This window comes from Dromiciops gliroides, chromosome X (genome assembly GCF_019393635.1).
Source record: "Dromiciops gliroides isolate mDroGli1 chromosome X, mDroGli1.pri, whole genome shotgun sequence".
Taxonomy (NCBI): Eukaryota; Metazoa; Chordata; class Mammalia; order Microbiotheria; family Microbiotheriidae; genus Dromiciops; species Dromiciops gliroides.
In genome coordinates, this window is record NC_057867.1 from 79,308,238 (window position 1) to 79,520,931 (window position 212,694).

At 48.5% G+C, this 212,694-nt stretch overlaps 6 protein-coding genes across 13 annotated transcripts; 3 read left to right on the forward strand and 3 right to left on the reverse strand.

Moving 5' to 3' along the window:
- Positions 1–62,374: 62,374 nt before the first annotated feature.
- RAB39B (RAB39B, member RAS oncogene family) lies at positions 62,375–75,814 on the forward strand. The gene is made up of 2 exons (XM_043974056.1): positions 62,375–63,325; positions 75,331–75,814. The coding sequence occupies exons 1-2, from the start codon at positions 63,111–63,113 to the stop codon at positions 75,755–75,757; spliced, it is 642 nt and encodes a 213-aa protein (XP_043829991.1). The 5' UTR covers positions 62,375–63,110; the 3' UTR covers positions 75,758–75,814.
- Positions 75,815–90,450: 14,636 nt separating this feature from the next.
- Positions 90,451–108,040, reverse strand: VBP1 (VHL binding protein 1). 3 transcript variants are annotated; one of them, XM_043974299.1, is made up of 7 exons: positions 107,892–107,953; positions 103,413–103,453; positions 100,232–100,356; positions 99,155–99,221; positions 94,862–94,960; positions 93,073–93,211; positions 90,451–91,416 (listed from the first exon to the last, which is right to left on the reverse strand). In XM_043974299.1, exons 3-7 carry the CDS (start codon positions 100,336–100,338, stop codon positions 91,346–91,348), a joined length of 483 nt encoding a protein of 160 aa, XP_043830234.1. In that variant the 5' UTR covers positions 100,339–100,356; positions 103,413–103,453; positions 107,892–107,953; the 3' UTR covers positions 90,451–91,345. The 3 variants fall into 3 exon arrangements, with proteins under 3 accessions (XP_043830234.1, XP_043830233.1, XP_043830232.1); XM_043974298.1 differs by lacking the exon at positions 103,413–103,453 and having other exon boundaries at positions 107,892–108,040; XM_043974297.1 differs by lacking the exon at positions 103,413–103,453 and having other exon boundaries at positions 100,232–100,352; positions 107,892–108,035.
- A 1,837-nt stretch (positions 108,041–109,877) lies between these two features.
- Positions 109,878–148,191, reverse strand: LOC122734067 (phosphatidylinositol-binding clathrin assembly protein-like). Of its 5 annotated transcripts, none has more exons than XM_043974750.1 (20): positions 147,993–148,191; positions 145,575–145,717; positions 144,580–144,655; positions 142,960–143,062; positions 142,238–142,331; positions 140,996–141,107; positions 140,032–140,138; positions 138,587–138,628; positions 137,550–137,635; positions 132,575–132,698; positions 131,507–131,643; positions 129,505–129,614; positions 129,081–129,188; positions 126,607–126,678; positions 125,022–125,153; positions 124,652–124,679; positions 123,295–123,415; positions 120,839–120,895; positions 119,174–119,281; positions 109,879–110,883 (listed from the first exon to the last, which is right to left on the reverse strand). In XM_043974750.1, exons 1-20 carry the CDS (start codon positions 148,120–148,122, stop codon positions 110,869–110,871), a joined length of 1,905 nt encoding a protein of 634 aa, XP_043830685.1. In that variant the 5' UTR covers positions 148,123–148,191; the 3' UTR covers positions 109,879–110,868. The 5 variants fall into 5 exon arrangements, with proteins under 5 accessions (XP_043830687.1, XP_043830685.1, XP_043830684.1 ...); XM_043974749.1 differs by having other exon boundaries at positions 126,607–126,681; XM_043974751.1 differs by lacking the exon at positions 109,879–110,883 and adding an exon at positions 114,206–117,089 and having other exon boundaries at positions 126,607–126,681.
- Positions 148,192–152,868: 4,677 nt separating this feature from the next.
- Positions 152,869–186,381, reverse strand: BRCC3 (BRCA1/BRCA2-containing complex subunit 3). Its single transcript, XM_043974416.1, has 8 exons — positions 186,171–186,381; positions 183,446–183,565; positions 170,684–170,771; positions 168,522–168,610; positions 164,894–164,949; positions 160,466–160,597; positions 156,395–156,438; positions 152,869–153,064 (listed from the first exon to the last, which is right to left on the reverse strand). Exons 1-8 carry the CDS (start codon positions 186,273–186,275, stop codon positions 152,913–152,915), a joined length of 786 nt encoding a protein of 261 aa, XP_043830351.1. The 5' UTR covers positions 186,276–186,381; the 3' UTR covers positions 152,869–152,912.
- A 9-nt stretch (positions 186,382–186,390) lies between these two features.
- On the forward strand, positions 186,391–195,217 carry CMC4 (C-X9-C motif containing 4). Of its 2 annotated transcripts, none has more exons than XM_043974419.1 (3): positions 186,391–186,524; positions 192,419–192,487; positions 194,848–195,217. In XM_043974419.1, exons 2-3 carry the CDS (start codon positions 192,424–192,426, stop codon positions 194,994–194,996), a joined length of 213 nt encoding a protein of 70 aa, XP_043830354.1. In that variant the 5' UTR covers positions 186,391–186,524; positions 192,419–192,423; the 3' UTR covers positions 194,997–195,217. The 2 variants fall into 2 exon arrangements, with proteins under 2 accessions (XP_043830354.1, XP_043830353.1); XM_043974418.1 differs by lacking the exon at positions 186,391–186,524 and adding an exon at positions 191,445–191,570.
- MTCP1 (mature T cell proliferation 1) lies at positions 186,416–191,352 on the forward strand. Its single transcript, XM_043974417.1, has 5 exons — positions 186,416–186,524; positions 190,520–190,716; positions 190,808–190,978; positions 191,072–191,123; positions 191,213–191,352. The coding sequence occupies exons 2-4, from the start codon at positions 190,609–190,611 to the stop codon at positions 191,117–191,119; spliced, it is 327 nt and encodes a 108-aa protein (XP_043830352.1). The 5' UTR covers positions 186,416–186,524; positions 190,520–190,608; the 3' UTR covers positions 191,120–191,123; positions 191,213–191,352.
- Positions 195,218–212,694: the final 17,477 nt, after the last annotated feature.

Consider the following 212,694-nt stretch of genomic DNA (forward strand, 5'->3'; position numbering starts at 1 on the left):
TTACTAGCAGCAATGTAGAGGGGGACAATAATCTATAGATTTTATAAGCAAAGGGCTCCAGTGGCACAGCCTTTGCCACTGTTCATGCCAGTGCCCACTATCCTGGGGCACTCTGCCTACTCTGCCCCCACACGGCTATCTAATTACTGCCTCTGCCACTGGGACCCATTGCTACCATTGCTGGCACTGACCCGATTGCATACTCTTCCAGGGCCAGCTGTTACTGCCCTGTGGCTTGGCTGTCCTATGCCAGGGAAGGACCATCGCTACTCCTGAGCTCTGCTCCCCTGTGCTGGGCCAAATCTGACAGGAAGCAGGTAGTGTGCACTGCAGTGGAGTCAGGAAGATCTGGGCTCCAGTTCAGCCTCAGACAATTAGCTAGGTGACTCTGGGCAAACCTCATCTCTGACTGCCTCGGTTTTCTTATCTATGAAATGTGGTATAACATTTGACTCTACCTCACAGGGTTGCTGTAAGGATCAAATGAACTGAAATTTGTAAAGTGCTTAGCATGCTGTCTGACACATAGTAGGTGCTTTATAAATGCTTGTTTCCTTCCTCCCTCCTTCCTTCTCTCCTCCCTCTCTTTCATTCCTTCCTTCTTCCTCTCCTTCCTCCCCTTTTCCTTCTTCTTTTCTTCCTTTCCTTTTCTTTTTTTCTTTCCTTATTTTCTTCCTATTGGCCTATTCTGGGGGCCTAACCCTGCCCCCTGTGCTGGGACAAAGAGTTGCTATAATTCTGAGTGCTGTTGTGCCATCATTGCTTAGGCCTGACTCCATCCCCACCTTCCCATTCCAGGCCTTACTCTGTGTGCTTATGCTGAGGAAGGTGTTTCCCCCTTATGTGTAAGACTGATTCTCCCACCTCCCTTCCTTTCCCCACCTCATGCTGCAGGGTGGCATCATTGTGATGCCTGGGTAGAGTTGCCCATGGGTTCATGTTGTCATCCCTCTTGTGTTGGGGCAGTAGCAGTGCTGAGGTTGGACTTTTCCCTCTTATCTGTGAGCATGACTGTGGACCCCCTCTGCTAGGGCACAGCCTCCCCTCCCATTTCTGCTAGGGCACAGCGCCCCCCAACACTGTGGATACTGTTATTGCTCACTCCTGGCTCTCTCCCCCACTGTCTCTGGGCCTGATCCCATCTGCTATGCAGACAGGCACCTTATTGAGGCCCCAGTCCATTGCTTGTGTCAGGGCTGCTGCTGGTCAATCAGGTGTATTATTCCTCTGGCCCACCACAGATGAGGTCAGGAATTGCCACATGGGGTGGCTAGGGCAATTCCAAGGAATCTGGTCTGATGCTGATGGTCTTGTTTCCGACAGTGGTCATCCTCTCCAAGGTGGAAAATCAGCCCCCAGGGAGGAACCCAGGAGCACCAGACATACGGAACTTACAAGGCTAAGAATGTGCAGCTCATGGTCAGCCGCCCACCATGGTCACCCACTTGGTGCAAGCAGAGAGGCCTGTTGGGCCCAGGCTCTGCAGGGGTCCCTCACTAGGAGTCCCAGAGAAAGTTACAGCTCCCAGTTTGAGAGCCAGTGTGGTTTGGCCATCTCTTTGGCTTGATTTGCTTGCAATGAGTTTTCCCAAGATCTGGGAGTGGTAGGAGGTGGTGTAAGGGGGAGGGGTGTTGCCACAGGGCTCTGTGGGGTGACAATTTCCCACCCTGGTGAGAGGAATTCCATGTGTCTTTGGAAAGAACCCACCAAGAAAGGGGACATCCTGGTCTAGGATGGCTTTAGGGGTGAGAAGGGTGGTCCCTCACAGCTCTGCTTCCTTCCTCACATGCTAATGAAGTGTGTGTCGCCTCCTCTTATCACATGGGTGGCCTCACTGGCAGGGGCTTGTGTGAAGCAGACAGTGACTGTGGCTTCCTTTACCTCCCCCATTTTCCATCTGGCTCCTGGACTGCCTACTCACCCCTTCTCTGGTCTGGCCAGAATTTTCCTGGGAAAATGTGAAAAGGAGCATCTTGTTCCCATTCCCGTTCCCGTTCCCAACCCTGAGAAAGTAAAGGCACTTTCCCAGTGCCCAGGCTATCTTGCTGGAACCTCCTTCAAATAACTGCCACCCAGGACTACCACAAGTCTGGGGCCCTGGCCCAAAGCCCCCAACCCCATGGGCGGGCCTTACCCACTCCTCACAATCAATCAGGGTGCCTACCACCACCATCTCGAGCCCTGAGGAGGAGGCCCTCTCACTGATGAGTGTTATATATGGACCGCCTGGATTTGATGGAGCTGCCTTATTATCCAAAAGGATGTTATGAAACCTTGGATCAAAATGCCCTCCAACTGAACTCCAAGCTGAACCCAGAGAGTGTGCTAGTGTCAGGAAAACCCCAGTGTCATTTGGGTGCTACGTATTATTGTCTCTCCAAACGTCTGGGGAAGCAAATAAGTACCTATCTGCTCATCTCCTTCCCTAGAATAATAAGTAGATGTTATGGCTCTCCAAGGAACATCTTCATCTGTCGGAGCCATCCTTGGTTTGTTTGTGAGGCAATTGGGGTTGCGACTTGTCCAGGGTCACACGGCTAGTGTCAAGTGTCTGAGGCCAGATTTGAACTCAGGTCCTCCTGACTTCAGGGCCGGTGATCTAGCCACTGGACCATCCTTGAAGCTGGCAGGCAAGAGTGATAACTCACTGGGGCCCCCTTAGTAACTCAGAGCACCCCCTAGCTGCCCCTGGAGCCATGCTTGTAAAAACATCTGAGCATCCTTGTCCTTGATCACCCCATTTTAAAAAAATTCTGAGTATCTGCTTTTAAGTTGAATTGTTAGTTTGATTTGCATTTTATACATTCTTGTTATAGTGTTTGCTTTTCAGTTGATTTGTGTCATGCTAATGAAACCAATAATCCCCCTGGATCAATCTGTAACCAGTGAACAGAGAAACCTTATATGCCCTCAGAAAGAGGGGGTCTTCAAGCTTCTTCCACACGATTCACGCCTGCTTATTCTTGGGACAAATAAACTGGTGCTGTGTTTTCCCTAGTAGTTCTCTGATCTGGATTTTTTTTGTAGTTCAACAGGTAGGGAAACAAAATTTGATTACACAGAAGTGTCTGGATGACTGAGATCTGATGGCCTTCCTAGTGGTCACAAAGTGAACCTTGAGATATTTGGGGTGATGGGGTGGTGATAACAGTGCCTCTGCTCCCTCTCTCTCCCCCAAGTTATTGAAAGTCATGAAAGCTGACCCAGAACTCCAGGCACTTAAAGACAGGAACAGCCCAGAGAGCAAGCTGCTCCCAGCCTGTCCCATTTGTTTCTTACCAAAGATGGGCTCTGGCTTAGCCCAAGGAAACTCTGTTACCTGCCAGGATACTCAGGCAACAGCTTGCCTGACAAATCCCCTAGGCCTCCTCCCCTCAGCACCTGGGGAGGAAAGCCTATGCCTTCCCCTCTGCAATGGTTGTGTGGGGCGTGGCGCCTGGCCCATCCCACCCATCAGCCATCAGCTGCACGCATGGCATCTTGAAGCACCCTTGATGAGGAGCATGATCTGGTTTGGGCAACAGGAAGGATGTTGTAGGTCTAGGGAGGTCCACTGGCAGGGCCCAAGTCGGCTGTGGAAGACAGGATGCTTTTCTTCTGGGCCATCCTAGAGGTGGTCAGTCAGTCCTGCTGCCAACAATGGCCCAGACTGAGCCCATCCAGGCCCTCTTAAACTGTTGGACTTCACTGAGAGCAATGAGGATGTAGCATCCAAGGTTTTTACTTCTCAGGGTCCCTGTCCCTCCCACAATGAGTGTGATGTGTGACAGGCACAATAAAACCTGGGGCAAAGTCCAGGCAAAGGCCCACCAGAAAACCAGGATGAGGAAGCACGCACAACTCTACTCGAGTTGCCTGCAGGAGAAGGGAATCCCCACCTAGCTCATTTCACACACCGCCCCCCCAGCAGCTTGAAGATTCGTCTGAGAGAAGTGGCCCCTGTAACCTTCCCCTCCCAACCTGCTGTCAACAGGACTTAGGAGGTTCTGTGATGGGGGATCCCTGGGGACGATTGTCTGTTTACATCCCTGTAAGTTCTCTGGCTCACACACAACACCCAAAGATTTGTGGCCCTATTAGATATAACAATCCCTGGGACCCCTGAGTGCCACCCAGGATGGCTCACTGGCATTGGAAGGTTGGGAGGAGGAGGGGGCACTCAATTAGACCTGCACGGGAGGTGTGATCCGTATCCCCGCCACCTCCTGTATAACTGCCCCCCAAATCTGTTCCCTGCCCTATCATTGATGTGGAACCACCCTAAGAGCTTGTCCCTAGTTGTGAGAAAAGCCTGCTGGGATTGGTGGACCTGCTTGCTCCCTTGTGGACCACTGACATTCCCCAATACCACCTGCGGCCAGAGATTGGGGGTTCGAGTCCTTCCATAAAGACCCTTAGGTGTACACCCCATTTCCCCCTCAGACTCTGTTTGGACCATCCTCAAAGCTGGCAGGCAAGAGTGGTAACTCACTGTGGCCCCCTTAGTAACTCAGAGCACCCCCTACAGACATGACTACTCTTCCTGCACTCAGGCCAAAGCAGGGCACAGCAGGCATGCTGGTACACCCCTCAGCAATGTCTTTTCTTCTGCCACTCTTCCTGATGCCAGCTTGCATCCTCACTCACCTCCCTATGGGTTATTTGATTAGCACCTTTATTGCCTGTGGGTTGTGCAGACAGGATGATGCCTGTGGACCATGAATGGTGGCACTGTGTAGATCCAGCACCCCACAAGAGAGACTACAACAGACCTAGGGGCCTATCTCACTGACCATGGGTGGACTATGGCTCTATACAAGGGGCAAGGACCAATGGAGAGTGGGAAACTTTGAGGCTCCAGCTAGACTCAAGGACGACATAACATCCCTCACCCTGTCCATGAAAATCCCTGACTTTCCAACCACCAGCCACATGAAGTATACCTCACATTTGGTTGGCAGCACAACCCACACTTACTCCTCCTCCCATAACCCATCTCTGTAGATGTCACACAAAAATCTCCCTTCCACTGGAGCCCCAAGTAGGATGCCATTCAATACCACACAGTGGGCCATGTCCCTCCCCTTCCCCCTAGTGCCACGGGTTCAAGGCTGAGGCCTCATGGGCCTTATGGACATCGTAGCTACCACTTCCCCACATACTCCCTCCTTGAGCACCAGCTGCCGGCTGCCTGGCTGGCACTCACTGAGACCAGGCACTTGAGGGCAGTGAGCACCTGTAGAGATTAGGACAGAGGTTGTAATTATGACCTGTGTGTGTGTGTGAGAATGGCCACTATCATCTGGACCAGGCTACAGATGTGCCCTTTTTAAAGTAGAAATGGTACCTGCAAGACAAAGGCCACCTCAGCCCTGAAGGGACCTCACGACTGCATGAGGATGTTGCCCAGATCCCCTCACCCCACAGCAGATTCTCCCACACCCAAGCACCCCTCCCCTAGCCCACTGGCTTCTGATGAATTGAGTGCCCCTGTCCAAGGCCTAGTTCACCATTGGGTCCTACTGAGAGATGGACCCATCCTAATGATGAATCACAGCTACATTCCACCTAGTCTCAAATACCCACCTGTGCCTAGAAGGAGTCAGCCAGTCAGCACAATGGGCCAAGGTTTGAGCTTTCCTGTTAGCTGCGGACCGGACCACAGTGCATCCTTGGACTTGAAGGCCCACCGCTTCTATATAGACTCAGAGCACTGGCTAATGGATTGACCATCTGGTCCCATTAATGGAAGGCACATGACTGGTGCATCCAAGGCCACTTTATCTGGGCCCAAGAACTTTGGACTGCCCTGATTAAAACCAGCTGCAGACTATCTGTCCATCTTGTATCTGCTCACACCAACTGAGACTCGCCAGTTTAACGCCAAGGGCATAGCCTATTGCCCTCGGGCCACTGGCCTGATTGAGGGCCACACTGAGCTCTGGAAGATCTGGGGCACGGAAGCCCACATGGATTAAACTTGTCCCTACTGCCCTGCTTCTGCCAAACTCCTACCTACATGGCTCATGTTTCTGTCTGCTCTTTACCCACTGGAGCATCATACTTGAATAGAATGCCTGGGAGGGCACAACTGCTGCCACCTCTGATTGGTGCTCATTTGCCCCGAGGTCCATGGCACTTCTGCCAGGATAGTCACTTTCAGCTACTGTTGGTTCTAGAGACTGAGAAGGGCTATGAACACGCCTTCTCATTAGCCCCTGTGGACCAAGGGATGGGCGTGTGGAACATAATACAATATGATTTGCTTCCATGGAAGCCAGAAACTCCACCCTTGAAAGAGAACTTCCTGCCTCCTAGTAAAGCGCTATGGCACCAACCTGGACAAGATAGCCAAAGGAAAGCCATTACCCCAGGCCCTGGAACCAGCCTGTGGGCCATGTACCAAGGGAGGGAGGGCATTCAACCAGTACCTGCTGACTCTTCTGCACTCATGACTGGAGGACACCCGGGTAGCCCACTAACAGCCCCTGGCCTCTCCAGAATGGACACCAGCTGCAGGCTCCCCTTTTAAAAACAGACTAGATTTCCAGTGCTTCCTTACCCTCTTATTACTGCTCCAGGTGCTCTGGCTCCTATGGTAGATGACTGCTACAGTGCCCCTAGGGCCCCTGAGCTCTGGAACACCCCTGATGCATGCTGCTATGGATGACTGGGTACTCACCTGACACTAGAGCAAACACTGATAAGATGAGCCCTGGCTTCCAAGTGATGGCATACATGAGAGAAATGGTAAGGTCTTCTGACCCTGTAACACAACATCCTGAAACCATACCCGTGGGACCAGAAAACTACCTGCTGCGTTATCCCTCGTTAATGTGCACCTTGATAGGCAGGGGGAAGCCGGAATTTCTGCCATATCAAGTGTTAGCTCGACAGCAACCCCCACATCTGCCCCAAGTCTCATGAGACTTCATGGCTGGGCCAGGGTATACTGTGGCAGACAGTATGAGTTACCTTTGGACTGGGACGTCTCCCAGATTACAAAAGGTAGAAACACATTCTTGGACTTGCTCCTCCAGGCCTTACTGCATTGGGTGATGGCATTAACCAAAGCCTTGATGTATCTAAGTGGGAGCCTAGTTATTTTACCATTATCATCCCAACTTCTCAATACAAGGACTTGGAGAAATCCTGCCTCCCCACTCCAACATACGGGGTGGGGGCCAAGGACGCTGGAGAACATCCTTTGACTGCTCTCCTGCAGTTATCCATGGCCCTTGCTCTGCCCAGACTGACTCACTCCTCAGAGGGATCCCACACCACTTCCTAGAAGTCTTGAGATTCACCCCCAAGTCAGTAACAACCACTCCTAGTGCCCACATTACGACGACCAACATGTGGTTAAAATCTCCAGACAGGAGGAGACAGCAGGAAGTCCCCAAGATGAATCCCTTCCACCTTATGGTTCAGTGCAATGGAACCATCTAATACTGGGCAACCCCCCCCAAACCCCTATTTTTATGCTGCTCCTGCTCTGGACAGAACAGGGATTTCTTGAATCCAGTTTTGCTGATGACTATGAGGATGACGCCCTTCCACAGAACCCCACCCTGGCTGCTAGGACCTCACCCTCAAGACCATTTCACTGATGACTTCCCCCACCAGCATGCCTCCTTGCCAATCTTGGGGCCACCACATTCAAGTCATAACCAGAGGAATTTCTACTGCTGTGCCAGTGGCACTGGCCACCCAACACCACCTCCAAACTCAGCCCTGCAATTGTACCGACTCGTGCCCTTTGGATTAGATTCACAATTGGGGTGCTTGGGCACTAGCCTGGGGCCTGTTGAGTACAAAGGAGTGTGGTAGAGTCCGTGACAAGAGCTAGACACAGGGGGAGCAGGTAAAGGAAGCAGGCAGCTGAACAATAGCTGGCGGTGCTGGCACTCCTGCCAGAACAGTGCCTGCCCAGCCATTGATAGCTCTGTTTCATAACACTGGAGCCATGTGGTGAGGGACCTGAGCCCCTGCTATGGATTTGACCCAGGAGTACAAAACAGAGTCTGGCCTTGTACCCCTGGGGCACCCCTGACGTCACCAGCATGGTCTACGTGCACGGACTTCTATGTGCTGTGCACCTGCCCCTTCCTCCTGAATGGCAGGCCACCCCCAAGTCCTATGCCATGCAGTGACTTCAGAAAAGCCCTGCCCCTTGGGACCCACAGGGGGCCCTGATGGTTCCACCTACTATATCATACAATTCATAGGAACAAAGAATTGGATAGCTTCCTCCATGCTTAAAATCAAACTTCAGGCAAGTCTCCCCCAAACCCCAGAGGTGGAAGGACTAGCTCAACGTGTCCTCACTGCTCAGGAAGGTTTTCCCTGACGTGGTATGAGGAAGTTGGGCCGGGATCTGGTACCCTACCTTCTATCATCAACTAGTGATGCTAGAATCCTCCTGGGGCTCAGAAATCACCATTCCAGAAACCACTTCTGCACCAGGGGAGGATCCCCCAAAATCACCAGAGACTGTGTCTACTAGAGTCATCGGGCCTGGTGCCCCCAGTGGAGTGAGCACCATCAATGGGACTTCATGACCCACAATGTCTCTCCCCCTCCAGGTGCCTGCAGCACGCTCTCCATTCATACCCCCAAGTGGAAGTTAGTGAGAATTCTGGAACTTCCAGGGCGGAGCCAAGATGGTGGAGGAAAGGCAGTGAGCTCCCAAACTCATGACACAATCGCTCCAAAAAACATCCAAATAATGCCATAGGAAAATGCCTGGAGCAGCAAAACTCACAGAAGAATGCGCTGAAATCATCTTCTAACCAAGAACGGCTTGGAAGGTCAGAAGGAGGGAGCTGCTGTGCTGAGACAGGAGTTGGGCCCAACCCCACAGTCACCCTGACACAGATCCAGTCTCAGGAAGTCCTCACCAGAGAAGGAGACCCCCCCAGAGCCTCTGAATCAGCTGAAGCGCCAGTGTCATCTGGAACTAAGCTCACAGGCTGGTGAGTGGGCTGAGCCCTGGGCAGGGGGGAGACTACAGGGGTCTATGCTGGTGCTAAGGCAGAACTTGGATTCTACACCCTACTGAGAACTAGGTGGTAGGCTCGAGTAGAAGTGGCCCAGGTCGGGGAGGGGCACAGGCTCCTAGGAGCTGACAACCACAACACACAAAGCTGGTTGATTGGCAAGTTGGTCTGGGGTCATCTAGGACCAGGAAACAGGCTGGGTAAGGGAAGAACCTGATTCTCCTTAAATCATACCACCTGGGACTTCTTAAGCTTGGGATACTGCAGCCTGGAAACAGTGCCCCACTTTAAGGAGCTAAAAGTCTAGTAAAAGAAAGGCAAGATGAGCCGACAGAGAAAGGGGAGGACCATAGAAAGTTTCTTCAGTAACAAGGAAGACCAAGGGGCACCCTCAGAGGAAGATGCCAACATCAGGGCCCCTATATCTAAAGCTTCCAAGAAAAATACGAATTGGTCTCAGGCCCTAGAGAAACTCAAAAGGGACTTTGAAGATAAAGTTAGAGAGGTAGAGGAAAAATGGAAAGAGAATTCTGCACCTGCCCATCTGTCATCCAACTGTACTGTGGCCCAGGGACTGCCTCCCCAGTACAGCATTAGCAAACCACATTCCTGCCCAGCCAGTTGAAAGCAACTTCAGTGCATTTCAACACCTATTACGAAAGGTAGTACCCTCCACTGGGGAACCAAGCTGTGGCTCCCAAATGCCAAGTGCTTTCTTAACTTCTTTGCACTCCTGGTTTCTTTCCCAACTAAAACTTTGCACCTTACCCCAGACACCTTAACCTTTAGGAAGCTGCCACCACCTTTGGCCTGCCTTGTCAATGGGCCAACACTCTGGCATGGCTGTAGCCAGCTAGATGATGAAGACGATGACTGAATAAAGCCAGTGGTGTTCAGGGCCCAACACTCTGCTGACTGTCAAACTAAGGCTCTAGTTACTGCTTCCACTTGGTACCACTAGTGTTGGCCCCCAAGCACAATGCTCCCTATGATCCCTATGATCCCTATCTCAGCAATCTTTACATCTCCTTGCCCAAGAAACTTCACAAAGCCACAGACTTCACTAGCTACTGTGGCCCTGCCACAGCAAACAGCATGGGGAATAGGCCTCCTCCCTGGTAGGACCCATACAAAATTGGCATGCCAATAGAAAGGCCCTCTCCCTACCACCTGGCCAACTGCTGTGCTCCTATACCACCCCCAACCAACATTATACACACTGCCCACTATGTCTGGATGGCCCCCAAGTATGAAGAAAGTGGCTGCTGCTGCTGCCACTGCTGAGCCAGGAGACTCACACTGCCTGGTGATCATCATCTTGGCTAGTACAGCTGAAAGACCCACCATCATCTCAGTGAGACAGATACATTTGCCTCCACCAGCTGCAGGATGGGGAAGTTTTACTGAGGGCCCAGAAAAGGGCTAGCTGACATCATGCATACACACCTCCTTCCCCCACCTCTCTTGTACAACATCACCTACCACACAGTGGCCATGTGGGCACTCCTTGGCTTCTTCTCAAAGGAAGACGGTGCTGTTGCTGCCTGGGTACAATGCGAATTCCTGGCCATCACAGCCAGCCTTCTCCTACGAGGTGCAATTGGAGGAACCATAGGCATTGGTGGCCTCCAGGACTCTGTCAAGACCCTGCACAAGGCATAACTAGGCATGACCCAAGAAGTGGCCACCCAAATGAATCAGAGTGCCACTGTCCAGCATTAATGGCTGAGACTAACAATGATACGATTCATGCTCCTCCATAACTGAATGGCCTTAGATTACCTCCTGGCAGACAAAGGTGCAGTCTAAAAAGTGGTCAGCTCTTCTTACTGCATGTGGCTCACTCACACACACAAGATACTAGCCATAGCCTGTGAAATGGAGTTCCAAGAAGATAAAAAATGGAGGGGTGAACACCAAGAAACAGGCAGGTCAGCAAGAAATTTGATTGGCCAAGGAGGCAATAAGGAGAAAAGAATGGGCAGATGAGCTGTAACCAATGTGCCCATGTGGACAAATTCCCAAAGGGGCTGGGGGTGATGGAAGAGGTGTGGGGGGGGTCTGGACGGAAAAGTAACCATTGCCTTTGCTTATGGTGTTGTGACCACGCTGGGGAAAGAAATCAGAGAAAGGGGAAGAGAAGCAATTGGGAGGGGGGCAGAGAGGTAGGGATGGGCCAGGGGCCAGGGGTGGAGCTCCTGGGAGGGAGCAGGGAGAAAAAGAGAGAAAGAGAGAGAGAGAGAGACAGAGAGACAGAGAGACAGAGACAGAGACAAAGACAGAGAAACAAAGAGAGACTGTGAAAGAGAGAGGAAAGATACAGAGAGAGAGAAGACCCACAGACAGGAGAGAAACACAGACAAAGGGGAGAGACAGAGGCAGAGAGGGACAGAGATAGGAGAGACAAAGAACAGAGACAGAGAGGAGAGAAACAGAGATAGACAGAGGAGAGGCAGAGGCAGAGAGAGGAGAGAGGCAGAGGCAAAGAGGGACAGTGAAAGGAGAGACAGAAGAAAGAGACAGACAGAGAGTAGCGAGACAGGCAGAGAGGGACAGAGAGAACAGAGACAGAGAGGGACACAAAGAGGAAAGAGACAAAAAGGAGATATAGATGAACACAGAGAGGGACAGAGATGGGACAGAATGGGAGAGGAGAGAGACAGAGACAGAGAGAATAGTGAGACAGGTAAAAAGTGACAGAGACAGAAAGAAGATAGAGACCGAGACAGAAAAACACAGATAGGACAGAACGGGAGAGGAGAAAAAAGAGAAAGACAGAGACAGAGAGAGGAAAGAAACAAAGTGAGAGGAGACAGACACAGAGCAACAGAAAGAAGAAAGGCACAGAGGCAGAGAAGGATAGAGAGAAGAGAGACTGAGAGAAAGAGACACAGGCAGAGATACAAAGTTCAGAGAGAGATGAAAAACGACAGAGATAGGGACAGAAAAAGGGATGAGAGAGCAGGAGGAGAAGGGGAAAAGCATGGGATGGGGGGTAGGGGCTCCTGGGAGGGAGCAGCAAGAAGGAAAGAAGACAGAGACAGAGAGGGACAGAGAGAGAAGAGAGACAGACAGAGGAGAGAAAAAGAGACAGGCAGATAGAGGGATGCACAGAGGGACAGAAATGGAAAAAGAGACGAGAGACACAGAGACAGAAAGAAGACAGAAACAGAGAATGAGAGCGACAGGATAGAAAGAGAGAGGAGAGAGACAGGAAAACAGACACAAAGAGGCACAGAGAGAGAGACAGAGAGACAGAGACAGAGAGAGACAGAGAGACACAGAGAGAAAGACAGAGACAGGCATAGGAAAAGGGAGAAAGCAGGAGAAGGGAGCAAGACGCCTGGGGGTAGGGGCTCCTGGGAGGGAGCAGGAAGGAGGAGAGAAGAGGGAATCAGAGACAAGAGGGCCTGAGAGGAGAGACACAGAGCCAGGCAGACAGAGAGGTGCCCAGAGGGACAGACAGAGATAGGGACAGAAAGTGTGAGGAGAGAAGAGGAGGAGAATGGAACAGGGAGGAAGGGACCTGGGGCTAGGGGCCCATAGGCAGGAGAAGAGAGTGAGAGAAGGGGGAGAGACAGAGACAGAGAAGAACAGAGAGATCAGAGACAGAGAGAGATTAGAAAGACAGAGACAGGAACAGAAAGAGGATGAAGACAAGAGAAGAGAAGGGGAGGGAGGGGCCTGTAGGTGGGAGCAAGAGGGAGGGGGAGAGGAGGGGGAGGGACAGAGACAGAAAGAGGCAGGGGAGGGGGCAGTGCACTGTGCCTGGCACAGAGATGCCTAAGTATTTATTGGCAGAGACAGAAACAGAGGGGAAGGAAGGAGGCAGAAGCAGAGACAGCCATGCACACAGAGATGGGCAGATGACAGGAAGTTAGGAGGGATGCGTAACACACTGGATGAAAGCATCCCTGTCCCCAAGGCTCTGCATGGCTAGAATGGCCCATGTAATCTCTGAGGGCTAAAGACCTGGCAGGGCCAGGCCTAGGGCAGCACAGTGGGGCAGCGGCTCCTTTAAGATGAGGAGGAGGCTGGCTGGGGCCTTTGGGTGGCCTAGCAGACAGCCAACAGTGGGCAGTGTGGCAGCACAGGCAGGGCCAAAACCCCCCTCATCTAGGCTCTCTGAGGGAAGGGGAAGGGAGGGGGAGGGGAGAGGCCTGCTGTCTCCCCTGTCCTGGGCAGCCCCATGCAGCCCACTGGGAACAGTTGGGGAGCTGTAACCAGCCAGGAACTCAGAATCCGGAATCCGGAATCCGGAATGCTGAGCTGCCCCTGTAGCCCAGCCAGGGTCCTGCCTCCTGCCCCAGGCCTTTGCTGAGGCCCTGGCCTGGGCCTCTGGGAAGTCCTGCCTGCCTATAAGTTGGGCTGTGCTCACCCCTGTGTTACCCAGGAGAGCAGCTTAGGGCACTGGAGGGGGGCATGTGGCCAGGATGGGCAGAGCAGAGCAGATGGCCCATGGGCTAGGCTGAACCAGCTGAGGACGAGAGAGGGCCGAGGGCAGGGCTGAGGGGGCTCCTCCCGGCACTGCCCGGCCGGCCTGGGAAGGAGACTCTAGGCTTGTGTGGCCTGGAGCCAGCCAGGGGGCAGAAGCTGCAGAGGGACCAGGCGGCACTCTGGCTCCCACACAGCCCACTGGACCTCTCTGGACGGGGCACCTAGGGGTCCAGAACGGGAAAGGGATCCGCCCAAGGGCACCCAGCTCAGAAATGCTCGATGCCGGGAACCCTTGCCCAGTGCTGAGAGCTGCCCCAAAGTACCGAGGGCTGCCTGGGGGACCCCAGGGGCTTTCACTCAGAGCTCTGGCTTCAAGCCAAGGCTGCATCCAGGCCCCTCTGTTGGGCATGTTGTGAGGGCTGGACTGGGGGGGGCATGACGGGGGAGACGGGGAGATTCCTGTCCACGGTGGGACAGGAGCTGCTCTGTGAAGCTCCTGTCTGGACTCTGAGCTTCTGTGACTCACCTGGGACCAGGAGGGAGCCAGCCAGCACAGAGGACTAGGTGGCATCATGGGTAGAGAGCTGGCTCTGGCAGCCAGCAAGGGCCAAGGTCAAATACTGGCAGAGATGCTGACCAGCTGCGTGACCCTGGGCAAGCTACTGGACCTGCCCAAGCCTCAGCAGAGATGCAAAGGACACCTGCCTCCCAGGGATGGATGTTGGGAGGGTCCAATGTGATAACATGTGTACAAAGCTGCTTTGGGAACCTTCATGTGTTAGAGAAATGCTGGCCAGGCTTCAGCTAGCAGCTGCTGCTTCTTGTTATCATTCTGGTCCTCCTGGTTATTGGGATGATGGGGTGGGGCTCTTGGCCCAGAGATCATCCTGGCTCACTCTGGGCCACAGTGAGGCTGGGAGGCTCTTCCCATGGTCAGGATAATACAGAGGAGCCTGAGCCAGCATGCAGAGCTGTGGGCAACTGCATCCTGGGGGCTGACTTCTCCTGAACAATCCTTGCTGGGAGTCAAGGAGGTGACAGTGAGAGCAGCACTCTGGGCACCTACTGGGCAGGGGCCGGGGCGGGGGGGGGGGGAGTGGGTGCAGGTGGCAGCCTGGAGGTGGCAGCAGGAAGGGGACCGAGGCAAAGAAGTTTTCTGGGCATTAAAGAGAATTCCCCGAAACAAGGCTTTATCTATCTCTGAGCTGGCAAGGGGTTGCCAAGGGCCTCTGGACAATGTAGCTGCTAGAGGAGGGGGTCCTTGTCCCCACCTGCTCTGAGAGACCCACCCCCTGCAGAGGGCAAGGACCCTCTGGACGCCCCCCTTCCTTTGATGGAGAGATTCCTCAGGCCACAGTGAGGGTCATCAGCTGAGGCACAGAGAACCTGAAAGACAACAGCACAACTCAGTTGGGGGGCAGAGGGAAGAGTTGGTGGGGAGATATGGATGGAGGGAGCTCCCTGGCTCTGGAACCTGGCCAGGGGCAGTGCCAGGGCAGTGGGGGGGGCACATCTGCTGATATCACAGCAGCAGCAGCAGCAGCAGCAGCCTGGCTCAGGCAGGACGGGGGGACTTCCAGCCCATGACTGGGGCTCCACCTTGGCTGTCCCTCGCCCTCTGCTACAAAGAAGGGGTGTTGGGAAGCCCATGCCCATACCGCTCCCCATTCACTGAATCCATTCCACTCCACACAGACCAGGGAAGGGAGGTGTCAGGGGCGGGGCTTTGGGTGAGCTTCAGCCTCCATAGATATGGGTCAGCAGGGTGACGTGGGACCCAGAAAGCTGGTGGCACCTTGGGCTGCTTGGGAAGGAAGGGGCTAGGCCCTCCTCCCGTGCCCTCTGCCCCGGGTGGGTAGCACCCCTGGAGGGCTCAGGCTGGGGGCAGAACACACACAGCACAGGTGTCTGTGGATGGAGGAGGACCAGAGGAGGCCCCCCCAGACGAGCCAGGCCTGGCCCCTCCTTACCCTGGCTCTGAGCTTGGACCTCCCAGGAGGTCACTGTGCCCCACAGCAAGGTTCCCATTCTGCTCTGTGGCAGCCCTTTTCTCCATCTTGTCCTGGAAGACAGCCCAGAAAGCCACCCCCAGCGCCCCATCAGGGCCAAGACTCTGGCTGGCTTGGGGATGTTTGCCCCAAGCCCCAAAGTCAGGCCTGCCCCTGCTGCTGCCCCTCTCTCTCCGTGCCACCTTTGGGCAGCCTGTGGGAGCTCAGCTTTCTCCATCCCTTCAAGCAGAAGCAAGGACTGAGCACAGAGCCAAAGCAAGGGGAGGGGAGCAGCCGGCTGGGAGGTGGGAAGGCCCCAACCTGGGAGTGGGGGAGGCAGTGGTGGAGCCTGAGAGAGGAGCAGCTAGGCAGGACCTGAAGAAGGTGGTCGGGGGCTCAGAGGGCCCAGGAGCCAGGAGCCAGGAGCCAGCCCGTGGGCCTGAAGGGGCAGGGAAACCCCCTGGGGGATCCCTGTAGCCAGGAGACACAGAACCTGGGGGAGGGGCTGTGCATGTGCTGTGGAATCCTGGGAAGGGTCAGTTGCTTTTGCTGAGTTCTCTCTTGCCTTCCTTTGTTCTGAGGGAAGGCTCACTGACCAGTGAGCCCCATCTGGGGAGAGGCCCCCTGGGGGTGTGCAAGCCACAGCTGCTGCCCCAAACGAGACACCAATGTCCAGTGCAGGCCACGACCTGGTCCCCTGCCTGCGAAGGGCCAGCTCAGGCATCCCAGGGCAGTGAGGGGCTTGCTGGGGACTCTCCTTCCTCTGGAGCCCTGCAGGGCAGGGGGTGGGGCTCCCCAGAAGGCTCCTCTGGGCTGCATGCCAAGCACCCAGAGGTGCTGCCCAGAGGCCAGCCACCCAGGAGGCTTGTCTCCCGACTGGCAGGTTCAATGGGGCACCAGGGTGTGGGGGAACCCCCCACTGGCCTTGGCACCAGAAGGCCTGGGCTCCCACACCCCCAAGCTGGCTGGGTGACCCTGAGCCAATCGATTGGTACCTGTCCCGTGTCTCTGGGTCTCAGCCCCCTCCTCTGGCAGTCAGGGCAGAGCCCACCTGACTGGAAAGGCCAGGGCTTTCTGGGGCTTCTGGCACCTGGCCTGCCCATCTGGGCCACCTCCCGGGGGGGTATGGGGGGAGGCTGGCTCCAAGCTAACAGGGCTGGACCCCCCTGTCGGGGGGAGAGCCAAGGCCTGAGCCAGAGCCACCAGGGCCCACTTCCTACCTTGAGCATTCTGTGTGAGGCCGCTTCAGTTAGTTGGCTTCTTCAGGGATGCTAGCCTTCTGTCCAGCTGAGAGCTGTCAGGGAGCAGGGAGCTCTGGATGTACCTGTAAAGAGAATGGGTGTGTGAGAACAGTGCCAGGCAGGGGGCGTGCCCACAGACACCTGTCCTACCGATGGGGCTTCAGAAAGCAGAGAAAGAGCATGTATGGCAAGGGGAAGCCAGGAGTGAGTGTGTGTGTGTGTGTGTGTGTGTGTCTGTGTGTCTGTGTCTGTGTGTGTGTGTCTGTGTGCACGTGCATGTGTGGGTTGTGTGGTATTGTGTATTTGTCTGGGGTGTGGGGTTTGTGTGTTGTGTATGCATGTGTGTATTGGTGTGTGGTGTGAGCATGATTTGAGTGTGTGAGTGTACTCTGTGCAGTTGTCTGGGGTGTGGGGTTTGTGTGTTGTGTATGCATGTGTGTATTGGTGTGTGGTGTGAGCATGATTTGTGTGTGTGAGTGTACTCTGTGCAGTTGTCTGGGGTGTGGGGTTTGTGTGTTGTGTATGCATGTGTGTATTGGTGTGTGGTGTGAGCATGATTTGAGTGTGTGAGTGTAGAGTGTAAAAAAATTCACTGGAGACTAAACAACCGAATGTTAAAGAATGTATGGGTTAAAGAGCAAATAATAGAAATGATCAGTCATTTTATTAAAGAAAATGCCAATAATGAGAGAACATATCAAAACCTTTGGGATCGAGAAAAGCAGTAATCAGAGGAAAATTCATGTCTCTAAAAGTGATCATATCAATCAAAAAGAGAGAGAGCAGACCAATGAATTGGGCGTGTAACAAATTAAAAATCCCCAATTGAACACTAAATTGGAGATCCTGCAAATTAAAGGTGAAAGTAATAAAACTGAGTATAAGAAAACAATTGAATGGATAAATAAAAACTAGGAATTGGTACTATGGAAAAATCAATAAAATAGATAAACCATTCATTCATATAATTTTTAAAAAGAGAGCAGAAAACCAAACTGCTTTCATCATAAATGAAAAGGGTGAATAGACCACTAAAGAAGATGAAATCAAAGCAATTATAAAGAGTTGTTTTGCCCAATTACACGCCAATAAATTTAACAACTTAAGTGAAATGGAAGAATATTTCCAAAAAGACAAACTTGCCTAGATTAGCAGAAGAGGAAATAGAATATCTAAATAGACCTATTTTAGAAAAAGAAAGAAAAAAGCACAAAGTGCAGACGGACTTCCAAGAGAATTCTATCAAACATTTACAGACCAACTAATTCCAATAGGAAATAAATTATTTGGAATAATAGGCCAAGAAGGGGTCCTCCCAAACTCCTTTTATGAAACGAATAGGATACCGATACCTACGTAAGCCAGGAAAAGGAAAAACAGAGAAGGAAAGTTATGGACCAATTTCATTCATGAACATGGATGCAAAAATCCTACCTAAAATACTAGCAAAAAGATAACGGCCATGTATTACAAAGATTATACATTAGGACCAAACAGGGAATGCAGGAATGGTTCAAGACAAGGAAAACTATTAACATAATTGAGTATATCAGTCATAAAACTAACCCAATCCTATGATAATATCGATGGGTGAGTGTAGGGTGTGTATATTTGTACGGTGCGTGATTTGTGCAGCATGAGTATATGTATGTGTGAGTGTTTGTGTGTGGTGTGAGCAGGATTTGTGCGTGTGAGTGTTGTGTCTGTGTCTGGCATGTGATTTCTATGTTGTATGAATATGTATGTTTGGGTATTAGTGTGGGGTGTACGTGGGGTTGTGTGGTATGTGTGTTGTGTGTCTACGTATGTTTCTGTGTCTGTGTGTACTATGAGCATGATTTACCTGGGGTATATGTGTGTGTATGTATGTGTGTGTGTGTGTGGTGTGTGTGTTTGTGTGATGTGTATGGTATGCATGTGAGTGTTGTATGTATATTGGTATGGGTTGTGTGTGGATTGTGTGCTGTGTACGGGTATATAATTGCATGGTGTGTGGATTGATTGTTGTGTATGCATGTTTAGTTGTGTGGTATGTTTTCATTTGTGCGGTGTGGGTATTTTATGTGTTGTATATGGTATGTATGTGTGAGTGTTGTATGTATATTTGAATGGGGGTGCATGGACTGTGTGTTGTGTGTGGGTGTTTAGTTGAGGTGAGGTGTGTGTCTATATAGAGGTGACTGTGGTATTTGTACGGGGTATGTGTATTTCTGTGTGTGTGTGTGTGTGTGTGTGTGTGTGTGTGACTGGGGAAAGAGCAATGGGAAAGCTAAGGAGGGTGGCCATGTTTGGTTGCCTTTCCCTATAGGCCCTGGCTACTCTCTCCCAAGCAAGGCTCCTGGGGAGAGGGAGCCCCCAAGCCCTGCTCCCTGCTGGGGGGACCTACAGAGGAGGATGAGGCCTTGGCAGAGCCACCTTCTGTGCCAAAGTTCTGCAGGAGTCGGCCAGTCGGGAACTGAATTCAGAAGCCGCCCTGCCAGCCACCTGTCAAACAAAGCAGGGACCACTCAACAGGGGGTCTGGAAGCCATTCACAACCATCCTTTCTCTTGGCTCTCATTGGCTCCATGTGCCAAGCCCCTTCCAGAGTGGCCAGAGGGCTTCCTGTCTGACTCCCCACTAGCCTGGCAGGGAGCAGCTACTGCCCGGGCCTCTCTCGGCCTCAGTTTCCTCCTCTGTAAAAAAAGGGGCTGCACTCGATGGGCTCTATGGTCTCTTCCAGTTGCAAGGCTCTTGTTCCTTTGGCCCCCAGTTGACAGAGGAGGAAACTGAGGCAGAGAAAGGTGGGATGATGTTTGGCCCTTGGCACGGAGCCTTGGAAGTGTAAAGAGGGCAGAACCTGCTCCTAGACTTCCTCCCCTGGATTCCAGGACTCTGCAGTGTGCCAACTGCACTGGTTCTCCTCTGTGACGGCCCTGGGGGTGGCGTGGGGGGCTGGCCAGGGGAGCCCCTGACTGAACAGGCAGGATGATGGAAAAGCTCTCCGTCCCCCTCCTCCCCCGTGGTTAGATAGCCCTAATTCTTGCTCCTCCCCCCTCCCCCGGGCCTGCCCTCGGGGGTAGCCACACACAGCCCAGCTAATCCCTCTCCTACAGGGCAGCCCTTGGACCGTTGGTGTTTGTCTCCCCAAGCCCCGCCACCGCCCCGCCCCGGGTGATTGGCTCTGGGGGCCATTCCAAGGGCAGACTCGGGTGGGCAAACTGGGGGCCTCGGTGCCCAGACACCCATTGGGGTTGACCTCCAGTCAGTCCTCACCTGCCGGACAAGAATGAGGCGCGCACTCAGCTCTTCGGGACCAAGCTAGCTGGTCAGGGTGTCCCTGGGGGTCTTGGCTTGGCTGGTAAAACAGACCTGAAAGATGTTTGCCCTCTGACTGCAAGGAGGCACGACCCGAGTCCAGGCCAAGGCGGGGACAAGACATAGGGGCTGGCAGTCAGTGCTGGGCCTGCCTCTTCTGCCAACCCTGTCCAGGAGAGGGCAGAGTCTCAGAAACCTGTGGGGAAGGGCCGGACTAAGTTACACTGCCCCCCCCCATACTGCTCCTGTCTCCCCTTCCCTCGGCCCTCCCCCCAGCCCCAGCCCAACACACAAGGGTTGTGAAGGAAATTAGCGTCCAAGCCCTGTTTGCCCTGCTGCCCCTGAGCACATTCACACCTTCTAGGGCTGGGACACCAAGGCAGGGGGTCATTCTCCATCCCGCTGTCCCCCTCTGTCCCTCTGGGCCCTTGGGAAGCCAGGCCACTGGAAACCCACCCCCGCCCCGTCCCTGGCCGCCCACCTCAGCCAAAGAGGGTCCAGAGCCAAAGGAAACTCACTTTCTAGTCAGGCACAGACATTTGTTCTGCCCTCGGCCTGCTCACCAGATCCTCACTGGAGCTAGGGCTGTGTCCCTCCCTGACCATCTGTGTCCTCTGTCAGGCCCCTACAGCACCTGCCCACCTCACACACAGAGATGCCCTGCCATGACAACTGAGGTCAACAGAACCTTGCCATGACCTAGTCCATTGTGACCCGGAGGGTCATAAACTGGCGGGGGGGGGGGGGCAGGGGCCCTGAAGTTCCTGGGGCTGCCAAAGGCAGGGAGGTGGTGGGCAGGGCAGGCAATGAGGCCTGACCCAGGCCCTGCCAGACTCATCCCCCCACCTCCCCCAGCCAGAGCAGCAGCACCCAGGCCTCTGGGCCTGTCCTTTGCTGCCTGCAGGTCTAAACCTTAGTCACCCCAAACCGAGTCTCAGACACTTCCCTGGGCCACCTCCCATGTCTATGACACAGAGTGTAGATAAACTCTAGGTGGGAACACCTACCATGTACCCTAATGCAGGCTTCCTTTGGTCCTGGGCAGGCAGGCACTTCCCCCCTCTGTCCCCCCTCCATCCCCCCACCCAGTGTGATGGGAGCCAGAGAGCAAGGAGGGGGTGGGGAAGGAAGGAGGAAGCTGGAAAGGCAGTGAGTCTGGAACAGGGCAGCCCTGGGAGCAGCTGGATCCCCAAGTTCGGCACCCCAGGGGGCCTGTACCCCAAGGGGTTCTGTAGTGTAGGGGGTTCTGCACTCTAGAGGGGGCTCTGCACTCCAGGGGGGCTGCACCCTGGGGGTTCTGAATTTCAGGGGGGTCTACACACTAGGCAGGGGCTCCAAACCCCAGGGGGGCCTGCACTCCAGGGGGCCTGCACCCCAAGGGGTTCTGTTTCTCAGGGGGTTCTGTACCCTAGGGAAGTTCTGTACCCCAGGGGGCCCTGTGCTCCTGGGGGCCCGCACCCCCATGGGGGTCTGTAATTATGGGGGTTCTGTACCCCAGGGGGCCCTGCACTCCAGGGGGCCTGCACCCCATGGGGTTCTGTATTCTAGGGGGCCCTGTGCTCCTGGGGGCCTGCACCCCATGGGGTTCTGTATTTCAGGGGGCCCACACCCCAGGGGGCCACACCATACCCTCTGGGCTCTGTATTTCAGGGATGTTCCTCACCCCAGGGGCTCTGCACCGCGGGGGGGGGGGTGTCCGCAGAGGAACAGGGGGCAGAGAGTGGGAGCAGGTGAGAAGGGAAGAGGAGGGGGAGGTGGAGAAGCAGGCTGCAGGGAGCTGGAGGAGGCCACAGGGAGATTTGGGGGTGTCGCAGAAGAGAAAAGGAGTAATAGAATTTCACATAGAAGTTCTTTATTTGTCTTTCTTGATGGAAGAGGGCTTTTTTTATTTTTAAGAGAAAAGAATGTAAGGCAACACACATTAAAACGTGACAGAACAGGTCCTCCACCCAAACCATGGAGACAGAGAGAGCTTGGAGAGGGTGCCGTGAAACCTCCTGCTCCTCTCAAATGTCCAGCGAGGCGGTTGGAGTGAGCCTTGAGGCCATGGGGGGAGGGGAGAGAGGGAAGGGCCAAAGAGGAAGGCCCAGGGAAGAGGAGGGGATGAAGGAGAAAGGGCAGGGCAGGGCAGGGGCTGGGGGTGGTCTGCAGTCCTTCCCGGGCCCTGGTTACATTGCCCCCGGGGGGCTCTGGGCAGAAGGAGCATCTTCAGCTCTTCCATCTTGCTGTGCAAGGGCACCTGGGCGATCCTGGGATCTTAGGTGCCAGGGGAGGGTGGCTGGTCTTCCATCGCCATTCCTTTCTCCTGCAGGATCCTGAGAGCCCTCGGGGAGAGGCTGGGAGCAAGGATGGGCGGCCGCTCCGGATCTTCCATCTCCTACGTCTGCCAGGGCTGCCAGCATGCCTTCTGGGAGGTTGCGATATCTTCGAGCGTGGGCCATGGATCGAGGTCCCCGGTGACGACCGTCGGGGGGGGCCTGGGACCGCCTCGCGTGGACAGCTACTCCGGCTCGGCCGTCGCCAGCACCAAGGAAGGCTCCGTGTTGGTTCTCGGGAAAGGCCTGGGGCCGGCGCCCGTAGACCATGGGCAGTGGCATGGCCCCTGGTCTCTCGTCACCCCCCCCACCCAGAGCTGTTACGAACAGGTTGGGGAGGGCCTGGCCGACCCTGACGTAGATGACTGGGGGGGGTATGGTTCTCCCCCTCCCGTTTCCCGCAAAGGGAGCTCGGATGCCTTCAGCTGGGGCTTGAGGCATTCTGGGACGGGCCCCGGGTGGTGGCTGTGGTCCAGGTCTCCCATCCACTCTTCGCACAGGAATCTGGCCTGGAGACAGTTGGAATGGTCTCAACATAGCCACAAAGTTCATCGGAAGAGCGGAATGCTTCTGTTCTTTCATACCCTCCCCTGCCGGAGGGCTCACTGCAACCTACCAGATCAGTGTCCCAGGGAGGAAGTGTGAGCTGATGTAGGGCCCCTCTGCCATGGTAACTCCAGAACCCTCCAGTGTTCTGCATAGTGACATCCTTAAAGCGCTAGTGCCCACCTCCCCCGGCCACAGGCTGGGCGGGGGAGGGGCCTCAGTCCTGGCCTGCCCACCTGGCAGGCAGGACGCTGGCCTGGCCAGCTCCCGACACTGAGGCAGGGAGTGCAAAAATACTGGTCCACCCCCCACCCGGTGAGTGAGGCAGGCGCCTCAGCTGAAGAGGGTGCTTTCCCCTCCCCTCAGCTGTGGCTTTCGGCAGGGATGTGAGTGGCCCAGGGAACAAGGGGGCAGGGGCTCTTGGGTTCCGACTCCCCCTCTCCCCCAGGCTCAGAGGCCTGGGCCTGGGCACAGCACTGGGCAGGTCACTTCCCTGCTGCCTACCTCAGTTTCCCCATCGGGAAAATGCCAATCATGGCAGCACCTCCCTCCCAGGGTGCTTGTGGGGACCAAAGGAGACCATGTTTGGCAAGCAGCTGGCACGGTGCCTGGCACACAGGAAGAGCTGAATAAAGGCTAGCTATTACTCTCTGGCCCGAGGCCTACCTGACCCATCAGCCCCTCCCCAAGTCTGCTGCATCTACCAGGAGACCCTCAGGCCAGATCCCACTCCTAAAGACTGGGGGGAAGTAGTTTCCCCAGCCTCAGCTGCCCCAGACTGAGCACCACCTGCAGGGGCTCTCTTCCCAGGGGCTTGTTTCCTAAACGCCCCAAGCCATCCTTCACACCTGGGGCGCAGGCCCGGCCTCAGTCGGGGTTTCTGATTCGAGCCACTATCACACAGAAAGCCCGGGAGGGGGAGGGGGGAGAGAGGGAAGGGGCTCCTGCCCGCTGTGCGCTGGACATGAGAGGCTGTGCCCAAACACATCCAAGTAAAACTGCACTGGGAGCAGTGATCACACCATCAACTCCCAGAAGGCTGGGAGGGGGGAGGGGCGACGGTCAGGTCTAGAGCTGGGCCCAAGAGGTCATTGAGTCCAAGCCCCTCCCGTGTCTGCTGAGGAAACCCGGGCACCCTGGGGAGGGCAAGGGACCGGCCCAGCCAAGGGACTCAACCACAGTCATGGGGTCTGCTCCTGCCACATCTGTCCGCACTGGCCCTGCGTCTTCTGCCAGCGCAGCTGCCGTCAGCCTGACCTCCTCCGGGTACCCGGGGCAGTGCCTAGACCAGTGGCCTTTCCTCAGGGCTCCACCTGGATTGGGCAGCAGCCGTGCCCCCTGCCTGTCCCTTCCTTCTGGACCCCCACTGACTTTCTTCCTGCCCTTTCCTTCTGCCTCTCCCGGCCCCTCCTGTTCCTCTCTCCTGCCAAGACCGGCAGGCTTCCCAGGACCCCAGATTTGGTCCGGGAAGGGACATCAGAGGTCAGGCTCGTCCTGCCCCTCTGGGAAGCAGCCTCTGAGGCTGTCTACTCTGGGCCCTGTCATTTCCCAGAAGGGAAGCTGAGGCCAGGGGTGAAGGAGACCTGCGTAAGCAGCCTGGTCAGCAGCTGAGCAGGCTCCAAGCAGGCTCTTCTGCCCCAAGGCCAGCCTGGTCGGTCTCCCTCGTGTCTCCCTGCCCCATATCCGGCCTCTCCCTTTGTGCGCTCACCCACTTGCAGGGACAGACCTGCACTCGAGCCTCTCATCTCAGATCTCCTTCCCTGGCCCTGGCTGCCTCAGGCTGTGGCCTCCCCTCTCCTCAGCCCAGCTCGGGCCGGGGTCCCTGTTCAGCTGTCTGCCTTGTTTCTGATTGGCTCCACCTGTCCCCTCTGGCGTCCTCCCGAGTTCTCAGCCAACCACAGGGCTGAGAGCCTGCCGCCGCCACCTCAGAGTCCGCCTGCCGCCCTCTCCACCCCATCTGGCCTAGAGAGGAGAAGAGGGTTGCTCAGGTAGCCCAGGGTTCTGGCTCCAGAGCTGATGAGTTGACTTGGAGCTCCTGAAGACTCCTTCACTTCACCTCCTCCAGGGAGGTCTCCCTGGGCACCCCTCCTCTGCCTCTCCGAGCTCCCGTAGCCCTGCTTGCCACTCACTGGGGGCATGCGCTCGGCCCGCTGGCCTGCGGCACCCATTGGCACCCTGAGGGCGAGGGGTGGCAGCACGGACCTGGCGAGTCAAGCTGGCGCTGGCACCGCCCCGACCACCCTCCAGCTTCCCCCATGCATGCCCCAACGGGGACAGCCCAGGGCCTGGAGCCTGGGGAACGGCCAGGAGTCCAGTCCAGGGCCCTCCACCATCCTCCCAGCTATGGAGATCAAGCCTGCTGGCAAGGTGGTCACAAGCACACACAAGCAGAAGCCAAGCGCCGGCCCCCCGAGGTCCTTGGCCTCGGCTGAGGGCTCAACAGCAGAGGCGTACGTGGCTTTGGAGCAGCGGAAGTGACACTGAAGAGCAGGCACGGCCCTCTGCCTCCCTGGGCCAGCCTGGGGAGCAGGGGACCTTCCCATCAGCCTTGCCGATGAAACCTTCCATGTGTGTGGTCTTCTCCCCTGCTCAGCTCAGGGCTTGGCACCAAGTGGACCCTTCAGAAATGCTTTCTTCCTTCCCTCATTCACTGCTGCTGGACCCTGGGCAACTTCAGGGAATGCTGGCTGCCTGCCTGGCTGGTCTGAAGATCCCCATAGAGGCAGCGCCTGCCCTGCTCCTGTGGGAACCGCTCTGCACATTCCTGGGCCCCAAGGGCCCTCTGGGACTCTCTTCTTGCACCCTCCCTCCACAGATCTGGTGCCCTCTTCTCTACTGCCCTGGGCCACGAGCAGCCCCCCAGACACCAACACCTGCCCCTGGCAGGGTGCCATCACTTCCTACTAGGCCTTCTCTCCTCCCTCCAGGTACTCTCCAGGACCCTGGCCAGAGGGCCCTGCCTTCTTTCTGGTGAGATCTGCTGCTGCGGTCTGCCGGCCCTGCCCTGCCCTGCCCTGCCCTGCCCTGCCTCCTCACCTCATTGCTCCCCAGGGGGAATCCCCCCTCCCCACCCCCACCCCCACCAAGGCCCTCCTCACCTGTAGGGGACACATTCCCTTTCCCTTCCTCTCCTCCCTGACACCGTCTATGACTGACTCCTTTGTGCTCTGCCATAGAGACCCCTCTCTGTCCCTAGGAAAGACCTCCGAGGTTGATGGTGCCCTGCTGCCCCTGTGCTCAGACTAGCCCCCAGGCCTGAATGGGCCTCCCTGTCCAGTGGGCTGACTTCCGCCCCATTGTTTCCAGCCCATTCCATTGGCCTGGGCTTCAGGAAGCTGGCCCTGCCAGCAGCTGCTTCCCCTTCCCTCCCCCCAGCCTCAGCCAGCCCCTCCTGGGTGGCACCTCCTGGCTGCACCTGCTCCCTATTCTTGGAGAGGCTGGTTGTTGGGGGGGGGCAGGAGGGGCTTCCTGGCAGCTGCCCTTGGGTTCTGCCTCAGCAGCCAGCACAGTGCCCTCCCAGGCCGGGCCAGGCAGATCCCACAATGGTGAAGCAACGAAGGAAGGGTCCGAGGCTAGCTCAGGCCCTCCCAGGGGCTCACCTGGACCAAGGGATTGAGCTCCAGTGAGAGCCAGAGTGAGCGAAGCCAGCCCAGCTGGGGAGACTGGGCACGGGGCAGGGTTGGGGGGGGTGTCAGCAGGCCCGGCCAGCTGTGGGCAGGTGACTGGAGCCTTGTTCTTCTCCTTGAACAAGGAGGGGAAATAAACGTCCCATTTCTCCCATGAACCTTTGGCCTGGTCAGTTTCCCGGAGCCTCCTGGGAACGATGAGGGGAGGGGGCAGAATGGGGAAGCTTCCCAAGCCCAGGTGGGTGACGGGCAGTTTGGGGACTGGCCTCGTTGGCCATCCCGGGCCACGAAAGGGGTAGGATCCCCCGGAAAGGCAGAACCGCCCCCCCCAGCCCATCTTCCTCACTGTAGGCATATGCACCTAATGCAGGCAGGGGTCCCCAGGGGAAGTCCTCCCCCTCCCCCTGCCCCTGCCCCTCCCCCCTGGCCTATGGGCTCCTCTGCCCACAAAGAAACACCAGGCAGGCTTCCTCTTAGAGCTGAGCAATGTAATGTCTCCCCCAATTTGCTCTGGGAGCTTGCACAGCGTCTTGACAAACCGCAAGGTGTGGTAACCCCAGGCCCCAAGCCTGCCCAGCCTCTGGGCCCACCTCCCCCTCCTCTTTGGCTGCTCCACTATTCTTTGGGGAAAAGCTGAGGGATTTTCCCCATGCTGGTGCCAAGCAGCGATCTGGGGAAAGACTAGAAGCCTGCTGGTGGGCATGGGGTCCAACAGGGGGTCAAATTGGTCTGGTGGCAGGGGCGCAGGGGCCCCTGGGATGGGCGGAGCTCTTGCTTCCTTGGAACAGGGAGGAGACATTCAGCAGGTCCCGGCTGCAGAGAGAAGAGCAGAACCATCTGTGAGACAGTGACAGGGAGACGCTCGTCCTTGGGAGCCAAAGGGGACCCAGCCGGTGGGCCTGAGCCCTTTGGGACCTAGCGCCAGCCCTCAGAGGCATGGCGGACCCCAGTTATTGTCCCCATTGCACAGAGGAAGAAACTGAGTTCAGAGAGTTGGAATGGCTCGCCCCAGGTGCCCCAGTGAACTGGGCTCGGATGTGGGGTTGGATGTTCATCGAATGTAGGGCTAGGAGGGACTTTCCAGAGCCTGGCCCCCGAGTTTTGGCAGATGGACAGGGCTGGAGGCCTGTGTCGGGACTTGCCAAGTCCCAGATCCTCTGCTCGCCAAAGCACAGCTCTTTCTCCCTTGTGGAGGTCCTCTGGATGGGGCAGCATGCCCCAGGTGGAAAGAGACTGGACGTCCTTCTTGGTCACTCTCCTCCCAGAGGCCTCTAGGGACACAGCCCTCCCTGCCTCCCCTGTCTTGCTCTCCCAGCTCCCCCTGCCCAGAACTGGCCCTTCTGCAGGCTTGCAGATCAGCCTCCAGCCAGCTGAAAAGAACCCTGGGACCACGAGAAGCTTGGGCTTCTTACAGAGCAGGGCCTGAGGCCCCTAGTGAGCCCAGAGCAGGATCTGAACCCTGCTCCTCTGAGCTGAGCCAGCATCCTTCCTGTTCCCTTATGCCCCTCCCTGCTGGTGCTACCTACCATGCCTGGACCACATAAGGGATGGTCAAGACAGCCCTTTCTTTCCTCCCAGAGTCCCACACACAGATCCTGACAGTCTCCTCAGCAGGGCACTCCTTGGGCATGCCTAGAAAATTCTCCCCAATGCCCCCTCCCTTCCCAGCACCTACTTAGGCCAGGAGATGGAAACCCAGCATCTTTTCTACTTTTGCTGACAAGTTAAAAGAGCATCCACTTACTTGGACAACTTGCTTCTAGAAAAAGACAGGGAGCATCCTGTCAGGTATTCATCAAGGGGCTGTGCAAGGCCCCCCCCCCCCCCCCCCCCCCCCCCGGCATCCCCCAGCAGGCCCTTGTGACAGGGAAGCAGGCAAGCAGGGAAGCAAGCTCTCCTCCAGAGGGGTCCTGGGCTGGGCAGGGAGCTGCCCATGGATGTTTCCCTTGAAGGGAAGGTGTGGTATCACAGTTGGTAGGGCCCTTTCTGACCTGGCCCTGGCTGGCTGCCTCTGGGGAGGGCCTCCTGGGCCCAGGGGGTCACATAGCTGGGAGGGCCCTGGGAAATCACCCACCAGAAGCCTCCTTCTCCAAAGAAGATGCCCCCAAGGGGAGAAGAGCCAGCCTTCCCAGGAAGTGGCAGGCAGAGCTGGGCCTGAGCCCTACCTCCTGACTCCCCCCCTTGTTCCATGTATCTGATGCCCTCTTGGGGGCGGGTGGCTGAATTCTCTTTGCAGCAGATCCAGTTTGGTTCCCCTGACCAGCCTGCCCTCTCCTAGCAGGGCAGGGACAATGACCCCTGTCCACAGTGTTTTTAGGATTTCCAGAAAAATCACTGTCCTCACAACCACACTGAGAGGTAGACAGTGAGTCGATTACCCCCTTTTTACAGATGAGCACAGTGAGGCTCCTGGAGGGGAAGGGACTGGAGGGCTCTGGATAGGGCAGGTGCTCTCTCCTTCCTTCTGCCTCTGTCTTTCTCTGCCTTTGTGTCTCCGTGTGTCTCTCTCCACCCCCCCCCACACCCTGGCTCCCCAGCATTGAATACTAGTTTAGCCAATCAGATAGGGCACACACAATGAGCGATTCCCTTTGCCACCTCCCAGGCTCCCGGGGCGGGGACAGGGGTACACTTACCGCAGTGTATTTTACATTGCATCTGGTCTGAATGAGAGAGGGAAAGAGGCAAGGGGTGTTGGGGAGGACAGTGGCTACATCGTTTTCCTTCCCTCCCTCCTTCCCCCTAGTCTGGGCAGGCCTCGAGGGCCTCGAGGCCTCGGGGAGACTCCACACTCGGGGTGACCAGAGGCTGGGCTGAATGCATCCAAGGCCCTGAGAGAAGCACCGACCGGCGGAGCAGGAGCTACGCAGACCGGCCTCTCTGCTGCTCTGCCCAGAAGTTTCCCTCCAGCCCCGCCGAGGAGCAGGGATGCATAATGCCCCTCCCTTTACAGGACAAGGAAGGGAAGCTCAGGCCGTGGGGCGAGGAAGGCATCTCGCTTGGGGGCTAAACCCCCAAGGCAGCACCTATGGGCTCTAGGGGCCCAGGATTTAGAAGGGCAGGGCCGGAAGGGTTAGAGAATGGCCCCCAAAACCCTCCTTCGGATTGGGAAACTGGGGGCTCAGGGCGGAAGAGGCGGGCCCCGGGTCAGGCTGGCAGCCCCGGGCAGAGCCGGGATTCGAGTTCAGGTGTTCCGACGCCAAGTTCGGCTGGGGCACTTCGCCGTACCCCAAAGCCCCTCCTACCTCCCAATCCCCCACTCCACCTACAGTGGGGCTGGCCGTGGAAGGGGGCCGATTTTCGGACAGATCGAGGCCTCCATTCTGCCCAGGGCTCCCCAGAAACAGATCTGGCCCCCCAGCCTGCCGGAACAGCCGCTCCGACAGGACCTCACACAGCCCACCGCCCCACACAGCCGATGGATGTCGGAAGGAAGTGAGGCTGATTTGGCTAGTGGGGGGCGCCCGGGGGGTTGCGGGGGGGCGAGGGAATACCTTTGACAGTGGCATTCTGGAACATCTGGACCTGTTCCTGGAAGATGGCGCGCAAAATTTTGGGGAAGAAGCCTGATGGGTGAGGGGCACGAAGGGCAGGCTCAGCACCTCAATGCCACCTCCTCCGGGAGCCCCTTCCTGATGGCTTCCCCGTCAGGCCTGGCCCAGCCCTTTGGTCCACCCTCACTCTGGATCGTCAAGCTACCTTAGGGACCTCGGAGTCACCTGCTTCACTTGGGGATCTCGGCATTTCCCATCGATTGAATGACTACTTGTGGGCTGCGGACTCCATACTCCATCTACCTGCCCCAACTCTCGGCTGACCTCCAGCCTCGCATCTCCAACTGCTCTCCAGACATAGGAATGGCCAGTGGACATCTTAAAGTCAGTCATGTCCCGAACGCACCTCCTCATCTTTCCCGGTAAAAACTCCGCCCCCTTCCCCAGTACCGTGGAGAGCACCAGCATCCTCCCAGTCCCTCGGCCTTGTCTCAGCCCGCTCTCCAATCCCCAAGCTGTTGCCAAGGCCTGTACTTCTCCCTGTGCAGCATCTCTCCTCTGACACTGCCCCCCCTCCCCCGCCCCATGCAGGCCCTCATCACCTCATGCCTGGACTACTGCAAGAGCCTTTGGCTCTCTCTCCACTCCAGTCCAGCCTCAGGTCCGAACACGTGACGAGCCCCTCTCCCTGTGGCTTCCGAGACCGAATGTGGCCCTTATACAGCTTGTCCAGCTTGGCATACATAAAGCTTGACACCTCTTGTAGTTTGTCTGCACCTGCGGACGGGGAACGCGAGGGCGAAGGGGGGGGATGAGGGGGTGCATGCATAGGGGGCATGGGAGTGTGTATGTGTGCATGGGGTTTGTGCAGGGGAGGTGTGTATGCGGTGCGCGGCACTCACTGATCAGAGGAGGAATGTTGAGGTGAAGCTGTTTGAGCGTGCCTTGGGACCAGGTATCCAGAAGAGACATAGAGACCGGGACGTCCCAGACCCACCAAGACTTGAAGGCCAAGTGGTTGCGGTAAAAGGAGAACTTTCCGATGTAGTTTTTGTCGCAGTGCAGGCAGCCCCTGGACAGTGTCGCCACGGCTGTCGCGGCCCCCAGGCACAGCCAGAGCCCTTGAGCCCTCCTCTCCGCCATCCCCTGCGCGGGCTTGGCACACAAGGGGACCCTGCACCCCTAAGAGGGAGCGGAGAAAAGGGATCTGCCCCTAAGGGCTTCCACTCCCCCCAAAAGAGAGGGGAGAAAACGGATCTGCCTAAGCGGACCCTGGCCCCCAGGAGTGAGGGCGGGAAAAGGGACCTGTTCCCAGGGGACCTCGAATTCCCGAAGAAGGACCCAGAGACAACGGTTCAAGGTGCAAGGGGACCCTGTCCTCACTCCCGACAGGGAGGGAAGGAGAAAGGACGTTCCCCAAGGAGTCGCTGGCCCCGCCAAGGAGAGAGGGAAAATGACCCTCCCCAAGGGATCCCTGCCACCTCGGGCCCATAAAACGATTCTCTCTCTGGACACTCTGCCTAACGGCCCCTCCCCCAGAGGACAACCGCTCCTTCTACTTGGGGAACTGCCTCCCGGTGCGCGAGAGGAGAAGGGATGCGGGGCCTGGGAAAACCGCGCTGGGGGCGGGGCCGCGGGGAGCCTGGGGCTGGGCCTCCCGGGAACTGGGGTGGACTTGCAGAGTTGGGTTTTTTGTTTTGTTTTGTTGTTTTATTTTTTTTTGCGGGGCAATGAGTGACTTGCTCAGGGTCAAGTGTCTGAGGCTGGATTTGAACTCAGGTCCTCTTGACTCCAGGTGCGGTGCTTTATCCACTGTGCCACCTAGCTGGCCCCCCTTGGAGGGATTTTTGAGATGGAAGAGCCTTGGGGGATGCGGGGGGGGGGGGTCTGGAAGAACGACGGGACTCAGTCCACGGTCTCCCTGCCTCCATCTCCTCATCTGTAGAAATGGGGCTGATTGTAGCAGCAAAATCGCTGTGGAGGTCGAGCGAGATCGTCCTTGTAAAAAGCGATCAGCCCAGGGCCTGGTGCACACAGTAGGTGCTCTATAAATGCTATTTCCTTCCTTCCTTTCCTGGGGGAGCTTGCCTTCAGAAGAGCTCTCGAGTCTGCCACATGACCTCTAAGATTGAGGCAGTTGCTGCTGCTGCTGCTGCTTAGGCCACCCCACCTGCACATCTGCCAGGATTGCCCTACCCCAGGTCCTTTTCCCAGAGTTCTACCCCGCCTCCTCTGTAGTGTTCCTTCTTTCTGTGCCTCCCTTCTGAAGCCCACCAGGGGTTTGGAGCTGGCAGACCACCCCTGTCTCCCCAGGCCCCCCCCAGCCAAGCCAACCTAACAGAAAGGTTTTTGGAGAGAGAGGGATGGACCTGGCCAGGTTAGGCACAGCTCCTCCGTGGCAGAGCCCATCTTGTCTTTTTTTTTTTTTTAAGTGAGGCAATTGGGGTTAAGTGACTTGCCCAGGGTCACACAGATAGTAAGTGTTAAGTGTCTGAGGCCGGATTTGAACTCAGGTACTCCTGACTCCAGGGCCGGTGCTCTATCCACTGCGCCACCTAGCTGCCCCTAGCCCATCTTGTCTTATGCCAGGACCAAGTATCTTTTCCATTAAGACACAGACTGGTTGCCATCTCTGCCACCAAGGTGCGTGGGCCCCTGGGACAATCTAATGGTTTTCCCTCTTTGGGCCTCACTGCGAGAAGTCTCTCAGAACATTGTCTGGCTGCACTTTGTGGTGCCTTTTTGGGGTTCCTGGAATGGCAATCAACTCTTCGAACAATGTGGCTGAAACTGCCTTTTCTTGACCCACCCTCCCCATCTCCTTTCTCCCACTGCTGAACAATAGACTGGAAAGAAGTGTCCCTTGAAAGGGTCTGTGAACAAGCTAAAAGGAGGTGGGGGTGCTGTGTGTGTGTGTGTGTGTGTGTGTGTGTGTGTGTGTGTGTGAGTGCGCACGCGCAGGGCTTCTAGCAGATGAGCTGTGAGGTGTGAGGTATATTTCAACAACTCCCGTATGCTCTATCAAGCTGAGACACACTCAAGCAATGTAGTCTAATACAAGTTTATTAAGTGTTAGACATATGTGCCAAGTTCTGGGGATCCAAAGGAAAAAAACCAAGCCCTCCTCAAGTGACTCGAGGAGGTGAAGCAGTGAGGGGTGGAGACTCCACAAGTATAACCCTCCTTTAGCAATTAAAAGGAGCCCAGAAGGCTTCTTACCAGTGATAACACAAGAACCACGCCTCCAAGGGAGCTAGGAGTTCAGAGAGGTAGAGGGGAAGTGAGGGGAGGGGAGTTAAAATAAAGGGAGGTGGAGGTTGGGGGCTAAGGGGAGTGGAAAGGAAGGGAGGAAAGGGCAGGAGGGAACAAACTTCTGTTTGCCTCAGTTTCCTCCTTTTGTTATAAGGCTCAAGGGAGATCATATTTGTAAAAAGTGCTTATCATAGTGCCTGGCACTATTTGTCCCGGGCGAAATTCACCAGGGACACAACCTTTCCTTCCTGACTGGAGGCCCAGCTGGCACTGGAGCCCAGAGACCAGGAGGGAGCAAGGCACTTCTTCTCCAGGGACCCTGCAGTCCAGGGATGCAGTCCCTTAGTGGCCAAGGAGTAAGTCCCTTAACTCCTCTAGGCCTCAGGTGACTCACCTGTGGCATTGACTTACCTGGCCTGCCTCCCAGGAGCGCTGGGAGGAAAGAAAGGGCTGTCTTGACCATCCCTTATGTGGTCCAGGCATGGTAGGTAGCACCAGCAGGGAGGGGCATAAGGGAACAGGAAGGATGCTGGCTCAGCTCAGAGGAGCAGGGTTCAGATCCTGCTCTGGGCTCACTAGGGGCCTCAGGCCCTGCTCTGTAAGAAGCCCAAGCTTCTCGTGGTCCCAGGGTTCTTTTCAGCTGGCTGGAGGCTGATCTGCAAGCCTGCAGAAGGGCCAGTTCTGGGCAGGGGGAGCTGGGAGAGCAAGACAGGGGAGGCAGGGAGGGCTGTGTCCCTAGAGGCCTCTGGGAGGAGAGTGACCAAGAAGGACGTCCAGTCTCTTTCCACCTGGGGCATGCTGCCCCATCCAGAGGACCTCCACAAGGGAGAAAGAGCTGTGCTTTGGCGAGCAGAGGATCTGGGACTTGGCAAGTCCCGACACAGGCCTCCAGCCCTGTCCATCTGCCAAAACTCGGGGGCCAGGCTCTGGAAAGTCCCTCCTAGCCCTACATTCGATGAACATCCAACCCCACATCCGAGCCCAGTTCACTGGGGCACCTGGGGCGAGCCATTCCAACTCTCTGAACTCAGTTTCTTCCTCTGTGCAATGGGGACAATAACTGGGGTCCGCCATGCCTCTGAGGGCTGGCGCTAGGTCCCAAAGGGCTCAGGCCCACCGGCTGGGTCCCCTTTGGCTCCCAAGGACGAGCGTCTCCCTGTCACTGTCTCACAGATGGTTCTGCTCTTCTCTCTGCAGCCGGGACCTGCTGAATGTCTCCTCCCTGTTCCAAGGAAGCAAGAGCTCCGCCCATCCCAGGGGCCCCTGCGCCCCTGCCACCAGACCAATTTGACCCCCTGTTGGACCCCATGCCCACCAGCAGGCTTCTAGTCTTTCCCCAGATCGCTGCTTGGCACCAGCATGGGGAAAATCCCTCAGCTTTTCCCCAAAGAATAGTGGAGCAGCCAAAGAGGAGGGGGAGGTGGGCCCAGAGGCTGGGCAGGCTTGGGGCCTGGGGTTACCACACCTTGCGGTTTGTCAAGACGCTGTGCAAGCTCCCAGAGCAAATTGGGGGAGACATTACATTGCTCAGCTCTAAGAGGAAGCCTGCCTGGTGTTTCTTTGTGGGCAGAGGAGCCCATAGGCCAGGGGGGAGGGGCAGGGGCAGGGGGAGGGGGAGGACTTCCCCTGGGGACCCCTGCCTGCATTAGGTGCATATGCCTACAGTGAGGAAGATGGGCTGGGGGGGGCGGTTCTGCCTTTCCGGGGGATCCTACCCCTTTCGTGGCCCGGGATGGCCAACGAGGCCAGTCCCCAAACTGCCCGTCACCCACCTGGGCTTGGGAAGCTTCCCCATTCTGCCCCCTCCCCTCATCGTTCCCAGGAGGCTCCGGGAAACTGACCAGGCCAAAGGTTCATGGGAGAAATGGGACGTTTATTTCCCCTCCTTGTTCAAGGAGAAGAACAAGGCTCCAGTCACCTGCCCACAGCTGGCCGGGCCTGCTGACACCCCCCCCCAACCCTGCCCCGTGCCCAGTCTCCCCAGCTGGGCTGGCTTCGCTCACTCTGGCTCTCACTGGAGCTCAATCCCTTGGTCCAGGTGAGCCCCTGGGAGGGCCTGAGCTAGCCTCGGACCCTTCCTTCGTTGCTTCACCATTGTGGGATCTGCCTGGCCCGGCCTGGGAGGGCACTGTGCTGGCTGCTGAGGCAGAACCCAAGGGCAGCTGCCAGGAAGCCCCTCCTGCCCCCCCCCAACAACCAGCCTCTCCAAGAATAGGGAGCAGGTGCAGCCAGGAGGTGCCACCCAGGAGGGGCTGGCTGAGGCTGGGGGGAGGGAAGGGGAAGCAGCTGCTGGCAGGGCCAGCTTCCTGAAGCCCAGGCCAATGGAATGGGCTGGAAACAATGGGGCGGAAGTCAGCCCACTGGACAGGGAGGCCCATTCAGGCCTGGGGGCTAGTCTGAGCACAGGGGCAGCAGGGCACCATCAACCTCGGAGGTCTTTCCTAGGGACAGAGAGGGGTCTCTATGGCAGAGCACAAAGGAGTCAGTCATAGACGGTGTCAGGGAGGAGAGGAAGGGAAAGGGAATGTGTCCCCTACAGGTGAGGAGGGCCTTGGTGGGGGGGGGGGGGGGGGGGGGGGCATTCCCCCTGGGGAGCAATGAGGTGAGGAGGCAGGGCAGGGCAGGGCAGGGCAGGGCAGGGCCGGCAGACCGCAGCAGCAGATCTCACCAGAAAGAAGGCAGGGCCCTCTGGCCAGGGTCCTGGAGAGTACCTGGAGGGAGGAGAGAAGGCCTAGTAGGAAGTGATGGCACCCTGCCAGGGGCAGGTGTTGGTGTCTGGGGGGCTGCTCGTGGCCCAGGGCAGTAGAGAAGAGGGCACCAGATCTGTGGAGGGAGGGTGCAAGAAGAGAGTCCCAGAGGGCCCTTGGGGCCCAGGAATGTGCAGAGCGGTTCCCACAGGAGCAGGGCAGGCGCTGCCTCTATGGGGATCTTCAGACCAGCCAGGCAGGCAGCCAGCATTCCCTGAAGTTGCCCAGGGTCCAGCAGCAGTGAATGAGGGAAGGAAGAAAGCATTTCTGAAGGGTCCACTTGGTGCCAAGCCCTGAGCTGAGCAGGGGAGAAGACCACACACATGGAAGGTTTCATCGGCAAGGCTGATGGGAAGGTCCCCTGCTCCCCAGGCTGGCCCAGGGAGGCAGAGGGCCGTGCCTGCTCTTCAGTGTCACTTCCGCTGCTCCAAAGCCACGTACGCCTCTGCTGTTGAGCCCTCAGCCGAGGCCAAGGACCTCGGGGGGCCGGCGCTTGGCTTCTGCTTGTGTGTGCTTGTGACCACCTTGCCAGCAGGCTTGATCTCCATAGCTGGGAGGATGGTGGAGGGCCCTGGACTGGACTCCTGGCCGTTCCCCAGGCTCCAGGCCCTGGGCTGTCCCCGTTGGGGCATGCATGGGGGAAGCTGGAGGGTGGTCGGGGCGGTGCCAGCGCCAGCTTGACTCGCCAGGTCCGTGCTGCCACCCCTCGCCCTCAGGGTGCCAATGGGTGCCGCAGGCCAGCGGGCCGAGCGCATGCCCCCAGTGAGTGGCAAGCAGGGCTACGGGAGCTCGGAGAGGCAGAGGAGGGGTGCCCAGGGAGACCTCCCTGGAGGAGGTGAAGTGAAGGAGTCTTCAGGAGCTCCAAGTCAACTCATCAGCTCTGGAGCCAGAACCCTGGGCTACCTGAGCAACCCTCTTCTCCTCTCTAGGCCAGATGGGGTGGAGAGGGCGGCAGGCGGACTCTGAGGTGGCGGCGGCAGGCTCTCAGCCCTGTGGTTGGCTGAGAACTCGGGAGGACGCCAGAGGGGACAGGTGGAGCCAATCAGAAACAAGGCAGACAGCTGAACAGGGACCCCGGCCCGAGCTGGGCTGAGGAGAGGGGAGGCCACAGCCTGAGGCAGCCAGGGCCAGGGAAGGAGATCTGAGATGAGAGGCTCGAGTGCAGGTCTGTCCCTGCAAGTGGGTGAGCGCACAAAGGGAGAGGCCGGATATGGGGCAGGGAGACACGAGGGAGACCGACCAGGCTGGCCTTGGGGCAGAAGAGCCTGCTTGGAGCCTGCTCAGCTGCTGACCAGGCTGCTTACGCAGGTCTCCTTCACCCCTGGCCTCAGCTTCCCTTCTGGGAAATGACAGGGCCCAGAGTAGACAGCCTCAGAGGCTGCTTCCCAGAGGGGCAGGACGAGCCTGACCTCTGATGTCCCTTCCCGGACCAAATCTGGGGTCCTGGGAAGCCTGCCGGTCTTGGCAGGAGAGAGGAACAGGAGGGGCCGGGAGAGGCAGAAGGAAAGGGCAGGAAGAAAGTCAGTGGGGGTCCAGAAGGAAGGGACAGGCAGGGGGCACGGCTGCTGCCCAATCCAGGTGGAGCCCTGAGGAAAGGCCACTGGTCTAGGCACTGCCCCGGGTACCCGGAGGAGGTCAGGCTGACGGCAGCTGCGCTGGCAGAAGACGCAGGGCCAGTGCGGACAGATGTGGCAGGAGCAGACCCCATGACTGTGGTTGAGTCCCTTGGCTGGGCCGGTCCCTTGCCCTCCCCAGGGTGCCCGGGTTTCCTCAGCAGACACGGGAGGGGCTTGGACTCAATGACCTCTTGGGCCCAGCTCTAGACCTGACCGTCGCCCCTCCCCCCTCCCAGCCTTCTGGGAGTTGATGGTGTGATCACTGCTCCCAGTGCAGTTTTACTTGGATGTGTTTGGGCACAGCCTCTCATGTCCAGCGCACAGCGGGCAGGAGCCCCTTCCCTCTCTCCCCCCTCCCCCTCCCGGGCTTTCTGTGTGATAGTGGCTCGAATCAGAAACCCCGACTGAGGCCGGGCCTGCGCCCCAGGTGTGAAGGATGGCTTGGGGCGTTTAGGAAACAAGCCCCTGGGAAGAGAGCCCCTGCAGGTGGTGCTCAGTCTGGGGCAGCTGAGGCTGGGGAAACTACTTCCCCCCAGTCTTTAGGAGTGGGATCTGGCCTGAGGGTCTCCTGGTAGATGCAGCAGACTTGGGGAGGGGCTGATGGGTCAGGTAGGCCTCGGGCCAGAGAGTAATAGCTAGCCTTTATTCAGCTCTTCCTGTGTGCCAGGCACCGTGCCAGCTGCTTGCCAAACATGGTCTCCTTTGGTCCCCACAAGCACCCTGGGAGGGAGGTGCTGCCATGATTGGCATTTTCCCGATGGGGAAACTGAGGTAGGCAGCAGGGAAGTGACCTGCCCAGTGCTGTGCCCAGGCCCAGGCCTCTGAGCCTGGGGGAGAGGGGGAGTCGGAACCCAAGAGCCCCTGCCCCCTTGTTCCCTGGGCCACTCACATCCCTGCCGAAAGCCACAGCTGAGGGGAGGGGAAAGCACCCTCTTCAGCTGAGGCGCCTGCCTCACTCACCGGGTGGGGGGTGGACCAGTATTTTTGCACTCCCTGCCTCAGTGTCGGGAGCTGGCCAGGCCAGCGTCCTGCCTGCCAGGTGGGCAGGCCAGGACTGAGGCCCCTCCCCCGCCCAGCCTGTGGCCGGGGGAGGTGGGCACTAGCGCTTTAAGGATGTCACTATGCAGAACACTGGAGGGTTCTGGAGTTACCATGGCAGAGGGGCCCTACATCAGCTCACACTTCCTCCCTGGGACACTGATCTGGTAGGTTGCAGTGAGCCCTCCGGCAGGGGAGGGTATGAAAGAACAGAAGCATTCCGCTCTTCCGATGAACTTTGTGGCTATGTTGAGACCATTCCAACTGTCTCCAGGCCAGATTCCTGTGCGAAGAGTGGATGGGAGACCTGGACCACAGCCACCACCCGGGGCCCGTCCCAGAATGCCTCAAGCCCCAGCTGAAGGCATCCGAGCTCCCTTTGCGGGAAACGGGAGGGGGAGAACCATACCCCCCCCAGTCATCTACGTCAGGGTCGGCCAGGCCCTCCCCAACCTGTTCGTAACAGCTCTGGGTGGGGGGGGTGACGAGAGACCAGGGGCCATGCCACTGCCCATGGTCTACGGGCGCCGGCCCCAGGCCTTTCCCGAGAACCAACACGGAGCCTTCCTTGGTGCTGGCGACGGCCGAGCCGGAGTAGCTGTCCACGCGAGGCGGTCCCAGGCCCCCCCCGACGGTCGTCACCGGGGACCTCGATCCATGGCCCACGCTCGAAGATATCGCAACCTCCCAGAAGGCATGCTGGCAGCCCTGGCAGACGTAGGAGATGGAAGATCCGGAGCGGCCGCCCATCCTTGCTCCCAGCCTCTCCCCGAGGGCTCTCAGGATCCTGCAGGAGAAAGGAATGGCGATGGAAGACCAGCCACCCTCCCCTGGCACCTAAGATCCCAGGATCGCCCAGGTGCCCTTGCACAGCAAGATGGAAGAGCTGAAGATGCTCCTTCTGCCCAGAGCCCCCCGGGGGCAATGTAACCAGGGCCCGGGAAGGACTGCAGACCACCCCCAGCCCCTGCCCTGCCCTGCCCTTTCTCCTTCATCCCCTCCTCTTCCCTGGGCCTTCCTCTTTGGCCCTTCCCTCTCTCCCCTCCCCCCATGGCCTCAAGGCTCACTCCAACCGCCTCGCTGGACATTTGAGAGGAGCAGGAGGTTTCACGGCACCCTCTCCAAGCTCTCTCTGTCTCCATGGTTTGGGTGGAGGACCTGTTCTGTCACGTTTTAATGTGTGTTGCCTTACATTCTTTTCTCTTAAAAATAAAAAAAGCCCTCTTCCATCAAGAAAGACAAATAAAGAACTTCTATGTGAAATTCTATTACTCCTTTTCTCTTCTGCGACACCCCCAAATCTCCCTGTGGCCTCCTCCAGCTCCCTGCAGCCTGCTTCTCCACCTCCCCCTCCTCTTCCCTTCTCACCTGCTCCCACTCTCTGCCCCCTGTTCCTCTGCGGACACCCCCCCCCCCGCGGTGCAGAGCCCCTGGGGTGAGGAACATCCCTGAAATACAGAGCCCAGAGGGTATGGTGTGGCCCCCTGGGGTGTGGGCCCCCTGAAATACAGAACCCCATGGGGTGCAGGCCCCCAGGAGCACAGGGCCCCCTAGAATACAGAACCCCATGGGGTGCAGGCCCCCTGGAGTGCAGGGCCCCCTGGGGTACAGAACCCCCATAATTACAGACCCCCATGGGGGTGCGGGCCCCCAGGAGCACAGGGCCCCCTGGGGTACAGAACTTCCCTAGGGTACAGAACCCCCTGAGAAACAGAACCCCTTGGGGTGCAGGCCCCCTGGAGTGCAGGCCCCCCTGGGGTTTGGAGCCCCTGCCTAGTGTGTAGACCCCCCTGAAATTCAGAACCCCCAGGGTGCAGCCCCCCTGGAGTGCAGAGCCCCCTCTAGAGTGCAGAACCCCCTACACTACAGAACCCCTTGGGGTACAGGCCCCCTGGGGTGCCGAACTTGGGGATCCAGCTGCTCCCAGGGCTGCCCTGTTCCAGACTCACTGCCTTTCCAGCTTCCTCCTTCCTTCCCCACCCCCTCCTTGCTCTCTGGCTCCCATCACACTGGGTGGGGGGATGGAGGGGGGACAGAGGGGGGAAGTGCCTGCCTGCCCAGGACCAAAGGAAGCCTGCATTAGGGTACATGGTAGGTGTTCCCACCTAGAGTTTATCTACACTCTGTGTCATAGACATGGGAGGTGGCCCAGGGAAGTGTCTGAGACTCGGTTTGGGGTGACTAAGGTTTAGACCTGCAGGCAGCAAAGGACAGGCCCAGAGGCCTGGGTGCTGCTGCTCTGGCTGGGGGAGGTGGGGGGATGAGTCTGGCAGGGCCTGGGTCAGGCCTCATTGCCTGCCCTGCCCACCACCTCCCTGCCTTTGGCAGCCCCAGGAACTTCAGGGCCCCTGCCCCCCCCCCCCCCCGCCAGTTTATGACCCTCCGGGTCACAATGGACTAGGTCATGGCAAGGTTCTGTTGACCTCAGTTGTCATGGCAGGGCATCTCTGTGTGTGAGGTGGGCAGGTGCTGTAGGGGCCTGACAGAGGACACAGATGGTCAGGGAGGGACACAGCCCTAGCTCCAGTGAGGATCTGGTGAGCAGGCCGAGGGCAGAACAAATGTCTGTGCCTGACTAGAAAGTGAGTTTCCTTTGGCTCTGGACCCTCTTTGGCTGAGGTGGGCGGCCAGGGACGGGGCGGGGGTGGGTTTCCAGTGGCCTGGCTTCCCAAGGGCCCAGAGGGACAGAGGGGGACAGCGGGATGGAGAATGACCCCCTGCCTTGGTGTCCCAGCCCTAGAAGGTGTGAATGTGCTCAGGGGCAGCAGGGCAAACAGGGCTTGGACGCTAATTTCCTTCACAACCCTTGTGTGTTGGGCTGGGGCTGGGGGGAGGGCCGAGGGAAGGGGAGACAGGAGCAGTATGGGGGGGGGCAGTGTAACTTAGTCCGGCCCTTCCCCACAGGTTTCTGAGACTCTGCCCTCTCCTGGACAGGGTTGGCAGAAGAGGCAGGCCCAGCACTGACTGCCAGCCCCTATGTCTTGTCCCCGCCTTGGCCTGGACTCGGGTCGTGCCTCCTTGCAGTCAGAGGGCAAACATCTTTCAGGTCTGTTTTACCAGCCAAGCCAAGACCCCCAGGGACACCCTGACCAGCTAGCTTGGTCCCGAAGAGCTGAGTGCGCGCCTCATTCTTGTCCGGCAGGTGAGGACTGACTGGAGGTCAACCCCAATGGGTGTCTGGGCACCGAGGCCCCCAGTTTGCCCACCCGAGTCTGCCCTTGGAATGGCCCCCAGAGCCAATCACCCGGGGCGGGGCGGTGGCGGGGCTTGGGGAGACAAACACCAACGGTCCAAGGGCTGCCCTGTAGGAGAGGGATTAGCTGGGCTGTGTGTGGCTACCCCCGAGGGCAGGCCCGGGGGAGGGGGGAGGAGCAAGAATTAGGGCTATCTAACCACGGGGGAGGAGGGGGACGGAGAGCTTTTCCATCATCCTGCCTGTTCAGTCAGGGGCTCCCCTGGCCAGCCCCCCACGCCACCCCCAGGGCCGTCACAGAGGAGAACCAGTGCAGTTGGCACACTGCAGAGTCCTGGAATCCAGGGGAGGAAGTCTAGGAGCAGGTTCTGCCCTCTTTACACTTCCAAGGCTCCGTGCCAAGGGCCAAACATCATCCCACCTTTCTCTGCCTCAGTTTCCTCCTCTGTCAACTGGGGGCCAAAGGAACAAGAGCCTTGCAACTGGAAGAGACCATAGAGCCCATCGAGTGCAGCCCCTTTTTTTACAGAGGAGGAAACTGAGGCCGAGAGAGGCCCGGGCAGTAGCTGCTCCCTGCCAGGCTAGTGGGGAGTCAGACAGGAAGCCCTCTGGCCACTCTGGAAGGGGCTTGGCACATGGAGCCAATGAGAGCCAAGAGAAAGGATGGTTGTGAATGGCTTCCAGACCCCCTGTTGAGTGGTCCCTGCTTTGTTTGACAGGTGGCTGGCAGGGCGGCTTCTGAATTCAGTTCCCGACTGGCCGACTCCTGCAGAACTTTGGCACAGAAGGTGGCTCTGCCAAGGCCTCATCCTCCTCTGTAGGTCCCCCCAGCAGGGAGCAGGGCTTGGGGGCTCCCTCTCCCCAGGAGCCTTGCTTGGGAGAGAGTAGCCAGGGCCTATAGGGAAAGGCAACCAAACATGGCCACCCTCCTTAGCTTTCCCATTGCTCTTTCCCCAGTCACACACACACACACACACACACACACACACACAGAAATACACATACCCCGTACAAATACCACAGTCACCTCTATATAGACACACACCTCACCTCAACTAAACACCCACACACAACACACAGTCCATGCACCCCCATTCAAATATACATACAACACTCACACATACATACCATATACAACACATAAAATACCCACACCGCACAAATGAAAACATACCACACAACTAAACATGCATACACAACAATCAATCCACACACCATGCAATTATATACCCGTACACAGCACACAATCCACACACAACCCATACCAATATACATACAACACTCACATGCATACCATACACATCACACAAACACACACACCACACACACACACACATACATACACACACATATACCCCAGGTAAATCATGCTCATAGTACACACAGACACAGAAACATACGTAGACACACAACACACATACCACACAACCCCACGTACACCCCACACTAATACCCAAACATACATATTCATACAACATAGAAATCACATGCCAGACACAGACACAACACTCACACGCACAAATCCTGCTCACACCACACACAAACACTCACACATACATATACTCATGCTGCACAAATCACGCACCGTACAAATATACACACCCTACACTCACCCATCGATATTATCATAGGATTGGGTTAGTTTTATGACTGATATACTCAATTATGTTAATAGTTTTCCTTGTCTTGAACCATTCCTGCATTCCCTGTTTGGTCCTAATGTATAATCTTTGTAATACATGGCCGTTATCTTTTTGCTAGTATTTTAGGTAGGATTTTTGCATCCATGTTCATGAATGAAATTGGTCCATAACTTTCCTTCTCTGTTTTTCCTTTTCCTGGCTTACGTAGGTATCGGTATCCTATTCGTTTCATAAAAGGAGTTTGGGAGGACCCCTTCTTGGCCTATTATTCCAAATAATTTATTTCCTATTGGAATTAGTTGGTCTGTAAATGTTTGATAGAATTCTCTTGGAAGTCCGTCTGCACTTTGTGCTTTTTTCTTTCTTTTTCTAAAATAGGTCTATTTAGATATTCTATTTCCTCTTCTGCTAATCTAGGCAAGTTTGTCTTTTTGGAAATATTCTTCCATTTCACTTAAGTTGTTAAATTTATTGGCGTGTAATTGGGCAAAACAACTCTTTATAATTGCTTTGATTTCATCTTCTTTAGTGGTCTATTCACCCTTTTCATTTATGATGAAAGCAGTTTGGTTTTCTGCTCTCTTTTTAAAAATTATATGAATGAATGGTTTATCTATTTTATTGATTTTTCCATAGTACCAATTCCTAGTTTTTATTTATCCATTCAATTGTTTTCTTATACTCAGTTTTATTACTTTCACCTTTAATTTGCAGGATCTCCAATTTAGTGTTCAATTGGGGATTTTTAATTTGTTACACGCCCAATTCATTGGTCTGCTCTCTCTCTTTTTGATTGATATGATCACTTTTAGAGACATGAATTTTCCTCTGATTACTGCTTTTCTCGATCCCAAAGGTTTTGATATGTTCTCTCATTATTGGCATTTTCTTTAATAAAATGACTGATCATTTCTATTATTTGCTCTTTAACCCATACATTCTTTAACATTCGGTTGTTTAGTCTCCAGTGAATTTTTTTACACTCTACACTCACACACTCAAATCATGCTCACACCACACACCAATACACACATGCATACACAACACACAAACCCCACACCCCAGACAACTGCACAGAGTACACTCACACACACAAATCATGCTCACACCACACACCAATACACACATGCATACACAACACACAAACCCCACACCCCAGACAACTGCACAGAGTACACTCACACACTCAAATCATGCTCACACCACACACCAATACACACATGCATACACAACACACAAACCCCACACCCCAGACAAATACACAATACCACACAACCCACACATGCACGTGCACACAGACACACACACACAGACACAGACACACAGACACACACACACACACACACACACACTCACTCCTGGCTTCCCCTTGCCATACATGCTCTTTCTCTGCTTTCTGAAGCCCCATCGGTAGGACAGGTGTCTGTGGGCACGCCCCCTGCCTGGCACTGTTCTCACACACCCATTCTCTTTACAGGTACATCCAGAGCTCCCTGCTCCCTGACAGCTCTCAGCTGGACAGAAGGCTAGCATCCCTGAAGAAGCCAACTAACTGAAGCGGCCTCACACAGAATGCTCAAGGTAGGAAGTGGGCCCTGGTGGCTCTGGCTCAGGCCTTGGCTCTCCCCCGACAGGGGGGTCCAGCCCTGTTAGCTTGGAGCCAGCCTCCCCCCATACCCCCCCGGGAGGTGGCCCAGATGGGCAGGCCAGGTGCCAGAAGCCCCAGAAAGCCCTGGCCTTTCCAGTCAGGTGGGCTCTGCCCTGACTGCCAGAGGAGGGGGCTGAGACCCAGAGACACGGGACAGGTACCAATCGATTGGCTCAGGGTCACCCAGCCAGCTTGGGGGTGTGGGAGCCCAGGCCTTCTGGTGCCAAGGCCAGTGGGGGGTTCCCCCACACCCTGGTGCCCCATTGAACCTGCCAGTCGGGAGACAAGCCTCCTGGGTGGCTGGCCTCTGGGCAGCACCTCTGGGTGCTTGGCATGCAGCCCAGAGGAGCCTTCTGGGGAGCCCCACCCCCTGCCCTGCAGGGCTCCAGAGGAAGGAGAGTCCCCAGCAAGCCCCTCACTGCCCTGGGATGCCTGAGCTGGCCCTTCGCAGGCAGGGGACCAGGTCGTGGCCTGCACTGGACATTGGTGTCTCGTTTGGGGCAGCAGCTGTGGCTTGCACACCCCCAGGGGGCCTCTCCCCAGATGGGGCTCACTGGTCAGTGAGCCTTCCCTCAGAACAAAGGAAGGCAAGAGAGAACTCAGCAAAAGCAACTGACCCTTCCCAGGATTCCACAGCACATGCACAGCCCCTCCCCCAGGTTCTGTGTCTCCTGGCTACAGGGATCCCCCAGGGGGTTTCCCTGCCCCTTCAGGCCCACGGGCTGGCTCCTGGCTCCTGGCTCCTGGGCCCTCTGAGCCCCCGACCACCTTCTTCAGGTCCTGCCTAGCTGCTCCTCTCTCAGGCTCCACCACTGCCTCCCCCACTCCCAGGTTGGGGCCTTCCCACCTCCCAGCCGGCTGCTCCCCTCCCCTTGCTTTGGCTCTGTGCTCAGTCCTTGCTTCTGCTTGAAGGGATGGAGAAAGCTGAGCTCCCACAGGCTGCCCAAAGGTGGCACGGAGAGAGAGGGGCAGCAGCAGGGGCAGGCCTGACTTTGGGGCTTGGGGCAAACATCCCCAAGCCAGCCAGAGTCTTGGCCCTGATGGGGCGCTGGGGGTGGCTTTCTGGGCTGTCTTCCAGGACAAGATGGAGAAAAGGGCTGCCACAGAGCAGAATGGGAACCTTGCTGTGGGGCACAGTGACCTCCTGGGAGGTCCAAGCTCAGAGCCAGGGTAAGGAGGGGCCAGGCCTGGCTCGTCTGGGGGGGCCTCCTCTGGTCCTCCTCCATCCACAGACACCTGTGCTGTGTGTGTTCTGCCCCCAGCCTGAGCCCTCCAGGGGTGCTACCCACCCGGGGCAGAGGGCACGGGAGGAGGGCCTAGCCCCTTCCTTCCCAAGCAGCCCAAGGTGCCACCAGCTTTCTGGGTCCCACGTCACCCTGCTGACCCATATCTATGGAGGCTGAAGCTCACCCAAAGCCCCGCCCCTGACACCTCCCTTCCCTGGTCTGTGTGGAGTGGAATGGATTCAGTGAATGGGGAGCGGTATGGGCATGGGCTTCCCAACACCCCTTCTTTGTAGCAGAGGGCGAGGGACAGCCAAGGTGGAGCCCCAGTCATGGGCTGGAAGTCCCCCCGTCCTGCCTGAGCCAGGCTGCTGCTGCTGCTGCTGCTGTGATATCAGCAGATGTGCCCCCCCCACTGCCCTGGCACTGCCCCTGGCCAGGTTCCAGAGCCAGGGAGCTCCCTCCATCCATATCTCCCCACCAACTCTTCCCTCTGCCCCCCAACTGAGTTGTGCTGTTGTCTTTCAGGTTCTCTGTGCCTCAGCTGATGACCCTCACTGTGGCCTGAGGAATCTCTCCATCAAAGGAAGGGGGGCGTCCAGAGGGTCCTTGCCCTCTGCAGGGGGTGGGTCTCTCAGAGCAGGTGGGGACAAGGACCCCCTCCTCTAGCAGCTACATTGTCCAGAGGCCCTTGGCAACCCCTTGCCAGCTCAGAGATAGATAAAGCCTTGTTTCGGGGAATTCTCTTTAATGCCCAGAAAACTTCTTTGCCTCGGTCCCCTTCCTGCTGCCACCTCCAGGCTGCCACCTGCACCCACTCCCCCCCCCCCGCCCCGGCCCCTGCCCAGTAGGTGCCCAGAGTGCTGCTCTCACTGTCACCTCCTTGACTCCCAGCAAGGATTGTTCAGGAGAAGTCAGCCCCCAGGATGCAGTTGCCCACAGCTCTGCATGCTGGCTCAGGCTCCTCTGTATTATCCTGACCATGGGAAGAGCCTCCCAGCCTCACTGTGGCCCAGAGTGAGCCAGGATGATCTCTGGGCCAAGAGCCCCACCCCATCATCCCAATAACCAGGAGGACCAGAATGATAACAAGAAGCAGCAGCTGCTAGCTGAAGCCTGGCCAGCATTTCTCTAACACATGAAGGTTCCCAAAGCAGCTTTGTACACATGTTATCACATTGGACCCTCCCAACATCCATCCCTGGGAGGCAGGTGTCCTTTGCATCTCTGCTGAGGCTTGGGCAGGTCCAGTAGCTTGCCCAGGGTCACGCAGCTGGTCAGCATCTCTGCCAGTATTTGACCTTGGCCCTTGCTGGCTGCCAGAGCCAGCTCTCTACCCATGATGCCACCTAGTCCTCTGTGCTGGCTGGCTCCCTCCTGGTCCCAGGTGAGTCACAGAAGCTCAGAGTCCAGACAGGAGCTTCACAGAGCAGCTCCTGTCCCACCGTGGACAGGAATCTCCCCGTCTCCCCCGTCATGCCCCCCCCAGTCCAGCCCTCACAACATGCCCAACAGAGGGGCCTGGATGCAGCCTTGGCTTGAAGCCAGAGCTCTGAGTGAAAGCCCCTGGGGTCCCCCAGGCAGCCCTCGGTACTTTGGGGCAGCTCTCAGCACTGGGCAAGGGTTCCCGGCATCGAGCATTTCTGAGCTGGGTGCCCTTGGGCGGATCCCTTTCCCGTTCTGGACCCCTAGGTGCCCCGTCCAGAGAGGTCCAGTGGGCTGTGTGGGAGCCAGAGTGCCGCCTGGTCCCTCTGCAGCTTCTGCCCCCTGGCTGGCTCCAGGCCACACAAGCCTAGAGTCTCCTTCCCAGGCCGGCCGGGCAGTGCCGGGAGGAGCCCCCTCAGCCCTGCCCTCGGCCCTCTCTCGTCCTCAGCTGGTTCAGCCTAGCCCATGGGCCATCTGCTCTGCTCTGCCCATCCTGGCCACATGCCCCCCTCCAGTGCCCTAAGCTGCTCTCCTGGGTAACACAGGGGTGAGCACAGCCCAACTTATAGGCAGGCAGGACTTCCCAGAGGCCCAGGCCAGGGCCTCAGCAAAGGCCTGGGGCAGGAGGCAGGACCCTGGCTGGGCTACAGGGGCAGCTCAGCATTCCGGATTCCGGATTCCGGATTCTGAGTTCCTGGCTGGTTACAGCTCCCCAACTGTTCCCAGTGGGCTGCATGGGGCTGCCCAGGACAGGGGAGACAGCAGGCCTCTCCCCTCCCCCTCCCTTCCCCTTCCCTCAGAGAGCCTAGATGAGGGGGGTTTTGGCCCTGCCTGTGCTGCCACACTGCCCACTGTTGGCTGTCTGCTAGGCCACCCAAAGGCCCCAGCCAGCCTCCTCCTCATCTTAAAGGAGCCGCTGCCCCACTGTGCTGCCCTAGGCCTGGCCCTGCCAGGTCTTTAGCCCTCAGAGATTACATGGGCCATTCTAGCCATGCAGAGCCTTGGGGACAGGGATGCTTTCATCCAGTGTGTTACGCATCCCTCCTAACTTCCTGTCATCTGCCCATCTCTGTGTGCATGGCTGTCTCTGCTTCTGCCTCCTTCCTTCCCCTCTGTTTCTGTCTCTGCCAATAAATACTTAGGCATCTCTGTGCCAGGCACAGTGCACTGCCCCCTCCCCTGCCTCTTTCTGTCTCTGTCCCTCCCCCTCCTCTCCCCCTCCCTCTTGCTCCCACCTACAGGCCCCTCCCTCCCCTTCTCTTCTCTTGTCTTCATCCTCTTTCTGTTCCTGTCTCTGTCTTTCTAATCTCTCTCTGTCTCTGATCTCTCTGTTCTTCTCTGTCTCTGTCTCTCCCCCTTCTCTCACTCTCTTCTCCTGCCTATGGGCCCCTAGCCCCAGGTCCCTTCCTCCCTGTTCCATTCTCCTCCTCTTCTCTCCTCACACTTTCTGTCCCTATCTCTGTCTGTCCCTCTGGGCACCTCTCTGTCTGCCTGGCTCTGTGTCTCTCCTCTCAGGCCCTCTTGTCTCTGATTCCCTCTTCTCTCCTCCTTCCTGCTCCCTCCCAGGAGCCCCTACCCCCAGGCGTCTTGCTCCCTTCTCCTGCTTTCTCCCTTTTCCTATGCCTGTCTCTGTCTTTCTCTCTCTGTCTCTCTCTCTGTCTGTCTCTGTCTCTCTGTCTCTGTCTGTCTCTGTCTCTCTGTCTCTGTCTCTCTGTCTCTGTCTGTCTCTCTGTCTCTGTCTCTGTCTCTGTCTCTGTCTCTGTCTCTCTCTGTCTCTGTCTCTCTCTCTCTCTATCCCTATCCCACTTCTCTTAGGAGCCCCTGGCAATGGTTACTTTTCAGTCCAGACCCCTCCACTTCTTCTATCACCCCCATCCCCTTTGGGAATTTGTCCACATGGGCACATTTGTTACAGCTCATCTGCCCATTCCTCCTCGCTTCCTCTGTGGCCAATCAAATCTCTTGCTGACCTGCCTGTTTCTTGGCGCTCACAGCCTGTCTGTTACTCAGTCACTTCCCTCACCAGCAGAGGATGCCTGTACAGGCTCCTGTGGAGAAGTGACGATTGCTGCTCAGCCTGGTCCCTCTCTCCCCAGGAGCCTGTGGATGAGGTGTGGAGGAAAGTCACTTGGCCCACCCCTTCCATTTATTGGGTCTTGGGGTTCCGAGGCCGTCTCCTCCCTGAGGCCTTCCCTGATCTTTCGGGTTCTTAGCACTCTTCCTGTCCCCAGTAACATGCCCAGTGTTTTTCTTCGTTTGTTCAGCTTGGGCTCAGGAAAGATCTGGCCCAGGAGACAGCAGCAGCAGTCGAGTATTGTAGATTAAGAGTCAGGGAAGGGCGGGGAGCATTCTGGCCCTGGATTGGGCACTGGGGATGGACAGGGAAACCCTGGACAGTGGCACAAAAGAGAGGGTGCCTTTCGCTTGGCCAAGGCTTTCTTCATCAGAAGTTCCCTGGACCTGCCCCAGCTTCGGCCTTCTGGAGTCGACTCCTCTGTGGAATGGAAACTCAGATTCTCCACATTCCCCTCAGCCCCTATGGGGTCCTTTAGAAACCTCCCCCTGTCCCAATCCCCACCTCTGGCTTAGACTCTCCAGGTTCTTTTATATTCACCACCATAAGGACTTTCTCTCTTTTTCCCTCTTTCCCCCTTCCTTCTCCTTCCCTTCTTTTCTGTTTCTTTTTCTTAACTGTTTTCCTTATTTTTAAAATTCTCTTTTCTTTTACTTTCACTTCTAGATTCTCTCCCTCCTGCTCCCTTGCCCACTGATATCAAGCTCTTTACAAACACGCATAATCGTGCATTAATCATGTCCAAGAGAAAAGAGAAGAAAATCTGCCTAAATTCTCCTTCTGAGCACATGAGCTCTGCCTGAAGTGGCGAGCGAGTTTCACCACTCACAAATGCCGGTAGTCATCAGAGTTCTCACATCCTTCAAAGTGGGGCATCGTTACCCTACTCTTGATACTGTGTACATTGTTCTCCACTTCATTTGACTTTGCATCAGTTCAACAGAGCACCAATAGACCTAGTCTCCCACAGCGCCTCCAACATTTGTCATTTCGTTCCTCCCCAGTTTAGCCAATCTGCCATTTCCCTTTATTTTATAGCCCCAGTCCCAATCTTCATTCTCCCCACGACCTCCCCTTCCACTTTCCATTTCCTCCCCTGCCCGGGTTATACTCTTGTCCCCTCTCTATCTCCAGCCCTTGGTGCACCAACATTCTAGCATCTCTTGCCCCCTTGTGCTATCATTGATCACTCCTTACCAAACCTCAGCCCTGAACCACTCCCACCACCCACCTCTTTCCCTTCTATTCATCCACTATACCTTGGAGCTGGAGGGAAGTCACGAACCCACAACTCTTTGGATCCGCTAGAAATAGATGTTATGTAATCTCATCTGAGCCTTCGCTGCATCCAGGCCAATATTCCTACCTCATCAATCCACTAGCCCCGCCCCCCCCCAGCGGCTGTGCTAAACAGAGGGGTTCAGTGACTTGCCTAAGGTCACGCAGCTAGCAAATGTCTGAAGTCAGATTCGAACCCAGGTCTTTCTCACTCCAGACCTAGAGCTTCTCCCACTGTGCCACCTCCACCTACCACGTGTGCATGCACATGTCCGTGTACTTTACTCATGCACGCACATCCATGAGGATGCACACATGCATGTATATTCATGTATGCACACGTGCAGACGTAGCTCTGCATGCAGAGAGAGCTGGATGCAGCTCTCAAACTGAAGAGACTGACATTTTCATTTTAACCAGCAGCCAAGTGCCTTTCATCCCATGAAAGGTATTGGACTACTTTGAAAGAAAACATAGCCACCCAAGAGGATGAGTCATTTCATATTCTGCTGAGATTCCTTGACGCCTCAGTAATTGTTCCTTGATTGCTCAAGCTCCTCTGGGTCCCTGATCCACCAGCCCCCTTACCTTCGAGCTGCATCGTCCCTGTAGATTGGATGGATCCTACCTGGCAGGAAGGAAGCTGCTGCTGTTTGGCAGAAATTCATGACCATCCCAAAGGAAGGTGCTGCTTTCCCTAAAGGGAGGAATCTGAAATAACACCTTGGGACCGTCCTGGGGATGAGGATCCCTTTTTTGTGAGGCAATTGGGGTTAAGTGACTTGCCCAGGGTCACACAGGTAGTAAGTATCAAGTGTCTGAGGTCAGATTTGAAGTCAGGTCCTCCTGACTCCAGGGCTGGTGCTCTATCCACTGCGCCACCTAGCTGCCCCCAGGATCCCTTCTTACTTGCATCATTGGCCTCCAGGTACATTTGACAAATAAGGGAATTGCCAGGAGTCTCCTCAAAACACAGGTCCAATTTGTGCCTGGCCTTATGGAGCTGGGAATGGGACCAAGACTAGAAAAGGATGTGGCCCTTCCTTCCAGTAAGCAGACTCAGAGGTAAGGGGTGGGCAGATCACATGCTGCACTGGTGTACTTGAAACCTGAAAGGGACTAAGCAAAAGAAGGCCTCCAGGGTGATGGGTAAATCCTCTGGATGGAAACAATAGCCGCCCACCATTAGAACTTGCAGCTGTGAAGAACAGTCTGAGGTTCCTTGGAGCAGGGAGGGCCTAATCCCTAGCCTGTGAGGGGGCTTACTTACACAGCCTGAAATATGAACATGGGCTCTTGAAGACTGGCCAATATGAGTGACCAAGAGAGAGGCAGAGATGCAGCTCAGTGATTTCTGCACCTCGGCGAGCATCGCAAACATGCCCTCAGAGCTAGGACTTTGCCACCCAGGGTGTGAAAATAGCACAGAGTAATTAAGACAAGCTCGGTTGTGTGTGTGTGTGGGGGGCTGGAACAGTGTGGATCCTGAGAGACCCCAGGACACAAGGCTCAGCTATTTTATTTTTACTCGATTATTTGGTTTTTATATTTAGAGTTCCAGATTCCCTCTCTCCCCCTAGCCCTTATCCCACCCACTGAGAAGGCAAACAATATATCAGTTATACATGTGAAATCATGCAAAACATATCTCCATGTCAACCAGGTTGTAAAAGAAAAAGTGAAAAAAATATGCTTCTATTTGCACTCAGAATGAGTCCTTCAGCATTGTCACAGGTCATTGATCAAAGGAGCTAAGTGTTTCATCATTACAGTCTTGCTATTACCATGTTCCTGGTTCTGCTCACTTCCCCCTGCATCAGTTCCTATAAGTTTTCCCAGGTTTTCTTGAAACCAGTTTCCCTCATCATTTCTTAGAGCACAACAGTGCTCAATCCTTCACAGCACAATTTGTTCAGCCATTCCCCAGTTGCTGGGCATCCCCTCAATTTCCAATTCTCTTAGCCTCGGCTGTTTTTACACTACTAGTGTGGAAATGATGATAACATGTAAAAGGCACCTGTATTTCAATGACATGACCTTTTAAAAGTATTCCCAATGTTGGAATGGCCTGGTCATGGGCCCTATTTGTCTGTCTGCTGAGCAGAGTCCACCCTCAGTCAAGTCTCAGTAGCCTGTTGAGAAGCCTACCACTGCTTACAAGAAATGGTTCCGACTTTCTTGTGCATCAGACCCTGGGAGGTTGGAAGTGGGAAGCATGGGGTTGATCTGTTTTCAGCCTCCTGGAATTGTCACCAACCTGTGGCCTTTGCTATGGCCAAAGGACAATGGAAAACTTCCCTCTCCCAGCTCCCCTCGCCCCCTTCCCACAGTATTAGGCAGCCATCTTAGCCAGAGGAGTCTGAAACGTCCCATTTGGAGTCTGTATAGCTTCACGTGTTGTGTTCCCATCTACATCCTTGACTCCCTGTAGCATCTGGGGCAAGTCTCCTTCTCTAGGCCTGGGGGCAGACAGGGCAATGTCAAATGCCAGAGAAGAGGACACTACCTAGGAAGCCCCAGCATCCCTGGAGGGACGGATCTCTGGATGGCTTTCAAGGCCACTCCAGACAATCATAGGTTAGAGATGGATGTCAGAAGTCATCTCTCCAAGCCCTCATTTTGTAGATGAGGAGATGGAAGTTCACAGAGGTTAAGTGATCTGCTTAAGCTCACACAGAGTGGACAGAACCAGGATTTGGACGAGGTCCTTGGGCTGCTTCTTCGAGTGATGAGAGCCTGCCCCAGAGTGGTGGTAGTAAGGTGCCATATTCGAGAGATGCTGCAGAGGTAACATTGACAGGCCTTGGCATCATGTTGGATATGAAGGCTGAGAGAGAGACAGACAGACAGAACAGAGACAGACAGACAGACAGAAAGACAAAGACAGAGACAAAGAGATAGACACAGACAGAGAGAGTCAAGGAGAGACAGAGACAGACACAGACAGAAAGATGAAGACAGAGACAGAGACAACAGAGACAGAACAGACAGAAGAGAGACAGACAGAAAGAGACAGACACAGAGAGAGACAGGGAGAGACAGACAGAAAGATGAAGACAGAGACAGAGAGACAGAAGAGAGACAGACAGACAGAAAGACAGGCACAGAAAGAGACACAGAGACAGAACAGAGACAGGCATAGAGACAGAGACAGACAGAAAGAGACATAACAGAGACAGAGACATAGAGACAGACACAGAGACAAAGAGACAGAGATACAGAGAGACAGATCAGAGACAGAGACAGACAGAAAGACAGGGATAGAGATAGAAGAGAGAAAGAGACAGAAGAGAGACAGGGACAGACAGAGAGACAGAGATACAGAGAGACAGATCAGAGACAGAGACAGACAGAAAGACAGGGATAGAGATAGAAGAGAGAAAGAGACAGAAGAGAGACAGGGACAGACAGAGAGACAGAGACAGAGAGAGGGAGAGAGAGGAGTCCAGGATTGGGAGTCTGGGACTGGGAGGAAGATGGTGCCCTCTAGAGTAATAGGGAAGGGGGAAGAGGGCTTAGGATGAAAGACAATGAGTTTGTTTGGGGCATGTTGAGTTTCAGGTGTCTACTGGACATCCAGTTTGAGATGTCTGAAAGGCAGTTGGAGATGTGAGACTGGAGGTCAGCAGAGACTTTGGATGAGGAAAGGTAGATTTGAGAATCATCAACATAAAGATGGGAACTGACGAGATCATCAAGTGAAGCAGCATAGAACAAAGCTTCTTAAACTGAGTTGAGACACCATATGGGGTCAAGTAACTCAATGTGAGGGTCATGAAAAATTTGGCAACAGTAAAAGGTTATTTGTATTTTATATACCTATATAACTGGGGTCATGTAAAAATTTCTCTGGTGAAAATGGGTCACAAGTGGGAAAAGTTTAAGAAGCTGTGGTGTAGAGACAGAAGAGGCCCAGGACAGAGCCCTGAGGGCCACCTATAGGTAGAGGGTGTGATCCATCAAAGAAGACTGAGCAGAAGTGGTCAGAGAGGTAGGAGGAGAACCCGGAGAAGCCGTGTCCTGAAAGCCTGGAGAGGAGGAGAGATTATCCAGGAGGAGGGAGTGGTCCACAGTGTTAAAGGCTGCAGAGAGGTCAAGGAAAACGAGTATGGAGAAAAATCCACTGGATTTGGTGATTTAGAACTCAACAATTCTGGAGAGACAAGCTTTGGTTGAATGCTGAGGCCAGAAGGCAGATGGTGGAGAATTAAGCATGAGAGAAGAGGAAATGGAGGCATCTATTGTGGCGGATCTTTTTGAGAAGTTCAGTCAGAACAGGCAAGAGAGATGTGGGACAATAGTAGGGATGGAAAGAGCAAGTGGGAGGGCTTTGGTGAGGGGGTGGTGTTGAGGATGGGGGAGCTAGAGGCATGTCTGTAGGCACTCACCTTGTCCCTTCCCAGATCCAGGAAACTGGGTGTGGGTGTGATAGATGTGTCTAGGCTCAGCTCCTAAAATGACTGTTTGTCTAAAGCTCAAATCCCTACTGTCAGTGCTAAAAACGTCATGACTCCTGTATACTCTGAGTGATCATCCTCTCCTGTTCCTTCCCTCCCTTCCCAGTTAAATGTTCGGTGTCTATCTCTTTGTCTCTCGAGGACTCTCTCTGCCTAGCTCACTATCAAGATCTCTGTGTGTCTCAGTCTCCAATGGGCACCTTTTACAGTTTACAATTCTTTGCTAGAAGAGAAAGTGTGGCTAGAAGTAGTTTGGTACATATGGCTTTTCCCTTCAATTTTTCCCTCTTTGGGAGCATGTGTCTAGTCGTGCTCCTATTGTAAGCTGTTAGTAGCGCACATTCTAATGTGTAGAAGTACATATCTTTGTATATACTGGATAGATATAAAGAGAACAAATACTTGGAATCCAGGTTTCTGAACCTATAGTTTTTTTGGTTATTTTGTTTTGGGGTTTTTTTGTGAGGCAATTAGGGTTGTGACTTGCCCAGGGTCACACAACTAGTAATTAAGTGTCTGAGTCCGGATTTGAACTCAGGTCCTCCTAAATCCAGAGCTGGTGCTTTATCCACTGCACCACCCAGCTGCCCCAGAACCTATAGTTTTTTGAGAGCCATTACACATGCAGAATGAGACTCCTGATCGATAGAATTCCAACCCAACACTATAGATTGGTGTAGCCGTGGGAAGGGTAGAGTTGGCTTGAGAGCTTCTAGGGAGAAAATACATGGTTCTAGACATTCTTTGGGACTAGCTCCCAGAGAGAGAGAGAGAAAGAGAGAGAGAGAGGGGAGAGAGAGAGAGAGAGAGAGAGAGAGAGAGAGAGAGAGAGAGAGAGAGAGAACTTTTAGAAGCTGCAGTCATGTAGTGGAAGCTAGCTCCTCAACAAGTTCCAGATTTCAAGCTTGCAGTTCTCCAGATCTAGAAAGATTATTTCCCCTTGAGTGAAATGTGGCGCGATCTCTCTCTCTCTCTCTCTCTCTCTCTCTCTCTCTCTCTCTCTCTCTCTCTCTCTCTCTCTCTCTCTCTCTCTCTCTCTCTCTCGGTTCCACTTGAGATCTTTGCTCACTCCCATCAGAACAGCTCATTCAGTGATGTATTTTCCCTCCAATTTGTACAATTTATGACTGTATATCCAATTCCTATTGGATGTTTTGCTTGGATGTATGAGTTTAGTCACTATTCACCATTGCTCATGATCTTTTCTGTAATCAGCATTTGGTGGGAAAGAGCCAAACAGGTGAGTTTAAGCTTGGTCTACCCTCCCTCTCCCATTCCCCCCCACCACCTCCCCGCCCCGCCAAGGACTAGCAACCAGGGAAGCAGCTTGTTCCCTTAGACTAGCAATTTGGTGTGTGTCTGGGGAGGGATATATGATTGTATAATTCTAGTCCAGCCCCTTAGAGCATAGAGAAGAGAGCCCCAGGCCTCATAGCCCTTCTCCTGCTCCCTTCAAGGCAGAAGCACCAGACTGTTAAAAAAGGAGGGGGCACCATCCTAGAGTTAGCTTGCAAAGCCTCTTTGTGAGCTACGTTTAGTCAACCCAGAAATATCTTACATGGGTCCACAGACCCTTACATATAAATAAATAAACAAATGAATGAATGAATGAATAAGCAGAGTAGTTCTCCCCACTCCTTTCTACCTCTTGTTCAGAGAATTTGCTCAAAGCACCAGTGAGGGCCATTGCTTCTGTCATTTGATCGCTCTCTTGTTGTGCTCCTCCTCCATGGGATTTCTCAGCCCTTCCATCCTGTCCCTAGCCATTCCCCTCTAAGGGTGGTCTGCTCCTTGGGGACAAGACTTGTCTTTTTTGTCTTGAATTCCTCCCCTCAGTGGCTGGCTTACTTAATGGCACACAGTAAGCACTTAATGATTTTTGCTCATTCTTTCAAATACAATGAAATGTGGGTTTGGGGAGGGGGAACAAGCAATGCTTTGTGAGGAAGGTGCCACTTTAGCCTGCATCTCAAAGGAAGAGGAGGGATACCTTGAGGCAGAGTCGGTCATTCATTCAGGAGGTCAGTCAGTCCACAAGGGTTTACAGTCTAGGGCACTGTGCTAAGCACTGGCCATAGAAAGAGAACAGTCCCTGCCCTCATGATTCAGTAAGGAAATGGGTACATACAAGTCTATATTAGATGGAAAAGCAAGGGAGGACAAGGAAAAACTTCCAGTAGGAGAAGACCTTAGAGCAGGGTGCACCAGTAAATGTTTACAAACCAGCTCACTGAAAAAAAATTAATGTACACACAGTGTGCTTTCAAGTTCAATCCGAATTATGACTATTTTCTCCATCACTTTCTTAAGTCTAGACAATAAAATAATCAGCAAAGCCCTGATCCATGATGTTTACCATTTTCCGAGATGTAAACACTCACACTGAAAATGTCACAAGTGCTTCCTAAGCCTCTAGGAACTATATCCAGCAAAGTCCTGCCTTAGAGCCAAACCTTGAAGTATGTCAGGAAATCTGAGGGGTGTCGGGGAGAGCATTCTGGTCCTGGAGAACACACAATTCAAAGGCATGGACAGAGGAGCTGGAATGTTTCTAGAGGAACAGCCAGGAGGCCAGTGTGGCCGAATTGTAGTGTTTGGAGGGCAGTGAAATTTAAGAAGACAGGAATGAATGGTAGGGAAGGTCCAGGCTGTTAAAAGAGTTTGGAGTTAAATAGGGTTATATTTGGAAATGTTTGTGCTTGTTGGTGACTGTCAAGTTCATAATAAAAATATATATATTTACAAAAAATATTTTTAAGTTACAGAGAGTGAAGAGTCCAGGATAATAACACGGTTACAAATGGGAAGCCTGACAGAATTGTGGTACCTCAGACAGAAGCAGTTAAGTTGGTCTGAACATAATTTCTGCCAGTTTTCCCCATAGTTCTACTATGTCCCATTGCTTTCAAATGTGTCTCACCTCAGCTGCTTCATTGGTCAACTTTTCAATTTATTTCACCTAGGGGCAGCTAGGTGGCACAGTGGATAGAGCATCGGCCCTGGATTCAGGAGGACCTGAATTCAAATCTAGCCTCAGACACTTAACACCTACTAACTGTGTGACCCTGGGCAAGTCACGTAATGCTAGTTGCCTCACCAAAAAAAAGAAAAAGAAAACTTCAATTCAATTTATTTCACCTGTACCCCCTAACTCTGGACCAGACTGGGGGGAGGGGAAGCACGTATCACTGCTTCCCACTATTGGGGATCACTACTGACTACTATTGTCTGACATCTGGTACCACTTGACCCTCTTCATTATTTCCCTTGAGATTCCTGGTCTTTTGCTCCTTCAGATCTATGTTAGTTTTTTGTCTAGTTCTATAATAGTTTGACAGGTATGGCACTAGATCTGAAAATGAGTTTAGGTAATACCCTAATTTTAATTGTGTCTGCAAGGCCAAAACATGAGCAATCAACATCTTTCCAATGATTTGTCTTCTTTTACACCTGAAAAGTATTTTGTTGTATCCCTAAAAGTCCAGAGGGCATAGAAGGTGGGATCCCTTCATCTCTTCTTCCTCATACCAAGCCTCCACTTTCTTTCATATATTAACACCTGGCAGAAGCAAGGAAGGAGCTGGAACATTGCACACGGGCCTTGGGTCAGTCCAGCTAGGTTTTTGAGGGTTTCCTTTGCTCCATTTCACACCCAGCATGGATGCAGAAGTACCTGATAAGGCTTTGGACCCTTCCCTTTAAAGCAACAGGCTTGTTGCATGCTTGGTATGGTCTCTGAGCTCCAAAGAAGGAGATCTACTAGCACCTAAAGGTTGGGATTAGGAAAAGAGGGAACCGTCTTTGTTCCATAGGAGATTTACTGTCCCCCCATGCCCCATCCCATTTCTTTCTGCCTTTGTCTCTCTTGCCTGTTAGCCTGTATGTCGACTGGATTTCTGGGTATCTCTGGATATACAATAATTCTTTATATTGGTGGCTTTGACTGACTCACTCATCTCTAATTTTCCTGAATTGTGGCTTCGTATCAGAGCCAGGTTCTGCTTCTTACTGTGCTTTTGGGTGAGGTTGTTGGCCCTGCTTGGTCTTACCCTAGGTCACCAGCCTTTGAATCTTTGAGATTCAGGGCCCTCTATGGAGGCTAAAAATACAGTTCTGGGGACCTCAGAGACCTGAGGTGTGCCAGTCTGAGCAGCTGGGGGTTTCTAATCATCTGGGGTTTTCTTGTAGGAGCCCTCTATTCTTTTTAAAATATATATATATATTTGATCCCCCCCAATTACATGTTAAAACAGTTTTTTAATATTTGAGGGTTTTTAAAGTTTCAAATTTTCTCTCTCCCTTCCTTCCTCCTGTCCTTTCTTCCTGAGACAGTAAGCAATCAGATATAGGTTATACATGTTCAATCATGTAAAACATTTCCATAGAAGTAATTTTGTACAAGGCATGAATAAAAGAAAAAGAATGAAAGTGAAAAATAAAAAATAACAGCCTGTATTTAAACAATATCCATTCTTTCTCTGGAGACAGAATGCTTCATCATTCATCCTCTGGGATTGTCTTGGATCATTGTAGTGCTGAGAATAGCTAAGTCATTCACAGGTCTTCATTGTACAATATTGTTGTGACTGTGTACAACATTCTCCTGGTTCTACTCACTTCACTATGCATCACTTCATGTAAGTCTTTCCAGGTTTTTCTGAAGTCATTCTGCTTGTAATTTCTTAGAGCACAAGAATATTCCATCATAATCACATCCCACAGCTTGTTCAGCCATGGGCATCCTTTCAAATTCGAATTCTTAAACACCACTAAAAGAGGTGCTATAAATATTTTTATACAAATAGGTTCTTTTCCTTTTATTTATCTCTTTGCAATACATACCTAGCAGTGGTATTGCTGGGTCCCAGCAAAAAATACACAAAATTACTATGGCATTAGAAATGAAAAGAAAAACAGAAAAAAAATCAGTCAAAACTAAGTGAACAGATACCTCTCCCTACCAACTCCTTCTTTGCTGAGGTGGAAGAATATGGGTGTGGCATACTATATATAATGTTAGACTTTTTCAATATGTGGGTTAGTTTTACTGAGCTGTTTTTCTCTTTCTTTTTTATTCTCTCTGGAAGAGGAAAAGAGGAGTAGTGAGAAATATCGGGTGATATAAAAACTAAAAGATATCAACAGACATTTTTATTTTTAAAAAAGTAATATTAAAGGCAGTTGTTGCTGCAGTGGATAGAGTGCTGGATCTGGAATCAGGAAGGCCTGAATTCAAATCTGACCTCAGACACTTACTAGCTGTGTGACCTTGGGCAAGTCACTTCACCGCTGGCTGCCTCAGTTTCCCCATCTGTAAAATGGGGACAATAATAGCACCTACCTTCCAGGTGAGCATAAAATGAGACAATATTTGTGAAGTGTTTTGTAAGCCTTAAAGTGTTCGTATAAATGCTAGCTATTGTTGCTGTTGTTATTATGTATAATAATAACATCCCATGCCCCTAGTTTGATTACATGCCATTTTTCTGTATATTCCTCAAACACACAAAAGGCTCCAGCTCCCGAATCAGATCAGGTTAATCTGAGGGGAATCTGATTCCTAAAGGGAACCCCCCACTTTGGAATAACTCTGGGGAAATCTCTTAAAATAAAGCTTACATATGGTCTCTGTCTAGGATCTCATAAGTGCAAACTGCCTTGTAGCAAAGATACTCAGTGTACTACAGATCTATTTATTTAACCAGGCTTAAGGCTAAGTTTGGGCCATTTCAAGTGTTGCTGCATTTACAACCGGAGACATTACTCCTAACTAATGAGGAAAATGCTGACATAACCCTTTGGATTTGTGAGAGGGGTGTGTGAGGGACTTTGAGAGAGGTTTGGCACCAACTTCATGGAAGATTTCAAGAAAGACTTTGAAAACTACAGACATAGAAGGGAAGCCACCAGCTTGGATCTCTAGAGCCTTCAGAGACTTTGCCTTAGGGTGAGATACAGGCCCATTTTTGGTTTGATCTTATATCACCCAGAGTATTTTCTGGTGTATTGTAATCTGTCTAAATTCTCCAGTTTCTATTTGCTGCTTGTTTGGATAAATGGGTTTCCTTGCTATTTGACATTTGTGCACTTTTGTGGAGCTGGCGGTTGGTACAATGTAGCCCAGCCAGCAAGTGTGACCTCAGTGCTAGCCTTCTCCCTCAGGGCTGGGTGCAAGTTTTCTCTGCCATCTCACAAGGAGGAGGCCAGAAGGAGGCTAGTACAACTACTACAATTACAGGCATGCAGACTGAAATAAGTTGAGAAAGAGGTGCAGATCAATAGGATTGTGAAGAAAGCACCGGCTAAAGGCACCATAGTAGTTATTCTCCTTTTTCACCTCTGAGGGTATTGAGGCTTTGGTGAAGGTGGGGGAAGGGACTTGCCCAGGGTCACACAGTTCACAAATGTCCGAACCAGAAGTTTACGGTTCCATAGGAACTTTGAGATCATTTCACAAAACTTCCTCATTGCCCCCCCCCCCCCCCCAGATCAAATAGGCGGACTAAGGTAGGTCCAAATGGTAGGGCCAGAGTTTGAAGCTGGTCAATGCCCTGCCTCCCAATTGGGTGCTTTTCCACTCCGGCTCTGGAATTGGCAGCATGATGAACTTTTGCATTTCTCAGACTGGAAGGGCCTCAGCCTAAAAATCGCCAAGAGAACCTGAGGGAAAGAGAAAAGGCAGAGGAGAGGGATTCTGGGCTAGGGATTGATTAGCTAAGAATGAAGAAGCCCTTTGTTGAATTTTCCTTGGGAGCAGTTCATCTAAAGAATGCGGTAGGGAGCCGGCTGAGTTGGAGCGCTCCCTCTATGCAGTAGATTACAGTAAGCGATGATGCCAACAATGAGTCAGAATGTTTGGTAGTGATGTAGCTAGCAGCAGCCTTTTCTCGAGCCCCCGGAGCGTCGGCTCGCTCCCAGAACCCTCTCTGCCCCTGTCTGTCTGTCTCTTTCTCTCGGTCTCTCCATCCCTCTAGTCTTCCTCGCGCTCCTCCCGCCTCCATCCTGGCGATGCCCGGTCCGCTCCACGCTCCGAGAGATCAGTGATCCCCGCCGCCATCTCCCGCCCGTGCCCACGTCCAAAGGTTCCATCCCTGCGGCTGTGACAGCTGGGGCCAGGCCAGCCTCGCGGAACGCGGCCACCGCGTCACCGGCGCCCGCACTGGCATTGGCATTGACGCCAGCTCGGGGCTGCCCAAGCTTCGTCCCCAGGCCCCTGCGCAGGATGCTCGCCGGGCAGGCGGCCGGAGGCCGGCTCGAAGGCCCTTAACTAGGTCCAGCACCGCCAAGGACGCCGCCTTCCTAGCCCGGGGGCGCCCGGTCCGGAGCCCGCCACCCTTGCCCTCGAAGCCCAAGCGCCCGCCTCTTCCCGTCCAGCTTCGAAGGCGCGGCCCCGGGGGCCCCTGCGCCCGTCGGCGGATGCCCTAGGGCTGGGGGAGGCCGAGAGCCCGGCCAGCGGTTTAGCCCCGCCCCCCCGACGCCGCGCAGCCCGCGCGCGGGGGCGCCCGCAGCCTCCCGAGCCGCAGCCCCGTCCCGCAGCCAGGCCCGCCACCCTGGCGCTGCTCCGGGTCGGAGGCCGACGGCTGAGCGGGGCCAGCATGGAGGCCATCTGGCTCTACCAGTTCCGGCTCATTGTGATCGGGGACTCCACGGTGGGCAAGTCGTGCCTCATCCGCCGCTTCACCGAGGGCCGCTTCGCCCAGGTCTCCGACCCCACCGTGGGGGTGGATTTCTTCTCCCGGCTGGTGGAGATCGAGCCCGGGAAGCGAATCAAGCTACAGATCTGGGACACCGCGGGCCAGGAGAGGTTCAGGTGGGGCAGGCGGACCGGAGGGCGAGGGCGGGGCGAGCAGGGGGCGGAGCGCTGCCCCGCTGGGGTGGGGGAAGAAGGGAGGGCAGGGGCCGCCGGGGAGGGTCTGCGCCCAGTCGCCCCACACCCCCAACTGCGACCTGGGCATTTGGGTCGCGCCCGGTTCGAGAGCCGGGAGCTTGGGAACGCGGCCGCCTGCGTGAGCTGGGCCACGGGCAGTCTAGGGTTGGCCACCTCGGGGGCTCATTTTCTCCTCTCCCTTCCTTCGCTCGGAGAGTAGTGTTTGGTGGGCACCGGGCTGCCTAGCGCTGCCTGCGAGCTTTGTCTGAGCGGGCTCGGATAGTGGCGGCTGCCGCGGCAGCATCAGCACCAGCATCAGCATCAGCATCAGTTTCAGCATCAGCATCAGCATCAGCATCAGCATCAGCATCAGCATCAGTTTCAGTATCAGCATCAGCATCAGCAACAGCATCAGCATCCCGCCCGCTGGATGCTGCAGAGGACTCGGGAAGGGGAGGGGGAAGCTGAGGAGGAGGAGGGAAGGAGGCCAGCTGGGCATTTCTGGAATGAGCGAGGGAGAGCCCGTGGGGCAGGGAGGCCAAGCCCCTGGGTGTGTTCTCGTGTGTCCATACATGTGTGTGCGCCTGTGCATGCCTGTACTCGTGCAAGCTCATGCGTTCTCCCGTGTGCGCCTGTCTCTGTATGTGCTCTGTGTGCTCCTGTTTATGTCTCTGTACGCGTGTGTGCCTGCGAGTCTGTCCCCGGAGGAAGGGAGGGAGGGAGGGAGGGAGGGAGAGAGGGAGAGAGGAAGGCTCACGAGTCCACCAGGATCCCCAGAGCCTGCTTGCCGCCGTGGGGACCTCTGGTGCCAGAGGTGGATTTGCTGTTTTCTGACTGAGGGGATGGGACTTTGGCCCGGCCCCCAAGAATATCTCTGTGTGTGGTCCCCCCAGCAGCGGCGGCGGCCGCGGTGGCCCTGCAGAAAACCGTTCCTGAGAGCCGAGAGCTGCTACCAGCTAGAAGGCTCACCTTTCCCGGCCCGTGCCGCCGCTGAAGGGTGATCGTGGCTGAGGCACCGCCAGAGGGCCTGGGCCTGAGTGATCCTCCCACTCCCACTCCCACTCCCACCCCCACCCCCACTCCCACCTCGCCATGCTTTCTTCAAGGTGCAAGTACACTTAGGAAAGAGCAGAACATCTGCCTAGACATCTGGCCTTGTCACATATACAGACCCGATGCACCTCGGTGGTTGCGTAGAACCACCCACCCTCTTGTTAGCTGCTAGAACAAAGCTCCTAGAAACGAAGGATTAGACGCCAGCCTCGGACCCCGCCCCACCCCACCCCACCCCCGCTAGGCACGCTAGAAGTCCTTGAAAAATCCCCAGGATTGCTCCAATACCCGGAGACCTTGTAGCTCCGGTGATACTCAGGCCCCAGGATGCGCCAGCTCCATCCAGCTGGAGACAGGAGAGGGGTGAGGAGAGGGCCTGCTCTCTCAAGTCTCTGATACCTAGAGGGCTTTAATGCTCTCACACAGGCCTGTGCAGAAGGGAGGAGGGGGTCTGGGGGAGAACAGGTAAGTGGCCTAGGAGACCCGGAAGAGGCCTTCCAGATCTGGTGACAGCCTAGGCCAGGGCAAACAGCCCGGAACCGAAATGGCAGCTGGTGCTGCAGGCACACCCCTTACTACCTCTGTGACCTTGGGCAATTTCCTCATTTGAAAAACAAGGGGGGTTGGCCCTCGGAGATCCCTTCCACCTCTAAATCTCTAGTCTAGTCTAATTCCATTTTACAGGTGAAGAAACAGAGACCCGGAAAGGAAGTCACAGCAGGCAAAGGCCCAGTGGCCTCCCACCACCAGCCCAGGGCACTTTCTGATGGACTTTGCCCGGTGGTTTTCAAATCCAAGAATCTGAGCTGCTTTATTGGATGAATCTTTTCTTAAAGAAGGCTTCAAGCTTTACTCTCCAAACAGAATAGTTTCCTAGAGTTATTTATGCATCAAGAGCTGGCAGGATTCCCACAGGCCAATCTAGCCCACCCCCTCATTTTACAAAGGAGGCAACTGAGGCTTAGTGAGAAAGGGACTTTGTATGGGCCCAAGCCTACACAAGTGGATTGATTTGAACTCAGATCACAGGGATTTCACATATTCTGCCACCTCCTGCTGCCTCACAGTGACTTCAGGGAACAATGAGGAGAATCTGACCCACTTGAAAATGGCTTCTCACTCAAAGTGAAGAGCACCATTCCACCTGGCAACTTTCTATTCTTTTTTTGTTTTGTTTTGTTTGTTTTTTTAGTGAGGCAATTGGGGTTAAGTGACTTGCCCAGGGTCATACAGCTAGTAAGTGTTAAGTGTTTGAGGCCGGATTCGAACTCGGGTCCTCCTGACTCCAGGGCCAGTGCTCTATCCACTGTGCCACCCAGCTGCCCCACCACCTGGAAACTTGGTATTAACTTTACCTCATATCACTCATGTCTATAATCTAAAGGCAGCAAGGCAGAATTGTGTAATAGATAGGGAGTTGGCCTTGGAATCAACAAGACCAGAGTTTAAATTTCCTGGCTTTGTGATCCTGGGTGAGTCCCAGGCCACTTTCTAAGACTATTATAGCTTAAAGAGGAGTTGTGGATCTACAGCACTGGGAGCTCCTCCACATGGGTTCAATCACAGGTCCAGATTTTTAAAAATATTAATGCCACAGTTGAAGTCCCTTTAAAAAGAATAGATAAAGGTAAGTATTAATTAAGCCTAATGTCATTTTGAAATAGTAGAGAATCTACTTACTGACTTAGAGGGACCTATGAAAAGTAGGGAAGCCTCAGGCCAGGAGGGAAGCTTATGCCCAACAGTGCCCAGCTCCACATGCCCACCACCACATGGTTTTTCTTTTTCTCCCATTCTCTGACCCAAAGAATTCTCTGGGTCAGAGATCCCCAAACTCTTTGGTGTTCTTTAGTTTACTTTGTATATGCACATAAGAAAGAAATAGCAAATTCACTGTTCATAACGGAACTTTTTGTATCATCAAGTGACTGACAGTTTAGCAGAACACATAGTTTTCACTCACACTCCACACTAAGATAGGACCAAGGATTGCCCAGGAGTTCCCTGTACCACCTTAACAGTTGCACTTTTCTTGGGGACATTTAGCAAAACAACCACATGGGTTAACCTTCATTTCTTAGGACACTTAGAACTGGAGCTAGAATGCACTGAGGCCAACCCTCCCGTTTTGTACATGGTCATACAAGGGCCCAGAGGGGTGACCAAGGTCACAGAAGCAATCTGAGACAGCTTGGAGTCAAGCCCAGGTTCAGGAATATTGAGGAGGCACCTCGTAATGCCACCAACTGTGCTAGGCACTAGGCTTAGAAGGATCAAACCAAACCAGTCCATCTCTCCCTTCCTGAAGCTTCAGTTCTGCTGGGGGTGCCACTGGTACCTCACTGAGTAAATCTTCCTTAGAGGCACAAGGCTAAGAGAAAGGAATTTGGGGGAGGGGAGGGTTCAGAAAAGGCCTCTCTACAGTAGGGGATGGCACCAGCCAAGGGAAGCCTTGAAGGTTCTCACCAGCAGAGGGAAGGATCCCAAGGAGACAGCTGGCCATCTTATTATCCTTATGGTCACGATCCTCAGTGTGGAGTGGAAGTCACAAAGTAGCAAAACCCTGATTAGAACCAGAGCAAGAACTTGAACCCAAGGCAGAACTTGAGCTCTGGTCTTGGCCAACTCCAAGGCCAACCAACTCCCTATCCATTGTGCAATGCTGCCTTTTGATTATAGAAATGAACTATTCTGGGCAGAGTTAATACCAAGTTGCAGGGTGGAATCAAACTCAACCCTTGTTACTGCCCCACACTACCTTTTCCCTGTATTGAGGCAAATCTTAGGCAGCCATCCTCCAAGACTCAGCTCAAGTCTTCCATCTTCCATGAAACCATAAGCGATTCTTCTTGCTGTGAGGGTCCCCGAAGTCCCCAATCTTTCCTAGGGTCCTGTATGACACATCATGTGTGTGTGTGTGTGTGTGTGTGTGTAGATGGTAAATGTCTTTCAGACTCTTGCTTTTGTTCCATCTGCACCCTCCTGTTCCCCAGGACAGTGCTTAGCATTGGGCTGCATGCCCTTACTTGGAGGGGGGCTTTCTCTTCCGTGGCTCCTAGAGGTTAGTGATGAGCTAGTACCTGCTCAAGTTAATGGAAGACTAGAAATGATTTTAGGAGCTTCCTTGGTGGGACAGCCACCTCACCAGCTTTCTTGCTTGGGGGCAGTACAGGGGAGGGGATTTGTTTTGTGACAAAATTCACATGAGAGTGAGGTTCTCTGGGGCTTGGAGAGCATAGCCAAGATGCAGATTGTCCCTAAATACTTGCTGCTGTTCCTCCCCCGAGTTAAGAGATGTGTCCCTCCTGCAGTCTCTCCCAAAGCTCAGAAGCTCTGAGCTAGGGAAGGCCCCCTCCCCAGCAGCATCTGAAGAACCCTGACTAGGAATCCCCCCCATTTCAGCACATTGAGGTTTGCAAAGCAAACACAGAGATGGCATTTAAGTGAGATAATGTGTACAAAGGGTTGGCAAGCCTTAACGTATTATGGAAATGCTAGTTATTATTCAATTCTCTTAATAACTAACATTTATTATGTGCCAGACACTCTACAAATATTATCTCACTTTATCTTTACAACATTACTGGGAGAAAGGGGCTATTATTAACCCCATTTTGTAGTTGAGGAAACTGAGGCATACAGAGATGAAATGATTTGCCCTGGGTCACACAGCTAGTGAGCCTCTGAGGCTGGATTTAAACTTGGGCCCGCTCTTTTGAAGGATTAAGATTTCAGCTGGGTGCTGAAAAATGTCACATCACCACCAATCTGTCAAAATGCCCCTGGGTGTAAAAGATGGTCGCTTTCAAGTCTTCCGAGAGCTCTCAGGTGGCAGAGAACTCAGCCTGGCTCTGCCAGGCCCCACAGGGTATTACCAGGAGAAGTGGAGGGAAAGTACAAAGAAACAGATTGAGGCTCAAGGTCAAGAAAGAACTGTCGCCCAATGAGAGTTCTCCAAAGGGGGGATCCGTTGCCTCACTTGGTTCCCCACCTCCAAGTGGTATTGTAAGGAGCAAAAGAGATGATATTTGTAAAGCATTTAGCACAGTCCTTGGCACATAATAGGCCCTATAGAAATGTTATTATTGTTGTTGTCACCATTGTCACCACCATCATCATGTCATACAGTGTATCCATGCCACTTCCAAGAAGACCATGTACAAGAAAATCAGGAGTCACAAACTTAGTTGAAAGTAGAAGCAGCTTTCCTGAAGAAGGGGGTGTAAGTTGGGAGATCGGTCAAAAGGGAAAGTAACTTTATACATCGCCATGTCCTTGAGACCACATGGTTTTCTTCTTGATGCCCAGTATTTCTGAATTCAGGATGTGTGACTAGGATTCTCTGAGTGAGTGTCTCATACGCATTCCTATACAAGTCAAAGACCTGGAACCTGAGACCCAAGTCCCATATGGTGTTCTGGGACATCACTTTTCAAACTGTTTTGGTCTCAGGACCTCTTTACATTTAAAAATCATTGGGGGTCAGCTAGGTGGCTCAGTGGATAAAGCATCGGCCCTGGATTCAGGAGGACCTGAGTTCAAATCTGGCCTCAGATACTTCACACTTACTAGCTGTGTGACTCTAGGCAAGTCACTTAACCCTCATTGCCCTGCAAAAATATAATTGGGCAGCTAGGTGATGCAGTGGATAGAGCACTGGCCCTAGATTCAGGAGGACCTGAGCTCAAATCCGGCCTCAGACATTTGACACTTACTAGCTGTGTGATTCTGGTAAAGTCACTTAACTTTCATTGCCCCATTTGAAATTTAAAAAAAAAGAAAGAAAAATCATTGAGGGGGCCCCTCAGAGAGTTTTTGTCGAGGTGGCTAAATCTATCAAGAATGACCATAGTTGAAATCAAAATGTCAGTATTACCATGAAAACAGTTTTGGTCCTAGGGACCCCTGTAAGGATCTCAGCCCCCCCCCAGATAAGCCCCCCAGAGGGCCCCAGACCACACTTTGAGAACCACCATCAATGGTGGACATCACTGGGGAATTATATAACTGATAACTTGCCAAAAATGATCGCTATTGGCCAGATACATATAGGAGTTTTCAATAGAGCTTAATCCATCATCTACAGAGTCTACTTGGGTTAAACTTGCTTTTCTTCTTTTACATGGCCTGTTCCAAGATGTTGGCCAATAGACTTATGCCACCTTCTTATTTGAGGGGCTTCAGGTGTTTAACCCAGTACCCTGGTTCTGGACCCTCCCATGCCCCTGTGAATGCAGACACCTAAGAGCTCAAGCCTTCTGGGCTGCCACATCCCAGTGCATGGATCCTGCAGGCCACTAAGACTCAAAAATTTGCTAAACACTGCATCCCCCATCTTGTTCCAGGGACACATTTTTCCCTATATTTTTTCTTGTTAAATTGGGTTTAAAATTCTAACCTGTCAAGAATTTTTGTTTGTTTTTGTTTTTTGTATTTTTGTTTTTGGTGAGGCAGTAGGGGTTGAGTGACTTGCCCAGGGTTACACAGCTAGTAAGTGTCAAGTGTCTGAGGTCGGATGTGAACTCGGGTCCTCCTGAATCCAGAGCTGGTGTTCTATTCAATTCGCCACCTAGCTGCCCTGTGTCAAGAATTTTTTGATCATGACTGTCATCCATTGGTGGCGACATCATTTCCCTTTCAGCACTGTCCTTTGCAAATTCGATATTCGTGCTATTTATGTCTCATGCTGCTGCCAAGCTGATGTTGAACCATTAACAACTCCTGTCTGCATCTGGCCAGTTGCAAATTGCCTAGACCCAGATATGCTGGGTTTCTAGCATTCTCCTGATCACAAGTCCAAAAGGGAAACCGAGTTCTTCTGGAAGCACTTTTTAATGAAGCCCGATCTTTGTGACTACTAGTTCCTTAAAAAGATGCTCATTAATGATTCCTTGAAGAATATGCTCTGGAATCTTGCCAGGAAGCTAACTCAAGCTTACAAACTCTTTTTTCTGCTCTCTGGGGCAAATTAAGCCTTTTCTCGGTCCTGTGGTACCTCTCCCATTCCCTGTCATTGTCTTTTGTTTTTAGATCACAGTCATGCCCAGATGTAGCCCCATCAAACCCTGCTTTGTAACAATGAAAACTTCTTTTCTTAATTCCTATTGGACAATAATTAATATGTTGATATACTACAGATTCACAGAATCAGAGAATGGTAGACTTGGAAGGAAGCTCCCCAGCCAATCCATACCTCAACAGGGATCTTCTCCACACACGGCCACCGGAGAGCTCTGAATGTTAGGAAGCACCCCTCCCCCAACTCATCTCTGAATGTGAAGAGGCTTTCCCTCCCTTTCCCCCTCCCCCTATCATGGCTACATTGACCTCTTTCTCTGCTTTGCTCCTGGTTCTATCTCCAGTGTCTCCTTGGCGTCGCCTCCTAACCCTTAGTTAAAAACCAAAGGGGGGACCATTCTAACAAGTAAGTACAATAATTGTCTACAATGGTTATGTAGACAAATGTATGTCTCTGCACCTTGAGTCCATCCCCTCTCTGGAGGTGGATACTGCATAGTAAGTCCTCTGAACACATGATTGGTCATTGCTCATTTGATCAGAGTTCTTGGATTTTGGCTCCTGTGGACTTCTGGGTGTCTCAACTGCTATTCTTCCCTCATTGTAACTACTCTCTATGGCATCTAAGTTGGAGGATATGTTTCCCCCCTCATACTTCTTAGATTTGTAAGACACCCAACAAATGCATTTTGCTCTTTGCCCCTTAGATAAACTCCATTCACAGCCAGGAGTCTGTCATTCTTATATCTTCAGCTATGGTCAAGAAATCCAAATCCCATTTTGACACTACCTTCTTAGCCAGCTATTCACTACCTAAATCAGTTCTTACACTCTTCTCCCACTCTTTCCCAAACCTCCCATAAAAGTTGGAAGTAGAATTTGATGGGTATGAGGTAAACATACAAGTTGTTTTAGTTGGCATTTCTCTTATTATTAGTGGTTTTGAGCATATTTTCATATGGTCACTAATAATTTTCAGTTTTTCTTTGGAAACCTGTTTGTATATTTTAACTACTGAAGAAATATCTTTTGTCTAAACTAAAAATGATCAGAGAGAGAAAACTGCCTATATATATATTTGCATCAATTCTGTATATATCTTAAATATTGGATTTTTATCAATGATACTTATTGCAAATTTTCCCCACTCAGTTTCTCTTAGTCTTAGATTTTGTTCACTGAAATGCTTTTAAACTGTATGTAATCCAGATTATTTTTTGCAATCTCCTCTATCTCCTCTTTACTTAAGGTTTCTCTACCTAGCCACAGTTTTGAAAGGCTTCCATTCTCTAATTTTTTTAAAATGATGTGACCTTTTATATTTAGGTTGACCATCCATTTGGCACTTATTTGTGGAATATGGTGTAAAATGCTGGCCTAAATCTAATTTCTGTTCTTGTCAAATAGGGAGTCCTTCTCTTAGTGTAGTTCTTGAATAGTTGCTTCTGAATCGGTTCCACTTTTCTACTCTTCCACATTTTAGCAAAGATTTTTAATGACTGCTGCTTTATGTTCTTACCATCTTCCATGGTGTGTGTGTGTGTGTGTGTGTGTGTGTGTGTATAAAACACAACTCTTTAGTCCCAAGACATCACTTAACCTTGAACAGTTACAAGAAAATTTATATGTAGGTATTTAGAGACTTAAGAATATTGTAGAATATTGACTGTTATTTTGCTAGATCAAAGGGAGGTTTTATTATAATAATAGTAAGCCAAATAACAGTTAATATTCTACAAAAAGTAATTGACAGTAATCGCATATCCTGCAAAGTCACATGCGAAGTGACCTGTGTCCCTCAGCATGGGCAAGTCCCTTTCTCTAGCTGGAAATTGAGTAGAATGTAAAATGGGGTGGTAGGGTCTCTTCAGAAGGGGAAATAGATCAAAAGAAAGAGACTTCAGATGACTGGGCATTTCTCGCTTTGACAGCCTGTAAAGTGTATGTTGGGTAGTTTGTATTAGATACTATCTGAGATCTTGTCCAGTTCTGTTATTTAAATGAAGCATATCACATTTTGGGGCAGTTAGGGGGTGCAGTGGATGGGGTGCTGGGCCTGGAGTCAGAAAGACACCTCTTCCTGGGTTCAAATCTGGCCTCAATGTCTGCACTTAGTAGCTGTGTGGACCCTGGGCAAGTCACATCACCCTGTTTGCCTCAGTTTCCTCATCTGTCAAATGAGCTGGAGAAGGAAATGACAACCAAGAAAACCCCAAATGGGGTCACGAAGAGTCGGACATGATTTAAAAAATGACTAAACAACAACAAAAACATTGCATTTTATTTTTTCTCTTTGTTTCAACAAGTCAATGGACTTACTGCATACTACATCAGACTTGGAGCATACTTTATCTGATTTGGAAATGATTTCCACATCAGGCAGCACTAATTTCCAGGCAGGATGTAGTGATGAATACTCTCTGGGCCCAGGACTTCCTAGTCCACATACCTTTGTCCTCTTTTGGTTCCTACTCCTTTCTTGTTTACCACCCTCCCCTAGGCCCACCTTTGCCTTGATTTGATTCATATAGAATTGGTCATCCAGTTTCTCTCCCTTAATAAGCGTGCATCTCCAGCTTCTGCACCAGAGGAGGTTCATGCATAGGCTGCAGTTCCCTTCTTCCACTGCCCTGTTTGCAGAAGTGTGTGGTGAGGGGCAGCTAGGTGGTTCAGTGGATAGAGCACTGGCCCTGGATTCAGGAGGACCTGAGTTCAAATCTGGTCTCAGACCCTTGACACTTACTAGCTGTGTGACCCTGGGCAAGTCACTTAACCCCCATTGCCCCACAAAAAAAAAAAAAAGTGTGTGGTGAGCACTGCTCTTCCAGATGAGCAAGCACCCCAGGGAAGAGTTTCTCTGGTCATTTTTGGATGCATAGTAAAGGCAAAGCCACCAATTCTCCTAAGAGCCCTTCTACTGTTTAGCGGCCACTTTCCTTTTGTGTCCAGTTTCCTTTAGACTCCATATCCAGAGTGGTCTGATTCCATTTCTCTGCTTGCCTGCTCAGCTCTTTGGCTCTTGGGCAAAGATCTCCCACTTGCCCTAGTTGTTTCTCCACTGTTGAATGTAAGTTCCCCAAGGGCAGGGACAGTTTCATTTTTGTCTTAATATCTATCCCCAGAGCTTGGCACATAGCGGGTGCCTAATAAATGCTTATTGGATGGGATAGACTCCCAAGAGGTAAGTTCCCATTTCTGGACGGTCTGAGAATTGCCACTGCTCCAGGAAAAGCACAGGAAGAGAGAGGGACAGGCCAGGCTGGAGGGCCTTTTCACGGGGTCTTCCAGTGGCACAGACTACCACAGCCAGCGAGCTGTGGTAATGCTAAGCATTTCCACCCTCAGCTATTCTGGGCCAGAGAAAGCAGGCCCACCCTGGTGCCAGGAATGGACTTCTTCAGCAGGCTAGAACCCACCTAAACTTAGATTTTGCTGGTTTAGCTTCAAAAAGCCAAGGGGCGCCTCCAGGCTATGGTGATGTTCCACTATAGGACTTTGATGGAGAATCTGTGAAACGAAGAGAAGAAATTAACCAAGGTCTCGATTTCATCGATTTTATCTGGCCGTACTTACTGGAAAAAGAGAATTAAGATAAAAAGAAAAATAACAGCCCCTGAGAACCATTCATGGCAAATACATCTGATAGAAACAACCCCTAGGATTACAGGGTTGGGGGCTTGGAAGGAATCTCCGGAGCCATCCATTAGGGATCCTTACTCTACTGTACCTGCCAAGGGCTCATGGGGCCTCAGCTGGCTGACCTCCACAGAGGGGGAAGCCTCTCACGTCTTGAGGTCTCGAGGTGGCCCTGCCACTTTGGGACAACACCATTAGAATAGCAGTCAGAGCCCTGAGGGCAGGGACTATCTCATTGCCGTCTTTGTGTTTCCATCAATCAACCTGGTGCCTGGCACATAATTGTTGTTGTTGTTCAGCCATTTTTCAGTCCCATCCAACTCCTAGTGACCCCATTTGGGGTTTTCTTGGCAGAGATCCTGGAGGAGTTTGCCATTTCCTTCTGGAGATTATTTGATAAATGAAGAAACCAAGGCAAACAGGGTGAAGTGACTTGCCTGAGTTCACACAACTAGCTAGTGTCTGAGGCCAGATTTGAACTCAGGAAGATGAGTCTTCCTGCCTCCACGTCCAGCATTGTAGCTATTGTGCCCCCTAGCTGCCCCTGGCACATAGTAGGTACCATATAAATGCTTGCAGATTAATTGATTCATGGATCTAAAACCGGAAGGGACCTTGGAGGTTATCTAGTATGACCCCTTCATTTCTTTTTTGCAGGGCAATGAGGGTTAAGTGACTTACCCAAGGTCACATAGCTAGTAAGTGTCAAGTGTCTGAGGTCGGATTTGAACTCAGGTCCTCCTGAATTCAGGGCCGGTGCTTTATCCACTGTGCCACCTAGCTGCCCCAGACCCCTTCATTTTTAAAACTGAGAACTAAGCCTCCCTCCCCACCCCCCACCAGAGGTCCCAGTCACAGACATGAAAGCAGCACCAGGATTTGGTCCCAGATTCTTTGACTTGAAATCTAGTGTCCCAAGGTGACACACTCTACAGAGTTTGTTTATTTCTGTCTCGAGGCTGGGGGATGAACTCCCCAGGAACCTATCTAGTGCTGAATCTGTGAATCAATTAATTTTGTCACTTTTCGAGGTTTTGCCCAATTTAAAATACTTATCCTGGAAGCCAACAGATAGGCTGTGTGTGGGGGAGGGGTGTGGGGGTGTGGGGGATTTGAGGTGTGTGGGGAGATGTGGGGCTGTGTAGGGAGGGGTGTGGGGGTGCTTCTGTTGATTTCAAGTTGGGGCTGAGGGAGGCCCACGAGCTCTTGATGTCATTTTTTTCTTCCTTCATGTCTTTTAGGTCCATCACCAGAGCCTACTACAGGAACTCAGTAGGTGGCCTTCTCTTATTTGATATCACCAACCGCAGGTCCTTCCAGAATGTCCATGAGTGGCTAGAAGAGACCAAAGTCCATGTCCAGCCCTACCAGATTGTGTTTGTTTTGGTGGGTCACAAGTGTGACCTGGACACCCAACGGCAAGTGACCCGACATGAGGCAGAGAAAGTTGCTGCTGGGTATGGTATGAAGTACATTGAGACCTCAGCCCGAGATGCCATTAATGTGGAGAAAGCCTTCACAGACCTGACTAGAGAAATCTATGAGCTGGTCAAAAAGGGGGAGATTACCATCCAGGAAGGTTGGGAAGGGGTAAAGAGTGGCTTTGTGCCAAATGTCGTTCACTCCTCCGAAGAGGTGGTCAAATCAGATAGGAGATGCCTATGTTAGCCAACCCTAGTAAGCCAGACACAATTTTTATTAATAAAACATACTGTACTAACTGAACGGAAATGTAATGGAGAGTTGTAGCATACTAGTGTGCTCACCAGCAGGTGAGAGGGACTTTAGCCACAGATGAGGATGATGTCACATTCCCAATAACCCTATTTCCAAATGGGAAATCCAGACCTTGTCAGCAAGGCAAAATGGTGGATGTTTGTGTTGAGGGTCCGTGGGAGCTGGAACAGAGAGGAAACTAAAAACAAAAAACCCCAACCTCCTCCCAACCCAAGAACTGTCAGATTCCAAGGGAATTGTAGGCGAAGGGTCTGAGCCCAGGGATCGCTATCACTCCTCCATTCTGCTGCCTCTCTCTGGCCCTGGCAATTCTCCTACAGTGAGGTGAGGGCTGCTTGAGTTGCTCTCTAAGGACCCTTCCAGCCCCCAATTTGTACAGTTCTAATAGACATAATGCCATGGGATCCTTTTTTTTTGAGGGGGTGGGGAAGAGGAGGGGAATCTGCCCCTGGAATTTTGTTCATGTGGGGAACTCTTGGGATGGCACCCCCTCCAATTCAGATGAACATTCGTTGTGAAACTTAGTGTCTTCGAGAGAGATGCTCGGGGTGCCGAGAGGCTAAATCGTTTGCCCAGAATTACACAGCCGGCGTGAGGTAGAGGCAGGTCTTGAACCCAGGTCTTTCTGATACGAAACAGCTCTTTCTCCACTATCCCACAATGCCTCTCCAAACGTAGTGGATCATGATTGCTAACCTAACAAGTGGAATTAAAAAGCCTCAAATCCCATTGTTTCCAAAGCCCTGATCCAGCCGGCTTCAGCCCATCTGGGTGAGGATGCCTGGCAGTAAACTTTGGTCTCCACAGAGTTTACCCTTCCTTCACCCCAAACCTATCCTTTTCAAAGCCGAACAAATTAAGAGTCTTAAACTCTTTGTCTTAAGGGGCAAGTTGAGAAGCCAGCTGGTTGTGGGTTTGGCAATACAGCCATGTATCTAGAGGCCTGAGTCTCCACTCTCCATCCAGGCCTTCTTTGTTTCTGGGTAGCTGGGGAGATGACAAGTGGTGGCTGAGCTCCTCTGCTCCTATAAAATCATTCAGAACATCTCAAGCTGCACTTGGGGAACACCCTGGTCCTAGTTTTCCTCTAAGTCATTCCCATCAATTGGGGAAAATACAAGAAGTTTTGTGCTGAATCACGCAGAGATGCATTAGCTTGTTGGGAATGTGGACTGACAGTTCAATTTGGGAACCAGAAGAGCAAAGGAGAAGGAGGGACCTTTGGGGGACTACCTAGTGTGGCCACCATGCACCTCCTTGAATGACACCAAATGCTTAGAGTGGAACTGAGGAGGGGCAGGCTGGCCTCGGGCCAGGGATGGGGGCAGACACCATCGGTCAATGGGAGATTTATTCACCGTCTTTCTGATGTGTGTGTGCCAGGCAAGAGGGAGAAGGAAAGACAGATGAAGGAAAGCTCCCAGGCTAGTAGGGAGGGAAGAAGACAACTTAGCCACATTTCTAGACAATGAAACAGACCCTTAACAAAGGACACACACACACACACACAGCCAGGGTAGCCTCTTCTCTATTTTATAGTAGCCGGACAGGTCCTTGAGCAAACCCCCCCCCCCCAACAAGGAAAGAGTCAATTAAGCTGAAAACAGTTCGGGGTGCCACAGTCTACAGGCCTGTCCGGGGTCTGGAAGTCCTGAATGACCCGGGGCATAGTCACTTCCTGAACTGTCCGCTTCAGTCTCCTCACCTGTAAAATGAGAGTTGTTGTGAGGATCCACTGAGAATATTGGGGAAGTGCTTAGAACTGCCATTGTTCCTGCCCTGGCCTAATGATCCCTTGATTTGTGGATTTGTTTTACATTGGGAAAGTGTAACAGCACTGGCAATGGCTCTCTGGAAAACAACCATGTGTTGGTTTCCCCCATGGAACACAAGCTGGAAGCCTCCTGGTGCCTGCCATTTTTTCCAGTGTCTTATATGTGAGAAAGAAATAACTGAGGGAGGTACCTCTGAAATGAGAGCAGCCAATGCCCCACCTTTCTCACCCCGTTTAAGTTCAAAAGCAGTAGGGTTTCACTCCACCAACACGCATTTGTCATCTATATGCTGGGGGCCACACAACTTGCAGTGCCATGGCTGCTTTTCAGAGTGTTCCTTCCCCTCATTTGAGCCCCCTAACAACTCTGTGAGGTCACACAGGCAGGGAGATTGTCCCCACTTTACAGGCACAAACACTTCTTAGCCCGAGAGAGAAAGAAGCTGGGGGATCAAGCGACTGGTGACTGACGGACAAGATTCCCTTGCAGATTCCCAGCACATCATGTCATACTGTCCCTCACTGCCACTGATAGAAGAGCTTAGATTCAGGACATGGAGGGACCTTAGAGATCATTCAGGCCAGCCCTCCTCCCCCATGAGCAACCGGGAAATGCTAGGGAACTCTCACAATATTTGGTTTTTAATATTCAGCAGCACATTTCATTAGAGTACACAGCCAGGAGATGGAATTCTTTTTGGAAGACAAAGCATTTGTTAAATACTCAATTATTACATTCTTTTTGCTAAACCTAAATTTTGAATTAACTAAACTTTCCAAATGAGCCACAATTTTGTGGGCGAGGCGTTAGGGTATGACTGGCCCCACACCATGAGTAGCAGCAGCCTATGCTCTCCAGTTGGGCTTTTGTGCCGCCAGACCACAGGCTTTTGAACTGTTTCTGTATAAAGAAGGATTCTTGGTATTCGCCGTTGGCTATATTTTTACTACAAAAGCAGGAGCTCTTGCTCTCATTAGTTAAAAGCTAATCATGATTCCTTTTCACAAGAACTTCCATCACTCAATGAATATGGCAAAGAGAACCCAAGTTCAGCCACTGAAGACCACAAAGAAGTAATGACAGGAAACCCAAAAGGCCTAGCTTACTGAAATGCAGTGGACGATTTCACGAGAGAATCCACATTTGAATTGAATTAGGAAGCATATTAGTGATGTGAAAACTAGTGGCCAGCAAAATTGACTTTGATTCTAAGCAAGATCTTGGTAGCATTTTTGAGCATTAAGCAGAGGAGAGAATAGCTAGCAGGAACCGATATGGTATTGTCAACAATTTGTACTAGGCAAACCCTATTTTCTTGTTTTTAACAGGGTTATAAGTCTATCAGGGAAACAGTTGTAAGGTACCAGTCCTCAACTCTGCCACTTGCTGTGTGATTTTGGACAAGTCACTTAAACTCTCTGAGCCTCAGTGTTCTCTCCTGTAAAGTGAGAGGGTTCTACTACATGACTGCTAAGGTCCTCATTCTAAATCTGGGATACATGAAAGTGGCCTATTGCCTCCTTGTGGACAAGATGGAGGGAGATGTCCAATGACTCACCACAAGGCTCTGTGCCTCTTTGGGCTTTGTTTTAACAACCCAGTTACTAGCACAAAGGCAACATGCAGCTGGGAGGGACAGCTAATACCTTGAACAAGAGAATCAGGATCGAAAAAGAACTGCTGGGCCAGATCTAAGAAGATGAACTTTAAGGAGGAGAAAGGAAGGCTTGCACTTGGCTTAACAAATCAATGATCTGGTTGTCCAGGGTGGGGAGATATGGCAGTGAAATACCAAATGTCCAAGGGGGAAAACCTGAAAGCCAAGTCAGAAGACAGGAGGGAGCGTGACTTTTGTCTCCAAGTATTTGACAGGCCCCAAATGAAGCAACAACTCGGTCCTGGAGCCCAGAGTCAGGATGGAAAGGTAGGAGATAGAAAGCTGCAGGGTCCTGGTGGCCATCTTTGAGCTGCCCCAAGGGGCTCAAGGTTGTCTGTTCTTTGCCTTCTTCCCTCATCACCTGCTCCTGTTGATATGCTAACCCCTACCCTTTGAACCTCTGGGCCCTGGTTGACCCTCTGGGAGCTAGGTATCTCCAAGAACCCAACTGCTCCCTCCCTCCCCCAGCAGAAGAGGGTTTATGAAGCATGAGTTCTTCTTGGATAAGCTGGTCTCCTAAAGTGGCCAATACTGACCTTCCCAGCTCCCAAGAAGAGCTCACTGTCCCTCCTCCTTTGGGAAGGGGGGATGTCTATCCATCATCTCTACTCTTCCATTACCCCCAAGACAGAAGTAGAAACAGAAAATCTCCAGTCTCTCTTTCTCGAGTCCTGATCAATCTTATCCTAGAACTCCTTGTGTTACACCATCCCTTCCCTAGGATGAGCAGAATTCCTTCGCACTCTCCCAACACCAGCGGCATTGGCTCTCTTCAGGTACTGAGTTCCCTTCCCTGCAGGTCTGCAGGTGGAGCCTTGGCTAATCACTGGCTGAGGATGGACTAACAAGTTTTCTGGTTCTATGTAAGGCTTGGCCTGGATGACCTATGAGGTTCCTTGCAGCTCTACGTCTATGATGAAAGAGGCCATAGACATGAGGAGTAACAGGAAAGCTGAGGCCAGTGGCTCTCAAGTCAGCTCTCTCGGTGGGAAGGGGAGCCACAGAATCTCCTTTGATTTGATTTTCCTGGGCTCAGTTCTTCTGTAAAATAGAGAGATGAGGGGGTTGGTGGAGAGAGAGGTGGGCTTGAGGGCCCTCCCAGCTCTCAATCTTTGACCTTGTGTTACCATGATAGACCATGGTGGGGGGGGGGGGTGAGAGGATGATAAATAATCGTGAAACATTCCAGTTAGTAGTTCCATTTTCCAAGGACCTAGCCTTAAAGAAACTGGTCCTTTGAAGCAGGGAAGAGAGTATCACAAAAATGCAACAGCTCCCTTGCCTGCCAGAAGGGAACAGCTGACATTGGTGTTCCAAGACTTCAAATTAGGGAGGAAAAGAGCACACTCCTATAAATCTCTCAAGGCATTCAAGAGATTTCCCTAAGGAGCCCTCATGTCATAGCCGTACAGTTGGAAAGTGTTTCAGGGCTTTGCTCGTCCAGCCCCCTCATTTTACAGAGAAAGAAAGCAAGGCCCAGAGAGGTCACCCAGCACGAGGGCCTCGCCCTGTAACATGTCTGATGCTATCTCTCCTTTGACCTGCTTCACAATCCCAGCTTTACTACTAACTCCCTTTGGGACGTTGGGCAAGTCCATTCTCCATTCTGGATCTCCATTTCTTCTCTCCAGTGGATGAGGGGGTTGGACTAGATAATCTCTGACCTCCCCTTCGAGTTGGTGAGGTCAGCCCCACAAGTCTATTATTCATTCCCTTTCTACAGATAAGAAAATCGAGGACCAGGTGATGTCCAAGATCACCCAGCTGGTCATTTTCTGGTTTCCATGTCAATGGAAAGGAGCATGAGCAATGTAAAACACCACTCAATTTATTCTGAAGTTTCCATGTGAGTGTGGCCATGTCATTGATCCCTAAACAAACAAAGCCACAGGCAAGGGGCCACGTGGCTTGGCTGGCCGAGAAGCAAAGCTTCCGTGCTGAGCACTGCCCCAAAGCAGAATTTGGATCTGGCATTAGGGGCAGTGATTCTGATCCCTGTCGCTGCCAGTTGTCAATTGGCAAACCTCCCTGGCCTCGGTTTTCTCCTCAGTAAAATGAGAGGCTTGGACTTAAGTGGGCCCCAAGGTCCCTTCCAATCCTTAGATTTTGTTCTGGGACACAGCTTTCGAGCTAGAAGATTATGTCTCAGACTGAGCTGGAACCCTCACCTCAGTCAGCTTCCCACTCCCAACAAAGGCTCAGGGAGACAATGGGTCGATCCTAGCTTTCCTTGGAGGTCCAGGTGAGGTGTCACCTCCATCAGGAAGGAAATCCTCCCTAGGAAGGGCTTTTTCCTTGGTCTCCTCGCTCCCTACCCCAAGTGTGTCAGGCCACTTGGGGAAGATCTTCCCATGCATCTAGTTGCCATCCACTGTCTTGTCCTCATGGGACTTCCAGGTCCTTTGGAGCAGGGCCTGGGTCGTTTGTCACCTCTATCCCCAGCACCTCACCCTGGCACTCACAGTGGGTACTTACTGTGGTGAATTGAATGGTATTTTTGGCATTCCTGAGTTTGAGAGAATGAGGCAGTTTGGTTGAAGAGACCTGTTGCATGGCTTTATTGATCAAAGTCAAAGCAAATGAAAAGTGGGCCAAGCCAAGACTTCGTTGCCTACTCCAATTTGAAAGCAAGATTATCTAGTTTGACTGTATGGGGCCAGTTCTGAAAAAGGCAGGGGCAAAATTTCTCTAAGAAAAGCAAAGGCAAATTTCTCCTAGAGAAATACATTCAAGGTCCACTTTTCCCATCTTCTGGCATTCTCCAGTCAGCCTCTGACTGGAGATATTCAGAAACTGTAGGATCCAGCAGATAACCGTCAAATTTATTTGCTAACTAGACTAGAGACAAACTTTTCTTGTTCAAAGCACATATTTCAGTGATCTGCTAACTGGACACTAAGCCGAGAATGAATCGCTGTTAAAGGACAAGCTCACTCACTAAGATATGTCAGGGTGAACACAAGCAAAACCAGAAGCTAACTTTTGTGGTACCCTCGGATCGCATTCAAAACTGCATGTTGGAGCACAGATCCGTGGTCTGAATTTCAGAGACTCCCAAATAAAATACTACTGTATACTTTCCCTTGCCTTCTTTAATGCACTGTAATGAAATGTGAAAAAAAAAACCCAACTGCTGTATTTTGTTGTCTGTGAATCAAAACATGCTTGTATTTATGACAATGGTTAATAATGTGATTGTGAGATTCCACATGTAAAAAACCAACAAATCCAGCAACAACAACAACAAAAAACCCTCTTTCTTTTTCCTTGATCATAGTTCTGTGTTAATGGATGTTCAGCACCATGCCTAAGAATTCAATATAAAGAAGACCAATAAAAAACAAGTTGCATTGTTTATAACAGAATTCAATGTGATCTCAAAACTTAAAAAAAAAAAAAAGTGGGTGTGATTTTTTTTTTCCTGCTTGTATGCTCTCCACATTTAAAAGCAGCCCTCGTTGGAGCTGTTTCCCAAAGGTTAGACTTGGAAGAGATCTCAAAGGTCAACGATTTAGACATGGGGTGAGAGGAGCTCTGAGGGCATATAGGCGATATCACCTGTGCAGCATCCCTGACGAAGAGGTGGAGTCCTGGATTGGGGCCCAGAAGCCTGCCTCAAGGCCTGCCCCTGCTGCTTACTACCCTTTTGCCCTGAGGCAGTCATCATTGCCCCCTCTGGGCCTGTTTTCTCATTTCTAAATCGAAGGAATTCAACTTGCTGATCCCAAAGCTCACTTCCAGTACTAAGCCCTATGTCATCTAAAGACAGGGAGCTCATTTTCTTACAAGGCATCCCATTGTACCCATTAGAAAACTCTTCCTTAGGGTGATCTGAAGTCTGCCTTCCCGTAACTTGCATGTCTCTGGCCAAGTTTTACCGCCTAGAACAGGGCTTCTTCAACTTTGTCCACTCACAACCCCTTTTCCCCCAAAATGTTTATTTGACCCTGGGTATATAGGTATGTAAAACAGGTATCCAAATCAGTTACTCCCAAACTTTCACACAAATTAGGCACATAAAATAGGTATACATATGGGGCAGCTAAGTGGCACAGTGGATAGAACACTGGCCCTGGATTCAGAAGTACCTGAGTTCAAATCCAGTCTCAGACACTTAACACTTACTAGGTGTGTGACCCTGGGCAAGTCACTTAACACCAATTGCCCCACCAAAATAAAAAATAGGTATACATAACCTTTTACTATCTCTGGGTTAAACCTCTGCTAGTCCTTGTGTGGCCAAGCTCTCACTGCTCTCAACGAAGTCTTTGCAGGCATCAAGCAGAGCTCAGCCTCTCTGACTTCTCCCACTTCTCCTGGTGCTGTGCTCTGGATACCAGCAGAATAAATGGAAGTCCCTCTTCCCCAGGAAAACCCTTTAAATATCTGATTTCCCCTTGGAGTCTTTTCTTCTCCAGGCTAAATACCTGGTGTTCCTTCACCCTCTCCTTAGATCATACAGAGTCAAGGCATCACAGACATCACTCCTTAGATGGCACACACCAAGAACCCTGGTATCAAACGCGCTTCCTGTGGGCATCCTTCTGTTGCTCAATGGCCTTGTCAAAGCATACTGTTCAGAACGACATGCAGTGCTGGGGACATGATCTGGCTAGGGCAGATACCAGAGGGTCTAGTGAGCTCCCAGAATCTAATCTGGAGGGCTTCAGTAGCAACTGAATTCATGTTGATGCAGCAGCGAGCCTTTACTAAGCACTGGTTTAAGGGCTCTGGGTACAAAAATCAGCTGTGTGAATCTGTTCCAACAAGGAGTTTTCACTCTAAGGGGGTAAGTAACATGTACACACACACACACACAAGCATCCCCAGAAATACACCCAATGAATGCAAAAAGACCAGGAAAGGCTTCATGAAACTGGAGGTGCTTAATATAAGCCTTAAAAGGGGCAGCTAGGTGGCGTAGTAGATAAAGCACTGGCCCTGGATTTAGGAGGACTTGAGTTCAAATCCGGCCTCAGACACTTGACACTTACTAGCTGTGTGACCCTGGGCAAGTCACTTAACCCCTATGGCCCCCCCAAAAAAATTTTTAATTAAAAAAAATATATATATATATGCATACATACATACATATAAACCTTAAAAGAAAACAGGGATTCCAAGAGACAGAGGTGAGGGAAGGCATTTTGAGCACAACACCACAAAGAGGTTGGGGGTGTAAGAAAACTGGAAAGCCAAATGAAGGACCTTGTACTTGATCATGGAGCCAATACAGAACCATAGGAGTTTCTTAAGGGCTGGAAGGGTGACACAATCAGACCCAAGCTTCAAAAAAATCACTTTGGAAGCCAGATAGAGTCAGTAAACACTGATTAAGCACCTATTATGTGGCAGGCAGTGTGCTAAGGTCTGAGGATACAGAGAAAGCCAAAAGACAGACTCTGAGCTCCAGGAGTTCACGGTCTAATGGGGGAGACAACATGTAAATAACGTACAGGCGGCAGGACAAGCTGTAGATGATCAACAGAGGGAAGGCACTGGAAGGCAGGGAGATGGGGAATGGCTTCCTGGACAGGGTGGGGTTTCAGCTGAGACTTCAGGGAAGCCAGGAAGCCAAGATGAGGAGGGAGAGTATTCCAGGCCTGGGGGAGAGTCTGAAAGAATACTTGGAGCTGAGGGATGGAGACTCTTGTTCGGGGAAGAGCCAGGAGGCCAGGGTCACTGGATCCCACAGTATGGGAGAAGGTAGAAGGTATAAGAAGACTGGGGGAAGGGGAAGAGGGGAGGTTCTGAAGGGCAATAAAGAGCTACTGGAGTTTCAGGAAAGCCACTGGACTGGAGTGGCGAGAGACCTGAGGTAGGCTGACCTGCCACGTGGAGGAGGCCTGCACCAGCGGGGTGGTAGCATATGTGAGAGATGCTGTAGAGGTGACGTCAACAGGCCTTGGCACCATATAAGATATGGCAGGGTGAGAGAGAGGGGAGTCCAGGAGGACTCCAGGGTTGTGAGCCTGAGGGACTGGGAGGATGCTGGTGCCCTCTCCCATAATAGGGAAGGAGAGGGGGAACAGAATGAGTTTAAGCTGTCTATCCAGTTCTAGATATCCATTAGGCAGTTGGAGATGTGAGAGTGGAATTTAGCAGAGAGGTTAGAACTAGGAGGCAGCTATGTGGCACGGTGGGTAGAGTGCCAGGTCTGGAGTCAGAAAGACCTGAGTTCAAATGGAATCACAGACATTTACTAGCTATGTGACCCCAGGGAAGTCACTTAACCTCCTTTGGAACTGTCTTGGATTACTGTATTGTTGAGAGGAACTAAGTCTATTACAGCTGATCATCGCACAATGTTGCTGTTACTGTGTACAGTATTCTCCTGGTTCTGCTCACTTCACTCAGCATCAGTAGTGGGGGGGGGGCGGTTAAAGGCAGGTTAACATAAAGTCAGACTCTCTGACAATGCAGTAGAAGCAGAAAGACAAGCTCAGAAATGGACACCTGAACAAGATCTGAGCATCCTGCAGTTGAAGGTGATGCTCTGGAGGTCAGACAGAAGGGGGGGCCAAGAACAATAATGAAGGATAAAATAAGCTGATCGCTTTATTTCATAGAAAAGTTTACAAAATTGTTAAAAAACAAACACATGGCACTCTACAAACAAGGAATCCATGGAACTCTAACCAAGAGGGCCTTAAAATTCATCTCTCCCAGACACATTATGAAAGAATTTGTAAATTATAAAAATAAACACACAAACCAAAACACCTTCACACCACAAGAAGGAAGACATCACTCTCCAAAAACAGGGATTTGATTCTTACAAGATTTGTCTTTGAAGACAAGGATATAACATAAAAAGGTGGAAAATTACATATATGAAACTGAAACCACAACTGGTTTTAGCAGGAATTACTAGCCCTGAAAGAAGGACATTATTAAAAGCAAGGCCACACTGAGTGAGTGTGATGGTACATAGCAAGGGGGTACATGGGGTGTCCAGGAGGACTAGCCCCTCTGGTAGGAGGTCTGCCAAGCCCTTTTCAAGGCTGTTCACCCAGCTTTGGTGCCCACCTGTCACCCAACTCTCACCTGTGGCTCCAGATTCTTGGATGCTGATAAACTATCTTGGCAGATGGGCTAAAAGAGGATGAGGGTTACTGATGGGTCTCAAATCCCTGGGTGAGTCAGGAGGATGTCTACCCCAAGCAGGTGAAAACTTCCCTTGGCAGAATGGGCAGATGAGAACAACTTGTTCCAATGGCCATGAAGGCGGTTGAAGCAGGCACTGTGGAGTGCTTAGAGCTTGGTCAGGCATCGAAGATGCCAAGGTCACCCACTGCATGCTGGGCCATCACCAGTAGTCTTGGCCTTTGTCTTGCCACTGGACTTTGATGACTCTGGAAGAGAGAGTGAATCCTCGCTTAAATCCAATTTGCCCATGAATCAAGACATCACCCATGTCCTCTTTGAAAATGAAGGACAGGGAGCAGCTAGGTGGTGCAGTGGATAGAGCACTGGCCCTGGATTCAGCAGAACCTGAGTTCAAATTATTAGTAAATTAGAATATTTTAAAATATGGTTTTATAGCTTGTTTATTTCCTTGAGAATGGCCTGTTAATCTATTCATATCCATTTATCACTTATCAATTGAGGAATGACTTATTCTTATAAACTTGAATCCATTCCTTATATATCATGCAAATGGGACCTTTGTCAGAGAAATGCTGCAAAGATTTTTCCCCCTCCCTTAACTGCTTCCCTTCTAAACTTAGCTGTGTTGCATTTGCTTGTAGTGCCAAAAAAAATTAATTTTATGTAATCAAAACAGTCCATTTATGTTCTTTGATTCTGTTTGGTCATGAACTCTTCCCATGTTCATAAATCTGAAAGATAATTTCTTACTTGTTCCTCAAATTTGTTTGATATTTATACCTTTTATATGTAGGCGATATATCCATCAGGAGCTTATCTTGGGGCATGCTCTAAACCTAATTGCTGTCAGATTGCCGTTCAGTTTTCCCAGTTTTTGTCAAATAGTGAATCTTTATGCCAGTAGCTGAAGTCTTTGGGCTCTTAGCTTTGTTTACATCTGTATATCGTGTCCCTCTCATCTGGCGCACTGATATCTCACTCTCTTAAAAGCATATTGTTTTCATAATTAATGATTGCTTTGTGGTATTGTTTGATATCTAACATTGTGAGACCTCTTCCTTTCCACTTTTTTCACTATCTCCTTTGAGATTCTTGACCTGTTCCTCCAAATGAATTTCATGACTTTCTTCTAGTCCCACAAATAACCAATGCTTCCCATGTGCCAGGCACTGTGCTAAGTAGTAGTTTGATTGATATGGTACTAATAAATTCATCTGGGGTTATTGTTCTAGACTGACTAGGGCAATTACTTATGAATAATTACAAAGTAATTACCATGAGCAATTACTTATCCTCCAATTACTTGTTTCTCTTCAATTCTAGAATTTTGTAGTTGTATTCACACTGTTCCTGTGTGTATCTTCATGGCTATTTTCTAACCTCCCAAAGGTTTCCTAAATACCTGCCATCATTGGCAAAAGTAAGAATTTTGTTTCTTCTTTGCTAATGCTTATTCTCTCAATTGTTTTGTTTTGGTCTTTCTGCTTTAGTATTTCTAGCACTGTATCAAATATAAGTGAGGACAACGGACAGCCTCGTTTCATCCCTATCTTACTGGCTTTAGATAAGTACTATCCACCATGCTAAGAAAAGGTTCCTTTATTCCTGTTTTCTATTTTTTTTGGTGGGGCAACAAGGGTTACGTAACTTGTCCAGGGTCACACAGCTAGTAAGTGGCAAATGTCTGCGGCTGGATTTGAACTCAGGTCCTCCTGAATCCAGGGCTGGTGTTTTATCTACTGTACCACCTAGCTGCCCCACCTCCCGTTTTCTTTTCTTTTTTTTTTTTTTTTAGTGAGGCAATTGGGGTTGTGACTTGCCCAGGGTCACACAGCTAGTAAGTGTTAAGTGTCTGAGGCCGGATTTGAACTCAGGTACTCCTGACTCCAGGGCCAGTGCTCTATCCACTGCGCCATCTAGCTGCCCCCCGTTTTCTATTTTTAACAGAAAAGGGAATTGCATTTTTCCAAAGGACTTTTCTGCATCTCTGGACATAACCCTAACTTTTATTACTCTTGTTGATAACGTCAACTGTTGGTTTTCCTAATAATAAACTGATTATACATGGCACAGATTCAAGCCGGTCGTGTGTGCGTGTACACGTGTATAGTCTTTGTGATGATTTGCTATTGGTTTGTGTAAAATGTTTGCATCAATGTTCAGTAAGGAGATTTGATTCTCCTTGTTCTGACTCTGGTTTAAGTATCATACAAAAACGTGGCAAGATCCCTTTTCTGGCTATTTTTTCAAAGTTTCTGTGATACTCTAATTGTTCTTTGAATGTCTGATAGGATTTCTTTGTGAAGCCTTCCAGTCCCAAGACTTTTTCTGAGATCTGAGTTGTTTAAATCCTCGATTTTTTGTTTGCCTGGTTACTTTACATTTTTGGAAACATTCATTTAAGCTGTTGGTTTTATGAAGCTGTAATTAGGCAAAATATTTGAAATCCTTTTATTTGCTGTGAAAATCTTTTTAAAGTTTTGCTATTAGTGATTGTTTTTCTCTTCTGAATATAATTATCTAATAGTTCATCTATTCCGCAACACCCCCCCCCAAACCCTCCTAGCTTTATATTGTTTCCCCACCTGATACAGACGTTATGCCATGTGATACATGTTAAATATTGAAATTGTTTGTCTATATTTTTCAGCAAGATATCGTTTCCTTGTTTTTTCTCTTCTGTCAGTTTTTGCTATTGCCCTTGTCTGGAAATCATGGTTGTTACACCTGTTTTTTTTAGTTCAGTTGAGACATAAAGTTTGCTTTAACCCCTTATGTTCACTCTGTATAGGTAGTCGGGTTTCAAGAATATATTGTTGGAAATGTTTTCAATTCATTCTGCTGTTCTCATCCCTTTCTTTCCTTCTAAACCCTTCTTCCTAATTCCCTCTCTGAGCTTACATTTGCTGTGGTTCCATCTCCCATCCTTTCCCCCTCTCCACTTCCTCCCATTTTCCTGTTGTGTTGAATGCATTTCTACACCAAACTGTTCTTCCACCTTCCTTTGACAAAACGATCACAATGTAAATGGAAGGAACCACCACCACAAAACAATCAAAATGAATGTTGTGGATATACAAAATGATAATATATCCCGAATAAGCTTGGCTCAGAGAAAATCCCATTTCTTTGTAGAGGTGAAGGATTTGCACTTGCGGGACATTACATATGATGTCAATGTTTTTCAACCTAACAGTTTGGCTAAAAACATTTTTCTCATGTTTTAAAAAATGTGTCATGGCTCTCTGGGAAAGAGGGGATGTGGGGGCAAAATCTAGGCGATATAAGAATATGTTATCAATAAAAACTCCAACTGTATGGAAATGAAAAGGTCAGTAAGAGCTCACATTGATATAGTGCTTTCTATGTGCCAGGACCTGTGCTAAGTGTCCAGTCTGAGCCTCACAACTATCCTGGGCAGGAGGAGCAAGTATTCTCATCCCCATTTCACAGATGAGGAAATCAATGCACAGAAGTAAAGTGGGTGGGTGGGCCATACAACTAATATCTGAAGCGGGCACTTTAACTTAGGTCTTTGTGATACTAGGCCCATTACGTCGCGATCCCACTTCAAGCTCAATGAGGTGCCCAGGCTTGGACTTTCAGGTCTGGATGCCATGTCTGAGGAAGCAGTGACAGAATTTCAAGGGGGTTTCAAAACACACTGTATGAGAGTCAGTCCAAGAAAGTTCTTTAGCACTCAGGATGACACGTGAGCTGTCTGCCTACAAACATGTGGATCAGTGCTTCCATTGGCTTTACTTGGACCTAGGGGGCAGGACTAGCTAGCAGCACTAAGTGGCTAAAGGATGAACTTCAACTGGGCTTCCATTTCCTAGTTTCCCTCTCAGCCCTCATCTTACTCTAGAGAAACTAGACTAGAAATTTTTACGGAATTCAAGGTGGGAAATAACAAAGGTAAAAGAGCAACAAGATGAAGTTATTGTGAAATTAGAAATCAAGAAACTTTGCTGCTGGGGCACCTGAGAGCTGCTGTCTTGAATTTTCTTTCTCTTTAAATAACCAACCCCTCTTGGAATTTGAAATCCATCAGCAGAACAAACAATAGAGACAGACAGGGAGATTTCCAGAGGCGCTTTGTCACATGTTTAATTTCATTGTTTTAACATTACAAAATAAAAGTACAAAACCATTCTAAATGTATTGCTCACAACTCGAAAGTGGAAGAAGACATTGCGATTTAACTCTACAGGTTGGCAGCAGCTCCTTATGAACTGCTGTCACGGTGGCTTTTTGAGTCAGAACAGCTTAGAGATTTCCTTCCTTTGAAAGAAATCACCATTTAATTTTGTTTCCCCTGTTAGGATTCCTTATAGAAAGAGCTATCAAGATGTTAAACTCAGATTTAACAGAGAGATGTGAGGGGCACAAGCAGTGGACATTCAGTAGGTAGGGGAAGAATGTACCACCTCAACAAACCCCACTGCTGTTCAGATATACTCCACATCTTGTTTATAAAAGTATATAAAGCAATTCAGAAAAAGGGGCAGGGCATTCAGCAAACTGACCTGTAACTAACGAAAATGACATGAGAAAAAAACACAACTCATTTGTGAAGTACCAAACTTAGAGCAAATGGGCTTAACTCAGAACCACATGTCTGCCAGATTTTCCCAACCTCTAAATCGATTTCATTTCTTCAAAGGTAAGCTACAATAAATAATAAAAAAGCAAATCCCTCCCCTCTGCCCCCCGCAAATGCCCAACAGTCCATTTCATGCCTGCCCCAAAGATCCAGCATGTGAAAGCCAACCTTCAACAACCATAGTAATTTCATGAAATCTAAATGGGAGCAGATTTTTGCTTTATAAATAAAAATGTATGCTCATTATGGCCTTCAGTTTTACTTTCGAATGTCTTTTTTGTTTGAAAATCAATTCATCCTAAGTCACAAATGTGGATCTCTTAATTAAAGCCCCTTGGGAAAGCTGAGCCCCAGGATCAAGGGTGGGCATGCTACACATTAGCTTTAGTGGGCTCCTCTCGGTTTCTTCTCTTGACATCCCAGTTGTAGACCCGAGCCATATCTGGGAAAGTTGTTAAAGAGAATGTATTCTGAGAATACTTCCAGGCTGCACGCATATTGCCAGCCACACACGCATGCATGCATGCACACACACTCATACTCACAGGGGAAAGGGCTACCTTATGGACAAACTCGATATAACAGATCCACTATGCTTATTCTCTGGGGACAGCGAATGGACCCTGTAAATACTACTTTATGAGGTCATTAAAATCATTTCTTTCTTCACCAGCAAAGACACATCCCTTCTCAATTTCTCTGATAACAAATAGTTTTCCAGGCTTAGAGGTTTCTTATGGCCCCTAGTTGAGATTCCCAAGAATTTTCCTCTTTATGCTGTCTTTCAAGCTCACACCCTTCCCGCTTTTCCAGAGCCACTGAGGTCGGTTGAAGCCTTGACATATCCCACTCTGATTACAAGGGGGCCCTTTGCCTCTGGTGTCTCCCCATCAACTGATCCCATCTAATAAGCCAACCTTATAGGTTGGTCTCTTTGTTCCAGCAGGGGGAGGCCTTCCTGTTTCCTGCTCCAACCATTCTTACCTGAGATGCACCCCAGTGTACCCCACCTCCAGGGTTACCACTCAACCTTATCAGCCCCATGAGGCATGTGTCACCCAAGAGCACTCTGCAAACACATAGTGACCTGACCTTTGCATTGAATCCAACATACTTGGCAGGTGGTTGCCTGGCCTCTGTTTAAAAACCTTCAGGGAGGGAGGGCCCACCATCTTCACAGGTAGTCCATTCTACTTTCTGGGCAACACATCGTTTTAGAAGGAAAGCTGAAGTTCACCCCAGAGGATGGAGCCCAGGATGGTGAGGGGACTAAGGGAATTAGTTTGGAGACAGAAACAGTTTAGGAATCAAGAGGTACGTGATTGATGTAAAAACTGTCTTCAAATGCAGGGAAGCAGAGTTGGAATTGTTCTGCTGGGCTTTGAATTCACAAGGACTAACGGGTGGAAGTCACCACCAATTAGACTGGATTACCTCAGGGTCTTGGAGGAGTATTTTTGAAGGGGTTTAGGGGAGGGATCAGACTAGATGACACCGAGATTCTCCAATTCCATGAGCATACTAAGCTTTTAATAAATGCATGTTACAATGAACTCCGACTTGGGTCAGGAAAAGGACGTAGACATTTACCACAAAGACTTTCTTGGCTATGAGTTTTACCTAAAAGAAGTGTCACTGTAAGTTTGCAGAGTTTACATCAAGGAGATTCTAAGTGAAGGCAAAGAAAGGAAGAAACCTATATTAAGTAAACTTGAAGTAAATAAGCCACCTCTTGTACCCACTCCATAGCACTTAGAAGAGTGTTCAGTAAATGACTAACCCATTTCATGAAAGCCCTTCCCATGTCCTCCAAGCCTCTTTCACCAATTTATGCCTTCACAGGTGACTACCCTGAGATGGGATGTCCTACATTTAAGCGTTTCAATGACTAGCAAGGAGAGTTCAAATATATGTCACTCCCATGCTACTAACATGTTTCAGTAACAATTCAAGTTTTAAAGACAGCATTAAACTCTTCTTGATATTAAAGGGAAGCAGCTCATTAAAAACAAAACAAAACCACCTCCCAATTAGGACACAAAGCTCTGTGAAAGAACTCAGCTTTCAGCTTTCTTCTTGTTGAAATGACAAAGGATACTGACTTCCGTGGTGGTGAACTGGTCACGAAGGAAGTCCAGATCTTCCTCGAGAGACTCCAGATTGCTGGTGGCAGTGCAGTGGTTCTTTTCCAAGAGAGCCTGAGCTTCATCAATGTCATATTCAAGCATCACATTGGCCTGGCGAGAGGGAGGGATTCTATCTCAGCCTTGTCAGTGACTGGGCAAGCTCCCGAGTAAGGCAATGTCTGTTTCCTTTCACCTGACTTGGTATCCAGATTCCCCTGTGAAATCTGAGTAACCCCCCACAAAAGCACCAGGGGTACATGGCAGGGTGGGGGGCAGTCTACTCTCACACCTTGCCCTGGCTGGCTCATAGCTCATTGACCCAGCCCAGCATCCCAAACTCTGAACAGAGTGAGCACTTACTAAATGCGTTTCCATTTTTCTTAAGTTCTCAGCACTACCTAGTGGACAGAGTACTGGGTCTGGAGTCAGGAAGACCTGAGTTCAAGGTCCAGCCTCCAACAAGTCACTCTGTCCGCCTCAGTTTCCTCAACTGTAAAATGGGAATATAAATAGCACCTACCTCCCGAGAGAATATTTGGAAAGCCCTTAGCACAGTGTCTGGCACAGAAAATGTGCTTCACAAATACTTCTTCCATTTTAGAAAGGAGATTAACAAGTCAGTGTCCAGAAAAGGGAAACCAAGATGGAGAAAGGCCTTAAGGTCATGAGACATGGTGGAAGGAACAGAGGACAGTTAGCCTGGAGGAGAAGACTCAAGGGGCAAATAACAGCAGTCTTCACGTATTTAAAAGGGAAAGAGGGCCTAGTTCTGTTCTGCTTGGCCCCAGAGGAGAGAAGCAGAGGCAATGGGGAGAAAACAGTTAAGAGACCAATGTAGGCTCAATGTCCAAAGCTGTCCAAAGGTGGAAGGGTTCAAGCAGAAGCTGGCCTGGCCTTGGAGGTCTAATTCTGTCCCCTCTACCTGATGAGGGGTCACATTTGACTCTTCTTTCTTCTACACTGAGGGAAGCAGCAGAGCAGATGAAGGGAATGAGTCTTGGGAGGCCTTGAAGGCCCATCTCAGGCCCAAGCACAGCCTGGGGAATCTGGTCAGGAGGTGGCAGTGGGAGGGGCGCTCAACCAAAAAGGGAACTGGAAATGGGTCTGGCAGGCCATGTGACTCAGCCAGTGCTAGATTCACAATTGTTTTTGTCTCTGTGTTCCATAGGGGGCTAACTTCTGGTCTGGCGGCAGAATAATGCTGATAGCTAACCTGTCTATTCCACTCTAACATTTTACCAAATGCCAGGCCCTGTGCCTGTGAAGCACTTCAGAGATATTACCTCATTTAATCCTCACAACAACCCTGGCAGGGAAGTAGAAATGAGGAAAAAGGGAGACACAGGTTCAGTGACTTGATCAGGGTCAATAGCTAACATTTCTTATTATGTTCCAGGCCCTGTGCTAAGAGTTTCACAAATAGTATTTCACTGAATCCTCACAACAATGCTGAGAGACATGGGTGCTGTTACTCTCCCCATTTTATAGACGAGAAACCTGAAGCAGATAGAAGTAAAGTGACTGGACCAGCATTACCCAGCCAGGAAAGTGTCTGCAGCCATATCTGAACTCAGGTCTGCCTGCCTCCAGGCCCTAGTCTCGGCACTGTGGCACCACTTCAAACTTCGGGAAAGCTGCTTACTCTATGCCTCCACTGTCACCCGCAAAAAGGTGATGCTATTGTGTTAGCCCCCTCCCCACCCAAAATAAGGTGAATTGCAAGTGTCAGCTGAGAAAGTTCTATATCTTCTGTGTACTTACCCCCAACCACAGGCAGACTTTATCCGTAGGAGGAACTAAAGCTTTGCAGTAAAGGTTATCAGCCAGTAAGAATCTAGTCTCCAGGGGCTTTGTGGTCTCCTTGGGGAAAACCAGAGAAACCAACAGGCTGGTTAGGTACACCAAAGGTATAAGGAGGTGGTGGCAGGAAGCCAATTTCTGGACTGCAGCCGCAGCTCTCAGCATGAGAGCATTCACAAAGAAGGCATTGCCTGGGTCTTATAAATCAAATCCACATTCCTTTGAACTAAGAAGGAGGGGGACTGGAGAATAGTGCCCACACGTCCCTACCAGGTAAATGCCAGAGCCATACTATGATGAAACATCTGATTTAAAGAAAAGAAAGAGGAAGTGGGGATAATGTCATATTAAAGCAATATGAGGAAATGCAGGAAGATGTGGAAGTGTGATACAGAACACTTAGGTGAAGACGGACAGAGGATTAAACAGAAGCAATACTGTCATGAGAGACTACTTTGACAGAAAGAATAGATGGAGGGATTCAAAGAAGACACCCCAAGTTTGGTAAAGTCGTGATCATAGTAGTGATACAGGCTTCAATCATCCAGACAGTAGCAGGAGTCATGAAGACCCAAGTACAAATCTCACCTCAGGTATCAACTGGCTGTGTGACCTTGAACAAGCCACTTAACCTGCCTGCCTCAGTTTCCTCATCTGTAAAATGGGAGTTTTAATACCATCTACCTCATGGGGTTGTGTAAAATAATTTATATACAGTGTTTTGCAAACTTTAAAGCTCTACAGAAATGTGAACTTATCAAGAGTGAGGCCCTGGTTGCTGGGTTAGAAACAAGCCCTTCACCTTAAAATGTGAGAAGGCAAAGAGGTGCATGAGCTGATGATGAGTGAGATGAGCAGAACCAGAAGAACATTGTACACAGTATCATCAACATTGAGTGTTGATCTACTGCGATGGACTAGATTCTTCTCACCAATGCAATGGCACAGAAGAGTTCCAGGGAACTCATGATAGAAGAGGATCTCCAAATCCAAGAAAAAAAAAAAGAACTGCAGAGTATAGATGCTGAATGAACCATACTATTTCTTTTGTTTTTGGTGCTGTTGTTTTTTCTATTTTGAGGGTTTTCACCATTGCTCTGATTTTTCTCCTATAACATGACTAATGCAGAAATATGTTTAATGTTATTATGTGTGTGTGTGTGTGTGTGTGTGTGTGTGTGTGTGTGTATAAAACCTATTTCAGATTACCTGCTGTCTAGGGGAGGGGGGAGGGAGGGAGAAAAATCTGAAATTGGAAAGCTTGTATAAACAAATGCTGAGAACTATCTTTACATGTAACTGGAAAAAACAATAAAATACTTTTATCAGAAAAAAAAAGGCAAAGAGGAAGAAGGCCAGACATTGTCTGCCATGTGCCTTAAGATCTTTTGCAAAAGCACATTTTGAGGGTTCAGAGGAAGGGCAGGTGAATGGACTTCAACCTTCCAAGGGAAGCCAGCCCAGGAAAGAGGGAAACTCTCAAGAACCAACTTCACACGGTACAAAGAGATCCAGTTCCAATAAGGAGCTGTCTGTGAAGAGAACAGCCAGGTGGCACAGGGAATGACACATGGCCTGATTTCGATTCCTGCAAAGGTGTTCAGGATAAGCAAGTGAGGGCAGGTAAGAGAAGAAGAGGGATTCACAGAGCAGGGTATGGTACTCGATGACTAGAGTCCAAAATGAGCACCAAGAGCCACAGCGGGACAAAAGGGAGTGCCAAGTGACCAAAGAGAGAAAACAGAGCCACCCAGGTCTGAGTGGGCTGCTGTTCTTGACCAGGAAGCGTGACCTCTACCTGGAACATAGCTCAGAGGGAGCTCAAAACCAAGAGAAGAGAGGCCCTTGCAAAAGCCAAGGCCCCTGGCCTGGGAAACCACAGGATGCCCAGGCTCTACATGCAACGTGTGAAAGATACTGGAGAATGGAAGGAGGGTGGACAGACAAATAGCTTCCTTTTCCAAAAAGAGAAGACAACAAAGTCCTTGGAAGCCTGACATCAATTCCTGGGAAAAGCCTAGAATGGATTGTTAAAGAGCTGATTAGTAAAAATGCAGAGAGAGAAGTGGGGATTCCAGAGTCAGTATGACTTCCCTGAGGACGAGGACCTGCCAGGTCAGATTAGTAAGCTATCCTTTTTGGGCAGGGCATACAATTATACCTAGATTGAAACATCTCATGTTATTCTTGTGGCAAAGGAGCAGAGGTGGGGGCTAAACGTTAGTTCAGTTCAGATGAATTTCGGAAGAGACTGAGCAGTCAGATGCAAAATCCCATGTCACTCTGGGAGGTGAGTCCAATGAAGGGCCAGAGTCTTCAGAGGTCATACTCATCAGATCCGCAGATGCCATCAAGCAGGGAAGGAGGCCAGGTTCACCCACTGGGTGACAATCAGGAGCCACAGAGAGCTCAGTAGGCTGGAACCTTGGAGCAAATCCCATGAGATGGAATTCAATCAGGATATATGCCAAGCCTTATACTTGGGTTAAAAAAAAAATAACCTGACCTCACAACTGCAGGATGGGAAAGGCATGATTATGCAGCAGCTTGTCTAAAAGAGGATTGGGGACTTTAGAGGAGTTAGCAGTGAGCCCAAATGAGCTCTGGGGTACACCGAGAGAGGCGATAGTCCCTGGGTACTCTGCCATGGGCAAACCTCATCTGCACTGTGTTCGGTTCCAGAAACCAGTTTAGGATGGGAACATGGATAAACTGGAGTCTTTACAGAAGGGCCCAGGGGTTATTTCACATGAGGAACAGGGGAAGGAGACGGGGATGTCTAGGCTGGAGAAGAAAAGGCTGGTGGAGGAGTAGTGGGGAGAATAGGACAGCCATCTCAAAGCATCTAAAGGGATGCCATAGGGGAGAGAAAGGGATTGGGTGCCTGGTGTTTGGCCTGAGAGGGAAGAACTAGGAACAACAGGGTGGAAATTTCAAAGAAGCCAAGCTTCCTCCAAACAAGAGCTGCCCCAAAGTAGCATGACCTGCCTCAGGAGATGCCAGAATCCTCCTTGGCGAGGGTTTTTAAGCAGAGGCCAGGCACCCCACTGACCAACTGTGCCTCATTAGCTATCACTCCCCTTCCCCAACTAGAGCAGTAATCAGAGTGTCCTTCCCTCTGCTCCTCACAGAACACTCCACCTCCCACCTGTCCTTTGGCACTGCCTGCTGTCCCCAATGCCTGAAATGTCCTCCCACCTCTATTCTTGCCAGATGCATCTCAATCACAACCTGAAGACTTTCCCAATTCTCTCAAGTTCAAGTGCCCTCCCCTCCTTGGATTTGTTCTGTACATATGTGTGTAAATGTACACACTGCCTCCCCCAACAGAGAATGTCCCTGAGAACAGAAAGTTTCATCTTTGTAGCCAGCACATAGTAGGTGCTCAGGAAATGCCTGCTGATTGAGCAGATGGTTGCTGAGACCCATTTGGACACTTTTGCCAGGTCTGATTTACTTCTGCTTCACACTTCTAAAAAATGCAAGGCATGTGTGACACAGAAAGAGAAGGACCTATAGCACCTGAAGCTTCCCACCAACAGAGGCAGCACCGCTGGTGACAAGAGAGTTTCATGCTGCAAGGTATGTCAACATTAGTCAGATCATTTAAGTCATGTGTTTGTACTTTCTTCCAATGAGACATTATCACTGAGGAGAACAAGCCCCAGAGTGAGATACTCGAAAGAGCACAGCTAGGCCAACATCAATGAGCTGCCATCTGTGAAATGAGGGGTCCTTCTGACAATTCCCCAACATCCTGGATTTTTAGTGAGCATAAGAAATATAACGCTACTTCAGGATAACACGCCAATTTTTTCATTTTCAGAAATGTAACCAACCTCTGGCAAACAAAAACATTACCTACTCCCTGTAAAATGGACTCTAAGACGCCGCTCTCTTTGGAGTTTTGGGGGGAGAGCAAGGCATACTAAGCAACAGCAAGGCCACTGTCAACTCACGAATGAGGGAGAAGCACTACCTCAGGAAGTAGGACTCAGCTGTCACTGGGAATGAGCAAGGAGAGGTGAGGAGAGTCAAGTCTCAGGCAGAGGCTAAATTCAATGACCTGGAAGGTCCCTTTCATATGCTAACACTATGATTCTGGCAAACTGCAGTAGATTGGCGCTGGCTAAAAGAAAAACACATGGTGTAAGAGAGAACAAAGAGCTATGCCTGTCTTGTATCTGCTATGAGGGCCCAGGTACCACCAAGCCAGCCTGACTTAAGTCACTGAAAAGTCCAAAATGCACTTACTTTTTTCTTCTGCATATATTTTAAAATGTGTAATGTCTGTTTGATTTCAGGAATTTGACTTTTTAGCCTGTGAATTTAAAAGAATAACAATTTAGTATCTTCCAAATAAGAAAACCCCCTCTCCCTCCAAACCACCATTTTGAAGGCCCTACTTGCCCAATGTTTACAAACAAACTCTGTAAGATCAGTCAGCATTTTGATGTGCTTCAGTCTCAAATGTTTGCCAAGCAGAAGTAGGCAGCCCACTGCATGAAGGCCCTTGAAGCAGGTTTGTCCCACACAGGCACGACTCACCAAACCTGTCTCTTTTCGGTTCTCCTCTCACATAACCCCCCTCCTTTCCCCTGAATTTTCTGATTCTCTTTCCCTCTTTTTAAAAGTCAGAGTCTGAGATACTTCTGTGCAGAGAAGTAGGAAGGGAAAAGAAAGAGGGTCATATGCAGGGAGCAGCAGTTCAAGGGGATAACCACACAGGAGCATTAAAATACATCAAATATTACCCAAAAGCTTTCTCTGGGAGAATTTCAAGCTCAACTAGCACATAGTGCCCACTAAGGTCAACCTCTCTTTGGCTCAAGCGAATCCATGAGGCTGACTCTGGATTTGTGGTGAGGCCTGTCACAGGTCCCCTGAATGGTCCTTGTTAGGGATCCAGGGGAGAGACTACTAGGTGTAATTGTCCACATTCTAGAGCTAAGGATCCATGACATTCCCTAGGCAAGAGTGAGAGATGACAGCTGCACCTATATCCATGAAGTAGGAAAAGAATGAGTCTTCCAAGTATAAGGTACATTCTCTACAGAGGAGGTCATAGAAAAATCTTCCAGGAAGACAAGCCATAAAGAGGCCACAATCTACACTAGTGGGAGAAATGCCCACCGAAGAGAAATAATGGAGCCATCAAAGTAGGTTGTTGGAATTTCCTGTCATCTGTTTCACTACTCTTTCAGTCTTGAAGTCATGGATCATAAAGTGGTGGCCAATATTCCTTCCTTTATCTTATAGATATGTGGGTGAATCTTCCTGATAGTCCTACCTTTAATTTTCAAAACCACCTTCAGAAATCTCAAAACATACCTTCTTTTCTTCTGAGCAAGGTTAAGTTCCATAAACTTATACTTCTGATACTGCTCATCCAATTTCTTGAGTACAATATCTACAGACTCATTTCCAGGCTGTTTCATAAAAGCATCTACATCTTCCTTTAATGAAGGGGAGAAAAAGTCATGGATTATAAACTTCAAATATTATACTAACAAAGGTCACAACAAGGGTCAATAGGATATACAAGCTACTTATTCTGTATCAAGGACAATAAAATCCCACTCACTTGGGATGAGGGGAATTTAAAAAAAAATCAGTGGTCAGAGAGATGTGATTGATTGAAACTTAAAACATATTTTCTTCCATTTGGTGATACTCATGATATTGATAACTGGGTGGAGAACTATCTCCAAATGAACATGTTAATAACTGGAGATATTTTTATTACACTGCAATTGAGAACAAGAACCAAACATTTACATTCTTTTAATGGAAAACATCAAGCTTTTATTCTGAATAGATTTTCTTCAACCCAAATGTTATTACCTTAATAGAAATAACCTAAGGGTTTTTTAAGCTTTAAGCATTTGAGCTGTAAGCTTAACAAAATAAAGACCGCTGTAGGGCATTTTTACCAGTTACTTAGTTGACATGAGGGCAGAGATGGTGCTTATCATGCTTACCAGATTTATAGATGCCGTCAAGCGGAAAGGAAGGGCGAGCACACAGGATGGTCGAGTTTGGAACCAAAACAACTCACCATTTAATAGAGACAAGTGTGTAAAATCTACTGCTGGGGAAGGCTACATAAGCAAGCAAAGTAGAAAAAGCCTTCTACGTGGGAAGGCCACGAAGGCAAGTGTAGAAGGCCTTGCACTTGGGAAGGCTTCATAAACAGAATATGGGGCATTTCCTAAAAATAAAAGAGGGGAAAAACCAGAAAGGCCTGGGCTTTTAGTGGCCTTTCTTTAGAGTCAACAGCTCGATCAGAGGCCAAGAAAGGAACACTAAATGCAGATCCCGTTGAGAAGAAGAGTATCAAGGCCTTGGAAGGCAGCTCTGCATTTTTTCTTAGGTAGGGCATCTCCACTGTACTAGTGCGTTACATTCCAAAAGCATTTTATTCTATAATAGAAAGGACGCATTTGTAGTAACAAAATAGAAGAAACAGAAATATTGCCAAACAAGTAACAAGAATGAATAAGAAAGCATTTCTGTACCTGGAATGGCAGACGGCACTTCAGCCACAGCTCATTAGAATCCAATGAGGAAGCAAAGGGAGGGAAGTGCCCGTTTTAAAGGGGAAGTCAGAGGGCTCCCTTCAAGGCTGATAGCTCGAGCTACCACGCTAAGAAACGCTAGCTAAGCTAAGAGTTCTCTGCATGGCAAACAGCACTTCCAATCTTGTGGCTTGTCTTTTTCCTTGATATAAGAGTATCATTAGCACTACTGAAGCTCATCAGCCATGATTAAGGCACTTTTTTGGTTAACAAAAGGAAGAAATTCCTAAGTAGCCTGGACTCTGAGGAGGCATGGTGAAATGGCCAGGAGAAGCAAAAAGAGGGGAATGGATTTCCCCCAAGATAATGGACAAGAATTTCAAAAGAGAATCAAGTGCTCACCAACAATCTCTACCAAGTCCAGTGACCCTTTCCAGACCCCCATCTTCTCTTTAGCCATCAAACACGGCTGACCACACTCCACCAGAAAACTGGCTCTTCCCAGAGACTCCATTCTTTAATCTTCTCTTCCCAAACCCTCTAAAGGTTCTTTCTTCCTCCGGTCCATTGCCCAAATCGACATTTCACAGTTCCATCTGCCCACAGGATATTTCTACCCAGAAGTCTTTGCAGTACCGCCACATCAAGTCTGAAAGGAGACATTTTTTTCTCCCTCCCCCCAATTCCCCCTCCTTTCTGATTTCATTAATATAAACTCTAGCTTCACCCAATTGCAAAGGTCTGGTGATCTCTTTCCCATCACAATATCTTTCGCGTCTATTCTGGCTTATCCATTCCCACACACTAGTGATAACCAAATAGATTAATGAAGTGTCCAACAGGACAAGAATGATTTGGCAATGACTTTGGAGCACACTCTCCACTACAGACCTGAGTTCTTCTGGAAAGCCAACAACTGCCCCACATGCTAAGTCTCTGAGCAGATGCAATCTGTAGGAGGAGGGTCTGGGTACACTCTGCAGGCTAGTGAGTACAATCTGTATGATCTGAGGTCTCAAGGGGACTGAAGAAAGCACTTGAGCCAAGTTGTAGTAATAGCATTTGCATGCAAATGGGTACCTGGGGCCAAACATTTCCTAAGGAAATCTTAGGTGATTTTTCCCTTTAGGGAAAAAAAAAAGTCATTTTTAATTCTGCCCCTTCCTCACCAGTCACACAAATTCAAAACTAAGGCTGTATAGTCTAGCCAACTCTCAATGACCTCTGGTTATGGAATACATGGCTAATGGACACATCTGAAATCAACTAGTCAGAAGACCGCAATTTGATTAAGTTTCATACTTCTCCAAAGAGTCATTTTTAGTGGCTTGCATTTATCAGCAATGAAATGTCTGAGATGCTAATAATTTAAAAGGCATCTAGGCACGGTAGATAAGGTACTAGGCTTGGGGCTCAAATCCAGATACTTTCTTAGCTTCAAGGCAGGGCAAGTGACACCTTTTCTGTGACTCAATTCCCTCAGCTATAAAATGAGTCAGCTGGCCTCTACGGTCCCTTCCAGTTCTAAATCTAGGATCCTATGATCTATAAGCTGCACAATCAGCTCTTGCATCATGGACAAAGCCAGCCATCTGTGTAGCTTAGAGAGGTAAGGGTTTTCTTAAGGAGGGCAGAAGACTGAATGTCAGAATTGGACAGTTTGGGAGTCGGAGGCATCTCCACCTGCCCAGGAGTGGTAACTTCTGATAGAGTGTTGTCTCCTCAGTCAGAGCTTCACAGCCATCTGTGCGTGTCAGACTCCTGTGGCAGGCAAACTGGTGAAACCTAGAGAGCCCTTTTGCAAAACAGTGCGTTTAAATGCAAAAATTAAAATACATAGGATTACAAAAGAAACCAATCATATTTGTAATAGTTCTCAAAATAGTTTTAAAAACTCATTCACAGGGGGCAGCAAGGTGGTGTAGTGGATAAGCACCGGCTCTGGATTCAGGAGAACCTGAGTTCAAATCCGGCCTCAGACACTTGACACTTACTAGCTGTGTGACCCTGGGCAAGTCACTTAACCCTCATTGCCCTGCAAAACAAACAAACAAACAAAAAAACCTCATTCACAAACCCAAAGCTAAGAACCCTCTCAATTAGATTAATAATCACTTAGATTGACTCTTTGATCAAGGAGAGCTCAATCAAAGGGGTTAGAAGCCATCATCACTAGTAACATACGAAGACAGGGCTCGAGACCAATATGCCTATATAACAGTCCAGTAGGCAACACTAAGATCTTGAAATACTTTTTGCATCATTTTTTTTTTGGTTGAACCATTCTAGGAAAGCAATTTGGAACTATGCCCCCAAAAAGTCACTAAAGTGCGACCCAGCAACACTACAGCTAGATAGCCCAAAGAGGTCTAAGACAGAGGAAAAGGACAGAAACATATTTGCACAAAGACATTTAAAACACCTTTTGTAGCAAAAGACTGGAAACAAACAGGGTACCTATCAGTTGAGGAATAGCTGAATAAAATATGATATAAAAATGTAACAGAACATATAAGAATCCCTGACAAACTCGGGAAGACTTGTGTGCACTGATGCAGAGTGAACCGAGGAGGCCAATTTCAATGACAACTACAACAATGGAAAGTCTGAAAGGCTTCTCAGCCCTGACTTTGAACTATCGGGGACCTTGAGTGAAGAATACTGCCCATTAACAGATATGAACGCCAGGTATTTTCCAATGTCATCAGTTAATTTTACAGAGCCCCTTCCACTCTTTCTCCCTCTTAAAAAAAAATTATGGAAAGGAAAGGCTCTCTTGGAAGAGAAGGGAGGTGGGAGATGTAGGTGACAAAAAAACCCTGAGAGCTATTAAAAAAGTTTTTTTTCAAATGATAAGATTGTGATGAACAGAGTGATCAGTTGCAGGGCTGGTACTAAAACATGCCACCCACATCTCGGCAGAGAAAACTTTTCAGATGCAGCCAGTGCACTGATTCTGGGAGAGTTGGGGTAGGGGGAGACTGGTGGGTAGTAATAGAGACTCCTCCACAAGAGAAAACCTTTAAAAACAGAGAACAAAAACAAGTTTGGAGGGAACAGAAATAGAGCAATCTTGTCACTGCTACATTCCATTTACCATACATTTTTAAACCAACCCTGTATTAACAGAAGATCCGTTTCATGCACAATCTTTTTAGTTCTTCTCTATGTAGTTTTTTTTAAACTTTGTATTACGTTTATCCTTGTTGATGATTAAGTTAGTAATAAAAAAGAAGAAAGCAAGCCCCAGTCTTCTGACTTCCCTTATCCGCTCTATGCCAGGCTGTTGCCAATCTTCTTTTAGTCATCCAAGCTCCAGCCTCTTTTTCTGACTCTTTCCCAAGCTGTCAATATATTGGAAGTAACCCTCATCTTCTAGTCAGTCAATAAGCGTTTACTTATCACCTACTGAGAGGACAGACTGTGGTGGTTAAAGACTTGGGGTTGGAGTCCAAGCTCTAGCACTTAAAAGTTGTATGGTTTCAGGTAAACAATTTCATCTCTCTAGGCTTCAACCAACTGATAGTATTTATTAAGCAATGGCAAGCATTGTGCTAGGTGCTAGAGATACAGATACAAACTTGAGACAGCCCCCCCCAAGGGCTTACATTCTGGGGAGAGAATACATACAAAATAAATACAAGTTAAATTGGGACAGGAGGGTCCTGTCCCAATGGGCGTGATCAGGAAAAGCTTCATAAAGAAAGTGGGACTTGGGGGCAGCTAGATGGCGCAGTGGTTAAAGCACCGGCCCTGGATTCAGGAGTACCTGAGTTCAAATCCGGCCTCAGACACTTGACACTTGCTAGCTGTGTGACCCTGGGCAAGTCACTTGACCCCAATTGCCCCTCAAAAAAAAAAATTAAAAAAAAAAAAGTGGGACTTGAGCTGAGTTCTGAAGGAAAAGAAAGGAGTCTTAAGAGGCAAAGGAGAGAAGGGAGTACATTGTAGGTAGTACAAAGGCCCTATTACAATAGACCAGGTGAGAGGGGGTGCTGGGGGTGTTCAGAGAGGAAGAATCTGAGAAATGGGGAGGTTTAAGGGCCAAAATGTGCACATGTGAGGATTGGGAAGAGTCCAACAATAATGAAGAGATCAAAAAAATGTGGTCCCTTGACAGAAAGAGGGAAGTTCAGAAAAGGTTTGGGGGAAAAGATAATGAGTTCGATTTTGGACATAGTGAATTTTAAATACCTCCAGGATCTCCAGTTTGCAATGGTCAAGGGACAGTTAGAGATGTGTGGCTGTAGCTCAGGAGATAGCGAGCCTATGGTTCCATCTGGGGGTTATCTGAATAGAGATGATAATTAAGCTCTTGGAAGCTGATGAGATCACCTAATTTTTTCATCCAAAAAAACGAGGAAATTAGAAAAGATGATGCCTAAAAAGGTAAAATTTCAGGAAATGTGAAGCCATGGAAAGAAACCAGTTTTCTGTTTTGATTACATTAAGTTTCTTTTATACATCTAAGGGTAGTTGAGGAACAGGAAAACGTGTCTAACTTAGTGGGTACTTTTTTTTTTAAGGTATGGGTATGTAGGGATGATCATCCCTAAATAGAAAAAAAAGATTTGTCCAGGCATTTTTATTTTGTGATGGCCTCTTACTATTTCTAGCAAAAGATATTAATAGGTACTATGTAAGATAGAAGAGAATACTAAAGAAATAAAATGCTTAAGGATCTTAGACAGGTACAAAGTACTGGGAATGAGATGGAATGAGTATGGTTAGATTAAACAACAGGAACCTGTAGATGAGAATTTTGAAGGAGGGGAATTGTGATGATCAGGAAGATCTTGAATTCCAAGTGGAGACAAAAGCTGGAATAAACCATGTATAAATTTCAGATTATTGTACGTAGGACAGGAAAAAATAATGTTTAGGAGAATAAGGAAGGAGGTTAGAACTGGTCAAATCACTGAAAAGGGGTCTCTTGATATTCAAATAGCTCTTAAAATACTAACTATTCCAGCTTATACTTGAATACCCTCAGTTTACAGTTGTTCTCACTTGATACCCCCCAACAAAGCTTTTTATAATGTGAGAGGGCATAAAGAAGAGTCCAAAGTCACAAGAGAAGTCAAACCCAGAGCTCTGGGGAGTCACCTCATGAATTGGGAGGGGGGGAGGCAAATATTCCAAGCAGTATACTCCCCATTCATTTTTTTCTTTTTTCTTCTCTTCTTTTTTTTTTGCGGGGCAATGAGGGTTAAGTGACTTGCCCAGGGTCACCCAGCTAGTAAGTGTCAAGTGTCTGAGGCCGAATTTGAACTCAGGTCCTCCTGAATCTATGGCCGGTGCTTTATCCACTGCGCCACCTAGCTGCCCCCCATTCATTTTTATAGACAAAACCCTTTGGGCTTTGAAAAGTCTTCTGGGATCCATTAGAAGAGGGCTGGTAACTTTTACAATTAGACTTGGGACTTTCTTCATTTTAGCTGTAAGTAATGAATAATCCTCATCGACTGACTAGATAGGCTTATTGGTGTTGGTCATGGTTTTAGGATATTATTGGTGATGATGCCCTCTTCCCTTCAGAACCTAGCAGAGCCCATATGGAAAGAATCAATCTAAATGACTTTTGGTCTAATCCACAAGGGTCTTAGCCTGAGAGATTCCAAGACAAAACCGAACAGCACTTTCCTCCCCAGTATTTTGATAACTGTAATTCAATAGCATTGGTTCCCTTTGTAATCCCGTGTATTTGATTTTATGCATTTGAAACTTTATTCTGAGAAGGGGGCCCCATAGGCTTCACCAGAACCCGCCAAAGAGACCGTCCTAGAGTGTTGACAGCTGTCAAAAACATACTGCTTATTCACTGACTTTTTAGATTTGTCTGCAATCAACCAAAGAAAGTGTGTGTCGGGGTGGGGGTGGGGGTGGGGGTGGGCTTAGTTTTCTCCTGTGTAGATTGCATTAGATGGCCCCTGAGAAGATAGACCAAGCTAGGCAAACCAGAAGGAACAGCCGATTTCTATTTGGGAAAGAAGTCGGGGAGAGATGGTTTTTCCAGGCCTAAGCCTAAAAATTCCGGAGGCGAGGCAGGGGAACGGAAAAAAGGGGCAGAGGAAAGGCAGCAGCCGGGGGGGGGGGGGGGAAGAGTGCTTAATAAATATTTACTGAATTGAGGAGAGTAATGGGAGGGGGAGAGAATGGGAGGGCAGGAGAACGGAAGAGAGCAGTGGGGGATAGAGATGGAGGGAAAGAGGGGAAGGAGAGAGTGCGGAGGAGAGGGGGTATGGGAATGGGAGGAGGGGCAGGAGGAGGGGGAGAGTAAAGACGAGGAGGAGAAGGAGAAAGGAGACCTATTCCCTTCCTCCCCCCTTTCTCCCCTTCCCCTTCTCCCTTCCCCCACCTCGCCCAGCAGCACCCCCAGGCCTGGCCGGCCCCAATGCGCCTCCTACAGCTCCGAGACTCCACAGCTCGACCTGCCCGCCCATGGTGCACCAGCGGCTCGCGGCGCCCCTTACCACGAACACCGCCTCGGGAATGCCCAAGTGCCCGCGGCGCCCACTTCCCTCCGCCGAGTCGGCCGTGCTCAAGATCTCCTTCGCAGCCGCCATCTTGAAAGGAAACAGAGGAGCTCCGCTTCCTTCCGGCGCCAGCGGACGCTAACCGCATCTTCCGGGAGACCTCAAGAGACCTCTCCAATCAGAGTGGCCCTTGGATCATGCCAATAACTGAGGCTGCTCGCATTGCCTCGGCTCCTGGATGGTGGCTGCTGATTGGCTGCTTGGCAGTTAAGTGACAGGAAAAGGCGGGACACAGCCTGAAAGTGAAAGGAGCGGAGAAAGACGAGACCAGTGACGTAGCGGAAGAGGCGGGCCTGGGGCCGGGAGGTCCGGGCCAATCTGTGTTCCCCGCGTCCTCAAAATGGCTCCAAGACCTAAAGCCAAGACGCATTTTCCAAATGCTTCCTTGGCACCGTGTGAGGTCCCACGAATGGCGATCTCTCCTTGGGGCCGCGACATTGCTCTGTGCCCCCAGAGAAATCCTAAGCTGTCGCTGAGCCGGTGCTGCCTTGCTCTAGTAGGGGCCTAGTAGTAGCAGTAACTCAGGACTACCCCCCTCCCGGCCCTAGGGTGCTCCAAGCTGAAAGGGAGAAGGAAGAAAGGGCAGACTGGGCCAATTCCTGCGTGGCAGGTGGAGATCCTCCTCTGCCATCCCTAGCGATGGGGTCTCCAACTGAGACCTGTCGGCCCATTGTTGCCCCCAGGCCACTCCTGAGTTTGCCATGACAGACAGTTGGCGGAGCCCCTTCTTGGACAAACAGCCCCTGTCCAGGCACGCTCAAGCTGATCTGGGGACACATCTACATTCAGAGTGAAGAGTTGTGAACGAAGTGGGTTTAAAAAGAGTTTCCTGAAATAAACGAATTATTAATAAGTTTCTCTTACTTAGATGAAAAGCCATAGCTCAACCCGGTGGCATCAAATTGCTTGGGCTTGCAAAGTGCTTTACACACGTCAACTAAACCCTCTAACCTCATTGGGGGTTGGGTGAGTCCCAATATCATTATTCCCTATTTTACAGATGAAACTGAGGCTAAGGTGGGGAGGGGGCTGCTAAGTGGTTTCTCTTAGGTAAAACAACTATGCATCAGACACTGTACTTCCTAAGGTAGAAAAGAAACTCCCCTTAAGGAGCTTGCTTTCTACTGGGGGGGAAACCACAGGAACACAAAAAAGTATTTGGGAGGGGATCATTTGAGTGGAACTTGGAAAGAAGGTGGAGGTGAAAAGGGGCTACATTCAAGAAAGAGGGAAAGCCTGTGCAAATGCAACAGTGACTGATGTGGAGGTCACCCAGGAGGTTGGTCTGCCCAGATCCAGGTGAGGAGAGTGGGAATTTCCAAGAAAGCTGAAAACAGGTTAGGCCCATACTTCAGCAGGACTTAAAACTGCAAGCTACGTATTTTTATACCATTTTAGAAAAAGTATGGGGGCCAGTGAAGGTTTGATTAAATACCTGACCTCATTCAGCTTTGGTTTTACAAGTTAGTGGTTAGAAATTGCAAATTCATATGGTTACAAAAATGATTTTTAAATGCTTAAATTTGGGCATCTACTTCTGGGTGTGGGCATTTTATTCCTAGCACAAAAATGAACAAGTAGTACACTTAAAAGAGAGTAGTAACTTTGGTGAGAAAAGTGTCAAAACACCAGCAGGATACATACAAAACACTGTCCAAAGACACAATAATGCCAGTGCATTCTCTGCCAAATTGGAGGGTATGGATAATGAAAAACTGGAGGTCAAAGTTACAAGACTAATATTTTTCCATTAATCAAACAAATATTTTCATTTTGTTGTTCTCTAAAGGTCCAAAAGCAGGTTCTGAAAATGAGAAAGTCTGCACACAAAGTTCTGTTTAATACAGTTAAACTTTTTATTATCTAAGTAGCCCACATCATGATTAATTAGCCATTTTAATGAATATTCAATTTCATTCAACTTTCTAAATAATTTCATATATATGTGTGAGTATATATATATATATGTATATGTATATGTATATATATACATATATATATATATATATAACTGGCTAGATAGTGGCATTAATGGTAAACACATTTAAAGTCACTGTCCAGTGTAAAAGGTGTGTGAATTCCTTACTAGGCTATTTTTAAGACTGTAGCATTACAGAGAAAATGTGGTTCAAAGGTTATATTTACAGATTTAATTTTTTAAAAATAATTTCTTTAATGTGGCATGCAAAATGATATATTAAGGCTGGATGGCATGGAAACCCTAATTTCCCTATGTTTTAAGCTCATTAATGCTGTATTTTAAAAAACTACCCAACTGTTCAAATCAGCCAAACCTACTACAACAAATAAATAGGGAAAACTCTGTGTAACAAAGGCCCTGGACCCAAGTCCAGGAATTGAAGATGTCTGGAGTAATAAAATTGTAGAAGAAAATCTGGATTATTTTGAGGGTTTGCGGTAAAGACATGTCCTAAGAAAACAGCTTCTGCACCTCCTTAAATGTTCGGAATCACCCTTCATAGCCACATATGTACTTCAGTGTATGTGGCTGTGCTCTCCAGGAGAAAGCTGGGAGCCGTGGAAAGCAGATACAATATTCCATGCCCCATCTCTGGCAGGCCCACTGGCAAATGGATAATGGCTGTTTTCCTTCCCCCATCTTCCATTCTCTCCTTCCCCACCCTCCTTTCTCCATCCCCCTCCCGCTTAAAGGCTATTTTTCCTTAGAAGCCTTTACTTGCCATTGAAAGGTTTCTCAGGTTAAAAAATTAGATTTCACACCATGATGATGATCAATAAGAATCTCAAGAGAACTGGAATTCAAAGCCATGATTTTATTACACTGGAAGATAGTACCCTGATTCTAAGCCTATGCTACCCAAATGGCGGTTGTTCAGTCTCTTCTTCTCTGTGCCAGTGGTGAGGTGTTAACACATCTCCTGCCCTTGGAGTTCTACATGAAGTGGCTCTGTGAGAAGTAGGGGGGGGAGATAGAGAAAGGGAAGGAGAGGGAGAGAGAAAGGGACAGAGAGAGACAGGCAGGGCGAGGGACAGAGAGAAAGGGGGAGAGAGGAGAGAGAGAGAAAAGGGACAGAGAAGGAGAGAAACAAATGGGGGAGAGAAAGGGGAGAGAGGGACAGAGAGAAAGCAGAGAAAGGGAGAAGGGGGAGAGAGAGGGGAGGAAAGAAAGAGGACAGAGAAAAGGAGAGAGGGACAGGAGAGAGACAGACAGACAGACAGTAAGCAAGTAAGGAGAGGAGAGAGACAGGGAGAAGCGGGGAGAAAGAAAGAGACAGAGGAGACAGGAGGGGAGAGAGAGATACAAAAAGTCAATCATTTTGACCCATTTTTTCTGGTTCAAAGTTAACCAATCACCACCATTTTTTCTTTTCACAAACTCCAAATATCTGTTGTTTGTCCTCAGGTCTCAATAGCTCTTAACATCAGAAGAGACAAAAATGAAACCTTAAGATAGATCAGGTGGAAGATGCATTTGGACTGAAGACCTGGGCTCCTGACTGGGCTCTGTTACTTACAATGTGACCTTAAGCAAGTCAAGGTCATTTTCCTTCCTGGGACTTCGATTTCCTTGTCTGTAAAACCAGAGGGTGGGACTAGATGATCTCAAAAGAGCCCCTCCGGTTCCAAATCCATGACTGTATGAACATCAGACCTGAGCAAAATTATGCTGATAATAATAAAATTATTAAGCAAAACAGAAAACAGTTTAAAGCAGGCAGCTGAGTTCATGAAGTACTGGGCTCAGCTTCAGGAAGATCTAAAATCAAATTCTGTGTCAGATAATTACTAGCTGGATGACCCTGGGCAAATGATTTTGAACCTCTCTCAGCCTTAGTTTTCTCATCTGTAAAATGGGAAGAGAGAAAGGGAATAAGTATTTAGATGGTGTCAGGTACTGGGCTTTACAAACATCATCTCATTTGATGCTCACAACCCTGAGAGGTAGGGGCTACTATTACCCCGATCTGGCAGTTGAGGCAGATGGAGGTGAAGAGACTTGGGCACAGCAAGACACACAGCTAGGAAGTACCTATGGTTGGATTTGAACTCAGGTTTTCCTGACCTCAAGCTCTGTACTCTATTCCCTGTGGGACAACAGCACCTAACCTAAATGTTAGTGATTGTAGTCATCATCATCAAACTGAACAAAGCTTTAGTCACTTAATAGCAAGACTGCTTCACTGAAGATTGATTACTCCAAGAAATTGTGAAGCTAGGCATTCCCAGACTCACCCTTTCCCCAAAGCTCCCCTTTCAGAAAGCACGTGAAGAAGACACGCATGTCTCTGCTGAGGGAATCTGAAATCTTTCGCTCTTAAGAGGATGTCTCCTAACTAGAATGAAAATAAAAGAAAGTGCCAGAACCAATGAAAAGGTCTGGGGAGGTGCCGAAAGAGGAAGAACAGAAGAGAGGGAGCTGACCATTACTAGTCATTCCAGATGACTAGTGTTGAATCCTTTCTTTCACCACTGTCTTCTCTACAAATGAGGCAAGGAGAGAAAGAGAGGAACAAGTAAAAAGAGGTCATGATGAAAAGAAATAAAGAATAAACAATCGTAACAATCAACCCGAATAGGCTGAGTTCTGGCATAAAATAGAGGAGGGGAGCAGAGTGGATTAGAAAGCAAAATGTGTTGTTTACAAGAAACACACCTGAAACAAAAAGATTCACACAGAATTAAAATGAGGGGCTGGAGCAGAATTTATTATGCCTCAGGCAAATTTTTTAAATGGAGGAGCAGCAATTATTATCTTAGACAAAGCAACAGAAAAAAATAGACATGGTTAAAAGAGATAAGCAGGGAAACTACATTATGCTTAAAGGCACCATAGACATTAAAATACAACAATACCTAATATAGATGTGCCAAATGGCATAGCATCAAAATAAGTATAGGGAAAACTAATCAAATTGCAGGAAGAAATAGATAGCAAATAGGTAGTTGGAGACTTCAATAGGCCCCTTTCAGACCAAAATAACCCAACAACAAAATCTAAAAAAACCCCAATAAACAAGGAAGAAGTTAAGGACCTGAATAGTTAGATATGATAAACCTCTCGTGATTGGTAAATGGGAACATAAAGGAACATCCATATATTTCTCCACTATGCATAAAACCTATATAAAAATTGGCTGTATTCTATGGCAGAAAAATCTCATAACGATGTAGACAAACAGAAATAACAAACATCTTTTACTGATCACAATGCGATTAAAAATTATAATCAGGCAAGGGCATTTGAAAGAAAAAAATGGAAACTAATAATTTAATCCTAAAGAATGGGTGGATCAAAGAACAAATCACTGAAACAATAGATAACTTAATCAAAGAAAATGACAATTAGACAACATAACAAAACTTTTGTGAGGGAGACAAAGTAGTCCTAAGGGGAAAATTTATATCACTAACACTAATCAAAATAAATAGAAAGAACAGATGAGTGAACTGGGCATGCAACAGGGCCAGAAACAGGGACTGAGCCTATCGTGTGTTTTTTAACATGGGTAACCTCAAGATGAGGAAATTCCCTCTGCCAATGCAGGAAAGTACCTTCTCACCTTAGATAGTGCCCAGAGCACTAAAAGGTCAAGTAATTTGTGTAGAATATATTAAAAAATAAATTATTAAAAACTATTTTACTAAATTATATGCCAATAAAATTGATAACAAATGAAATAGGTGAATACTTACAAAAATATAAACCATCTAGATTAAATGAACAAAAAATAGAGAATTTAAATAACTCAATCTCAGAAAAAAAACTAAACAAGCAATAATGGGGGAAAATGGATTTACAAACATATTCTATCAAGCATTCCATGAAATATTAATTCTAATATTGTTAATTTGTTTAATAAAGTAGGAAAAATGGCATCCTTCTAAACTCTTTCTATGACACATATATGATCCTGATATCTAAACCAGTCCATTATCTCCAATGAATATCAATATGGAAATATTGAATAAAATATTAGCAAAGAGGCTACAACATATTAAAAAGATTATAATTAAAACCACATTGGAGGGGCAGCTAGGTGGCGCAGTGGATAGAGTACCAGCCCTGGAGTCAGGAGGACCTGAGTTCAAATCTGATCTCAGACACTTGACACTTACTAGCTGTGTGACCCTGGGCAAGTCACTTAACCCCAATTGCCTCACATACACAAAAAAACACATCGGATATATACCAGGAATGCAAATCTGTTTCAATATTAGGAAAACTATAGCCAGATCATATTAATAATAAAAACAATACAGATATGATACTATCAACAGAAGCTTTTGACAAAATATAATTAACCTTTTATCTGAAAAATATATGAATAAATGGAACACTAAAGTTAATTTACAGTTTTAGTGCTATGACAAATTATCAAAGGAATACTTCATAGAAGATTCATTTGGAAATCAAAAGATCTAGAATATCAAGGGAAATACTGAAAAAATGGTAAAAATAATGAAAAAAAGATAAAAACAAAGAGAGAATGGCACTTTCAGACCTTAAACTATATTATAAATTGGCAGTCATCAAAGATTAGACAGACAAGGGAGAATCAGACATAACCTAAATTTGATAAGCTTAGAAACAAATTACTTCAGAAATACCTCCCTGTCTCCTAAGAGATACTGGGAAAACTGCAAAGCAGGCTGGCCAAAGAGAACCTTAAACCAATCTTAGAGCAAACACTATATTTCCCACTCAATTCACACTGAGTATGTGACCTGAACGTTTAAAGTCAACAACAAAGATGAAAAGAAGCAGACCACATGCTTTCCACAACCATGGGATGCCAAAAAAGGATAAAGGCAACACAAAAGAATAAAGATAATTTTGATTACATGAGATTGAAAAACTTCTAAAAAAAACCAAAATGAATACACCTAGGATAAGAGAGAGAAGCAGCCAAAGGGGGAAAAGTTTGTATCAAATTTTCAGATAAGGGTTTGCTATCCAAGATAGACAACGAACACACACACGTGTATATATGTATGCCTATATGTTATGTACATAAATACAAGTACATATTATGTATATTATATGTGTGCACACATGTTGTTCAATCATTTCTGACTCTTTGTCACTCCATCCAGGCTTTTCTTGGCAGTGTATGCAGATATATGTATCTAAAAACACATACATATACATATATAATATATAATGTATATGAGTATATGTTATATATTATATATATATATATGTTCTTCTAAATAACTAAAAAGAAGATCATTGCAAATCCCAACCACTCAAAGGTTTTCCCTCATAGCCAGGAAATTAGCCAACATGACAAAAGATGGCAACAGTCAATGAGGAAGGGGTGGTAGAAATACAGGCACACTCATATATTGTTGGTGGAAAGCAATTTGGAAAAGCAATTTGGGATTGTGCAAATAAAGTGGTAAAAATACTCATACCCTTTGACCCAGAGTGTCACTAGGCACATTCCTCAAGGAGGCCATTGATAAAAAGGAAGTCCTTATATACACCCACAAAGTTAGAGCAGCACTTTTTGTGATAACAATGAATTGGAAATGAAGCAGATGCCCATTGACTGGGGAATAGTTCACTACATTGTGGTCCATGAATGTAATGAAATACAACTGTGCTGTAAGAAATGATGTATGTGATGCATACAGAGAAGCCTGGAAAGAGCCACATGAACTGATGCAGAGGGAAGTCAGAAGAACCAAGAAAACAAGCTACACAATGATTACAACAATGCCAATGGAAAGAACAATTCAGAAACAAACCACAGAACAATCAAAAGTGAATGTTGGGAAATTACAAAGAATAAGCTCGGCCCCAAAGATGAGATGAGAAGATGCCCCCTGTACTCCTTTGCAGAACGTCACATGTTTTCATATTTTTTCAATGTATTGATTAGCTGATTCTTTTTTCTTCATTCTCTTTTTTTCTTTTAAAACATTCTCTGTTAGATGGCTCTCTGGGAGGGGGAAAGCACCATATTATTTGAAATAGTTCAATTATCTGATATAGTTCTAGAAATGCTAGCTCTAAGAAATAAGACAAGAGAAAGAAATTGAGAGAAAAGCATAGTAAAGAGGAAACAAAATGATCACTTTTGCAGATAATGATTTTTAAAACCCTAAAGCACTAACTAAAAAATTAATTGAAACAATGACTTTGGTAAAGTAACAGAACATAAAATAAAGCCACAAATCATAAACCTTTCTGTAGATTACCAAGAGAGCCCAGCCAGAAGAACTAGAAAAATAAAATTCCATTCAAAATACCTCTACAGTGTCTAATATATCTGGAAGTCCCTCTACTAAGACATACTGAGGAACTATATTAATACAACTACAAAGCACTCTTTTCAGAAATAAATACAAATAAATGGAAAGATATTCATCATAGTTGGGCCATGCTAATATAATAAAAACCATAATACTATCTAAATTGTTTTACAGACAGATTCAGTGGCATGCTAATTAAACTACCAAAGGGCTATTTGATAGAATAAGGAAAAATCATTTAAAGTTTCATCTAGAAGAACAAAGCCAAGAGAAATCATGAAAAAAGTGAATACAGGACAAAATGTTCTGTGAAGTCAGCCAAAGGTGGGGAGGAAGGTCATCAACGATGGAGGGATGCTTCATGGGGAAGGGCAAGGGGCACTGGAGGTTTTGACTATTGTTGTTTTAAACCTGACCAACTGGTTTATTTCTTGATTTAAAAAAAAATATATAGTTAGTTCAACATAATGGATACAAAGTTGAACTGCTTGTCTGTGCTGCCCTCCATACTTCTTCCTTCTGTTCATTCTCTTCTCTGCATTTCATTAAGGCCCTTTACTTTGTTCTTCTTTCTGACTTTGCCATCAATATCACTAGCCCTCCCATCCCCACCACTACTTTTCCCCTCCCCTCATTCCAAGTCTGAAGATTCAAGCAAACAAATTCCCCAAGTGGCCATGTCACAAAATAGATGTCTCACTCTGCCCCTGAGTCCAACATGCTTCACCCTGGTTCCTCTGGAGATGGGCTTGGCCATGCTTTGATCAGAGTTGTTTTTCTTTACGATGTCATTGTCTTTGGATCAATGGTTCTTGGGATTCGGATCACTTTATTCTGGGTCAATTCACACGTCTTCCAAGGTTTTTCTGAATCCATCCCTTTCTTCATTTCTTACTGCCCGGGAATATCCATTAATTCAGAAACATAAAAGGTATTTAATAAGTATTTTTTTATCATTTAGACATTCCAGGTCACAGAGAGCCAAGAGTCAGACAGCAAGGTAATTATAATAACCAACAGTCAGTCTAGGATGAAAGATCCTTTAGCTGGAAGAACTGTGGAGGGTGTGGGACTATGAGCCCCCATCATTCCCCATCATTCATGGCTGCCCTATCTGTTGGTTTATTTGTTTTTCTTTATTACAAGGGAAATCTCACTGTTGTTAGGGGAAAAAAGGGAATGGTATAAAGTACAGCTCTATGTCAACAGAGAGAAATAGACAGGATGAGGGCTCCCAGGGGAATGATGTACCTTTGCCACCACTGCAAGAAGCAAGAAGTGAAAACGACATCAAAATGACAACCCTGCCTAAATAAATATCCATATTCCATGCCATAACAATCAAACTACCAAAGAATTATGTGACAGAGGCATCAAACATGCAGCCCTACTGAATCAGATTGAAATGTAACTGGGAAATATTTCACAAAGGAAATAAAAATACACTAAAAGCTAGGTAACATTACATTTTAAAACCAAGTTAATATGTGGCCCACAAGAATCCTTATGTATGGATTAGTGCCCCCCCATTTCTCCATGAGTTTGACAACAAAGTAATGACAAAATTCATCTGAAAGAACAAAAGGTCAAGAATGTCAAATGAAATAATGGGGGGGGGGAATGGGAAGGAAGGGAGTTTAGCAGAACCAGATCTCAAACTACACTAAAAAGCTGTGGCTGTTAAAACAATTGGGCAAGAAATAGAGAGGCTGATTAGTGAATTAGATTAGGTGCAGAACATAAAATAAACCCAAAGAACTTGGCTCCTGGGGAAGCAGGGGGGAGGTCTCACTATCTGACAAAATCTGCTATCTCTAGAGCCATATGAAAATGTGTTCCAACTCACAAATAATTAGAGAAATGAAAATTAAAACAACTCTGAGGCCTACCTCATACCCATCAGGTTGGCAAAGATGATGAAAAAGAAAATGACAAATGTTGGAGGGATTGTGGGAAATAGGCATGTCGATGGACTGTTGATGGAGCTATGAACTGGTCCAGCCATTATGGAAGGTAATTTGGAACTCTGACCCCAAAATTGCTAAACTGTGAATGCTCTTTTCAGGTCTATACCCCAAAGAAATTTTTTTAAAAGAAGAGAAGGATCCGTTTGTACAAAAAAAAATATTTATGGCAGCTCTTTCTGTGGTGATGAAGAGCTGGAAACTGAGAGGATGCCCATCAATTGGGGAATAGATGAACAAGTTGTGGTATATGACTGTGATGAAATACTACTGTGCTGTAAGAAATGATGAAAAGGGTGGTTTCAGAAAAGCCTGGGAAGACTTATATGAATTGATGCAAAGTAAAGTGGGCAGAACCAGGAGAGCAATTTATACAATAACAATAATGTTATAAATAATGTCATCATCAACCTTGAAAGACTTAGGGACTCTTATCAACACGATGACCAATCACAACTCCAAACTGATGAAGAGGGAAGTGAGCAGGAGCAAAAGAATAACTTCTAGAAGATTGACAACACTGTCAAGACAATCAACTCTTAAAGACTTAGTAAGTCTGATCAACACAATGACTTGGCATGACTTCAGAGGACTAATGATGAAACATGTTTCCCACTTTCTCCCAAAGAGGTGAAGGGCTCAGAGAGCAGACAGGGACAGACATTTGGGGATGTGACCGATCCAGGGATTTGTTTTGCCTGAGTATGCTCATATGATACAAGATTCTGCACATTTCAGTGGGCAGGGGGAAGTGAGAGGGAGGAAAAGAAATTATTTTTGACTTAAAAAAGGAAACCTGCCTACCTGAAACCCCCAATGTGATGCGAGCAGGCCAGCTCTAAGCAATGGTGTGACTGGCAATGAAGGGCTAATGAAATACAATGAGGAAAGAAGGGGAAGACAACCCAAACTGCAACCCTGTTGGGCCCCAGGATCTCTGCTGACATTGGGGTCCAGCACACCCTTTACCTCCCAACCTTGGCTCATATGCTCCCCCTCCAACCTCCAACATACCTGGGGCCCAGAGACCGGAGCAAAAGGGTTAGTCGTCCTTAAGCCGGGCTGTGCATAAATCAAGGGCTGGGGGGCCATGAGGGGGACTGCTCCCAGTGGAGTCTGTACCTGTAAGTTGGAAAGGACAAAAAAGAAATGTGGAACAGCAGTGGGGGAAAGGTGCATTGAACAGTTCTCCCAGTAAAACATACAGTGTGTCTCCCACAAACCACATGCTGTATACACCAAGTTGGTAGGCACGTGCCACAAGCCAAATATCCCATACTCCAAAGTTCAGGAGAAACTGAAAAAGAAGACACCAGCAGCTGGTCAACGACACTGTTTCAAAAAGGCAACTTCTGTAGGAAAAGGAATCTAGATGAGACTGATATCCTGGATCCAAAAGAAGCTACAGGCAATATCCTTGATGTCTCAGAATCTCAAATGTTCTCAACTGTCAAGTCAGGTCAATAATATTGGCATATAATCCAGAGACAGTTTCACTCGGGCAGCAAGGCGGCATGGTAGATGGCACACAGGGCCTGCAATCAGCAAGACCTGAGTTCAAATCTGGATCCAGATACTTGCTAGCTGCATAACCCAGGACAAGCCACTTTGTCACTGTCTGCCACAGGCGCCTTATCTGTGAAATAAGGATGAAAATAGCACCTCCCTCCCAGGGTCACTTGTGAGGATCCAACGTGAAGCTAAAGGCTGGCCATCATTAATATCATTTTGTATGCCCAATGGGTAGCACACAGCCCGGCACAGAACTTGCTTGATGCTGCTTAAACCTCCCAGGGCTATTGTGAGGCAAACACTTTGTTAACCGTGAAGCACCGGCTAGAGAAACAGGAGAAAGTAGTTGTTCTGTTCTCCCAGGCATCCAGGCTAACTTCTGAGCTGCCATCTTGAATTCCTCCCTTTTGGCCCCTTTAACTGAGTAATCATCGGGTCCCCAGCTAGTGCAGCTCAGAATACAAGATCTCAAAAGGCAATAATGAAGAATGAAAAAGCAGGTGAGGAGAAACAAAGAGTAGACCATAAACCCTTGAAGAGATGTACCAGGCTGGACAAGAGAACCAAGAGCCAGTCAACTCTCTTTTATCTGCACACGGCTTGCTCACATAGTAGCTACTGCCAAGCAAAGGCCCCAGGCAGCTCTGTCTGAGGACCTTTTCTCATGGCCGGCCCTCTCTGATATCCATCCACTTTGTCTGATGGTTTTCTTGGTGGACCATAGCTTCTTTGCTAATGCCATTACTAAAGATGAAAAAAAGAGAGATTTCTCTATGTCCAGTTGAGGAAGGGACCAAGGTTTGCCCTTTGCCCCTGAGGCCCTGACACTGAACACAGCCCACTTTTCCAAGTACTTGACAGAGCAGAGGCCACAAAAACAATCAGCCAAGCTGGGCTAACCTTCCTCTCTCCTTTCCTATGAAAAGATTCAAGGTTTGTTAAATGAACAGATTGTAGGTAAGGTGAATACAAGTGCCTAAATTCCTCATATCTCTGAGTCCTTGAACTATGTCGAGGCTTCCCCAACCCGCTAGTATTCAGGGGCCACTGTGAGGGAGAGGGATGTCCATAGCTCTTTGATTTTCAATCGTGTGTTGTTGTGCCCCGAGTTAGTGCCAATAAAGAGTCTCGGCTCTCTTATTACACTTAAGCTAGTGGGCTTCTTACCATGCCATATACAGGCAGCTGATGCGTGGTCACTGGATAGGATATGGGGACAGGCACCTGGAATAATGACAAAAGAAGTCTGTAACATTATATACAATTCACTTGATTAGCACTATTGAGGCAGCAGGAAATGAAAAAATGTTTTCTAGAACTTTCCTTGTTGGGGTGGCCAGAACTATTATTTCATTGGTAGAGGGAACTTCCAGTATGAAAACGATCTCCTCCGGGGGCGGCTAGGTGGCGCAGGGGGCGGCTAGGTGGCACAGTGGATAAAGCACTGACCCTGGATTCAGGAGTACCTGAGTTCAAATCCGGCCTCAGACACTTACTAGCTGTGTGACCCTGGGCAAGTCACTTAACCCCCATTGCCCCGCAAAAAAAAAAAAAGAAGAAAATTATCTCCTCCATTGCATCCTGGCACCTCATATGTAAGTTCTAGATCTAGAGAGTCCCTTGGGGTCCCATGGTCACAGAGCTAGGAACAGAAAGACTTGAATCCAGGCCTTCTTGATTCTCTCTCTACTAGCACACTAAGAGACCACATTTCTAAGCAAAGCTACACATGCAGCTTACTAACAGCCTCTGTTTAGGCACTAGGATTTTCAGAGAAGAGAGGGCTGATACAGCTTACAGGGCACCCTGGCACGGTTTTGCTCCTTGACTCAATTCTGTCTAGGGAAGCCAGGCCCAAATCACTCTCCTCACAATAACCCTGTGACACTGACCTCTAGTGAGAGGGAGGCCATTACTCGTGCCCATTACACTCTGGACTCCTAACTGATGGGACAGACTAGAATCTGTCCCTGCAGCTTGCCCTCATTGCTCCCAGCTCTACCCTCTGTGCCCAGATATGGTCAATCAAATGCTTCCTTCACATAGCAGCCCTCCAAATACTTGTCACACACACCCCCCGCCCCTCCAGTCTTCTTTTCTCCAGGATAAACATCTTCAGATGTCATGGATTTCATCCTGGGTTCCCTTGTCTGAACTCTTTCTAGCTTGGCTGCAGGGAGCACAGGGCTCCAGGGCAGTAAGCATACATATCTCCTTCATTAGCTCATCTGGAGCACACAATCTGGTAAAGCCCTGAGGTCTCGTCTACACTGGAAGTGGATTCTTTGAACTTAAGTGTAAAAGTGTACACTTATCTCTATTATAGAAGAAGATTTGGCTATGTCAGTCCCTTGCTCAAGAACATTTCAGTGATGTTCCAGCCAAGATGGCTACCTAAACAGAGGCAGATCACCCAGTTCCCATAAACCTACTCCTGCAAAAATCTGAACTTTGTGAGCAGCTAGGTGGCTCAGTGGATAAAGCACTGGTCCTGGATTCAGGAGGACCTGAGTTCAAACCCGGCATCAGACACTTGACACTTACTAGCTGTGTGACTCTGGGCAAGTCACTCAACTCTCATTGCCCTGTTCCCCCCCCCTCCAAATATGAACTTTGTACCAGACTGAATGACCAAGAAATCCATTGAGAAACCATTCTAAGTGACTTCTTCCACCCTGGAACTAACAACAACAACAACAACAACAACAACAACAACAACAACACCCAGAAGCCCACAGGCAACAGAAAGAAAAACTGTGGACAAAGCCAAACCTGAGGCAGGTAAAAGAGTGAATGGCCTTCCAGTGACCTGGGAAAGGCCAAAGTCCATGGAATGAGGGGGGAGCAGAGGCTCCATCTCGCCTCCAACCTCAAGAACACCCCCTAGGGTTAAGTAGGAATCTACAGAAGGGTCCTTAGAACTTACTAGAAGCAACATCAGGGTGTGGCTCAGAACCTTCATGTCCTCGGAGGGATTTGAAGGAGTTAAATAAGAAAAACAGTGGATCTGGGAGCAAGGTACATTGGTTCTGTTCTGAGGGTTGGAAGAGGGGGAAAAGATGAGAGAGAAAAAGGAGAAATATACCAGTATAGAAAGGAGAAAGAAGGGGTAGAACTTGCTATTTCTCATTATTGGAATGGGTGAGAATAGAGAAACATAGAAGAAAGGGAGGAAGAGTGGACATCAGATGAGCCTCACTAATCTGAAATGGACAAAGGAAGGTTGCAAACACAAAAACAATTTGGCATCGAAATCTAAGATTGCTTGCATTCCATCTTCTTAGGTACCACATACAACCCAATGTATTAGCTCATCAAGATCTTTAGGGATCCTCGGTCATCCAAAGTGCCAGTTATCTCACTCAGCTGTGTCATCTGCCAGGTGACTGATACAAGTGGTGAACATCACAGTGCCAACAGCAGAGCCTGCAAGACTACCTTCCAAAGTCTCTTGGGTCTTCCTCGTGAGAAAGATGGGGGATGGAGGCAAAAAAATGTCTTTCATGACCCACATATTCTCCCCTGGCCATTCTCCCAACCCAGGTCCTAGTGCATGGTGAATAAGTAAAAGCAAAGAACACAAGACAAAAACCACCATGTGTTGATGTGGGGGCAGCTATTACCATATGTGGAACAGAAGAGATGGTAGCAGGACTCCAGGTGGTTGATGTGCTGGTCTTCACCTGCCAGTTTATTCCCCCAGTCATTTTCTTCTCAGGCGGTTGATTCCACTGTATGTCAGATCTAAAACGAGATGGAGAAGTGAGCCTTTTCACAGAGTGGCCTTGTCACAAGGAGGAAATGAGCTGAAAACCCAAGCAGCCGGTGCATGCTGCGTCCTGAGTAGGATGCAAAATGTAGGTGACAAAGGGTGTTCACACACATACAAATAACTATTCAAAAGAACCACTAAGTCTAAAAGAGAGGTACAAACTAGGTGAATTCCAAGGGGGTAGGGGGAAGCCCTCCCTCCTGGCCTCTGCCTGGCACAAGGCCCAGCTCAGGCACCCGCCTTTTGGTAGCCCATCCCTCAGGAGTCTAGAGTCCTAGGGCCATCCTTCTACTACATATTTCCTTACCAGTCTGCATATCACATACCCAATCAAAAGAATCAGAATAGTTCCTCAAGGCCCCAATGCTTAGCACAGTGCCCTTCCTAGAGTTGGTACCAGTGTACAGGATTTCTATAACCCAGGAGATAGTCTCGGGGAGCTGCTCTGCCTATCCCATCTACCTGCCCAAAGCCTGCTTTCAAAGGAGGAAGCTCCCAGCATGACATCAGTCCCCCTAGCTTGTAACCAGGGTGACATGAGCCCTGAGGGAGAGCCTGCTGTGGACCCAATCCAGCCTTCACAACAGCCTCAACAGCAGTTGTTTCCAGAAATATTGCTGGGGCCCGATTCTTCTACTTAAGATCACAGACTTAGAGCTGGAAGAACTGAATTTAAATATGATGACGGACACTCCCCTGGGAGAGTCACTGAACTGATACCACTTGGGTAAGATTCCATGCCGTCAGAGTGCTGTTGGCCAACTTTGTAATGTCGACCACTCATTCACAGCCCCAGCTTCCATGATCTGAGATCCAGTCCAGTCCAGCCTAGCCATGGCCTGGACAGCATTCCCCTCACCCCCCAACATCATCTTTGGGGCCAAACTGCTCCTTGTATTTGGGTCTTGCCTAATGTCACATGTTTGTAAAGCTCACGTTAGGTAGGTCATCCCAGTGTGCATGGACCTCAGGAGGGAGGACACTGTCCCCCTCTTCTTGGCTGGTTTAAGTGCTCATCGCTTGAGACAGGTTTGAAACTTTCAGTTGCCCTCCCACAATGCCAACTGCCCAAGTTCTTTAGCTCTAAGACAGCAATGTCTTAGACCCAAGAGGGAACTTTTAACAAGTAATTCTGGCACTAAACCTGTAGCAAGCTTTAAGTTCCAACATTGAACTACTAGCTGCCCTTTTTCAAAAAAATAACTTACTTTTTGGGACTCGCTCCGAAGTCAAGATCTGTTTTAACAAAACAAAACAAAAGAAAATACATCACTTTTCTTTAAAGTGCAACTAGAAGGTGCCACAATGGGTAGCCACAGGGCATTAGGCTCGGAGGTAGGAAGAACTGAGTTCAAGTCCAGCCTCAGACACTTCTGAACTATGTGACTCTGGGCAAGTCACTTTACCTCTGCCTGCCTACCTCAGTTACCTCATTTGTCAAATGAGGATCATAATAGCACCTCCCTCCCAGGGTTGGTGTGAGGATCGAATGCAACATTTATAAAGTGCTAAACACAGTAGCTATTATTAGCATTAAGTTATGTTTAAGTTGAAATGGCAAGCAAACTGAGCACTTACTTCCCATGAGGTTGGCAAGGGAGGCGTCCAGGTCACTCCCAAGGACCGGCCCACTCTGCTGGTTGAGTGTAACCTCTTTGGGCTCCTGAACAGCGATGGCTGGTGGGGCTGCGGTGTTATCCGAGCCCAGACCTGCAAAGCAGAGAGGAATCAGAAGCCAACCTGGCTGTATTTGTTTTAAGAAAGCTCTGGCCAGAATGGGTGGGGAATGGGGGGCCTCAACTTCTTGACAAGTGGGGGGTGGTGGCTGTGGCAACAAAAAGACATGCCTTGCAGATCCAATTTCCAACCCCTGAAAAACAGGCCCATGGGGCAGTTTTCACCTGTTCATGGAGCTGACGAGACTTTTAAGGCTTTTTCATTTTTTTTAAGGTAACATTTCTATAGCCCTAATTGGACGATCTCATTGGAGCTTCACAACAACCCTGGGAGGTGGCTGCTGTTATTATCCCCACTTTACAAGTGAAGAAACTGAGGCAGACAGAACTGAAGTGACTCGCCCAGGGTCCCCCAGTTAGTAAGTGCCTGAGGCTAGCTCTGATTCCAAGTCCAGAACTCGATCCATTAAGCAACACTGCCTATAAATAAGCCACAGAGAAAGTACCACATGATTGCAAAAGTCTACCAAATGATGGTCGGAATGTTGTCTCAATGGATACTGGGAACCGGTTGAACATCCTGAGGTATTTACATCAGTGTCCACTTTCTATGCTTATGAATTAATGCCTCTAAAGAAGCTCTCCCCACAAGGACTACACAACTGTCTGTACCCAAACACTAGATTCTAAATATAGCCTATGAGCAAGCGGAGCAATCGTATTCCACCCCCGTGGCTCCTTGCTGCTCATGTCCAGAGACCACAGAGGAAGGAAGCTGGACAACGGCTGCTCCAGACAACACTGGGCTGCCAGCTGAGCTGAGCATCTCGAGCCTAACAAGGCCCAAACACCTCGTTGCAGAGGGCACCACCATCCTCCCCGAGACCCTCTGGGATGCCAAGAGGGTCACTGGGTTTGGAACGCCACAGATCCAAGAAGGGGCTATAACGTGGTGCTTTCACTTCTACAACCTCTCTCCCAGCCTTTGCTTCCTCTCTGCTCATGTGGTCATCTCCCTCTGACCCTTCCCCAACACATCCTCCATGGAGCTTCCAAAGTGATATTCTTTTTTTTTTTTTTGGCAGGGCAATGAGGGTTAAGTGACTTGCCCAGGGTCACACAACTAGTAAGTGTCAAGTGTCTGGGGCCAAATTTGAACTAAGGTCTTCCTGAATCCAGGGCTGGTGCTCTATCCACTGAGCCACCTAGCTGCCCCCAAAGTGATATTTTTAAAGTACATCACCAGGCTGCTACTTCTCAGGAAGTGTCAGTGGCTTCCTACTCCCTCTAAGATCAAATAACAAACTCCTCTGCTTGGCATTTAAAGCCCTTCACAATCTGGCTCCAGCTTCGATTCCCATCTCCCACTTCCAGGCCTTTGCAGTGGCTGGGTCCCCCATGCCTGGAATGTTCTCTCTCCTCACTACCACCCTGAGCCCCAGGGCAAGGCCTGTCTTTTGCAAGGGCTTCCTAGCAGATCTTCCTACCTCCCCTTGTTCTTGTCTCTTTCTCTTTTCCTCCACTGCCAGAACAATCCTCAGCAAGGGCCTGCTGTTTGTCTGCTTCCAAAGTGCCTGGTAAGTAAAGACTCCCAGAATGAGAAAAGGGCCACAGAAGGAAATAACAGCTTCACTCGGAAGAAGAGAGCTATTAGCAGCAGCTGCTATGGGCCCCCGACTGCCTTTGGGAAATCTGCACTCCAACATCTTATAGGCTGGCATGGGTGCCACGGACCAGGGGCCAGAATCTGTTTGCTATTCCCTATTCTGTACCTTGGTGCCACCCTTGGTGCCACCATCTGACCTATGAGTGCCTGGCTGTGCCAGTTCTGGCTCTGTGAAGAACTGGGTAGTGTGTCTGGAGCTCCCCCACTAGACTGTGAGCTCCTTGAGGGTAGGGCCTGTCTTTTGCCTCTTGTAGTATCCCCAGCTTTTAGCTGTTTAGTGATTGGCTGACTTAGAATATGAGCTCCCAAACAGCCCGAGGAAGAGGCTCCAGGGCTCCCCAAAGGCAGGCTAACAAATACATTCTCCCTCACTGTCTGCACTGAGACTGTGCAGAATGATTCTTTCCATCAAAGAAGAGTGACAGGCAGCCACCGGGCAGCTGTTGTCAAAGCCAGACCCATCCCGGCTGGGAGCCCAGGCCTGGGCAAGTCAAATTCATTCTCCTCTGTGCCCCAGGAGCCAATCTAACACTATGACAGAATAGGCCCTAACCTGCTAATCAAATAGCAGCTTTACCCCCTGCTGTGATCAGGTGATATTTGTGAGTTCAATGAAGCTGTCCCCATGGCCAAGAAAAGCCCCCCCCCAAAGCTGCTTGTGAAACCCTGCAGCCTCTCTATTCTTCCTCCCCCTTCTCCTCTCACACCCTCCAGGGACCCCAGGATGCAGGCAGTGCCCCCCCACTCAGTCACTGGGTTTTTCCTTGTGGACTGGAGGGGACCATGTGGGAAAGGCTTTGGCTCAAACTCACCCATCCCAAGATGGCAGAGATGTGATCCATCCAAAGAACATACAAGAGAAAACAGAGAGAACATATCAGGGTCAACAAAGGTCACTCATAACATGAAATGAAGGGAAAGCATTTGGAATTCAAGTTTATTTTAGGTTCCAAATTCTCTCTCCCCTACCTACACCCATTGAGAAGGTGAGAAAAACAAGGTCCATGACAAACATGGAGAGGCATGAAGAACAAAGTTCCCATTAACCATGTGCAAAGGGGAGGGGAGGGAAGGGGAGATGAGAAAGAGGAGAGGGAGAGGAGCTTGAATTTGCCCTTGAGTCCATCCATACTCTCTGGAGGTGGGCAGTGTGTTTCATCATGAGTCTTCTGGAGTTGTAGTGCATCACTGTGTTGATCAGAATCACTAAGTCTCCAGACACTATTACGTTATTGCTGTTACTCTACAAATTATTCTCCTAGTTCATATAATTCTGCCCAGGTTTCTCTGAAAACATCCCCTGTATCATTTCTTACAGCACAACAGTAGTCAGCAAATGAACATTTATTAAGTGCTTTTATTTTTGTTTATTATTTATTTTTAATATTTATGTATTATGTTCCAGGAACTATGTTAAAGGCTGGTATTCTGTCATCTTCATATACTCTAAATTGTTTGTCATTCTTCAATTGATGGACATCAGTTTCCAATTTTCTGTCACCACAAAAAGAGCTGCTATAAGTGCTTTTTGTTCATATATGTCCTTTCCCTTTTTCCTCTCTTTGGAGTATAGATCTAGTATTGGTATTGATGGGTCAAAGAGTTAGTGTTTTGGGCACAGCTCCAAATTGCTTTCCAGAAATTCTGGGCCAGTTTGCAGCTCCACCAACAGTGTACCTGTTTTCCCACAGTCCCTCCAATATCTGTCATTAAGAAAAGTATTTTCCCACTTTCCCACTGACTGAGCCCCATGTGAGCCAAGTTACTTATTACATGTGGATAAAATCTTGGCTCAATGCTTCCCCAAAGCAGTGAGTTTATGAACCTGAACACTCCCTCCCATGGTGCAGTGTCATTAGCTGCTGTGGCCAGAACTGTCCTGTAACCTGGTGGCTGAACACTGGGACTCAATGAAGTCAAGCCTCTGAATCCAGACAACCCTTGAAACCTTGCCCATTGGCACTGTACCAGATCTCACTCACCTCCAAACCTTGAAGAACGCTTGGAAGATCTTAGTGGAAGCAAATCAAAGCCTGTCTCAATGGGCTCACCCCTTGGTGCGCTTAAAGCTGCCACCACTAGTAAGGCCAGCCCCTAAGTGGGCCTGGCATCTCACAGCCGGGGACGGGGCTTCCACCAGACTTCCCACTTGAAGACAGTCACAAGTATTTAATACTCGGAGTGCTTATGTCTGGCAACAACTGTTGACATCAAGCCAGAGAGTGGCCTGGTGGCCAGAGAACAGGTAGAGAATATTACTGTGGGGAAAGATTACGAAGAAGATGAGGCTGTTACCATTTGCTGTTCTGCACTCTGATCCCAGTCCCTTTGATCCAAACACAGAGTCAAAATCCACAGGAACTTCTGAAGGAGCAGAATCTGGACAAGCTGATGGAAAGAGCCCTAAGAAGTAAGTGAGACATATAAAGGCACTATTATGGGGTGAAAGTACAAATACAAGGTGGGTCAAAAGTCACGAAGGGGTTATAATATTTAATAACTCCTTGATTTTTTGTCTTGAATTTACATTACATGTGAAAAATCAAATCTCAGTAAAGGCTAAATTATGCTTGGTGTATTTTGTTTCAGAAGGCAGAAAAAAGATACCCTTTTAAAACAGTCATAATGAGTACTGCCACAGGAAGGGCTGAAATCAGAATGGAAGCCCTGATTTCCTAGCACAAAGACAGCCTCAGTATCTCGGCCAGAGTCCACTCACCTGCTCCCCAGGTTTGGCTTGGGGGTGTTCCTATGGCTGGAGTCATACTCTGTGCGGTGAAAACGAAGGCAGGCTGAAGACCAAAGAGATCACCAGAGATGTTGGGCAGACTGGGGAAAGAAAGGGACACAGAAAAAGAGGGGCTGTGAACCACTCTAAATCAGCTGATGGTGGACTGGAAAAAGTTCCTGCTCAGAAGGGTTTCCAACAGAAACCATCTCTGGAAGGCAGCAGAAAGTACGGAGAGAGATATGAAAGTGTGCGCACATGTGTGTGTGTGTGTGCGTGAGCATGAGCGCGTGCATGCGCACGAGCACACACACACACACACACATCCCTGTGGGATTTGAAAAAAAAAGATACTACCCCATCTTTGAGAAAGCTACATCCAGGAAGGGTAGCCAAGATTCACCCCAAACTCCTCCTGAAACAGTCAGAAAATGCAGCAGACCCAATCCTAATGGGGGTAGCTAGAAAAAGTCACTGTGAGGCATCTGTTTGGCCCAAGTGGGCCTAGGAAGTCAATGAGGTCTGTAGACAAGGGGACAGGGTTGGAGCAGGAGCATGCTGAGCTCAGGGCTCTCAACCACCTGATGAGAAGCCCTAGACCCCACTTAGGGCATCCTGAGGTTCTCTCAATTTCATCAGGTTTTTCTTTATTTGTTCCATTTGGATTTTAGAGTTTTCTCTAACTGAATCTGGTGTGCCAGGTTAAATGGATACTTAAGAGCTGAGGGTTTCTGTCACTCCTGAAAAGAAATCTCTTTCCTGTTGTCATTTTCTGGGGTGGGAGCAGGGGAGGTCAGCAAACTAGTGGCCAAGAGACAAATTGGGCCCACACTTGGTTTCCATAAGGCACCCCACCGTTCCAGCTAGGAAGAGGCTCTACATTTTTTGATATGACAAAACCTTGTTTCATTTTGAAACAATCGGGGGCAGCTAAGTGGCTCAGTGGATAGAGCATGGGACCTGGATTCAGGAGGACCTGAGTTCAAATCCGGCCTCAGACACTTGACACTTACTAGCTGTGTGACCCTGGGCAAGTCAGTTAACCCTCATTGCCCTGAAAAAAGGGGAAAAAAAGAAAGGAAAAATGCAAAGGGAATCATTTTGAAACAGTGCTTCTCACTTCTCAGAGGCTGGCCTGTAAAAGCCCTCACTTTGACCTGAGAGCTATAGTTTGCTGACCACTAGAGTATAATAATGGAATTATTTGGGGGGTATTCCTGATCCTGGGCTAAGTAAGTTTCTTCCATGACATCTCTGTGCACCTAATGACTACTCTTGATGCCAACTGTTCTTTTTTTTTCTTTCTTTCTTCCTTTCTTTTTCTGCTGAGTTCCTGACCCTCTCATTTCATTGGTAGAAGGCACTCCCAATGAGAAAACTCCTGCAATAATATAGATCAGCACCAGTTTTCCAACTCAGTCTGACAGGGCACTGTGAGAAGTGACCTGGCCAGGGGTCCCCCAGCCATGGTGGGCTCAAGGCAGGGCCTGAATCCATTAACCTGGTGCCTCCTGGAGAACAGAGCTGGGTTTTTAGGGCACGTCCTAATCAGTGCTAGCTGACTGCCCTGGGTCTTCGTGACTCAGGAGTTGGTCTTCCATCTCTATGAACCACTGCCTCTCCCCTGATCCAGGGCTGAAATCTTGGATGAAACATGAGTGTGAGAGGGCCAGATGGGCAAAGTCTTGGCTATCCACAGTGATGCCGACATTGGGAAACAGATGCATGGAATGTGATCATGAAAAGGCAGTTGGGGGAGGACTACCCAGTGAAGATGCCAGCAGGCCAAAAAGGAGAAACCAAAGAGGCTTCGAGTTTGACCAAGATTACTGTGGCAGATGGGGCTAGTGGGGCAGCCAGGGGATGAACAACGTGAGCGCCCCCCCCACCTAAGAGCTGCCCACCCTCAGGGCAGGGAGGAAGTAACGGCTAAAATGTGGTCCTTCATAATCCAGACACCTCTGCACCATGTAGAGCAGCAAGCTCATCTCACCTGGTGGGTGGAGGCATCACAGCAGCAAAAAGGTCTGTAGCAGGAGAGGCACCCATGCTTTTCCCTGCTAAAATCCTTGGAGACTCAGCTGCACAGGCAGAATTGGGGATCATAGGAATTTCTTTTAAACGTTTCTCCTAGAAGAAGATGACAGCACAGCTGAACCAAAAGGGATTGACTCAGGACGAAGGCCTGCACCAAGTGGTACCAAATCTGGAGTTTGGAGAAGTGGCATTGCACAGTTTCAGAACACACAGACATTCATTTAGAATATTCTAGTTTTTAAAAGTGGTTTCACTACCTGACTTGGCCTTATTTTCTACACATGAGTATTGCCACAGGAAGGGCTGACTCCCTTCAACTCCCACCAGCCCCTAAAGGCTTTGCTCAAAACTCACCTCTTCCAAGAAGCCTTCCCAGAATACTCTACCCAAGCCTGCTCCCAGCCCATCCCCTGTACCTGCTGGTGCTTGCTCACAACCACCCTGGCAGATAGGGCAGGAGCGTATCAGTTCCCCTGGCTGGTTCATGATACAAGCCCTCGGATTTCAAGTCTACTTTGCTTGCCATTCTACTTAGTTCTACTGCCCCCTGCTCTCTATACCTTGACTTGTGGCCCTTGAACTGTTCCCCAATTGTTTAATGTGTAGTCTACCCTCAAGATGTCAGGAGGATACAAAGGGAGAAAATATATTAAGTACTCTCTAGTCAGAGGAAGAAAAAAAAATGTTACAGCAGCAAGAGGTGTCACTGTCTCATCTTACCCAAATCTCCAAGCAGAGACAGGCCAATCAGTGGCTCAGCTGGAATGAGAGTCAGTTACAGTGGGGCCAGTACTAGAAATGCCCTTCCCAGCCTCCAGAAATGGAAGTGAAGCCCAGCCACCTTTTCCACTCAGAACCAGAACCAATTACATTTCAAAGATCTACTTTGGCTAAGATTCCAAGCTCACCCACAGTGACTTCTGGATTCAGGATCTGTGTTTCTAGCCTTTGGATTGCCTACCACAATGCCCCAGCAGGGTCAGAGCCCAGAACCCCTAATGTGTCTGCCTGGAACACAGCCTACCTTCAAGGCCTGCAGTCGGGCTTGGTCTTCATCCAGCATCTGTTTCTTCTGCTTCTCAACCACTCTGCTAAAGGCCTTCCCGGTGTTGGTAAGAGTGGACACGGCACTCGAGAGGCTGTTTGCTCTGTAATACATGTCATCATGAGGAATGTTTGCTTGAACAAAAACCATTTGAGGAATGAAAAATAAATCAAACTTCCAGTCCACTGTGTCACCGTGATGCTAAGGGGGGAAGGGGCAGGGAGCATGGCATGGGTACTACCAAAGGCATGTGTGGATCCAAAGTACCAAGGACAGCTCCATCTTTGGGGTCATCCTAAATGACCGGGAAGGGACACATTCACAAGTGAAGTGAGTATAAAACCCAAAACACAGACCTTGCCTAGACCCTGATCCTGCCCAGAGCTACCACCTCATTCTCTTTCCTTTCTTTCACTGGCCAATTTCTTTGAGGTTCTCCCCTATGCGATCCACCCTTAACATGGCATCTATGCTAACCTATGGAACATACACAGACCTGACCACCTCCTTCCTCACTGCCCAGGACCGCCAGGGTGAGGAAGAGGAGGGTGGCAAGACAGCCTTGTTCCTCTTGAACAGCCTCAACAGCCTTGAATTGACAGGAGTCCCAGAATTCTTCACAGTTCTAACTGCTCCTCTTGCTAGGAATCAGTCCCATTGATACCGTAAGTTTAGACGGTTCACACCTCTCATCTAAAAGGGCCCTGGGATGCATTCCTTCCTGGGCCATCCCAACCCCAAGTCCCTGTGAACCCTTCCAGCCACTGGAGGTCAAAGGTGCCCCTCCCCCTCCCCTATCCCACCTGCCACACCCTGCCCATTCCTATTGGGGAGGGGGACACCAAAGCTGGGTGGCAGCCAGTCACTTGCTGCAGGGGTGAACTCTGTCTGATGGATGAATGCCTAGGGTACAGAAGCCACTTCCTTTTCTCACCTCCCTTCAGCTCCAGCCCTAGCTCATCAGGCGCCAAGGGAGAATCTCTGGTAAATGGTGGATCTTTTCTGCCCCTGTTGGCTATTCTATGAAGCAGAGCGATCCCTCATGAACCTGAACACTTACTTAAAGACTTTCTCACAACTGAATCTTCAAAAAACAACCCTGCAAGGTAGGTGTCATTAATATTTCCATTTTATAGCTAAGCAAACTGAGGCACCAAAAGATTAAGTGACTTGGTGAGGGTCGCCAGCTGGTAAAAGCCTAAAGCAGGATTCAAATGCAGGTCATTCTGACTATTCCTAACTACACGCTGCCTCTCAGGATTTCTAGGAGCAGGTATGGATGCCTTTGTTGGAGGAAGGTACCTAAAACAAAGAGGTCACCCCCAAAAAACACCACGTTTGGCAGAAAGGGAAGGGACTGGCAACAGAGCAGACGAGGAACACTTTCCAACTGACTGTTCAATGGGTTTCCATCCATTTAGGAGTAATTGTGGCTAGGAATGAACAAAAAAAGAATGGGGGTGTGGCAGATGGAGGACAGCCTGGGAGTCTGAGAGAGAGGGAGGGACAGAGAAATGGGGAGAAAAAAGAAGGGACCTGCTGGAGGCCTGTGCCTAGGGACAGAGAGATAGGAAGAGGAAGAGAGAGACAGAAAGAAGAAAAAGGGATGAAAAGAGAGAGAAAAAAGGTGTGTGTATGAGGGGGGGAGGGGAGACAGAGAGAAAGGGAGACTAAGAGAAAAAAGAGTGAGAGAGAAAGAGATCAAAGGAGAGACAAACAGAGAGATCAGGAGAAGTAGGGTCCCAAGCAGTGGGGGTGGGGATCTGTGGAGATTAGGGAGAGAGGACTGAGAGTATGGACAAAGGGTGTGGACTAAATGCCAATGGAGGAGAGAGGGAGGGTCCTGGGGGTATCTGAGTGAGGACAGAAGAAGGGAAAAGAGATGAAAGAGTCTGGGGTATGAAATAGGGGTCTTTGGGGGGTGGGGGAGAAAAGGCCTAGAGGCCTGTGAGTGGGGACAGAGAGATGAGGAGAGGGAAAGAAAGACAGAGAAGAGAGAGAAAGAGAGAGGGAAAAGCAGGGGCAATGTGAGCTTATGGGGAGGGACAGAGACATCCAAAAAGAGAGGAAGGGTCCTGAGGGGAGGGGGTGAGGGAGAAAAAACAAAGGGCATGTAGGGCTGTGAGTGGAGGCAAAGATGGGGGAAAGGGAGGGGGGAAGAAGAGGGGAAGAGAGAGGGAGGAGGGGGAAAGAGAGAAAAAAGGATAGGGAGAAAGGAGAGAGAGAGGAAAGAGAAAGACAGAGAGAAGGAGAGGTGGGGATGTGAGGGCCTGTGAGGAGATACAGAGGCAAGGAGAAAGCAAGGCAAGGGCCTCAGGGCCTATGAATGAGGAAAGAGAGATGGGGAGAGACAGACAGAGAGAGAAGGAGAGAGAGAGAAAGGGGGGGAAAGAGTGAAAAAGAGGGAGGACAGAAAAAGATGAAAGAAGAGACACAGAAAAAGAGATTGAGAGAAGAAGGAAAAAGAGGAGGAAGACTACCTGGGGGCCTGAGGACAGGGGGACATCAGAGAAAGAGAGATGAAAAGAGAAAGAGAAGGGCCTGTGTCAATGGGCTGGGAGCCTGTGGGGGGACAGAAAGACAGGTAGAGGCCTGGAGGCCTGAGGGTGGGGACAGAGATATGGAAAGAGAAAGACAGAAAGAAAGGAGAGTGAGAAGGGAGGAGAGAAAGCAAAAAAGAAGGTAAAAACTGGAGAGAGAGAGGAAGGCCAAGGGGCCTGAGGGAGAAGGAGAGAGAGGGAGGGGACTGAGGGTACGGGCTGGAAGGGGAGGGAAAAGGAAGAATCTAGAGGCCTGTAAGTTGGGACAGAGACTGGGGAAATAAAGAGATAAAGACATAGAGACAGACAAAGACAAAAACAGAATGAATGAGATATGTGGGGAGAGAGACAGGACAGTGAGAAAGAGGAAAAGAAAACTAGAAAGGGAAAAAGAGAGCGACAGAAAGCAGAGCTAGAGAGATAAAAAGGAGGAGAGAGAGGAGAGAAGAGAAAGTTGTTAGTGGGGACAGAGGATAGTTTCTGAGGGTATGGGTTGGGGGCCTCTGAGGTGGGGGGAAGGAGAGAGAAGAAAAGGCCTTGGGGCCTTTGAGTGGGGACCAAGACAGAGTCAGAGAGACGGAGGAAGAGAGACAGACGAATAAAGAGTCAGAGAGACACAAAAGGAGAGAGGGGGAGGAGGACTGGGGGTTGCCTGATGGAAGGAAAAAAGGAGGGAGGGATAAAGAGATGAAGAGAGAGAAGGGGTCTGGGATCCTGTGGGTAGGGAGATACAGAGATGGGAAAAGTGAGAGAGACAGAGAGAAACTGAGAGGAGAAGGAAGGCTAGGGAGTTTGAGAGAAGAGAGAAAAAAAGAGACAGAAGGGGAGAGAGAAAAAAGAGACTGTATGAATGGGCTGAGTGTGTGGGGGAAGAGAGTTAGGGGCTTATGAGCCTGAGAGTGGGAACAGAGAGATGTGGAAAAAGAGAAAGAAAAGAGAAAGCAAGAGAGAGTAAAGTAGGGTGGAGGGAGGGAGGGAAGGAGAGAAGGGGGAAGAGAGAGAGAGAGAGAGAGAGAGAGAGAGAGAGAGAGAGAGAGAAAGAGAGAGGGAGAGAGAGGGAGAGAGAGGGAGAGGAGGGCCTTGGGTCCTGAGGAAGGGAAAGAGAGAAAGGGAGAGAGCAGAAGGGGCATGGAGGCCTGTTAATGGGGACAGAAAGATGAGGGAGGAGGAAACAGACAGAGACAGACAGAGCAATAAAGAGGGAGGAGGACCTGGGGACCTGAGGTGGGGGGCGATAAAGAGGGAGAGACAGAGATGGGGAGAGAGAAAGAAGGGGTCTGGGGTCCTGAGAGTAGGGAGACAGAAATGGGGAAAGACAGAGGTAAAGACAAAGGGACAGAGACAGAGACAGGTTTGGGAGTACTAAGGGTAGAGGAGATAGGGCGAGACAGAGAGATAGGGAAAGGGAGACTGAGTAAGGAAAAGAGAGATAAAGGCAAAGAAAGATAGTAAAGGAGAGAAAAATGGAGAGAGGGAGGAGGGCCTGGGAACTGGAGAGAGGGAGAGGGACAGAGAGATGGCGAGAGAACAGAAGGGGTGTAGAAGCCTGAGAGTATGAAGAGAGGTGGAGGGGGGAGAAGAGAGAGAAAGGAAGAGAAATGTACTGAAAAAGCAAGATGAAAATTGAGGGAGGGCTTCTGGGCCTCAGGAAAGGGGAGAGAGAAGGGGTCTGCAGGCCTGTACATGGGAACAAATAGAAGGGGAGAGAAAGACAGAGACAGAGGGGTATGGGGAAGAGAACTGGGGGGGCTTGAGGAAAGGGAAGAGAGAGAGAAGGACAGAGAAATGGGCAGAAAGAAAGGCCTGGGTGAATGGGCTAGGAGCCTGGGGCATGAACGGGGGCAGGGACGGAAGAGCCTGGCAGCCTATGAACGGAAACAGAAAGAGGGAGAGAAATGGAAACAGAGAAAAGAAGAGAATGAGAAAATGGGGAGAGACAGAAAGGGAGAGAGACAGAGGAGAAAGAGGGAATGAGAGATAAAGGGGAAGAGATGGAGACATAGATCCGTGCCACTCTAAAAGGGATGCTTTTAACCTCAGAAACCTCTAGAAATGTAAACCTGGCTCCTTGCTGCTCGTACATTCACTCCCAACAGGGGGAGCCCAAGGGTGCTTGGTACAACAGCCAGTACCAGGGACAGATCCCCCACTGTCTGCTCACTTCCTCAGTCATCCCCAGTGAGAAGGGCAATGACTGTCCAATCTTTGACTTAGCTCTCGGGTACAAAGGTGTATGGGTAATATGTGACTTCATAGGGTCATAGACTTAAGGCTGAAGGGGGCCTAGGAGCCTCTGCAAAGAGATGTCTCTTTCCATTCCCTTCTGGGCCCAAGGTACCCAGTGAGAAGGGCAACAGGGCAGGCATGTGGAGGAAAATAAAAGGTATGGTAGAAGCTGGTATGTGGCCACTTACCTGTAAGCTGCCAAAAGTTCCTTGGTCCGGCGGCCTTCCAAAGAAGCCACATGTTGTTCTAGAGCTTCAAACAGGCTGCTTGGGGCCTAAAGGGAGAAACCTCAGAGATCAACGTGGGCCACTGGGCCCTCCTCCACCCCCAAGCCCCTTCTGCGGCTCCACAGCAAAGCCCTGGCAGATGGTTGTTCTGTCCCTGCCTGTTCTATATACACCTGTCTCTGGAGGTGTGCTGTGCCCTCAGGGTTGGGAGCTTAGAGATCATCAAGTTCAACTGAGGCCCTGAGAAGGGCAAGGACTCTCTCCAGGTTCCAACAGGCAATAAGTGTCAGAGCTGGGGACACAGGTTCTCTTAATAAAGACTGAATTGCTTATTAATAATAATTCCCAGCATTTATAGAATGCTTGAAGGTTTGCAAACTGCTTTACAATTATGATCTCATTTGCTCCTCACAATAATCCTGGGAGGTAGGCACCATAATCACCTCCATTTTACAGATGAGGAAATGGAGGCAGGCAGGGTGTCTCACAGCCTTGGGGCTCATACATCCAAAAGTGTAAAGTCAAATTTGAACTTGGGGCTTCCAAGTCCAGGTCCAGCACTCTACCACCCCCGGCAGCACCACTGGCAGCACGAAGCCTCTGACCCCTGCACTGGCTGTGGCAGAGGGCTTTCCTCACTGACATTCCACATAGTGATGGAAGCACAAGCAGGGACTGCAAAGAGGTGTCATTACCAACGACACGCCATAGGAGACCCCATTCACCTCCCACCTTTGGTCCTTAAGGAAATTCACAGGAAAGCAGCGGAATCCATTTCATCTTAGCTCATACTACCCTAATCCTGCCCCACCCCACCCCACCATGCCACCTTGCCATCACACCAATGGAAGAACACCAAGACACTTGAACGCATCCCTCAGGGACAGTGTTTCAGCCACAAGTAAACAGATTCTCAGAATGGAAGCGATTAAATGGAATGATCCCTGAAGGATGCAGGAGAGAGAAATAGGCTAAGGCAACTCCAAGGGGACACTCACCTGAGTAAGGTCAGGAATGTCAGCCTGATCGATTCCAACTTGCTGGAGTCACCAGAGAGGCAAGAAAAAAGAGCAATGAAGACAGTCAGTGGCAAAGGCACAGAGGTCTGTGGTATCTGCGTGTCCTCCTTGCTTCTTCCCTTTCACCCCCCCCCACCCCATCCAACCCTCCCTAAAGCAGCCAAGAGACGATTTTGAATGTTCCAGAAGTATCCATGGCTCCTCACTGCCTTTGGGTTTGTTTGGGATTCTAGCCCCTCTCTCAGGATGCCCTGAGAGGCCATGTCATTTGGCCAGGGTCACTCAGTCTGTGTCAGTTTTCCAGGCTGAGTTAGCCAAACAGGCCTGCCTGTTGCTTCCCACTCGGCTCATGCTATCCACTCACTCCTTCTTAGTGCCTTCCGCCTTAGAGGTATAGGCATAGGCCATCACCCTTACCCATGATGCCCTCCCTCCCTGACTCTATTATACTTCCTAGCTCCCTTTGAGAGACCTCTCCTGACTCCCCCGGTTGGTGACACCCTCCTCAGTCACTATGCATGTTGGACTATGCCTGTGTTGACTTATCTAGGAACCCATCATAGCTCCAGTAGAGTGGAAGCTCCTGTGTTTGTGGCCTAGGCCCTAGCACAGCGCTTCACCAAGAGTGTGTGCTACATTCACACTTGCTGACTGACCGGCGGAACCCGTGGAATTGGGGTCTGCTTATGTTACAGTGGAAATGCTAGTGAGAAGATTCTTCCTTTCTGGCCTGGAATAGCTACGTCTGGCTAGAATCCATTGTGTACATTTGAGCCAAGCCCCAAAGAGCAACAGAACCTTCCTAGCAGGCTCGGCTCCTCTGGGGAGCAAGAGAGACTCTCCTCATTTTCCTGCAGCCATGGACAATAGGGAAAGCCCAATGTGGACACAACACTACACTACCCCATGTTGACTTCAACCTGCTGACCCTCAACGGATGCCATCTGATCTTTATAGGGACAGTCACTAAGATGGCCAGACTGTGGGGCTCTGGCATTTAGGTACAACTGCCTTTTTACTCTTCTTTTTGTTCTTTGTAACAAGGGATGGCTCCCTGGGCAGGGGAGGGGAAAGGACCGATTGGGAAATAAAGGGGAGTTAAAAATCCAAGAGTAGCAACATTTTTCGAAAAGAAAGTAATTCAACAGCAAATGGGGGAGAGGCAATGCCAATCTCCGCCACCCTGGATTGCAAAGCATAGAAGATCTCATCCTTTCCCCACAACTAGCCCAGGGGAGCAGGCACTACAAAGGTCAGTCGTCCCATTTTAGAGACAAAGAAATGGAGGCCACAGAGGGGAAAGACACTCGTCCAGAGGCCTAGAGTCCATAAAAGGCAGGGGTGGGATTTGAATCCAAGCCTTGCTGACACCGGGCAGCTAGCCATGGGAACAGGAACGGAGAGAATGGCTCTGGTCATGTTACCTCAGCAACTTTCAGGAACTCGGATAATTTGGCCATTCTTCCCAGGAACTTCTTGTAACTCTCCAGCCCTTCTTTGCACTGGTTCTTCTTCATGTCAAAGTACTTTTCTAAAATAAAAGACCAAGGCTCCAAACACCTGGGCAGACTCCAAGTGAGTCCTAAAGGGGCCACTCTCAAGATCCTAGCAAAGAGCTGCACCTAAAGTGCTTTCCCCTTGCAGTGATCACTTGGAAAGGAAGCCCCTTCCCTTATCTCCTGTACACAAGCTTTTGGAAGCAAATGGATTCACAGAATGAAATACCCCCAATTCGACTGGAAGCCAAGAAAAGAAAGGTGCATTTGGATTCTCTTGGACCCAAATGGCTTGGAGGCCCAGACCGAGGACTGCAGCAGCATGCAGACTTCCTCTGTAGCCATGCCCCTTTCCCTGAGTTACCTGGGGCCTTGGGGTGACAGAACTTGGCCGGCAGGTGTCTGGGGCAGGGCTGGAAGCCAGCTCTTCCTACCTCTAAATATGGCCCTACAAATGAGTGAATGCTGATAACAAATAAAAACTAGCTTCAATGGCCAAGAGTCAGTCTAGAGCATCCAGTCCCAGAACTGAATTGCTCAGCCATTTCATGGAGTAAAGCAATATCCTGGAATCTCTGAGCACAAAAAATGAAGAGCTATTTCAGTAGAATATGGCAATCAGAAGGCAGGCTTAAGGCCCTGCTGCAGAGACCTGGAGAACGGGCATGAGTGTGTCAATGGGACCAACCAAGGCATGCCTCAGGACTTGGCAAAGGCTGCATTTGTCTATAAGCAATGGCCTTGGCAGCCTCTGGGTAGCTTGGCTTACACCAAGGAAAAGGGAATGGCTTTGAATAAAGGGAATCCAAAGAGAACTCAACTGAATTCAGAAAGCAAACTGCCTCCCTCCCTCCCTGCCTCCCTCTGTGACCTGAGGAAAGGAGCAACGTACCAAGCAGGTTAATAATCCCCTCATTGTAGGCTGCGAACAGCCTGATAGAATCCTTAAAGAGGTGCATGAAGGCCGAACTGATGACACCATTAGTGAGCTCATTGGGATGTGCCTGTGGATGACAGGGGAAGCAGTGAACAGGTGGGGACCAAATCTCCCATAGTCTCCATTTGCAAACAAATGCAAAGATGGCTTGGAAAATGGTCCTGTCAGATCATCTCTCATTGCCATCCCCAGGTAGGTAAGGAATTCTCAGACCAACAGAAGCTCAGAGGCAATTGTCAAAGACAACACGGAGATTCTCAATTATATGACATTACAAAACTTCCAGACAAACAAGTAAAAGTAGTGCAGCTAGGCTAAGGAGAGAAGAAGTAAATAAGGGGAAAAAAGGGTTCTATTGAATTGCTCAGAGGAGGGTTTGGTATCCAAGATATAAAGACAAGAGAAATACCCAAACCAAAAGCCGTTCCCCACTAGATCAAAGACTAGAACAAACAGCTGCCAAAAGCAGAATTGTAAACTATTAACGGCCATCTGAAAGAACGCCCCACATCACTAATACTAAGAGAAAGAAATCCCAACCACTCCAAGGTTGCCAACTGGCCCAGATGACAAAGGATGGTCAGGAGAGACAGGTCCTCCAGTGCATTGGTGGTAGAACTGTGAATCAGTACAACCATTCAGGAAAGTAACTTGGAATTGGGCAAACCAAGGGACAAAAACATCCACTCTGTGACCCGCAGAGGGCATTACTGGGCTTAGAGCCCCATGAGGCCACTGAGAAAAAGAGAGTCCTCATATACACCCACAAAACTAAGAAATGATACGTGTGAGGAATCCAGAAAGGGCTGGAAAGACCTAGGTGAACTGATGCAGAGGGAAGTCAGCAGAGCTAAGAAAACAATCTACACAGTGACTATAACCATGGCAGTGGAGAGAGCACTCCAAACACGAACCACAGAACAAGCATACATGAATGCTGGGAAATTCCAAACAACAGGCTGGGCCCCAAAGAAGATGCCCCCATCACACCTCTGGAGGTGGGAGTGGGCACATTTTGCCCAATCCTTTTCACCCTCTTGATGGGTTATGCTGACTTCTTTTGTTCTTTTTCTTTAAAGAAAAAAGTCTATGTTATATGGGATGGCTCAAGGGACGGGGAGGGGCACAGGGAAAATTGAGGCAAGGTGAAAACACAAGCGAGCAATTCAAATGTCTTTTTAAAAAGAAAATCCTCACATCAAAATCAAGTAGAACGTCAAGCTGGTTCTGAATAACTGGCAGGGTTTTCAGAAGCTTGTCAGTACCCATGGTCCTCATGACTCCATCAGGCCTGCAAAGACAAATCACGGATGTATAGACAGCTGCTGTGTGTGCATGCACATGTGTGCAAATGCATGATACATGTGTGAATATCCACACGCCCCACATCCACATGCACACCACACTTGTGTGCACACTGCTAGTATGTAAGCTCCCCCCCCTACTCAGGTGGCAAGGTCTATGCAAGAGCTGCTGTTCCTTGCTGTGGCAAACAACGAACGTGATGCCTGCCTCAGGGCTGTGCCAGGCCTGCCTGGTTGCCAAGCCCATCCCCTGCAGCCCCCCCCACCCCAAGTGAGCAGGGCCAACCTTCTGACAACAAACACCTGGTGTGGCGCCAGGCTGTGGGCCCACCCTCTGAGATGAGGACAGCTGGCATGAAGCCAGGAGCCTCTGCACACCATGCTGAGAGGGGCACAGGGCTCTAGCCGAGCCACCCAGGGCACACACAGCTTTCTCCATGCGGAGTCTGGCCTGCAGAACAGATAACAGAGGAGGGATACACGAAGTCCAGAGTGACAGGAGAAACCCCTGCTGCTACTTGGAAATTGGCTGCATTCTGGGGAAACTACAACATAGCAAGAAACCTATATGCAGGGTTGCGTTTGCTTTTTGAAAACCTGAAAACATTTACTAACCCTCTCTTCATTTTGGTGAAGTCAACTGCTACGAGTCTATATGAAAGGGCTTTTTCATTCAAGTATCTGCTATACCGCCTGATGAAGGTAGACATATCATAACCTAAAAATGGAGACATCTGGGTTATTTCCAATTGATCACATTTCTTTCTACATGCTAAAGACAAGTTGTGCCCAAGACTGCAGGTCATCACACAGTCCCACAATCCTCAGCGAAAACACCCAGTCCTAGAACTGTTGTTCAAGAAGGGGTGGCCACCCTTCAATGCCATCTCTTCCTGCATCTCAGTAACTCATTCAGAAGGCCCTGCGAAGCCTCAAGATCCTCCTGGAGCCAAGGGAGCTGGGAGGCAGTGGAGGCAGGGACACTGCTGAGCAGGTCAAAGGCCACATAGGCCTCCAGGGATCTCAGTCAACTTGGAAGAAGTGGGGCACGCAGGCAGGCTAACGGCTGAGCTGAATCTTTGATTCAGATGGGGGGGGGTGGGGCGGTGATCCCTGATCTGCCCCCTCATTTTACAGAGAAGGAAACTGTTGGAGAGCTGTGGCAGAGCCGGGATCAGGCTTCAGCCTTCTTGGCACTCAGGGCCTGGTTCTTTGGACAGACCTACAGAGCCCTTTGCAATCTCATCTCTTAGCTGGATTTACCATGACCCTGTGGGAATGATATGAGCTATGAAATCTGGCGAGGCCCCTCCACACTCCTTGTTAAGACAACTAAATCATGTGGCTCACTGTTGGAGAGAATAAGGTTTTCTTTTTCCAATACCCTCATCATTTATTTTGAAAATGATAAGTATTAAGGAAAAGAGAATACTGTATTCTCTCCTAAAAAGTAAATCCACTATTTTTAAAGAGAAAGAAATGTGGTTCCAACACTAGACTTGTGGCTTGTGAGCGGAAGCGCCAGGTAATTGTGGCTCCGCCAAAAGCTGCCTCACGTGGACCAGGTGCTCAGCAGAGGCCTGTTAAAAGCACACATGGATGTCCAACACATGGGACCTCGGAAACAACTTCCTGCCACTACCTTCTGTTTGTGGCCTGCCTTTTTGGGGGGAGGCAAGGTCTCACACACTGTTGGTGGTGGTGGTTGTGGTTGTTTTTAACAGAGAATCATGGACATATTCCATGAAGGAGGGGGTGGTGTGCTATTATTCATCACAGGCCTTATTTAAAAAGCAAATTGGTCACTCAATCCCAGAATCTGACCCTGCCTCAGCTAGAGCCATCCCTTCTCCAACATGCCTGTCAAGCAGTCAGCTAGCAGTCCCTCAGTGGGAGGGGGGAGCCTCCTATCACCCCATACCACCCAGTCCTCCCTCTTCTAGGAACCTCTGATGGCCAAGGCGCTTCTCACACCCAGCTACTTGACCTCATTGTGGCTCCTGGCTGTGTCCTCACCCACACGCCGACACAGCCACACTAGGGCCCTTCAGACACCACATCCCTCCCCACCCTTGTCTTCTCTAGGCTCAACCCTTTCTGTCCATCTGGGGAATGCGAGCATCCAAGATCAGCAGCCCAACACTCCTGGTTTGCTGGCTCTCTGGGGTCTGCAGAACACTCTGGTGGGCCAGGCCGAGACTCGACTGTCAGACTGCCTTTCATTCCCATTCTTACCTTGTATGACGCTTTTATCCAAGAAGTTGCTTAAATTGAACAGGCTATTTCGTGATGCAAGGTACTGCATGAAACGCTGTGGATCAAAACGGTCAGGAAGCTGACGTTAGTTTTCTTTCTTTAAAACAGAATGGATTTAGGATTGAATCTTTGGGGAATTCAGGTTCCCTATTACTTTCAATCTACTGCAAGAAAGTGACAGGGCAGAACCACCCCACCTGCACAGAGAGGGCCACCTAAAGATCCCTGGCCTTATCTACCAAACTTCCCCTTGGACACTGGGCAGTCTCCCCTGGCCTTTGGAGCTGCACCAACTCTCCCTCCAGGCTGTTCCCTCGCCTGCCCACCCACTCATTCTGTTCCCATAAACTTTGGAAGAGGAAAAGAGTCTGGTCATGTCAGATGGAAAACCACAAGGGGAGGAGTAGGAGCTTCAACTATCCAGTGAAAAAAGCCAAATCAGAGTCAGGAGGAAGAAGGAGAGGATGAAGGAAAAGAAAACAGATTCTGGCCTGCACTATGGACAGCCTAAAGTAGGGAGAGTGACTCCCTCCACCAGAAGTACATAGCAAGTTACAGCCGGCTGGGGAGGGATGAGCCCCCAAGCACAATTCCGGCAAATTATCTCAGGAGGACAGAGGGCTACCCTGGGAGTCAGGAGGACCTCCCCTGGCACCTGGGGAAATGTCTCTCAGACCCAAGAGTCAGAGCTCAGCCTGATCTACATTGGGAGAAGTTGCCTCTCTTGCAGTTCTTGAAAGTGAGAAAGGGATCCTTGTGGCACCCTTCCCCCACCTCAGTGGCCAGTGGAACCCAAGTCACAGGTCCTAGCAAAAGAACCCCAGGTCAGTCTACACTCCTACCATTCACTGAAGGTCCTTCCTAAGATACCCACAGAAGCAGGCCTTGGCCTAGCACTCCCCAGGAGGATTTCCAGATACCAGAAGACCCCAAAAGTCAAAGGGGAGGGGAAAGAAGCACAATCTTCACCTTACCTCATTGCCATACATCATGAGGTGGTGGGTGGTGATCAGGGCCTTGAAAACAACCACCCAGCTGCTGTTGACTGTGCGCTCCAGGAGTGTGTCGGCCAGCTGTGGTATGCTCATGTTCAGCTCATTCGTGCAATGAATCAGGTCTAAATTAGAAAGAAGTGACATGATCGATCGAGCCCTAGTCCATGGCCCAATGTGACTGTCTTCACCACAAGTGTCCATCCAGCCTGAGTCCATGGCCCAGTATGACTTGGGCAAGTGCCCACTGAGCCAATTCTTCAACACCAGGGCTCTCAAAGGTGATAGTTCCATTTCACCCCCTGGAGAGTCCCTGCCCCTGGCCGAAACAGGACTGAGTCTGAGAAGTCCCAACTCACCCACCCACCCACCAACCCATCACGTTCACAGTGATTTTAAGTTTTGTTCTCTGAAGAAACAACTCAGGAGGGAAGAGACCTGTGGAGCTTCACTCATGCTGCTCAATCTGTTGCACCTAATATTTGAAGAACCTGGCAACAGCACCGTGCACTTTGAATTGGAGGGGCCAGGCATCTCCAAGTGGGAACCAGTTAAGACACTACTCCCAAGTCTCCCCAGGAGAACCTGGGTTTGAAAGAGGGAGTTGGCTGTGGGAGTGGGTGAAAAGAATTCCAGAGACAGTGAGGACAAGAGACTTCAGGGGGATGAAAGGGCAGAAGCCTGTGGGCCTACCAGTGGGATCTGGTCAAATCCCTCAGTGCCTGAGCCCAGCCCAGTACTGCATGCCACCCCACCCCCCCAAACAGGCCCAGAAACTGCGAGTGGCCTACAGTCACAAGGAAACATTGACTTGGAGATAGGCTTGTCAAATGGGCAGGGAGAAAAAAGTGCCACATACCAACTGAGAGGCTTGCAGGAACTCTGAAAGGACTAGGGGGTTAAGGAAGCTTCTGGGGAAGGCTGGGACCTCTGAGCCCCGAGGGAGCTATCCTCAATGGTCAGGGAGTAACTTCAAAGAGTAATCAAAGCTCAGGCCCCCCACTGGGCAACTGAGCCAAGCAGCATGCCAAGGGTCATGGCTACCCCTTGTGGCATAGAGCCAAAGAGGGTCTCCTGATGCCCTGAGAAGAACAGTTAGTTTGGCTTCAAGTACAGGGCCTGGAGGTTCATTGTAGCAGGCCCAGCACCACTCCCCCTCCCGCTCCTACCCCCACCCCAATCCAAGCCACAGTCATTCCCAAGCCTAGCAGCTAAGGGATACAGAAAGTCTGGGAAGATCTTGGAAGTGTGTAGGGAGCAATATGTACTGAATGCAATCTTTAGCTCAAACCCCAAAACACTGAGTTATGCCTGTTACCTGCTCCCTCCCTAGTTATGCCCATTACCTGCTCCCTCCCTCCCTTCCTCCAGATCCGGGATGATGGAGAGAGTACGGTCTGAGCTGGGAAGGCAGCTCAAGTTCCTTCCTCAGGCTGTACTTCACTGTAGGACAATCCTGCCGGGGCAGGAGGGTAGTCCAGGGGAGAGAGCACCGGAAGGAAGACCTGGCTTTCAAGCCTGCCCCCCCCCCCCCAGCTAGGTGTGGGCTCTGGAGCTGTTTCTGACCCTTTCGAGGGGTCATTGGTAAAACGAGGGGGCTGGGCTCCGTGACCCCTAAGGTGCCTTCCATCCTTAATAGCCAATACCTACCTGCTAGTTAAGATTAGTCTGTGACCCCAGGGGAAGACACTTATTTGAAGGTTAAAAAAGGAGTTTCCGGGGATCTCTGCCACCCACTCCCAAGTCCTAAGATTTCATGGCATGGCATCTGGAGCTGGGAGGAGCCTTGGGGCACCATTCAGGCTACAGAGGAGAACACTGAAACCCAGAGCAAGAGAAGGGACTTGGCCAAGGTCACCTGGGGCCAAGTTAGCAAGGTTCAATGAATATAACGCAGAGAGAGGAGTCCTGGATCTTGAGCCAGCTTAAGCTAGGTTCAAATCTGGCTGTCCCTTCAACTGGGCAAGTTCCTGCCCTTCTCTGGGCCTCAGTTTCCTCTTCTGTCAAATGAGTGGGGTGCGGGGGGGGGGGGGCTAGCTCGTATCCAGCTCGGATCTCTGATCCTCTGGTCCCCGGATGCCAGCAGCCCAGGCGCTGCTGGGTCTGGCTCGTCCCACCAAACATTCAAACAAGTAGCACATTGGTTTGGTTTGGCTTGGCTTGCTTTACCTAGCTGCTCTGCCTATGAACGAGGCGCCCCGTCCCGGGCTGAGCGGGGTGGCCCGGACCCAGCCTGAGGACCCAGCCTGAGGACCTGCTGCCCCCACGCTGCTGCTGGCACGGGCGAGGCCGAGCCAGAGGGAGCAGGCGCCCGTTCTGGCTCGGCGGGCCGGCGCTGCGGGGGGTCGCGGAGGGTGGGGGTGGGGGGCTGCGAGAGAGGGGGAAGGGGACCCTACTCACAGTCCAGGTGTTTCTGCTTCGGCCCCATCATTTCATGGGTGCTCGCCTTGCAGACGGCTTTGGCCACGGCCGAACCTGTGACGCTGTGCTGCGCGGCCGTGATCCGGTCGGTGAGAGACTGGCCCGACATGGTGTCTAGCTGCCCGGAGCCCGCCCGGGGTGTCCCCCGCTGGGCCGCGGGCCGGGGCCGGGGCCGGGGCTAGGGGCGGGGCCGGGGGCGGAGCTGGCACTAAGGCCGGGGGCGGGGCCGGGATGCCGCCGCTGCCGTCGCCGCCGCCGCCGCCACCGCCGCCGCCGCCGGGCCCCGCCCCCGCCTCGCCCTCCCGCCACCGGCCTCGGCGGCCGCCGCGGGACAGTCGGGCGGACGGACTGACGGACTGGCAGTCAGCCAGGCGGCCGCGCAGCGGGAAGTTTCCTGGCGGCCGCGCGATCGTGGGACGGTCGGTCGGCCGGTCGGAGCGCGCCCACCTCCCTAAGATGGCGACCACCGCCTCCGCCGACCCGCTGGCTGCGCGTCCTGGAACGCCAGGGGCCGTCGTTGGGGGCCGTCGAGGCGCGGCCGCTGGTTGGTCGAGGACCTCGAGCGGCCCCAGGAGCCTGGGCGCGCCTCGACGGCCCCCCAACGGCGGCTCGCGACGCCCCGCGACGCGGGAGGTGGAGGTGGGGGTGGGGGTGAGCTGCTCCCGGTAAAGGGTTAACGCTCCCGGTGGGGTCGAGGACGCGTGGGTCGGGCCCAGTTCGAAGTGGAGGTCGCTTTTAGGAACACTTTCTTCCGGCCGGACCCTCCGCTAGCCCAGCAGGCCCGACCTGGCCCGCCCTGAAGCGCTTGTCAATTTCGGAGCTGGGGGATGCTTAAGCTGAAATGAACAAGCGGCTGGCGCGCTCCCAGACGGCCACCCCCAGCCTTTCCGCCCGTGTGGGGGGGGCAGCGGGGGCGGGATATTGCCGATTCTGCCAGACACGCGTGGGTTACTTTTGCCTAAGTGCTTTTCTGTATTTTCCTTTTTCATTGTTAGGAGAAATGGCTCCTGGGAAAGGGGAGCCTGAGATAAATTCAGAAAACAAAGGGTGCCAAACACATTATCCTATTGGATCCTCACACCAACCCTGGGAGAGAGGTGATGTCGTTAACCCCATTTTACAGATGAAGCGGGTGGAGGTGAAGTGAGTTGCCCAGGGTCCCACAGCTAGGAAATGAATGTCTGAAGCTGGCTTTGAACCTCGGTCTTCCCGACCAGGCCCAGCGCCCTGCCCACTGTGGTGCCCCCCTAGCTCGCCCCCTTTGGGGACCAAACTGCGGGGGGTAGGTTCCCACGAGCTGCCCCGGGTCGCTCTGCAGACACTGGCACGGGCAGTGCAGGAGGCCGAGGAGATGAAGGCGAGGCGTGGCAAGGTGCCAGCCAAGATGCCTAAGGAAGGTTGGGACAGGGCCGAGGAGAAGCCACAAAGAGAAACAAACTGAAGGGATTGGTCCTTTTTATTTGGTCCCCAAATCTGGGGACTGACCTCCTCTAGAGAAGTAACTGTCCAGTGTGGGAGGTATATCCGTGGCGGAATCGGAGTGATCGATGGGTCTTTTCTCCGAATCGCCTTTTGAATCCCCTTTGAGGCATCCAGGCAGGATCATGCCCCGCCAGATCCTAGGATGGGGAAACCCCGTTTATCAAGACGGCCCCGCCCCCTCCCACGCCCTTTTGGCAAAAGCACAAATCGGCCAGATTTCATTGGCTCTCACGTGTGCGTTCGAATCGTAAGAGTCGAGGTGAAGTCTCGTCCCCCTCTGCCACCTGCGGGATAGACGGCTTTCACCATAATCTTCCGTCCGCCCCCCACTTTCCACAGACCCTGCCCCCGAGGGGCGATCTGAGGCTCTCTCCCGGGTAGATGGGGTTAGGTTAGGGGCGGGGCCTCAGTACACTGCTCCGCGGCCCTTCTCTGTGCCTTCCTCTCGGCCGCCCCCTGCCCCCCGCTGAGCTGAGCCGGCCTCTTGAAGTCCGCGATTCACCGGGTCCGGGTAGACTCTGCGTCAGCAAGTCACTAAAATAACGCCCGGGCCTTACAAACGGGACGTCCTGGCAACTTCTGACCTTCGTCCCAGAGACTGGGGAAACTCATAGATGCGTGCTATGAAAGGGTCCAGCGGTCCCCCGCAATTACCAGATAGGGGAAACCCAACTGTCCAGCGCCTCTCCACCGTGCTCGAACTCATTGGTTTAAACAAAATTTGTACGGAACCCCGGCTTATGAATTCCCTTTTAACGGAGCACCTGAGGTTCAAGGCCAAAAAACCTCAGGGCATGTCAGGATTCTAGACAGTTTGGGAATCCCTGGGCTAGAGCACAGATAGCTGATATATTAACGTGGTGCTTTTAAAGCTGCTTGAACGGTGCAATTAACACAGAACTAAAGTCAGGATGCCCTCAGTTCAAATCCAGCCTCAGAATTAGACCTATGACCCTGGGCAAGTCACCTAAGCTCTCAGCCTCTTTCCTCATCTGTAAAAGGGGATAATAGTTTACGCCTCTCCAGGCTGTGAGGATCCAATGAAACCCTTCAAGCTCTTGCCCCTACCTCTCTTCCCTTCCAAACTTCTAAAAAGTTGACTACTACTGTCTCACCAGCCACAAACTCCCTAATCCATTGTCATTTTGTCTAAATCCCCAGCATTTTGCTAAAACTGCTTTCTTCGGGTCACCAAAGATCCCCAGGCCCAGTGGGTTTTTGCCAGGCCTCCCCTACTTCTTTTTGTCTCTTCTGAAGCATTACATGTTGGCCAGAGATAGGTATGTCCTTCATTATGGGACCTCAGCAATAACGTTGGTCAATGAATTTATCAGAGCTCTTAAGGGTTTGCTTCAGCTGAAGCTTACTAGATTGTACATCTGCTCCTTATTTTAACTCTGTGAATCTCGACACTTCAAACGTGTTGGCTTCTGCTTTCCATAAGCTCATCCCACATTCAGTTAGGACTGTTAATTGTGTGTTTCCCTCTGTACTTTTCCTCCTCTTTATTTCCCTTTATAAAGAAGACCGTGCTCAATATTGGTGCCCTAGGCGCCTACTCCTCTTCCCTCTTCTCTTTACCTTACCCAGAGCCCGATCCCTTTAGCTTTTCTTTCCTTTCTCTTAAAACCACAAGCATCTAGATGGGGCAGTGGAGTCTACTTCCTGACTTCCCTCCTTATGTTAGGGCTGAGTTGTGTTATCTTGGGTCCTGCTGCTGCTCTCTTGGGGTACTGACTTGTTTTACCCCAAGACTCCAGACAGTTCAGGTTGGCCAGTTACAAGTCTTCAGTGCCCCCAATTTCAGGGTGATTCAGGGCTGAGCTCGGAAAGTTCCTGCCCTGAATTTGGATATGAACAACACAGCTGTGGTTTTGCTCCTGCTTGAATTCTAATAGATGGCTGGCTGATGGCAGTTACCATCAGCCAGAAAGCTCTGCTGGGTCCCCAGTGGTCTGGGTTTCTTGCCCTAGTTCTTCAGTCAAAGGCTGAAGACTAAGCAGGGGATTAGGACCGAGTCTCCCCACTCCCTTCTTCTTCCCACCCATCCCCACAAATGCAGCTCCTTATTCCATACACAATAGGTCTTCCTGGAATCCCACACCTGGGCACCAGTCCCCTCCTTAGTTGATCCTGGATCTCTAACCCCAAACTGGACTGTGAGCAAGAGTTGTCAGTTGTTGTGAGTGTCAAGCCCCACGCTTTCCCCTGTACCCAATGGAGGAGCTCTTCATGCCCCAGTACAGTCTTGGCCCCCTTTGAACCCAAGCACTCGAAGGGTCTGTGAGGCCTTCCTGACTAAACACAATGTCAGCAAACTTGTGTCTCCCTATGATGACCCTGACTGCTCAAATGACTGTCTTCCTTGGATGTCCTCAGCAGGGCTTGTTTTTCTAGGTTGTATTTTTTAGACTTCTGTGGAGTTGTGGATTTTAACTCAGCTGTCCTTCCTTCCTATCCTTGGGTGTCCCTGACCTAGCCTTAGACCCCTGTTAGTATCAGTCACCTAGGACTTCAAGTAACCCCTCTGGGCAGCTACATCCACACAGGGCCACTCTAAGTGGGACCAGCCAAGTCAGAAGAGGACATTACCAAAGGCAAAACTTTGGATTTGGAGTCAGAACTCAGTGAAAGCAGAGGATTTTCTTAGATGATTAAGATGATGAATCACCATCACCCCCACCATCATCATGCTAATTATTTATGTAGTGCTACTAGGTGCCAGGTACTGTGCTAAGCATCTTACAATTACTGTATCATCTGATCTTCACGACTCTGGGAGGTAAGTGCTATTCTCACCCTCCTTTAACAGATGAAATTGAGGCAATCAGGAGTAAATGACTTGCCCAGGGTCACACAGCCACATTGGAACTTGGGAATATGAGTGTTCAGGACTGTAGCCATTTTGCCACCTAGCTGCCCTCAACTGGAACACAGGATTTGCTTACTATGGCCAAGCTTGGTTCAAACTCACCTGTTCTATTAACTGAAGGCTGGCATGGACACAAGGGGACCCCTAGGGCAGAAAAGGGGGTTTTCAGGAACCAAGAACTTCTCAATTTAGGCCAAAGCCACCAAATTGCCAGCACACACTAAAAACTACTGCTCCAAGAATTTCTTCCTCATGGCCTGCTGCTGTGGCGGTTCCCTGCTGTAAAAAAGAACCCTTCTATTCCTGTTTAGGGAGGACTTAGGTGAAATGGCCTGAGGAATTCTGCCTGACTTACATTCTCTGGGTGCTGGACTTGCCTTTACGCACCTTTGCTTACACCCATTGGTGACAATAAATGAGGGACTGAGCTCCAGAGGCTGGGGTTGGTTAGAAGGGGTCTGTCCCAATGGGGCTCCCAGGCAATCTCTCCTTACACTTTGGTCATGTAGTACATGCACTGTTTATTGAGAACATGCTCAGCTGCTTTAGTCCAGGCTATCGAGCTCCTCCAGCAGGGCTGCCTTCTCTCGCTCTAACTTCATCAGCAGCTTACGGTTATATTCCCGCCTGTCCTCCAGCCACTGCATGAGGGGCCCGCTGATGGCCGACATCTGATTGCACAGGTTCTTGGTGAACACTTAAAGAGGAAAAAGAGAAGACAGATCGCCATGACAAAAAGCAGCCTCTATCCAAATTTCATCACATTTTGGGAGGACAAGATGGAGCTAAGCCTGCCGAGAGTAAAAGCCCTACCAATGAGCCAAGGGAGTAGGGGAGAATGAGGGGAAAAAACCTTCTTGGAGGCTCCTCAGTCCCCAGCATTCCAAATCCAGAGATCCTCAGATGAGGAGGGGTTTAACTAGTGTGCATTGTCCTTTTCCCATCCCACTCCCAGTGTAAGCTTTAATCTACAGAACTAGAAATATTTTTTGGCCAAAAACACATTTATCCCAACCCCAACTGATTTATCTTATACTTTGTTACTTCAATAGATGCTTGATCACATCAATATGAGCTGTGTGCATATTTGGGGGGGGGTAATGAGTGGAGGTATGGGTGTATAAGGAGAGGCATGGGGGTATGTATGGGTATATGTAGGGGGTCGTGGGGCGGGGTCCCTCCATTTGTAGAGATTACACTTGTACTGGTCCAGTGTTCTGGAGAACAACTTGGGACCATCCTCCAGAGTCACTAAACTAGCCATAGCCTTTGACTTGGCAATACCACTACTAGGCCTATAGGCCCAAGACAGCAAGGAAGGCGGGAAGATCCACATCTGTATAAATCTCTTCACTGATGAATGGCTAAGTGAGTGCTGGAAGAGTCTGATGATTAGGAAATGAGGAGAACAATTTATCAACTTTGAAAGACTTGGCTCTCAGCAAAACAATGACCCAATATGGTTCCAGATGAGGAAACTGAGGCAGACAGAGGGAAATCACAGAGGCTGGATCAGAACTCAGGTTTTCCACCTGCCTTGAGTTTGTACAGAACCTTTTATGTTTCATTTAATCAAAACTGTCCATTTTATGACAGGACCAGGATTTTAAAAATAGATTAATTTTGATTAAAAAGCAGTTCTTTTTAAATGGACCTTTTTGAGGGGTAAGTAACTTCATCCGCCCCCTAGCATAAAGTGGTATAAACAGCAACCTAAGAAATGAGTGTTTTGATGGAAGGGAGAGGTGGGGGATAATGTGGGGCTCAGATCCAAGTAGCATCATGAGGGCCCTGGACAGGGGACCCCCATTTCCTCTTATGTGAAACAAGGAAGGTAAACTAATGTGCACTCTCATTTCCAGCTCTGAGAAGCTGAGATTCTGGGACTGTCGAGGATTCTGAGATTCTGGAACTGTCACATCCCCCCGACTTTTGTCAAGAGCTGCTGCTACTTAGAAGGCTAACGGGGTGGGCAAGAAGGAAGGAGGTCAGAATCCTGGCTCTGGGATCAAGAAAACTGGGTTCAAACCAAGGCTCCTCTGTTTCCTCTCTATGTGACCCTGGGAAAGTCCCTGTACTTCACTGGGCCTCAGTTTCTTCCTTTGTAAAATGAGGTGGTGTAGGTCATGGCCTCTGCAGGCTCTGCTAGTTTTAGAGCTGGCATCCATGAGGCATCAGAAGCTACCCCAGGAGAGAGCAACTTCCTTGCTTCTACAGGGACAGGGTAGCTGGCAGCAAGTTGTGCTAGGGCATTTTCTGTGATGAGTGACCACACACAACTTCCCAGATACCCACGATGCCCCATACACAAACACCTCACACATTCCCACTCCCCCATACATACATAACCCCCATACCCACATTCCACCCCTATGTCCCCCCACTGAAATCATACCCCCATCCCATCACCACACCACCCTCATACACATATCCCCTACACCCTCCCCCATACTATACACACCCCCAAACCCTCCAACTTCCCCATACACACAGTATTCCACACAAATCTAAGACCATGATTTTTCAATTGGTGTTTGAGGTCCCCTGAGGCCCCTAGTAGGTTGCCTATATGGGCCCTGGTGAGAGGCAACTTTCTCTGAAATAGCCCAATTGCTGGGGACCAAGAGTCCATCCACATGCACTGATTCAGCATGTGCTTTAAGCTATGTGCTAGGCCCAGGGACATGAGGTCCAAAGTGAGAATGGGCGGGGGTGGAAGGGGGGGGGCTCGCAATACCACGTGTACCTAGGGGGAGGGGGGTAACTAACAATGGGGAAAAGGAGGTGACACTGAGGCTGAGCTTCCCAGGGATCTCTGGATCCACCTCTGCCAAGGCCTGGAGAAAGGGAGCAACATCCATCAGGCCACTGTCAGGGAGGCTTTTAAAGGCCAAACAGAGCAACCGGGAGCTAGAGAGACATAGAGAGGGGAGAGAGAGAGACGGGGAGAGGGGGAGAGAGAGAGACGGGGAGAAGGGAGAGAGAAAAAGAGAAAGGGGAGACAGAGAAAGGGAGGAGAGACACACAGAGAGGGGAGAGAGCAACAGAGAAATAGAAGGGAGAGAGGGAAAAGAGAGGAAGGAGAGAGAGATAGTGACAGAGAGGGGAGTGACAAAGATGCAAGAAGGAGGAGAGGGATGAAGGGGGAGACAGATGAAGAGAAATAGAGAGAAGGGGAGAAAGGAGGGGGAGAAGGGGGAAAAGGGAAGGAGAGGGGGAAGAGATGGGGAGAGAGGGAGGGGGGAGAGAGGGAGGGAGGGGGGGAGAGAGGGAGAGAGGGAGAGAGGGAGAGAGGGAGAGAGGGAGTGGGGTGGGAGAGAGAGAAAGAGAGAGCCAGATCCTAATAATTATCCTACAATCATTTAAGAAACACCATAGGACACATGTTGCCAAGTCTGTCGCCTTCCATCCACTGCCTTTCTTCTAATGGGCCTCCCTGCCTCCAGGTTCTGTTTTCTGTCTCCCTCCACTTCCTACTATCCCTCCCCTTAACACACTGTATTCTAGGCTGTCCCCTGTTCTCAGCTCCCCATTTTTAGAGCACATGCGTCCCCACCCCTCACAGTGCCCTTCCCCTCCTGGGATCACCACGTATATCCTCCCCTCTGCCACAGGTCTTCATGGGGTCTTCCAGAAATAATGATTGAGACTCCTAACAGCCTCATCTTTCAAATTTGATTTTTCAAGAACGTGCTTTGAAAGGCTGAGTTCAAAAGCTCTGTTTGATTTGCCTGACATTTCCTACAAGCAATCTCTTTGCTACCTAAAATGTCTTCTGGTCACAGGATCCTAGGCCCTGAGCTATGCCCCCACCCCTGCCCAGGTCACCTCCTGGTCCCTGCCCCCAGACTGGAGGACTAGCCTCGACTTGCCCAAAGGCAGCCTTCGATTTGGAGGCAGGATTTGGGTAGGATTCGAGTAAGCAGGAGCTGAGGAATCCATTCTTGGGACCGGGCCACCTACCAGGAGACAGTGAGCCCCAAGAAGCCTAAATCCCTAGGCCTAGCCTCCTGCTTCCCAACCTTACCTGAACCATTGTGGATCTTAGTCACCGCATCCAGGTGGGTGAGGCTGAAGGAAAGCAAAGTTCAGGTTAGCAGCAGAGCACTTTGAGATTCTCTAGGTATTACAACATGTCTGAGAGGAAGATTCAGCTCAGGCCTGCCTTACTCCCTCTTTCACCACATGATCTCCCAAGGACAACTGAGGTCCTTTCAGTCAAGTGCAAGTTCCCATTTGGCCTACGTGGGTCTCGTCTGGACAGACGTGCTTGCAGGCCGTCTCCCCTGTTACTGAGGACAGGGCTTTTGCCTTTGCCTGGCACATAGTAGGTGCCTAATAAATGTTTACCGACTGACTGGATGACTGCGATAAGGCTTTTATTAAATTTATTTGAGCTACAAAATAAACATATTAACTACTTCCTCAGGTTGGCTGAGAATGAAAAAAACTGAGGCTGGGTTTGGTCAGGGTGTAAACACTTAATGGTACAGGGCTGGAACTAATGCAATATTCTGTCAAGTCCAGGGGAACACCTCACCATCATTCAACTTGTCCATGGCTCCCCGATGACTATCATTCTATTTCTCTTCTACCCTTTGGAACTAAACTCCTTCAAAAGGAGCTTCCATTCCCTCTCTGGCCTGGAGAGCTGCTTCTCCAGAGTTCCCAATGATGTCTCCGTTGCCAAATCCAATTGCCTCTTCTCCACCCTCATTGCCTTTGACCTCTCTGTAGCCTTGGACAAGTTCTCCTCCCTGACTCTCCTGCTTCTTGATCTCCTTTGCTGGGTCTTCATCTGGGGCACATCCACTAATGCTAGGTGATCCCCAGGGTCCTCTTCTCTCCTTTCCTCCCTCTAGACTATCCCATCTTCCCTGCCCACCCCTTCTTACAGTGAGTAGGTCCCCCATTAAGGCTGGCTTGCTCCACTTTCTCACTGCCGACTCTGCCAAGTCTGGCTCGAGCTTCATTAAGAGGAAGGAGAGGTGCGGGGCTGAGAAGCGGGGTGACTGGGATTGGAGTGGGTGACAGCCTGAGCAGGCAGCAAGGTCAAAAGCCAAGAGTTTTTAAAGATACGACTACTTTGTAGGTAGCAGGAAGGGAACCCAGAGGTAGAAAGAGAATAAAGATTCATGAGGGAGGATGGAGGCAATTGGGGGATGAGATCAGGGTTATAGAGCCATGGTGAGGAGGGTGACTGCAGTAAAGAAGGCATGAATGGGGGATAGAAAGGGGCTGAGATCTGGCATACGGGGAACAGGGAGTGCAAGGCGAACAGTTTCTGCTCTCTGTAACTGTGAGCAAGGTTGGAAACGGTGGTGGGGAGGGGGAATTAGTCAGGGAGACAGAAAAAGGAGTGCCCTGCTCCATAAGCTAGCTAGAGGAAGCGCCAAACTGCTAAGTGGACCCAACACTGTCAGACCAGTCCTTGACTTGGGTGGAGTCTGAACAACTTCCCTCTGATTCTTTGTTCTCCCCCGACTGCCCCCAAACTCCGGTGTATTGGCTGAGACCCCTTCCTTTACAACATCCTCTCCCCTACTCTGTGGCACTTGGAACAGCAGACTGTCAGCTTAGTGCGGCCAGGCACCAGAAGCCTTTCACAAGCACCAAGGCCTGCCTGTGCTGCATCCAGGATGGGCACCTTAGGATCACTCGGCGCCCTCCTAGCCCAGGTCCTCAGGCACAGAGGTCAAGGACCTTGACCGTGAATCACAGCTCCTACTGCATGTGGAAGGCAGTCACTTCCATCTTGGCTGAATTAAGTCTAGGCTAGGCTTTCCCCTCCAATGGTGAATCAGAGTTCTTTCACAGACCCTCTTCATAGTTGTCTTAAGCCCTCCTAGATCCCACTCCCTCAGGGCTGAATTATAATATCTTGGATCTGCCAAGTGTTTTCTATGATCCTATTTGCTTTTCACAACAATTGTGAAAATTCACAGAGGTGAAGTGGCTTGCCCAGGGGTCTCCCTGCTAGTAAGAGTCCCTTGTACCAGGCAGACACTTTAAGAAAGCAGTGAATTCCATTATATTCCGTCCAATGGCAGGTACAAAGCCATCTTATAAACCCATGTACTATAAAAGTCTTACTGGCTCAATATCTTCCCCATCATGGATGTTTGTATATGAAGAGATGACAGAAGAAAGCCAAAGGAATGAATATCTAATTGTGGGATTTGAGACAGACAGCTGAGCTGGTGGAGCAGAGACTTGGGGGTAGCCTATGCCCAAGGCTTGCTCCCTTTCCCCAGAGCTGTCATGGGACAGAATTAGCTCAAGTTCTGTGGGGCAGAGGCTGTCTGCACTTGTGTCCCTGATCCAGCAGTCCTGGTACACGGTGAACCCATCCTTATTGTAAGGAATGTTTGCAGAGTGACTGCTGCCTGTCCTGGTGCAGAGGGGATTAAATGCAGGCAGAACAGCTGAGAATGATTTTTTCCAGCCCCAACCTGCTCTCCCCATGCCCCTGCCCCCACCCCTCAACTGCTGTAGGGTGTCATTTTCATCTGAATCAAGACAGCTCAGCCACTTAGGTGGGGCCCATCCACCTGGCTCTGTGTCCCCACATTCCCCTCCTTGGGCCCACAACATCCTAGTGCTCAGCTCCCCACCTTTCCAATTTAGGTTTTCATCATATGTCCAAAGGAACACAGCTCCCATGACCAAGAAGGGACCCTCTCTGTCCTGGCAATGGCACCAGTGCTTCTGCTGACTTCAACTTTACCCCTGCTCAGGCCTTGGACGTTTACTCCTTGATGGATGTTTACCAGGTAGTAAACATTGCCCATGTTCAAAAACAAACACTAAAAACAATCCTCTCCTTACAAAATGTCTACTACCTCCAGTTCACTTCCTGTCTTGAAGTGTCTCCCATCACACTTCACATTAAAGGTGCCCCATGGCTCACCAAGGGAGCACCAACCAGGAGAGGCCTAAAGGCCAGGCCTGAGGCATCCTGGAACCAACTTCACTAAGTAGGGCCAAACTCCTCATGATCTTAGTCAGAGAGTGAGGAACTTGTAGGCCCAGCCCCTCAGGAAGACATCTTCATCTACTGACTCACAATGCGGGGTGGGATCAGGGTCTGCACTGGTAGAGGAAATTCTCCCCATTGGCAAAATGACAGTTCCCTGATGTTAAGTTTCAAACAACAAATGTTAATATGGGCAGAGGGTTAGCTAAGTGGAACACGCCCGGGTGCCATGGGTGCCAGAGTCCATTAATGAACACCCTACCCCCACAAGAGGGAACTTCAACCTTGGGCCCACTTTCCCCTTCATGGGGGAAGGGGGGTGTCACCAAGGACAATCATGCCAATAAGATGGAGGCCTACTTGGCCTTTCCATCTGCCCACCAGAGGCCTGGGCACTGATCTGATCTGCTAGGGCACCCTAAGGACACCAAGCTTTGGCCACCTGACTTCCTGAAACACCTTGCCCCAATGAGCATGTCTGTCTGCTCCCTGTAACCAGAGACAATTTCATTTATTCCTGCCTGGCCTTGCTAGGTAAGACCAAAGCTTCAATCAAAGTGGAGCGAGCAGGACGCAACAGGCCAAATCCAGTCCTCCTCCAAAACGCACCAGCCTCCCAAAGCCTTCTCCAGGGCTGGGGATACCAAACTCACCAGCAGCTACCTCAGATCCCTAGGCTGCCAAGGGCAAGGCGAGCCTCCAGTCATTTCACTCGAAAATCCCCAAGTCTTTACCCTAAGTGGACAATGGATGCTCAAGACAAACTAGAAAAGAGAAGTTCTAGATCCCAATCAGCTGGGCCAAGTAACTCTTAGGGTAGGACAGCATGCATGCCAAAGTTCACAGCTTGCAACCAGTCTCCCATCCTACAGAATGTAGTATGTGGACACTTATAAGTAAAGGAGAGAAGGGATTCAGGAAGCCTTGCCTTGCATTTGGGGCCAGTCTCCATGATTTTCTTTCTTGTAACTGTGCCTCATTTTCTAATATGGAACCTAGGGATCACAATGCCTGCCTCTGACCCAAAGATACCATTAAGAGTATAGAGATGTTCATTCGAATTTTCAAAGAGGGGATAACAAGCCAAACTCTGGATATTCCCTGGGTTCCAATGGAAAGTACCTGTGGATCTTCCGGTAGGCATCTTGTTCCTCCTGGCACAGAATCCTGGGTAATTCTATGGCTGCCTCGAGGGACGCTTTCCCCATGGTGTTTTGAGGCACAACGTGGAGTGGGATATCAATTCTCTCGTACCTGTAAAAGGCAAGTGTTGGAGGCTGCTTCAGTTGGAGTCCCAGGAACAGCCTCTTGACCTGCTGACACCTATTGTTGTGTTGTGGAGACCCGGGACATCACAGTAAGAGGCAGACAGGGCCAAGGATCAGAAAAGAGATCTGAGGTCAGACTAAATCACAGCACTTAGTCAGGATGGGATCCTCTGTAACTGACTTACCTGTCTGAAGAGAGGGGTCTGGGGGAGGGCCAGGTGACGTGCCCCCCATCCCAAAACCAACAAGGTAAAAAGGTAGAAAGGGGCCTAGGTCTGCCCATACCTCACAGTCAGGCCCTAGGCCAGCCACACTGCCTAGCTTCCCACATGTTCATATTGATACTTAAAAAAGAGATGAAGTCCAGTGGGGGAAACCAACAGGAAGTCCAGCCAGGTGTGGTATAGCCAACAAAAGGCACTGGGCATTTTAGGTCACTCCAAAAGGTTAGGTGGGAGTTAATCCAGGATTTCTATTTAGCCTGATTCAAGTGCTTACTGTTGGGTGTGGCTTCGTTTTGACCTCTGACCTCAATAGAGGTCACAAGCTGACATCTACACTGAGGAAAAAAACATTTGTAAGTGGGCCATCTGACCCAAGTAGTGGGGAATCATGGCCTAACTCTAGCTAGGCCTAGCCACAGGCCCCGGGGCAAAAAGAGGGAGCCTAACTAAGATCCCCAAATTCCTACCCAGCTCTAAAATGCAGTCTCATTCAATTGTGCAAGCTTTTTTACTTTGAGGAGAGTCCTCTGGAAATACAAATGGGTCTGAATAGCCTCCCGTTTTACATTTCCCATTTGAATGACCCAATACACTATCCTATGGTAAAAGCTCTATTTAAAGAACACCATAAGTAATTCCCTGGGAAAAGAAAAGGCTGAAGAGAAACACTGAGCCTCAGAGCTAAGGGCCACATTCCACAGCCTTTGCTCCATTCCCACAGTCCCGGATCTCAGGGCACACTTCCGGGCTCCTCCTCAGATTCTGCCCCCTCCTACCTGTCCTCTCCTCGTCCTCAGGCTCCTTAGCTAGATCCTCCTCCAGATCACTCTCTAATCTGAGTAGGTGTCCCTCCATCCTATTTCCCTCCCAGGGCTCCCCAGGAATTGAATGACCACATCTCTGCTCAGGATTCTCTTCTCCTTTTCTCCCCGATCTCTCTGCTGACCTCCAATTTCACTTCTCCAACTGCCTATAGGGCATCTATCTCAAACTAATTACATTCATTGTACACATTGTATACATTGTCCCCACCTCCACCCCAGGTCTCCTCCCCTCTTCCTATTCCTTGCACCTGCCAAACAGCCTTCTGCCAACAGGAGGGTCACCCTGTCTCAAGTCTCTCCTCACACCACTCCATCCTCCACTGGTGTCAAAGTGCACAGACCATGAAACCGTCCCCCTCCCCACCCACACCACCCCAACACCTCCAGGAACCAAATACAAAATTCACTGGGGTTCAAAGGCCCCCTCCTGTGCCTTGGCCTCCTACTGCTCCTCAGACAAGAGACCCCGTCTCCCAACTCTAGCCTATACCCCATGCTTCGGGTGCTCTCCCTCCTTATCTCTGCCTCCTTCCTGGCTTGCTGAGGCTCAGCTAACAGTCCCACCCACTCCACGAAGCCTGTCCTAATAGGAGCAGCTAGGTGGCGCAGTGGACAGAGCACTGGCCCTGGATTCAGGAGGACCTGAGTTCAAATCCGACTTCAGACACTTAACACTTACTAGCTGTGTGACCCTGGGCAAGTCACTTAATCCCAACTGCCTCACCAAAAAAAAATGTAAATGGAAAAAAATCATATCTCCCCCCCAATCCTCCTTAATGCTGCTACCTTCCCCACTGAGTATTTCCAGATGCTTAATAAACAGCTTGCTGTCCTTCCACCAACTTCACCTATTACTCAGGATCTTATCTTGAGCTGATACACCAAAGAAACCCAACCAGAAGCAGGTACTGGAAGATACAAGAAACTTTGACATATCGACCGTTCTCAAAGTATTCCCAAACTACTACACTGCAGCTTCTCCCCAAGGCTCAACTTTCCTTGCTCAATGGGAAGACATATTCAAAACCTCCTGGAAACATTAGGAAATATTTTCTCAGGCCTTGAACCCTTCCCTAGTCCTATTCTGAAATGGATTAAGGGTGGTTGCCTAACCTATCTGTGGACCTCTTTAGATCCTTTTCTATCTCATGCCCTATGACCCACCTAGGGGCAATGAATGACATTTGATGGTTGGCCAAGGAAGGAATAGAGCAGTTCCCATTGAAAAGCATTCAGAGACTGATTCTGAGTACTGACCCCAAAGTGTACTGGGACGAATTCTGGTATTTTCTTTGTTCGAGAGTCCTACATATGTTCCCTCGGATCATTTCAGAGGAAACATGTCAGAGGGCATCTTGGGGGAGGGGAAAGAGACCAATTTAGACGTTTCTCTCTATGGGCCCCAAATCCTTGAATTTACAATAAAGCTAAATTCATAAACAAGTTAAGGAGATTAGATTAAGAAGCAGACTTAGTCCTAAAACAAAGAGCACAATACCCTCTAGGATGTGTGCTTCCTTTTGATACTTTTTTGCATGGCCACTATTTGTGTGGGTCCCATTCTCCTCCCAGAAGACTACAGATTATCTAACCTTTAAGTCTTCCCCAGGTAAATTCCTCAAAAACCTCTCTAACTTCCCCCAGGCATGCAAGCTGCCTGAGGCATAATGAGGTACAGTCTCTAGTGGCTGGAGAGGGCTCTCTGATGCAACCGGGCAGTAGCTGTGCTGTCTCCACTTAGCACACAGTAGGCCCTTACTATCTGCTGAACTGAATGCAGGGCCAGAGAATGAGGAGCTCTTTCAAAGGCTGGTCCTCTCCCCCCCCTCCCGGTTTCACTGGTGCCAGCCCTTCGTCCACTGCCAAATGCCAGTCCTCCCATGCCTTCTTAGCCCGAGGTGAGGGCTTCTTGTCCAGGTTTTACCCAGAGTCCTCCAGTGAGGAGCTAGCCAGCACACTGAAGGCTTTCCTTGTTCCTTTGCTGTCCTAAGGCCACCAGCATAGAGTGACAAAGGCATTGACACACATTAAGGCTGACTAGACTATTAATGAGGGGAAGCTAAAATAACCATTAGAAGTAAGAGCAACTAAAAAAGTGCTGGTTGCACAGCCAGTTTATGTTGCTAACTCAGAAACATAACATTTGACATTCTTACTATCTAAAAACTTTAAATTCAGCACCTGTTTTCCTTCTGCTTTAAAACCACAGGGTACCTGGTACTTCCAAAGCTGCTTCATCTATACAGTGAAGACAAGGCAGACAAGGCAAGGCAGGCTAAAAGGTGATTCATTCTCTCTCTGTCTCTCTCTCTCTCTCTCTCCCCACCCTCCCTTCCTCCCTCCCTCCCTCCACCTCCTCCGTATCTATCCAACCCTCAGGTCTATAGTTCTAAGACCTTTGAGCACTTTCTGACAGAACTAACAAACATCCTGGCCTTTACAGAAATCCTGCCAAATAACAAAGCCCATGGAGGCTCTGTCCCTTATTCTAAGGATGTGTAAAAAAAAAAAACCCCGGAGTTTCTAGATAGATAGGCACCCACTGACAGACTGGTTCACTCAGCAATCACAGGAAGGTTGGGCACTCACTCTCAGTAGCAAGTGTTCATTCATCAATAAACTGACTGAGAGAAATGGGAGTTTCAATACTAGGATTCTGCAATCAAGTTTTATAACACAGCTAGGCTAGGATCCAGAAATGCTTGAATGATTAAGGGAAAGGGCAAGGTTGATGTTCTGGAAAGGTTTGAGGTCTGGAACCATGATCTCATTGGTATAGGAAACCTTCAGTGAAGAAATTCCTTCCTTCCTCTGCTGCCTATTAGCAAATGGACTATAAAACCAGGTTTCCGTGACTAGCCCAGAGTCACAGGGACCATATGTTCCTGATTCTACACAGATCTCTAGGATTCTAAAGCTGATCCTCAGCTGCCTCTCTAAGAGTTAAGAATGAGAAATCCCAAGTTCTATTCTTAGGCTGGTTATGGGATACCAAACGTCCCAGTACTTCCATTCTGCAGAAAAGGCTAATTAATTCATACCTCAAAGGGATGATTATGGATGAAGGTAGTCTAAAGTATTCCTTAAAATGCTTAGGTTGAATTATACCGTGTGGAAATCCTGTAATACTTGAGGAAATGGAATAGAAACTACACACACACACACACACACACACACACACACACACACACACACACACACACATGCAGACATACATACAGCTGTGATACTTACTCTGAGACCTTCTGGGACTGAATGGACTGGAAGCAAGTATAGAGTACACGGCCAGTCTGCAGAAATCAACAGGAAGAATGTAGTATCAAAACAAGAAGGGTAAATTCTACCAAAGAGTCAATTGACCTAAATCCCAGAGAACCCAAAAGAGGTCAGTAAAACTTTATAGAGGGGCAGCTAGGTGGTGCAGTGGATAGAGCACCAGCCCTGGAGTCAGGAGGACCTGAATTCAAATCTGGCCTCAGACACTTAACACTTACTAGTTGTGTGACCCTGGGCAAGTCACTTAACCCCAATTGCCTCACCAAAAAAACCAAACAAACCCAACTTCATAGAGTAAGAGCTGGTAGGGCCTAGAGTTAGAAGGTTGGCCAGCCAGAAGCCTTCATTTTACAGACCAGGACCCTGAGGCCCAGGGCACTGAGACCCAGGGATATGTCACACAGAAGAAGCTAGACCTAGAGCCAAGAAAGGCCCTCAGAGGCCATGGAGTCCAACCCTTCATTTTTATAGATAAGCAAGTCAAGTGACACCCACAAGATCACATGGGCAGTGAGTCACAGAGCCAGGGTCTCTGTCCACCATTCTGTACTGCCTTCTGAAATACAAATCAAAGTTGAAATCCTTTCCCTCCCTGGGTCCCAGTTTTCCCCTCTATAAAATGACAGGGTTGGACGTTCCGGCCTCTGAGGGTTCTGCCTGTTCCAGGTCTAGGATGTTCTAGGGATGATGACACGTCACTCACATAGCTGTGTGCTCACAACCCTGGAAGAGGGGAGGAGAAATCTGGGCCATCCCTCCCTCCGGTCTATTCCTTCCCTTTGAACAATGTACCCACGGTGTGACAATCAGTAATGAGTAGAGCAGGGACCTAAAGACACCCTAATTCCATACCTCATTTACCATGACAAAAGCAAGGGCATTCCACTTTAAGGACAAAGGTCAGGATCCCAAGGCCTAAGTATGTCAGAGGGCAAGACTGATTTAAAAAATGATCGGCATGGGGTGGGAGGGACCCAATATGGCAGAGTAGCATGGAGGAGAACAGCAAGCATCACCTCCCCGCCTACCAAAAAATTAAAAATCCGAGAAAAAGTCTCCGAGCGAATCGCCGTTCCAGTCCAGGTCAGTCCAGGGAGACAGAGAGGTCTGTGGACACTGGGGAGGGAGGGGTCTGGCCAGCAATGTGCCCCACGGAGCATTCCCGAACAGATGGAAGCTGTGCACAAGAGCAAGAGGGGCCCAAGAGCCAGCAGCAAGGGGCTTAGATTTGTGTAAGATGCAGGAAGAGGTGGCAACTGGCAGTTCTGAACCTCACTACCCAGATCCAGAGTGGACTGAGGAGCAGACCTGGAGCCAAGGCTGGTGGTCCTGGCAGGCCCTAGGCTCTGTACTGAGCAAGACGTAAGTTTAGAAACAAGCAGCAGCTGTGGGGTTCAACTCCCAGGAGCAGAGCAGAGGCTCAGTTCTCAATTCTAGCCTAATCGGAAGCCTGTGGCAGAATAACCAGGGCAGAAAACCCAGCCCCAAGGGGAGCTTGCGGCTCTCTCAATCTGAACCTTCTGGCCGATAGTCCAGCTGCAGTCTACTGAGACTCCACAGCTGTGCTGCTCAGATCCAAACCCAAAGAACTTGCAGAGCTCAGCCTAGGCAGCAGCAATCAGACTTTGCCTTGAATCAGATCACCTTGGAAGCACTAAAAACTTACAGGTTCCCAGTCTGTCCCTGAGATGCTGGAATAACTCTCAGGATGACCCACGATTTAGCAGCCACCACCAAGAAAGGAGCAAAGAGCTTGGAAAATGATATTCCAGAAGGCAAAGGATTTGGGCTTGAGACCAAGAATAACTTACCCAGCAAAAGAGGATAATGCAACTGGGGGGGGGGGGAATGGATCATTAATTAAATAGAAGACTTCCAAGCATTCCTGAGGAAAAGACCAGAACTGGGTAAAAACTTTAAAGTTCAAATACAGGTGTTAGAAAAACAAGGCAAAAAATGAACAAATAATCATAAGAGATTAAACCATGATAAACTGCTTACATTTTAATATGGGGAGAAGATGCCTGTGTCCCCTCTGAACCCTATCATCATGATGGGTTATAGAGGGAGTCTACTTAGACAGAAGCCCTGGGAGTGCTTCTATTAGGTCCTGACCTTAAAAGAAGAATGGAAATAAAGGAGAAGAGCAATCTACTAGGGGAGGAAAGGGAAAAAAAGGTTAGGGAAAATTATATCACATAATCAAGGTATTCAACAAGGAGGAAGGGGTTGGAAGAGTGGCTGACATTTGAACCTCATTCATCTGAACTGGTCAAAGGAGAGAAGTATGGACACATGAACATTAGATACAGAAATACTTTCCACTTAGCAGGGAAATAAGAGGAAAAGGGGAGAAGAGAGAAGGGGGAATTAGAGGAAGGAAAGATTAAATGAGGGATTAGTTCTACAGAAAACAAACTCTAAATAGGGTCTTATAAAATATCCATAGCTCTTTCTGAGATGGCAAAGAACAGAAAACCGAGAGGGTTTCTGGTGCCCATCAACTGGGAGAAGGCTAAACTACTTAGAAGCTATGAAGACAACAGTCTGCTACGGGACATGGTTTCAGAAAAACCTCAGAAGACTTGTATGAAGTGATGCAAAGTACACTCTACATGGTATCAAGTAGAGCCAATCAACTTTGAGAGACAGGAATGCTGACCCTGGCCAATCCGGATTCTGGAGGACCCAGGGTGAAACATGTGGCCCATGTCCTGTCAGAGAAGTGAAGACTAAGCACAGAATCAGATACATTCCTTTTTGGACGTGATCAACTCGGAAATTGGTTTTGCTCGACTTGATACATGTTTGTAAGTGGGGCTTTGTTCTCCTTTCAAGTAGAATATGTGGGTGGAAAGGAGAAAAAGCAGATTAAAAACAACAATTTAATTACAAGAACTTTAATTGGAAAACTTAGAAGAAAAGGAAAAAAGAGCATAAGCACCATGAGAGGCACTATGACTGCCCTGGAGACAATGTCGTGGGTTCAACTCCCAACTTGTATACATCATACTGGCTGTGTGATCCCAGGTGAGTCACCTAACTTCGTAGTGCCTATCAGTAGTAATCTATCAGTGCCCCCTGTTAACTCTCCAAGACTAAATCCTAGGTGAGCTGCTGCTCTAGCCTGGTGGAGGAGGTTTTCATATCAAGAATTCCCCAAACCAAAGAAATCACAAAGATGACCCCAGACCCATGCCCAAAAGGCGACATAAAACCGGAGTACAGAGGACAAGAGTGAAATTCCAAACACCACTTGGAATTCTGTTGGTAAACTACCTGAAGAGGTACATGCTAGTCTCAACTGCAATCCCAGTTGCTCAAGAAGCCCCTCAGATGTTACCATCATTTAAGCATGCTTTGAGGGAAAAGCTAATTGAGCAGCCTGGAGGGTCCCATTCCAGTAATAGCAGCCCAGTGGGAAAAGCCTCAAGTGGAAACCTACCTCTCTTCACCAAGACCAGTCCAGGCTCAACTTTATGAGCACTGCAGAGATCTGAATCCCTTAAAAATCTCACTGCAATCGCAACTTTTTCTTTCAAAACCACGCTACTAGGAATTGTTTCTGTCTACATATGCCACATACCTTGGTGTTCTTGTCTTCAACGAAACAGGAGAAAATAATTCCCACAAAGCTCTCATCCATGATCTGGTACATGGCTTGGGTACGAATATCTAAAAATACCAGAGATACCAATGAGATATAATTGTCCATCCACAATCTCTCGTTAAGTTCTCAAGGAAGCTCAACGATGGGATACAATACTGTCAGGCTACAGACTCAGAAGCAAGAGGACTGGGAACAAGCAGATGCTCAATTGAAGGCTCTCAGAGTCCTATTTCATTTGGACTTCTTAAAATACTACCAAAGGGTGATGATGAAACCACCTTTCAAGTAACCTAAATATAAATCAGTACTTTAAAACAATGAATGAAAATCCAAACCAATTCAGAAACGGCTTTTTAAAAGCAGTCAGATTTTAGTTTTAAAAAAGAGCTATCAAATTAATAAACATCTACTGTTTGCAGAATACTATGCTAGGTGTTAAAGGAGAAATTTAATTTCGGTAGGTCCCTGCTCTCATGAAACTTAAGAGTCTAGCTGGGGGCTATGACAAAACCTCCGGGATTTTGCCAGTGTTAATTAAGGCCTTTATGGCTACTATAACACACACTATCACTTATCCATTAGAGAAGTACACGACAAAGTGCTACAGATACTTCTCTACAGACAAAGCTAGGTGACTGACCAAGGAAACAAAGGAAGCTGGTAAAGAATGTGGCACTGGGTGTGGGTTCAGGGACCACAGCACTTAAGGGGCTCAGTTTAGAAAGATAGAGTGGCATAGTGATCCCAGGCAAGTCATCTAACTTATTAGTGCTTATTAGTGCTTATCAGTGCCTATTCTTTCGAAGTCAGAAGGCCTCGGGGTCTCTGTGTGGGAATCCCAGCTCTGTAGTTACTGGCACTCCTCTCGGCCTCAGTTTTCTCATCTGTAAAATGGGGATTAACAGCAGGTCCTACACCTCCCTGAGTTATTGTCAGGATCAAGTAAGAAAAACTATGTAGAGCCCTTGGCAAACCTGAAAATGCTAGAGATGCCAGCTGTTATAATCTGACATCCAACAGACTCACTTTCCTTATTTGGCCACTCACAGATAATTACCTCAGAGAATGGTAGCCCTGGGAGGGGCCTTAAGTACAGCCAGTCTGCCTCCCCTCCCAGCCCCTAATCTCACAGAGGAGAAGGCAGAGGCCCAGAGTTCACATTTTTTCACTCCTTGAGGTCTCTAAGTCAAACCTCAGCTCAGAGGACAGCAGAGATCATCGTCCTGGCCAGTTTTAGTCTAGGCCACCTTCTCAATTCCCCTTAGCTCTCTTTGGTGGCTTCTGGGAAGGCTTCAGTGACCCCAATTTCTTTGTCTATGGCAACCCACTGAGTCAAGCACAGCCACGTCGGAAAACACGTCTTGTCCTGTAGCTCTCGTCTATCACCTCTCAACTGAGATGGGACTGCCCTTCTTTCTCAGAGAGAGTCTGCTGCCCAGAATTTTGCCGTAAGTGAATAGCAGCATATGGTAGCACCACTGGCTCTGCTTTCAGAAGACCTGGGTTCAAATATGACACTACTGTGTGATCTGTTAGACCTCCATGGACCCAATGGTCCCTAAGGGGCCTTCTATGAACCTCTGACACACAGCCAGTTTCCTGTATTGGACAGACATTCTGGCTCCAACTCAGTGGAAGAGAAATCTTTCCATACTGGGTGTAACTTTGGCTGATTAAATCCCAGGTCTAGGCAAAAATAAAACCTTGGGATCATCATCAGGTATCCTGTGTTGCAAGTAGAAAAGCAGATGAAGCTCAGATGCTCCCTGCAGAGCTGCCCCTTGGGCTGGCTAGCTCAGGGCCAAGGGACCATTTGTCTCTCTCTCTTTCCCTGTCTCTGCTGTCCCACAACCCCCTGGGCCAGCCAGCACAAGATGGCTACATCTTGACAAAATTACCAACTAAATCCCAAAGTTAAACCCGGCCTTTTCCCCGATTGCTTTTCAGCAACTCCAGAAATACCATCTTCACTATTGCTACACGTGCCTTTCCCTTACCTTTGTCATTCAACATGAGTCAGCGGAGACCTTGCCATGGCAACTGGTGACATCAGCAGCCACAGGCGACCACTTCAATTAATCAATCAACATTGATTAAGCACCTACTACTTGGCAAGCACTAGGCTAAGCACTACTTACCAACATGCGATGGCCACACCGTTATGTGGGGATGAGAATGATACCAGCCCACAACTCGCATGGGCCGACCAGTCAGATCAGCCAGTCTGTGAGATCGTTAAGGACTTTTTTTTTAAAAAAAGCAGAAATGACACGTGTGATTATGTAAAGGGTAGTTTGAAGCTTCAACAGGGCCTAGCCTGGGCATGGGTCAGTGTGGTGGGTAACAGTTATGGCAGCAGCCTGAGGCTCAGTTCCAAAGGTACCAGGCTGCCCATGGGGGTCTTCCACTCATACCCAACTTTCATCCTTAGGCTCAGGGTTCCAGTTCACAGGAATTCACTTCTCTTGCCTTCTTTAGCCAGTCTCAACTGCTTAACTGACTCAACACCTCCAGTGGACCTGTGGAATCTGGAGGGCTTATTTGTATTGGAGCCAGGTCTCAGACCTTTGCCAGTTGAGTATCAGTCTCCTTTGTAAAAGGAGATTAACGGCTGTAGGACTTCCGTCACAGGATCATCAGGAGGCTCAAATGAGAATGTCTGTAAGGCACTATGAAAAGCTGAAAGTCCTGTGGAAATATGAGCTGGGAGAAGAACAGGGGCACTAGCTGACCTCCATCCTGTACAGCTGGGCCAACACTGTCACTTACCAAATGCAGGATTTGAATTTAGCACTGGCTTTTGTAGCATGGCTAACAGGCACCATGAGAATATAGGAAAGTCATCATTCACTATTTCAAGCACAAGGTTTTTTGTGAACTGAATCTCTGAATCTGCACATAACTGAATCCTATCAGCTCAGTTCAATCCAACAATGATTTAGAAAGGACACTTGACTGACAAATCTTCCTCCGAAACCCAGAGGAAGATTACTTCTCCTACCTCCCTCCCTGCCCACAGTCAACCACCTTTCCAAGAAAAGGAAGGTGGCACATTTCCTCATCTCTCCTCAGGGCTGAGATGGGGCACTAGGATTACCCAGCCTTCAGCTGAATTCTATGTTCATTTCAGGTAGCTACATCGTTGGCGTCATTGAATATATTCTTTTCCTGCCTCCTCTCACTTAGACAAGTGTCCCCAAGTCTCTCGGACAATCTGTTCCACCATTCTGCAACTGACGGGCACTGAATCTGTTTTCAGTTCTTTGCTACCCCAAATATTTTGGTATCCTAAGGCTGTTCAGGGACACATGTGCCAAGAACTAAATTCTTGTCTCTGAACGGAGGAGGGTTGAGAAGCAAAGGCGAAGGGCCCAGCTTTTTAATCTGCCTCTTAGGTTTCAACAGCATCTGCTTCCAAGACACCAGGTTCCTCGAAAACTAGCTGCCTGCCTGCCTGCCTGCCTGCCTGCCTACCACAAAGAAGAGGCTCCAAGAGGGAGGAACAAGGGGTGTACAGAACAGAGGGAGCACTGAACAGGTGAGGCTGCAGGGGAAGAGGCATGCTAGAACAGGGTAGGTAATGGATGGTTACATAAAGTGAGGCTACCCTGGGAAAACCTGGCAAGCTGGGCACCTGAGCGAGCACTGGGCACGTCAGGCCACACAAGGTCCCTGGAGGAGAGGAGGGAGCCAGCGCTAGGATCTAAGCAAATCCAAATTTTGGTCTAGAGCAAAGCTTCTTAAACTGTGGGTGAGACCCCACACGGGGTTGTGAAACTGAATGTGGGGGTCATGAAAAATTTGGCAGTAAACATTTGATTTGGGTACCGAGTTTATATACCTGTATACCCAGGGTCGCATAAAAATTTCTTGGGTGAAAAGGGGTCACCAGTGGAAAAAGTTTAAGAAGCCCTGAGCTAGAGAAGAATCTTGCAGACCTCTTGTGAGGTTTTATTTTATTTTTTTTTTAGTGACAATGAATGAATTTAGAAAGAAAATCAATCCCATTCCCGGGATCAAAATAAAAAAATTCACCATGCTGAAAACAATAAAACTCCTGGCTCGATATTCAAAGATCAGTCCCTTTTTTCCTCCAGCTTCTCAATTGGCCGCACTAGGTTAATACATGCCCCAAAGCTCCGCTTTTCAGATGGGATGTACCTTGGAGGTCCTCTACCCAGGGCTTCTTAAACCTTTTCTACTCGTGACCTGATTTCTCCTGAGAAATTGTGACTCAACCCGGGGCATACATATAGGTATAACCTTTTACTGTTGCCAAATTTCCCGAACCCCCAACCCCCAGTTTAGGAGCTTTGCTCTAGTCCAAATTACTCATTGTCTGGAGAAGGATTCAAACCCAAGGATGCCAAATGCAAAGACCCTAAGCTGAACAGCCAGCAGCTCAGGAAAGTTATGGGGTGGTTTTCTATGGAAGAAATCTGAGTTATCAATGGCTATCTGAAAAAAGAAATAATACTTATGTTAAAGCAAATGATAACAATTACACAAGGTAGCAAATAAATAAATAAATAAAAGGCAAATATAACTCCAAGCTTTGTCAACAATTTACAAATTCACTGCTCAAACCAAGCCCAGCATCCCTTCAAACAAGTCAACCAGCTTGAAAATACTGTTCAAATAACTTTTCTAAGTACAGAAATGGTACTGAAAAATCAATCTCACACTAATGATCATAAACTGCTGTGATACAAAATCTATTTCAGAACGGAAACTTATCAAAAACTCATTTTGGCAAATGTGACCCAAAGCTGCATCACAAATCTTGCTATAATGAATGTTGAAGTAAGAATGTATACAAGTAAAAAAAAAAAAAAGAATGTATACAAGTCCTGACTACATGGACATTACTCTAGTGAAAAATGCACCGTCCTGGGTTTGAATCCTGATTTTATTACTGGCAAGTTACTAAGCTTCTCCAGGTCTGTTTCTTCATCTGTAAAATGAAAAACTGAACTATATAGCCCCTAAGTTCCTTCACAAATCTAAATCTATAATCCTATGATCCTAGATCATCTTAAAAGTCCTTCTCTACTTTAAAATACAGATTTTAAGTCAGAAGGATCTTTAAAGGACCTAGTTCAACTCCCTCATTTTCACTTCATCTTGTTGAAACATTTAGCCCAACAAAGCATTGCTTTAAAATACCCTGCATAATTGCATATATTTTTCTCCGTTTCTAAGTAGTATATAACAATACTGAAACAAACGGAGTTAGTCAATAAACATTTGCCCAAGTCTCTGAGCACTAGACAAAGAAAACATAGGGACCACCAATGGGGTAGAAATCTTTGGCTCCATGCCAAATCATATTTAGAATTAAAGTATTATATAATATTAAAGCTCAATGTTACCTTTAATGTATTTAGTCCTGGCCTATTGTTTAATAAACATTTATTAAGCACCTACTATGTGCTAGGCACTGTGCTAAGCACTGGAGTTAGAAAAAGACACAAAGGATAGCCCCTGCCCTGAAGGAGCTTACAATATGATGGAATAACAGACAATCTCAACCAATCCAGCTTTCTAACTAGCTGGCAGTGGCTAAGCCAACAGCAAGTCTCCTGCTGTTCAGAACTAGGTCAGGAACTTCTAGAACCCTGGCCAGAGGGACAACAATCAGACTTTGCCCTGGATCAGACCCCTTTGGGAGCAATGAACGGTGGCAGGTCCCCAGCCCAAGCTGGTCCTGAGATCCTGGAATAACACAATACTCAATACCCCAAAAGAATCACAAGAAGACCAGCTCTGAACTTCCTACCAGAGGCGCCCACCCTTAACATTGAGTCTGAAGTCAGAAAGTAGACTGCAAAAATGGAAAACAAAATAAGAATCCCACTGTAACGGACCTTTATAGCGGCAGGGAAGCTCAAGCAACAGACCCAGAAGAGATGGCCTCCAAAACATCTGCAAGCAAAGAGGGAATACACACACACACACACACACACACACACACACACACACCCAGAGTTGGATACAGAAATATATTGTACTTAACAGGGAAATGGGAGGGGGAGGGAAGAATGATATAGAGGGACGGAAGATTCAGGGAGTCCTAAACAAATCCTAAGTCAGAAACAGAAGAAATCCTGAGGATATACAAAAAGACCCGTAGCTCTTTTTGAGGTGGCAAAGAACAGGAATCTGAGGGGGGTACCCAGAAATTGGGGAATAGCTGGACAAATTATAGTAGAAAAGAAGAGAGAATACTGCTATGCTGAACTCAACAGTGGAATGAACAAGCAGGATTCAGAGGACAAATGAAACATGTTCCCCACCTCCCAAGAGAGAGAGAGAGAGAGAGAGAACACACGAACAAGAAGACAGCCCTTTGGATTGGCCAATGCAGAACTTTGTTTTGATTGGCTAGACACGGGTATGGTGGGTGTGTTTTTCTTATGTTCACAACTGGGCTGGGAGAAGAGAAGGTGGATATTAGCCAATTAAAAATAAAAACTCATCATAAAAAGAATAACATAATTATAATACATAATCACCTCATAAGAATAAAATAAACATAAAAATAACAAATAAAAATTTTAAAAGACATTATCTCCTGTCTACCTGCTTTTGCATAGGCTGTTACCTATGCCTGCAATGCACTCATTCCTCACCTCCACCTGTTGGACTCTGGGTTTCCTTCAAAGTTCAACTCTCACATAAGGCTCTTCCTAATCCTGCCAACTGCTCCCGGCTCCCCAGCTGCCCCAAATCACTCTGAATTTCATTATGGGTGTCAATGTTCTATTTCCTCCCCCAAAGGAATTGGAAGCAACTTGGGGGCAAGAATTGGTTATCTTTGTCTAAGTATCCTTAAGAGCTTAGCACAAAAATGGATACATGATTTAGACATAAGAGGTGATACCATAGGTAAATCAGGAGAGAAAGGAATAGTCTACCTATCAGATCTTTGGAAAGGAAAACAGTTTTTGACCAAACAAGAGATAGAGTATATTATAAAATGCAAAATGGATGATTTTGATTATATTAAATTAAAAAATTTCTGTACAAACAGAGGCAATGCATCCAAAATTAGAAGGGAGGCAGAAAGCTGGGAAACAATTTTTGTGGCCAGTACTTCTGATAAAGGCCTCATCTCTAAAATATATAGGGAACTAAATCAAATTTATAAGAATCCAAGTCATTCCCCAATTGAGAATTGGTCAAAGGATATGAACAGGCAGTTTTCTGATGAAGAAACCAAAGCTATCTATTCCCATATGAAAAAATGCTCTAAATCTCTAATGATGAGAGAGATGCAAATTAAAACAACTCTGAGGTACCACCTGACACCTATCAGATTGGCTAAAATGACAAAAAAATAAGATAATAAATGTTGGAGAAGCTGTGGGAAAATTGGAACACTAATTCATTGTTGGTGGAGCTGTGAACTGATCCAACCATTCTGGAGAGCCATTTAGAATTATGCCCAAAGGGCAATAAAGCTGTGCATACCCTTTGACCCAGCAATTCCACTTTTAGGTCTTTTTCCCAAAGAAATCATGGAAAGGGGAAAGGGACCCACATGTACAAAAATATTTATAGCTGCTCTTTACATGGTAGCAAGGAATTGGAAGTGGAGGGGGTGCCCATCAATTGGGGAATGGCTGGACAAGTTGTGGTATATGAATACAATGGAATACTATTGTGCTGTAAGAAATGATGAGCAGGAGGAGTTCAGAGAAACCTGGAGGGTCTTATGTGAGCTGATGATGAGTAAGATGAGCAGAACCAGAAGAACATTGTACACAGTATCATCAACATTGAGTGTTGACCTACTGTGATGGACTATATTCTTCTCACCAATGCAATGGCACAGAAGAGTTCCAGGGAATTCATGATAGAAGAGGATCTCCAAATCCAAGAAAAAAAAAAAAAGAACTGTGGAGTATAGATGCTGATTGAACCATACTATTTCTTTTGTTTTGGGTGCTGTTGTTTTTTTTTCTATTTTGAGGTTTTGCATCACTGCCCTGATTTTTTCTCTTATAACAGGATTAATGCAGAAATAGGATTAATGTTATTATGGATATATATGTGTGTGTGTATATGTGTATATATATATATGTATATGTATATAGATATAGATATATAGATATAACCTATATCAGATTACCTGCTGTCTAGGGGAGGGGGGAGGGAGGGGAGAGAGGGAGAAAAATCTGAAATTGTAAAGCTTGTATAAACAAAAGTTGAGAACTATCTTTACACGTAACGGAAAAAATAAAATACCTTATATGTAAAAAAAAAAAAAAAGAGCTTAGCACAGTGCCCGGCAGAGAGTAGGTATGTAACAAATGCTTACTGATGGAATGGTACACTAAATAAGAAATCATTAAATAAAATATCTACACCCTTTGACCCAGAGAGTCCGTGACTGACTAGGCTTATGCCCCAAAGAGGTCTCCAATAGAGACAAAGTCCCTACAGCCAAATATTTATAGCAGCATTTTTTGTGCTCTGAAAAAACTGGAAAGAACGTAGACCAATTGACTGGGCAGTGGCGTAACAAACTATGGTACACAAATGTCATGGGTTATTCCTGTGCTATAAGAAACAATGAATGTGATGACTGCAGAGAAGCAGGCAAACAGCAACAGAAACTGATGCTAGACCAACAGCCCAAATGAACAACACCACAAACATTTCAGATAAAGTATTAGCAAAATGACTTCACGTGTATAACAGATTGCTGCCTTCTCAATGGGAGGGAGGGAGGAACAAGAAACTGTGGGAACCCAAATTTCTAAAAAAATGAATGTTTAAAATAAAATATTAATGAACAGATTACAGCAACATCACCAAAACAAATCATATGTTATAATCAGGCTAACTATCAGCAATGTGGAGTTGCTTAAATATTAGGAAATCTAGAAATATAATAGACCAAATTAATAATAATAACAACTAGTATTCTATATAGGCTTCACAAGGCACTTTAAAAAGATTATTTTTATCCTTGTGACGACCCCGTTTTACAAGTGAGGAAAGTGAGGCACAGAAGGGGAAGTGACTAACTGGTCCTGGGTCACAGCTAGGGAATGTCTAAAGCAGGATTCAAACTCAGGTCTCCCCAAACTGCATGCGCTCTTTGAACAAAATACAATACCCATTTCTGGTTAAAAAACACACCACACTGATGATCAGCTGTGATAGACTTAGCTCTTGGGGTAGCTAGGTGACACAGTGGATAAAGCATGGCCCAGATTCAGGAGGACCTGAGTTCAAATCCAGCCTCAGACACTTAATACTTACAAGCTTATTAGCGTGACCCTGGGCAAGTCATTTAACCCTCAATGCCCACCAAAAAACCCAAAAAATACCTTAGCTCTTTTCAGCAATACAATGAGCCAAGATAATTCCAAAGGACTCATAATGGAAAATGCTCTCCACCTGCAGAAAAAGACCCATGGAGTCTGAATGCAGATTAAAGCAGACTATTTTCACTTTGGGGGGAGGGGTCTTTTTCATGGTTTTTTCCTTTTGTTCTGATTCTTCTCTCACAACATAACTAATGTGGAAATGTTTAACATGATTGTAATGTATAACCTTTATCCAATTGCTTTCTGTCTTGAGGAGAGGGGAGGGAAGGGAGGGAGGCAGAAAAATTTGTAACTCAAAATCTTCCAAAAACAAATGTTGAAAACTATCTTTACATGTAACTGAAAAAAATAAAATGCTATTAAAATTGAAAAAAAAGATGAGGAGGCTGGCTGGGGCCTTTGGGTGGCCTAGCAGACAGCCAACAGTGGGCAGTGTGGCAGCACAGGCAGGGCCAAAGTCCCCCTCATCTAGGCTCTCTGAGGGAAGGGGAAGGGAGGGGGAGGGGAGAGGCCTGCTGTCTCCCCTGTCCTGGGCAGCCCCATGCAGCCCACTGGGAACAGTTGGGGAGCTGTAACCAGCCAGGAACTCAGAATCCGGAATCCGGAATGCTGAGCTGCCCCTGTAGCCCAGCCAGGGTCCTGCCTCCTGCCCCAGGCCTTTGCTGAGGCCCTGGCCTGGGCCTCTGGGAAGTCCTGCCTGCCTATAAGTTGGGCTGTGCTCACCCCTGTGTTACCCAGGAGAGCAGCTTAGGGCACTGGAGGGGGCGTGTGGCCAGGATGGGCAGAGCAGAGCAGATGGCCCATGGGCTAGGCTGAACCAGCTGAGGACGAGAGAGGGCCGAGGGCAGGGCTGAGGGGGCTCCTCCCGGCACTGCCCGGCCGGCCTGGGAAGGAGACTCTAGGCTTGTGTGGCCTGGAGCCAGCCAGGGGGCAGAAGCTGCAGAGGGACCAGGCGGCACTCTGGCTCCCACACAGCCCACTGGACCTCTCTGGACGGGGCACCTAGGGGTCCAGAACGGGAAAGGGATCCGCCCAAGGGCACCCAGCTCAGAAATGCTCGATGCCGGGAACCCTTGCCCAATGCTGAGAGCTGCCCCAAAGTACCCAGGGCTGCCTGGGGGACCCCAGGGGCTTTCACTCAGAGCTCTGGCTTCAAGCCAAGGCTGCATCCAGGCCCCTCTGTTGGGCATGTTGTGAGGGCTGGACTGGGGGGGGCATGACGGGGGAGACGGGGAGATTCCTGTCCACGGTGGGACAGGAGCTGCTCTGTGAAGCTCCTTTCTGGACTCTGAGCTTCTGTGACTCACCTGGGACCAGGAGGGAGCCAGCCAGCACAGAGGACTAGGTGGCATCATGGGTAAAGAGCTGGCTCTGGCAGCCAGCAAGGGCCAAGGTCAAATACTGGCCGAGATGCTGACCAGCTGCGTGACCCTGGGCAAATTACTGGACCTGCCCAAGCCTCAGCAGAGATGCAAAGGACACCTGCCTCCCAGGGATGGATGTTGGGAGGGTCCAATGTGATAACATGTGTACAAAGCTGCTTTGGGAACGCATGTTGAAATCTATCTTTACATGTAATTGGGGGGAAATAAAATACTATTAAGTGAAAAAATAAAATAAAAAACAGACAAGGAAACATAGAAATAAATGATCCTTTCATAAGTAACACATACCAAGAAACCAAGATTTACCATCAGATGTAAGGGGGATAAACTAGCACCTTTCCAATAAGAACATGCTAGTGATATTAGTGATAACAATAAGGACAGACCAGGGAATTGAGAGAGGCAGCAGACATAAATCAAAAAAACCTAAACAATCTCTTCTGGTGCATAAGAGAATCCTACAGAGTCAACTAAAACTTAATCAAAATCATAAATTTAGCAAATGTGAAAGCTATAAAATAAATCCACATAAATCATCAACATTTCTGGTACCAAAAATATCCAGCCAGAAGAGACAAAAAGAGAAATTTCATTTCAAATAATTACAGAATGCATAAAGTACCTGAGAACCTACCTACTGACACACACCCAGGAATTATAGGAATATAACTGTTTACAGAAATAATAACTTAAATATTAAAAACTTTCCATTACTCGTGAGTAGGCCAAGACAGGGCAGCTAGGTGGTGCAGTAGATGGAGCACAGGGCCCGGAATCAGTAAGACTAGAGTTCCAAAACTCCATTTGCCTCAGTTTCCTGTAAAATGAGCTGGAAGAGAAGGAAATGGCAAAACACTCCAGTATCTCTGCCCAGAAAACCCTAAATGGGGTCAAGGAAGAGTCACAACGGAAACAACAGAACAACAACAGGCCAAACTAATATAATAACTATACTACTACCTAAATTAACTTATTCAGTGACGTGCAAATCAAACTACCAAAGGATTACTTCAGTAGCTGAAAAAATAAAAATGAGATTAATTTGGAGGGACGAAAGGTAAACAATTTCAAGAGAAATCGTGATCCGAAAAAAGTGGGAAGGAAGGGGGCCTAGGAGCAGCAGATCTCCAATTACATTACAAAGCAGTAATCATTAAAACAATTTCATAGTGGTTAAAAAAATAGAGGGGTCTATCAGTGGAACAAGATTAAGTAGACAACAAGATAAACAAAACCAAGCTGGTCGCCTGGTGTTGCCTACTGGGGCAAGGATTCCCCATTTGACACTAGATCAATATCCCAATACCATAGGCTAAGAGAAGCTCCAAATGGATATATAATATGTAAGGAACTGATTCAAATTCGAATTCAAACCCTGCCTCATATTTCACATTAAAAAACTGAGGCCATTTGCCATGAACTCTCCTCCCATCTTGTCACTCAAGTGCCTTCTGCCCCCTCCTTCATCCTTCAGCCTCACTCCTTACCAAGACCAACCCTTCTTCCAGCACAAGCAATCCCCATTCCATCTCCTCCCAAAGACAAAAGGCTGCCTCCTTTCTCTGTAATCCCCACTCTCACTTGTCTTCAGTCTTTCCCCATCGCCTGGCTGCTTCCCCACTGCCTACAAAACATGCCCGTCTCCCCCATCCTCAAAGAAGCCTTCCTTGATCTGACTATCCCCACTATCATTCCATATCTTTTCTCTCTGTTGCGGCTCAATTTCTCCATAAGGTTGCCTCTAATAGGTGCCTCCGATTCCTCTCCTCTCACTGTCTTGGCAGAGGCTGAATCTGACAGGTACGCCACAGAAGCGAGTTCAGGATGCTTTTAAAGGTCCATCCAACTCTAAAGTTCCCGGATACCACTAAGGTCAGTAAGCTCAAATAACCACCCATCTCCCTCTTCTACCTTTTCTTGGCTTTTAACTGCATCAAGGATTGCACTTGGCTAGGAAGTTAGGCAACTCTACCAACACAAGCAGCTTGGTGACTTCTAGCTTGGGGTAATATGAGCCCAAGGTCAGGGAACTGATGTGTCAAAGGCATAATTGTTCTGATGCTGCCTGTTTTACTCTTACACGTGTAGAAATATTTTGACTGACTAGCCTAATTTGGGGGGGCCTAATCTGACTGGGGTACTTAATCTGGGACTGTTGACTGACTGGCTATCTGACTGCTATTAATTTAATATGGGCCATTTAACAAAAGTTCTACCACACTGCTCTACTCCCAAAATTGATAAGCAAAGGATTAAGAAGCCTCTTAACTAAATAATCAAAGCAGAGTTTTATGAGATACTATTGAAAATTAAGAATACAGGGAAATGGGGCAGCTAGGTGGCGCAGTGGATAAAGCACCAGCCCTGGATTCAGGAGGACCTGAGTTCAGATCGGGCCTCAGACACTTGACACTTACTAGCTGTGTGACCCTGGGCAAGTCACTTAACCCCCATTGCCCTGTAAAAAAAAAAAAATACAGGGAAATAAAATGTACAACTGACTGTGTTCCAGCATGTCTCTTTCCACTTGCTGCGCCTGGAACTTTTTTAATAAGAGCCATTGCCGCCTCTTACCTTACCGTATGTTCCACTTTCACTGCTCAGCTCCTTTATTCTAACCCCTTTCACTTTGTCGATCCCCTGCAACTAACTTAATATTCTGGCCTCTCCCAAGCTCAGTACATCTGCCTCTTGCTTTAGTCAGCCTTCTCCTGCATCCTTCTCCGTTCCCCTAATCTTGTCAATCCCCCCCCCTTGCTGTCTAACTCCCAGGTACATGTGTGTGTGCGTGTATCTCTTCCTTCTCTCCACTCAAACCTGGGGCTTTTTGCGCCCCCCCACACACCAACCTAATCTGCCAGCTGCCCTTGGGCTGTGGCTGGGGGGGACACTCGAGCCTCCCCCCCAGGGCTCCAGGGGCCATGCCCCCTGCTGTACGCCCAGGGACCTCGGCACGGGCTACGCCAGAGCCCGGCCTGGATGAGCACGGGATCTCTTGGATAGATTCTCTCAGGGTGGAGGGAGCTGAGGCTCCCTCCCCCCAGCTGTCTGACCTGGCATCTCAGCCCATGGGGCTTTTTGGCTCAGCTGAAATGGAGGGGGGGGGCACCAGCCCTTCACACAGAAAAGACCCTGAGGGCCTAAGGCTTTTTAATCTCAGCCCAAAGGTAGGGTCCCCAAATCAAAATAAATTTCCACACATGAACAGAATTTTTCTGTTTTTCCTAAAACTCAAGGGAGGAAATCAAACAGGAGACTCTAGGACAATCTGAGCAGCGTCAGATATATGTATGGATATGTATGTAGATATATATATACACACACACATATTTGCATGTGTGTGTGTAACCTATTCTTTTTTTTTCTTTTTGTGGGGCAATGAGGGTTAAGTGACTTGTCCAGGGTCACACAGCTAGTAAGTGTCAAGTGTCTGAGGCCCAATCTGAACTCAGGTCCTCCTGCATCCAGGGCCAGTGCTTTATCCACTGAGCCACCTAGCTGCCCCTTAACCCATTCTTATGTTCTTAAACAAATTAATTTCAGATGAGCAAGTGTGCTTTTAAAAAGCAATTAACCTTTTAACTTCCCCCCCCCAAACTGTCATTTTTCCTTGGCAAAACCCCACGATGTTCACTTCCAGCTTGCCAGTCATATCTCTCTCTCTCTCTCTCTCTCTCTCTCTCTCTCTCTCTCTCTCTCTCTCTCTCTCTCTCTCTCTCATAACGTAAACAGCTAATATTCTGATCATTCTTTTCTGGGCTCTTTCCTCATTTCTGTCCTTACCCCCTATCCCCTTCCTCTAGGACAGTAAGACAATGAAATTGGAGCCAAGGCAGCTACTTGGTTAACCATGAGTTCTTTAGAAATCACCAAAGAACTTTGGGGGTTCCAGCAGCCAGCAGTGGCCAGGGTCACCGGAGGAAGCTGCTCAGGTGGTTCTCAGCAGCAATCACTACAGACTCACTACCCCCTCCCAAAAGCCCCCGGGGTCACTGCTTCTCAGGCTCTTAGCTCTTCCCAAGTTCACTATACTCAAATGGCATCCTAAGGCACTGGGGATTCAGCATCACCTGAGGTTCTTGGTGATAAGACCCAACCCTGGGATCTTCCCACTTGCAAAAGAGGAAGACTCCCCCTTTCTGTTTCCCTGGCTATAGCTGCCCCCAAAGGATATTTCTGCTTCCAAAGAAGCAGCAGAAAGTTGCTCAGGAGAAATCTCCACTCGATCCTTCCTCTTATCCGAACGACGAAGAACGATGACAGAGTGGATATGGACAATCTTGTTCATGTCGACCTGGAGGAAAGCCCAAAGGCAGGTGTCAGCTCCATTACTGCCAATAAGAAAATGATAACTTTGACACCAATATTTAATAACGCCTTTATTTTGGGGTTTGAATTGACAATACCATAGCATCGTATACAGTACACAGAGGAAATGAATTTATATTGCGTGTGAAAAATCAAATCTCTTAAATGGCAAAAAATAATTTTCAGAAAGTTATTAAAACATCAGACCCCCTTTCATGACTTTTGTCCCACCCTGTATTATCAGAAGAAAAAAATACTGAGTGTGTTTAATGTGATTGTACATATCTAACCTATATCAGATTGCTTTCTGTCTTGGGGAGTGGGGAGGGAAAGGAGGGAGGGAGAAAAATTTGGAATTCAAAATCTTCTAAAAACAAATGTTGAAAACCATCTTTACATGTGACTGAAAAATAATAAAATACTCTTATGATTAAAAAAACTATTGAGCCCATTCAGATGAAGGAAGAATTGACCTATCAAGAAACATTTACCAAGTAAGCATCCACCACAAAGTGTGCTTTGGGGAAGATGAGGCAGGGGATTATTTAAGGGAATTTTGAATTCAATGGCTTACATTAAATAAGAATAAAATACCAGAGTCTAATAGGGTCATTGACTTGAAAAATACATGAAAAGAGAATCCCAAGGGGTAGGGGCTTTTACCTCAGGGAAGCCTACAGATCCCTTCTAAGAATCACGTTTTTAAATACATAGGAGTACAAAAGAAACCAATTCTACTGAAATAGTAACCCAAATATTTTTTACATCCAACCATTAAAAAAAAAGTTCACAGACCCTGGTTAAGAACCCCTGCCATAGAATAAACAGTGGAAAATTCAGAAGGCACCCATCATCAGGAACAGAAAGAACACAAGCTGAGCCCCCAGAAGTGGGAGAGTAGAGGTGTGGGGCTGCTGAGGAACCAGTCTGGGGGAATTCAGTTTGGGACTAATGGGATGATCGAAGTGAGGAAATCTGGGAAATTGGGTTAAAGGTGTTGGTTAAGGACAGACAGCAGAGGGCCTCAAGCGTCAAGCTAAGGAGTTTGGACTTCAAGCTGACTGGGGGCTGACTGAAGGATTTTTTAAGTAAAGGAGTGATATAGTGGTATTTGGTGACTATTATTCTACAATTCTAATATGTCCAAATACCTGGTAACTATACGATTGATTGCTCCAATGGATTATGCGTTAAGGCCTGTCTCATTTCTGTATTTAGTATTCAAATTCCTAGCTCAAAGTATGCACTTAATGAATGATTGTTAGAGACAAAAATCATTTTAAAATAACATATCAATGAACGTTTTGAAAAAGAAAAGAAAAAGAGAATACTGTTTATTTTTCGTTTTCCTTATTTCTCAGAAGAGCTTTTCTTTATGTGTTTATTAAGGCAGGTGAAGGAGAGCTACACCTAGACAGACACCTGAGCAGCCATCGATGGGATGGAATGGAGAGAGAAGGCCAGGGGAGAAAATGAGATGGGATCAGGAGAAGAGAGGGGAGGGGGAGAGCGAGAGGAGAGGGGAGGGGGAGAGCGAGAGGAGAGGGGAGGGGGAGAGCGAGAGTGGAGGGGAGGGGGAGAGCGAGAGTGGAGGGGAGGGGGAGAGCGAGAGCGGAGGGGAGGGGGAGAGCGAGAGCGGAGGGGAGGGGGAGAGCGAGAGCGGAGGGGAGGGGGAGAGCGAGAGGAGAGGGAAGGGGGAGAGCGAGAGGAGAGGGGAGGGGGAGAGCGAGAGGAGAGGGGAGGGGGAGAGCGAGAGTGGAGGGGAGGGGGAGAGCGAGAGTGGAGGGGAGGGGGAGAGCGAGAGTGGAGGGGAGGGGGAGAGCGAGAGCGGAGGGGAGGGGGAGAGCGAGAGGAGGGGGATCGGAGGCCAGCAGCTCCCACCACGCCAGCTAATCTTCCCCCTCCCGCAAGGCTGGCCTAGGTCTCGGGCTCGGGCTCAGTGAGAGTTGTGAGTATAGGGGTGCTGCCCCCTCCTTCCCTGCAGCAAAGGGGGCTCGGCCCCCGGGCATCCGATCCCCCAGGCACGGCACCGCTCCCCACCCCCGCCCCCAGGGGTGGGAGGCAAGGCCAGCACCGTCGCCGTTCCCATCCCCAGTCGGCCTGACCTACGGTCGCCCTCGTCGCCAGGCCGGGCCGCCCCACCCCACTCCGGGTGGGGGGCGGCGGCCGGGCGCAGTGGGGGGCCAGCATCTGAAGGCCAAACCTTCGGCCACCCGAGCCCCACCCAACCCCCTCCTGCCGGACTTGCAAGCGATCCTCACCTGCCCCCCCCCAGCCCCCTGTCCCCCTCGGACCCCCCCCCCGCTCCCCCGGCGCCTGACCGGACCGCCCCACTGCGCCTCAGCCCGCGGGGGGAGGGGAAGCGGCCGAAGGTTCGGCTGGCCCGGCGCCGTCCCCCCCCCCCATTGGAAGGCCCTTCGGCCGCCCCCCCCCCCGAGACCTCCGCCCCCCACCTCGGCCGCCCCCTCCCCCCCCTCCCCCACCGGGCCGCCCCACCCCGCCTCAGCCCGCGGGGGGGGGCGAGGACGGCCGGAGGGTCGAAGGGCCGGCCAAATGGCCGCCCGGCGCCGCCCGAAGGTTCGGACCCTCACCTCGCCGAGGCATAACCCCATGACCTCCTCCTTTTCGGTGCTCAGGGCATGGTTGAGGGCCACCAAGAAAGCGTCGGACTGGAGGTGCACCGCCAGCACGGCCATCTTGGATTGGCCCCGGCGCGCGCCGGTAGCCCGCCCCCTTTATTACCCAGGCGCTCGCGTGCCCAGCCCGCCACTCGCCCCCGAGTGCCAGAGCAGCCGGTCGTGACCCGCAGAGCTCTTTCTCTCTCGACAGAGCGGCGGCGGCGGCGACCGTGACCGTTCGGCTGTGTCGGCCCTTGGCGACCCGTTTCGGCTTCCCTCTTCTCTGCTTGTGTGTCGGCCCGGACCGGCGGCGCAGCCACCCTTCTGGTCCGTGCGAGCCCCTGGGGGGAGGCGGGACGCGGGACCGGGCGGGCGGCCGGGGTGCCCGCGGGGGGTGTGGGGGTGCGGGGGGACGGCTCGGAGGCGGGCCCGGGGGAGGAGAGAGGGCCGGCGGAGGCGGGTCGGGCGGGCCGGCCGGCTGGCCGGGGGAGGCCAGGAGAGGGTGGCCGGGGGCGGGGGCGGGGGCGGCGGCGGGGGCCGGCGGACTGGGCTGGGCTGGGCTGGGCTGGGCTGGGCTGGGCTGGGCGGGCTGGTCCGGCGGCCTGGTGAGAGGCGAGCCGCGGGGTGGGGACTCGGGGCGGAGGCGAGGCGAGGCTCGGGGCGGATGGCCGGCAGGCCGGCCGGGGAGGGGGCCCTGAGGTGGTGCTTGGTGAACTGAACTTTGCGGAGCATTTTTAAATTTTTTTTTATTTAGATTTTTTTTTAATTTTGTTTTTTATTTTTATTTTTTATTAGTTTAGTTGTAATTTTTGTTGGTTAGGGAGGCTGCTGGGCGCTTAGCGCCGGGGCCGTCCGGGTTGCCTAGACACCGTTGATGCGAGGCGGGTTCTAGAACTTTCCTTTCTCCTCAGGCGCCCGCTAGCGGCCCCTCCCCCTCGCGCGCCCTTCCCGCGCTTTTGCGCCCGGCCTCGTGCGGCTCTCACGAGCCGCCGCCCCTCCCCCTCTCGCAACTGCCTGGAATCCTGCGCGAGCCCCAGCCCCGCGGCCCCCGCCCCGCCCCGCGCGCTTACCCCGGGACGCCCCGCCGAGCCGGTGTGGGGTTTTTTTCTCCCCTCTTTTTACAAGGAGATTAGTTAGGCTCCGGGTTTAAGGGTCTTTCCCCGGGATTGTCACCTCAAGTAACGAGGGGGAGGGGAGAGGAGCCATTCTATTTTATTTGCCTTGGCCCGGTCAGAACGAGGCCGGATAACTGAGAACCATCAGGTGGCAGTGATTTTCTTAATGAATCTCATTGATGTCTCTTCTATGGCGGGGAGAAAAAGGGGGTGTCCCCGGGGGTGTGAAGGATCTCATCGAACTTCCGGGCCTTTTCCTCCTAGGAGGATTGGATTTTTGCCCCGCTCCCTCCTAGCATTGGCAGCTCCCCGAGGTCAGCCAGCATCGAGCCCGCCTCAGTGGTCTGGGCTGCCACTCTTGACCTAGAGTATGGAAGGTGTTTTACAAATCTCATAGCTTTAGAAACGGGCCTCTTGGGGTCTGTAATCCAAGGAAAATTGAGGGTTCTAGTGTAATTCCATGATCCCATCACATTTTCTTCTTGATCTTGGAAGTCAGGTAGGTTCGACAGTAGTGGGAAGGATGAGATCCTGAAGTGCTTCCCGAATTACTGGTAGTCTTTTCTCTTTTCTCTAAGTCAGTTCCAACCCGATTTCTGTCTCACTTTGGACTTTGGGCAAGAAACCCAGTGGTACCTAACCATCTTTTTGGTTCTCTGAAAAGAACAAGATTCTTGGCACACGAGCTTATTAAAGATCCCATGGCACTTTGTTCAGGATTAAGGTCATTAATGGTAACAAGTTGGACCCCAAAAGTGTGTTCTTGCATGGGGCCACCTAAATTTCCCCTAAAGTTTCCCTTGATTTCCCTTCTAAAGCAATTGTGCCAATTCTTCCATGAATGTACAGAAGTGACTACTTTTGGGTGGTGGATAATTTTACTTTGTAAAATGTTTAGATATATTCAGGATGAGAATATAATGATTAGTTTATAATTATTATAATTATCACCATATAATTATTAGGTTGACACTATTATAGTCTATTTTTATTCCCAAATTACATTCAGTAACTTAAAGTGCATGTATGTAGTGTGGTTTTTCACAACTTGAATTATTTATGTATTGTACAGCCATAAAATTGTCTGGTGGTTAAGATTAAATAATCAATTTAGTTGGACCAATTTAATTACTGATCATTCGATTCAATAAAAATATTTTAATTATTCTTCAAAGAAAATAAGTATATTTGATGGTTAAACATTAGTTATTGTATCTAAAAACCTGTAAATTTAAAGCAGCTTTCTAATTGTAAAACAAAGAAATCCGATGAATTGTACAGGAAAAAAGGAAGCCTTTACCTAAGTCCTTTCAGTTTAAATAATACAGATTTGAAACAGAAATACTACAATATGTCAGAAGAGCAGTGCCTCATCTAATAGGACCTTCTTGAATTTTTCCTCAAGAAGTTAGTGATTTCCCTAAATATTCCCTTTGCCTTAGTGAGTCATCGTGGTTATATCATCCTTGAATTTATCTAACTTCTTGACCCTGTTTGCTTTCATCCTTTACTTGGAGAGGCAGCATAACATGATGGAATAGCAGTTGTTTGGCAGTCAGGAGTCCTGTCACTGGATATGGGTCCTTGGACAAATCGCATTGCCTCATAGACCTTAGTTTCCTCATCTGTCAAATGTACTGGGGATGGACAAGAGGGATCTCTAAAGTCTCTTCCAGTTTTAACATTCTCTGATTCTATTCCTCCTTTAGCATTCCTTCCTCTCTCCTTCCTTCTCTGGCTCAGCTGTGGGTATACACCAACACCGTTCTGGCTTTCTGCCTTTCTTCCTTTACATTCGGAATCACTTAGGATTTCATCATCCACTCTTAGGACCAAAAGCATCACCTCAAATTGCACAACTTCCAAATCTCCAGCTCATAGCTTTTCTGACTTCCAGTATCTTGTCTCCAGTTGTCTTTTGATACACTGGTTGCCCTGTGAGAACCTCAGACTCAGCTCGTTGAACAGATAGGCATGACTTTTGATGGAAGATCATACACCTGTGGAACTACTTGTGCCTAGTCAAGTTACAGGATGAGAAGCTGCATGCTATAGTGGAGAGTACTGTACTTAGGAAAGACTTGGTTCAAAGCTCAGCAGCTTACTAGCTTTGTGACCATGAGTCATCATCTCCCTAACCTTCTAACTTTCTTAACTGTAAAATGGGAATCTCGATACCCATGGTACCTATCTCACAAGGTTGTTGTGGGGATCAAGTTAGGTAATATAAGTAAAATGCTGTATAAACATTAGCTGTTATTCTGTTGGAGTCCCCCTAGCTTGGTGGCATCTGCCAGAGCTTGAGTTCTGCTGGTATGGTTTTGAGATCCCAGTGTTAACTAGGTTATTTTAAGGTGTCTTTTGCTTTTAAAAAAGAAAAATATATATGTTTAGATTGAAGTGACAGGCCAGTCGCACTGTTGGTTTGTCAGAATAATAGCACTTTAGGATTTACAAAGTGGTTGTTTTTATCCCTCGAATTCCCTGAATGAGGAAACGGGACCAGAGAAACCTACTAGCTTGCTCCAGGTCAGGAGGGTTAGGAAATGAAAGCTCTCCTGATGCTGTGTCTAGAGCTTTTGCCATTGTATCATTCTGCTTCTGTAAGGAAGTAAGGGGTGCAAGCTTGTCATCTGTTCTTTGGAGTGCCAGAAATGGCAGTTATAGAATGGTCCTCTCCTCCCCCACCCCCAGTAACTACATATATTGGTCACAAGTGGGAGTTATTTAGGGGCCAATCTATCCCCAGAGCCATTTGGCAGAGAGCTGGTTTTGGCAGAGCCCCCTTTCCCTCACACGCCTCCCAAATTGCGCCGTCACCATTGCCTAAGAATGTGAGTGGTTGCTAGGACAGTTGGTTTTTAGTGGGCTTCTAGTTTCCTTTGTTGAGTTTTAGGTTTTGAAAACAGGAATTGATTTAGCCAGATCCTAGGTGAGGGGTTCTTAACCTTTTTGTGTCATGGACCTCTTGGGCAGTCTGGTGAAACCTTGGGACCCCTCCTCAGAATCTTGTTTTTGAATGCATAACGTAATCTATATAAGATTACCAAGGAATCCAATTATATTGTGATGTAGCTGCCAAAATATTTAATGAAAAAAAGCAAGAAAACCAAGTTCAGACTCTCGGTTAAGAACCCCTGCCCTAGGTGATCTCTAGCACCAGGTGTTGACTTTCAGGCCTAATAGCTCACTCATGAATTCATTCAGACCCCAGAAATCACACTTGTGTCCTGGGCATGGGTGCTGCAGACTTAGGTGGACAAAAGCAATCTTAGAATTGGAACCCAAAGCCAAGAATGGCAGAAGGGGACATTGTGGGAGCCCCACCTGATCACCTCTGGGTACACCAGGAAGGTGTCTACCGGGATGAATACCAGCGAACATGGATTGCATTTGTGGAAGAGGTAACTCCTGATTTTCTGTCAACTTGCTTTCTATCCATTTTTAGTTTCTGGGGAGGGTGTGGTCTCAGTCTTTACAATTATTTCCCCATAGGAGACCAGTTTCATTAGGGCTCGAGTGCAGCAGGTACAGGTACCCCTAAGTGATGCAGTCAGGCCCAGTCATCTCCCTCCCTCACAGCTACCACTAATGTGGCAGCTGTACCCCGAAGAGCACTACCTGGATAACAACTCTAGGATATGGGAGATAGAGCACCACTTAATGGTATGTATTTTGGCCAATTGTTTTCAATTTGATTTAGTCCCCTCTAGGAGAGAGAGAGAGAGCGCTCTATTCTTTTTTCTCTTTGCTTAACAGGTCAGGGGAGTTGAGGAGCTGTTGCTTAAGCTCTTGCCTGACGATTAATCTGGTAAATATTGATATTCTCTCTTTCCTCTTTCTATACTTTCTATGCTTATACTTGGTTATAGAGTTTTAATAAAAATATTTGTTTTCCAGGTGCTGGGATTCTAGGAAGATATGTCCATTTGTTGTGTACATTATATGGGAATCACTTCACCCAGCACTGAAGTGCATCTACCTTTGGGGGGAAAAAAGTGAAAACTGTTCAAGAACACAGCACAACAGTTTAGGAAGGAAAGTGAAGAATACTGTAAAAAACCGCAGGGGGAATGTTAGGTAGATACAAGGCAAGTCCAGAGGTGGTCATTGAGTCAGGACACCTAGCTTAAAAACCTCTGACTCTTGGAAAGTGCCATGGAATCTTTAATGGACATCGTCGGTCAGAATCTCCGTTTGACATCCTCACACAAAAAGCAGCACCTCCAGAAAAGATGCCCTGATCACCAAGGACTTGGTACTGACTTAGAAGGGAGCCTTCAGCAGTCAACATGTTTTGTTTTGGTTTTGCTCCCTCCCACCCCTCCCCAAACTTCGCCTTCCTCTTTCTCCCTTCATAAAAACATCCTCGTTTTTGCTTGCATGTCTTCCATTCCAGCACTGGTATACTTGGATCTACTGGGAACTTGAGAACTTAGGAGCTCTGAGAAAGGGCATCACCCAGGTTGGCTGCAGTCTTCAAGGACCTTTCCCCTTTCAGAAATGCCACATGTCTTCAAAGTCTCAGGGAGCTTTTAAACTCAATCTCTGTTTACCATATTTATCTTTAAATAATGAACTTTCTTGGAAACTTCCAAAAATAGACTTTAGGTGTTCAATAGGCACTTTTCCCAGGTAATAGCATTTCAGTTGTTGCCAATTCCCAAGGATGTATTTGAGTGCCCTGGTAAGGAGCTTCCTGAGATAAAGCCAAAGTAGTTGGGATAGTTCAATTGCATTTGAAATGAAGGGAAAGCCTGGGGGGTTGGAGGATCTGTGTGGTTTTGTTGGAAAGCCTCTCTATGCTACCTTTGTTAACGGTTCTGAAAGTAAATATAAACTATTGTTTTCCCTAATTGAGTGAGGTTGGTACTATAAATGCAGTCTGCTCATCCTGCAAGTGGCCAGAGGGTTTTGTAATTACTCTAGTATGACTTTCCAGTGATGAAGGAGTTCAGAGTAATAATCTTAGATGAAAATCCCTAAGTCTCACTATGGTTAGAGGTAGAAATTAGAGCCAAAATAGAGCTTATGAGCCAGAAAAGATTTTTTTTTATGAGAAAGCAAAATAAACACTCTATAATCATATTTTTTTTCTTGTTTTAGTTTTAATGGATATGTCCCAGAAGGATCCCTGCCAGAAACAAGCCTGTGAAATACAGAAATGCTTGCAAGGTACTTACATATGGTGCTTTATTCTAGTGATTTTTTTTTTCCATTTTGTGTATGAGCTTCAAGAGTCAGACCATCCATCTGCAAGTTAACATTTAACTTGTCTCATAGTAATACCCAGTTTCTGCACTTTTTTTTTCACTGGCTACATTACCAGTGTAAACTAAGGATGATTCTCTTTATGGCTCAAAAAATATTAGTGGCAAGTTCTACTTTTTTTACCTACATTTTATAAAGCATGATGTTAGTGGGAAAAGCACTGGATTTAGAGTCAGAGGGCCCGAGTTCAAATTCTGACCCTGATACTTTCTTAACTAAGTGATGTTAGATAAGACACCTAACTACCATGTTGGCCTTATTTTCCTCATCTGTAAAATGAAGAGTTTTTATTAGATGAACCCCAAGGTCACATCCAGTTTTAACTCTTATCCTATGGTGTTAAGGGGGGGGGGCTGGTTTTAAATTGGGGACATTATAGTGTGGTTGATAAGCCACTTGAACATGGGTGGAAGTGGTTCAAGTAGAAAGTTGAAGTTCTGGATACCCATCTCAGCTGCTGTGGAAAGGGGAAATTACTGTCCAACTGCTAAAGAATGATCACAGCAAAGAATTCTAGCTGTGAAGCTGAACTGACAGAAGGCCCTTTGAAGAGAGTGCATCCCTTCCTGGGCCTGATTCGCATCCCCTCTGTACTCAAAACAGGCTTCTTTCACATGGGAAACTAATTTAGTTATCATTGGAATCCCATCGCACGTACAAAGCAGATGAAAATAAGGTTTATTTTTATTAAATGATTAAGTCTTCAGTTATTTTTCTGAAATCTTAAATGAATTAATACTTTTAGAAGAAATCTATTTTATTAACCAGTTAGGAAGAATTTTAATACCTTATTTACTCACCCTCTTGCCCTTAATTTTGAGAAGGTGAGAAAACGGTTTTTCCCACATTTTTTCCTCTATAACATTTATAGTATGTGTGTGTGTATGTGTGTATATGTATACATGTACATACTATATGTGTGTACATGTGTGCTCATATATACACATTTGTGTCTAATGTATAAATACACACACTTTGTAATAACAACCACATGGCCAGGAGAGACAGACCAAGAATTAAAGGAGCATCTGACCCCATGTTCCTCGCTGGGATGAAGTGGGGGAGGAAAAAGGGAAGAGCTAGTCAGTATCCAGTCTTTTATTCCTATAGCTGCCCTTTACTGCTCTCTAATATAAGGGAGGTAGGAGGAGCCAGCTAGAGCCATAGAAGCTTCAAGTCCTCCTTTCTCTAGAACAGGGGTTCTTAACTTTTGTCATGTCACAGACCCCTGCTCATAAGAATGTTCTGGTCACCTCTATCGTAATTGAAAGATATGCTAAATTTCAGTTAGAGGGTGGAGAAAATAAAGATGTGATTTCCCCCCCCCAATAAAGTTCATGGAACCCCTCAAATCTATCTCTGTAACTAGAATAAAGGTATGCTTAATTCAAGTCCTACATCTGAAACTCGAAATATTACTAAGTGGTGTTATACTAATACCATGTAAGTCATATTTTCTCCTTCTGTTTAATACACATACAGTCTTCTGAGACTTATCAAGGACTGCAAAATTACTGAAGGGATAAATCTTAGTGATAAAATGAATTTCTTTGCAGTTCTAAGGAACTTGCTAGTTTTTAGTAAATGGAGGTGAGAATCTTGTGTTAATGAAAATTGGCAAGTGCAGTCAGACATAGGTTCTCTATGTTTCAGTGCTTGCTATGAGCTTTTCTCCCTCCTCTCCCCTTCCAAGTCTTTAGAGTAAAAACATCAAAGCAATAAAGGTGAAACTCATGCCAGTTGATAACAGTATTTCTTGAAAAGGGGCTTGAGGTTTTACTGCCTCACTCCCCACCCCCCTTCCCAGCTATACAGAGAAATTAGACAACAAAACAGCAATTACAGAAAGATCATGTTAAACTGCCCAAGACACCCTGCAGAGTTAATAAATGACTATCCATCAAGGTGCTGAAAATTTTGCCTCATTCATTTTCTTGATTTTTGTTTCAATTAACTGAGCTAAATCTGATAACAGATCAGGCTACAAAAATAATTGATCTAGGTTAGAACCTTCCCCTCATTCCTTCCTCATTTCCTCCTTCATCCCACTGCTCCATATCATCCTAAAGGGCCCAATCTCTCCCCACTAATTTTGGTCAGTGGGCATAGAAATGCCTCCCTTTCCCTTTACTATTTCCAATGGGTTATGCTCACTTTCTAAGTCTACAGGGAAAGTTTTCAAGTCACTGATCTTTAAAAAATAATTGTAAACACCCTACTTGCTCAGTTTACTTTCTCTCATAGAATTAGTCTTTGTCTTTCAGCCAACAACTACATGGAGTCTAAGTGTGAGGCTGTCATCCAAGAGTTGCGTAGGTGCTGTGCTCAGTACCCCAAAGGGAGATCTGTTGTCTGTTCAGGATTTGAGAAGGAAGATGAAGAAAGGCAGAAGCTTAAATCTGCATCAAAATGAATTTCTGCTCCATGTTTTTCATCCAGGAGATTTTATTTGGTCTCCTGAACAGGTTTTCTCAGGTAGTCAACAAAAGCCAAATGGAAATTCACTTATAGGTTAGTCAGCAATGCCACAGGCAAAAGAATAGAAAATTAGAAAAAATCTAGTTTGAAACAATGAAAAATGTTTCTCTTTCAATGTAAACTTTAAAAAAATGACCTGTTTAAAATAAACATGTTTTAAATGCAGATATTTTGGTCTGGTACTGAATGGTCTCTTCATAAGGATTTCCTTGATTTCAGCAGCTCATTAATTATACTGTATAATGGAGTATCTTCCAGGGAGACAGTGTCATATAGTGGGAAAAGCAGTGGGTTTTAAGTCACAGGACCTGCATTCAAATTCCAGTTTTGCTACTCACTGTCTTGACCTTGGCCAGACAGTGAGGCCAAAATGAGGGAGTTGGATTAGATCAGCTCTTCCAAGTATGGTCCAGGGACCCCTGGGGTTCCCTGAGACCCTTTCAGGGGGTCCTAGAGGTTAAAACTATTTTCATAACTCTAAGATAATTTCTAATCTGTTAAACATCAATAGATATAATCCACATAAACCAGAGGTCTTTAGATGTCCTCAATAATTGTTAAGAGTGTAAAGGGATGGGCAGCTAGGTGACGCAGTGGATAGAGCACCGGCCCTGGAGTCAGGAGGACCTGAGTTCAAATCCGGCCTCAGACATTTAACACTTACTAGCTGTGTGACCCTGGGCAAGTCACTTAACCCCAATTGCCTCACTTAAAAAAAAGTGTAAAGGGATCCTGAGAATAAAAAGTTTGAGAACTCCTAGACTAGATGATCTCTCACGTCCCTTCTGGCTCTAAATCTTATTCTTTCAGCAGCATCTCACAAACATTGATCTTTGCAAATGTTTGTGAGATGCAGTAATGCTGTGATGAAATTTTTAAAAATCTCTTCAATGTGGCTCTTCCCTTCCATCAACCTAGCCATGCTTTTTCGATCTATAATTCTTGTCTATTTTTCAAGAAATCCTTTATGGATGATATGCACAATGTGCTATAAATTAATAATTAATGGATGCCAGTACAACACTTGGGTTAATTCATTTTCATTACATAACTGGCCCACCTCTTCCAATCATATATGTCTTTAATGCCATTTATTTATGTACCAGTCATCTGGAAATAAGCTGTAACCTACTTCCACCTACCATGCATCTTTCCATTACCTTTTTGAAGCATCTGTGGTTTTTGATTATTTTGAGATTGTTGTGTTATGGGATTTGTGGTCATGTTGTAGCAGTGAGAAAATTGTTGGTGGCATGGTGGATAGAGTGCTGGGCTTAGAATCAGGAAGCTCTGAGTTCCTATCCTCCCTCAGCCACTTGCTAGCTGTGTGATCCCAAGAAAATTACTTGACCTCTCAGCTTCAGTTTCCTCATCTCTAAAATGTGGATAATAAGAGCACCTATCTCAAAGGGTTGTTGTGAGTGTTGAGTGAGATAACATGTAAAGCAATCTGCAAACCTTAAAGCACTATATAAATGCTAGCTATTGTTATGATGGGTTTTTTGCAGCTTAAGATTTTTGAAAATTTTGCTCATTTTCCCAAATGAAAACTAGCTCATTCTATTCAAATCTGGAGCAAGATTGTTGGTTAACTGTATTACCTGTCTGTAGTAACTCAGACTCCATCCAACTGCATTTCATAACCTAAGCAATGTACATTTTTCAATCACTTTTAAAAAATTTTCTTTATGATTTGCTAGGCCATCATCTCTGTGAATAGCTGTAGGTCATAATGAAGAAGGCCTGTAAGTATTCTGGGGCCAGGCACAACACAACAGAGGTGTTTCGGGGAGCAACACTCCCCAAATATAGCTGAACCAATTAAAAATGTAATTGGGAAATATTTAATGAAATAAATAAAAATTCAAAAGAACATAGATAACATTACATCTTAAAACTGATGTTACCCTCATGGCCCCACCAAAAAAAAACTGATGTCAATATACAGCCCCCATTTCTATTTGACTAATACCACTACCATACAGTATTGTTGACAGGAGCTTCTGAAGAATCTTACCATCTAGCCAAAAGAAATCACCTATAAGTGGGACATCCTCCACGACACTGTCAAACACCTTTGGCAAGTCTGTCTCCTCTTTTTATATCTTGTTTCATAATGATACTCTGAGGAGCATTAAAATTCTCTCTTTGTAATTCAATTAAATATAAACGTGCCTGAGAGTCACCTTACTGCAGGAAAACCTAAATTGTAAGGCTACATTTTGTTTAACCAGGGCAAATGCATTTTTTTATCAGACAATAAACAGTTTTTTTTATTCTCTATGTCTCACAGCCACTCATGATTATAAGTATACTGTAGAAAACTACAAAAGCTGTTGTTTCTTCTACTATTTTCGTCTCAATACATAGGCTATTTTATAGAGAATAAAAAAGTAGACATGAGTTAATTATTTATGTCTTAGTTATCCATTTCTGGTAGTAATACTGTCCATGATCTTTTTTACATTCTTTTCAAATACTCTCCTTTAAGATGACTTAAAGATGGGTCCCTGGCTGCCATTCAAATAATAATGCCCCTAGATCTTTTCTTCACCTGGTATTTGGTCAGCTTCAGCTCCATATTCTTAAGTACCATTTCCATTTCCTTCTATAGCACATTGTTTATTGCAGTGAAGAGTCCAAATGGTCCATGGCCTCAGTGATGAGAATATATTGCCATGGAAACTATTGAAAACCTCTTCCATTTCACACCTATTTATTATTATTTCAGTTCTTATCATGAAATTCTTTGGTTTAGTTGGCTCTCAAACCAAGACTTATGCAGAATTATTTTCTCCACCGTATTTCATTGTTTTGTGAGGCAACATAAACTATAATGTTCAACCATGTTCCTTTTTGAATATTTTGCAAATGAACCTCTACTCTTTTGTAAACGTTTACTACAGTGTATCTCCATTTTCTTGATAAGGAAATCAAGTGTTTCAGTTGATTGTGTTAAAAAATGGCAAAAATTCTCAAGGAGTCATGGTGATTGGTGTCAAAGGCTATAGTTTCATCAGCTTCCTAGTTTTCAGTCAGCTGCACACAGTGTCTTCTCCGTACCTAATTTTGCATCAATCTTGACTTTTGCTCTAACTGGTCTATTACCTGACTATGCATAGGCAGCTGATTCTGAAATTACTCCTTAATAGATAAGCCATTTCCTATTAAACAATTTCATTTTTTAAAAAATCCGTCCTCTCCACATCCAGTATCTTCCAACTCTGGGAGGCAGTGTGATACAATGTAGAGAGTTCTGGTATCCCATGAAATAGTTCTCATTGCCTTTGGGCACATGATGAAACTAATTCTCCCACCTCCTTTATCTGTGCCCCTCCCCCAATTTGAACTCCTTTCAAATAAAGGAGTTGGAAATCTATAAGCCATTGTTTTACTTAGCTGCATCTTGTATGTGCATTTCTGGTTTCACATGTAGGAACTATGGCTATGTGAATATCTAGTGTATTAATCTGTTGGTCATTGGACAAAAGATTTCACATTTCAAGTGCCAACAATACTCGTTACCCATTTTTAACACCTGCCTCTGTTTCTGCTGTTGTCACTATGGACTAGAAGGAGGTGGCTGCACAGGGCTCAGAGCCATGTTGTATTTATCAGTTTCATGGATTTCAGTGGTCAAAATATTCATTTGGAAGGTCAGGAGCTCAAGAGCATTCCAGGCATAGGGAACTGTGTGAGCAAAAGTTGAAAGGAAAGTATGGAATCTCTTCTAGGGAACAGGTGAGTAATCTATTCATTAAGATCTCGAAGAAGGTTTATTTCAACTTTAAGATGCTAAGATTTCACAAAATTACCATCAGAAGCCTTCTTGTGGGAAATCTAATCCTCTCCCTACCCAAAAAGGAGTCTCTCCTACAACACATGCACCAAGATTTAAATAGTTGTACTGTATGAAAGATTCCACCAAATCACTAATATTCAGAGGAATATAAATGGAAATAACTGAGGTTTCAAATTGGCAAAGGCGACGAATGATGGCACACAAATACATTGTTGATGGTGCTATGGATTGGTCCAACCGTTCTAAAAAACAATTTGGACTTTTGCCCTAAAAGTAACTGAAATATACATACCCTTTGACCCAGATCTCCCACTCGAGGCATGTCCTTCAGTGAGGTCAGTCACAAAGAAAAAGCTCATATCTACCAAAACATTCCAAGCTGTAGTTTTTGTAGTATCCAAACATTAGAAATGAACTAGATGCTCAGGGTAGGGAGAAAGAAATCACACACAAATGGAATATTGCACCATAAGAAATTATGAATATAAGGAATTCAGAAAACTGGAAAAATGGGTGGAGAGTAGTAAGCAGAAGCAAGCAAAAACTATGCCCAGTGATTCCAACAACATAAACAAAAAGGAATAAAAAGAAACAATGTTGTTGGATGATGAGACTTGGCCCCAGAGAAGACGAGAGAATACAACTTCCCTTCACTGCAGAAGTGAGGACCTATGGAGATGGAGTATTGCATTTAGTATCAGATTCAGTCTATATGTTGGTTTTACTCTATTTTTTTCTTTTCTGATCTTTGTTAAAAGAGAAGTCTTGATTCCTGGGGGCGAGGCAGAGGAGGCTAGATTTGGAAATGTGATGTGAAAGCCAAAAGAATCAAAAGATTTAATGGTTGGAGAACATGTAGCATGGCATACTTTACATTTTCCTGTGGTTGCTCCCCTGAAGTTGGATTTTAAAAATTCATTACTGGTTGTAGAACATAAGATATAAACTCATGCTGCCTGTGCTTGCAACTCTAAAGCACAATGTAAAAAATTGTTATATACTTAACCATTAATAAGCAAGTAAATGTATAAAATGAGGGACAAAAATCTTGCCTTGCTGCCCCCAGCAATAAGATAGAAACAAATAACAAAAGAATAAAATGCTCTTATATTCTCCAAGCCTATCCAAAATTCTGCCACCTTTGTCCCTGCTGAAGTAGCAGGAGGTAGAGTGGTATAAGGGATGTGCCATAAGTGGGAGTCAGGGGATCTCAGCTTTGAAAACCGTTTTATTTCAGCATTGAATGATGATTTCCCCATGTTTTAACCATTAGGGGCTTTTTTCTTCTCAAAAGGTACAGCTTTGACTCCAGTTATCAAGGTGAATGAAGGATAGTGAGAGCTGACATTTCTTTCTAGAGGAATAAAGGACTTCATACACATTATCTCATTTGACAAATGCTGGGCTCAGGTGAAATGAAAGATTCAGAGAGGTGGCTAAGGCCAGGGAGTCACACAGCTAGGAAATGAAAGGCCAAATTCTAACTTTTGTCCTCCTGACTTCAAGTCCAGTACGCTACACCACACAATCTCACAATGAGTCATTGATTAAATCTTCCGTGGACCAAGCACTGGGCTAATCACTGCAGTTCCAAAGAAAAGCAAGAGAACGTCTGCCCCCTAGGAGTCTCCAATCTAAGGAGAAATCTGAATCTCAACATCTACAGGACACCTTGGAGGTAGTCTCAGAGGGAAGGCACTAGCAGGCTGGGAGACAGGGAAAGGCTTTTAGCTAAGACTTGGATGAGGCCAGGAGATGGAGATGAAGAAGAAGAGAGCTCCAGGTATGCCGAAAATGGGAGTGTCGAGGCAGGAGCAGCAATGAGACCAGTGTCATTGATTCTTAGAGCATATGGAGGGGAGTGAAGTAGAAGACTGGAAAGGTAAGAAAGGGGCAGGTCGTCAAGACTTTCAAAGACAAACAGGATTTCTTTCATCCTGTAAGCTGTAGGAAGCCACTGTAGCTTACTGAGTAAGGAAATGACAGGGCCAGATCATAGTAGATAGAGTGCTGGCTCTGCAAGCAGGAAAGCCCAAGTTCAAATTTGGCCTCAGACACTAGCTGTGTGACCCTGGGCAAGTCACTTAAACTGTCTGCCTCCATTTCTATAAAATTGGGATCACAATAGTGCCTACTTTCCAGGGTGGTTTCGAGGATCAAATGAGATTTCTAAATACCTTGCAAACATATATAAAATGCTAGCTATTGAAAGGGGGCAGGGAAGTGACATGATCAGGTCAGCTCTTTAGGAAACTCACTTCAGAAACTTACTGTAGGACAGTCTGCAGTGGGGAGAGTATGTGAGGCAGAGAGACCAGCATGAGGTGATGAGGGCCTGTACCAGAGTACAGAGTATCAGTAAAGAGATGATGCATGTCTCATAGGTAGGATTCCCAGACATTAGAAACAGATTGGATATGGGGGGCGGGGCGGTGAGAGAACAAGCAAAGAATTGAGGATGGCCCTTAGCTTGTGAACTTGGAGAACTGGGAGGGTGAGGGTACCTTGGACAGTGTAACAGGGAAGCCTGATGGGGAAGTGGTGAGGGGGAAAGATTAGTTCAGTTTTGATAGTGTTGAGTTTAAGACATACTACTAGGTTAATTGGAGATATGAGACTAGAAGCCAGGAGAAAAGTTTGGGCTGGATAAACAGATATGAGAATTATCAACATAGAGGTGGTAACTGAATCTTTGGGAGCTAATGAGACAGTTTAGAAGGGGAAGAAAGAGGACCCAGGACACCCCCTTGGGAGATTCCTGTAGTTAGTAGGCATGATCTGTATTCAAGATCTAGCATCTGAGGGGGAAGCTAGGTGGCGCAGTGGATAAAGCACCAGCCCTGGATTCAGGAGGATGGGAGTTCAAATCCATTCTTAGACACTTGACACTAGCTGTGTGACCCTGGGCAAGTCACTTAACCCTCATTGCCCTGCATAAAAAATAAATAAAAAAAGATCTAGCATCTGAGAGGCAGCAGTTAGGTAGGAGAACTGAGAGAGCAGTCATGAGGAAAAGAGGGTATTCTATAGTGTTCAAAGCTTAAAAGTCAAAGGGTTCAAGAAGGAAGAGGATTGAGAAAAGGTTATTAGATTTGGCAACAAAAAGACCATTGGTAATTTTGAAGAGAGCAGCTGAAGTTAAATGATGAGGCCAGAAGCCAGGCTACACAGAGTGAGAAGAGAGTAAATGGAAACATTCATGGAGTTAAGCCATGAACGGGAGAAGAGATGATGGATGGATGGATGGATGGATGGATGGATGGATGGATGGATGGATGGATGGATGGATGGATGGATGGATGGATGGATGGATGGATGATCAAATGAAGGTTTTTTGAGGATTGAGGAGACATGGACATGTTTGTAGGCAGAAGGGAATGAGCCAATAGGGAGAGATTGAAGATGAGTGAGACTGGTGGAGAGGGCAATCTGCTGAAGAAAATGGGATGATACAGGATTGTGCAGGTAGACAGGTTAGCTTTGGCAAGAAGGGCTGCCTCTTCATATAAGAGGGAGAAGGAGGAGATGGTGGGGTAAAGCTCTGAGTGGTGTCACGAGGAGGAAGGGAAGCTATAGTAGGTTTGAGAAGGGATAAGAAGGTGTGGAAGAGCCACTGTGGTCAGTAGGCCTAGTGAATCAATTAGGGAGGTGGAAAAGGATTGCTTGGCAGCAATGAGGGCCCAATTGAGATTATAGAACACAAGTTAGTGGTGGACTAATCAGCACAGTTTCATGATTTTCTCCAGCTTTATTCAGTAGCATGTAAGTAGGAGTGAAGAAGACACCAGTGGTACGAGTGTTATAAGGCTGGTGGAGCGGGATGGGAAATTATACAGTCTAGCAAGAGGGGGAGGTACACTCCAAATGGTGGGAAGGTTGTGGATAAAACACACACACACACACCCAGGACTACCAAGAAGAGGTAAAAAACCATTGCTATTTACAAAATTGTTTGCCTATCTCTGTCTTTCAGGCTATTGTTAAGCATTAGGGTCTCACTTGACAGAATGGTTTTTTTATTGATTAGTACATCTGGACTGAGCTAGAAATTTCCTAGAAAGTCCATGTCTTCAGTTCATTTCAGTAAGCATTTATTAAGTACTATAGTGAGTGCTCTAGGCCCTGGGGATACGAAGAAAAGTAAAAGATAGTCCCTGGGGCAGTGGATATAGTACCGGCCTTGGATTCAGGAGTACCTGAGTTCAAATCTGGCCTCAGACACTTAACACTTACTAGCTGTGTGACCCTAGGCAAGTCACTTAACCCCCATTGCCCTGCAAAAAAAAAAAAAGCTAGTCCCTGGTTTCAAGGAACTCATAATCTAATGTGGTATATGATGTGAAAACAACTATCTCCAAACCAGACAGAATAAATCAGAAACAATTCAAAGAAGGAAGGGTTTAAGGAAGATTTCCTGTAGAAGGCAAGATTTTAGCTGGGATCTAAAGGAAGTCAGTAGGTAGAGATGAGGAGAGCATTCCAGACAAATGTCTGGAGTCAGGAGATGAAGCAGCCGGGAAGCCAGTGTCACTGGGCTGAAGGCAAACTTGTAGGGCTTCATTAACTATGTGATACTATAGTACCTCTCTCTGCTTATTGAGGGAAAGGCACCCTTCCTGTTGTCCTCATTGCTATTTAAAGATTTGATAGGTGGGAAGAGTTCAATTTTGTCCTAAGATCCTTTCCTGGAGAAGTGTTCTTAGCAAGTTCAAGTCTCAAGTCTCTTGTTTCCTGAGACCATTTCTTCATCTGAGTTGGGCTAGATTATCTCTAGAATTCCTTCCAGGCCTAAAATGCTATTATTTGATTCCAAAATTTTCGAGGAGCCAGTATATTTTAGATGGCTATGCTTTAAAGTGAGAGGTGCCCCACATACCCACTCTCTCTCTCTCTTTCTGTCTCTGTCTATCTCTGTCTCTCTGTCTCTGTGTCTCTCTCTCTGTATCCTTCTCTGTCTCTCAGTCTCTTGTCTCTCCATCTCTCTGTCTCTGTCTCTCTATCTCTATCTCTCTGTCTCTGTCTTCCTGTCTCTCTCTGTCTCTGTCCATCTCTCTCTGTCTCTGTCTTTCTCTGTCTGTCTCTGTCTCTGTCTGTCTCTTTCTGTCTCTCTGTCTCTCTGTCTCTGTCTCTGTCTCTGTCTCTCTCTGTCTCTCTCTGTCTCTCTCTGTCTCTCTGTCTCTCTCTGTCTCTCTGTGTCTCTCTGTCTCTGTCTCTCTCTCCGTCTCTCTCCGTCTCTCTCTGTCTCTCTGTCTCTCTCTGTCTCTGTCTCTCTCTCTCTCTCTGTCTCTCTCTCTCTCTCTCACACACACACACACACTATGCAGTTAATGGCCACTTGATATAGAGAACCCAAGTCAGAAAGCTGGGCATGATTGTGAGGAAGCTACAATGTGGGGCATCAATAAATGAGCCCCGTATTCTAGATCAAAAGGAGGGCCTTCAAAGCAAAAGTAAGCCTCACCTCCTGTACAGTTGTGAGCCAAAGCTGTCGCATATGCTGCAGTAGGGCCATTCCATCCATCAATTGGTAGATTTTGATGACCACCAATAAAGGCCTGTAAAGTTGCACTGAATGGGCAGTTATGAGCAAATGCTTGTCACCGCCATGACAAAATAAGCAGAGAGTGATAGGTCGGTCAAGGCAGCTGGAGCTGGAAGGAGGTAAGCAGGGAAGACCACAATGCATTCAACAGTGGGAGGGAGGGGGCAGCCCACTGAGTTGTCCTCACTTTGCCAACATGCACCAGACAGGCAGGAAATCTACCTCGACTCTTTCTGGGGAAAGTCATCAGACTGCCACCTGGCTGTGACTGAATGTCCTCATCTGTATGAGGGGGAGGGGCAGCCTCAATGGGCTTCTATAAGGTTCTTTCCAGCTCCATGAGGACTTTGCCCTGTGTGTATGTATGGGTATACCTGAACAAGCCCGAGACTTAAGCTGGAGGTTCCAAATCCTAAGAAAGCTGCAAAAGGGGGAAAAACCAAGGTAGGGACTATGCATATGACCCAACAAAGCAATGCTAGTCACTGGCAGACAGACTTTGCTTTTTTATAAATGCCCTATTGCAACAATTAGCTCATTTTGATCCAAAGTGAGGGTTCTACCCCCCTTTTTAGATTTTTCTCCCCAGATTAGCATCCTGCTGTCTGTGTGTGTGTGTGTGTGTGTGTGTGTGTGTGTGTGTGTGAGAGGGGGGGGAGAGGAGCATTGTTTCAGCTCTCTACCACATGGTAGAGGACTCTTCAGCCTTCCAGGCAGCTGTCTGGATTTGTGTAAGATGTGTTTCCGTGGAAACAAGATTATGTGAGGATGCTAGGTCCTCAGGCTAGCCTGTATAACAGAATCTTCCTCAAATGCTGGGCATTTGCAAAGAAGAATGGAAATAGGAAGGACTGTTGCATTGTTGGTGATTTGAAGTGAAGCACACAATTGAAGGACTCATCCCCAAGGCTGAAGACATTTTGTTAAGCACCACACTAGAGCCAATCACAGCTGGACAACATGTCTTCTCTGACCTTGTGGAGTTGGCAGTTGAGGAGTGGGCTATGATACCAACATATAAGTATAAGCCATAGCGTTACACGCTAAGTATATTGCAGTGATCATATGACACAACTTTCGAATGAGAAAAGACCTTGAGAGGCCAGCAAGTCCAAGCTCATTTTACAGATGAGGTTCGTTCAATGGCCTCCTGGTCAGAGCTCTGCAAGTTCCTGAAGGTTTTGTTCTGTTGGCTCATGCTTGGTTGGGAGTTTCAGCAGAATGCTGCTAGACTCAGTTACTATTGGCCTGCTGACAGGTTCTCCAGGTTTCTAGCTACTGATTGCCTACTGAATTCAGTCTGGGCTAGTGTGCTCTGCTCTGGAGCTCAGTTGCCCACATAGCTACGGTTTGCTTCCCAGAATTTGTTACGTGCTCAGTATTCAGCTCTGGCCAATGCTTGTGACTTCTCTCCTTCCTGGCTCTGTGACCTAGAACTGCCAGATGGCCTCCCTTCCTTTTCCCCAGTGCTTGCTCAGGATTCCCCTGGGGTCTCTTTCTGGTACCCTGTCTCAGCTCTCTCAGTCTCTCTCCCTCTGCTGTAGCCTCTGTATTCTTGTATTCCTTTTCTCTAGCGTCTGAAGCCTCCTCAGCCTATCTCCCTATGCTTCCCTAGACTGGAAAAATGATTTCTTGGGACTTCTTCTTAGCTTTCCTCATCAAAATGCAGTCCAGTGCATTCTCTAGGTCTTTGTTGCAGAGATGTGGGGGCAGAGCTAGAATTGAATGCTTCCAAGAGGAAGCTCTGCCGTCTTGGCTCCACCTCCAGTCAACATGTATTTGGGATTTCCCCCCTAAGATGCTCCACAACCTGGAATAGGAACAAGGGGGCAAGAAGTCAGATGGTGGGGTGAGGCAGGGATGAGAAACAAGATGGAAGAGAAATAGAAGAAGGGGAGGAAGGGATTCTCCCAGCTTTGGGGCTGCCCCATCCCTGGTCCTCCCAACTTAAAGTTCTCTCCCACCTCAATGTTTCTTGAGCTCACTGTAGGGGCAGCTCGGTGGTACAGTGGACAGAGCACCAGGCCTGGAGTCAGGAAGACCTGAGTTCAAACTCAGCCTCAGACACTTACTATCTGTGTGACCCTGGGCAAGTCACTTCACCTCTGTTTGCCTCAATTTCCTCATCTGTATTTGACAAACAGAAAGAGAGAGTCCCTGCCCTCATGAAGCTTACAATTTATGATGTACACAGGTCAGTCTCTAATCAACAAGCATGTATCGAGAGCTTGCCATATGCCAGTTATTGTGCTAGGTGCTGTAGATACTAATACAAAAGTGAGACAGTGCCTGTCCTCAAGGGGCTTACATTTTATCAGAGGGAGGCAACCTGTTCACAGATGAGTAAATGCAGGTTATGTACAAAATACATACACAATGTTCTGGAGTGGGACCAATGACTGGGGAAATCAGGAAAGGCTTCTAGAAGGAGGTGGCACTGGAACCAAGGCTCAAAGGGTAATAAGGGTTCAAGAGATGGAGGTGAGAGAGAATTCCAGACACAAGGAACAGGCAGACTGTGCAAAAACCGTCTGGTAATCATAGACTTTATATTATTTGATATTATAATCGTGATGACAGGACTCCAAAATGGTGGTTACAATGCCTTCCCATAAAGCATTTAGGCAAAGACAGAAATGGTTAATACTGTTTCAGGCAGATAAGGCTCTCAGTTTCAGATTGGGTAAAACTCTTGACCTGCTGCAAGGCTCTGAGCTACCCCTTTCTTCTGCTACCTTACATGACTAACATTTCATGGTCCCCAAAAAGAAGATCCCTCTCCCAAGCCTGGGCCAAGCCTGGTGCCCTGATAACTTCTCTCCCACAGTTGGGTCTGATGGGAAATGTCCCCTTCCACATCTAGCATCAGTGTCCTATTCTCAGTTCTTAGGGTATATCATTCTACCAACTGAACACCAACTTTGAGCATGTTCTCTCCCCTGACATGTCTCCTGCCCTTTCACAATGGGTAAATTTCTTGCATCCATGAGGAGGAACTTGTTTTATTGCCATGTAGTATGTGTATCTTTCTTTTTTGTCTATTTACTACTCAGAACAATAATAATAAAACTCTTGTTTGTATCAACTTCCTGAGTATCAGTTTCCTGGAAATTCCTGAACCCATGTCTTTGCTTTAACCTGACCATAAAGCCAAATAAAGCAGACCCCGAGGAAGGAGATAGCAAATATGGCCAGAGTGTTTTGTTCTTCAGTCATTTTCAGTCACATCCAACTCTTGGTGACCCCATTTAGGGTTTTCTTGGCAAGGATATGGGAGTGGTATTCCATTTTACAGATGAGGAAACTGAGGCAAACAGTCACACAGCTAGTGAGTGAACTCATGAGGATGTCTTCCTGACTTCAGTTCCAGCACTCTATCTACTGCAGTGCCACCTAGCTGCCTTGACCTAGCTGGAGTGTAATCAGCCCAGAAAGCTAGACTGAATGCCAAATGGGAAGGGCTTTTTTTTTTTTTTTTTTTTTTGCGAGGCAATGAGGGTTAAGTGACTTGCCCAGGGTCTCATAGCTAGTACGTGTCAAGTGTCTGAGGTCAGATTTGAGCTCAGATCCTCCTGAATCCAGGGTCAATGCTTTATCCACTGTGCCACCTAGCTGCCCCCTGGGAAGGGCTTTGAATGCTAAACAGAGGACTTAGTAATTGATCCTAAAGGCAGCAGAGAGTCATGAAAGCTTCTTGAGAAAAGGAATGACCTGATCAAGCCCATACTTTAGAAATATGGATTGAACAGCTGCATGGAGGATGGAATGGTCTTGTGGAGCACAAGAGGAAATCACATGTGGACAGTCATGTTGGCACTGTACAGTTCAGGGTTTTAAATCACAATATTTCTTTTTTTTTTTTTTAGTGAGGCAATTGGGGTTAAGTGACTTGCCCAGGGTCACACAGCTAGTAAGTGTGTGTTAAGTGTCTGAGGCCGGATTTGAACTCAAGTACTCCTGACTCCAGGGCCGGTGCTCTATCCACTGCGCCACCTAGCTGCCCCCACAATATTTCTTATACAAAGGTGAATGTTGCAAAATCTCCATCACTGAGTCAGTATCCTTCAGGTGGGCCCATGAATTTTGTAATGCATTTTAAATCAAATCGTTTATGTAGACAGAGCCCCCCCAAAAAATATTTGCCCACCTCCCACCCTCCTGCACACACTAAGGGTGGCCCTGCCAAGGACCAGGGGCCATGAGAAATAGGATAAGAACGAAGACAGTAAAAGAATTGAAAATATAAAAGGCGATAGAGCAAGAGATGGATGATAAAACATGAATGAAGTACCTACTATGTGCCAGGCACTATGCTAAGTACTGGGCATACAAAGAAAAGCAATAAAGATAGTCTCTGCCCTCAAGGGGATCACAATAAAATCCTTCCTCTCTCTCTCTCTCTCTCTCTCTCTCTCTCTCTCTCTCTCTCTCTCTCTCTCTCTCTCTCTCTCTCTCTCTCTCTCTCTCGGAATGATTTTCTCACAGAAATATCCTATTTTTGAGTTGACTCCTTGGTTTCCCATCTTGTTTTCTGACCAAGGAAATCTAGGAAAGTGCTTGTCAGGGCTTCTCCTTCTGCCATCCATGGTGCTTCTCTTCTTTCCAGCTAAGAGATCACATTTGGAATGGAAACTGGAAGTGCTCCAACGAAAACAATTCTCATCATTCTCCAGCATTAAACCTCTGTACATATCCTTCTGAGAAGATTCCGATAACTCCTAACTCCTTCCAGGTAAAGTTCAGGCAAAGAATCGAACTTAAAAGTTCCAAATCTCAAAGATAAATGTAATTCTGCATGTAGCTAAAGTACAGCAGATGACCCCAGGGTGGGCTGGAGCCAGCTAGAACTGCTCATTTTTCAGTGTGAATATTCCCACCTTGGAAACCAACGAATGCTACAAATCAGGGCTGGATGGGGTGTTTTGTTGATTGAGTGAGGAAGAAAAATGTTAATAAGACAGATTTAATGGCAGTGGGTTGTCCATATTTTTTTCCCAGAGAGCTGATTGTTAAACATTTACCAGCACATCCCTGGCTGTGGAGTTTCACTGGAGTTAAAAGATTAAAGAATGGAGAATATGGTTTGTTTCAGGGACCATCAACATAAATATCAAAGTTCCTGAGGTTGCTGGCCACAAATGAACTGGAGAGGAAGACCACAAGCCAAATATTAAAGTTCTTGCAGAAATTGGTAAAGTAACTGAAAAGTCAACAAAGACAAAGACGATGTCAACAAGGATAAAGACGATGTCAGGACATCGAACAAAGAAAGGAATGTTCGCGATGGACTACAGTTCTGTAACCCGGTTTACACCTGTTGGTAGTTTGATATAACACTAAATCTGTGAAATGATTTGGGTAATATCATTTGGATTCTATCAGACAGTTCCAACCATGAACAATGAATGTCTCTACAGTTGCCCCCCCCCCCGGCCCCCACTGCTTGTGCCTTCCCTCCGAGATGACCTCCAATTTACCTTGTATCTATCTTGTGTGTTGTCTCCCCCCATTAGACTGTGAGCTTCTTGAGGGCAGGGACCCTGTTTTTGTCTTTCTTTGGAACCCCAGTGCTTAGTACAGTGCCTCATCCATAGTAAGTGCTTAATAAATGTTTGTCAATCAACTGTTTTATGGTTTGCTCTATTTCTGTTAAGTGTATTTTATTGTATTTACCTAAGTCCTTGTGTGTCTTATAGACTAATACCTAGATAGTTTACATGGATTTTCTAGTTAATTTGAGTGAATTTTTTCTTTTTCCTGGATTTTTTGTGAGTAAAACAGAAATGTTAGCAATTTCTATCATTTGATCTAATTGCTACCTGATTCACTTTATACTGATTCAGCTCCTTTTTTCCCTTGAACATCTGTGGTTCTCTAAGTAATTGGATTTATATAGTATTGGAATTAATTATTGGAATTAACTAATTCCCATACTTTATAAACTATTTGGAAATGTGAGAATTTTTTTTATCAAAGGCCCCCTGCTGTGAGAGCATGGGTTTGTCACAGAAACGAATAGAGTCCTACCAAATTTGTTTTATGAAACAAATATGGTGTTGATACCTAAACCAGGAAGAGCCAAAATGAGAAAGAAAATTAGAGACTGGGGCAGCTAGGTGGCGCAGTGGATAAAGCACCGGCCCTGGAGTCAGGAATACCTGGGTTCAAATCCAGCCTCAGACACTTAACACTTACCAGCTGTGTGACCCTGGGCAAGTCACTTAACCCCAATTGCCTCACTAAAAAAAAAATACTAGAGAGCATAGGAATAAATGGAACTTTTCTTAAAATGATAAGTATCTATCTAAAACCACCAGCAAACATTATATACAATGGGGATAAGTTAGAGGCCTTCCCAATAAGATCAGGAGTGAAACAAGGATGTCCATTATCACCACTATTATTCAATATTGTATTAGAAACATTAGCTTTAGGAGCAGCTAGGTTGTGCAGTAGATAGAGCGCCAGCCCTGGATTCAGGAGGACCTGAGTTCAAATCCAATCTCAGACACTTGACACTTACTAGCTGTGTGACCCTGGGCAAGTCACTTAACCCCAATTGCATCACTAAAAAAAAAAAGAAATGTTAGCTTTAGAAATAAGAGAAGAAAAAGACATTGAAGGAATAAGCAAGGAAGAAACAAAACTATCACTCTTTCCAGATGATATGATGGTATATGCAGATGATATGATGATATGATTCTTAGAGAATCCTAGAGAATCAACTAAAAAAACTATTTGAAACAATTAATAACTTTAGCAAAGTTGTAGGATATAAAATAAACCCACACGAATCATCAGCATTTCTATATATGAGCAACAAAGCCCAGCAGAAAGAGATAGAAAGAGAAATTCCATTTAAAATAACTGTAAACAATATAAAATATTTGGGAGTCTACCTGCCAAGGCAAACTGAGGAACTCTATGAACCCAATTACAAAACACTTTTCACACAAATAAAGTCAGATCTAAACAATTGCAAAAACATCAATCGCTCATGGGTAGACTGAGCTAATATAGTAAAGATGACAATTCTCCCTAAATTAATTTACTTTTTCAGTGCCATACCAAACAAACTAGAAAAAATAATAACACAATTCTTCTGGAAGTACAAAAGGTCAAGAATATCAAGGGAACTAATGAAAAAAAATGCAAAAGAAGGTGATCTAGGAGTACCAGGTCTAAAACTATATTATAAAGCAGCAATCATCAAGATTATTTGGTTCTGGTTAAGAAGAGTGGTGAATCAGTGGAATAGGTTAGGCACAGGAGACACTGTAGTAAATGACTAGCGTAATCTACTGTTTGATAAACCCAAAGACTCCTCCTTCTGGGATAAGAATTTGCTATTTGACAAAAGGAAAACTGGAAGATAGTATGGCAGAAATTAGACATGAGTAATTAGATTTAGTTCAGCCTCCTCATGCCTGTCCTTATCTCCTCAGGTTTTTTCCTTGTGTCTTTGCCATTGGTAGCACTACTAGCATTACCAAAAAGAGCAGTGGAAGCTCACAGGGGACAGGCCTCATGTAGGAGGTGGCACTTGAACTGAGCTTTGAAGGGAACTGGGGAATGAATCTCAGAGGCAGAAGTGGGAACCTGGATGCAAAGGCACCCAGGCAACATAGCGTCTTTTGCAATGACAGGAAGTTGGCTGTGATGGGGAGTAACATGGAACAACCTTAGAAAAGGAAACTGGAGTCAAATCATGAAGGAGCTCGTGTGATTCTAGAGGCAATAAGGAACAATTGGGGATTTCTGAGCCAAGGAATGGCACACTCAGTCCTGAGCTGCAGGAAGAACACTTTGGCAGCTGAGGTCGGGGGAGACTTCTAGGAGGTGACTGGAAAAGACAGGGCCTGAAATAGAATGGTGACCTTATGAGGAGAGAGAAGGGGATCAAGAAGAGATATTGATCAGAGTTGGAAAATGAATAAATTGGGCAAGAAGGGAAAGGGATGAGTCAAGGATGAGGAGAAGGTTCTAAACCCAGGTGACTAAAAGGAATCTGGTGTTGCACTCGACATAGATAGGGGAGTTTGGGAGACAGATGGGTTTGAAGCACTGTGCCAAGCAGAGATTCCTGGGGCACTCCACTGGAAACCTCCCACTGTGCTGACACTGAAAATCCAGCCACCCAACCAGTTCTGAATCAGATTGTATCTTCATGAAGCTCAGGGCCTTCAACTACTTCACAGCCTTCTAGCGATAAGAGACTTACTTCTTTCTTCCATACTTGCTGAAGAATTCAAATAATGGGCGTCATGGGGAGGGAGAGTACAGGGGTGC

Bases quoted from the DNA above. Each gene is read 5' to 3' on its own strand.
- RAB39B (XM_043974056.1), top strand. From the start codon at position 63,111: ATGGAGGCCATCTGGCTCTACCAGTTCCGGCTCATTGTGATCGGGGAC. The intron at 63,326-75,330 runs GTGGGGCAGGCG...CATGTCTTTTAG, and splicing joins GCGGGCCAGGAGAGGTTCAG to GTCCATCACCAGAGCCTACT.
- VBP1 (XM_043974298.1), bottom strand. From the start codon at position 107,984: ATGGCGGCTGCGAAGGAGATCTTGAGCACGGCCGACTCGGCGGAGGGA. The intron at 94,961-99,154 runs GTAAGTGCATTT...GTTTTCCCCAAG, and splicing joins AATATATGCAGAAGAAAAAA to GAGACCACAAAGCCCCTGGA. The intron at 91,417-93,072 runs GTATCCTTTGTC...CAACTTTCCCAG, and splicing joins GTTCACCACCACGGAAGTCA to ATATGGCTCGGGTCTACAAC.
- LOC122734067 (XM_043974749.1), bottom strand. From the start codon at position 148,122: ATGTCGGGCCAGTCTCTCACCGACCGGATCACGGCCGCGCAGCACAGC. The intron at 129,615-131,506 runs GTGAGATGAGCT...TTCTTTCCCCAG, and splicing joins GTGATGCCTCCACCCACCAG to TCTGCCCAACATCTCTGGTG. The intron at 120,896-123,294 runs GTAATAGCTGCC...TCATTATTCCAG, and splicing joins TCTCTTCTGTTCCACATATG to GTGCCTGTCCCCATATCCTA.
- BRCC3 (XM_043974416.1), bottom strand. From the start codon at position 186,275: ATGGCCGTGCTGGCGGTGCACCTCCAGTCCGACGCTTTCTTGGTGGCC. The intron at 168,611-170,683 runs GTAAGTAGTGCT...TGGTATTTTTAG, and splicing joins GGTGTGGCCATCGCATGTTG to ATATTCGTACCCAAGCCATG. The intron at 153,065-156,394 runs GTAAGGTTGGGA...TTCCTCTTTAAG, and splicing joins TAAGATCCACAATGGTTCAG to TGTTCACCAAGAACCTGTGC.
- MTCP1 (XM_043974417.1), top strand. From the start codon at position 190,609: ATGGCAGAAGGGGACATTGTGGGAGCCCCACCTGATCACCTCTGGGTA. The intron at 190,717-190,807 runs GTAACTCCTGAT...ATTTCCCCATAG, and splicing joins GGATTGCATTTGTGGAAGAG to GAGACCAGTTTCATTAGGGC. The intron at 190,979-191,071 runs GTATGTATTTTG...TTTGCTTAACAG, and splicing joins AGATAGAGCACCACTTAATG to GTCAGGGGAGTTGAGGAGCT.
- CMC4 (XM_043974418.1), top strand. From the start codon at position 191,471: ATGGAATCTTTAATGGACATCGTCGGTCAGAATCTCCGTTTGACATCC. The intron at 191,571-192,418 runs GTACTGACTTAG...TTCTTGTTTTAG, and splicing joins CCCTGATCACCAAGGACTTG to TTTTAATGGATATGTCCCAG. The intron at 192,488-194,847 runs GTACTTACATAT...TTTGTCTTTCAG, and splicing joins AATACAGAAATGCTTGCAAG to CCAACAACTACATGGAGTCT.